Here is a 243,793-nt window from a genome sequence, read left to right as displayed (position 1 = left end):
ATTTTCGATTGTAAGAGTTTGAATATTTAATCCTCTTGTGCAGCATCTAAATCCAGCCTGTGCTAAGGAATAGTCGCTGGCAAACATGACATGTTTTCATTCGTTGGTACGCTAAGATCTGGCTCTCTAGCGCTGCTGAAGCACTCTCTTTGTACTCGCCTGGTTTATACGAGGTTTGACAATAGCACCACTATGGCACTACGGATATATGTTCTCTTCAGTTACTGTCTCGCTTTTTTCGTTGATAAGATTCTATACGCACACATTAAGCCAAGCCGTTACCTCCACGGTCTAGAATGACTGCAGTCTTCTTTAATGCCGCCCTAAGCATACAACTGAATTTAGTCATTCTTCCTAAATTACACATAGCTTATGGTGTTTCCCCATGAACCATGTACGCTGCTTTAACACTGGATACAATATCTCTACATGCCTCTAAAATATTTGCGACGATTATCTCCTATTTTACTGGAAATTTGCTCTCGTTCAACGTCTTAGGTCTGATGTTTTGGCTTGTTAACACCATCAGCAGCAGATGCACCGACACCTACAGATGGCCACCGACCAAGTATGTGTCTAACAGGTATTCAGGTATTACACTCCAGAGAAGAGAGATTATTCATACACCACTTATTACTTTACCCAACCTATATAATTGTGTGTGAAGTTTTGACGAAGAATGTGAGATTCTCTCAGTACTACGTTATGCATACGTTTCTCTAGCCACTTGTTTGCTAGTTGTTGTGACAGATCGGGGTGAACAAGTATTCTGTTCTTGTTTGCAGCATTAATACGGTACCTGCAGCATTATTTTAAGTTCAGACCTCAAACGCCGCTGTACTACCGCCTTTTCTGTCAAGAACCTCGGTTTCATCATATCGACCAGAGAGGTGCGTATTGATAACAACCAACTTTGCGAGTTCTCTACGTAAAGCTATACAGTGACACTGCAGTTACAGAGGAAAAACAAACTTCATAATTTTTTAGTAAAATTCGTATGTGTGCACCATACTGTGTGTACGCATTTCGTAGTCTGTTGTACCTAGAGTCTTTCCCACAGGCTTTCGTTTCAGTTATCTCCTACCTGATTTTCACACCACTTCATGCTTGACATCTTCCAACTGGCTAACTATCCGTAGTTCATACTCAGAATCATGCAATAGTAATCTAACGAGCGGTCATGTTGATGTCTTGCCAACCAAACTCTTCTGATCTGAACCCTAGGGATGCTATTTGATGCCGGCTCTGCGCCTGCAATTTACGGAAATCATGTGAACACTTGATGCCACATACATCCAGAAAACTACAAAGAGCTTGTGCAGACCACGCCCCGAGGTTTCTTGGCTAGGCCATCGTGTTTTGCTTGGAGCTTCCACGATTCGCTCAGATTCGGTGATATTTCTTGGACGGACACCTGTAGCCCAATTTTTGCCTGCTATGGAGTCTTCTGCATTGGAATTATGGGCAATCCGTTTCGTACTGCAATTTCGAACGTACGTTTTCTTACATCTGACATAATTATACCGAACATCATCTCTTCAGATGTAAGAACATGTTCCAATTCGTTTTCAACTTAGTTGGAAAACACTATACTACCGCCAAAAAATTTTCGATCCCCGTTTACATTTTTCTTTCTGTTTTCAGAATGCCTCTGAATCATTGGCTTAGGCACATTTTATATGTGTGCATGTTCATTTAACCCCTGGTCCCCATTTAAAGATATTGAAGTCAGCTGTAACGTTTCCATCTGTCCCCCACTTCCTGTAACGCCCTCCTGTTGCGATAGTGCAATAAAAAATAATTAATTACTTAGGATGAAGAACGCATTAAAAATTCAGCACACTATTATAAACATAATGTTGTACTAACAATACTAAATTCAGTTTTTAAATCTCATTGTAGGTCAAATGGTTCAAATGGCTCTGAGCACTATCGGACTTAACTTCTGAGGTCATCAGTCCCCTAGACTTAGAACTACTTAAACCTGAAATGAAATGAAATGTCGTGTGACGAGGGCCTCCCGTCGGAAATAACTATTATTTTTTACTATTTGTAGCCGTTTAAAATAGTTTATATTTTTCAGACTATGTGACATTGTTAATCTGACCCCACCAAACTCTAGCGATGTAGACCGGTCGCCTGGTGCAAGTCTTTCGATTTGACGCCACTTCGGCGACTTGCGCGTCGATGGGGATGAAATGATGATGATGATTAGGACAACACAACACCCAGTCCCTGAGTGGAGAAAATCTCCGACCCAGCCGGGAATCGAACCCGGGCCCTTTGGATTGACAGTCTGTCGCGCTGACCACTCAGCTACCGGGGGCAGTACTTAAACCTAACTAACCTAAGGACATCACACACATCCATGCCCGAGGCAGGATTCGAATCTGCGACCGTAGCGGTCGCGCGGTTTCAGACTGTAGCGCCTAGAACTGCTCGTCCACTACGGCCGGCTCATTATAGGACAAGTTTCTTGGTTCGATACAAAATCGGAAGTTAATAGCGATACATTATAGGCAACGTCGTCATTTCCTCTTTGTTAGTTTCCTACAAACGAACCATAACGAATACAAACTCATTATTGTCTGAAAACTAAAGTTATTCCATGTATACTCACCCATAAATAAATCATTATGTTAAAATTTATCTTATAATAGTAACTGTCTTCCATTGGTGCACAAAAAGTTAGATCGAAATTACAACAAAATCAATGGTGTCTTCAGATGATCTCATCCTCAAGACACAGAACTCATTGCTGACAACATGGCTTCTAGAAGCACATGGTTTATGTTGACGACACTGAATGTCAGACAGTACAAGAGGTGCGAATCTTACTTTGGTGGTACAAAATACGAGATGTTACAATATAGGCAACTTCCCCCTACTCTGATCTTGACTGCTGGTAAATGCATGTAATTCAGCTTCACCTTCAGATACCTCAATTACTTTCAAAGTCATGTGACTATGATACAAAGAAAGGTTCGTCCGTCAGTGACCTGCTGATTTTGAATGTCAGTAGCTCGCTAGTTCATACACATCCCATTCAAAAGTACCACAGATTTTCTGTCCACTAACTTATGTTCATCAACTTAAGGTAGCTCTGTCTATGTCGAGAGAATAATCACCTAGATGCTCAAGCTTACCTGAGCAAGAAAGCCAAGAATCTCATTTTTTCAAGCTGTGCTCTTGATATCAAACTTTACAAAATGCCTCATCCTTATACAATAACATAACGCAATGCAATCTAAAGTCTGCAATTCTGGACGGGGACAGGAACTGATCTCAGGACACCGTGTACAGAAGACTTGCATGTCAGTCACCTTTTAACCGGTGGTGACAGCTTGATGTTAACATGTATTAATGGCAGCAGGGGGTAATAATTTAGTCATTAAGCTTGGCTAACTTAAGCTCTCCATGGACTGTCCGTAATTAAAAGGTATAAATCAGTACCAGTAGTCACCTTGTTGAAGGAACCACACAGACATTCGCCAGAAATAATTTAGAAATCCCATGAGAAAGTCTTGTGTTCACATGACACATACAGCTACATCTTCGGCAGACGTGTAGTCCTGTCAGACTAAGTTGGCATTAAAATATGGGCCTAAGGAGTGTAGAATGGCGTTAAATAATACCACATCCCTGTTATGAGCTCTGACTGAAGTTCAGTGCTATTGCCAAACAACTTTTTGGTTCCCACATTCTTGCACTCGGAATCAATGTTCACTGATGTCATTACAACTCCACTGGTGACAGCAGTCCTGAGTGCTTGACAGGTCATCCTGGCCCCTCCACATCTAACCACTACACGCTTAACATGTTAACTCAATGGAACTGTAACTGATATTACTTTCCCCTGCCAGAATTACAACTGCTAATTTCCTACTGTTCTATGATCTGTGTTGCCTCCAAAAAACAAATTTCCCTGAATACCATTCTCTAAGTCTTAGAGGTTACCCTGCATTCTGTTGGAACAAGTATCTACACTATATTTTGCTTGCACCACAGTCCACCTGCAGCAGAAACCATAGTTAGTTAAAGAATATGAATGGTACCATTAAGTCATGGTGGGTCTTTGCCATCTCATTACCTTACTTGCTACGTGCTTACCTCGTCACCATCCGTTCATACATTTCAATTTTAACCACAATTAATCCATATTTGCCAGACATGAACAAAATGTTCTCAGTTTGTCTTTGAAATACGTTGGTGATGTCTTACACAATTACTTTCCAAGCTACCTTGGTGACTTGTTCCTACACACTGTTGTTAATCCTTCTCCATTGATGACACTTTCAAAATGATTGGTTCTGTTATTAAGATGTCTAGAATATTTATTTTGTGTGTAGGTTGTCATATTAGTAGTTTGAGGCAGTTGTCAGGCAAAGTATAGCGCACACCTGACCTATCAATGGAGGATTTACAAGTTTCCACTGTGTAACTCAGTCAAGAAATTTACTATCTCATAACAGAACCAGTGAAGCCCCTGGTTTAGACTCTCCAGAGGGCCTAATCAGTCCTCGGAAAGAGGACACAAATCAATCACTGTGTATGGATCTCACAAGTGAGGCTAGCTGCCTTTATCACGACCATCAGTCTCTACTATACTAAGTTATTCTGTGGTATCATTACCATATCAACCAGTTTGCACAAGATCTGATGCTGCAAAAATTACATTATTTCCATTAGTCTCCACATTTACTCTGAAAAGGTTACTATTGCAGTAGTGGACAAGCACTCTGACCAATGTCTCTACAGACCTAGCTCTACCCAATGATGGAGGATGATTGAAATGAGGTCACCAGACTGTCCACAGTGTATGAACACACATTTCACAGGCACAAGTGAATTTTGCCTTTAACACTTAAAATATATAGAGGGAAACATTCCACATGGGAAAAATATATCTAAAAACAAAGTGTGTGCGCGAGTGTATACCCGTCCTTTTTTCCCCCCAAAGGTAAGTCTTTCCGCTCCCGGGATTGGAATGACTCCTTACCCTCTCCCTTAAAACCCATATCCTTTCGTCTTTCCCTCTCCTTCCCTCTTTCCTGATGAGGCAACAGTTTGTTGTGAAAGCTTGAATTTTGTGTGTATGTTTGTGTTTGTTACACACACACACACACACACACACACACATACACACACACACACACACACACACACACAATGAAGACTCCAACATTTATAGAAGAGGACATGGTATTTGGTTAATTAACTGAAAAACTTTCAATTAATTGGGTATAGCATGTGACTGCAAGTAACGCAGACTTAGAAAGCTAACAGCAAATTTTGCTGAGAGATGTCAGTTAAGACAAGGAGGCAATAACCAACATATTAATTTGTGATATGATGCTGAAAGTTAGTAAGGTATGCAACGAAATACTATTATTGAACATCTGAACTCATGCAAAACAATACTGTGAGCCACCTACTTTGTGTTACTCTCAGTGGATGGACATTCAGTACATGGCATGTTAATAAAGCACTGCGTCGTCAGGCCAGGAGTGGCCTACCGGGACCATCCGACTGGTGTCATCCTCAGAGGAGGATGCGGATAGGAGAGGCGTGGGGTCAGCACACCGCTCTCCTGGTCGTTATGATGGTTTTCTTGACCGAAGCCGCTTCTATTCAGTCAAGTAGCTCCTCAATTGGCATCACAAGGCTGAGTGCACCCCGAAAAATGGCAACAGCACATGGCGGCTGGACGGTCACCCATCCAAGTGCCAGCCATGCCCAACAGTGCTTAACTTCGGTGATCTCGCGGGAACCGATGTATCCACTGCGGCAAGGCCGTATGGAATGTTCATCAACATGATGTAAATGTAATACGATGAAAGTGAATAATGAACATAACAAACTTTCTATAAACAATGTGAAAGCACTGCTCAGAGTTACATATCTAACCCTGGTGAATAAATGTGCATGTGAAAGTACAGAGCATGCCACCAGAATTCTAAATGATTTTAATTTTAAAAATTGGGATAAATGTTGCAGGTGATGTCAACCAAGTTATCAAAAGAAAACAGGAGTGAGAGGACTAAGCATGTATGTGAAAAATTTTGAAGAAAAATAGAAATCAGTTTCAACATTATACATCTTTTTGTTACAGATGTGTATTAAGCACATTCTTTTACCTTTTTGTGGTGATCTTTGGGAGGTCTTAGCTCCTTATCTGAAACAAATTTGTAACTTTTTGGAACACAGATTTTGCAATAAAGAAGTTATTATGTTCCAAAAACAATAAATTTTACTGCACATATATTTCATATCAAGGGTGCGGTTTCTGGGTTTATGGCAGTAAAAGGGAAAAGTTCTTTTAAATATTGGTTCAAAACAAATTTTATTACATAAAAATGCTAATAGGTACAAAATTTTAAATTTCTGTAACATCTTTATAGCATAGTTTTTGAGTATTACATACATGGTGTCATCTATTAACCTGTTCTTTTCCCAAAACATATTCTCTCTTTTGATGACATGTTAACCAAAATTTTCTGCATCAGCTACAATAGCAGATGCAATTGCAAGCTTCAAACAGCTTATCTACAGAAATGTACCATACGTTTTTCAGTTTTCACCCATACTATCTCTGTGGCATTCAGTTCACACAAGTATGGAGCTAATATGAGAACTGAAACTTCCTGACAGATTGAAACTGTGTGCCGGACCGAGACTCGAGCTCGGGACTTCATTCTGGAAACATCCCCCAGGCTGTGGCTAAGCCATGTCTCCGCAATATCCTTTCTTTCAGGAGTGCTAGTTCTGGAAGGTACGCAGGAGAGCTTCTGTAAGGTTTGGAAGGTAGGAGGCGAGGAACTGCGAAGTAAAGCTGTGAGGACAGGGCACGAGTCGTGCTTGGGTAGCTCAGTTGGTAGAGCACTCGCCCGCGAAAGGCAAAGGTCCCGAGTTTGAGTCTCGGTCCAGCACACAGTTTTAATCTGCCAGGAAGTTTCATATCAGTGCACACTCCGCTGCAGAGTGAAAATCTCATTCTGAAAATATGAGAACTGTGCACCCAAGGCATTTCACTAATTTGTCAAAACAGTACCTCTTTACAGGACTTTCAAACTTCTGAATCAGTTCAAACCTAATTTTTCCTCCACATGGTACATCATTATTTTGTTGTTAATCAATGATAGTGATTTCAACAGCGTATTTTGTGGGTGGTTTGTTTCTTGCACACTATAAGGAATATGACCAAAAATTATAATACTACCAATGTGTAGATGGGGGAGGAATTGTTCTTATACCCACTTATCAAAATTATATCATTCATTTACCTGTGATAAACATCATTAGGGTTTCAGGCTCTATAAAAATCAGTTCTGCTCCACTGATAAATTTGCTCCTGGTATTTGTAGTGATACCCATTATATTTTTGCTCTGCCTGCATTTACTACATGTAATACCATTGTTCACCCAAGACTCATCTAAAACAATGTTCTTGTTTTATGAATGGAAAGTTCTGATGCTACTGAAGTATTTTGCTTGCTAAGTAACAATCAGGTACTCCATCAAAATTTTCCTGTTGCTAGCATGTCTTTTCCATTTTAACCCAATTGCATGCAACAGTTTTCATAATGTGACGGCGGACTGAAAATTTGATTCTTTTCAAACTTGTTGTGAGGAGCTTTGGCTCAGTTGCTACTTTATTCTCCACTATCTATTAGTGTCTTGTGTTAAATCCCTATCAAAATTACCATAGTAGACTGTATTCTTTACATCTTGAATGCTTTTGACAGGGTATAGTCAAGAGTCCTGCTCAGATAGCCTATTGATTATGAGACCACTCGTGATAAGCAGGAAATCCGGGTTCAAGTCACAGTACAGCACAAATTTTCATTGTCATCATTCCATTCTCCAGCTTATGCTTGCCCTTATATGCAGTCGCGAATACATTTAATGTATTTCGTAATGGCTGCAGTCACCGCAGTGCCTGTTCCTTTGGACATGTATGCATGTCCGAAGGAATTTTGCACTGTAACCAGAATAACACAGGCACTGCAATACTGTATTTCTCTGCCAATAGCAGGCAAGAGTGACTTTCGAGTACAGCGTCTGACCTGTACAGGAATATACAAAATGGATGTACAGCTACAGGTCATAGATGCATGGTTGACGACATACGGAAGTTTGGGTCTGGCCGTGGGACATGCACAGACAGAAAAATGGTAAGGTGACAGCTCATGATAAGAGGGAAATCCAGGTTCGAGTCCCAGTCTGGTACAAATTGTCACTGTTGTCATTCCATTCTAAGCTGATGATTGCCCTTATTCGCAATTGCAAATACATTTAATGTGTTAATAATTGTGAGAGATAAAAGGGGAGCCAATGACTTCTTTGTTTTTTGTTGGTTTGTTTTACACATTATTAGAACTGCACACTGTTCAGTATTATTCCACTTATTCTTTTATATTCTTACAAAATATAAACTGCATTTTATAAGTAATAAAAACTAGCTGAACGTGTTAGTTCAGCATTTTTTGTAACCCAAGCAATGACGACTCAAATGCAGTTTGCATGCACAAAAATAAAAATTATCTACATAATTATTGTTGTTATTTTGTATTCAACAGGTCATTCTTCCTCATGATCATAGGCACGACTTTCCTGTTAACACTGACAATTCCGGAGTCATTTGTTAAAAACAGAAACATGTTGTATATAAGCTCAACAAAGTATTGAAGCAATGTTTGATATGACTTTTGTTAAGGAAATTGCACCTTGTAGCAGTATTTTTTTTTTTTTTTTTCTTCTGTTACATCCCTCCGTTTCACATTAAAAATCAACAATTTTCAAATAAAACCAGAATTAAACATTGACAATTTCAATTTTGCAATACATACTGTGTATTTTTAAGTAAAAGACAAAAGGATAATTATGTAGAACAAAAATGTTTCATAGGTTATGCAGTGACTATATCTTCAGTCAGTTTCTAGGTAGTCCACCACTTCTGGTTACTGTGGGAATCTAATAAGAGACTGACAGTATATGCAAACAAAGCAAACGAAATGAAGTGACACATGATAGGTAAGCAACACACCTAATATACAGGTAACGAAAATGGTTACAATCTAAGCTGATGAAAGCTACTAGGAGAAATACCTACTCTGTGCTTACTTATGGTAATGTACAGAAGCCTATGGTAGTTTTACAACTCTGCACACCACGCATATTACCGACATTCACACTGCTGTGCAGTACGGATGCAAAGATAAATGGGGTAATACATCAAACAAAATGTAATTACTTTTTAATGAGCTAATGGAGACCATGGGTCCTTTATACCAAAACACTCAAAGTATCCCTGAAAAACTTTCTAGATTTGTCCATGTAGTTGGAGTTCCTTTCCACTTTTATTTCCTAAGGAAATTGCATTTACTAGCACTATATGATAATTTTTTTTTTTTTACTTTTATTGCTCTCTGAAAACAATATCTTTCTTTATGAGTCATCAAATTTTCAACATATTGTTCTATGTTGCCCATCATTTTATTCATTTCACCATTTGATTTTGCATTAAAATAGCTGTACACACTTTTTATGATGTTTGGCATTTCTTATGTAGTGGGGGGCAGAAAGTGCAATGATAATTCCAGTGCCAAATTTGTTATTGTCTACACCACTGTGACAGTTTGAGCTCTGAACTACCTGCAAAATGTCTTCATCCATCATAATTGACACTGAACACACATCATCCTCAACTGCAACATATTCAGCCAGCATTATTATAGGACTGTCCAATAACATAGACACTTTGCAAAGCATTTCATTAAATGTCAAGTTTAGTTTGAATATTCACCAACTCTTGGGCTGCCATGTTGAAGAACCTCTCATAATGAAAGTAATTTTCAATCATCTTCAGCATCAAAATGCATTCACCAAATTCTGACATTGATTGAAATGTTGCGACACTGGCACTACCTAAGAGACATGCAGAAACATAACAACCATTGTTTACTTTGACTTGTCTAGTGAAAAAATTATATACCATAAATCTCAACGACGTGGCAACTGCAGAAGAAGGTCTATTTGTTGTTCGGGAAACTGCATGTTTTCATTCATGTTAAATGATTGTTGTTTTGTGTTACAAGAAAAAACTGTGAAATGATGAGGAGTGTTCAATAAGTAATGCAACAGAATGAGATTTTCACTCTGCAGCGGAGTGTGCGCTGATATGAAACTTACTGGCAGATTAAAACTGTGTGCCGGACCGAGACTCGAACTTGGGACCTTTGCCTTTCAAGGGCAAGTGCTCTACCAAATGAGCTACCAAAGCACGACTCACGCCCCGTCCTCACAGCTTTACTTCTGGCAGTACCTTGTCTCCTACCTTTCTAACTTTACAGAAGCTCTCCTGCGAAGGCAAAGGTCCCGTGTTTGAGTCCCGGTCCGGTACACAGTTTTAATCTGCCAAGAAGTTTCAGTACTGCAATACCTTTTTTCTGCAAGCAGGTTGGTTTTATTTAGGATTCCAAAATACCATATTATTCCCCACTCTTTTTTCTACAAAAATATACTGCCTATCAAGGAGTGCATCCTTCACTGGGCCACTGCAGGCTGGATAAGGAAGAGCAGACCAATGAGGTTTTGTGAGCTGCTCTTAGGTGCACAGACTTGTGCAAAGCCTTGCATGCTATCCAAGCATGACTCACGGCCCACTCCCACAGTTTCCCTCCTGGCAGTACTACTACTTGTACCTTCCAAACTTCACAGAATTTCTCCTGCATACCTTGTGGAACTAGCATTCCTGGAGGAAAAGATATAGTGGAGAAATTGGTTAGCTAGAGCCTTGGGAATTGCTTCCAGGATGATATTTCAGTCTGCAATGGAGTGTGTGCCAATTTGAAACTTCCTGGCAGATTAAAACTGGATTCTACAACAGGACTTGAACAGTGGACTTTTGTATTTCACAAGTAAGTGCTCTAAGGACTCTCACAGGCAATAATTAATTTGAAGAACTTGAGAGGCTATGAAAAATATCTAGGGATTCCACCTTTCGTGTCTGCCTGGTGCCTGGCAGGCAGAACTCTCTCTTCCACTTCTGCTACCAAATCTTAAAACTTCTGCTTTGACATGTTTTTAACTTTTACAATTTTTTTTTTTTTCCCTAGCCCTCTTCCTGCAGCTTTGCCCGCATATACATTTGAGACATATATTTAACACATCCCCTCCTACCCCTCTCTGTCTCTTCTTCTTCCCTCTGCCTGTCTGTCTGTCCACCTCATTGTCCCACATTTATCCAGCTGTATATGTCTCCCCCCCCCCCCCCTCTCTCTCTCTCTCTCTCCCCCCTTGTCCCCTCTCTCTAACCATGTTCCTCTCCTTCCCTCTGGCCATATCCTTCTCCCCCTTCCTCTTTCCATCTGTGCCTCCTCCTGTTCCACCTGCCCACCACCTCTCTATATCTCCCACCTGCTTCATTCAATTATTTGCCCCTGATGAATAGGGTGCCACGCAAAGCAGGTCAATAAAGCTGATCAATACTACAATACAACACACCTGTCATGCAGATTAGCTTACATGGCAAGGCTCACAAAACAGTTTCTTGCCCCTGACATGTACACTTACCTGCAAACCAGGTCGATTTGGCAGTCTGGTTCTGTTTCCACACAACAAATCTGTCTTGCAGTGCAACCTATACATCATAGACTGGAAAAAAATACGTTTGAGTCCGTATCTCCACTCCTATTTGAGGTAGGAGGTTATAAGCCCCACACATAGGTTAAACACACAACAGCAGCATGACCCAAGCTCAGGCATTTGAAAAATTTAAATATTTAATTATCAGGTCCGCCATATACGTAATTATCAGGTTGAGATATTAAATAAGCATAAGGATGAACATCATGCTGTCTAGTTAATAATAAATCTTTTTTTACCATTTAAAGAAGCATCTACAGTGTTTTTCAATGGAATTGGGCATTTACTACGGAGGGAGGTGAGGGGTCAAACAAATTCACAATACTAATGCTTATTCCAACATCCCGGTCTTCAAGAGAGAGAACTATTGCAACAAATAGAAGATGCTCAAATATTCTCAAACTTTACAGTAAGAGAGGACTTGTTACACAAAGCAACTTCCAGCACAGGAACCTAGCAATCTCTGTATGAGCTTATGAGCTTCTTATTCAATACAGTCAACAATCATGTGTAATTCAGCATTATTCTACCTCTATACAATTCAATTTAGATGTATCTACCATTGCCTACACTTCATTCAAAATAACTTACAAGTTAATCTGTTGTTGCTCAATATTGCCAAAAGATTAACAGTTAGCTTGGTATATACAGAGAGTTTCACTAAATGTGCTTGCCTCCTTAAGTTACGAAGCAATAGGCAACAGAAATATTTATTGTGGTAGGTCACCATAAGAAACGTTACACTGTCTGCGGAACTATGAACATCGTTTATTGTGTTGTTATCCAAAGAATTACAGCAAAAAGATACAATTCTTTAAATGGAATAATCGTTGTTTCTATCACGCAATGGAATCAGTAAAACCAGCAGTGTATACATCAATTTAAATTGCATTCCTATCACTTTTAGTTTGGGAGCTACAACCCTTCAAAGTTTCAGGGGCAGATACCACACGTTGTACATAATACATGGCTGTGTTGTGGGTGATGGATGTTCTGGAGGTGGGAAGTTAATTCAATGTTCAAATGTGTGTCCATGTTCCTGAATGCCAATGCAATGTGCCTTCTAAAGGATCTACAGACGAGATGTAACATCACCAGTGTCACAGAGCAACATGCATCCTGTGCCATTTCAGATCATCTGGGGATGTGGGCTCAGTGACATAAACACGATCCTTTACATATCTCCACAAAAGGAAATCTAATGGTGTTAAATCGGGTGATCTTGCAGGCCATGAATGAGGACCATGGCATCCCAACCACCTTCCCACAAACCTGCTGTTTAGTTCTTCCACAACAGCGTGCGCAGAATGGGCTCGGTGACCATCGTGCTGCATCCACATACGGACTCTCATGTGTAGACACACACGTTCAAGGAGACCACCCAAACTGTCAATTATAAACGCGCAATATAATTCACCTGTCAGTGTACCTGGGAAGTAGTCTCGACCGATGATTTCATCCCCACGATTCCACAACATACGTTAATAGACCACCTACATTGCCGGTCGACAGGTCGTACCCACCGAGGATTGCCTGTGGCCCAGTAGTGCATGTTATGGCGATTCACTGAACCATAATTTGTGAACGTGGACTCATCTGAGAACTAACACCTTGCAAAGACTCCAGCATAAAATTACGCATAGTTCATTCACAGAATGTAACTCTTGCATGGAAATCATTCCCATGCAGCTACTGGGTCAGTGACAGGCAGTACGGGTGAAACCTGTGGGCATGTACTATACACCACACAGATGTGAGACTGACACCAGCGACTGCAGCAACGGCATGTGGATCGTGGTGTACTGCAGCCAAAACCAACTCCATAAGAACGTAATGGCTGCCAGATCTCTTCACCTAGGATATCTCACAGCGTATGCCATGGCTGCTTCAGTGGCATCGTGTCAGCACTCGCCGAGCATCAGCAACATGTAAACGTACTCATTGTTCGTACATGCCATATTCATCCAATGCCAGTAACTGTGGTATATTGATCCCCATTTGTTTGTGTGGCTCGAACTGTCAGGTATAGGGCCGTGTGCGGTGACACTCGGCAGTCTAACAGCACATCGAGGAAGCTTCTCGCTCCGTGACACCAGCGACATTACAACTCAGCCACACCACATCTAGAAGGTGCATTGCGTTATGCGCAGTGTGTGTGGTATCTGTGCCTGAAACTTTGAAGGGTTGAAGCTACCAAATTAAAAGTGATAGGAATCTAACTTAAATTGATGTATATACAGCTGGTGTTACTGATTCCAATGCATGATAGAAACAACTATCGTTCCAATTAAAAAGTTGTATATTTTTGCTGTAACTCTTTGGATAATAACACAATAAACTATGTTCACAGCTCTGCAGACAGTGTAACATTCCTTATGGTGACCTACTGCAATAAATATTTCCACTGCCTATTACTTCGTAACTTACAGAGGCAAACACATTTAGTGAAACACCTTGTATATATTTACAGCTGTATAGCATGTCAGTTGGTTGAGAGCAAATCATCTGTATTGGACACATCACACTGACTTTAACTTGAACATTCCATTCACATTCTAACTGCAAAGTGTAATTACTGTAGCACAAAGATTTTACTAATGTTTCAATCACTGTCACTTTCTGAATCACACTGGATCATTATTAAATTACTTATAGATCTCTGACATCCTCATATTCACAGCAGTGTTTCTTTGTGTTTAGTTACTGCATCCATAGTGAAACTGCTTTTACAGGTTATCTAATGCTTTGAGTTGCACTTCCTGTCAACTGTGGTGGATGTTACATAGATGATCATGTTTACTTGTCACCAGGTACCTGTAAGCAACAGAAACACAGACAGCTATAGTAACAATTTTATTAAGATGTTTCCAATATAGCAGTGCAGCAAGAGTCAACTCAAGTGTTAGATACCACTTGTTTGCTTTGACCCATGACATATCTGTATTGTGTGATATCCTGCTGGTGTGGCATATTTGAAATCTGTTGGGTCTGCAGAGGGTGTGTTGGAGTATGCGGTGACGCACACTAGTGTGGGATGTTCATGATTCTGAAACATTTGTGGGTGGTGTTAGTGCCACTGGAGTCTCTGACTGCTGTTAGTGATACTAATATTTGAAGAGTTTATGGTTGTCTGTTATTGACATATTTTGATATTGGCAGTTAAGGGCAACATATTCTTTTTCAGGTTCTTATTTATTAGTGTAGGTATATTGTTTATGGGTACATGGGTAGAGATTTAATTTTATGTTTTTTTTCCCCTCGTTATGGATGTGACAACTAAGATCACAAGCAGGTTCCTCCGTGTCGATATGGGGGACAATTTGTTAAGCATGATTAAATTTCTGTTTTGCTTCTGAATAATGGTACCACCCCAAACTGCAACTACAAACAGCATTTGCAACTTTGAATTACAATGCAACAGCTCAGCAAACATTTCAAAATTATGTAGAATGCAAAATAAGTTACTGCAGACATGTCTTTCTACACCTACATCAATACAAATATTCCACAAACCACTGTATGGTGCTTGGTGGAGGGTACCGTGTACCACTGCTAGTCATTTCCTTTGCTGTTCCACCTACAAATAGTGTGTGGGGAAAATGACTGCCTATATGCCTCCATATGAGCCCTCATTTTTTTGTACACCTTATCCTCATGGTCTTTACAATCAATGTATGTTGGTGGCAGTAGAATAGTTTGGCAGTCAGTGCCAGTTTTCTGTATATTCTCAATAGTGTTTCTCGAAAAGAACATCTTCCCTCCAGGGATTTCTGTTTGAGTTTCTGAAGTCTCTCTATAACACTAGTGTTGTTTGAACCTACTGCTAACAAATCTAGCAGCCTGCCTCTGAATTGCTTTGATGTCTTCCTTCAATCCAACCTAGAATGGATCCCAAACACTCTAGCACTACTCAAGAATCTGTCTCACCAGCATCCTATAAGCAGTCTCCTTTACAGGTAAACCACTCTTACCTAAAGATCTCCCAATAAACTGAAGTTGACCATTTGCCTTCCCTACAACAATTCTTACACGCTTGTTCCATTTCATATTGCTCTGCTACGTTATGCCCAGATATTTAAAGAACTTGACCGTGTAAAGCTGGTCACAAGTAATAATGTACCTGACCATTACAGGTTTGTTCTTTCTCCTCATCTGCATTAACTTATATGTTTACACATTCAGAGCTAGCTGCCATTCATCACATCAACTGGGAATTTTGTCTAAATAATCTTGTATCTTCTTACAATAACTCAACTTCGACACCTTACTGTACAACACACAATCATAGCAAACAGCAGCAGATTGCAGCCCACTCTGTTTGTCAAAGCATTTATGGATATCGAGAACAATAGTGGTCCTATCACACTTACCTGTGGCATTCCTGACAGTATCCCTGTCTCTGATGAACACTTGCCATTGAGGACAACTACTGGGTTCTACTACTTAAGAAGTCTTCAAGCCACACACATATCTGTAAACGTACTTCATGTGCTCCTACCTTTGTTAGCAGCCTTCAATGTAGCAGTAAAGACGAAATTATTCATGAGACAAGAAACCTAGTTCATTAAACGAGAAGTGTATATGTATGATCAAGGTTCATAATTAAGCAGTAACACAAAATCGAGATCAGTGAGTGAATATGGTAACCTTGGAGCAGTCTTCACAGATGTGAATAATTTTCTAAATTTACGGTGCCTATAAGAAGATGGTGTGCATTTAACTAGGTTGGTGTCTCTAATATTCAAGGTGTTTACTCATATCTGCAAAACAGTCAGAAACTAATATGGTCTGATGGGAGTGAAAAATCAGATGTGCTAGCTGAAACGGACAAATATACGCCTTATGACCCCATAGTGAAAAACTTTGGTATATAAAAGTATCACACAACACTAATTTCATAAAAATGGTGGTAGGCTTATGTACAGAAGAAGATGACATGAAAAAGATTGTGAATCAAAAGAAAAACACTGGTAAATGCTCAACCACGCAATACTGAGAAATGATACATTACTATGTTTATCCATCAAAACGTTCATTCTCCATGCAATAAATTAATTTGAAATTATACTTATAATGAATTAATAAACGATTATGCCAAGTGTCTAATTGAGTAATAGTTGAGGGAGGATACATCAGTGACAGTAAATTAGAGACCTATGAATTGTTGTTGCTGTTGTTGTGGTCTTCAGTCCTGAGACTGGTTTGACGCAGCTCTCCATGCTACCCTATCCTGACCAAGCTGCTTCATCTCCCAGTACTTACTGCATCCTACATCCTTCTGAATCTGCTTAGTGTATTCATCTCTTGGTCTCCCACTATGATTTTTACCCTCCATGCTGCCCTCCAATGCTAAATTTGTGATCTCTTGATGCCTCAGAACATGTCCCACCAACTGGTCCCTTCTACTTATCAATTTGTGCCACAAACTCCTCTTCTCTCCAATTCTATTCAATACCTCCTCATTAGTTATGTGATCTACCCATCTAATCTTCAGCTTTCTTCTGTAGCACCACATTTCAAAAGCTTCTATTCTCTTCTTGTCCAAACTATTTATCATCCATGTTTCACTTCCATACATGGCTACACTCCATACAAATACTTTCAGAAACGACTTCCTGACACTTAAATCTATAGTCGATGTTACCAAATTTCTCTTCTTCACAAATGCTTTCCTTGCCATTGCCAGTCTACATTTTATATCTTCTCTACTTCGACCATTATCAGTTATTTTGCTCCCCAAATAGCAAAACTCCTTTACTACTTTAAGTGTCTCATTCCCTAATCTAATTCCCTCAGCACCACCTGACTTAATTCGACTACATTCCATTATCCTCGTTTTGCTTTTGTTGATGTTCATCCTCCTTTCAAGACACTGTCCATTCCGTTCAGCTGCTGTTCAAGGTCCTTCGCTGTCTCTGACAGAATTACAATGTCATCGGCGAACCTCAAAGGTTTTATTTCTTCCCCATGGATTTTAATTCCTACTCTGAATTTTTCTTTTGTTTCCTTTACCTATGAATTAGCAGTTTACAATTCTAGAGGGGTGGAAACTGCATCTTCACTGAAAAAAGGAGTACTGTAGAACTACTTTGTGTCTGTAACTCTTCTTGTGACTGACAGATTGCAGTGGTATGCAGGAGAGGGGGGGGGGGGGGGGCATATAGGTGGTGTGCTGCCAGCTATATTTGACAGAACTGGCAACACAGCAAACAAGTGGCACTTGATAAAGAGCTACAATTGGCTAGTAGTTGGCTGCTACAATTTTACAAAGAAGCAACTTATTAGTATGACATTGCACCCGCCTATGACCTAATTGTGTGCTCCAATTCAGTTGGAAAGGGGGTCGAAATCGTTTTAGCCTTTCTGAAGGCAAGCTGGCCCATAATTTTTGGAAATGGTATATGCAATTGCAGCTGCTACTGCGAGACAGAGTTGACATCCAAGCTGGTCGCACACATGCTCTATTGGGGGACAGATTTGGATATCTTCCTGGGCAGGGGTGTACCTCACCATTACAGAAGCTTCCTAGGCACATGTGCCATGTGTGGATGAGCACTGTGTGTTGAAAAATGGCACTACCATACTGTTGTACCGGAGGTAACACATGAGGACGCAGGATGTTCACGATATGCTGTTGCACCATTAGCATTCCTAAATCACTACCAGCTGTGACCTCAGTCATACCCGATGGCTCCCCACACTATGATGCCTGTAATAATACAGCTGTGCCTCTTCAAAACATTTGAAAAATAGGACCTCTCCAAAGATCGATACTAGCCAACAATAATCATTTGGGGTAATGCAGAACCACTATTCATTGCTGAATACAATGCAATGCATCTGTAGTTCATGCTCCCCAGTCATAGCACCACTCCAAATGCAATTGTTTGTGTTGTGATGTTAACAGCAACCTACGCATTGTGCAGCTATTTCCTAGTCCGGCTGTTGCACCAATGGTGCAGCATGGAACAGAACGTTGCATGGAGTCCAGAGTGATCACTCAACTTCTGACGCTGTTCATGCTCCTTATATACCCTACCAGACCTGGTAAAAAGACTGAACACAAACAACATTAATGCAGTTCTATCTGTCATGGAGAATTTACATACCTGACAATCGTGTGCAAGTGTAGGAAAAGTTCTGTTGACATCCAACTACTACTTCTGGGTGCACCACATTCTTTGTGTCAGGATATGTACATTAAAAAAGAAAAAGACGACAAAACCTTATTCATTTGTAGGTACTTTAATATAAACTGTAAAAAAAAAAACGCAGAGTGCAAGAACTGAGATAATGAATCTGTTCATCTCTTATAACCTAGAAATCAAGTTGCATTACCAAACATGAGAAACTTCTTGCACAGAAGTCCAGTTTCAATTAAATAATACTTAATGTCCTTCAGCATCAATACAAATCAGAAACACATATACTTAAGGTAGAGGTAGAATACTACTACAGCCAAACCACAAGGTTCCACTTGTAAAGTAATTAATCACAGAACAGCAAACCAGCCACGCCCAGAACTAGATCAACTGGATTTTACAGCAAAAAGGGAGTCGAAGCATTTATACACGATTCACAATGCGTATGTCGTACAAGCTCAACACTTCCTGAAGGACATGGCGGTGAAACTCATCTTTCATCTTATCATCAGAGCAGAACCACCATTCACACAAATGTTCCTTCAACTTTTGGAATAGGTGGTAGTCACTGAGTGCCATGTCTGGACTGTATGGCGGGTGGATGACAAAGTTTTTGCATGAGACTGACGGTTTGACAGGCGAACTGTAGGTGGGCGTTCTCATGGAGAATGCTTATGGCCTTGGTCAACATTCGTCTTCTCCAGTTCTGAATTGCCCTTTCCAGTTTCTTCAGTGTTTCACAGTACCTATCACCATTCACTGTTGTCCCAGCAGACAGAATGTCGGCCAACAGTACCCACTTCTGATCCCTAAACACAGTTGCCATGACTTTACTGGGAGGCACTGTTTGTTTGAATTTTCATGGCTTGAGTGTAGAGGGATGCCACAAACCACACAGTCGCAGAGGGTGGGCTTACTGGTAGTTGGGAGCTCCAACGTCAGGCGCGTAATGGGGCCCCTTAGGGAAATGGCAGCAAGAGAGGGGAAGAAAACCAATGTGCACTCCGTGTGCATACCGGGGGGAGTCATTCCAGATGTGGAAAGGGTCCTTCCGGATGCCATGAAGGGTACAGGGTGCACCCATCTGCAGGTGGTCACTCATGTCGGCACCAATGATGTGTGTCGCTATGGATCGGAGGAAATCCTCTCTGGCTTCCGGCGGCTATCTGATTTGGTGAAGACTGCCAGTCTCGCTAGCGGGATGAAAGCAGAGCTCACCATCTGCAGCATCGTCGACAGGACTGACTGCGGACCTTTGGTACAGAGCCGAGTGGAGGGTCTGAATCAGAGGCTGAGACGGTTCTGCGACCGTGTGGGCTGCAGATTCCTCGACTTGCGCCATAGGGTGGTGGGGTTTCGGGTTCCGCTGGATAGGTCAGGAGTCCACTACACGCAACAAGCGGCTACACGGGTAGCAGGGGTTGTGTGGCGTGGTCTGGGCGGTTTTTTAGGTTAGATGGCCTTGGGCAAGTACAGAAAGGGCAACAGCCTCAACGGGTGCGGGGCAATGTCAGGACATGCGGGGACCAAGCAGCAATCGGTATCGTAATTGTCAACTGTCGAAGCTGCGTTGGCAAAGTACCGGAACTTCAAGCGCTGATAGAAAGCACCGAAGCTGAAATCGTTATAGGTACAGAAAGCTGGCTTAAGCCAGAGATAAATTCTGCCGAAATTTTTACAAAGGTACAGACGGTGTTTAGAAAGGATAGATTGCATGCAACCGGTGGTGGAGTGTTCGTCGCTGTTAGTAGTAGTTTATCCTGTAGTGAAGTAGAAGTGGATAGTTCCTGTGAATTATTATGGGTGGAGGTTACACTAAACAACCGAACTAGGTTAATAATTGGCTCCTTTTACCGACCTCCCGACTCAGCAGCATTAGTGGCAGAACAACTGAGAGAAAATTTGGAATACATTTCACATAAATTTTCTCAGCATGTTATAGTCTTAGGTGGAGATTTCAATTTACCAGATATAGACTGGGACACTCAGATGTTTAGGACGGGTGGTAGGGACAGAGCATCGAGTGACATTATACTGAGTGCACTATCCGAAAATTACCTCGAGCAATTAAACAGAGAACCGACTCGTGGAGATAACATATTGGACCTACTGATAACAAACAGACCCGAACTTTTCGAATCTGTATGTACAGAACAGGGAATCAGTGATCATAAGGCCGTTGCAGCATCCCTGAATATGGAAGTTAATAGGAATATAAAAAAAGGGAGGAAGGTTTATCTGTTTAGCAAGAGTAATAGAAGGCAGATTTCAGACTACCTAACAGATCAAAACGAAAATTTCTGTTCCGACACTGACAATGTTGAGTGTTTATGGAAAAAGTTCAAGGCAATCGTAAAATGCGTTTTAGACAGGTACGTGCCGAGTAAAACTGTGAGGGACGGGAAAAACCCACCGTGGTACAACAACAAAGTTAGGAAACTACTGCGAAAGCAAAGAGAGCTCCACTCCAAGTTTAAACGCAGCCAAAACCTCTCAGACAAACAGAAGCTAAACGATGTCAAAGTTAGCGTAAGGAGGGCTATGCGTGAAGCGTTCATTGAATTCGAAAGTAAAATTCTATGTACCGACTTGACAGAAAATCCTAGGAAGTTCTGGTCTTACGTTAAATCAGTAAGTGGCTCGAAACAGCATATCCAGACACTACGGGATGATGATGGCATTGAAACAGAGGATGACACGCGTAAAGCTGAAATACTAAACACCTTTTTCCAAAGCTGTTTCACAGAGGAAGACCGCACTGCAGTTCCTTCTCTAAATCCTCGCACAAACGAAAAAATGGCTGACATCGAAATAAGTGTCCAAGGAATAGAAAAGCAACTGGAATCACTCAATAGAGGAAAGTCCACTGGACCTGACGGGATACCAATTCGATTCTACACAGAGTACGCGAAAGAACTTGCCCCCCTTCTAACAGCCGTGTACCGCAAGTCTCTAGAGGAACGGAGGGTTCCAAATGATTGGAAAAGAGCACAGATAGTCCCAGTCTTCAAGAAGGGTCGTCGAGCAGATGCGCAAAACTATAGACCTATATCTCTTACGTCGATCTCTTGTAGAATTTTAGAACATGTTTTTTGCTCGCGTATCATGTCATTTCTGGAAACCCAGAATCTACTATGTAGGAATCAACATGGATTCCGGAAACAGCGATCGTGTGAGACCCAACTCGCCTTATTTGTTCATGAGACCCAGAAAATATTAGATACAGGCTCCCAGGTAGATGCTATTTTTCTTGACTTCCGGAAGGCGTTCGATACAGTTCCGCACTGTCGCCTGATAAGCAAAGTAAGAGCCTACGGAATATCAGACCAGCTGTGTGGCTGGATTGAGGAGTTTTTGGCAAACAGAACACAGCATGTTGTTATCAATGGAGAGACGTCTACAGACGTTAAAGTAACCTCTGGCGTGCCACAGGGGAGTGTTATGGGACCATTGCTTTTCACAATATATATAAATGACTTAGTAGATAGTGTCAGAAGTTCCATGCGGCTTTTCGCGGATGATGCTGTAGTATACAGAGAAGTTGCTGCATTAGAAAATTGTAGCAAAATACAGGAAGATCTGCAGCGGATAGGCACTTGGTGCAGGGAGTGGCAACTGACCCTTAACATAGACAAATGTAATGTATTGCGAATACATAGAAAGAAGGATCCTTTATTGTATGATTATATGATAACGGAACAAACACTGGTAGCAGTTACTTCTGTAAAATATCTGGGAGTATGCGTACGGAACGATTTGAAGTGGAATGATCATATAAAACTAATTGTTGGTAAGGCGGGTACCAGGTTGAGATTCATTGGGAGAGTGCTTAGAAAATGTAGTCCATCAACAAAGGAGGTGGCTTACAAAACACTCGTTCGACCTATACTTGAGTATTGCTCATCAGTGTGGGATCCGTACCAGGTCGGGTTGACGGAGGAGATAGAGAAGATCCAAAGAAGAGCGGCGCGTTTCGTCACTGGGTTATTTGGTAACCGTGATAGCGTTACGGAGATGTTTAATAAATTCAAGTGGCAGACTCTGCAAGAGAGGCGCTCTGCATCGCGGTGTAGCTTGCTCGCCAGGTTTCGAGAGGATGCGTTTCTGGATGAGGTATCGAATATATTGCTTCCCCCTACTTATACTTCCCGAGGAGATCACGAATGTAAAATTAGAGAGATTAGAGCGCGCACGGAGGCTTTCAGACAGTCGTTCTTCCCGCGAACCATACGCGACTGGAACAGGAAAGGGAGGTAATGACAGTGGCACGTAAGGTGCCCTCCGCCATACACCGTTGGGTGGCTTGCGGAGTATCAATGTAGATGTAGATGTAGATGTAGACTATTGTTTCAGCTCAGGCATGAAGTGGAATGACCGCTTTTATCACATGTGACAATCGAGTCCAAGGAGCTGACCTTTTTGACTGCACTGCGGTGAAGAAATGCGCAGGAAGAATCAACTCACTGCCATTGTGGTTTTCTGTCAGGGTATGCAGTATCCACCTTGCACACATCTTCAGATATTGCAATTTATCTGTTAAAAGCCTTTAGACGATGCTTCAGGAAATCCCAGGAACCAAAATTCAGTGAGCATCCAGAGTGATCCTCTGAACTTTGTGCATGGTTTCTACAACCTTCACGACTGCCTCTTTGGAAACTGACCCCTACCGCTCCTGCAGTAGCTTGTTTTGCATATTGCATGTTTTTAAAATGTTTGTTGAGCTGGTGCACTGTAATTCAAAGCTGCAAATGGATTTTGCAGTGACAGGTGATAAATTTCAACCAGTTTAATGCTTTTTGCATTCAAAAATTGAATAACTGTTGACATCTCATTTGATAGTAGCATTCAATGAGAGCCCCCTTTTGAATGGCTGTCAAACCAAGACTGAGCTTCCAAGTAACATTCAAGTGATGTGCGCGTCTGTTTAGGAGTGAAAGAAACAGGACTCAAGAATGTCACCAACAACCGTATTAACAATTTCACTATGTCCCCTAAAAATAGGAGACCTCACTTCTGGGGTTGTTCTTGTAGCTTTCCCACTTAAAAATAGAAATTTAAAAATAACCTGCATAAACAACTGAAACACTCTTAGTGTAAAAAGAGGTCATGTGCTTAGAAATGAGAGTCTACAGCATTTCTACAATGAGCAATAAAGCCTGTCAACTGATCGATTTTTAGAAAGTATAATGCATGACTGTGGAGCATAACAAAAAGTGCCACAATGTTGGAAACTGACAGATTCATAAGAAATTCACACAATAAAATCAAATAGATTTAAAACATTATAAAATAAGAAAAAGAAAATAACAAAGAATATTAATAACACTTAGTCGAATGAAAATTCTTGAATTACCAGCAATACAATGGATCTTTTTAGCAATTTTTTAATGTAGTTGAGAAGTTTGCTGAGAAAAACATAACTCATGAAAGTTATATGCATACAACACCAAATACAGAGTAGGTACATCAAACAACATTTCTAATGGTGATGGACATACAGGAAGTACAGCAAGAAATTTGGCTAATGTGCATAAAAGATACCACAAGAGATGGGTCACTGGCTACGCCATCATCGGTATACCATTCTTGGTCCCTCGAGGTTCAATCAGCATGATAGCAGAGAATCTACCTAAGATAACTGTCAGAACCAGTTTACGGCATAATGGGGGAATGTATTTGGTATTAGGGAATTCTGACAAGAGTATGTTAGGGAGTGTAATGGAGTTGAATTAAGAGGCATAGGTTGTAGCTGGTAGATAGGTCTGTGGCACTGTAGTGCTCATGAAGCACAGTACCCTGGACGAGTCTCTTAAGGACGAGACGTAGAGTTTAGGATCTAAGTGATAGTTCTCGTGATATTAAGATCAGAAATATGACTGTACTGGTTTTATCATGGACTTCTTTTTGTAAATAATTAATGTTAATCTCTTCTTACACAACTTGTGTGTGTTTCACAATGTAGTGATAATACACTATTATGTAACATTGTTTTTAGTTGATTTTTTGTTTTTTTAGTGGAAGAAAATGTGTAATACTTAAGGACCAGTACAGCACCTAATGTACAGAAGTACCACCTGGACCATGAAACAAACAAACCAGCAAACAAATTCCGCAGGTAGCACTACCAAGAAAAAAAATTACAAATGCCATAGCTATCACTTCAATTCAGATGGAATATGGCACAATCTCATAGAATTTTTTTTCAATTCCCACAACGAATGCAAATAAAATCACAACTTACGCAAATTTACATGCTCACACAGCCTGACAATGAAGTATCAATATCATCTTCTGAGGCTTAGTGGCTTCCACTAGGTCTTTGCCCATCCTGGTTAACTTTTCACTGTCACTTTACATTGCATCTGAAATTTGTACAGAGTAGCATTTTCTTTGTATATCACCAAGATATATTTTTATTTGGTTACTATGTGGTACTTCTCGGAGGCCGAAAGCTAACAAGGGGCAGATGGTAGCAACCTTGAAAATCCCTGTTTGAACAAAGGAGAAAAAGGAAGGGCTATCATGGGTACCAACCTTTTAGAAACTATTTCTTTTTTACTTACCAATGAACATTAATTTTCAGATAGGAGAAATCCAACACTGGAAAAATGAATGATGGGGTCAAAACATTCACGAGTAAATGCACAAACCTGGAAAGGGGCACTTGGAAAATTAAGCTCAACATGGAAAATGCTGGTACAGCCTCGTGTACTAGGTAGTGGAACAACTGACCATTTATTGCATACCATTACATAAAGACAGCAAAAATACAAGACAATGGCTGGCAAGTACATACCTTCAGAAAGTGAAATTTTAAATACTTTAATTTCTGCATTTTAAAGTAGAAAATTTGTCTCCAATTGCCCTCACAACAGGTGGGTTTCCCGCAACCTGAGGTCTAAGTGAGCGGTACATGAGGAAGGAATTAACATGTTTGAGAGCTGGAACATTTTTTCTGCTTTAAAATATTTTTAAATGTGTTTCTCAGCAGCAATTGAAATGCCACCCCCTGAATGTAAGTACTGACACGCCATCCTGCTTTGAATTTGACAGTTGACTCACGTGAACTTTCCTTTTGATACTAAAAAATAATTATATAAAGACTGACTAACATATACATTGCTACCTCACAACAACTACAACTCACTCATAGTGTGTTGGCTATACCACATCCTGTGCACTAGTAAATATTTATGCTGGAAGAACTAGAGCAGTGATATTCAACCTGCATACGCATACCCCCAGGGGTACATGATGACTTCATAGGGGGTATGCAAAATTTAAAATATACATACTACGAGTATACTGTAATATGTTTCCTGAATTATCGCAAACAATGAAAACTATTACAGCCAGAGGGATCTGAATTGTCTTCTGTCTAAGAATCCATTTTACTTATTCTACTGGTATACCTAACAATAATGTTTTACAGCTGCACTAGCTAATGATTTATACTGTTTGTTTCAAAACACTGCCGACAATAAGAGTGTCTCCAAATGTACATTACTGACTGATTTACAATCTTTCCATACCCAGTGTATTTTCATGACTTATGTGCAGGTTTGTTTTCTTTACTCACAGGCCTCACTTCTCATTATTTATATTTGTGAACTAACTTTCAGATTATCACTGCTGAATTTATTTTCATTATTGTGGTATATGTTTTAACTTTCTTTGTAAGATGGATAAATTTGTTACATGAGGAAAATATAAAATCAATTATACAAGTAATAGTGGTGTTCAACCACCACCAGTAAAAAAACAATGTGTGTTCCATCAAAGGGCATCACTGAAAACAGTGTTAAAGTTGAACCACCTATGAGCAAGTCAAAAAACCCGAGAAATGTGACAAACAGATATTACAGTGAATCTTACATTAAATATGGATTTGTATCAAATATGTGTGTTGCACTACTTCCCCTCTGAATTATTTACAACCAAACTCTGTCGAATAATTCTATGAACCCATCCCTATGTCACCAACATTTGGTAACCAGTCCCGCCTATCAAAAAATACAAGTCGATAAAATTTTTCAGGTGCATAGTAGAAAATTTCAATAAAATTTAAAATGTATTAAAAATGACAAAGCTGGTACTGGAGAAATCTATGAGTAGGTGTTGCTAGTTGCAAAAAATAAATCAGCTCTTCTTATTCCTGGTTCTTTGATTATAGCAGAAAAAGTTACACAAAAATTCCACTAAAGTAATGAAATATAACTCCAAATTCTGACAACTGTAGGGCATAGAATTCATGATATGGCAAAGATATTGTTGATCAAATAGTAGAAAATAATAAAATGAACAAAAGATTTGCCATTCAAATCAATGAACAGGTGGCCGTGTCTGATGAAGCTGAACTACTTATACATGTTCGAAATTCTGAGATGCTGATGAAATTCTAGGATATATACAAATATCAAAATACAACTCTGGAGAGGAAATTTTTTAATCTCTCTACAATTTTATAAGATTAAAATTAAGTTTGTCATGAGACTGGTGTGTAAGTTTGTCATGGGACTGGTGTGTAAGTTTGTCATGGGACTGGTGCGTAAGTTTGTCATGGGACTGGTGCGTAAGTTTGTCATGGGACTGGTGCGTAAGTTTGTCATGGGACTGGTGCGTAAGTTTGTCATGGGACTGGTGCGTAAGTTTGTCATGGAACTGGTGTGTAAGTTTGTCCACAGATGCTGTTGCTTCATTGACAGGTAAAAAGTGATCTTATTGCTCATATTCGTGATATTCATCACAATATAATTTGGGAAAATTACATTATACACAAAGAAAATATGGCTGTGAAAAAAAAAAAAAATAAATAAATAACGCCTGCTTTACACAAAGTATTGAACACTGCTATAAAAGTAGTTGATTTAATAATGTCATGTGGACTGAATTACTGTCTTTTCAAAAGTGTGTGGAGTTAGGAGCTAAACACAATTGTTTCTGCATGCCAAGGTACACTGTTTATCGTGAGGGCACATACTGACTTGTCTTTCTGGACTTAAAAATGAGGTAAAATGATTCCTAACAAAACTGGAATCTGATATGGTTAAGCATTTTGAAGATGGAAAGCGGATTTCCCAGCGAGCTTATTTGCAGATATACAGGGTGCGTCAAAAAAATGTATACACACTTTGAACTGTCATAGACAATTTATTTCCCATTCTACAAGGTTAAATATCTGTGAGAAAGGAATGTTATGTTTCTTCAACAGGTGGCAGCAGTGGCAAGGAAGTAACTGCAACATGGCGGACGTGCGTTTGAGCTTTGAAGCATGGAAGCAGATAATTAAGTGATACTGGAAGTTTGAGAATGTAGCTGCGGTTCGAAGACAGTGGAGAAATGAGTATGGTACAGAACCACCTTCAAGGTTAACAATTACATGTCCATGAGACAAATTCGAAATTCATGGAACAGTGTGTGATGTGCATAAAGGTCGATCAGGGAGACCTCGTACAGCTACAAGTGATGATTCCACAACTGCGGTCTTGGAACTGTTTCAGCGTTCGCCTCAAAAATCTCCACGGCAAGCGGCGCGTAAGAGTAATGTAAGTGCTAGTAGTGTGCTACGCATTCTGAAGAAAGGCAAGTTTCGTGTGTACATTCCAAGGCTGGTGCAACAGCTAAGTGACGACGATCCAGATCGAAGGTTAGAATTTTGTGAATGGGTTCAGGAGATGGTGAGACGTGAACCGGGATTTATGGGTAGCATAATTTGGCTGAATGAAGCCCAATTCAAACTCAATGGAACTGTCAATAGGCACAATTGTGTGTACTGGGCTCATGATAATCCTCACATAACAGTTTAAAAGGCTGTGAATTTGCCTGGTGTAAATGTGTGGTGTGGTTTGTCTGCAAGGGGACTCATTGGGCCTTTCCACTTTGAAGGTAGTGTTACTGGAGAAACGTACCTAACAATGCTTAGTGGTGACTTGTACTCAGAAATTTATTGATGCTGAAGGCCACCAGTTTGAACATTAATCACATTTGCAAAGTACATTTATTTTTCTAATTGGACTTTAAGTTTTCCATTTAGAAATTTAACATTGTAGAACAGGAAATAAATTTTCTATGAAGCTTCAAAGTGTGTATACATTTTTTGACGCACCCTGTATTCAACAAATTTAAAAAGCTCAACCTTCAACTCCGAGGTTTTGATGATATTTTTGAGGCTTATGAGAAAGTAAAGGGATTTTTATTTTGGATTGATTGTGTTAATAAAGAGGATATTGCAGTTGCTCCAACTGTGTTAGAAAACAATGGGAAAATGACGTTAGGCTTGCTGATGGACTTTTGGAAACAGTGAAATGCCACCTAAAAAATCTCATGTGTCAGTTTTTAAAATACTTTCCAGAAATTGAGAAATGCAATAAACCACAAAAATGAATTACAGATTCATTTTGCATCACCACCAATTCCCCCTATCTCCTTACAAAATTAAAAGAAAGTTTTTTGGAAATGTCCATTGACAGTTCACTGAAAATAAAAATAGAAAAACATGTCACTATGTGATTTCTTCTCTAATGCACACAAAAAGTAAACTGAACTCCACAACACTGCAATTACACACTCACTTTTTATTAATTTTATAATCTATTTTAGATATGGTTATGTATAATTTGAAGTAAGATTCACTCTTTGGACTCTGCCTAGGAGCACAGACTAAAATTGAAAATTTTTCGGAAGAAATAACAATGGGCTAGAGGATCCATCAAAAGCATAAGCACAGACATAGATGGCATCAGATCCGGGAAAAGTAGTAAAAATGGAAAGACTAATTATGTGTCCAGGTACACTAACTGCAGGATAGAATTTAATAACAGACAGGTTCTTGTTAATATGGGCAATTACCTCACCTGTTTATTCATGACACGGGAGGGGGTGGAGTAGAATCTAAGCAACTTGGTGTAGTGCTATAGAATACAAAATGAAAGTCACTACTGGTACTGGTTCTACCAGCTTCAATGATACATGATGAGTTAGTTAAGAATGGAATTTTTATTACAAAATTTTATGTGAAGTATTCAAAATTGTGTCGACACAACTTGTTATTTCTTTGTTCCATGAGAGAAACAGCAGCAGCTTAGTGAAGAGCATCTTCAGAGCTGTAAGAATTCAAAACAAAAACCAACAGCACAGTTCCATCTCACAGTCGGAGGCTACCCGTTTGAGAATTGGAGCACCGAGTTCCTTCTGTGGTTTTTTATTTTAACAACAACAACAAGAATAATAATAAACTTTTGATATGTTAGCATTTATACGTGAAATGTGTATTGTGCACATGAACATGGTGTATGTGTTATGCCAATAGAACTGTGATGAGAAAGTGTTTTCGTGAAATCTGGCAGTATCAATAATGTAACAACAAAAATAATCAATTATTGATAATATAAATGGACATATAAAAAAATCTACTCACCAAGAGGCAGCAGGGGAAAACAAACAAACAAACAAACACACACACACACACACACACACACACACACACACACAAGGGCAACACTTCTTCTGGTGGAAGAGTTGAAAGGGAAGAGGGATGAAGGAAAAGGACTGGAGAGGTTTAGGGAAAGGGCTACAGTTTAGAAAAGAAGCACAGGTCAGGGGAGACTTACAGGACAGGATGAGAAGGAAAGACAGACTGTTGGAGGTTTTCAAATCTCGTCTGGTGCAGTTCCAACAATCAGTCTTTCCTTCTCATCCCATCCAGCAAATCTCTCCTGACCCAGAGTTCTGGGTAACTTCTAAACTGTACCCCTTTCCCTCAGCCTCTCCAGACCTTTTCTTTCAGCCCTCTTCCTTCCCCTTCAACTCTTCTGCCAGAAGGAGCCACTGGCTCCGAAAGCTTGTAAAACTTAAATCCTTTTGTGTGTGTGATTCCCTGCCACCGCTTGGTGAGTAGACTTTATCAGAATCAATATTATAATTTATAAAGTATTTTGAAAAGATCATATTAGAGGAATTTCTCACCAAATTGAACTATAGTTCAAGTTTAAATCTTGGTGATTGAAAATGTGTAAGATTTTTGGCAAGAGAATAATCTGCAATCTAGTGACCAAATATTAAAGGGTTATTTTGGGAAGAAGCAACTAAGTTCGTGGAAGGCAATTTTAAAGTTAAAAAGGGAACGATGAAGGGCAATAAATGTAACTAGATTCTTGGGAAGTGGATTCAGTTATAAATTTGACTTCTCATTCAATTAACATTTTGGTTACAGAGGTCAGAGGTGATAGGATTTAATGGCTATGAAATGGTGATTATCTCTGATCAATTGGATTTATGACAGTTCTTTTGAGAAGAAGTAATTGCTATAAAGTGACAGTGAGGCGTAGCGCAGTATACTGATCCTGCCTTGGAGGCGGTTAAGTGGTGACGCGAGACTGGATGTGCACGTAGTTTATGTATCAGCCGATAGAGGACAATATTGGATAGGGGGACTGTTATTTTAGTTTTGACTGTGCCCACTAGAGTATTTTTCATAAACTGTTCTAGTATTTTCATAAAGTGTTATTATATCTTTTTGTGTATGTAAAATGTTATAAATGTGTTTTAGCAGTATGAATGATGCACGAGTGCGGTTTAAGGTTAATATGAAGATAATCCATGGACTAAGGGTAGCGTCTGATTCATAATCAAAACGTCTTCGGTCCCGGGTTCGATCCCCGCCACTGCCTAAATTTTGATAAATAATCAGCATTGGCGGCCGAAGACTTCCAGCATAAGAAGTCAGCCTCATTCTGCCAACGGCCTTGTCAAAGAGGGCGGAGGAGCGGATAGAGGTTCAGGGCACTCTCTTGTCTAGGGGTGGGAAATTGCCCCTAAAGGCGGAAGAATCAGCAATGATCAACGACATGAGGATGCAGAAGGCAATGGAAACCACTGCATTAAAGACACATAACGTGTATCCACAGGACATGTGGCCTGTAATTCAAGAAGTGTCATGATGATCTCTCCATTGGCAAAAGATTCCGGAATAGTCCCCCATTCGGATCTCCGGGAGGGGACTGCCAAGGGGGAGGTTACCATGAGAAAAAGATTGAATAATCTACAAAAGGATAACGTTCTACGAGTCGGGGCATGGAATGTCAGAAGCTTGAACGTGGTAGGGAAACTAGAAAATCTGAAAAGGGAAATGCAAAAGCTCAATCTAGATATAGTAGGGGTCAGTGAAGTGAAGTGGAAGGAAGACAAGGATTTCTGGTCAGATGAGTATCGGGTAATATCAACAGCAGCAGAAAATGGTATAACAGGTGTAGGATTTGTTATGAATAGGAAAGTAGGGCAGAGGGTGTGTTACTGTGAACAGTTCAGTGACCGGGTTGTTCTAATCAGAATCGACAGCAGACCAACATCGACAACGATAGTTCAGGTACACATGCCGACGTCGCAAGCTGAAGATGAACAGATAGAGAAAGTGTATGAGGATATTGAAAGGGTAATGCAGTATGTAAAGGGGGACGAAAATCTAATAGTCATGGGCGAGTGGAATGCAGTTGTAGGGGAAGGAGTAGAAGAAAAGGTTACAGGAGAATATGGGCTTGGGACAAGGAATGAAAAAGGAGAAAGACTAATTGAGTTCTGTAACAAGTTTCAGCTAGTAATAGTGAATACCCTGTTCAAGAATCACAAGAGGAGGAGGTATACTTGAAAAAGGTCGGGAGATACGGGAAGATTTCAATTAGATTACATCAGGGTCAGACAGAGATTCCGAAATCAGATACTGGATTGTAAGGCGTACCCAGGAGCAGATATAGACTCAGATCACAATATAGTAGTGATGAAGAGTAGGCTGAAGTTCAAGACATTAGCCAGGAAGAATCAATACGCAAAGAAGTGGGATACGGAAGTACTAAGGAATGACGAGATACGTTTGAAGTTCTCTAACGCTATAGATACAGCAATAAGGAATAGCGCAGTAGGCAGTACAGTTGAAGAGGAATGGACATCTCTAAAAAGGGCCATCACAGAATTTGGGAAGGAAAACATAGGTACAAAGAAGGTAGCTGCGAAGAAACCATGGGTAACAGAAGAAATACTTCAGTTGATTGATGAAAGGAGGAAGTACAAATATGTTTCGGGAAAATCAGGAATACAGAAATACAAGTCGCTGAGGAATGAAATAAATAGGAAGTGCAGGGAAGCTAAGACGAAATGGCTGCAGGAAAAATGTGAAGACATCGAAAAAGATATGATTGTCGGAAGGACAGACACAGCACACAGGAAAGTCAAAACAACCTTCGGTGACATTACAACCAACGGTGGTAACATTAAGAGTGCAACGGGAATTCCACTGTTAAATGCAGAGGAGAGAGCAGATAGGTGGAAAGAATACATTGAAAGCCTCTATGAAGGTGAAGATTTGTGATAGAAGAAGAAACACGAGTCGATTTAGAAGAGATAGGGGATCCAGTATTAGAATCGGAATTTAAAAGAGCTTTGCAGGACTTACGGTCAAATAAGGCAGAAGGGATGGATAACATTCCATCAGAATTTCTAAAATCATTGGGGGAAGTGGCAACAAAACGACTATTCACATTGGTGTGTAGAATATATGAGTCTGGCGATATACCATCTGACTTTCGGAAAAGCATCATCCACACAATTCCGAAGACGGCAAGAGCTGACAAGTGCGAGAATTATTGCACAATCAGCTTAACAGCTCATGCATCGAAGCTGCTTACAAGAATAATATACAGAAGAATGGAAAAGAAAATTGAGAATGCGCTAGGTGACGATCAGTTTGGCTTCAGGAAAAGTAAAGGGACGAGAGAGGCAATTCTGACGTTACGGCTAATAATGGAAGCAAGGCTAAAGAAAAATCAAGACACTTTCATATGATTTGTCGACCTGGAAAAAGCGTTCGACAATATAAAATGGTGTAAGCTGTTCGAGATTCTGAAAAAGTAGGGATAAGCTATAGGGAGAGACGGGTCATATACAATATGTACAACAACCAAGAGGGAATAATAAGAGTGGACGATCAAGAACGAAGCGCTCGTATTAAGAAGGGTGTAAGACAAGGCTGTAGCCTTTCACCCCCACTCTTCAATCTGTACATCGAGGAAGCAATGATGGAAATAAAAGAAAGGTTCAGGAGTGGAATTAAAATACAAGGTGAAAGGATATCAATGATACGATTCGCTGATGACATTGCTATCCTGAGTGAAAGTGAAGAAGAATTAAATGATCTGCTGAACGGAATGAACAGTCTAATGAGTACACAGTATGGTTTGAGAGTAAATCGGAGAAAGACGAAGGTAATGAGAAGTAGTAGAAATGAGAACAGCGAGAAACTTAACATCAGGATTGATGGTCACGAAGTCAATGAAGTTTAGGAATTCTGCTACCTAGGCAGTAAAATAACCAATGATGGATGGAGCAAGGAGGACATCAAAAGCAGACTCGCTATGGCAAAAAAGGCATTTCTGGCCAAGAGACGTCTACTAATATCAAATACCAGCCATAATTTGAGGAAGAAATTTCTGAGGATGTAGGTCTGGAGTACAGCATTGTATGGTAGTGAAACATGGACTGTGGGAAAACCGGAACAGAAGAGAATCGAAGCATTTGAGATGTGATGCTATAGACGAATGTTGAAAATTAGGTGGACTGATAAAGTAAGGAATGAGGAGGTTCTACGCAGAATCAGAGAGCAAAGGAATATGTGGAAAACACTGATAAGGAGAAGGGACAGGATGATAGGACATCTCCTAAGACATGAGGGAATGACTTCCATGGTACTAGAGGGAGCTGTCGAGGGCAAAAACTGTAGAGGAAGACAGTGATTGGAATACGTGAAGCAAATAATTGAGGACGTAGGTTGCAAGTGCTACTCTGAGATGAAGAGGTCAGCACAGGAAAGGAATTCGTGGTGGGCCACATCAAACCAGTCAGTAGACTGATGGGAAGAGAGAGATAATTGTTTAATGAGTTATGTAGTGGGATTTAGTGTGGGGACATTTCGAAGAAGTATGGATATGGACAAAGGGGGTTTTTGTAGAATAGATTTGTATCAGTACTATCATTTATACAGAAATAGAGACAGTCAAATCTGTTTAAAGATGTTGTATGCTGATAAAGTCAATGTGTAACAGAAAAGCACAATTAAATGATTTTCTAAAGTCTAACGAAGGGATAACACTGCATCTGAGAGATTGCAATTGTTAACGATGAGGCAAGCTATAACATATCTGTTGAAGTGAAATTAAACCTGTGAGGAAGCCACTTAGTTTTCATGCGTGGTTAATGGACATGTCTCACTCAGTTTTGGTAAAGCAATGAACAAAATAGACTATTTAAAAGGATTTACAATATCAATTAACATCAAGCAGTAAAACATCTGAAGTTAGTGGAGATGAGAGCACTGCCGGTTGATATACTAATGGAAATCAACGGAGAATAAAGAATTATGAATGCAACAGATTTGAACATACAAGAGTTGCCTGGTAGTGTAATTGAATTTGTTTCCCAAGTTCAGATCTGTGCAGACAGACATGAAGTTGCTAATATACATAGTAACTTCAGATACAGAAGGTGTATGACCTCATAAATGTATCTTGCAAGCAACAAGAAAAATAAGACAGATCAGCAACAAATTATTAACTAACTAACACAGTTACACCAACTGGTCAATTAATGTACCCCTGTGTACTTGGTGACTGTCAAGAAGGACAGGCAGTGTGGGAAGAAATGAAGTACTGGAATATAGTCATCTCTACAGAAAACTCCATCCAGAAGATTGAAGATATTTTGATGAGACAAGGAGCAAGAAATCTACGAAGTCTGAAGAGAAGAAGGTGAAGATTGTGGAATAGGGGATTTTGTTTGTGCAGGTGGCGATCGAGACAGCCGATCAAGTGTGTTGAACCCCCTACCAGCTGCCTACAACGTACATTGGAGCTAGCGCAGTTTCCCCATGCAGCAGTTATGAGCTGTTGCACTCCCTCAAGTTCATGGTAGTTGCATCTAAATGCTGTCTCTCCACCACCATGGGTTCGAGACAGGGAACTCTGGAAGCTGCCTTTACCCACTGCGAGTTGCTGTACCACTTCACTAGTGCAGTCCTGCTATGTTCGGCTTTGGCTAAAGTCGGCGAACTATCTTCAGAGTGTTCACTATGGGAGAGTTCGGTTGTTGCTGACAACTGGTGTTTTGGTCTTTGGGGACAACGAAAGTTTTAAGGGAAACTGTAATTGCTATGTAACTGAGACTATAGGAAACTGAATAGAATTGTAAGAGTGATATATCACCAGGGTTTGGTTCATAACAATGCAAATAAAATACTTCACATTTAATATATGAAAGAACAAACTAAAAACACAACTGAAGGTACCCTATTGTTACAGGTGATGACCAAAAAATCCGATGTTTGCTTGATAATTAATGGTATATTGTTTTGGAAAATGTGTGTTTCTTGGCAGATAACATGGAAAATGGCGGAAAATGTGTGTTTCTTGGCAGATAACAATAGATCAGCTAATCTCTCATATTCACCATGGTTACGGCCACACTTTGGCATAAAAAATGTGTGAGTCATATGAGTAAATATTACCACTGCAAAAACTTAGGAAGGTTAGTGAGGCAGAATTTTACACTGTTTATCATACGAGGGTGGTTTGAAAAGTTCTCAGAATGGAATAGAAAAAAAGTATTTACATCGCAAACTTTTTTTATTTTTGAATGTACTCGCCTTGTAGATTAATGCACTTGGTCCAATGATGTTACAGTGCCTTTATCCCATCTCAAAAATGAGTTTCCTCCAGGACTGCTAAATAATTGTGAACTCCAGCTATCAACTCTTCATATGAAGTGAATCTTTGTCCAGCAAGAAAAATTTTCAGTTTTGGGAAGAGGTGGAAGTCTGACAGAGCCATATCAGGTGAATAGGGTGGGTGTGGCAAAAATTCGTATCTTAGCTCATGTAATGTTGCCATGGTGATGGCACGTGTGCGGGCATGCATTGTCTTGATGGAAGAGGACTTTCTTCCTTGCTAAACCTGGCCTTTTTTTTGCGTATCTTTTGTTGCAATTTGTCCAGGAGGTTAGCATAGTATTCTCCAGTAACTGTTTGCCCAGCGGGGAGATAATCTACAAAAAGAATCCCCTTCAAATCCCAGAACACTGATGCCATGACCTTTCCTGCTGAAGGAATTGTCTTTGCTTTCTCTGGTGGCAGAGAATCAGCATGTTTCCACTATTTTGACTGTTGTTTTATCTCTGGTGTATAGCGATGTGATCACAAACTGGCACAAGAAATTTGTTCGTTTCTCCTAAAATGGGCCAAACATTTTTCTGATACGTCCATTCTCATGTGTTTTTGATCCAGTGCCAAGAGTTGTGGCACCCATCTTGCAGATAATTTTTTCATTTCTAATTCTTCAGTTAAAATGTGATATACCCTTTCAGATGACATCTGGCAAGCATGAGCAATTTCACACACTTTCAATCAGCAATTTTCCATGACCATTTTGGGCACTTTTGCAGTGATTTCTGGAGTAGTGACACATCTTGGCCGACTGCATGGATCATCATGTAAGCTCTCCTCACTAAATTTAAATTCATTTGTCCACTTGGCAACAGTTGAATATGAAGGAGCCTAGTCCCCCAGTGTATTCTTTTAAATTCATTTGTCCACTTGGCAACAGTTGAATATGAAGGAGCCTAGTCCCCCAGTGTATTCTTTAAATCTGCATGAATGTCTTTTGCTTCCATACGAAGTACTTAATCACTGCTCGAATCTTTTTTTTTTTCCCATCTTCACATATCACTATGCAGGAAGAACAACAGAGCCACATCGCCGCCACAGCTCTCTTCCCAGAGCACTGAGATGGTATGTGTTTACAGGCAACAGTCCAATGAATATCATGTGAACAACTCGTTGTGCTAGTGCTGACCTCTCATGGTGATTCTGAAAAATTTTGAAACCACCCTCATATGGGATATGTGATATGGGATTTATGTACACTTGATTTTTTTCAGACCTTTGCCAAGAGGAAAAGGTGGGGTTGAGTACATGTTTGTGGTCAGTTAGCGCTGATCAAAGTAGGTTCATGACTCTAAGATGGCTACTTAGAGCAGATGACAGCAAACACAAATGTCATGTGAATATAAATATTAAGTAATGTTACACAAAAGCAGAACCAAGTTTATAACATAATTAAAACAGAGAGTACTATTAGCTACCACTAAAGAAATTGTACTGTGATGGATTGTGTTTGCAAATACTGAGAAACCACAAAGGATATTTTGTGTTAGCAGGAGCCAAATTTTTTTTGTTTGGGTGAGAATGCACAGTTATTATAAAGAGAAATGGTAGTAAGATTATGTTTGCAAAGTGAGTGTGGAGTGTGTGTGTGGGGGGGGGGGGGGGGGGGGGCGAGAGGGGGGAAGGGGGGGGAGTAAGGTGTATGCAGTGTGGCGTACTCCGATTCATTCACAGGAATTTTAGATGAATTAAATGCTGTGTCACTAATAATATTGCTTTGCAATTAAGAAATAATACTACTAGGCATACACCAAAAAGCTGTAAGTAGCAATCAGATCAATCATAGTGGAACATGCAGCTAAATCTTTCAAAATCAGCTAGCTCTAGTTGGCTAGTGGAGATGGTATCCAGACTGTGCCATGCACGTGGTGTCTTCATCCATCCCCCCTGTCCCCCCATCACTAAGACATTATAGATAATGTAGTTAGACATACTAACAACAGAGTTCAGTAATCCATTCAAGAAGAGGCATGCTGTATTGTTGAAATTGAAACTGCCAAAGTAGTAGTGTTAATTTGATTTTAAGTAAAGGTCTATAACACTCATCGAAGTTAATTACAGATGTAGTAACCTCTACTAACAGCCTCTAGTACTCAATGAGTATTTAAGGTCACTTCTAAAAAAAAAAGGAATGTAATATCACGCATATTCTCGGATTGGGACTATGGACAACAGAGAATACTCTAAAAAGCAAAAACATAAAAAATCTCAGCTAAGATATAGTTTACTGGCAGAATAGGTTTTATTTTATTTTATTTGATGCAAACTAATTGAAATTCAGTGTCCATAAAATTAATAACAGAGGAAGGATCTGACTGTATTGTAGCCACAATGTCTGACAGTATTTCTGTTAATAAACTGGTAAAATCATAATTTCTAAGGACACAATACCCTTAAAGTATGCTATATAAATGACTGAAGACATTCTTAAATAGTGGAGAAAGAGGAAAGACAATATTTGTACATTTAATAGTTAGCATTAATGTGAATTTACAAGACTGATAGGATATTACGGCTAGCATTAGTAATATGAAACAAAAATGAGATGTATGCATGTGGGCTGTAACAAGTGGACATTTGAACATTATTTATAATGGTACTTGATGGAAATGAATATATTACAAAACTAGATTTATGAGAAGGATGAGAGATCAACTCCATTGAGAAGAGGCTCATGAACTAATAAGAATATAGTATCTGATAGAAAACAAAAACACTACGCTGGACAACCATAAGTGTTTCACATAGACTGGCTATTACGTATGGTGATAGGTAGTTAGAACTATTACATGTATCTTTACCAAGTGTGTATAAATGTTTATTGATCCCCCCCAATCCACATGAAGCCAAATAACAGACACTATAGCAAAATTAGTGATTATTCTCCATAAAGTAATCGCGTAAAGCCACCAAAAAGTAATTTAACTGTGGGTGAGAGGAATGTCATAAAACGCCAGAATGAGGATGACTGTATTATCATTGTCCCCACTGCAAGGGAAGTGCAGCAGCTGTTTTGAATGTGACTATCATAGTAAAATTAAGGACTTATTAGATCCTCATACGTACAGGAAATCGAGTAAAGACCTCACTGACACATTTCTTAGAGCGGTTACACAGTTGATAAAAAAAAAAGTCCTCTATGGAACACAGCATTCAGAAGAGTCTGTTGAATTCAGTTGTGCTACCACTTCGACTATCTGGGTTGCTGAGGGTGCACAATGATGATGTTCCTCTAAGACCTCCAGTGAGTGCTTTTCGTTCACCTACCTATTCAATTGACAAGTTCTTGACAATATTATTATGACTGTATGTAGACTGTTTGGATTCATATATGAAGACTTCAGCACATTTTATCAGTAAATTAAATGGCATAGGGATTCAGCCAGATATTAGTTTTGATGTGGTATCACTATATACTATGGTTCCACTCAATAAGGTGTTGCTACAGCTGTATTGGATTTTTCCTCCCGATATTGCTGAACTGTTTAAATTTTGCCTCACAACCACATATTTCAAATGGAGCAAAGAGTTCTACAAACAGACGGATGGTGTGGCTAAGGCGAGCCCCTCAGGCCCAGTTACAGTGAATTTTTTTATGGAAAATTCAAGGAGCAGGCACTGAAAACTGCCAACAAGAAACCGAATATTTGGCTCACTGAATATTTGGTTCCAGTATGTGAACGATACGTTTCGTTTTGTGGAGGCACGGCAGAAAGGAACTAGATTGCTTTCACAAACATCAACAGGATCAATCCAAAGATTCAGTTTACCTCGAAGTAAGAGGCAGGCAGAAGATTAAAGTTTCTTAATGTGCTAGTTTTCAAGGAAGAGGATGGCAGCTTATGACTACATGGTTTACCATAAACCAATGCACACAGACCGTTATCTACACTGGGATTCAAACCAACACCACACCAGAAATGAGGCATCATAAAAATATTGACAAATAGAGGAAAGAACAGCTGCAAACCACAGCTTCTTGACACAGAATTAAAAATACCATCAATGCATTGCTGAGGAACGGTTATTCATCCACTTAGGTAAAAAGATCATTGAGACCACTGCACAAGTACATGTGAAATTGAAAATTTTCCTGTCTTTCATTAAGAACATTATTGACTGCATTGGAAAAATCTTTGAAAACCGGAACATCGTGGTAATCTACAAACCCACCTGGAACAAAAAGAATGGTCATAAAAAACTGGAAAAGCCCAAGGGCAATTACAGAAGGGAGACTCATCAATCAGCTGTTGCGGAATGTGCTTTGCAGCCAGAAGACCATCACATTCATTTTAAGGACTCGTGTACTGGCAGCCACAAGCGGACAGCATGACATGCTATACAGAGTGGCCATAGAGATTATAAACCACACCATGAATTTCAACAAGGAGGAGAGTGTGAAACTGAATGACACCTTCATTCTGGTGCTGAAGATGACGTGTACCAGTCTTCCGCCACTGGGTTATAACAACAGCGGATGATGGCAATCAACAAAGACCAACTGCGCTTGGACATTCAAAACACGTGATGTCGTGCCACTGAGTGGAGGCATGCCAAAATGGAATTTTGCTGCAGTCAGTAGCGAGCCAGAGTGTGAATAGGACACTAAAAGAAGCTTGATCCCCCATGAAAATTTCATCTGCAGATGGGGACAAAATGTTGGATTTAATTGTGAAATACATTCAACCATGGAATAATAGCCCAGAGCATTTTATTAAATATGACATATCCACATATCCAACTATCAAAGTTTACATTTTACTATTGTTTGCACGAAAATCGAGATGATCAAACACATTTCAAGATACTGTGTAAGTTAAGGCCAGTGTATAACAGAAAAGGCAATTTAATGATTTTACAAACTTTACTGAAGGAATAACATTGTGTCTCAGGGACAGTAACAGTCAATGAAGAGGCACACTGTAACATATCCTGTGAAGTGAAATTACACCTGCGGGTACGCCAGTCTTCAAGTGAGTTTAATGGACAGATATCAGTTAGTTACAGTAAATCAATGGACAAAATAGACTATTTAAAAAGACTTACTGTACCAATTAAATACCAGTAGCATATTGAAAGTTAGTTGACAAGAGATTGCTGCTCATTGACATAGCAATGAGAATCAACGGAGAAAGAAGAATACTGAATTGTGACAGATTTTAACATAAAAAGAGTTATCTGGTACTGAAATTGAATTCATTTCCCACATTCAGATTTGGGCAGATTGAAGCTGCTAATAAAACACAATTACTTCAGATTCTACAGGAATATGACCTCACGTAAATATAGCTTACAAACAACTCGAAAAATACAAAAGAAAGATCAGCTATAAATTATCACCTGGCTAACACCCTCTCATCATGTGGGTCTTCAGTTTCCTTTAAACTCCCTTAAATGATCTGCTCTGGACTGTAGTAGGGCTACATACAGAGGACATGGATGACGTCTCTGCACTTTTGTCTTCTTGATGTAGGGTCACAATCCTCAGCTTCCTACGCTACACCAACCAAGTGATGAAGGATGTGATATGGCCGAAAACAGCACTTTAGTAACTATTTCAGTAGTCCCACTTTCTGTACAGGTGTAAAAGTTAATACCAAGTCACCCGGGCGGTATCTCATGGGCTGGTGCTTGGCATTACAGTGCTCTCGGTCTTTCTCGGGGTGTCCAGGGTCTATATGTGAGCCCACTGCCTTGCTTCCTCGTCCTTGTAATGAGGTATTTCATGCAGACCCCCTGAGTATCATCTGGCTGGAAGGGGAACAGTGTATTCATTGGTGTTTTGGCCTTGCAACTGCTGAGCAGAAAGAACAGTGTGAAGTCTGTATTGTTTTGCATCACCGTGTTACATGTGAATGTCATGACGGGTAGTATCAAACCCCAACCTCTCTCTTTGACATCAGTATACATCGAGAACATTTCTGCCTAACATCTTATTAAACAGATCATTGAGGCAATTATCTGAGGATGGTTGGCAGTTTTCATCCTGTGGGTGACGTTGAAAAGTGAAGTTACAATTGATACTTTCCTAACTGAAAAATCTTTCCACAAGCAGAGATCGTAACATGGAGTGCTCCATATCTTAAAAATGATGCCTTCTATCATGAACTTTGTAATTTATGGAGCTTCAGCAGTCAACACAGCTTTGGCAACAGAACAGTGGCTGAGGTAGTCAGTGCAGACTATATTATCCATCAATTCTTGTTTTTTGACTTTTTGAACCTCCCAAGAGGTTGATTCCAATTCAATGGAAAGGCACTGCTGCAGGAGGGATTGGTACCAGATGTCCTGGAGGTAACTGTGACACTTGCTAGTGAACTGGTAGAGACCTGACCTTGTGATAACCTCATCTGATTCTGTCCAGAGTCTTTTGAATCCCAGGTGACCATGTTGGAGCCTCTTGGAAATACTTTAGGACAGCTGGCCACAGATTTGATGGGATGGCAAGCAAACATTTCTGCACCACTGGATCATAAATCCTCTTATACAATGTTTTATTTAATAATTGGAATTCTCCTTCAGTTGGTTCATCCTCCTCCAATGCTTCTACGGCTTTCAGCAGTGCTGGATCTTCCCCTGTTCAACAGCAATATCATTTAATGCACTCATGACAAATTTCATCCACACTGCTGTGTTGTGTTGAAGGATTCCTTGAAATGCAAATGCCATCCTTGTATTTGCATCCACTTTTGTGTAGTGTGATGTCTTTCTGAAACCTCAGTGCTTATCTTGCTACTCAATGTGACGAATCCTTTAGGCTAGTCAGCCAACATAGAGAATAGTGGTCCATCACAAAAGTGAATGATTTGCTAAACAAATATGGCCAGAACTTGTTCATGGCCCAAATAACTGCAAGGCCCTTTTCCTCAATAGTAGAGAAGTTCATCTCAGACTTTGAGAGTATTTTGGATGCATGAGAACCCTCCTGAATTTGCACTAGAATTGTGCTTATTCAAACTCGCTGGAGTCTGTGTGAAGTTCCATCTTGGTATTCTTGTCATACAATGCTAGGACTGGAGATGATGATAGCATCTCTTTAAGGACAAGGAAAGATCCTTCTTGCACCTACCATTTCCTTGCAGTTCTTCTTGCAGAAGACATGTCTTGCTACCCAAGGCCTTTATGAATTGCTAGTGGTATGAGCCCATTCTGACAAAACTTCTCTTATCACAAGTGCGTTGATGAGTTGAAAAATCTGACACTACTCTTAATTTCTCTTTATCAGGATATACTCCATCGTCATTTGCTAGATGCCCTAAGATATTCCATTTGTTGAGCACCAAAGGGGCATTTTTTTGGATTCGTGCAGAGGCATGCAATTTGAACACACTTCAACACAATTGCCAGGTGCATTACCTATTCTCCACATGCCTTCAAAGAAATGACAAAAGTCATCCAGACAGCGAAGACATGTTGCTCATTTAAGGTGTTGAAGCAGGTTGTCCATCATACGTTCAAATACGGCTGGAGCATTACACAGTCCTAAGAGCATAGCTTTAAACTCAGAGGCCATCACAAGTTAGGAACGCAGTATTTCCCCAGTCAGCCTTGTCAACCTTGATTTTCCATAGTCTCTCTGCATGTCCATAGTTGGGAAATAACTTGGTCTTTTCAGGCAATTTAGGGTGTCAATCAAAGTGCGGCAATGGACACCTTCCTTTCTTCATGATTTTGTTCAGCCATCGACAGTTGACACAAATGTCATGTGCTGTCCTCCTCCTTCACAAGAACCACAGGAGAGAACCAAAGAGACACTGAACATTCAATGATGTCATCTAGCAGCACCTTCTCCAATTGCTCCCCAATTATCCATCATTCAGCCAGTGTGGATATAGTGTTTTACCACAGGCTACTTGGTCTGTCTTTTCTCCACTCTAGATTTGAAAACACCCAAAAATTGACACTGATAGCTACTACTCATCAGTGTTGTTTCTGGTTCACGCAAGATCCTGTTGGCAGTTCGATAGCAGCTTCCTCCCCTGCATTGGCTGTATCAACAGTGGAGCACAATTCTTTGTCAGTGACACAAAACTGTCCTTCCTGAAGAGGTCAGCTGTCCCTACGCACCTTCAGCGATGAGTTGTGGCTGTACCAGATAATTACTGAGCCAAAGTTACTTCACCACCTACAAGGCTTATTACCTTCACTGACGTACATTTCTTTTGTGCTCCTGAGTAGCTTTTTGCAATCAAGGAAAGCTTCACAGGTCAACTGGGCATCTCGACTGATGACTAAGCCCATCTCAATAATGGCAGGGAAACAATTGCAAATGATCACATAGAGCAATCTTTGATATGTGTGATTGTTGGAATAGCTTCATCAATCTGGAACTCTGATCTTCCACAGTCTATAACAGCTTCTGATGCCTGCAAGAACTCCCACCTGATAATATCACCATGACTATATTCCGTTAAAATGACAAATTCAAATGACTGTTTTGTTTTTCATAGCTATTCTTGAAATACATGTGCCTGTTAGCTGGAGGTATTTCCCACTTGTGACTTTCAGCACAACTGCTTTCATATCGCAGAAAAGCATTTGACATAATGGAAAAGAAAGTACGAGGTGACTAACACTCAGACAGGTTGGCCATCAATGACAACACCAATGAGATTTGATGTCTTGGTGATTGTAGTCCATGGAGGAGGATGAGATCAATGTTTAACGTCCTGTCGGCAACAAGGTCGTTAGGGAAGGGGCACAAGCTCATAGTACGGAAGTATGGTAAAGGACAGTGGCCGTACCCTTTCAAAGTAACCATCCCAGCATTTGCCTACCGCGATTTAGGGAAACAACAAAAAATCTAAATCAAGAAGGCCTGATGCAGGTTTGAACCATCGTTTGCCAGAATGCAAGTCCAATGTGCTACTCTACTTGGTCTGTAGTCCATGGAGGATTTGCATCTATGGTAGCCTCACCTACATAGATGGTTACCTCACTTACTTTACCTGAAGCCATCAGCTAGGAGAGTGGCTGGTATTACTGCAGGTCAATTGAGAACAGCTAAAGCATGTTGGGGAGCGACCTCACCCAGGACATAATAATAGGCTTATCATGATGAGCAGTTGACTGGCATGAACAGAACAGTTTTGACTGTTGATATGTAGCAGCATAGTAGTCATCAGAAACTATTTTGCTTTCTCTGCAGTAGTGTACAATGTGTCTAGGACTTTTATAGTGGAAACATACTGGCATGTTGTCCTTTGTCCTACAAATGTCCATTTTTTTAGGGAGCATAATACTTGACACCTGTGTGTGTTGGGTGCTAGGTGATTGGTTGATAGCTGTGGCTTAACTTTGAGTAGGTCAAGTCCATTCTTCCTGGTGCACTTGGCTAGCAGCAGAGATTGGTGCTAAGGATTGATGTACCTTTCCTTCAACATTCTCTATTGCCTACTGACGTATCGGCTCACAGTTCTGGTTGCCAGTAAAGTACTATACCTCTTTTCTCACTATTTGGTGTGCATGAGAGGATGTCATGGTCTTTCACAACTGCCATAGGAACCAATTTTGGGAGTTAGTTACACTTCTTTCATCTGACTTTTTCTGTTGAATTACCTCAATGTGCTTACCTCACTTGACAAATTCCTCAGTCGTGATATCCTTTATCAGAAGAGATTGGTAACTGCCTTCGGTAACTCCCTTCTCAAATGCAAGATTTTGTCAGCTTCTGTGACATTTGGATTCACAATGTGGCATAGAGCCAAAACGTTCTTCACGTAGGACTGTGCTTTATCAGCATGGTGTTGGGCCCGATTCTTCAGTTGTTCTACTGCTATGTGGAGTGGCTGATGATTCTCAACAAATGTTTTCTTCAGTTCAGTCTGGAATTTGTCCTAGCTATTGAGCTTCCCTTTGTTGTTCTCTAACAACTGCTGGGCTCAGAGTACACATAAGCCCAACATGTTGTCATTCCACCTATTGTATTTGACAACTCATTCAAATCCTTTCTGCCATTTCCTTGGGTCCTGGCCAGCACACCTGGAGGACACCGATGGATGCCTGAAGTGTAGATGAATGATTGCTAGTTTGGAATCCATTGGTCTCCTGAACATACAGAACTTGGGAATGGTGAACTGTTTGTAATTCAGTACCTGTCCATATAGGTGACAGCTTTTATGTTGCCAAATCAGAGCCACAATGATGCAAATGTTTTGAAGTACCCTATCACACAGTATCACAATACAACCACACTGGAGCCCAAATCTGAAAGCAGGATCATCAATGAAATACAGCACTTAACAACATTAATGGTCCATTTATTATGGACACCAATATACAGTCAGAATGTAACTAACCACATGGACAAGAAGTGCAACTATTTGTACAAAAACCAAATATTCCATAACACTTGTATTTATACATGTCAGGTCAGAACTGTAGAACACTAGGACAAAAAAGGAGTTAAGAGCGACTACACGTTAAGCCCAGTCAATGGAAGGAAAGACAGCTAGAAACAGGGACTTGGGGAGAGGTCTATAAAATACACTAAAGAGACAAGGGAGGTCCTGAAGTAAAGATTAAAAGTCCTTTGCCATATTGCTGCAACAGATAAAAGTAAAAATGCAGTCAACAGCCCACCCATTGTTCACTAAAATGACCAATAACCCAGACAGCAAACATAATGAGAATGTAAGTGGTTAAAAAAAAAGGGCTTTCCATCAGGAAATGGTGAACTGTCAAAGGCTGAGGACAATGAGCACAAAGTGGTGGGAGGATCAACACTTAACAAACAGCACTAGCTAAAAAGACAGTGCCCAATATGCTACCTAACTATAATGATCTCCTCGTGGCAAAAGGGCTGAGAGGAGGTCGGCCAAGCCACTGGGATGCAGCCTTGGCAGCGGCATTAGCAGCCTCTTTTTCCCATCAGACCGACATGGCCAGGGGCCCACATAAACATCACAGTGTCTCCATCAACAGTACACAAGTGAAAGCTTTCTTGGACCCGTTGCACTAAGGGATGGATGGTGCACAGCACACACAGGCTCTGAAGGACACGAAGTCAGAGCGGATGACAACTGAAAAGCCTGTGTTACCAGAAGTACTGCGTGGCCTGATACAGGGTGAAGAGCTCCACCGTAAATACTGACCAGGGTCCCGGAAGCCGATACAAAAAATTATTGGTGCCAATGACGAAGGCACACTTGGGACCACAGTCAGTCCAAGAGTCATCAGTGTATACAAAAGTACTATCGCGAACTTCTGTGCGAGGGTTGAAAAACTAATGGCAATACAGTGTGTCTGGAGTAGCGTTCTTAGGAAGTGAATGAATTCCAAGATGAACAGGAGCTGCCACATGGAGGCAAAGTGGTGAAGGGTTCACATCCATTGGGAAAGTGGCAGGTAGTGTGAAGTTAAGCTGCCAGAGCGATAACCAAAAGTGAACTACAGGAGATAACAGAAAAGAGGTATGCAGCCCTTATTGTCAATCAAAGAAGTCATCAAAGAAGGAGGCATAGGACAGGTGGCCACACATAGCAGACAAATGCCAGGTGTACATGCTGAAGAGAAAATCACGGTGGTATGACAGCAGTAGTTTGGTAGCTTCTGCATACAGACTCTCAGCTAGGCTAGTGTAAAAGGCGCCAGTGGCCAAACGAATGCCACAGTAGTGGAATGTACTGCGATGGCGCAAGCTACACGGATGTGAAGATGCATAAACGAAACATCCATAGTCTAGTTTCAAATGGACAAGGGACCGGTACAAACAGAGGAGGATACTCCGAGCCGCTCCCCTGGAAGTACCATTGAGGACGCATACAACAATAAGGGACTGTGTATAGTGGAAGGCCACGTAAGACACACGGGAGGACCGAGAAAGTTTCCTATTGAGCATCAGCCCCAGGAATTTTGAGGTTTTGATGAACAGAAGAGCAACAGATCCAATACGTAAAGATGGTGGAAAAAACCAATTGCGCACCAGAAATTCATACAAACAGTCCTGTCAATGGAAAAGTGAAAGCCATTGCTGATGCTCCACAAGTAAAGACAACAATGAAGACGCCACTCAAGGAGCCAAGTCCATGGAGAACTGTAATAGAAGGCAAATTCATTAACGAAAAGGGAGCTGGAGATGCAATGCAGTAGACAGGCCACAATAGGGTTATTGGCGATAGCAAAGAGGACGCCGCTCAGTACGGAACTGATGCACACTGTTTTCATGGATAAAGGTGTCCGACAAGGCAAAACTCACAAGCACATTGAAAACTCAGTCTTTTAAAAATTCCTGAAGGTAATGGGGTATGTGCCCTCGGAAGACCCACATGTAGAGAGTATGGCGGATACCAGTCCTCCAGCAGGTGTCGCAGGTTTTCTCCAAATCAAAAGACACAGCCACAGTCTGGTATTTCTACAGAAAACCATTCATTACATGGGTTGACAAAGTGACAAGACCATCAACTGCAGAACGGCACACTCAAAATCCAAATTGTGCAGTGGTTAGTAAATTGCGAGACTCTACCCACCATATGAGCCAGGCATGCATCAATGAGCCAGGCATGCATCATATGTTCCATCACCTTGCAAACACAGCTTGTTTTGTTTTAGGGCACAAAAACAACTGTGGTCGTATGCGACCAAGTCAAAATTATAAAACATGAAGACAGAGAGGAGTTGAAAATCAACAACACATCAGTCCCAATTGATATAAGAGAAGACAACTAAAAACAGGGACGTGGAGAAAGGCCTACAAAAGACGCCATACAGAAATGGAGATCCAAAACTAAAAATTAAGTGGCCTTCGCCATATTGCTTTGACAGATAAAAAGTAAAACGCCATCTACAACCCGCGCATCATTTGCTAAAATGGCCGATAACTCAGACTGCAAACCCAAGTGGGAAAGTAAACGATTAAAAAATGGGAATTCCATCAGGAAGTGGCAGACAGTTAAAATTTGGGCACAAAGTGTACAAATTGGTGGAGGAGTGCCACTTATCAAATGACAATGACTAAGTAGGCAGTGCCCAATACGTAACCTAGTTAAAATGACCTCCTCCCGGCGGGAGGGGAGGTCGTCCAAGCAGCTGAGAGAGGCTTAGTAATCTGCAGCTTACTCCCATGAAGCAATGACCAATGGCAATGCCAAAGGGATACCACCTCCTGACAGACGGCAACACAGAGGTCATTGGAGGGAATAGAGCAACTAGTGGGCTGAGGTATGAGGACTGGAGCCTTGGCAGCTGTGTCAGCGACCTAGTTTCCTGGCAGACTGACATGACTACGAACCCACATCACCATCACAAGTGGCTCCACCAAGAGTGAGCAAGTGACAGTTTTTCTGCACGTGTTGCATAAGGGACAGGCAGTGTACAGCACACACAGACTTTGAAAGGCACTGAGAGAGTCTGAGAAGAGGACACAACTGAAAACTCTGTGTCGCTGGATGTGCTCCATGGCCTGATATAGGGTGCAGAGCTTGGCTGCAAATACTGAGTAGTGTGCCAGTAGCCAATATCCAATATTGAAAGACGTGGGCACCAATAACAAACGCACACCTGACATCACTGTCACATGAAGGTACTATTGCAAAGTTCCATGCAAAGGTGGTGAAACTGAAGGCAATAGTGTGAGGCTGGAGTAGTGTCCTTACGAAGCAAATGAAGACCAAGGTTAACATGGGACACTTCACGATGCCAAGGTGGTGAATGGTTCACACCCACTGGGAAAGTTGCAGGTAGTGTGAAGATAACAGGAGGTAACAGAGAACAGGAATGTGCCCCATACTGGTGATCAAAGGAATCATCGAAGGAGGCGGAATAGGATAGGTGGCCACGCATGGCAGACAAACGATACGCATACCCGCTGAGGAGAAAGTCACGGCAGTAGGACAGTGGTAATTCAGCAGATTCTGCATACAGACTCTCAACTGCGCCAGTGTAAAAGGCACTAGTGGCCAAACGGATGCCACAATGGTGGATAAGTGTTGAGAGGGCCTAAGAGGGATGGACATGCAGATGCATAAACAAAGCACCCATAGTAGAGTTTCAAACAGCCAAGGGACCGGTAAAAACAGAGGAGGGCGGTTCGATCTGCACGCCAGCAAGTACCATTGAGGACACACAGGGACCACATACAGCAGGCTGCCAGGTAAGACACAAGGGAGGACCAAGAGAGTTTCCTATCGAGCATGAGCCTCAGCAATTTTGTAGTTTCAGTGAATGAAAGAGCAACAGGCCCAAGATGTAAAGATGATGGGAGAAGCCCATTGTGGTGCCAGGAATTCCTATAGATGGTTTTGTCAGTGGAAACACTAAAGCCATTGTTGATGCTCCAGGAGTAAAGATGATCAAGACATCGCTGAAGACACCACTCAGCGAGACAGGTCCAAGGAGAACTGCAATAGATGGCAAAATCATCAACAAAAAAGGCAGCTCGGAATTCCTGGTGGTAGACAGGTCATTATAGGGTTAATGACCATAGCAAAGAGGACGACACTTGAGGCACACCGTTTTCCTGCATAGAGGTGTCTGACAAGGCAGAACCCACACACACCTTGTAAACTCGGTCTTTTAAAAATTCCTGAAGGAAACGGGGCAGGCTGCTACAGAAATCCCATGCGTAAAGAGAATGGAGGATACCAGTTTTCAAACAGGTGTCATAGGCCTTCCCCAAATTGAAAAACACAGCCACATTCTGGGGTTTCCACAGAAAACCATTCATGACATGAGTGGACAAAGTATCGAGATGGTCAACTGCAGAATGGTACGCTCGAAATCCACACTTTGCAGTTGTTAGTAAATTGCGAGACTCGAACCACCATACCAGCCGTGCATGAATCATAAGTTCCATCACCTTGCAAACACAGCTGGTGAGAGAGATGGGGTGGTAGCTAGAAGGAAGGTTTTTATCCTTACTGGGCTTAGGTATGGGTATGATGGTGACTTCATGCCAACACCCAGAAAATGTGACCTCCGCCCAGATGCGGTTATACGTATTAAGCAGAAAGTGCTTGCCCGCAAGAGAAAGATGCTGCAACATATGAATGTGGTCAGCGTCCGGGCCCTGTGGCAAAGGATCAGGATGTGCCGAGCATAATCTAGCTCTCTCTCATAGTAGAGGCGGCATTGTAGCAGTCCCGAGTCTGAGAAGAGAAGGGTATCACCCGAGCTTCCTTCGTTTGTTTCCAATGGAGGAAGGCAGGGCGATAGTGGGAAGAGCTCACAAAATTTCTGCAAAATGGCGGCGTGGTGGTGGCGGTGGTTAGTGTTTAACGTCCCGTCGATGACGACGTCATTAGAGATGGAGCGCAGGCTCGGGTTAGGGAAGGATTGGAAAGGAAATCGGCCGTGCCCTTTCAAAGGAACCATCCCGGCATTTGCCTGAAACGATTTAGGGAAATCACTGAAAACCTAAATCAGGATGGCTGGAGATGGGATTGAACCATCGTCCTCCCGAATGCGAGTCCAGTGTGCTAACCACTGCGCCACCTCACTCGGTCAAAATGGCGGCCCAAGGTGTTGGAGATAGCAATAGGGTGCATGATGACATCGTCTACTACTGTCAGGACGGAAACTGGAGACTGGATCTTGTTCACAAAGAGCCATAAGGGGTCGGCCCACACGACAGAGGAAGAGGTGGAACTGTTAAAAGAACTGGTGAATGAAATCCATCTAGCTTTTTTCCTATCCCATAGAATGTGATGACACTTTGCATGCATGTGTTTATAATAAATGCAGTTTGCCATTGTAGGATGGCAGTTGAAAATCCAGAGAGCACGTATCCGCATGCAAATTACGTCGCAGCAAGCCTCAGTGTACCAGAGGACAGGGACATGGCGTGGTGAAGCGGAAGTGCGAGGAATGGAATGTTCTGCAGAAGTAAAGGTAGTGTTTGTGAGATATTCCACCTGATCATTACAACTGGGGAAATCTTGTTCTTCGAAGGCTGCCAGGGAGGGGTAAAACCATCAGTCAGCGTTAGTAAGCTGCCATTTTGGTGTGCACGGAGGTGGAGTAGGAGTCAGCAAATGGATAGCACTTGGGAAACGATCGCTCGAGTAGGTGTCAGAAAGAACGGACCCCTCAAGATGGTGGGCAAGCTGGGCAGGGCAGAAGGATAGGTCCAAATGGGAATAGGTGTGTGAGGAGTTGGAAAGGAATGTGGGTGCTCCAGTGTTAAGACAGAAAAGGTTACGATGATTAAGGTCAGCCAACACGACACCTCTCTGGCAGGTTCTGGGAGGGCCCCAAAGGGGATGATGCACATTAATGTCACCGAGTAGCAGAAATGGGGGAGGTAGTTACCCTATAAGCTGAAGGGAGTCTGCCCTGGTGATACTGAATGACAGAGGGACATAAATGATACAGAGAGAGAAACTCAGGTGAGGTAGGAAAAGGCGAACTGCAACAGCTTGAAGATGGGTAGTGAGGGAGATGAACTGTCGATGAACATCATCTCGTATGAGCAGCATGATGCCCCCATGAGATGGAATGCCAACCTCAGGGGTGTGAGGTAATGGGCGAGTCGTCATGCAAAAATAATATTCCAAGTTCGGAGGAAGCAGGGGCCGCACGGGCCACTTGGCGGGCACGGGCCACTTGGCAGGCCGACCACATGGTGCCAGACGCTGGCCGAAGCAAGAGGGGTCCAGCTGCATGGCTGGGAATTCCATGATGACACTATGTTGATGAAGGAGACATGCTGGGAGTCCCAAAGATGGCGGACTTTGTGAAACCTTAATGGCAGACATTTCACAGTTTGTATAGAAATTAATAGTAGCCAGATGAATAGTGATACCTCAAAAAGAAACATGTACATTACTATTATTTGCACAACAATTCTGGTGGTGTAATCAGATTTTCAATATCTTTATTACTTTAAAGTTAAGTACCTGACAGTAAATTATACAAGTAACACCCAGCAATGAATTTCCAAAATATAAACGCTTCATCCAATTTTGTCGATTGACATGTCTTTAGAAACCTATTAGAGTGGACCTAAATTGGTATGAAATACAGGCATGTAACTTAAATAGTACACGAGTTATTGGAGGTCAAAGTGGCCAATTACTATCGATCGCATCAGGCCACAAGTACTTCACAGTTACACAAAAAAACGGTAGCAGCATGCTTATTAAATATACTTATTCATCTAGGTCTTTGTTTATATCTGATATATACTATTCATGAAGAAAATGGCTAAATATTTACTGTGTTTTAGAAAGCACAGAGACATTAGGCTACTGGCCTGCCTTTTGTTCTATTCCTTTGATATATGTTTGTTTAATTTGTTTATGTATATAATGATGTGTGTTAGAGCATGTTTATGGTCCAGCCATAGGAATATTTATTTAATTTCAAGTTACTTAAATGTAACTCCAGTATTTTGTATGTTTCACTATGTTTGTTAGTGGGTGTTGGCTTGAAGACAGGGTGGGAGCACTCTAGCCAATCACAGTGATCGTCTCCGGGGAGGAAATGAGATAGTTATGCGCAGTGCAGCAGTTCGATGGAGGACAGCACACAACACGGGAAGTACTGGGACGGTAGGGGCGACAGATGCACAGTTGCGAGAGAGACTTGGCGTGTGGAGCGGTTTGCGCATGGTCGCGAGAGATAGAAATACTTCGGGGTGCAGACTTGTGAACTTGTGAGATTTCCGAGGTTTCTACAGTGAAGACGTAGTGTGCATTTGGAAGTGAATATTTCGCGAGCTATGTTGTTGTTGTTCATAACTAATTATGTGCAGTAGGAATCTATTGTTTGCCCATTATTCAACTTTTATTTAATTGCTAGACCATCGACACCAGTAAGTCTTTTGCAGAGATATACCACATTCTTGAAAGTACTTCTACTATCGTGCTCATCATTTAAAGTCGTTAAGATAGTACTTGCAAATTTTATTTAATTGAAATCTTTCATTTATAAATTTATGTGTTACTTTCATAATTCACAATTGCCGAGTGATAGAAACCTTTGACCATTTGATTCATCTGTGTATTCTTATTGTATACTGTAGACTCAGCAGTATTTGGCCTGTAATGTGGCAACTACGTATCCCAGCCCCTAGACAATGAAACCAGCCAAAACTTTTAATATCGCAACTCTGAGTCGGAAGGTGTGTAGTTATTTTGGAAAGCCCACAGGGGGAAGGTCAAAATGAATTGGGAAGAAATGTTCAAGCTCAAAGTGGTCATGAGGATGCCATTTTGTTTCCTGAAGGCAGAGTATAATGTGACTCTGCAATGCTAAAAGTAGCCGTAAATCCTCTTTGTGGGACCAAAGGCCGTGAATGTTCCATTGGAAGAGTGTCATGATGATGATGAAATGAATGGGGTGTCACCTTGGCAGCTGCCACATGGCAGCCTGCAAAGACTCGCTGCTACAAGGCACAGAAGCAGGAGGATCCTGCTCCATGAGGTCCACAGAAGCATTGGCTTGCTTGTGCTCTCAGTCTGTGGAGTCAAACGCAGAAAAACAGTAGGTGGTGCACACCAGTGACATGGAGGCCGGCCAGGCTAACGTATCATGTGGCAACACCATCAAGCAGTATCTGCAAGTCAGTGAAGAAGACTGTTTGCCTTTGTTGGACTTCTTCGAGCCTTTCCAGTTAGTAGAGGAAGACTCAGGAGTTGTTTGGCTGGAGGGCTGTAGGAAGTCTTCACAGGAGTACTCCTTCCATCCTATCCAGCCTACCGGTTGTGTAGCTGGTGGCTTCGCCCCTTGAGGCAAGAGTTTGATGGCTTGTTGCACAATTGGCTTCAGGGATGGCAATGTTACCTTGACAGTGGGCGATTTCACAACCTCAGAGCTGAATTTGAGGTCGTATGTCTGCATGGCCACCTCCTTTATGAAGCAAAAGGTAACAAGAACAGACCTATAAGTGCCAGATGGGAGATTGCAGGGTTTGCGACTAGCCAATAATTAGAGAGCAACTGGGTAAAGCAGTTTTTCCTTGACCCGGATCTCCTGGACAGCCCGCTCATCAAGATACATGGGAAAATCCTGAGAGGTGGTGCCATTGCAGTTGATACAGCAGGGAGGAGGAGGCGGACAAATGCCCTCATGCACATCCCTACCACAGGTTACGCATTTGGATGGGTGTCATCAAGACACACTAGCATGGTTGAAACAACGACAATCGTAGCAGCGCAGTGCATCGGGTTCGGAATGTATAGGCGGACTGTGATTTTCATAGCCTGCTTTGATCTTGGACAGAAGCAAGAATCTACCTTTCTCATTGCCCAATGGACGGCAATGACACCCTGATCAGGGAGGTAAGATTGGATTTCAGCCTTGGTTAAGCTGTCAAGCAGCCTAGTGTAAATAACACCACAGGAAGAATTCAATGGGCCTTGACACAAACATGATAGCTGTGGAGAAGTGAGGCGGCAAGCAGTTGTTGTGCTTGAGAATCAGAAGTAGTCTCCAAAAGCGAAGTGTCATTCCGTAAACAAGAACAGGATTTTACACGGCCAGCAATGGCATCAAGATCTTTCTGAATAATAAATGTATTTACCATTGCAAAGGACTGTCTGTCTTCAGTAAATGAAACCACAAGGAACCATGGTGCAGCTGGAATGGTTTTTGAATCATTAGCCTCATTGTGTTTACGTGTTGTAGATGTTGATTGTGAAGATTATAGGCTCACTGTGAGAAAATCCCCCTTGATTGCCAGTGTCTCCAATGGTGCACTCCTTGCAATTGGAGGCCCCTTTCACAAGGGGGCGCAACCACCTTACGTGATTGTTCAAACCTCAGGTCACACCTGCCTAACACCTGACAGAGGGACCAATCAGCAATTTGGGAAGGCAGCAGCTCAGGCAATCATCCCCCCTTGGGCCTGGCGTGTACCAGGAGTATGTGCAAACCCTACCTGTCAACACAGCGCTGCGAATTATGTGTTACCCAGTCACCTGTTATATGATAGGCGCGTGGACCGGCTGTCAGGAGCGCACAGAGAGGAAGAAGAAAAGAGGAACCTCAAATGCCACAGCAGAGGAACAAGAGGAGAAGGGAAACAAACACAGGAAAAGGAAACAATGGTGAGACTGTTCTTATGGGAGTGACAGACAATGCAGAACATTCCCAACAACACCCCAGACATGTTCCCCAAGGGAGGGGAAAAAGAACAACAAGAGGATAGACATGCAGCACGGAAGAGAAAAAGATGCTGCAAAGGCTGAGGCTCCATGGTAGCTAAGCATGAACCCGCCAAAGGGTGGCGAGCGCCTGGGGGGCAAACACAGCTTGTGAGAGAAATGGGGCTGCAGCTAGAAGGAAGGTGTTTGTCCTTACCAAGCTTAGGTATGGGTATGACAGTGGTTCCATGCCAGCATCTGGGAAATGTGCACACTGCCCAGATGTGATTGCACGTATGAAGGAAAAAGTGCTTGCTGCAACAGAAAGGTTCTGCAACATCTGAATGTGAACATCATCCAGCCCTGGGGCAGAAGATCAGGATGAAGTGAGAGCATGATCTAGCTCCCTCATTGTAAAGGCAGCATTGTAGCACTCACGATTCTGAGAAGTGAGGGGTATCGCCCAAGCCTCCTCCACTCGTTTCTGATGGAGGGACATAAACGGTATAAAGGGAAAAGGTGAAGTGAGGAACGAGAACACGGACTGCAACAGCTTGAAGTCAGGATAGTCAGGGAGAAGGATTGACTATGAAAGTCAAACTGGATGAGCAGCATGACTCCCTCACAAGATGGAATGCCGTTCTCGGGGGAAGGTCAAAGCGGACCAGAAAGAAATGCGAGAGGTGAGGACGCAATTTCGTTTCCTGGACACAGAGATCATGTGGACGCTGTGATTCTAAGTGCAGCCTAAGTCCTCTTTGTTGAATCCAAGTCTGTGAACATTCCATTGGAGGAGAGTCATGATGAGAAAAAATGAAGGGGTGTCACCTCGGCAGCTGCCGAGTGCCAGCCTTCGAAGACACTTGGCTACAGGGTGCAAAAGCTGGAGGTTCCTGCTCCATGAGATCTACAGAAGTGTCTGTATTCTCCCTCAGTCAGTCTGCAGAGTACAGGGCAGAAAAACAGTTGGTGGTGCGCACTGGTGGCACAGTGTTCGGTCGGGTGAGGGTATCATGTGGTAACACCATTGAGGAGGATCGAGTCGGTGAAGGAGAAGATTGTTTGCCTTCTTTTGATTTCTTGGAGCCTTTACAGGTGGCAGATGACGGTTCAGATGTCTGCTGGCTGGGAGGACATAAAAAGTCTTTGTGGGACTAGTCCTCTTGTCTTTTCCGGCCTGGCGGTTGTGTAGCAGATGACCTCAACCTGTGAGGCAAAAGTTTGGTGGCTTTATGCACAGCTGGAGGAGGAGGAGGAGGAGGAGGAGGAGATGCTACCATGAGACTGGATGATTTTACAACCACAGTGCATGTCTGTGTGACCATGCCCTTCATGGAGCAAGTTGCAGCAAGAACTGTAAGTGCTGGATAATAAAAATCAAGGTTTCCGGGTAGCCAACAACTTCTGAGCAACACGGCAAAGCACTTTTTCCTTCACCTGGATCTCCTGGACGGCCCACTCATTAAGATACATGGGACAATCTTGGGAGGAGGCTGCATGGTCACCATTGCAATTTATACAGCGGGGAGAAGGAGGTAGACAATCCCCCCCCTCGTGAGCACCACTATCGCATGTTACAAGTTTGGCTGGATGTCAACAGGACATTCAAGTGCGGTTGTATCAGTGACACTGGTGGCAGCGCATCAGGTTCAGAATGTACGATTGGACTGTGATAAATTCATAACCTACTTTTTTGGAAGCACTACTTCATCATACATGGAAAAAAAGAGTGTGTGTGTGCAGTAAAGATGGATCTGCCTTTTTCATCACCCGATGGATTGCAATGATGCCCTGATAAGAGAGGTACATCTGGATTTCTGCCTCGGGACAGACCATCAAGGAGCCCAGTGTAAATAACACCTCGTGAAGAATTCAGTGTTCGATGGCCTCGACACAAACAGGGTAGCCGGGGAGGAGCAAAGCTACAAGCAGTTGTTGTGCTTGAGAACCAGAAGTAGTCTCCAATGCAAAGTGCCTTTGCACGAGCAAGAGCAGGATTTCACAGGGCCAGCACTGCACCAATAAATGGATTTACTGTAGCAAAGGACTGACCGTCTTCAGTACATGAAACCACAAGGAACAATGGTGTAGCTAGGATGGTCTTTGAATTGTTAGCCTTATTCCGTTTATGTTTAGTAGATGTAGACTGAGAAGATGATAACTGGTTCATTGCGAGAAAATCCTCCTTGACTGACAGCCTCTCTGATAGTGTTCTCCTTCCAACTGGGGGACCCCCTCAGAGGGGGCACACTTCCCTTAGGTGATTGTTCACACCTCAGGGGTCACACCTTCCGAAGACAGGCAATCACCCCTCATTGGGCCTGGCCTGACCTATACATGAGGTAGCCAAGCATGAACCTGCGAAAGAGCAGTGAGCCCCCAGGGAGGGGGGGCAGGTTTGAACTGGTGACCAGCAACATGCCACCCAGAGATGACTGTGGTGTTGCCTGAGGAGTGAGGTGCTGAAGTAAGGTTGGCGCCTCATTATGCAACCACAAAAAAAAGATAAATGGCTGCAAGCCGCATCAACAAATGATCAACATCGGCATAGCTCTACCCAGAAATTTTTCTTAACACTGCTGCAATGGATCTTCCACTTATGACTGAACACAGTACCACTCCATCCTATCATCATCATCATCATCATCATCATCTAGTAGGCCAGCAGTGTCATCAATACCTTAGAAAGAACTAAAAGTGAAATAAATGTACTCTGAGAGAGCGATTTGAATTTTGTCTGTATCAACTGATATGTTAAGGTTTAGATGCAGTTGTAAATATTCATGGCATTCCTGTGGAAATGGATTGTACAAAGTTAACGAATTCTTCTTATCTGTATTGTAAGAAAGTGAACTAATAATATCTTATGTGTTACTGTATCCATTCGGTCTCCTCCAAGAGCAAACAAAACAACCCATTGTTGTACAAGTGTATTTTTGTCCCACACAACACCAGCCAATATGTTACACTGTGTGCTGCACAGCACATGGAAATAATGACAATTTATTCCACGCAAATAAGGAGGAAATTGTCTCACCATAGCAAAAAAGCTGCTTCAGTCAGTCATAATTTACAGTTCATCATCTCTATTTACTTAGTATTTCAAAAATTCATGACTGTTCTTAATAGCCCATGGGACAGCACATTGTTGCACAGCATGTGCAATATAAGCTTCCTTGCCAGCTTAACAGACATTTTGGTGTTTTGTACCTCCATATGAACTAGAATCAGATTCATACTCCTATGCAGATAAAGGAAGCCATCTTGAATTTTATTATGAATCCATTTTTCTTTCTCTGCGGAGAAAGCACTGCAGCAGTAACAACGGACCATTCCTTGAACATGCCTCATACGTTCTGGACATTAGTTTGTAAACAACTTAATTTCAGAAACTAAATGTGCCTACATATATTAATCTTGAAGACGCGATCAGGGAGAACCACAATGCAGGCAAGTTGTTCTTGCTTAAAACTAGCATTGTAGCCTATAATACAATGACAATCTTCAATTAATATATTCTGGAACAAGCATGATGGATCATAGGTAGAGCTTCGGTCTATGGAGTCAATGACTGACAATGCAGCCACTAATTGTTTCAGCCACTAATTGTCATATGATTTAACAGTTCCTCTTAAATTCACAAACAATTTTAGGTAATGTATAAATTATTTCTGACAGCATTGAAAATCTCACTGTTTTGTAAGTACAATATAGGTGCACACTGCATGGCATCCACTGTAGTGTAGCACTTAATGACTGGTTGGGCATGCGAAGGTCACCACTTTTCATCTCTGCTGCCTATAATTATTTGTCATTTGTAATTTCTGGAAGGCTCTGAGAATTTATTTGTGGAATAATGGACTTCACAAGAAAACTCTGTGTATGTAATAATAGGACCACACACTTTTGAGGCACGTATTACAGATCTGTCTGTACTTTTGTGTGGTCAATAAATCTGTGTTCATTTTGAAATGTTACTTCTTGTTAATGACTCTGCAGTTATAAACAGTACACATTTCCAAATTCCATGTGAAATGCTTTTGTGTTGATGATGGGTATCTTGGACAGCGACATCCCCATGGCTCCACTATGACTACATAGAAGCTGCCACCTTCATGAGCAGGAACCTGAGTTCCAACAGTAAATTCTTTACATTCCTCCTTCAGTCAAAACTGTCAAGATACCAATGCAAACAATAGTGTAGATGTGTCAATGCATATCACACATTCAGCAGTATTTATGGGACACATCTGTCACTAAACACAACATTTTAGATGACATAATGTGTCTTACCAACATGTACTTTTACTTGGATAGTATAGCACAGCAGTAGTTTGAGAACAAGAAAGGAATGCTTAAGACCAGGAAAAAAAAAATTCAGGCTGAAATTCAGTAAACAGCTAATAGCATGTCCATATAACAGCTAACAGCATGGCCATATGGCCAAAGGACAACTAAAGAATAAAGCCCAATGCCATGAGGAGACGATACAGTCGTACATACAGTACAACCTGAAGGCTAAATATGGCAAAAGCCAACAGTGTTTCAATGTAACGAAAGGTGTGGCAATTGAGCATTTCTTTCAATCAATGTTATCACAAGACAGCTTCAGGTAGTGCCAGTACACTGATGCTATACACCAGAAAATAATACACCAAAAGATATTCGAAAAACTTCCAAATGTTATACTGATGACAACAGTGGAAAACTATCATCACAACCTCACACTGGGGTAGGGGGGTTGAAGAGGGGTGGTGGAGGGGGAAGCTACACTGCTCAATAAATAAGCACAAGCTGGAAAATAATTTTAATCAATGTTAGGCTTCCCTAATAGCACTATTGGAAGATTTTGATGTATGTTAATGATGAGCTGAGTCTGACAGACACAGCAATTGTGACTTTTGAATTTGGCCAGTATTTGTTAATAATTCGACAAGAGGTTCATCAATCATTGGCATAAATGTCTGCAAGATACACCAACACTAAAGAATAGATGTTGAGTCCCTGGACATGTGCCACATACTTCAGGCAGCATCCAAGGTTCTTAATGACACAGGTACAGTTGGCTCCCCTGACAATTCATCTGCCACACAGGAAACAGAAAGATGACATGCTGACATTTTCACCGTGGACCCTCTGTGCACATCTTACTCTACTCTAAGAAATAAAGAAGTATGTTCAGCAACTATCACACAGCAAGATTCCTACCAACAGTGCAGTTCTGTGCATACCACACAGCTGTAGATGACTACATCCAACCTACAGTTCAACGCACGTAGCAGAAATGTGAATGTTGCTCTTCAAAATGCCACTGTCATTCCCCATTGCCATACAGAGGTTCCAGCCACTTCCTCAGTAACCAAATCAGGAATACTAAGTGAGGTGACTACCTATGGAAGTCAGGCTCCCATAGACAGATGTCCTCCATGGACAGCAGTTGCCAACACGTCAGGAAACCACATCAATGTCACTGTCAACGACTAACGTGTTCAGGCACTAGCTGATTCTGCATCATAATTTTCTATCATATCATATAAATATTGTCTTCGCAAAAGGAAGATTATGATTGTAGATTCAAAGGCCACGGTGCTGAAGGTTGCCAATGAAAAATGCACCCAGCCGACAGGAACTTGTATTGGATAAAAGCTGAGTTTTCAGGCACCATCAATGCCAATGAAATTCCTGAGCTTTCAATGACTAGCTCTGCTATTGTCATCAGGAGTAAAACTACTGACTGCCAGGACTGGCACTATTTCCCGCTTATATACCTAGTTTTAGTCCTGCAACGATGGTGAAGCTAACCATCGAAAGCTTGAGAATTTCATTGGAACTGACGTGGCTTGGAAAACAAAAAGATATTATCCAGTCATGCCACCACGAAAGACTGAGGACATATATACTTGTATTGTAAGAATAACTATCAATAACAAAATATAGTTCTTCAAATTTGCCAATTTAATAGAATGCATGGATAATTATGTCACCTGATGGGTCTTCTTTCAGGCATTGCATGCAGTCATAGACTGAGGGAGACTTGAGATCCAAAATGACGGAACTACTCCAAACTAGTTTAGTTAACAATTGCCCTGGGCCTTTGACTACCACTGAACACACTTACCCTACTGCCATTCATAACACAAGTTTAAATCAACAGTCTGGATGTTTAATTAAACAGTGAAGCTTTAGTCGAGTTCAAAATGATACTCAGCCTCACATAAGAAATCTGTGAGCCAGTGATGATCATAAATATCACGAGCTGAAAAGGAGAGATCTGGATCACCAACCACCATTAACAGTTGAAAGTCTCCCCTTAGAGTATGTGCTTAGGGACGATCAAACCAGTCCAGAAAGATCAGCTAAATGCCCCAGATGGACAATATGCCATGTCACAATTACTAACTACCGATTAGCTGTTCTATAGCAATTTTAGGTTGCAGGTAAGTCAGGAGAGCAGACAAGGCAGGGGGGTTGGACAACAAGATGGAAACACCACCAGAAATGCATGCCTGCAAATAAACATCAATGCTACCCGAGATTTCAGGTTGAACTGTTACATCTGACAATGAATGGCACCTGTGCAATGTCCTTAATATGATGCCAGTGTCACTCATGGTCAGAATAGCATTTTTCATGGTTGCAAGTGCATTATATCGGAGATAAGTGACAAATTGTTGGTGCTCACATGATGGGTGCTCCCATAACCAAGGTAGCCAGTGTTTCGTGCTTCAAGAGGCAGAGTATCAAAGGTCTATACAGCATAGAGGGGAAGTGGAAAAACATTCTCCTAAGTCACAATGCGGATGAAAGAGTGTGTTGAGTGATAGTGATAGTGGTCATTGAAGAAGATTCTGACCAAAAACAATAGGACAACAGCTGCAGAAGTCACAGCAGAACTGAATATCACACTCCCAAACACTATCAGGACCAAAACAATATAAAGCGAGCTCCAACACAGCATCTCCTTTGTTCCCCAAAGGACATGTTGCGTTCCAAGATGACAGCCCCTGTTCACACAACTTGCATTGTCCAGTACTGTTTCTGTCATCACATGGAGGTCTCTGGCTACCACAGGCACCAGATTCTAATACTATTGGGCCTTTGTGGTCTACTTTGGAGAGAGAAGCGAGTAATCACTTTCCAACTCCCTCATTATTACTTGAACTTGCAATTTTTTCATAAGAAGAATAGTATAAGATTCCTTTGAAAACCTTACTGGATCTGTATTTATTCATTCAGAGATGACTGGGAGTTGTTCTGAATGCCAACAGTTTTCCTACACCACATTAGGTGTGGTAATGTGTACTGGTGTGATTCTGGTGTTTCCCTATTTTTGTCCACCCTCTGTATATTGTGTCTCCATATGAAAAATGAATAATTAAAAATGTAGTGAAGAAGATGCAACAAAACAACAACATTCAGCTGTCAAAAGTTGTTGGTCCTCTCTCTGGGGTCCTTCTTAACAATACAGATGGTACATTGATGCACTGATTAGTGGCATCTGAACAATGTCACTAAAAAAGATATATAGCCACGACCACTAACTGATGGCACCCTGGTTTACCTAGAGGCAGTGAAGTGAGTCTCCACTCTGAATATGCAGACTAGCTACTGGTGAACCATGTTTGACAAGGCAGATCAAGGAAAGACTGCTTTCATAGTACGTGATAGCCTCAAAGTCAAAAATTATGATGTGCTGCTGTGTGTCCATGACACAGGTCTTCACGTAAATCCAATAATGTGCCTCTTTCTTGCCCAGAAAATTGAAATCTTGGGGCACTTAGTCAAAGGAAATGGAGCCCGCCATGATCCATAAAAAATTCGAATCATAACAGATTTTTTTAACTTCTCAATACATCTGTGATGGGTGAGGCTTCGTGAGAACTTGGGTACTACTATAAACATTTCTAAAATGATTCCAGTACAACGCACAACAACTTTTAGGGCTAATGCAGGGAGCTGCCAAATTTTCTTGGGACAAGGAGCAAGAAAGATCTTTCTGTATTCTTAAGGAGACACTGACACTATTGGCCTTGTACTTTAATACTTGAATGCCCAGGCAGAACTACCATGCACACTGATGCTGGAGATAATGGAACGCACAGTTTTAGTGCAAATCAAGACTTCATTGAATGAGTGATTGCTTACCATTCTAGAGTACTCTCCCCAAGTCTGAAACGAATTACTCTAGGACTGAAAAGGAGTATCTTGCACTTGTATGTGCCATCTGTAAGTTCCAAATATTTATATGACATATCATTCACCACTGTGACTGATCATCACTCTCTATGCTGGCTGTCAAGCCTGAAGGCTCCATAAGGATGATTGACCACATGGGTACTGAAGCTTCACGGTAGTACACAAAAATTGACAGAAACAAGATTTCCAACTGTCTTTTGTAGACTCCATTAGAATATTATGATGATGATGGTGATATCCCAGTCACCACTACACTAATGATCATTGTAGGTGAACAGAGAGGGATATAGCATTACCGAAGACCAAACGAGCCTTAGGTAAGCAAGAAGCAGTCGAAAAGAGAACTGAGACAAATAGATGGAACATTGTTTTAACTGTGTAAAAGAAACTGAGTCCCAAGGGGACAGAAATGCTTGCCTGTCATCCTAGTTCATTTACAGTCTGCCATGAAGTATTTTCATGACACTCCAACTTCATCTGTCAGAATCAAAACTGGTATCATTGGTGAGGTCTCTAACATTCTGACAGACATTATGTAAGCTACAGTAGATAACATCAATGATGAAAGCATGAGCTTCAATTACCCTGAGGGCAGCTCAAACCAATTTCTCCTCCAGCTGCTTTACACCACTGGATTGGAAAGGACCTCTTGGGGAGGTTTCCAAAGCTGACAAATGGGAATAAATGGATTGTAAAATGCACCAACTATCTCACAGCTACACTGTTCCCCATGTTCTGTCAACTGCTGAAACTTTTGAAATCACCAAGTTTCATGTAGAAGACAAAATTTTGAAGCATGGATCATTTCGAGTAATGACCCCTGATCAATGAAAAGTAATTCTGTCCAGACAGGTGTCAGAAGTAACTTCACCCTCAAGCAATGTTTTAATAAGACATTGGCAGACATTCTATTGAGGTACATTGACATCAGTTAAAGATAATGGGATACAATACTGGGTTTTGAGACATTTGCACTCAGGACAGCAAAGCAACACACAGAGGTTTCACATCATTTTTTCCTGAGCCACAGTTGAGAGCCAGGAACAACAATGGTAACTTTGCTTCCAGTTCTGTCTCATGCTGCTGCTGTATAGGATTACACCAAATACCTCATGAAAAACTGAAGAGACAACACAACTGACACAAATACAGACCATCGACAGCTGGGTAAGGACCACAAACATCAGGGAGTTGGTTAGTTGCATATTCCATGGACCATAGTTCCAACCTCCTGCGTCATTCTTTGTCCAATATGTTGATTAAAATGGGGGGGGGGGGGGGGGCTGTTCAGTACCTGATACTAATTCAAATTCCCTGTCTAGCCCAAGTATCGATAGGAAGAATAAGTCAGAGATACTCAGGCTCAAGACTACAACTTAATTATGTGGCTGCGAGAGGTGCAGCAAGCACCTCAGGTGGTGCCACCCTCTGGTGAGCATTTACCACTAAATACCATGGCCTGTCTCTGGCTAGTCAGTCTCATGCTAGTCTTTGAAGCCTTTAGTTAAAGTGTCATAGAATGGTGGAGTTTCAACCTTGCCTGATTTGTGATTGCTCCTTGGACTGTTTTATATCATTAAGGCAAATTTGCTACACTCTGGACTTGTTTTGGTTATCTGTTCACTTCATGAACTCCAGTGTCACTGACCTCAGGAAGCGTCTATTTTCTTCTGCTGGTCTTTATGTTACTACCAGTGCCAGTAAACAAGAACTATATTCAAACTAGCAAAGTATGATAGAAAACTTTTGTCACATAAGTCTCTTTCTTTTTGCTACATGATCTGCTATTGGTCACCTTACTTTCCTGTACCATCTTTTCCTCCTTGAAACACACTGATAATCTCATCTCAAGTTGGTTTCTTCTAAAGTTAACATATGAGTGTTCAGGGGTACACAAGTTTTCAGATTCATGGGCTGCTTGGCAAAAATTTTCAGAATTACATTATTATGAAGACATCACTAATATATCTTCTGTGTGATGTATACTATATGAAAGAATGTTGTATGTGCATATGTTCTCATGTTATCTGTTTGACTTTTCCCATATTATGTTGTACACTTCTGTACATAGAATGATTGCATAGAACAATAAAGATACAATAAATGCAGATAGAATAAAATAAAGCACAATGCAATAGAAACAGCTCGTTCCCTACACACTAGCATGATGTAACAAAATATTGGCGTTAAAATACCTTGAAGTAATTGACAATGATGTCAGTTCATGAGTTTTAATCTTTAATTGCACTGAAGATTTAGAAATGTACAATAGAAAAAGTATTAAATAAGTAAGCCAAAGAGTAAAAAAGACCTGAATTGCATAAGGTAAACTGAACATAGTTTTCAGAATGAGGATTCTGATGTGTCTGAAACTGTAATTTAACAATTAACGTGTATTACCAGTTTTGGATTATGGCAGGAAGATGTGAACTTCCTATCACAAAACTACTCAAAAACAGTGTCACTCATCAAGCCTTGGAGAGGTGTTTGGTGAAAATTACTATGATAAACACAAAAAACAAATGGACTGGAGATAAGCTGAAGTGTAAATGTAATTATATCTTTAATGAGAATGACATGAATATAAGCAAGAAATGTAGAAAATTGAATGGACAGTAAATGGAACAAGCGAGAGTTTCTTGTTGGGTTCCAAGATGAACAAAGACCTAATAGAAAATGAGTAGATGACCTTAAAAAATATATAGAAGCAGCATGGATGTGTATCACTGAAAACCATAATCTACAGGATGCAGCAGAACCAACTAAGCAGTTACATGGGATAATTGCTTGGGCAATGGCAAGGGGAGGCAGTCTCACTTAGTCTCCCTTTGATCCATTGGTGATCCCACTTCAGTAGCCAATAGGATGTGCACCAGTGCACATCAGGGCTTCACCGTGCCTGTATATTTTGAAAACAATGAATCTGTGATTGTGAGCAAAGAGCTTTCTGGTGACAGTTCAATATTCCGCATAGCAGTGCCATTCCAAATGCAAACACAAATCAGCCCTAGGTTTGGCAGCTGGGGAAACTGGTAGCACACTAACGAGAGACAAATATGGCCTATGCAGATCCATCAGAACAGCAGAAAATGTGCAGCTGGTGAGAGCACCAGTTGAGCAATTGCCAAAACATTCTACTCAAAGGCATGACTTTGCTGTGTGGATTTCAGACCACAGTTTGCAGAGGATTCAGTATTTCAATTTGAATTTCCATTCCTTCAAAATAACACTGTTCAAGACTTGAGCTCAGCAGGCTACACCAAATGCCAAAATCTGTATGAGCAAATGCTTGCACAGATACCCCCAGATGCACCTTTCTTCAGTAGCAATGAGGCACATTTTCATATTGGAGGAATAGTGAACACACAAAATTTTTGCTACTGGGCTGAAAATAATCCCAAAATTATTCACAAGAGAGTGTTATATTCCTCCAAACTAACAGTGTGGTGTGGTGTACAATATCACAATTTGGTGTGACACACCCATACTTCTTCCAGGAGGAAGGTGTGGCCATTAATTCTGGACATTATGTTTAAATGTTGCCAAATTACCTGCAACCCAGCATGGAACAGGCTGTTGAACAGGGATTAGGTGACTTGTGGTTCCAACAGAATGGGATTACAGTGCACAGAGTCCAAAATAAATTTAATTGTTTGAGAGAGATGTTTCTAGGACGTCTCATCTCCTTGAGGGTGGCCTGCGTGGTCACAAAATTTGAGCATTTTTGACTTCTTTCTTTAGGGATATCTGAAGGAAAAGATGTTTTAACATTGCCCTCACACGCTAACAGAGCTATGGTTATGGATTATTGAAGATGCAAATGCCATACCCTCCAAAAAAAGTAAATGAGCAGTTCAAAATATCAGAGATCATCTCCAAAAATGTATTGCTGCTAACAGCTGCCATCTTGAGGACATTATTTTCAACACTGAGTGAATAGAAAATGGTATGAACTATTAACTTCCAACATACAAATTTTTTTTCTATATATACCCCAATTTCGTTTTTTGTAACTCCTAAAAAATTGCTTAACTGGTCCTGCTGTACCCTGCATGCAAAAGGCTAATGCAGACTTTTATCCAGCAGAGGATGTTGAATAGCTGAGGATCTATACAATGCATTCATTATGTAGAAAATGACAGCTTTTCCAACAATTTATTTTCTCATTACAATATGAAACTTGTTCTAGTTATTGATGTTTGGTCAAAGGGACTGTAGCCATTACTTCACTTGCTGAGCTGGTGTTAGTAGATCTAGCGAACCCAGTCAAACTTCCTGGGATGTTTTTGTATTTAGCAACAATTCTGAAGAGATTTGGAAAGAGAAAGAAGATAAGGAGCTGCAGACAGGGGAAGAGGTAAACGGAAGGAGGTGACGCAGATTTCTGAACTTGTTTTCTCAGTGCCTTATTACTATGAGATTGAAGATTCTTTAAGACTTCAATTGACCTCTCAGAAAAATGAGGGAAAATGAAGAATCCAGACAAGAAACCAGTTGGCTTCCATTGTGGTCAAGCAAGACACACAGTACATTACCTTACACAGAGAGTGTAATCTCCGGCAACCGTCATTCCAGCAGACCTCATACAACAGACAACAGAATTTGACAACTGGAATAAAGTGGATTTTTTTTATTTATTTAGAGACAGGTCTCTATTATGCTCACCATACACAGATGAAAGAGGGTTGCTCACTGATGCACAAATCCAGATCCCCAATCAGTATTACACTTAGTTGAGGTCACCTACAAAGCTTGATTGTGACACCAATAAACAAGTAACCCCATCTTTTGTGACTGTTGTAGAGGTGTAATATGGTTACACGTAAATTAATATGGATTGATAATCAGTAAGAGCTTTAGCTAACATTCAAGTTTTATTCAACCAAAAGCTGTTGCATAAAGGTACTGTTGGCTGATATTGAAAATCAAGTTCACCTGCAAAACAATCACCTCAAAATGCCTAGAAGAAAACACAGGATGAAGAACAAAATGCCATGCTATACTTGGCCATCGTCATGCAATTTGTTATCCCGATTCAAGACAAAAGTTTACCAAGCAAAATCAGATCGGGTGCATTTTGAAACACAGGTATGAAAATGAGGAGCTGGCAACACAATCACATCGTGCATAGTATCGGAACGTACAAAGGTACCTGTATCAACTCACACTACTGTACCAGCAGTCACAGCTCACTATGTACGCTGTTGGGGCATCAAATCCACATCCATCATGGAACTATGGTTCAAATTGTCATTGGGTTAATTTTTTAATTTTTTAGACGTCTTCCTTAGTTCTTATCATTTATAAGCAGGACATTGTTTTGTCACATGACAACAGCCTATCACACGACAGTGGGATCCATTAAATTGCATGCAAGTATCTACTAACAGTGCAGTGCGCAACCATAACTGGTCCTGTCAATTTTATGTAGGGCAGTTTCCTGACGGAGTACACAAATGGCGAATACGTCGATATGCTTTTGGTGCTGAGTACATCAATAACCAAGCAGCAGCAGCTGCTGCTGCTACAACTTGGGCATACGCTGCACAGTACCCTCAAAGGCATCATCCCAATGAGAATGTTTTTCATTGCATGGAACAACTTCTTCGGGAAACCAGTAATCTTCATCCACAAGTAATTGACAAAGGTCATCAAAGGACTAGATTTACTCTATAAAGAGGGTGTACTTCTTAAAATCATTCACTAATCACCTCAGTGAAGTACCCATCATATTGCAAGGCACCTTCCACATATCTCACACTCACTGTTGAAGTGTTGCATGATGAAGAACTGCATCCATATCATTACTCATTAACTCAACACCGGCGACAAGAAGACTGCATTCAATGAATACAGTTTGTGAATGGCTCTTGCACCAAGTGGAAGGCAATGAACATTTTCTAAAAAATGTGATACAGACTGACAAATCTGTCTTCACTTGTGAAGACATTTTCAACCTCCATAACAGCCATTGTTGGCTGGAACACAACCTACATCTTACCTGTGAATGTGGTTCTCAGGCATGCTTTGGCACACTGCATCCCTTTATCTTACGTTTCTTTGCAATATTTTGCATGACAAATTAGAAACCCTTCCATTTCGTGTTTGGTGACAGCTATGGTTTCAGCACGACGGTGGACCACCACACTTTAGAATGAAGGTGCCTAGCTATATAAATGAAGCATTTATAGGGAAATGAATTGCTTGTGGAGGTCCAATGATCTGCCTTCCATATTCCACAGATCTTAATCCACTAGATTTATATTTGTGCAGACACTTAAAGGAACAAGTTTATAGTACTCCAGCCACAGACGTATACAATATAATAGCTCACATGCATGTTGCTTCGACAATGGTGGATGCAAATGTATAACATAGGATCCAGCAAAGTAAGATCCAGTGAGTGGCTCAGCGTGATTTTTTTTTTTCCCCTCTGCATTCTACGTATACCTCCTCTTTTGTATTTTTCAGTTGGTCTAGGAAACTTGCATTTATTATTTTTCCCTTTGCAAATTACTCAATAACAAGAATCCATTCTGCATCCCAGAAAATTTTCACTGTAATTTTTCCGGCAGATGAGAAATACTTAGCCTTCAGTGGTGCAGCGTTATTGGTTTCCATCCTCTGCTTCATTTGCTGTTTCACGTTCAGTGTGAAGAGGCAGAGCCAAATCTGATTCAGAGTAACAAATGGACACACAAAATCAGTTGAACTCTATTTACAATGGTTCACACAACAGAGATATTTGTTTTAATGTCATTTTCTGATCAGCATTCAACTGATAAAGCACTCAAAGTTTCACAAAACCTTTCCAATGTTACTTTTTCATGTAAAATGTAGTGTACTCTTTCTTCTGTCACAAATACTGTGTCAGCTATTTTGTATGTCTTCAATCATCCAACATCCAATCTGAAAAAGATTGTGTGTACAGATCTGCACATTCACATCACAAATCCCTTATCCATAAATCTTTTAGCTATATCTGTGGATATTATGATTTTGTAAAACAATTCACTATGCACACCAAACCTCTGTCAATAGGCTTGTGCCTGGCCTAAAGTTTTGTCTGCTAAAATCAGGTCTCGTAATTTACACTCCACAGACTAACAATGCAGACCCCAATCATGACCACATATAAATAGACTACCGCCTGTTATATTTCTGATAAATCCTGTATGTTACAACTTTTTGTGGTAATTACTGAAACAAATTTTACATAATTTCCTTTGGAACATTTCTGCAACATTTGGCAGTCAAATGAAATTGTTACGAGATACTGTCACATCCTGCACACAGTAAGATGTTAATAACAGTGTTTGTCTATCATGTACATTAATCAGTCTTGTTAACATGCTGTACATCTCAATGCATTAAGGATTTGTTAGATTTATTGAGTTTATACACGACTTTGTTCTGTATGTTACACACAAAAATGAGTAAAACCATGAAGGAAATATTTCAGTGGCTGAAGCGTCCTATAATAACCTTCATATCGTTTTTGATAACAGCATAAGTTATCTATATCTAAATCTACATCAATACTCTGCAAGCCACCATATAGTGCATGACAGAGGGTACCCTGTACCACTACTATTCATTTCCTTTCCTCTTCCACTTGAAAATACAGCAAGGAAAAAACCACTGCTGATATGCCTCCGTATGAGCCCTAATTTCTTGTATGTTGTCTTCGTGACTCTTATGCAAAATGTACATTGGTGGCAGTGGAGTCACTCTGCAGGCAGCTTCAAATGCTGGTTCCCTAAATTTTCTCAATAATGTTCCTCGAAAAGAATGTTGCCTTCCCTCCAGGGATTCCCATCTGAGTTGCCAAAGCATGTCCATAACAGTTGTGTTTTGTTTGGACATACCATAACAAATCTAGCAGCCAGTGTGTGAATTTCTTTGATGTCTTCCTTTAATCCGACATGATATGGATCCCAAACACTCTAGCAGTGCTCAAAAATAGCTTGCACTAGCGTCCTACACGCAGTCTTCTTTACAGATGAACAACACTTTCCCAAAATTCTCCCGATAAATTAAAGTTTCTCATGCGCCTTCCCTACCAGCCCTCACATGCTCATTCCATTTCATACTGCTTTGCGGTATTGCACCCAGATATTTAAATGACATGACTGTGTGAAGCAGGACACAACTAATGCTGTACCCAAACATTACAAGTTCGTTTTTCCTACTCATCCACATTAACTTACATTCTTCTGCATTTCAGGTTAGCTACAATTCATCACACCAACTACAAATTGTATCTTCCTACAGTAACTCAACTTCGACACCACCCCGTACAACACAGCGAACAACTGCAGATTTCTGTCGACCTTGTCAACTATCTCTGTTACCATGAATTAAATCAAAATGATGAGACATAGGGCAGCTGGCACATTGTCATTTTTAGCCCTAGCAGATGGCAATAATACGTTTATGCTCTCTAGGAAACAAGGCATTCAAGCCAATATAATGGAACTCCATTCTGAATTGCTAATAACAGTGGCTTAAGATAATAATTATTATTAGTGAGTGCATGTAATGCAAATAGACAACAACAATAATATTTACACAGTGGTAACTTTTGGCCACCATGTAATTATTGCTGCCAATACATGCATCAGCACAGGCTTTTATCTACAAAACAACCATTACTGCAGAAATCTGTATCCATGCATAGTGTGAGTTATGTATATATCACCTTGAGATACCGGGACTAAATGTAACCTCTGTAAAGCTTAAGACAATCCTACACTGCTTCTTTAGTTTTCTACATATAGTTGCAGTTTTGTGACAGCCTCTAACAGAAGATTTTTTTGGGCTAAATCTAAAGCAAAATGGAGGTAGTGTATTCGTTGTAGCAGTTAAGAAACTCAGATTCTCCAAGACAGAAGTTGAAGCTACATGCAAGATTGTTTTGACAAGACTCGTATACGGAATAGTATCAGTCACATGCTTCAGTATTACTTCAGAGCCCAAGTCACCACTGCCCTGAAGATTGCCCCACTCAACTGACAAAGCACTATTGCCATTAACATTAAATACATGTGACAGACTACTTACTACAAGCAGGCCATAGTAATCACTGTAGTTCTATAGACATTGTGTCAAATTATTCGTGTGGTAACTTGCTGTATGACTCCTGCCAGCTGAACATGAACATACAGTTTATCTGTAATTGCCAAACTCGTCACACAATTTTTAGGTACACGACACAGAAGTATTCTTCTTCATCACATTACTTCACTCTATACAGGGTGGAGAAAAATTGTCATGAAATTTTAACCCTGGATAGCTGATGCCAGAGGGCACCAAAATAATTAATGTTGTGTAGGTCAACAACATACCATTTTTAAACTATGGAAACTTGGTGCCAAATGCTCTGATTGGCCATGGGATTGCCTGTTGCTGTTCGTTGGTTGACAGGCAGCGCTATGGTTGTCAGTTCACACATACACATGTCCCTCGCCCCGCCACGGCCCCAACATGATATGCACATGTGTCGAATAGGTCTAGCTGTTTGTCTCCATCTCACATCAGAGGCATTCACATGTAAGCTTTGCTTCGGAGCATACACACGTCACCTGCGATCCAGTTATACAGTAAGCATGGCGGCATAGCCTTCGTTTGAAGAACGAGACACAGTTTTTGTTTCTGGACTAGACAACGGCAATGCACATGAAGCTCGATGGTTGTATGAGGAATGGTACCCAGCAAGATGCCACCCACACCCCCAAACATTTACAGCCATTCACTGGTGACTTGGTGAAACAGGCTTGTTAGCGGGATATCATCGTGATGCTGGGAGACCTCGAACATGATGGGATGCTGCATTTGAAGAGACTGTTCTCGAGTGCTTCGAGGAAGCAACTGCAACAAGTACTTGAGCAGTTGGACATGACATGGGAGTCACTCATCAGTTAGTCTTGGAGGTTTTGAGGGATGATGGCCAGCATCCATTTAGTTTCCACCCTGTCAAAGACCTAAATCCTGTGGCATACTACAAACATAGGCTAGCATTTTGTTGGTGGTTTCTGCATTGTGTTGCACGAGATCCCGACTTCCGCACCATTGTGTTGTTTTTCAACGAGTGCACCTTCGATCGGGACAGCCATTACAACACTTGAAACGTTCATTACCGAGCAAGGGGAAATCCTCACGGCACGTACGTCCATGGATACCAGGAACATTTGGGCAGGCATTGGGGGTGATCATTTGATTGGGCCAGTCCGCCTACCTCCTCGACTTGCTGGAACAAATTACCTTCACTTTTTGCAAGAAAAGGCTTGCTGGAAGACATTCCCCTGGACATACAGCTATGCATGTGGTTGCAGCATGATGGGGTACCTGCACATAATGGTCATGCTATGTACAGATATTTAAATGAACTCTTCGATGGCTAGGTAATTGGCAGAGGTGCTCGTAGAACATGGCCCCCATGATCACCAGACCTCACGCCACTGAACTTTTTCCTGTGGGAATTCTTCAAGGTTCTAGTTCACCCACCTGGATACAAACCACCTAGAAACAAAGAGGAATTAATGGATCGCATTCAACATGCCGCCAATCACATCATGGCAATGGCAGGAGTATTTGAAAGAGTTCAGCAAAACACCGTTTGATGTTACCAAGCTTGTGTCACGTCAAGAGGGTCACCAGTTCAAGCACCTGCTTTAAGTAAACAGTGTCCTAGCTACAAAAAAGGCCCTTTTCAGGGCCGAGACAATTTATAAAAGACTTTCTGTATGCGAACTAATAGCTGTTGATTGGTTTGTCCCTGGTACATCTCATGATGAAACTAAAATGATGGATGTGTCGGGACCCTGGCAGGTTCGTCCCCAGCCCCAAGAATGAAAGGCTGGGATACTGCCTCCGAGCATGCGGGCCACCTTGGATACATCGCAATCTCTGGCAGGCAAAGTATTCGCAGTCATGCATTGTCCAGAGCATCCGGCAACAGGGCATCCCACAGCCAATCTGAGCATGTGGTGCCAAGTTTCCATAGTTTAAAAATTGTGCATTGTTGGCTTACACAATATCAGTAATATTGGTTCCTACCCTCGCATCAGCTATCCAAGGTTAAAATTTTCTGACAATTTTTTTTCGCCCTGTATAAAATTCTAAAAATACAATTCTGCTTTACAGCAACATACCACTAACACCATCATTTCTGTTTACAGTGCTCCACATGAGCCATCAGAGTCTGGGGAGCAGTGTGCACACAGATCTGTTCATGTTTGACACTAACTATGACTGCATGACTCTTTATCCTTTCATGGCTCACATGTTGTTGATGTGGCAACTAGCATCAACTTATGAGAGGAAGGTCAGGAAACTATGCAACACGGCTACTGTTAAAACCACTTTTTGGCTAGTGCCAAACATCAAAAGTGCACCCACAGATCTTTAGGTAAAGGGCAAAAATACGAAAGGAAATAACATTATGATTTAATGGCCTGTCAATGAACAGGTCATTAAGAATAGGACACAAGCTCAGAGGATAGAGTAGGAAATCGACAGTTGCCTGTTCAAAGGATGGTTCCAGGATTCTCTTTGAAATATTTAGGGAAGCACAGGAACACTAAACTAGGATGACTGTAATGACCAAATCATGAAAGGTTGCCAGAAAAAAAAGTCACTGGACTATGAATATTAGCTGTAAGGCTTAACTTAGGTAGAGGCATACAGGGCAAGTACCGTTTGTCAGTCCATTAAGAGATCATACGCACTGAGAAACTGCTGATTTCATGCTTTCATGTTCAGTAATGGTCAGTTGGAGATAAAAAGGGATGCAGTCACGTCCCATCTGTAAGCAAACAGTCCCAAATGCCATGTACACATGCCCTCAATGCCAATCAAGGCAGAGTTTGAGGTCAAGAGTTCCAGTGACTACAGCTTCAAATAAACAACTCTGCACCAGATACTGTGCAAGTGAGTATTAAACTCTATAAATTTTATATACGAAGACAGTAACTTGTTCTCGAAAGAAAAGTTACTGTTGATGACTGTGCAGCTTTTCCCTGGAATAAATGATGACTACCTGAAAACCACAGCTGCCGATAGGTGTTGTTGATATACCTCGATGTGGACAGCTGAAAATGTGTGCCCCGACCGGGACTCGAACCCGGGATCTCCTGCTTACATGGCAGACGCTCTATCCATCTGAGCCACCGAGGACACAAGTGAATAGCGTGACTGCAGGGACTTATCCCTTGCACGCTCCCCGTGAGACTCACATTCCCAACTGTTTACAATTCTACATATGTATTGTTGCCCAAACTCTTACAGGAATCACAAAAGCGTGCACGAGTAATGAGTGGTTGGGCAAATGTCTATAAGGTACAATACATATATAGAATTGCGGACAATTGGGAATGTGAGTCTCATGGGGAGCGTGCAAGGGATAAGTCCCTGCAGTCGCGCTATTCATCTGTGTCCTCGGTGGCTCAGATGGATAGAGCGTCTGCCATGTAAGCAGGAGATCCCGGGTTCAAGTCCCAGTCGGGGCACACATTTTCAGCTGTCCACATTAAGGTATATCAACAACACCTATCGGCAGCTGTGGTTTTCAGTTAGTCATCATCTATAAATTTTGTACACCGAGGACAAATAGATCTTACCTGTAAGTACCTCTGGATTTGGGTAATTAGTTTCCTCATGTAGCTATGTCTATATGTCACTTGTATTGCAATGATTACTTGAAGCTAAGGGCTCGATTAGAGCAACAGAATCTGGCACTTCCATGGTTCCTGGTCTGTAGTACATGACATTATCGTGTATAGCTGGATCTGAGTAAAGTTATAGGCTGGAGAGGCCTTTTATTCTAGAAATTTATTGGAGAATCTAGTAAGCCTCATCTATGATTTTATAGAGTAGTGCCTGTGCTTTTTCGCTTGTTAACACGTGAAGAAGCAATAAAAAAGCACACCAGTAAACCAACTCACAGTCTCCTTTCCCTGCCATCACCATACCCACCTCTTTAGCCTAACATCTATCTGTACTTTCTTCAACTGTTGTTGTTGTTGTCGTCTTCAGTCCAAAGACTGGTTTGACGCAGCTCTCCATGCTACTCTATACTGTACATGCCTCTTCACCTCTGAATAACTACATCCTTCTGAATCTTCTTTGTGTATTCATCTCTTTGTCTCCCTCTATGATTTTTACCCTCCATGCTGCCCTCCAATACTAAATTGGTGATCCCTCGGTGCCACAGAACGTATCCTAGCAACAGATCCCTTCTTCTAGTCACACTGTGCCACAAATTTCTCTTCCCCCCCCCCCCCCCCAATTCTATTCAGTAGCTGCTCATTAGTTACACCATCTACCCATATAATCTTCAGCAGACTTCAGTAGCACCACATTTTAAATGCTTCTATTCTCTTCTTGTCTAAACTGTTTCTTGTCCATGTTTCAGTTCCATACATGGCTACACTCCATACAAATACTTTCAGAAAAACTTCTTGATACTTAAATCTATACTTGACATTAAAAATTCTCTTCTTCAGAAACCCTTTCCTTGATATTTCCATAGTCTAAATTTTATATCCTCTCTGCTTTGACCATCATCAATTATTTTGCTTTCTAAACAGCAAAACTTATCTACCACTTTTAAGTGTCTCATTTCCTAATCCAATTCCTTCAGCATGGCCTGATTTAATACGACTACATTCCATTATCCTAGTTTTGCTTTTGTTGATGTTCATCTTATATCCTCCTTTCAAGTCACTGTCCATTCTGTTCAACTGTTCTTCCAAGTCCTTTGCTGTCTCTGACAGAATTACAATGTCAGCAGCAAACCTCGAAGTTTTTATTCCTTCTCCATGGATTTTAATTCCTACTCCAAATTTTACTTTTCTTTCCTTTACTGTTCACTCAATATACCGATTGAATAACATTGGTGATATGCTACAACCCTGTCTCACTCCCTTCTCTACCACTGCTGCCCTTTCATGCCCCTCGACTCTTATACCTCCCATCTGGTTTCTGTACAAATTGTAAATAGCCTTTCGCTCCCTGTATTTTACCCCTGCCACCTTCAGAATTTGAAAGAGTATTCCAGTCAATTTTGTCGAAAGCTTGCTCTAGGTCTACAAATGCTATAAACGTAGGTCAGTCTTTCCTTGACCTATCTTGTAATTTAAGTTGTAGGGTCAAGTACTGCCTTGCATGTTCCTACATTTCTACAGAACAAAAACTAATCTTCCCCGAGGTCAGCTTCTACCAGTTTTTCCTTTTATTTCTAAAGAATTTGTGTTAGTATTTTGCAACTGTGACTTATTATACTGATAGTTCAGTAATTTTCGCACCTTTCCGCATCTGCTTTCTTTGGGATTGGAATTATTATATTATTCTTGAAGTATGAGGGTATTTCGCCTGTCTCAAACATATGGCTCACCACATGGATGAGTTTTGCCATGGCTGGCTCTCCCAAGGCTCCCAGTAGTTCCAACGGAATGTTGTTTACTCCCGGGTCCTTGTTTCAAACTTATGTCTTTCAGTGCGCCTTCTACAGACCCTCAATATACTTCTTCCACCTTCCTCCTTTCCCTTCTTTGCTAAGGACTGGTTTTCCATGTGAGCTCTTTATATTCACACAGGTGATCCTCTTTCTCCAAAGATTTCTTTAATTATCCTGTACCCTTTACCCCTGAATGAAATTTTCACTCTGCAGTAGATTGTGCGCCTCTATGAAACTTCCTGGAAGATTAAAGGGCAGTGCACTTTCTCGCAAAAGGCAAAGGTCCCGAGTTTGAGACTTGGTCCAGCACACAGTTATCTTACCCTAGCGCTATACACTTCTAAATCTTTACATTTGTCCTCTAGCCATTCTCATTTAGCCATTTTGCACTTCCTCTCGATCTCATTTTTGAGACGTTTGTATTCCTTTTCACCTGCTTCATCTACTGTAGTTTTATATTTTGTCCTATCATCGATTAAATTCAACATCTCTTGTGTTACCCAAGGATTTCTACTAACAGCCACCCTTTAACCTAACTGATCGCCTGCTGCCTTCACTGTTTCATCTCTCAGAGCTACCCATTTTTCTTATACTGTATTCTTTCCCCTGCTTGTGTCAATCGCTCCATAATTCTCACTCTGGAACTCTCTAGGACCTCTGGTTCTTTCAGTTTATCTAGGTCCCACCTCCTTAAATTCCTACCTTTTTGCAGTTTCTTCAGTTTTAATCTATAGGTCGTAACCAATAAATTGTGGTCAGAGTCCACATCTACCCCTGCGAATGTCTTACAATTTAAAACCTGGTTCATAAATCTCTGTTTTATGATTATATAATCGATCTGAAACCTTCCGTTGTCTCCTGCTCTCTTCCATGTATACCGCTTAAACCAAGTTTTAGCTATGATTAAGTTATGCTCTGTGCAAAATTCTACCAGGCAGCTTCCCCTTTCATTCCTTACCCCTAGTTCACATTCATCTACTACTTTTCCTACTTTTTGTTTTCCTACTTTTGAATTCCATTGCCCACGACTTAAATTTTTGTCTCCCTTAACCATCTGAATAATTTCTTTTATTTTATCATATATTTCTTCTATCTCTTCAGCATCTGTAGAGCTAGTTGGCATGTACAGGGCTATTACAAATGAGTGAAGCGATTTCATAAATTCACTGTAGCTCCATTCATTGACATATGGTCACGACACACTACAGATACGTAGAAAAACTCATAAAGTTTTGTTCGGCTGAAGCCGCACTTCAGGTTTCTGCCGCCAGAGCGTTCGAGAGCGCAGTGAGACAAAATGGCGACAGGAGCCGAGAAAGCGTATGTCGTGCTTGAAATGCAGTCACATCAGTCAGTCATAACAGTGCAACGACACTTCAAGACGAAGTTCAACAAAGATCCACCAACTGCTAACTCCACTTGGCGATGGTATGCGCAGTTTAAAGCTTCTGGATGCCTCTGTAAGGGTCGGCCTGCAGTGAGCGAAGAAACGGTTGAACGCATGCGGGCAAGTTTCACGCGTAGCCCGTGGAAGTCGACGAATAAAGCAAGCAGGGAGCTAAGCGTACCACAGCCGACGGTTTGGAAAATCTTACGGAAAAGGCTAAAGCAGAAGCCTTACCGTTTACAATTGCTACAAGCCCTGACACCCGATGACAAAGTCAAACGCTTTGATTTTTCGGCACGGTTGCAACAGCTCATGGAAGAGGATGCGTTCAGTGCGAAACTTGTTTTCAGTGATGAAGCAACATTTTTTCTTAATGGTGAAGTGAACAGACACAATGTGCCAATCTGGGCGGTAGAGAATCCTCACGCATTTGTGCAGCAAATTCGCAATTCACCAAAGGTTAACATGTTTTGTGCAATCTCACGGTTTAAGGTTTACGGCCCCTTTTCTTCCGTGAAAAAAACGTTACAGGACACGTGTATCTGGACATCCTGGAAAATTGGCTCATGCCACAACTGGAGACCGACAGCGCCGACTTCATCTTTCAACAGGATGGTGCTCCACCGCACTTCCATCATGATGTTCGGCATTTCTTAAACAGGAGATTGGAAAACCGATGGATCGGTCGTGGTGGAGATCGTGATCAGCAATTCATGTCGTGGCCTCCACGCTCTCCCGACTTAACCCCATGCGATTTCTTTCTGTGGGGTTATGTGAAAGATTCAGTGTTTAAATCTCCTCTACCAAGAAACGTGCCAGAACTGCGAGCTCGCATCAACGATGCTTTCGAACTCATTGATGGGGACATGCTGCACTGAGTGTGGGAGGAACTTGATTATCGGCTTGATGTCTGCCGAATCACTAAAGGGGCACATATCGAACATTTGTGAATGGCTAAAAAACTTTTTGAGTTTTTGTATGTGTGTGCAAAGCATTGTGAAAATATCTCAAATAATAAAGTTATTGTAGAGCTGTGAAATCGCTTCAATCATTTGTAATAACCCTGTACACTTTTACTGCAGTGGTAGGCGTGGGCTTTGTGTCTATCTTTGCTACAGTAACGCGTTCCATGTGCTGTTCGTAGTAACTTATCCATGCTCTTATTCTTTTTATTCATTATTAAACCTACTCCTGCATTAATCCTATTTGATTTTGTATTTTAACCCTGCATTCACCTGAACAGAAGTCTTGTTCCTCCTGCCACTGAATTTCACTAATTCCTGCTATATCTAATTTTAACCTATCCATTTCTCTTTTTAAATTTTCTAACCTACCTGCCTGATTAAGGGATCGGGCATACCATGCTCTGATCTGTAGAATGCCAGTTTTGTTTCTCCTGATAATGACTTCCTCCTGAGTAGGTTCTGGCCAGAGATCTGCTTGGGGATTTTTTTTTACCTTCGGAATATTTTACTGAAGAGAATGCCATCATCACTTAACCATACAGTAAAGCTGCATGCCTTGGGGAAAAACTGTGGCTGTAGTTTCCCCTTGCTTTCAGCCATTCACAATACCAGTGCAGCAATGCGGATATGGTCGATGTTACAAGGCCAGCTCTTTCAATCATCCGGACTGTTGCTCCTGCAACTATTGAAAAGGGTGCTGCTACTTTTCAGGAACCACACATTTGTATGGCCTCTCAACAGATATCCCTCCATTGTGGTTGAACCTATGGTATGGTTATCTGTATTGTATCACTGAGAAATGCAAGTCTCCCCACCTACATCAAGATCCATGGTCCATGGTGTTTTTTTTTTTGTTTTTTTTGAGGGGGGGGGGGGGGGGGGGGCTTCAACTATACACACACAAAAAAGATGCAGCCACACATTTACCACAAAATCGATGACCAAAAATCCCATTTCACCTCTGATCTGAGTGTGAGTTTATAAGCAAGTATGCCATGGCCCGTGTCAGGTTACGACATGTAGAACTGGAGTCAGATGTGGGGTCCAGGACTCGATGCTATATTTACTACGTAGTAAGGTGCCTTAGGGTATGGAAAATTGGAATTTCTTTTAGGAGAACTAGCAAGTCCTGTCTTACAATGAACTGGCTTGAGCTTTCAAGGTAGAGCAGGTACAGTGCACAGGATGTGCAACCCATTTTAGTGTGCAGCAGGAGAAAAGCAGGAAAGAAAAAGAAGAAGTCACCATCTTGTATCAAAGAATTACGAGACTGCAGTGAGCAGCAAGCAGCAGTAAAAAACACACGGTGTCTTCGCAGTAGTTACAAAACTGAGGTCGGGTCCACCGACTTCTAAATCCATGGCCAGGTGTTCTGATCACACCAAATTCCAATCTTACACCTGCATGCGACACCAAAACAGCTCCTTTAGCTGACTGAAAAATGCAGTAAGTAGATGACAACAGAGTATGTATACAAGGTCAACAACAGCAAGAAATGAGGGACAAAAAAAGCTAATATGAATCTGGAAGGTAGTGAGATGCTGGCTCAGTATATAGTCTCATCTGATGAATTTAAGTCGATCCTGAGAGTTTTTCATGGAAATAAAAATGAACTTCTGGAATTCGTGGGCAACTGTAACCCAGCATTCAAACTAATGCCAAGCCATAGTCATAGTCATAGTGCGTTGTTAAAATTTGTTAAAACTAGAATTATGGGTGCAACTCTAAGTAAACTACTCTTACACAATTTGACAGCAACTTGCAGAGATTTGAAAGGAATTTTACTGGGGAACTAAGAGTCAAAATAGACTTTGTACCATGCATGTTTATCATTCTTTACTAGGCAGAACGAGGTTGAAAGTATGGCTGAATTGGAGAGCCATGTTGACACAGTGCAGCACCAATTTTGAGAAGCCATCCTGAGAGTGACCAGGAACAGACAACCTGGGTAATCATGCTCTAACTGAGAAGGTGGCAAGAGCAGTATTCAAATACAGAATTGGAGATGAAATGATTAAAACAGCTGTGAGAGCACAAGAAGAGAATTTAACATCAGCATAGGCAGAGGATCTAGCATTAACAGCAGAAGCTACCATTGCCTTTCATAAAGAGAAGTTTGGTGGATCCTGCTGCCAGGGAAATTATTGTTTTTTATGTAAGAGAGGAGGCCATCAAGCAAGATTGTCATTATGAAGAAACACAACAGGAAAATAGACACCATGCAGCCAAGTCATACAGGAGCAGAGAAGCAGCCATCCCATCCTCTGTTACCACTGAGACGGATAGAGGAAACTATATGCAGAGGTCATCACAGGAAATTGGAAGTATGTGACTGAGAATGTGTCATCAATGGAATCTTCAAGTGCATCCAGAGCCATGATCTGTGCTATGTTAAGTTAGTAAGGACCAGGGACCCTTAGTTTGACAGTGTGATATCGATGCCCAGCTAGCAAATAAGAAGATTTAGAAACTGGCAAATGAAAGAACAGAATAAGTATTCAGCAGACATGTGCCACACAGTTGTACTGAATGTGATTTCATAAATATAAAATGCACATAGGAAAGCATGGGAATTGCATATTTCATTGCAGATCAGGTGAGGGTGATAAAGGAATCAGCATTGAAGAGTACGATGGGCAGTAACACTGACAAAAGGATAGAAGTTAAAGGGATCACTAAGGAAGTAATACAGGCACATGGACCCATGACGTTAACACTGAGGATGACAAACAAGGTAATAGAGACACGCAGAGCTATCATGTAAATGCTGACGACAGATGATGATGTCATCAGTGTCATACAGGGGAGGGTGAGTTAGACATCCTGTACGAAGGAATCTTCATCAGAGACTTCTGCAAGAGTTTAGGAGTAATCACAGATTACACAATCAAGATACAAGGTCACAGATTAGTACTGTAAAGGAAATGGTTCACATGAATCACTTAAACAAAGAAGACAGAACTTTGATTATTGAATACTGCATTGTGTAACATGGTGTATTTTACATGCCTGGAGATATATCAACATACAATGAGATAGTGAAGCACAAAATTAAGTTGTAACCAGAGATGCAAGGAAAAAATGATAAATATCTGGTTGTATAAACTATGAGAGGTCCAAAAGGAAGCCCTCTGAAATGAAATGGATGTGATGATAGAGAGGATGATGATATGCTGAGCACAAGTGGGTGGAATTTTCTGTTACTGATGATCCCAAAGACATACAGACATTTCAGGTAAACAAAAGTTGAGAAATGTTGCAGACTAGCAGATACTAAATGACATCTGTATTAACACTGTATTTCCACTAACCCTTATTGATGAGATTTAGATAGCTTAGGAAAAGCCAAGTACTTCATCCCTTAAGAATGCGTAAGGGTATACCACCCGCTACAGCTGAATGGGGAAGCAGCATTCTCCACTACAGAAGGACATTGTGAAATACAAAAGATTACCAATTGAAATAACCGACAGTGCAGTCACTTTTCTGAGACTGGTGAACACAGTACTACCAGACTTCATGTACACAAGATCGTTGTATATTTTGACTGATGTGGTCATGTCTGGAGCTACTTTAGAAGAGCATAAATAATACCAGATTTGGAGAAGTGTTTGAGAGGTTCTTACTGCACAATTTAAAATTACAGGTTGGCAAGTATTAGTTCCTATGGAAAAAAGTAACTTGCTTACCTCAAGTAATTATGATAAGATTAAAACCAATCCTAAGCCACAGAAGATGAGAGCAATAAAAGAGTATCCAAGACCCAGTAACAAGAAGTAATTGAAGAGCTTTCTAAAGAATGTGTCATTTTATTATCATTGTTTCATCAAGGACTTCAGTCAGATAGTGAAGCTGTAAAATGAATTACTGAAGAAAGAAGTAAACTATGAGTGGTCAACTCAGCTAGAATGAGCTTTCCAGGAACTAAAGGGCAAAATAGTTAGCCTTCTGATCTTACTGTAGCGCAATTTTATGAGGCAGTTTGTAATTATAACAGACACTAGCAAGGCATCGAACTGTGCCTTACTGAGTCAAAGAGACTTAGGAAAGGATTTACCTTTGTGTCCAGAATGTTCAAATGTGCCGGAGAGAGGATGTATTACAATCAAGCGAGAGCTCCTAGCCACAGTGTGGACAGTAAAACAGTACCAATATTATGTGTATGGAAGAAAACTTGCTGTATGTACTGATCAAAAACCCTTGAAATGACTGGTGCATAAACTGATCTGTCATCAAGATTAATGAAATTCAGGATTAAACTGGGAGAATATGACTGTGATAACATACAAAAGGGGATCGCACAACACAGTAGCAGATGGATTGTCAGGCTTACAAGGAGAGCCAGCTGCAGTCATTAGGAATGTGGAAGAGATTGAGAGAGGAAGAATAAAGCCCAATTCACACTGGCCCTCATGGCATGATCATGTACAGGTGGATTCACACTGTCTGACACGTCACATGAATTCAAAACATGTGATCTTAACTCTCATGGCTGTCATCTACTGTTTTCGGTGGAAATTGCAGTCTTTACAAGATGATTCTTTTGGAATATGATTCTTAACTGATTTTATGTGCGAAATGAACATACAAAACATGTTAACTTATGTACATTGATAATTGAGTCCACATTTGTACGTAAATGAAATTTAGTGGACTCAAATAGTTTGCAGCTTGTAGAGATGGCTTCTATATTAGAGAAAAAAGACGGAAGTGCAACATGATGTGAAAAAGTTTGGGTGCAATAAAAGTTTGGGTCCAAACAATGTCATTACATGGTAAACACTATGAGCTCAAGGAAGACTCTGCATTTTATAAATATTTTTGAAATTTGGGCACCAATTTTATCAGTTGTATGTGTCAAACTGCAACTAGAATTACTAAAAGGAACACATTGATATGAGCTGCCATTACACCCTATGAGAAATTGGTTTGTTTAGGGCTAAGTTCAGTTGCCACTCCAGTGCACATTTTTGTGTGGCAGTCATATCTCCCTCTATACTTTTTCCTTCAAGATTTGTGTATATCCTTTACATCTTGTATTTGGCTTTTAGTACTTCAAGTAATAGGTTGATTAATGAAACTGCATCAATGATGACCACTGATGCTTGCAAAACTGTTTCACACACAATCCTGAGAGCTACTTAACAATGAATAAACCTTCCACAGACGAATATTTAAGAAAACAACCCTAATGTATCATTTGATGCATACTTCACAAATAACCATGTTGCCATTGTTGCAATGTGTACAGGGTTCAGTCCATTTCTTTATCAAACTTTACAAAAGAATGACAACATACAAATAAATTCCACTTACTAATAAATCTGATTCTACCCAAAGTGCCTTTTGAACTTCAAGTTGCAGCCATACTGCAATCCATTTCATTACAAAACATTAAATATTGTACTGGTATATACAAAAATCCAACCCAGGAAACAGCAAGTAATTTGGTACGACCATGTCATACATTTCACATTGCTACCTCACTGCTTCAATTAATCTTCTGTCATTCAGTATGAACTTATAAATTTTAACAAAAGAAATAACAAAATTAAACAATTTATAACACATAACAAAATTAATGACTTCAAATAACCACTGATATCAACCATGAAAAACATGACGAAACGAAGTACAGAGATGAGTGCATGGCTGTGTGCTGGGAGGAAACGAGCTTTGAGGTCACGTGATCAACAATGGTTGATGACGTCGGCACCCAAACTTTCTTCCTCAGAAACCTTGACAGTGCTGTGATGACCATAGTGGATGCTGCGATTTGAAATGTACCTCAGAATGTTTTGACAGGACGTGACATTACAGCCTATGTGAACTGGCCTTAAAGTGACCAGTACGGAGTGATTACTGAAGAGGAAAAATGAGCCATCCTTAAGAAATTTCATGATTTGCAAATTGATGGATACCAAGGAATCAGCCAGGCACACAACTGTCTTAAAGGGTACAGAACATGAAGAAGTTTGAAGAAAGGTATAGTGGAGTGCATTTGAAGTTGTGAGAGAAGTGTGAAAAACTAGATTATGCACAATAAGGTAAAGAGCACTTATTGCTGACAGAAATACCGAACCAGGTGTCTGCTCATTGTGATATAGACATAGTTGGATTCCTTCAGATAACAAAGAAAGGGAACAGATACATCTTAACATTTCTGGATGCCCTCACAAAATTTGTGGTAGCAAAGCTTATGGTACAACATGATGGTGACAATAGTGCACATCTTAGTACACAGAATAATTTGCAATTAGGTATAACATCACTACTATTGAGTGACCCAGGATCAATAATGTCCTAAGTAACATCTTAAAGAGAAGTTTGTCATTTACAAGGAGTGGAAGTCGAAAAGTTTCTAGCCTAACAAATGAAAAATGACAGAAATTTCATAACACCAATTTATTTTTCAATATAATGCCTACGTACGCTAATACATTTGTGGGCACGCTCAGATAACTTCTGAAAACCATTCAAATAAAAGGTCTTCCTTCGATTTCGAGTCCTACGAAGCATTCACACCATCAATCACGGGATCATCATTGTCAAATCATCATGCTTTGATATCTTTTTTTAGGTTTGGGAAAAGAAAAAAGTCTGATAGAGCCAAATCTGGAGCTTATGGTGGATGACATGACAACAACTCAAACCCACAGTTGTGCAGAATTTCCAGGGTTGCGAGGGCTTTGTGTGCTGGTGCATTGTCCTGATGCAGAAGAACTCCGCATGCCACTTTTCCACATCTTTCTTTCTGTACTACTTCTCTCAAGTGGTGCAGGAGGGGGGGGGGGGATTGCAATAGTATGATGCATTGATAGTTAGCCCTCTTGCAAGTAATCCACCAAAACTATCCCTTCTGCATCCCAGAAGACCGATGTCACCACTTTACTGGCTGATTTTTGTATCCAGAATTTTTTTGGGGTAGGGGATGAAGGCTTTTTCCATTGTTGTGACCTGTTTCGCCTGTGACCTGTTTCGCCTCAGGACCAAAGTTGTGAACCCATATTTCATCCATTGTCACATACCTTGCAAGAAAGCTGTCTTCATCCGCTTCAAATTGGTCGACGATTTCTTCACAACACTGCTCACGCTCCTGTCTCTAGTCTGTATTCAAGTCTTTCTGCCCCACCAAGATGAAACTTTCCGCATTCCCAAAATATGCACAACAATGTCATGAGCACACTGACTGGAGATTCCAAATGTGGTTTCAATGTGCTGCAATGTTGTTCAATGATCCTGCCAAATCATATCGTGAATTGCAGTCACTGTTTCATCAGTGGCAATGGTGGCAGGCCTTCTGCTCCTTGGTGCATCTTCCACATTTATTCTTCCAAAGTCAGACACTCAATTTTTTACTGATGCATAAAATGAAGCAGTGTCCTTAAGTGTATTCCACATGTCCTCTGCAATTTCCTTAGGCATGATTCCCTTCAACTGAAGATATTCAATCACAGCACAGTTCTTGATTCTCCTGATATTCACCATTTTGCTTACACTACAGTATACAACACATCTTAGCAGCAAAAGTAACAAAGCTGGAGCTGAGAAATCTGACTTGCATACCCACAAAGGGTCACCATAAAAGCAGATGATGGTGTTTGTACGAGACATCACAGTGCGTATATCAGGATAGAAACTTTTCAACCACCCCCATATTAAAGATTAAATCATCTCAATCACATGCATACCGTCTGCAAACAAATGGAGCACTCGAAAGATTGCATTGAACACTAACAGAATATCTACACTATTATGTTGGAACAAAACAGGAAAACTGGGATGAATGGTTGCATTTTCTCACTTTTGTATATAGCACCACACCACATTCATCAACTGGGTTCACTCTATTTGAATTATTTTTTTTTGGAGAATATGCAATGTACCTGGGATCCTACAGTGTGTGGTCGCAAGTTAATGCGCGATAACAATTATTGCAGTAAGCTACATTGCAGTACTGCTTGCAGTATTGGAGCCATTGGCTGTGAAGGAGACAGCAAGTTGTGTCTTAGCAATGAGTCATTCGCACCTGTCACTAATGCTAGCCATGAGATACAGTATTTGCATCACTGCAAGTGACTGTATTTTCATGCCACCTATGAACCTAAATAAACTATATTAAATATTATTCAATCATTTGCAAAATCGGTACACTACCTTTTGTTATCCAAGAGAAGATTGTATAAACATTTCAACCCTTTAACTATCATAGTTATGGAGATACAAAACATTACTTAAAAAGACAAAAACCAACACGTAGGGAATCAAATTCAGTTAGGTATTATAACAGTTTACCTTTTGTTATCATTCGAAAACATAACCAGAACCCTCAATGGGCAGAATTATTTAATTTAGATTTTAATTTAAAAACCTTAACTACTTTTCATTTGCATAATATAAAAATCAGATAAAATTATTATTTGTGTCTTATGTTATTGTGGGAATAAATGAAAGTAAATGTGTGTATGAGAAACATACGTTAAATTTCAAGATTAATTTTATGTAATGCATTATGCAATCATAGCATGGGAAAGTTGTTTGACACACATTGCTGATGACATATGTCTAAGTGTACTTGCTTTTGTAAGGAGTGTGGGCTTTCAAAAAATATAAAATGAAATGATAGCGGCCCTCAACCACGTACCCACTGGCTCAGAGCTGAAATATTAAAAGTTTTGGCTGGTTTTGTTGTCTAGGAGCTGGGATACATAGTTGCCATATTAAAGGACTAATACTGCTGAGTCTACAGTATACGATAAGAATACAAACATGAATCGAATGGTCGAAGGTTTCTATCACTCGATAATTGTGAATTATGAATGCAACATATAAATTTATAAATGAAAGATTGCAATTAAATAAAATCTGCAGGTACTACTTCAACGACTTTAAATGATGAGTGTGATAGAAGAAATACCTTTAAGACTGCCCTTTTTTACTGTAAAACACTTATTGGTGTCAATGTTCCAGCAACTAAATAAAATATACGTTGAATAACAGGGAAACAATAGATTCCTACTTCACGTAATTAGTTATGAACAACAACACAGCTCGCGAGATATTCACATCTAAACGCACACTACGTCTTCACTGTAGAAGCCACGCAAATCTCACAAGTGCACAAGTCGGCACTGTAAAGTATTTCTATCTGGCACGACCACGCGCAAACCACTCCACACTCTCCAAGACTCTGCCGCGACCCAGCATCCATCGCACCGTCACATCTAGCACTTTCCGTGTCCTGTCCCGTCCTCTCCTGAACTACTGCACTGCTCATAACTACCTTGTGTCCTTCCCGGAGATGATTTCTGTGATTGGCTAGAGTGCTCCCGCACTGTCTTCAAGCCAACGACCACTCACAAACATAATGAAACATACAAAATACTGGAGTTACATTTATAACTTGAAATTAAATAAATATTCCTATGGCTGGACCATAAACATGCTCTAACACACATTATTAGATACATAAACAAATTAAATAAACATATATCAAATAAATAGAACAAAATGTAGGCCAGTAGCCTAATGTCTCTGTGCTTTCTAAAACACAAACATAGACATAGATGAGTAAGTATATTTATAAGCACGCTGCTACCGTTTTTTCATGTAGCTGTGGAGAACTTATGGCCCGACGCGATTGTTAGTAATCGGCCACTTTGACCTCCTATAACTCATGTACTATTTAAGTTACATGGCTGTAATTTATACCAATTTAGGTTTACACTAATAGCTTTCTAAAGACATGTCAATCGACGAAATTGGATGAAGTGTTTACATTTTGGAAATTCATTGCTGGGTGTTCCTTGTCTAATTTACAGTCATATACTTAACTTTAAACTAATAAATATATTGAAAATCTGAGTACACCATCAGAATCATCATGCAAATAATGGTATTGTACATGTTTCTTTTTGAGGTGTCATGATTCCTCTGGCTACTATTAATTTCTATATAAACTGTGAAATGTCTGCCATTAACGTTTCACAAAGTCCGCCATCTTTGGCACTCCCAGCATAGAATCTCCTCCATCGACACAAAGCACCATCCTCGTCACAGTGTCAACATGGAATTGCCAGCCACGTGACCGCTGGACTCCTCTTGCTTCGGCCAACGCCTGGCACCAAATGTTCGACCTGCCGAGCAGCCCGCGCCTGCCAAGAGTCCTGTGCGGCAAGCCCAACTCCAAACACATAATATTTCCAGGGCGCCACAACTCGCCTGTTACCTCACAGGAAGCAGCCAGAATATTGGTATAAAGTAAAATCAATTTCTAAATTTATTTCAAGATTACTTTTCTTTTTGTTGGTTTTATTAAATCTTATATTAGTGTTTGCATGTTGGAATGATGTACATGCATCTGTGAACAGTGATTGGCGCAGGCCAGTTTTGGTGCCAAAACGATCAGCCAATCAGAGTTAAGCAGTACCCGCACACTGCTAGATAGATATGCTGTGGAAGAAACAGCATCTGGTGAGTTGCTAATTAGCTACTGGACATGCAGGTCATGTTGAACATTTCAGTCTGTATTATGTGTAAAATGAAGAAGTAATTGGTTTCCCGCATCCCGATTGTGTTGCCACGAAAGTAGTTGCATTTGCGGACAGATTGGTGAAAGCTGGAAGTTTCGGAATTGTTTTGTTGGAAAAATAACCACGTGTGAACTTTCGGCCTGTGTGTAAATTTCACGTGGCGTATTTTGTATTCATATATATAATATTTGGCGAGCAGTTTCTGTTAAAGAAATCCACTGAAAAGGATTGAGAGGGAAACTCACTATTAGTAGCAGAACTGTAACTGTGAAATCGTGTAATTATTCAGGTCAGACTTATGTATATTTCTTACTGCTTTGCGTGTGATCTGGGTTGCATGAACAGTTAACTGAGAACAGTGATCTTGTTAGTTAAGTACATTTGGACTTGACGGCAGATTTTCTTCATTTGAGCTAAAGGAAATAAAAAGACTTGTATCAGAATTTTTGACATTTTACTAAAAGAATGAAGCAACCATCTTCCGCCCATATTTATTATAAGATATTTCCAGGTTGGTTGGCTACTAGAGTTACGCAGACTTTGCTACGTAAGTATCGGCGACATTTTCATCAACGCGGCTTTTATGCCGTCTCAACAGTACATATATATGCAGAGAACAGAGATGGGGAGCTGTCGCCATACTGAGGAAGATGGAACATTTGCAGTGAACAGTACGACGAATGAGCAAACAACTTTATTACAACCCGCCTTGCCGCAATTGATGTATTGGCCGGGAAAAACAAGAGTACAGTTCGGATGGGTAGGAACTTTATAAAGTCAGCAGTGTCAAGTGAGCTCGGGAAGTATTCACACATGTGGGTAAAGGAACTATAGTAAGACAATAGGCACGAGTGAAATGAACTTTCGTCAGGAAACAGCAATAAGTGGAATGAGGTGGCAGGCTATGTCTGCGACTGCTGAACTTCGAGGGGCGGCATTCTACAGTAGCAGCCAGGTGGACGGAGCAGTTGGCTGCTATGTAAACTGGGTCGATGGAAGCAGGGCCTGGTGTACGGACGCGCTGTTTCATCTCACCATACAGTCAGCTGGACAAGGCAAAAGATAAGTAGTGTTCTACTAAGAGTTTTGGGTGTGTATGCGCGCCAAGAAACTTTGCAAAATGGCTGAAAATGATTAAGAGACAATAGATGAGAAACTGAAGTTAGATTTAGGTAATTTAAATTACAAAAATGACTCCATGATCGGTAATTTCAGTTTTGATGTATCACAAACAGAGGACAGTGGTTTACCTGAGTCTAGGTCATGTAACTATGGTGTAGATAATGAACTGAGCACAGTGGAAGCCGATGCTAAATACATACCTGTAACTGTAAAAGAAATAGAGCAGGAACCAGTATCAGTGGCTTGTGAACCAAGAGAGAGTGTTTCAGATATGTTAGTAAATATTCTAAAGAATATGAATCAGATGAATATTAATTTGAAGGAAATGGGTAGTGAAATTAAAACATCATTAAGTTCCAATGTTGACAGTAAAATTGATACAGTGGATACTGATATAGAAGCCAAAATGAATAAATTAGGTACTGATATGGGTACCAAAATGAATAAAATGGGTTCAGGTATAAAAACTTTCTTAAGTTCTGAAATAAATGAGTTACATACTGAAGTTGATCAGGGGTTTACTAACTTGACAATAGAAATGGAAGCTATGATGGAAGATAAAATTTCAAATTTCAGGGATACTTTGGAAAAATGATATGACTTAGTTCAGTAAAAATGTGAAATTAATCAGATAAAACAAGAATGTAACCAGGCTGTTGTAACAGCAAAAGATGAATTGACTGTTCAGGTTAAACAAGTTGGAAGAGTAACAATTGGAAGAGTAAGTAAATTCATAACTAAATGAAGTTCATGTACAAGTTCAGAATATAGAAAAACACTGTAAGGATAGCCATGTTGCATTAGAAAGTCAAGTTAAAGATGGTAAAGATGTGTGTGCTAAGTTTGGTATGCAAGTGGCTAGTAACATTACTAACACAGAAACTAATACCAGCACTTCAGTACCAGTGTGAATGAGCAATTGGGTGAGCATGACGGTAGACTAATGCCAGTAGAGCAAAATGTTAACAACCATAGTGGCTGTGTAGTAACTAATGGTGTAGTAGAATCATCTGAAATTGCTTATGTAACACATTGCCAATTTTTGAGATTTGAACCTAGTAAAAATGTTCATCTAAAGGAATTTTGGAGTGATTTTGAGGATTCTTTGCCTAAATCTTGGAATGGTAAGCAAAAGGTAGGACTCATTATTCCAAATTTTATGGAAGAGGCAAAAATTTGGGGAAGCTTGGCCTCAGATAAATATGACCGATTAGTGGAGTTCAAACAGGCTTTTCTCGATGAGTATTGGGGAAAAAGAAAACAAATGGAGGTTTTGAATAAATTCTGGTCACGGGAGAAGTATGATCCTAATAAGGAAAGTGATAAAATATTTGTATAAAAGTGGGTTATGACTTTGTCATACTTGAATTCTAAAGTGGAAATGAAGCAAATAATTATGGGAATCGAAAACAAGATGCCACTGTATTGGAGGAACAAAATAATTTCTGCACCTAGGGATGACGTTGACCAGTTTGTTCACTATTTGGAAAGAGTTGAGAACCTTTCGAAAGAGGAAGAGAGTGATAGGAGAGATTATAGGCCTCCCACTAGACCCAGAGCTGAAGTTAATGTAAACAGGATCGGCGTGCAGCAAGCGAACAATTATCGAGGGAGAGGAGGTGCTGTTATGAGCCTGTTCAACAACCGAGCTCGGTACTTTGACTGCCGTCAGCTGCAGTCTGGTGACATAACAGATAGGCGCAGCCCACTTGCTGACAGGAATGTCAGATGCAATGACAGGGTACAGGAGGGAAACAAATAGCAGTCTGTAATAACGCTAGCATTTGCAGACTGAAACAGTACAAATTAAACCCACTAGTGACACCCTTTGTAAAGAAGGTACCTAATAAACAGCATGGGGGTAGCATGATATAAAACAGTAGGGCACAGGAGAGTGACACTGTAATGAAGTTTGTTTATTGAGGAAATGAAGTAGCATCTGGTGAAATAAACAATGAAAATAGAGATCACAGGAACCATGGTAGTGAGGATCCTGGTATAGAATGTGAAGACTTAGATCAGGAGGTGGGGGTGAATCAGCACTGCAAAACAGATGAGAGGCCTACCAGAGATGGTGGAAGTAGCATTATTATCGGGGATACAGTTGCGGAAGTACCCAAGGAAGAGTATAATAGAGCATAGGAGGTTGTGAATAGGCTGAATCAAGTAATTTCAGAGAGTGAGGAAGAGGGGTCAGAAGAACAGGAAGAAGTAAATGATTTTGAAAATTCTGACAACACCTTGGAGAGGGTTGTGGAACTAGAGGCTATTAAAGAGGGTGAGAAGCTAGAGAAATATTTTGATTTACCAATAGTGGACAGGACAGTTAAAGCTGCCACTACTAATAAAGTGAAAGAGGACCCAGTTAAGGTATGTGTACATTCCACAGAAGGGGTAGGTTGTGACAGGTGTGAACTGGTGCAGGATTTACTAGATGAACCTGAGTCTGTAGTCAGAAAAGAATATATTGGACAACCTATAATTGAAGTGATAGTGTTTAAATAAAAGGTTCCTTGTTTTATAGATAGTGGTTTTGAGGTGTGTGCAGTGTCACAAAATTTGTAAATGCTCTACCTGAAAGTAAAGTAGTAGTAATCATGCCAGTGACTGGATTAAAAGTTATTGTGGCTACGGCAAAAAGTAAAAAGGTAGTTGTACACGAGATTAAGTTACCGATCACCTTAGGTGGGGAGCAAATAGAACAAAACTTTTTGATCATTAATGGAATGAGTGTGGAAATGTTAGTAGGGGCTGATTTCTTGACTAAATACAAAGGCTGGATTAATTTTGGAACTAATGATGCGATGATTAGGATAAATGGAAAACTGGTAACTATTCCTTTCGTGGGCAAAAGACATTGTGAAGACAATGAACAAAGCAATACTTCGATACGATACTGTAAGACCACAGAGTTGATCGAGGGTTATAATGGATGTGGTAAAAGTAAGGAAGTAGGTCCTTCTGAGAAAAGGGGAAGGCGCAATGTCAATGATTTGAGGATGAAAAACATACAGAAGGACGATGGGGAAAATAGCAACTAGGAGGCCTCAGAGGATGTTGCAACCTATGCAATGCTATTTCATTTTCCTTTCATGTTGTCAGTCTTCCTCTTCTGACATTCTGAGCTGAATCTATCACCTTTAATTTTCTTTGCCATCAGTGTAAATAGTGTACCTAATATAGTACAAGAGTAGAGAGGCAGGAGAAAGCTAGTGTTTTGGTAGAGAATTAAAACACTAATTAGAATGAATGAGGAGTGGAAATGGGAGAAAAAGAATCCAGTAAAATGACTATGCAACAGATGATTAGTTTTTCAGAAATCTGTGACCTGTAAAGATGTTGTAAGAAATGCGTTCAAGGCAAGAGAGAATTGCCTACTAAATAAGTAAATTAAGTTGTACAAAAGTGTGTTGTAGAGCCATAGAGGAGGGCTTAAGTGGATTCTAGTAATTTTAATAATGTGTATTCTCTTTGAATTTTGGTATGTGAGATATAATGAAGAGCCACAGTAGTTGGCTAGTGTAGAAGGTGTATTTACAGAGCCACAGAAGTTGGCAGGAGTCATGTTCAAATGTTTCTATAGAGTATGTATCCTTTGTGTATAATAGTATGTAGGATGTGCTTCAGAGCTACTGAAGATGGCTAGAATAATTTTCAGTAATTTTACAAAATTGTTTTCTCTTTTTGTAAGGTGTCTATGAAGGTGTTGCAGAGATGCAGAGGGAGGTCAGAATGAATTTCAGGGTGTTTAATGATTTTGTATTCTCTTATATGATGTGTAATGATGTTTAGCAGAGCAACTGGAGATGGCAGAAATTTATTTTCAATGTATTTAATGATGTTGTATTTCTTTATGTATAGAATAGCTTATTTTATGTAACGTTATGGGGCTTAATCAGTAACTGTAGAAGAATTTTTTGCCAAGAGAATAAGTTCAGAGAAATAATATTTGTGGATTTTTTTATCAGCAATATTTGTAACAGTAGCTTGCTTATGATAAAAAGGAATTTGGAAAAATAATTTATTGGTAGTACTAATTTTGGGTACTGTTTTTTTTTTCTTTTTTGGGGAAACACCTAATTCACATTTTACTGAGAGGATTAATATGAAAATGTAACTACAAGAAAGTTTGGAGCAATTTTGAAAAAAAAAAAAAAAAAAAAAATTCTTTGGAAGAGTTCTACTTTTGAATTTGAGAAAAGATTTAAAAAACTGTTTACTATGATAAATGTATGTGTTAGGTTAGGAAGTAAATACTAAGAATGGACATTTAGACGTGCTGTATTTTGCAAGTACACAAAAAAAAACGAACCCAATACGAAACTGTGAGTAACTTTATGTGAAACAGAGCTGAACTTGTATCCCAGTGACGAGCCATGATGTGAGCCATACGTAAGTGTTGAATAGAAGTGATCCGAACCCATTTTATTCAATGGAGACAGTTGTCAGAACCCCAACATATTGTCAGAGAAATGTTAGGTAAAAAAGATGACCCCCCATATCAAAGTGAAAATGTTGTTAGAATTTAGAGACAACCCCCATATCGAGACGAATATTTTGTTAGAGTTCATGAACGCCATGTGGAGCGAATTGGGGGGGAAAAAAAAGGTAATACTGTAGGAAATATTGAGATAGGAAACGACACCCTCCACAGTGCCGAAATTATATTTGTAGTGAATTTTTTGGACACTGATAAAGTGGAGTGTTAATGAATTGTTTTTGCTTAAAGTCAATGAGAAAGATAGAGAGCTTTTTGTTCTGAGAAAATTGTAATTTCAAGAAGAGTTCAATGTAAACATTTTACTAATTCAGTTTTGAGAAAAAAATTCAAGAATATAATTTTGTGAGAAAAATGTGATTTTGGAAAAAGATGGAAATTTTTTGTAAATTAATTTGAATGAATGCCATCAAGTCCTAGCCCTTGACATTTAATGTAATTATGTATAATGTTGTAACATAATTTTAGATGTTTTGTTTATTTGACAAAGACTTCAGTTAAAAATAGATTTTAGTAGGAACAGTTTAGAATTGACAGTGTTGGTTTAGTTAACGAAATCATTACTAAAAAACTTGTCCGCAATAAGAACCATAAAACATGCTCGGGAGAAATTTTAGGTTCTTATGGGGTGTGTGATGTCACAAGTTAATGCTCAATAACAATTATTGCAGTAATCTACAGTGGAGTACCTCTTGCAGTATTGGAGTCATTGGCTGTGAAGGAGATGGCAAGTTGTATCTTAGCGATGAGTCATTTGCCCCTGTCACTAATGCCAGCCGTGAGATACAGTACCCGTGTTGCTGCGACTGAATATTCATGCCACCTATGAACCTAAATAAACTATATTAAATATTATTCAATCATTTTCAAAATCAGTACATTACCTTCTGTTATTCAGGAGAAGACTGTAAAACTCTTTAACTATCACAGTTTCAGAGATAGAAAAAAATTGCTTAAAAAGTAAAATACTGACACTTATGGAATTAAATTTAGTTATGAACTAGAACAGTTTACCTTTTGTTATCATCTGAAAACATAACCGGAACTCTCAATTGGCAGAATTATTTAATTTAGATTTTAGTTTAAAAACTAACTACTTTTCATTTTTGTAATATAAAAATCAGATAAAATCATTATTTGTGTCTTATGTTATTGTGGGAATAAATGAGAGTAAATGTGAGACTGTATGAGAAATGTAAGTTAAATTTCAAGATTAATTTTATGTAATGCATTATGCAATTATAGCATGAGAAAGATGTTTGTACCCACAATATTAATGACGTACGACTAAGTGTATTTGCTTTTGTAAGGAGGCAGCGAGAATATCGGTATAAAGTAGAAATGATTTCTAAACTTATTTCAAGATTAATTTTCTTTTCGTTGGTTTTATTAAATGTTATACTAGTGTTTGCATGTTGGAATGACATAAATGCATCTGTGAATAGTGACTGGCACAGGCCAGTTTTGGTGCGAGAATGATCTCAAACAATTCTTCTGATTGGCCAGCCAAAATGATGAGCTAATCAGAGGTAAGCAGTTCCTGCACACTGCTAGATAGATATGATGTGGAAGAAGCAGCATCTGGAGAGCTGCTAATAAGCTCGTTTCAGTCCGCATTATGAGTAAAATGAAGAAGTAATTGGTTTCTCATGTCCAGATTGTGTTGCCATGAAAGCAGTTGCATTTGCGGACAGATTGGTGAAAGTTGGAAGTTTTGGAATTGTTTTGTTGGAAAAATAACCACGTGTGAACTTTCGGCCTGAGCGTAAATTCTGCATGGCATGTTTTGTATTCATATAGGGAATATTTGGCGAGCAGTTTCTGTTAAAGAAATCCACTGAAAAGGATTGAGAGGGAAACTCACTATTAGTAGCAGAACTGTAACTGTGAAATCGTGTATTTATTCAGGTCGGACTTATGTATATTTCTGGCTGCTTTGCATGTGATCTGGATTGGTTGTTAACTGCGAACAGTGGTCTTGTTAGTTAAGTACATTTGGACATGATGGCAGGTTTTTTCATTTGAGCTAAAGGAAATAAAAATGCTTGTATTAGAATTCTGACATTTTACTAAAGGAATGAAGCAACCATCTTCCACCTGAAATTTAAGATATTTACAGGATAGCTGGGTACTAGAATTATGCGGACTTTGCTACGTTTGACATTTTCATCAATGCTGCTTTTACACCGTCTGAACAGTACATAAGTATGCAGAGAACAGGGATAGGGAGCTGTCACCGTACTGAGATAGGTGGAACACTTGCAGTGAACAGTACGATGAACGAGCAAACAATATCTTATAACCCGCCCCGCCACAAGTGCGATCTGGCAAAAATACAATACAGCTACAAGATTAGATAAAGGAACTAAAGGAATGGATTAGTCAGTGGCCTTAAGCTGCAAGTAGTTTTAGTAAACAATGTAAAGAGAAGGATGAGGAATACTACGATCACACAACCCCAATGAATTCAAGGTGGGAGACAAGGTAAGAACTCGTGGACCAAAGGTAGTACTACAATTAATGAAATAGTAGTTCGCAACAGTACATGTGAACAGTTTAAAGGATTTCCGCCAACTTTAGACATCTGTTCTGAAATATTCAGGAGAACGTATATGCTAAATTCTATTTGAACACTGACTAAAGAGGGATTAACATATATTAATTGTAAAAGTATAGGTGAGCAAGACACTGATCAGTCCTTAGGTACAGGCCAGCACCCAGTCACTTTGACTCTATTAGCCTCACCCTGGTAGCAGTAGCAAGCAGAAGGTATAGGACAGCATGTGCATGAATCCGAAAATAATTTAGGGTTTCATAAACCAATATCAGTAACTTAGAGATACGATTGGAAAAACACATATTTCCATCTATGTGTTAGCAACCACCATCACCACCAATTGCAACTGTAGGAGCTACGATTAGACATCTCAGCTGCAGAATCCAGTGCTGAAAGTGTATAAAGGAGAAATATTAGGAGTGTGTGTGTTTGTTATCCAGCTCATGAGAAAATCTTACACGAAGTGCATCCCTAACACGAAATTATTCCTCACCCCAGTGTTTAGTCATCAGACATACAGGATCACAGATAAATGATGGAGAAGGTGTGATTACTTATTGTACATATTTGTGTTACACAGATGTATTAAGTGTGTCAATTGAAAATCTATGTGGTGTATATTCATATGCAAAAATAAAAGAGAAACTCATGTATCCGTGTATGTATGTGTACATATCAATGTAACTTGTGTATGTGTAAAAATAAGAGTCTAAGATTTGAGGACCAATCTTCCGCCGACAAGGGAGGTGTAATGACTAAATCATGAAAAGTTGCTACAGAAAACCATTTAAGATTATTAGCTATAAGCCTTGTAACTTAGGTAGAGGCATACAGTGCGAGCCAGTTTTGTCAGTCCATTGTGAGGTCATATGCAATGAGTAACTGCTGATTTTACACTCACTGATTGTGAACTGCAGATAAAAAGAAATGCAGTTATGCCCCATCTACAAGCAAACAGCCCCAAATGCTGTATACAGAAGCCCACAAATGACAAGCAAGGCAGAGTTCAAGAATTCCACTGACAGCAGCCTCAGATGAAGGAGCCTGCAGCAGATACTATGTAAGTAAGCATTAAATTCTATTACTCTTGTACACTAAGGAATTTCAAAGTATCTCTGGACTAGGGTTATTGGCTTCCATCATACAGCTATGCCTGAATGTCACTTGCATTATGATGAATAACTGAACCTAAGAGTTTGATTAGAGTAATAGAATCTGGCACTTCCATTTTCTGTGGTCTGTAATATCCAACGTTACTTTGTATAGCTGAATCTTAGGAAAGTTACAGGCCAGAATGACCTACTGTTCTGGTACTTTATTGAAGAATCTTGTAAGATCCATCTATGTTTTTACAAATTAGTGTGTGTGCTATTCCACATATTCAACGTTAACATGTCAAAAGCAATAAAAAGCACATCAGTACACCAACCCAGAGTATCATTTGACTACCAACAGCATGTCTACTTCCTCAGCCTAACATCCAAGTCTTCCTGTACTGTCTCCAACCACAGAGACCTGTAAAAACTCAGTTTGACTGCAATGTCATTTCACTCCTGCATGCAGCTGCTCATGTACCAAAGAATGGATTACCAAAACTCCTTCTTTATCTCTGATCTACACTTGAGCTTTTAAGTATGTACGAGGGCGGTTCAGAAAGTAACCTCCGATTGGTCACAGTGCGGGTTGTGGGGGGAGTAGCGATGCCATCTGTGCGTTCACGCACTCAACAGGTCAGTCAGCATCAAGCCGTGGTCGAGTGAACGTCGTACCTGCGCTAGTTTAGTTTTTGTGGCAGTTTGAAATGTGTGCTGCAATAGAAAACCCTGCCAAATGTGAAGTGTGTGCTGTCATAAGGTTTTTTACAGCCAAAGGATATTCTGCAGCAGCTATTCATCGTGAGCTTTGTGCCATGTACGGACCAAGAGTTATGAGTGAAGGAGTTGTCCGTGAATGGGTACGTTTATTGAAAAGTGGACGAGAAAACGTTCATGATGAAGAGAGGAGTGGTAGACCATCATTGGTGACTGACGAACTCGTTCAGACAGTTGATGCAAAAGTTCGTGAAAATCGACGTTTCTCAATGTCGGAGTTGTCTACTGGTTTTCCACAGATTTCTAAGACTCTCTTGTACGAGATAGTGACAGCAAGATTGGGTTACCGTAAGTTCTGTGCACGATGGGTGCCCAAAATTCTTACCGACCACCACAAAACTCAAAGAATGGCCTCTGCATTAGACTTTCTGTCACGTTATGAGGACGAAGGAGAGCCATTGTTAAACAGAATCGTGACCGGTGATGAAACCTGGATTAAGTACGTGAACCCTGAGACAAAAGAACAATCAAAGATGTGGGCACATTCAAATTTGCCTACCAAACCAAGAAAAGCCTTGCAAGATTTTTCTGCCAGAAAACTGATGGCAACGGTGTTTTGGGATGCCAAAGGGGTGTTGTTGGTTGAATTCATGGAACGTGGTACGACCATTAATCAAGACGTGTACTGTGAAACAATAAAAAAGTTACGACGGGCTATACAGAACAAACGTCGTGGTATGCTGACTTCCGGTATCGTTTTTTTGCACGATAACGCCTGTCCTCACTCTGCTCGCAGAACAACGGCCCTTCTTGAGCAGGCACAAGCGGGTGATTTTTATGCAGAAGGAATTTCAAAGCTTGTGAAGAGATATGATAAGTGCCTCAATCGCTATGGAGACTATGTAGAAAAATAGTGCAAAGATGTAGTTTTAAGATGTATATATTAAAATATTTTTATTTCACTTGGTGTATTTTTTAAAATCAACCGGAGGTTACCATCTGAACGGCCCTCGTATGTTGCAACCCATGTTGGGTTACAAGATAAACATAGTATTTACCAACAAAAATCACCTAACAGCCGTATCTTTTGAGGATTTATTTTATTTAGACAACCAGTTTTGGCATCTGATTAATGCCATCTTCAAGTCCCTATGCACTCCTTGTACAGGCATCAAATATATCAATACTTGCACAACTGGAGCCAACAATATCTGGATTCTATGAATTTGTTTTTGGAGAATTTACTTCAAAAACTTGTGGTAAAGTCTTCGAAGTAAATGCTCCAAAAATGAATTCACAGAAATCAGATACTGATGGCTCCAGTTATAGTGTATACATGGAATGCATAGGGGCTGACGATGGTATTAATGAGATGCTGAATCTGGCTATCTAAATAAAATAACTTCTCAAAACACACGGCTGTTTGGCAACTTTCCTTGGTAAATATCTGACTAGCCACTGTCCCGTATCCACAATGGATCAACAGAAACTGATTAAATGGAGGTTAGAGTCTAGGGCTTAGCTCCTGTACCATCTCACTTGGTGGAAAATATCTGAGTAGCTGCAAATTTTACCACAAAAATTGGAGTAAAAAAACTAATACAAAGAGTTTACTTTACTGCAAGTGTTTAATATTCCATTATAAAGATTACTGGAGATGGAGCTGTTGGTCAGGTGGTTGAAAGGGATAATTCAGACCTGCTATGCTCTCAATGAGTCCTTCATTTGTATGGAGTGACTTTTTTTCTTAAAAAAAAAAAAGTACACCTGAAATATAAACAATATCTTAAAAATGAGTTAAAAGACTGAGAAGAATCAAAGAGTATACTTGTTAGGATAAAGATTTTCTGTGGGAATGCCTGAATGACTGTCACAACTTAAGCTAAGGAAGCCCAGACATTAAGATCACAGTAGGAATTTTACATAGAATGTGTAACAAACTCCAGTATCTCAAAGTCAAGAGTACATACATTGCACTCCTTTCACTATGATGTACAATAAATGGAAGGAAAGGAAAGAAGATTGGGATTAAAAATCCTGTTGACAATGATGTCATCAGAAAAAGAGCACAAAGATGTGGGACAAGACCCACCATGATCTTTTCAAAGGAAACACTCAGGGATTTGCCTTAACTTTTGGAAACCATAAAAAACCTAACTCTGGATGTTCAGATGGGGGTTTGAAATATTGTCCTCCCAAATGTGAATGTAATACCTGTTGGAAAATCACTGTACATACGTATGTCACCTTTTACTCCGAACAAACATTAATAATTAGTGCTCTGAAAGAGATGAATGGAAACACTAGCAGCATCTAAAAAGAGTGTAAATTATTTAATAAAATCAGTAACAAATTTCTGAGTCTCACACGGAATTATCTGCCATACAATGATTTCCCCAGATCCTCAAATGTGAGGAAATAGCAATTGGTAATGGCCACATACTGCTAAATTGTGTCCAGCATACAGTACACACTCCTGGTTATTTTGTTTAGCAACTTTTCTTCTTTCTTCACATCCAGATACCACAGCAATATTTCACATCAATGTCATTGCAAAGATAAGCTGGTATATACTACCTCTAGCACTTTTGTTATGAGTAATATCCACTGCAAAAACAGGAGAGCACCCGTGGGAAAGTCATGCTAGTATCGTGCTCTATACACCCCAGTGAACTTAAATTTAGGCAGAGCTTAATTCTGAACTGAATCAACTCTAAAACTTCTGGGTCTTATGGACATTTGCCTGTAAGTTTTTCAGATGTGCAAGATAATATATATTTTACAAATTTTTACTCATAAAAATTATCAAATTCTGAAAACTTAGAACACTATCCCTCATCTGGAGTACATGTTAGTCACAAACTAAATGTGAACCAAGCAGTTTTTTGTTTTTTTGTCATAAACTTATTTTTACTACTGTGCCAATGCCACAGTCTTCCTAAAGCAGTTACCATCAATGAAGTACAGTGAAGGAAGAATCCATATATGTGAACAGTAGTTTCCTTACTGGAAGTTCAGCTATTTAAAGATAAATGTCCACACAAAGAGTGCTATGCAGACCTGTAACTGATATATCTCCAATAGCACAGATTTCACATTAAAAATATATTTCCAAAGGATGTGAGGCTGTGAGTTCCCATACATTAATCAGTACATCACAACCAACAGTGACTAGTAATTACAAAGATAAGATACTTGTTTACAACATTAGAAACACTATCCATCCTATTTATTGAAAGCTAACATTTCTAATTTTTACATTCTGAAGGTGAGACTACAGGACAAATGTTGTCAGTATATAAGCAGTTAAATTATGTAGCTGCATTAACTGTACCATCAACTATGGTTACAAAAGTTTTCGTAACAGAAGTTACAAATATGATAAAATCGTAAGGTCCACTTGGAAATGAGCACAGAATTTTAATCTATCTGAATAACAAGTTCCTCCTTTGGCAGATAAAAGATTATGGGAATATTGGTGCGCAAATTATTCTGTCTACATGAAATTTGAAGAAATCAAAGAAAACCTAAAATCTGCATGGTTGGATGGCACTCTGAGCTCTATTCCTCTGAAATACAAGTCCAAAGCTTTCAGTATTGTGTTACCTTGCTTGGCTGACAGTGAAAACATGAAGTGGTTTATGGAGATGTCCAGGACATAAGGTTAAGAGGTATTTGAATAGTTCTTTTACACTTTGGATCTGAAAGAATGCATTCTTGAATTTAGATGCCTGATACATTTAGTGTTCAGATTCCAGTACATCTGCAAAGTATACTAGCAAACTTATATGTACATGTTTGGATAAAGATTTTTCTCTGGGCATGTCTGAGGGACTTTATGTTGCAACTTAAGCTAAAGGTTTTCTTCCATTCTTCAGTTTTTATGGTTTTGTATTCAATTAGCTGTTTTCAATTAAATGACAGTAGCTATGTTGAGATAACTACCTATAAATCAGTATGTTAAATATAAGAACAGTCAGAGTTGCTGGAATACAGTAAAGTTATTAAAGGCAATGATGGAAAGTTGTGAGTTCTCAGCATCAGTTAATACATCACAACCATCCAAAACAGAAAGATTGTTGGGTAGAACAGACCAATGGCAATTGTCATACTCTTCCCAGTTCTACAACTGTTCAATGAAATAAACTTATAATTTTGAATCTGCAGCCACCGACAAACATTCCATAATCATCAACATTACAGCAGAAACTGGGACACTGCTGTACCAATGAGAGATCAAACTGAAATATGTTTGTGTTAGCACACATTCAACTTTTGCCTGCACTCCATTAATGAAAAATTTTAACACATTGTAGTACATGCAAAAGCATAGTTTAGCAAAAACTAAATTACAATCAGAACATAAATAACAGCAATTAAAATATTTTTATTATAATAATAATCCTGTATAGTGGAGTACCACACATTTTCCTCATACTCCACCTGTATGGACTAAAAATGGACTCTCTTCCTTATCTATACAACCAACATATGAACACATGATACAATGAATTACGACTGCACAGTGCTTATCTGAACTAATAATAACTCATTTTTAAAGGAACATATGCATGCATTTTGCTTTCACTCAATATAGTTCCACTGTTTCTTTCTATGAGCTATCTTTTCTACATGTTGTACTGCTTACAGATTGTATTCAAGCAATGCAACAAACTAGAAATGCTGTATTCATTTAAATGTTACGGACTTCATGAAGCCACACTGTAAGTTAAAAACTGATTTTTCCTTTCTACTGGGTGTCCTGGTAATACATAAAATGACTATCACTTTAATGAAAACTATACGTGTCTAGCCATAAACTGGATTATCTATAAATTTTTAAAGCTGTAAAACTTGCTAATGAATTTAATAATTTTTCACATGCATACCAGTACTCAATTATAAAGACCTGTGTGGGCCTCATATGCATGATTATTACTTACACCTTATAGATCAAAGTCCTCTCCAGCTGACAGAGCTGAAATCTAAAATTATATAATTTCAGCCATACTGTCATTCATCACCCTGTAAAATCTTATTACACTGGTTGATGTATGGTTATCTAGAAATGACAGTAAATGGGCTAAATTATTCCACTGCACTTATTCTCTCACTTCGACCTGTGAGAATGTTTTACACACTAACTAAAATAATGCATACAATTTATTTTCATTCTTTGCTGCTCACTCCTGCTCCTACAAACTTAAAAATCCAGTTTTTCATTAAGTGTCTAACAGTTTTTAGAAATTACTGCAAACCATTCTTCTTTTGTGATGGTAGAATTTTTATTTTCTCATTACTGTTTTCAAGTCGCCTAGAGACACATCATCAGATGGTGCAGTCCTAAGTGATTATTGTTGTGAACAATCATTAATAACTGTACTATCTGATGATGACGCACTAGAAAACTTGAAATCAGCAATGGGAAAATAAAAATTCTACCACTTCTGAAAATCTTTATTCATCAAAGTTGCAGGGTTTCACCTCTCCAGAATAGATATGTTTTATTTATGTCTATTCTTTTTACAGAAACAGCTTCTTCTTCTTCTTCTTCTTCTTCTTCTTCTTCTTCTTCAAAGGATTGTTATATCTTAGTGTTTCCCAGCAGTGTTATTCATCATCCATTTGGCCATTTTCTACTTTCCCCAATGGACTTCATGATATTCACTGAACTATTCTATAACTTATAGCTTTGTTACACAAGTTTTCATTCCCTGTCTGAAGCATTCTCCTGATCCCTTATTCCATCAATAGATGTTTTACTTTAATTCCCTGCAAATTTTTAAACACCTGTAAGTTAATATCGGTTTGTGTTTGAACAATAAACATGGACTGAAGCTCCAACTTAATTTTTGTAAATGGATTCCTACACTACAAAAATCTAAAACTTTACCACAACTGAAAATTCAGATAAATATATTTCTCCCAACAAGAAACCAGTTAGTTGAGACAGTCACTGCAGAATGTTTGACTTTGTTGATGGAGCCACAACCTCACCTCCACTTGCACCAAGTCAGGATGACATAGTAGTAAGCATCCCTAACAGAGAACCAACTAAAAAATTTTAAAGCAAATAAATCACCAGGTTCAGATGGGGCCCCAATCCAGTTTTACAGAGAGTACTCTACAACACAGGCCCCTTCCCTGGCTTGCACTTATTGTGAATCTCTTTCCCAACATGTAGTACCGTGTGACTGGGAAAAAACCACATGTGAGTCCAGTATGTAAGAAGTGTAAAAGAATGGACCTGCAAAGTTACAGACAAATATCCTTAACTTTAGTTTGCTGCAGAATCCTTTAATATATTCTCTGTTCGAAAATAATAAACTTTCTTGAGACTGAGAAGGTTACGTCCACGAATCAGCTTGGTTTTAGAAATTATTCCTCATGCAAAACTCAGCTTACCCTTCCCATGGAACCATGGATGAGGGGCAATGGGCAGATTCCATATTTATAGATTTCCAGAAAGCATTTGACACTGTGCCCCATTGCAGACTGTTAATTAAGGTATGAGGATATGCAGTAAGTTCACAGATATATGAGTGGCTCGAAGACTTCTGAAGTAGCAGAAACAGTATGTTGTCCTCCACGGCGAATGTTCATCAGAGACAAGAGTATTGTCAGGAGCGCTCCAGGGTAGTGTGATAAGAATGCTGTTGTACTCTATGTACATAAATGATTTGGCAGACAAGGTGGGCAGCAATCTGGGATTGTTTGCTGATGATGCTGGGGTGTACGGTAAGTTGTCGAAGTTGAGTGACTATAGGGAGATACAAGATAACTTACATAAAATTTCTAGTTGGTGTGATGAATTGCAGTTACCTCTAAATGTGAAAAATTTAATTTCATGCAGATGAGTAGGAACAATGAACATGTAATGTTCAGTTACAGTATTCGTAGTGTCCTGCTTGACATAATCAAGTCGGTTAAATATCTGGACGTAACATAGCAAAGTGATATGAAATGGAACTAGCATGTGACAACTATGGTAGGGAAGGCATATTGTTGATTTCCATTAATTGGGAGAATTTTAGGAAAGAGTAGTTCACCTGTAAAGGAGACCGCATATAGGACACTGGAGCAACCTATTCTTGAGCACTGCTGACGTATTTAGGATCCGTACCTGGTTGGATTAAAGGAAGACATCAAAATAATTCGGAGACAGACTGCTTGATTTGTCACCAGTAGGTTCAAACAATACATGCTTACAGAGATGCTTTGGGAGCTCAAACAGGAATCCCTGGAGTGAAGGAGACGTCCTTTTCGAGAAACACTATCGGGAAAATTTACAAAACCAGCCAGCATTTGAAGCTGACTGCTGAATGATTCTACTGCCACCAACTTACATTGCGCGTTAAGGATCACAAACATAAGATTTGAGAAACTGGGCCTCATATGGAGGCATATAGACAATCTTTTTCCCCTCATTCTATTTGCAAGTATAATAGGAAAGGAAATGTCTAGTAGTGGTACTGGCAAGTCAATTCTGAGACAAAACAGTTCTTCTGATCCTACTACATGCAATTAATTCATAATGTTATTGCTCATTTTAGAGCATGCTGATACATTAGTCCACACTTAGCAATAAAATACAACTGATAGCTCGTCAATATATCTGTACCAAAGACTGGAAAGTTACACTGGTCACACAAATACCTAAAAAAGGAAATAGGAGTAATCCAATGAATTACAGACCCATATCATGAACGTCAATTTCCAGTAGGATTTTGGAACATATATTATGTTCAAACATTATGAATTACCTTGAACAATATGATTTATTGACAAATAGCCAATGTAGATTCTGAAAACATTGTTCTTGTTAAACAATTGCCTCATTATTCAAACCGACTCCATATTTTTAAATTTCCAGAAAGCATTTGACATCTTACCTCACAAGCAACTTCTAATCATATTGTGTGCCTATGGGCTATCATCTCAGTTGTGAAACTGGATTTGTGATTTTCTATCAAAAAGGTTACAGTTCATATTCTGTCAAAAACAGGGTGTATACGACCCGGGACAACCGGGAGATCCAGGAAAAACCCGGGAATTTTTTCATCTGGGAGAAAACCCTGGGAATTTTTTAGAATTTCGGGATTTTTTTTGTTTTAGTTTTCAGCTAAATTTGTCATTTTGACTGGTAAGAAATAATATTCAAACAAAGAATATTACTGTATCCCGCTACTGCAGAATAATACTGCAGTAATAAAACATGAACGAGAGAAAAAAAACTAAAATAAAACTTAAGTTGCAAAGGAAATGTGCCATGTACAACAACAAAACACAGTGCTGATACAAGCATCTGCCAGCAGCAAAAGGTGTCAGAGGCTTTGGGAAGACTATGCAATGCTTCATAACAACAAATTGCCTCCGATGAGCGTGACGTTGCAACTGTTTACATTAGATTCATGTAAGCAGTTGCGGGCGGGCCCATGCACATGCCTTGTTGCGTCGTGTGTGTGTAGTACCTTCTCCCGCTTCTGGCTACTAGAGTGTGTCTGTTAGCTATATAAGCAGTAGCAGCAAGATGCTATTCGGAAAAATTTTACTATCGCGCGCAAGCTGCCATATTCACTAGGAGCGAATCGGGGTATCTGCCCCGGGCAGCAGTTTCAGTCAAGCATTAATCGCCTTGCAGAACAATGAAGTTAGTTTTGCCTGTTTGCTAAAGAAAAGTGGTTTTTATTAATCTTTTCTGCTGAGGCAGTCAATTTATTTGTAACAAAATGCTTAATTCCACATTATTGGCTAGTTTCAACTGTTCTCTGCATTTCAAAAGAGGATGTTTTCGTCTTCTTGCAAGTATGGCATTATGCCATAATAAAGAACCAAAAATGAAATAATACAGTACTGGTATTCCAAGAAAATTTACAACCGAATCTGGACGTACGCATGTGCACTTCAAACCGAATTATGCACGTTATTATGGTTCACGAAATTCCGATGCTCTTGGAATATCCTCTGATATCTTGTTTCTTTTGTGGCGTAACATAAGATCTTTTAATGTTTTACATGTACGAACATACAGGCTTCTTACGTCATCGTAGCTGCGCAAGCGGTGTGAGGCCTATAATTGGCGCTTTCTGGCAACTGCTGAAACGAACCTCTTTCTAACAGGTCGCGGGAAAATATTGCGAATGATTGACTGAAAAGCGTTACTTTCAAAGTAAACTTCCTTTTACTCAAGATTAACTATGTGAGATAAATTTCTTAATCACAGAGCGTCTGACTCTCATTTAAAAATCAACTCTCTGAGGATGACCATTTAGAAAAATTTCGAGGCCAGAAGATCATACATTTGTGTCGTTATTAAAAATTTTACTGGCACATTTGTGTGATGTGTCTCAATGTGTAACACGCGCAAAGAAGATCAATGTTATACGTGAAAGTTAAGCTTCTCTTGCAGCATATTAATCGTTGATACCAATATTGTATGTGAAAGCTTTGGTTTTCTTGTAGCAACACTATGTATATTAATTTAAACACTGAACTTTTCCTGTTTGTGTGTACACGCTAATTAACAGTGATAATGCTACTGGCTGATGACATGACGTGTCCTTTGCTTTGAATATCCGCTGTATCGGCTGGCGAGATCACGTGACATGAACTATGACTGGCTTACAAAAGCGCGTTGCAATCTCTATAAATCAATAAGTTTAACAGTTCCGAGGAAAAGTATACTGTCACTTAACACGGAAAAAGTGTATTTTCACCTGGGAGAAAGTGTATTTTTTACCGGGAAATCCAGGAGAAATCTGGGAATTTTTTCTCCTTGTCCACGTATACACCCTGAAAAAGGTTACAGTTCATAGTAACAGAGGGAAAGTCATAAGAACTAATATCTGGTGTTCTCCAAAGGCCCTCTGCTGTTCCTGATCTACAGAAATGATTCAGAACAAGCCTGTTCACTAATCTGCTCATACGAGCTGGCTTGCGCTCAATCCTCGGCAGTGACCAACTGTCCGGCTCACAGGGGAAGAATACGGGAGAGCAGAAGGAATTGGAACAAGGCAGCTTGGCACAAGGAACTGTTGTCAACAAGTCTATTCTACGTTGCTAGTAGTTCTACAGAGATTTAATACTTAACGGTGCCTTGTTAATGTCTACCATGGCAAATTTATTTCCTAAGACTGTTGCACTGATGAAAAATGACAATGAAATAAAACTTAAATTTCTTTCAATTGCTGAGGCAAAGAACATGCAGCAGCTACATATGAAACATGATATTTGTTGTGAATGATGTAGCCTTACGATGAATATCATTTTAGGAAAAAGTTCAAAACATCAACTTATAGTTCATAACTGTTTTATTCACATGTTAAAACAAAGAAACACTTCATCTCAATGAATACTACTTATTTCACTTTTCACTAAAGCATCAATGTTTGGTACCACTTTCTGAGCACTGATAATTCAATCAATGTTTAGTGCCACATACTGAGTACTGCTAATTCGAAGATAAGCTTTTAAACTGAGGCCAGTCAGTGAGCTTCTGTGGGTAGATTCCATGCTTTTTATTGGGGGAAAACTGTTCGCACAAATATGCAGGTTCAAACATCAACGTTATTGTAGTTGCAAACCTCTGAAGTTGTGAAAATTTATGCCACAGAAAATTTTTTATGCAAGTCCACAACACTTATTTTATTACAAAACTTATCACTCAACTGGCCTGTCACACTACAGGCCTACAAGTTCTAACTGCAACTAGCCATCCTGCATTGATGTACTGTAAATTGATACTGGTGTGTCTAACCTTTGTTTTGAGGTTTCTAACCTGGCCACAATTCTGCTTTTCATCAAGCTGCTCTGCGATTATGTACATTCACTTGCATTTAAAACTATGGCAAACTTAACATATTACCATTCTTCTGATGACAGTACACTGAAATTCCCCTGCACTACATAGTGACATCTGACAGCCACATTTTACCATGAGTGCTCACTACTCAGGTGGTGAGACAGCTGTCTAGCTGCCCCTGAATGGGCCTGATTAAGGAGACAATCCAAGCAGCTCTCTTTGATTCTTGGCATATGACACTGTCATTTACCATTTTGTCACCTTATCTGATAATCAAAACCAATTGAAAATTGATTCAGACAAGATATCTGAATTGTGAAAAAAATCGTCAGTTAACCACAAATAATGAAAAGTGTGAAGTCTTCCACATGCATACTAAAAATAAACCAGTAACTTTTGGTTAGAACATAATCACAAAAATATAAAGGCTGTCAATTCATGAAATACCTACAGATAACAATTAGGAACAACTTAAATTGGAATGATCTCACAGATAATGTCATGGAGAAGGTGAATGGAAGACTGCAGTTTATTGGCAGAAAACGTGGAAGATGCAACCAATCCACTGATGATACTGCCTATACTACGATTGTCTGTCCTCTGTTAGAGCATTGCTGTGTGGTACCTTACCTAATGGATAGGACTGACAGAGGACATCAAAAAGTTCAATGATGGGCAGATCATTTTGTACTATTATGAAATAGGGGGCAGAAAGCAATAAATACAATACACAAACTGGGGTGGCAATCATTAAAAAAAATGCATTTTTCACTGCGGCAGTGTCTTCTCAAGAAATTTCAGCTACCAACTTTCTCCTCAGAGTGCAAAAATATTTGTTGGCACCCACCTATATAGGGAGAAATGAGCATTATAATAAAATAAATCGCAGCTTGCATAGTAAGATTTAAGTGTCCGTGTCTCCCATGCGCTGTTTGAGAGTGGAACACTACAGAAATAGCTTGAAACTGACTCAATGAACCCTCTGCATGCACTTAATTGTGAATTGCACAGTCATCATGTAGATGTACGTGTAGGTGCAAGTGAAGACTGAAACACAGTAACGCATTTTAAATGCTAATATGATTAACTGGACTATTAAATAATAAACAATATTCACAGTGTGGCCTCACAACTACACTTCACTTGTCAAACTGCACATGTAATCCTACAAGACCAAATCACCAATAAGAGCAAAATAAATGTAATGTTTTAAGTAGCTAACAGTGTAATGAAAGGTTAAAAAAATTAATATTCACCTTCATAACAACCAAGAGGATAACACCCAATTACAGTCACATCAGATGAAGTCGAGTCGTTTCCGTGTCATTTCACGTAAGTATTACAGCTGTGGTAAAAAAAGAAAAGAAATACACTTGCTTGACTTCTTCTGAATAAAGTTTTACTACTGGGTGATAAGTTGCATGTCTCCATGTGCCATTATTTCTATTAGCAACAACGTTTGTAATTTCTAATGTTAAAATTTGTTCACCTATAAATATAGTATAACGTAGTTTCATTACATGGTATATAACTACATAATAACCAGCAGTTATGAGCAGCAGCCAACTTCTGTGTCAGTATTATGTTTGCTGAGAAATTCTTTCTAGACAATGATCACAAACTTTCTATGACAACTGAGTTATTTTACATCAGCATGGAAAGAACATCTACACTCATACCCTATACACAACAGTGAACAATTTGGACTTGTCAGTTTGACCACAGGGAACATTAAACTCCTTTATTCAAGTTGGGTTACCACCTGATATTCATAATGAATATACGAGGTTTGTCCGGAAAATACGTATAAAAGTTGAATAATGTCTTCTATGTTACAGGTTGCAGTCACCGCCAGGTGGGACTACTGCTGTAATCAATCCCATCAACGCTCAGTTCGAGTCTGAGCACTCTGTGTGAAGGTGGGAGTGTGCGGCAGCTTGTTGCCAGTTACCATTTTGCACCTGCCGTCGGCATGGAGCTCTCTCTGATTGAGGAACAGCACGTCAACATCAAGTTTCTTGCAAAGGTAGGCAAGAATGGCCATGAGATTTTTGAGTGTTTGAAACAGGTTTACGGAGACAATTCTCTGAAGGAGCCAATCGTGAACAAGTGGTTAAAAAGGTTCCAGGATGGCCGAGAAGAAGTGAACGATGACCCTCACCCAGGACGCCCATCTAAATAGAGTTCTGATGCAAATGTTGAATGAATTCGGGCTTGTGTTCTTAAAGACCGTAGATTGACAATCAGAATGATTGCTGACGAGCTGTCAATCCCCAAAACAATCGTTCATGAAGTCCTGACACAAAAACTTGAAATGAAGAAATTGTGTGCGATATCGTACTGAAGCTCTTGACACCAGAACAGAAAGCAAAGGGGGTTGAGTGCTGTGAGGATTGGTTGGAAGCAGAGGAACGAGGGAACTTTCTCAACCGAGTCATCACTGGAGATGAGTCCTGGTTTTACGACTTCGATGTGGAGCTCAAATCTCAAAGCAAGGAATGGAAACTAGCAGGAGAACCAAGAACAAAAAAGTCGCGAAAATCAAGGTCCAATGTGAAGACAATGTTGATTGTTTTCTTCAATTCTAGGGGCATTGTTCACAAGGAATTTGTCCCTCCCGGCCAGAGAGTGAATGGAAATTTTTACGTTGAAGTTCTGACACGTCTCAGAGTTCGTGTGGCCCGAGTTTGACTGGAGTTGGCACAAGGGGGCAGGTGGATCCCTTATCACGAATAATGCGCCCGCTCACATGTCACTCGCTGTGCGCGAGTTTTTAGCCCGAAGCTCAATCACCGTGACAGACTACCCGCCTTATTCACCCGATTTAGCCCCGTGTGACACCCAAAAAAAAGAGAGTGCTGCAGTTACATTAGCCATGGTGTGCCCACAACAGAAGACAGTGGAAAAGAGGAAATGCGTCTGAGAATGGTTGGGAAAAAAAAGGAGCGGTTTGTCTCATGTTACACTACTGACAAATCAAAAACACGGACTGGGAACCCGAAAGATTTCATAAAAAATATTTTCCTACGAGTCCTGTAGCGTACAAGTAATTAATGTTGTTACTGGATAAAATAGACACACAAAATATGTTAATGAGAGAGGGAATCACAGTTGACAAGAGATTAGGAATAACTTTGACACTTCTGGTGACAGGAAGAATTCTCGAAGTTTAGTTCTGTATATCAGCAATCACAATTAGTAAAATTTTACGTAAACCTGCGAAGCAGATATATCTGCCTGGCAAGAATATGTTTTGGAAATTAATGTAAAACTTTCTTTTACATTTTATAATAATTTGCTGAAACTGACAAGTATTTTGGAGCCCTCCTACTAGCCGCTGCAGGTATATGTTGTACCTACTTTTCGCAGCAGAATTGTTTTCCCAAATTCATGTAATTCACCAATCCAAACTAGATTTTCAAATTAATAAGGTAAGCACTGCCACAGAGAATCTTCTGTTGACCATCCTGAAATGTTACATACAACGATTACCCTCACATTGGTCTATTAAAATTGTTTTGTGTTACAGGACTACTTGAAAAATTGAATCTGAGGTACGATATGCAAAAAAGCGAAATGAAAACAAACAGAGTACACTAATGGCATATGGCTGATCCATGAAGCTCTGGCAATATGTGAAAGGAGAATATTGTCAAACTGTCAATACTTGATGTTACACATCAATGTACTGACAATAGTGAATATTTTCAGTGCTGTCAAATTGTTCATTAATATTTCTAGTATTGACAAAATGTAAATACATGCTCTCAGACTGATAGTTTGACAATATTATTGTACACGTGAGGGCCCCTTAAATATGCCACAAACAGTCCCTGCTTATAAAAGTGAAGAGCTATTGTAAGATTGTTAGTGGAGTGAAAGTCCTAATTGTCCCCATCGGTAAGTCATTTTTAGGATAATTATGATGAAATATTTTGCCATTTACTGTACAGTGCCTTTCAAAACTGTCTGCAAGAATTTCCATTCAGTATAGCTGACACATGATACCATCTTACCTTTCCATGGCTTTTTCCTCCAAAATGCCTCCACATTACATATATGGAACACATACAGGAACTCCTCTCATGATGTCTCCCATTCCTCTTTAACAATACAGTGGAATTTTTCTCCTGTGATCTTAAATGCCATGAGATTTTCCACTACAGATGTGGGCTTTGAGCTTCACAGTATTTCTTGTCCACCATGATTACAGAGTGACTGCCCTTATTCCAGTGCAGGATGAACCACTTTTTAAACAAGACCAAAGGCTTTGGGAGCATAAATTTCAATGGTTTGATAGATTATGTCTGTTAAATGATCAATTCTGTACCATTAGCTGTCTAAATGATCAAACAGTATCAACTTTCAAAGATCATTTAGTGTATTAAGTGCAGCTGAATTGAGAAGCAGGCACTAGAGGATACAAATTCTGGACCATATTTCCTCTGTGTTCTGTTTTCTAGAATAGTTGTACTGAAATAAGTTCAGAAGGCAGTAGCTGGTTCTCCATCTTTTAGCTTAGATAATATGGTTGGTTGCATAATGTTCTGGCCTGTAGGGTTTGATAATGATTTGCACAGGGTGGCTTGTTTCCTGTAACTGCACAAGCAAACATGACTGAACACAGCATTATTTCGTGGCTACATCCATGTCAACATATCAGTTTTCTCCAATTCCTTAATAGTAAAAGCAAATAGTGTTGTGAAGGGGAAGAGACTTAGTTCATGGTTGTCATGTGCTTGGACCTACAGTTTTTTCATTCACTACATTGAGTTCTTACATATATTTATGTTTTTCTTGAGGACACACGCTGATGCATTTGGATTGAAGCCAAAGCCACTAACTCATTGCTGTTCAAAAGCTCAACATTTTTTTGCGTGTTGCTATTAACATCAATGCCATATAGCTGACCAAGTGGAAGTAGTAACAGTGCACTCAGACTTACACATAGGAGGGTATCTTACAGCAAATGAATGGAAAATACCATCTGGATACGTGTGGATTTTTTAATGATCACAGATTTCAATCTCACTAGCAGATTACCTTCAGGTCTGGTGCTGCAAGTTGCAATTTATTAGTAGTGGTGTCATTTTTACTGCTAATGACAAACTGCAACTTGCAACACTGAATCTGAAGATGATCTGCTGGCTACATCAAAACTTATCATTAATGACAACAAACAGTGACAGAGACAGTGTTTTTCATCCGTTATACAAATGTAGATCACAGTTTTGTGCAACATACCAAAACTTATGTAAATGTCTTCTCTCAGTGCCATCTCATTACAATCTACAAAATGACAGTTTTTCCACCACCTCGGCAATCACTCTTTATGCAGTATTTTTAACCCTGGTGATGTCATAGAAATCCGTTTCTAGCTTCCTGAAGCCCTATTTTGTTATATCTTTGCTATTCACAACACCTGTACAAAAGCAGATCAGCCTATTTACAGGTGGGTAGAAACCACAGAGGTTAAGTGTCTGAAATCTTGCTACCAACTGGATGTTGTTAGTTTCATTTTCCATGGGTCATTTGCACAATAAAATGTAATGACGTAACCCATGACTCTCTCAAAGGAAAGTCAAATTTCTGAAATGCTTTACTTATTAAGTTTCCAGTAATCTAATAAGTATCTTTCCAAACAGAGGGAGGCAAAATTTACTGGAAATTCCCATTTAACATATAACTACAAACATACTCTAACAAGCTGCTGGGCCTAAAAAATGTTCAGTGCATGAATTGTAAATTTTTTAAAGTTTAACTCCAGCTGCAGCCTCTCAGCAGGGCCCAGTTCGGGTGATGCCCTATTCAACTACGCCACTGGACAGATGGGTTTGCTATAATGGGCGCAGGTGAGGTGCGTAGAACAGTGAACACCATAGCGCAGTGTGACCAAGAGTGACGTAATATTTTGTAACTCGGAGTCATTGCATGCTACTGAGAAACACACACACTGCAAATTTAACTGGGCCTAGCAAACCATACTCAGGGCAGAGTGAGCTAGAAAAAGCTGACAGGACAAGTAATATGAGGGGCATTCAATAATTAATGCAACACATTTTATTTTCACCCAATTTCAGTTGAAAAAATGTCATATTTGTTGTGCAACATCATGAAATATTCCCACTTCAGCCACCTACAGTTTCATGAGCTTCTGGTAAGTGGAAGCAATATACACATCCTTCAAAATAGCATCTGTAATGGAGGTGCATTCCAAGCAGAGAACTGTCACTGAGTTTCTTTTAGGGGAAAACAATAGCATCACAGATATTCTTAGGCACTTGCAGATTGTCTACAGAGACCTACCAGTGAGCAAATGCATGGTGAGTCATTGGTTGAGGCATCAGTCACCATTGCAACTAGGTTGCGCAAACTTGTCTATCTCCTGCATGCTGGCTACCTGCCCACAGCTGTGACTTCTGAAATGTTGGAATGTGTGAACACACTCACCTGAGGTGATCAAATGATCACAATCAAACACCTCATTGCACAATTGGACGTATTTGGTGGTAGTGCTGACACACTTGTCCACCAACTGGGATACCCAAACTTGTGTGCCTGCTGGCTTCCTCACCACCTAACAGAAGACCATACAGAGCAACAAAGGACAATCTGTGCAGAATTGCTTGTGTGCTACAAGAATTATTGTGACAATTTTTTGTCAAACAATATGGTTGGTTGGGTGGATTGGAGAAGGGACAAAACTACATGGTCATCAGTCCTTCTGACCTTGGAATAACTAAAACTGATAAAACCTCACACTATAAGAGGGAACTACAATGGACATAAAATTACAAACTATCGACAGAGAAGGAAGGAAGAAGGCAGAAGAAGAGAGGAGGGAAAGAAAGTGATTAATGACAGGGACATGAAGGAAGAAGCACAGGTAGACAAGATAGACACTCAGGATAAAACAGACCCCATAAGGAAAGGAATGGGAAGGCAGAGGGCAGGGGTGAACCACCAAGCCCAGTCGAAGCCAGTCCAATCAGGGTGAAGGGGACAGCAAGACGGCCTGCCATCCCCTCCACCCACCGATAAGGTTGAATCTCCCACCCTTAAATAAAGCGATAAAAACCTCCATCACAAAGAAACCGTAAAACAAGATCAGCCCCTGAGGCATTGTCAGCTAACGCCAGGGGCAGCGAGTCAAGAAAGCTAAGAGTCCGTCACAGGGCGGTTAAGCTGGGACAGTCCAGAAAGAGGTGAACCACAGTCAACACTGATCCACAATAACAGAGCGTGGGGTCCTCACAATGGAGGAGATAACTGTGAGTCACCAAGTATGGCCAATCCAGAGCTGGCAAAGGATGACAGAGGCCTTATGAGAGACCCGTAAGGAGAACCGCCACATAGTTGTAGAATCCTTTATTCCCCTGAGCTTGTTTGGCGAAGAAAGAGTGTGTCATTCTGCATTCCAAAATCCCAAAACCTGATGATGTACTGCCGAATAAAGGTCTATTTCTGGAATGCCAATAGCAAGAGATGGCCTGTTAGTAGCTACTTTAGCCAGTCGATCGGCAAGTTCATTGCCAGGGATCCCAATGTGGCCTGGGGTCCAAATGTAAACCACCGAGCATCAACGTTGATCAAGGAGAGAAAGGGAGTCTTGGATAGCTATGACCAACAGGTGGCGAAGGAAGCTTGCAAACTGCTCAACAAGTCACTAGAGATAGTGAACGACAGTCCTGAGCAGAAACGGACATGGTCCAGTGTGTGCAAGATGGCTACCAATTCTGCAGTAAAAACACTACAACCATCTGGCAAGGAACAAAGTTCCGTGTGTCTTGCATAGGTGTAAGCAAACCAGTGTGACCAGCAACCATGGAGCCATCAATATAAATCACTTCTGAACCCTGGAATGAACAGAGGAGACAGTAGAATTGGAGGTGAAGGGCCTCCGGAAGGACAGAATCCTTTGAACTGATGGAGAGATCAAGACAGAGCTGTGGCTGAGAGACACCCCACGGAGGGGTATGTGCACAAGTGGAGAAAAGAGGCGGTAAAGGGAAGTGCTGGAACTCAGGAAAGAGCGACTGAATGCGGGCAGCCATGACAATCCCACATCGTGGCCGCCGCCATGGGCGGTTGATCTCCGTGTCTGGATAAAGGAGTCCATAATTAGGGTGCTTTGGGGTGCAGCGAATGCGGAGCGTGTAAGACATCAGCTGTTGTTGGTGCAAAACTCGCAGCGGTGGAATCCCCGCCTCTGCGAGAAGGCTAATTACGAGGCTAGTCTGGAAGGCACCAGTCGCAAGTCATACCCCACAATGGTGGATGGGGTCTAGAATCTGCAATGTCGAAGATGACGCAGAACCATAGACAGGACTCTCGTATTCTAAACAAGACTGGACCAGCACTTTGTACAATCGCAGTAGAATAGAGCAGTCTGCTCCCCAGGTGGTATTGCACAGACTCCTAAGAACACTGAGATGTAACCAGCACGTCGTCTTCACCTGATGAAGAGGAGGGAGCCATGTCAACCGGGCATCAAAGACCAGACCCAAGAAGATATGGGTGTCCACCACCTCGAGGGATTGGCCATCGATGAACAGGTCTGGACGGGGATGGACTGTACAGCAATAGCAGAAATGCAGAACACACAACTTGACCACCGAAAACTGAAAACCATGGGAGAGAGCCCAAGATCGTGCCCCCGGTAGATTGCCCCCTGTAGACGGCAGTCTGCAGTGCCCATGATGGAGGAAGTGACATAGATACAAAAATCATCAGTATACAAAGAGGGGGACACTGTCGGCCCAGCAGCTGCCACCAGTCCATTAATGGCTAAGAGAAAGAGAGTGACACTCAGCACGGAAACCCTGTGGAACTCCATTTTCTTGCCGATGGGAAGTGCTGTAGGAGGAACCAACTTAGACCCGGAAAGAGCAACAAGAAAGAAAGTTACGGATAAAAACAGGCAGAACACCACAAAGCCCCATTCGCAAAGGGTGGTGAGTATGTGGTGGCGCCAGGTGGTGTCATAGGCTTTATGCAGGTCAAAGGAGACTGCAATGAGGTGTTGCCGATGGGCAAAAGCCGACCGGGTTATCCACCATACAGTGACCACAGCAAAAACCACCTTAAGTTGATGACAAAAGGTCGTGGGATTCAAGGATCCAGAACAGCCGCCGATTCACCCCGTGTTCAAGGAGCTTGAGGAGGATGTGGGTAAGGCTAATTGGACGGCAGCTATCCAACTGAAGAGGCAGTTTCCCAGGCTTCAACACCGGAATAACAATGCTTTCCTGCCACTGGATAGAAAATAACCCCTCACTCCACAGACTGTTGAAAAGGGTCAGTATACGACAGTGGCCAGCCACCGATAAGTGTTGGAGAATTTCGTTATGTATCCGATCCAGTCCGGTCCAGGAGCCATGTCGGGACAAAGGACGCTGGTGAATTCCCACTCACTAAACGGGCATTATAAGGCTCCAAGTAGCAGGGAACAAGAGACAAAGGCAGTCGTTCCGAGCACCCTTTCAGGAGGAGGAATGTGGGCAGATACTGAGTCGATGCAGAGGCTTGGGCAAAGCGTTGAGTGAAATGCTCTGCAACAAAGTCCGGATGGGTAAGGACAACACCATGCACAGAAATTCCAGCAATGACGGTGGGAGGACGATGGCCAAAAATTCGCCTGAGTTTCGCCCAGACTTGGGAAGAGGGGGTGTGCGGTCCTATGGCAGCCACATATTGTTACAAGCAAATCCGTTTCTGAAATTTGATGAGATAACAGGCCCAGGCACAGAATCGTTTAAAGACCAGAAGGAGAGCAGTAGAAGGGTGCCGCTTGAAGTGTTGAAGGGCACGGCGGCAGTCTTTTATGGCCGCAGTAATTTCTGGAGTCCACCAAGGGACCATCTTCTGACGGGGGGAACCCAAGGAAGAAGGGATGGCTGAAACAGCTGCAGAAAGAATGGCAGCAGTCAAAGTCTGTACAGACTCATTAATACTGCTGTGTGGTAGTACAGGGGGGATGGTAGCAGAGGAGAAGGCACCCCAATCAGCTTTAGAGAAGGTCCACCTGGGAGGGTGACGGAGCGAGATACACTGAAGGAAGGTCAAAACAATTGGGTAATGATCACTCTCACATAAGTCATCGTGGACATCCCACTGAATGGAGGGAAGAAGGCCGGGAGTGCAGATGGAGAGGTCAATGGCAGAGAAAGTGCCGTGTGCAACACTAAAGTGTGTGGGAGCACCAGTGTTTAGTAAATAGAGGTCAAGTCCTGCCACAACAGCTTCAACTGTCGTCCCCAGGGCAGCAGTTGTGTGACTACCCCAAAGAGGATTGTGGGCATTAAAACCCCTAGAAGCAGGAAAGGAGAAGGAAGTTGTTGAAGAAGGGTGGTTAGGGCAAGGGATGTGGGCAGCCTGTCAGGCAGGAGGTAGGGACTACAGATTATGGTTGGAGTGAGCAGATGGACCCTGAAAGCAATTGCTTCCAGAGTGCTATGGAGGGGAATCCATTTACTACCAATGTCCTTACGGACCAAGGTGCAAACACCACCAGAAGCCCGCAAGGGGCCAATTCGGTTCTGACAGAAAGAAAGGAACCCACACACAATGGGTGAGTAAGAATTGACAAAATGGGTCTCCTGGAGAGCAATGCAAGCAGCAGAGTGGGAGGAAAGAAGGGGCTGCAACTCCAGGAGGTGACAAAAATATCCATTACAGTTCCAATGGAGGATTATCAAGCTGGAGTCCAAATGGGAAGTGAATGGACAGGAGCCAATCACGCCGCCGAATTGGCATCCATCACCGATAAGGATGGGGTAATGTCCATACAGGTGGGGTCAGACTGTTGGTTCATTGGCTGGAGGAGGGGAAGGCAGCACCTCAGGGGTACCAGAGGAGCCTTGCCCTTGTTCTTGTTCTTGTGTTTCTGCTTCTTCTCTTGTGAAGGAAGAGAAGTGAGGTCGGGCACGGAATTACACCTGACAATGTTGGTGCCCACCAGCAGTGGATCACGCAGCAGATGTGGAGTTGCAGATTGCCTTTCAGGGGGGGGGGGGGGGGGGGGGGGGCCGGAAGAGGAGTCCTGGGAGGGAGCTCCAGCACCAGCGGCTGCCAAAGAAGGGGAGCACTTCTCCGGCGGGGGAGGGGGAGCAGCACCTGAAGGGGAGTGGGAAGGTGTGGGGCGAATGGGGCGGGGCTGGGAAGAGGAGGGGGTAGCAGGGGGAATGGACGTAACTGATGCAAAAGTAGAAGTTATAGGCACGGGATGGAGCTGGTCATACTTTTGACAACCCTCAGTGTAGGTAAGTCGATCTAAGGTCTTGTACTCTTGAATCCATCCTTCTTTCACATACACTGGGCATGCTGGTGAGCGTGGAGGATGCAGTGCACTACAATTTACGCACACTGGTTGGTGAGCACAGGCACTCCCCTCATGGAGGGGGCACCCACATTCATCACAGAGGGGATCACGGGTGCAGCAGGACGACATGTGTCCAAACCGTAAGCATTTAAAGCAATTCATCGGTGGTGGAATGTAAGGTTTCACATCACACCGATACACCATCACCTTGAATTTCTCTGGGAGGGTATCCCCCTCAAAGACCAGGGTAAAGGCACCTGTATTGGTGTAATTGTTTTTAGGGCCTCGTACTTGGCAGATAAATCAAACTCCTCGCTGCTCGAGGTTTGCGCAGAGCTCCTCGTCAGTTTGGAGAAGAAGATACCAGTGGAAAATGATGCCCTGCATCAAGTTCAAAGATTGGTGGGGTGCGACAGAGACTGGGATGTCACCAAGATGGTCACAAGAATGCAGGGCTTCAGATTGGGCAGCAGAATATGTCTTACGAGCAAAGAACCGGACCACATTTTACTCAAGGATAACATTTTGCCATACTTATCTTCAATCGTCTCCACAAAAAACAAAGGCTTGGTCGTGGCAAAACTTTCGCCATCTATCCTGGTACAAACCAGGTACCGAGGGAAAGGTTTCAACCCAAGCTGATGAGCTTGACCCTCTTCTCAGGGGATGGCCACGGAGGGTAAGGTCGAAGGATCAGAAAGAGTGTCATGTCGTCTATCACTCTTAGAGATGGCCACAAAATGGCCAAGATGATGCTTTTGTCGCTTCATGTGCAAGGCGTCCACCCTAGTACCACCCACTCTGACCAGGGGCTCACCCCGTGGGCGCCACCCAACCACAGCAAAGGGCCGTCTGGCACAGCGACCATTGCCGGGAGTTCTGATGCCCCAAAGTGATGAGCATCGACTCCTTGGCATACACGAGGCATTAACAGCTCAGGTACTAGCAGTGTGATCCCTGTGTTGTCAGGGGGCTCAGCCAAGTGGGCACTTAACAGCCCCACCACACAGTCTGGCTGGTGACCTAGCAGGAAAGGGGCCAGGGTGCAAGGCAAAAAGGGAGGGGAGGGGGAGAGGAACCTGCACCATGGAAACTAGTTTGGAAGTTCATCCCCAAATGGCTCACACTGAACGGAAAACATTGGAAATGAAGGTCAAACCCCAAGGGGACCAAAAATGTCGAAAAGGAGATGGAAACAGCAAACTAAACAATAGAACATACCAAAAGCAAGTAGAGTGGCACCACACCACCTCTCCTCATAAGAAAAAGTTCAAAGTCGCATCCTCAACCGGTAAAGTCATGGCGACATCTTCTGGGACTCAGAAGGCGTTATTCTGTTTGATATCTTTCCTCAAATCTCAAAAGTGGTTATCATCAGTTAGAAGCAGCACTTGAGGATAGGTCACGGACAGCATTTACCATGCCATGCAGACGTTTCAGGATAAGAAGACACCATCTGGTTTTAAAAAATGCACCTGCTGCTTTTCAGCACTTATTACATGGGCTTTTAAGAGGGTTAAAGCCTAAGACTCATATAGTCTATTTAGATTAGTCTTGTCTCACAGACGCAATTCAAAATATTCCAGTACCACGGATGCCCAAACGGATATAGTCTGTCAGTTTGTGCAGCTACTATATAAATTCATTAAGGATTTCACAAAAATAGCCAAACCTTTGAACAGATTATTCCGAAAGGGCATAAAGTTTCAGTGGACAAAGGACTGTCAGCTAACAGTTGAGGAATTGAAGGAGGCATTTATTTCGAATCTTGTACTGCTTTTTCCAAATTTTAAAGAGAGTTCATCCTCACTTCCAATGCTTCTAATGACGCAATTGGCTGTATTTTGGGTCAGATATTTATGGGTGGGAGCACCCAGTAGTGTATGCTTTAAGGCAAAGTAAGGTGGACCATAATTATTCAACAACTGAAAAGGAAATGTTAGCAGTCATATACGGTATTAAATACATCTGATGTTACTTGTATAGCAAGAGACTAAGTTGTGGCTGATCACATGTAACTGAAATGGTTGCTTGGTCTAAATGACCCATCTAGTCTTAACATGTTGGGCTCTCTAGCTCAGCGAGTTTGATGATGAGGTTGTCCATAAACCAGGCAGAAAACACACAAATGTGGGCACAGTAAGTCATACAGTAGCCATGTTGAGGATATTAGGCAAGAGTGTGTTAGAATGACAACAAGCACAAGCAGAGGATAAAGTTTGTTAGGCTTTTAAGTCACAGCTGCATTTTTATCATACATGAGGATTTGTTGGGCAAGGTCATGAAATGTGGACCACATGTGATCCCAGCAGTTTCTCAAAAGGAAGTGTTACAAAAAGCTCATGACCATGTGCTGTCAGGTCATGGTGGCCAACGAGCAATATATAGGTGTGTTGCAGAACAGTTTTGGTGGAGCAATAGGCAGCGCGACATGAAGCAGTATGTGAGACTGTGTACTGTGCACACAGAAAATCCCTCTGCAGAGGTTACCAGAGGCATCAAAGGCAATTCAGATGCTTAACTCGACATCTGTGGATCATATAACTGAACACCTGGAGGGAATAACTACATGCTTGTGGTCATAGACCATTTGCCATGCTTTCTGGTAATGATAGTAGTTCCACACCAAGATGCCAGTACTGTGGCCCAAGCATTAGTTAAATGTTGGTTACCAGCGTTTGGAGTGTGCGATACCTTAGTCATGGATGAAGGTACAAACAGTTTCAGAACTTATGAAAAAGCTATGCCAAGTGTTGCATATTCAGAAGTTACAAACTAGCTTGTTCAACCTTCAAACCAATGGCAGGATGGATTATGTCCATAACACTACTTTTAAAATGCTAACCTTTTACGTGAACATTAGACATAACGAATGGGTACCGATCTCCCACATGTCGTTCGCGTGTACGAATCAGAAATTCATATGGGAACAGGCATGTCACCACTTGAGGTAGTGGATGGGGCAATGAAGCTGTCCCCTTTTGACATTTTAAGTCCTAAATTAGGACCAAATTATGAATCAGTGAAGCAGTTTGTGAGAACAATATGAGAGGTGTGGAGAAATGTACAAAAGGCAAACACAAAGGCTCAGAAATGTCAGAAACAGCCGAATAGGTGCCTGGCAGACTACAACAGCATCGTGTAGGGCATTGGGTATCTGTCACTAATCCAAATAGACCAAAGGGAAAGGTGAAGAATTTCTGATCAAATATCATGGACCTTATCAGGTCACGGAGATCCTCTCACCACATAACATAAAGGTACAGATTCCTAACAAAATTTCTGTTGTGTGTGTCAATCAGGTGAAACCATTTAAGGGTATGGTGGATGTGGTACCACAATTATCTGCAACTGGCCTGGTATGAAGACGTTCAGTAGGGAGAATGAAGGAACATCTAATGGTTAGACAGTTCAAGACTCAAGACATGCCTTACGCTTTGAAGTAAAAAAAGGTTTAAATGGCTCTGAGCACTATGGGACTTAACATCTTTGGTCATCAGTTCCCTAGAACTTAGAACTACTTAAACCTAAATAACCTAAGGACACCACACACATTGTTTTTGTTGTTTTTAATAAATGAAAAGCACCAGTTTTGTTGTTTTTGATTCTAGTTTATATCTGTCATTAGCTAATCATTTTGGAAGGAGGGAGGAGGTGACGGACAGCTTCTTTCCTCAGGTGGTGACTTGCAGCAGGAGGTACTTTTGATTTCGGATATTAGGGAAGCTCATGTTGTTATGCCAGAAGTGCATTTGGAGAACTGCACTCAAGGGAATATTGTTGTCAGTCTAGATAGACCAACAAAGAGTGATATGTAGACATTTGAAGTGAATATGTTTTTATGGAAAATGAATGATACAAGCTATGAAAAGGAAATCTTGCCCATACGGGCTTACTTTTAGAAGGTTGGGAGGCACTGGCTGTACTTTTTCTTCTCGCTGGAAACTGTGCTGGAAAATTGCCATGAAAAAGGGAAACCTGATGGGTTGTGAGAGTTAGAGTTACAAAGTAGTAGCATTATCATTAACGGTACAGCTAGTCAGATAGGCAGGAAGAATTTCTGCCTTCCAACTACACTCCCTGGTACAACTGTCATGACACTGATGTGGAATACATTGCATTGGACAGAAGAGTCACTAATGCTTAAGGCTATTATCCACCCAGAATTTAACTTACCTTAATCCCACCTTCAACCCTGAATGTATGCAGTAATTAGATAAATTTTCCGAATCACAGTAGGGGAAAATTTCAATTCAGCGGACGTTACAACACATTCAGAATTTTCAGAAAAATTGTTAGTAGAAGAGTATATCAATAAGCATTTCACCTACCAGTTGTGGTTTGTTTCTACTAGATAATTGCATATTTTGTTTCTGTAATAAACACAGACATACACAGACTGCAGCTCCACTAACACGACACTTACCAGTTGAGTGGTTAGCTGGCATAAGCACTGGAAACAGTTGATGGAAGTAAAACCACCTTATTAAATAGTACAAGCATTAGGTTAAGGATTGCATTGTAGTAAGGTCTTTGAGACTGCACTTTACGAGTAGACTCACATTAGTAGTGGCTAAGGGAGAAATCGATGTGGGACAGCTCACGGTTGGAACTGTTTATTTTTTTTTCTGGTCAAGAGTAACTGTAATTAAAGACTTGTCTTGGAAGATTCAAGATGAATCTTTTGAAAGTGGGGAGGCACGCTGCACCCTGAAAAAGTTCAGCACACAAACTGTAAATGTTATTTAAGCTTAATTCCAGCCCCACAGCATGGCAGTAGAAGCCAGCTCGGGCGATGTACTAATCAAGTAAGGCACTTGGCAGTATTGTTCAGCAAATGCCGCAACACAGTGTGACCAAGAGTGAAGCAATATTTCGTCACTCTGAGCACTTGCATGCTGCCGAGAAACTTAGAGTCACAAATTTACCTGGGCCTAGCAACCTGTGCTCGAAGCAGAATGAGCTAGGTAAAGCTAACAGGACAAAGTAATATGTAGCAAACTTACTCATCTCCCTCCTGTAGGACTACACCAGCAGTGAAACTAGAAGGGTATAAATAATTGAGCTTAATGGTTCAAAGCATTCAGTCATGCCACCATTCTGTTTGCATCTTGAACTGGAGAGAATGACGTGCTTTTGAGTTTTAGATAAACCATATCAATCCTTGGTGATGGAAATTGGTTGGCAACCTGTCCATTGATTAACTCGTTGAGTTATGGCATGGCTGTGGGACTTGGGGAAAGTTTCACTGATGCAGAAAGCTGGGGTCCAGGCCAGCTTCCTTCCTCTAGGTGACTTCAGCTGAAGGACTGCAAGGTGATTACAATGCGACTTGGGGACATGAGCCCTTCCAGCCTCCTAGACACCTATACATCATCGGCCACTGTCCTGGTCTAATCCGGGGTGGGGTGACTGGGAAGGGAGTTGCTGCTCAGCACCAAGACATCTAGCTATCACATCCAAGAACAAGACACGGGGATAACAAATACGCATGGGGGGGGGGGGGGGGTTACTTAGCCGATGCAACACTGGAAGGCATTGGTGACTGTGCTCATATTTGCCTGTTGGCTTACAATGGGCACCGTGGCAGCTGCCACCATAACCTGGGACAACGGACATTGTCAGTGTGATTGGGAAATCAGCACATTCCTTAATCAGCTGTATTTGCAAGCACACAGCGTGCCCTTGAAGTAGGATGGAGTGATGTATAATGCTGATTTAATAAACATCTGTCAATGCTATCACTGTTTCGCTGTATGTCTTGGCATCTTCCTCAGTATTTCTCTCTCCCATCCTGATTCATAGCAACCTGAAATACGCTAGGTCATTACAAAGCACTATATGTCCCTACACTACTATTATTGCACTTTTTATGAACTGCCTCTTCTCCTGGATCACCACAATACCAGTATGTCATGAGGTATACTCACACATCTGTTTTATGTTTATAATTATTAGCAGAATTCTTGTCAAATCATATAAAATAACTATAACTGAAGTGCAAATCGAAATTTCAAATGTAACATAGGTGCTCACATCAGTACCCACACCTGAATTAAGCAGGTTCTATCATCCTTCACAATGTGAAAACACTTTCTTGATGTGGAATGGGTCTCTTAAATGGTGGGAAGAATGAAATGGGTGTCAGAAGACACTTTCATGACAGAGTGTTTCATTTTCTATCATTTTAGTCATTTATACGGTGTTAAACCAGATAGACACATGTAAACTGTGGATAACAGCTGAAAGCAAGGGTAAACTAGTTATTACACTTACCAAGAAGATGCAGCCCTGGTGTATGGTTTTAACCATAGCAGCATTCTCTTAGGCAAAATATTCTGTAGGTAAAATAGTCCTTTACTCAGAACTCCAAGCAGGGACAACTCAAAAGGATAGTGACATCAGGAAGAAGAAAACTGGTGTTAGGCCATTAAATATCATCAGATTCCTTAATCAAGTAGGCAATGAAAACTGCCTGCTTGCTCCCCCCCCCCCCCTCCCCCCACCAACAAATCCATGCAACACACACCACTGAACACCACCCATTCATGTTCCATAAGAAAACGGTCCCTGTACTGAAGTAATTAGGTGGTGATAGCTCAAATTACAATGGAGCGAAATCTAAATGTCCCCTCAAAAGAGGGTGTTTTCTCTGTTCCAGTATGTCTCCTGGCTACTTACCAGAGCACTAAGTGAGCTTTAACATCTATGGTTGTCTTCTAAGGTGATGAAAGACTGACAAAGTCAGCTCAGAAAATGGAAAGTTAATATCTGTAAAAATATATATGCTTTCAGTAAAATTTTTCTTTGGGTTGGCAGTACATAATCTCCATGAGACAGCTCTACCCGCTAGTAAACTGCTCCATTCAGAAGACACTCTGCAGCACATAAGGTATTAATGGAACTTAAATTGCTACCATTCACCACGATCAATACTGTAACAGTTTGAGAGACATCACACTTACATAGATGCTTGGCCACATTACAGGTCATTCTGTCACCTGAACCTACATTTCATATTTACATTCACTGGCTTTGGCAACTCACAGTAAACCTGCTGCCTTCCAACCTAACCTAGACCACAGGCTAAGCTACAGGTAAGTCTCAACACAACCAGCATTTCACTTTCACATTCATTGGCTTTGCCAACTCACAACCAAACTGTTGTCTTCCAACCTAACCTAAGCTCAGGCTATGCTACAGGTCTATCAAAATTGAGTAATTTATGGAAATTACTTTAGATCAGACTGTCAGAAAACTAAAATTTACATAATTTACACAGATCCCATAACAACAGCTGCAACATAAAATACACCAAACTACTATATACATCAATAATATAAATGCCAAGATGCAGCAAAACTCAAAAATTAATAAAGAGCCATCCATTAAACGTGAAAAATTCATACCAGTCTGATACCAACACAACATTACACATTTCAGAATAAATCATTAGCAATATTTCACCACACAAATTTTTACACATATCAATAACAGAAACACCAATATGCTGCAGTAGCAAAAACGGAAGAAATGGCATAAAATGCAAATCATTCATGTGCATCCAACACCACAAGTAAAATTATGCATTTTCTACTAATTAAATCTAGACATCAGAGGTAAATGAAGATTTTTAAGGTTTTTATTGCATGTGGCTTGTTTAAGACTTAAGTTCATAGTATAAACTATTGTATGTGCATGTTTCACAGAAAAGAAACTCAGCAATATGATACTATCGTTTGCGAGCAGAACACAGCACTAAACAATGGTATGTGATCATATGACAGTTGACCAGAATGTAGTTCTCGCATGCTCCTTATCATACTAACTGTTACAATATTTTACCTCTCAGTGATATATTACTTTCTTATTGTCATGTGTGTTGTTAATAAATTGAAAATAGATTTGCTGTAGGTTTTGATGTTTGGAGCAACATTTTATGACAGACTCTAAGAACAAAATGGATTCTATTAGTGGGAGAAGTAAAAGGATCATGGAATTGGCACTAAATTTAGTACTGGTAAGCATATGTACAAATATTTCAAGTATGACAAATTGCCTTTTGGCTTCTGTCTCGGGTTCTTCGGCCAATGTTTGTTTCATATTTTTTCTGACATTTTGTTAGCAAGAGTTGCTAACATTGTCAGACCTTCACCCTTCATTGCTGGCGGTGGAAGGTGAAGCTTTGACAATGCTAGCCACTCACAATGGTGAAACATAAGAAAAATCATCAAAAATTGCTTAAAGAACCCTGGACGGAAGCTAACAGACAATTTTTCAACAAGTTAGCTAGGGTTAACAATTTTGTACTTCAAGTAATTGAAGAACTAATGTCCTATCCTACAATCTCAATCCATCTTCAACCAAGAACTTTCAGTCGGTATGTGATAGCTATTACAGATTGTAAAGATATTACTCGTTAGAATGGAAAGTAACAAAGCTCTTAATGCACATTCCATAATTTAGGAAACAATGACTTGGACGCTTTACTGCCAGTTGACAGTGCTAAAATGACAAGCTCTCTTTGAGCCTAAAACAACTACACAAGCAGCTCATTCTTCTGACAAAAATCAGTGGCTGTAATATATAGAACTCACACAATTGGAATGTTTCTCATGCGATAAAGGTGCACCTCTATTACTCAGTGTGTCATTTGCACCCAGAAAAATTCATCATGTTTTGCATAATAATGTGTTTTTGCTTATCTACTTAGGAAAATGACACAGCGAATGGGCTAGATGTTGTCACATTACCTTACGGTAATGTTACGGATGGAATCAATATGTTGCTAACGAATGGAGAATTCCAGGTATGCTATTTCCAATTATTGTTTATTTTTGGTTGGCCCTGCAATACACACTAACTTAGGTTTCAAGAAACCTGCCAATGATACCTGTGATGACTGATGAGTTGAAGGTGAAACTAAAGAATGATATAGCAGATGAAGAAGCAATCCAAATTAAATCAGATTATGATGCCCACTTGTCAGAAGCAAATATAAGATAGAAAAACGAATCTTCAATAAAAATCTGTCAAAAGAACCTGGATTGAAAACAAAGATCGCCGTGTTCAATCTTCAAAAATTTTTGCCGAGACCATGCTTCACTAATTCCACTGTGCTCTATCTAAGAAAGCTCTATACACACAATCTGATAATCACCGAGGCCTCTGAGCAAAAACTTATAGTATGGAATTAAACAGTTGCAGGTTGTGGACTGAAAGAAGTGTCATCCTGTTTGCTGAAGTGGTCCTCACCTAACCTGCCTGAATCTCAAACTGAAGTACTTACAATATGGACTGGGAAATACCGAAGCGTCCGATCCCACCCGTCTGCTTTGACCCATGACGTCACAAATATGGCGGAAACAAAAACAAACACACACACTTTCCACAAGAAGCCTAATGACACTAACGGGACAAGCGCGGGAAATGGGGTGTTTTGGGTGGGGGGCAAACTAAATATAAACAAATTTAGACACCTTGCGTAGCTACAACGTGTAAGTGAAGACAGCCATGCATGAATACCCACCCACCTCCCCAGGGGTCGTAAACCCTGCAACCCATAGAAGATAAAAATGCTTCAGAGGCTGATTAGTGTTTTTTGTCTTTAAAAAAAAAAAAAATCTCACGGGATAGAATGAACAGATCAGAAAGATAAATATAATAAACTAAAACAGAAATTCGAGGAAACATAATTAAAATAAGTAATAAGTGTTTTTAAATTTAAAAAAAATCTCACGAGATAGAACGAACAGATCAGAAAAGTAAATAAAATAAGATAAAACAGAACTGGAGACAGCTACAATCAAACCAAACTCCGCGCCGTCATGACGTCACACACGACAACACCCTTACGTCACGGGTCAAAGCCGACGCGTGGAATCGCACGCTTCTGTCGACCCTATGGACTGAACTGTGGAGGTCAGAATTGTAACTTCCCCTTGACTGTGCACAATTTTTGGATTTTAGGGTGTGTTCAACTCAAATTGATTAACCATAAAGTCTTATTGCAGGGATACACTCATATGGAGGTAGATGGTGTAAATTGCTGTTACTGAATGGCCCATAAGCAAAGCGATCTCAAATACCAAAATTCTGACACTTTGAGATTGGCAACATGTTATTCACCAATGTCGCTTCAAGAAACTGACCAATGTGTACAACATACAAATCGCATATTTCAAAGACTTTTCAAGTCTTGGACCATCACCACCTTAAGTTAAACGGACGACCAAAAACTTACCATCAAATATAGTTTTGGTTACCCAATTTGTGCACTACGAGTGCAAGCAGAGAGGTCACACTCTGTGTTCTACAAAACAGGAGAGCTTCTGTAATGTTTGGAAGGTAGGAGACAAGATACTGGCAGAAGTAAAGCTGTGAGGACGGGGTGTGAGTCGTGCTTGGGTTGCTCAGATGGTGAGCACTTGCCCGCGAAAGGCGAAGGTCCCGAATTCGAGTCTCGGTCCGGCACACAGTTTTAATCTGCCAGGAAGTTTCATGTCAGCGCACACTCCGCTGCAGAGTGAAAATCTCATTCTGGAAACATCTGATCGCAAATTTCAAGAGACTGACATGAAATGGTGAACAAGAGGGGCAGTATAGCCAGAAGAACTTCCTACTACACAGAATACTGTCAGACCCACTGCTGCACTGTGTGCCAAGAACGATGAACTGGATTTCAGTTTAGTAATGTGTGCCCAATAATTATCATAATAGTTACGTACTGGAATCCCACCCCAGTGAAATCTCTGTTTTGGGGACAGACTGACCCGTAGCACAGCCCAGGGTCAAGGTTTAGTTCGATGGTGACAGTTTGGTTCCGAGTCGGCAAAGCCAACCAATTTGAAAGCAGAAACTCTGTTTGCGGTAACAAACTGAGCGGTAGTGAAACCTAATGTTTATGCCATGCAAGGTGGGTTCAACATGTAAATTTTACCAAATACTCAATCTTTTGCATTATCTGATAGAGGTTTTCTGAATTTACCTTGATGTTTTAGTTTTTATGACAAAAAGTAAGTAAAATATGGAGCTGACATTACACAATGCCACTAATCGGTGTCTCAACAACAAAGATTTCAGGGTAGACCGAGGGTGGGGGGTGGGTGCATATCACACTCCAGCTTACTACAGCTAAAATACACATAATATCTTTAAGTTTCAAATATGGTAACTGCTCTGAAACGATCAGATGCAACTTTAAAATTTATTTGTAATTTGAGTCCTGGGAGAAAACATTGTATGTAACTGAGGAACCGTCCTTCGAGCAAATTCGGAAGAAATGTCTTGCACCTACAACAAATATTCGAAATTATTAATACTTTCATAAAATTGGGTACGTATGATAACTTGGAAAGAAATATCATTTTGCGATTTCTTGACATAATGGCAGAGTCATTACAAACTTTTATCTCAAATGCGAGTTCGCTTTTAAGCATACAATAATAAATTTACACTGCTAACTACAGGCAGGAAGCACAAATGGTTATTTCTGCAGTTACTTTTCATTTTGTATACAACAAGCAATGTTACCGACATATTCAATTTTGCGTTAGGACACTACCCGCAGTCTCACAGAAAGGTTTATGGAGTTGCATTAACAAGTCAATAATACTAATTGTTATATATAACACTGCTGTTGATCTCTTATTCTTCGTGCTAATGTGTTTATTTCGCATTGATATGGTTCTATAAGTCAACATTAGAATCACAAGAGTTACGTTCTCTTACCGTGTTACAATAGTTTTAATTACTCCAGAAACGACAGCATTGCGCATTTATTTCATATGATGATTTCAACTTTCTGATACATTCTACGAAGCGCAATTGCAGAAATGCATATACACTTCAACAACCTTTCGTATATGCTTGTACGTCTGTAAGTAAACATTGCAGAGATTATAGCTCTACGGCCGAAGTCTACCTTACCGAAAGCGCCAACGTAGTTGTATCTGTGGATACCGAAAAGTTTTGGTTGTCACATCCGTTATCGTCAAGAAGAAATGGTGGGCCATTTATCCTTTTATTATAAAAATTAATTAGTGAAATAATGTAAAAACTCACTTGAGCACCTATACAAACAATCAAAGTTACTGATATATTTAGGTCGATTCACATCAGACATTCACGTCACTTCACAGCAAATCCAAGATGCTCTCACACTGGATGTCGTGTCGCGTCAGTTCGCTTAGGCTTCGGCCAGCATGGCGCCGGCAACGGTCGTCAGAGGCCGTCGCCAAAGTGCACATATTAGTCAACTTTTGATGGGTCGAAGAGATTAGATTAGAATCTATTTTGTGTATGAAGTAGGTTCTATTTTAAGTCTAAGGACGGGATACAACGAAGCCTCTGTGTTGATGACGAGTACTCAGTGCGGCTTTTAGTATTGTAAGATGCACGTAAATGAACCGTGTCTATCTCGAAACGAACGTGGCGACTACTGTACACCACAGGCTAACATTACGTTAGACTGTGCTGTACAATGTATCTTCAATTATTGGAAGTACCAGTCAAGTTTTACGAATATGCGACATGTAAGGAAAAACACCATGCAACAAAAGTTAAAAACGCTTTTGCACTGTGATGCCACTTTCCTTCTCTCACCAGCGACTAGCGTCAGAAGGGATCACCACCTTAGAAATTAACAGGCCGTAATTGATGTTCTTCCTATTTATACTCGTGTATTACGAAAATATGTAGTATCAGGGATCACTGCACTAATGATCTCTCCAAAACACCTTGTTCAGACTGTGGTTTATTACGCTATAGTGGCAGGATGTGCGACTTCGGTCTGTAAAGTTTTTGCCAATGAGGTCATGAGCGCATACTAATGGTTAATTTACGTGGTGAAAATTGATGTCTCTATTAGCTCTCTAAACACTTACCCAGTGGATCTGAAAAAGGAAGTAACAGTATTTCTGGCAGCAGTATTATTACAGATTGAGTGTTGCTTTTAATAAAGAAATCAACATTTACTGTCTTTTAGTACACTTGCACAGCTTCAAAATTCAGTTTATAAAAAATTAAAAATTCCGTAGAACAGGTGCAAGAGTGAAAACATTAGATTTTAAGTTAGTGTTTAGAGCATTGTAAATAACATCTAACATATCACACAAAAACTTTGGAACTGTATTTTTTAGAACGTGGTACAGGCCTAATTATTAGAAATATGTAATCTACATATGTCAAATATCAAATTCTCAGTTCTGGTTTTACTTGATCCAGAACTTCATCTTTAACGTGAGAACTGGAGTTTTTAATAGACCTCGAATCATGAGCCTACTTGAAATTAGTTTTGATGAATTTATTTGATGATGTGCTGGCATATGCCAAATAACCTTGAATGACTGTAATTCAGTATACAGCACGTGTGAAAGACAAACATAACATTTAGTGTAAGATGCTCTGAACACCCAAGGCACTAAAAAGTATAAACACATACGTACACCACATTTGCAAAGCACTTCATGTAACAGAATCACCACCCTACTGCCATAAAAAAACGCCAGTGAGCAGTAATAATAGTTTGTAGACAGCTGATGTCCACCTACCATAACCCAGAAAGATCCACTACAGTAACTTTAAATAAAAGATAAGTCACACTTGTCACTTAAATTATTTTTTCAGGTTATAATCCCACACCTAGGAAGGCTTTCTTATTTCACAAAGAACATGGTGAGTACTATACACTCTGTCCTCAGTTATTGGAATAACCGGACAAGTTATATGTATATATTAGATGACTGGAGAAACGTTCTATTACCTACTCGAGATAATTCGTGGTGACCTTGCAGTGCAAGTTATAAATACCCTGTTTCGCTGTATGTATTTAAAGTTGTGCTGGCGTACATCAATGAACCTTAAGTGACTGTCATTTAGCACATGAGTGAAAGACAAGCATGAAATGTAGCATAAGGTACTTAAAAGTGGAAATACATATCGTACACCACATTTGCAAACCACTTGATATTAACAGTTTCACTGCCCTAATGGCATAAAACGCCAGTAAGAAGTAATAATAACTTGTAAACAACTAATGATAACCCAGCACCAAAAAGATCCAGTACATTAGCTATAAGCATATAAGATATGCTACCCTCTTCATTTGAACAAATTAATTTTTGAGGCTATAATCTGTGCCTAAAATTTCCAATAAAGATTTAGCCTATTTGAGGTTTCGAATAAATCTATGATCTCAGTCCATAGATTTCGAACTATGTCCCAATTAGGATATTTTCATCCTTAGAATGCCACAAACTCAATGTTTCTTGGACTGAACTTTTCTGTTTCTCACGCTCTATATTTCGTGTGCGAGAACATCGGTCAATTTGACACAAGAAAACAAAACGATTTGAATTTCACCGATTGTAGTCGGAAGGCTGTACGTTCGGGCGATAGGATCGGCTAATGTGTGACCACGCGCATAGTGATTTGAAAAGTTCGACCGTCTCCAGACGATGTCGGTCATCGGCGGAATCCACCGATATTGGAGCCACTGTGACCGCAGCCTTAGCCCAGAGATATGGATGTGTCGTTGACGGCAGAAATATTCCAGCTGGAAATGCCATTCATTGTAACATGTGAAGTATCTTCATTATCTTTGCATACACAGGAATACAGTTCACAGGACTATTGCCTACTACCGTCGGGATGGGCTAAACCATAAACCATATGTGGTCTATGGACTAAACTGTGATTTTCCGATATCAGTGATTTCTGTGACTGCTACTTTTCGATAACCACGATTCAGCGATTTGACGAAGTTCAGAGTCGCAGTTAACGAATTCACAACATGTATCCCTCTGCACTCCACTAATGCTGTTTCTGCGATTTTTGCTACTTCTGCAATTTACGCTATTTCAGTGACTTCTGCGCTTTCTGTGACTTCTGCAATCTCTGCAGTTTACGCGATATCTGCGAATTATCACTACAGATGTTACTCTGTCATTAGTCGTAAGTAATAAGTGAACTGTGTCAATACAATCAACAAATATGTTCTCTCCTGCATAAGCGATTACTTGTCAGGACCTAAGGTTAATGTTTCAGTAACCCAACTGACAAAAAGTTACGTGAAATGGTATTATTAATATTTCCAACGATTCTTCCTCAGTTGTCACATGATATACAAAAGGTACGCTTGCCCACAGACAAAATTTCATATGAACAAACAGTCAGTAATATGTTTTACTTATGCCCTTCCTGTGGCCTTAATTTTGAATTAATAGAACAAATGTGAAAATACTGATAGTGTCAAATTGAGAATCATAACACAAATTAACACAGAGCAGCATAAGAGTACATGCTTAGAAAACAGATCGTAACCACATTGTTATGTTTGCAGGTATCTGAACCACATTTTCAGTCACTCGATATATCAATAGTTCAAAATATCATTGACGGCAGAAGTAAGGTCAGGTTCTAAGTTTGTGAATAAACATTATGACATATTTTATACAAAGTGGGAAATCAGCCCTACTCAACAGCTTTCATCACTGGAAATATTAGCAGTTGTATAATGTGAATTTTCAGTCAGATTGGCATTCAAGTATGAGGAGACTGATATTTCCATAGGTGTAACGGATGAGAGAAGCATGTTTCAATGTAAGATGTTTCAACTATGGTCGTGCAAGACATATACAAAGGAAATCCACCAGCCACAGAGGGGTAGAAATAGAGATTGTGTGGACTCCAGACAGTTTAATAGAAATAATACTGAGGGTGGTATGGGCCCAAGGCAGAGATATAGGGGTAATGGGAGAGGTGGTCTGAGTAGTACGAAACACCCATTAAACTCAAGAAGGAACCCCAGAGCTGCTGGAAGGAGTTCACAGTAAAGAAGAATGCAGTGAAAATGAATGCAGAGACGGCATGTGGCATAATGTGTGTGATAAGATGGTAGGGAATGTAAAGTTTTGTTGGACACAAGGGCACATGTACCAGTGGCCTCAAGGAAGTTAGTAGTTAGGAGGCTTTGAAACTCACCATGTTACAGTTTGTATGGGTTAGGGGTCATGATACACGGCCATTGGGATCAACAGTGATGAATTTTTCGTTGGAGGCTGCAATCTCCCCCCTCGTTCCTAATTACAGTCATTGTCCACAATAAGCAAAGTCTCTTTCTTTTAGGAGCAAAGATTACAAAAACCTTATAGTTTATTTAGCTTTTCGTATAGAGTTGGCACCAGTTCTTCTTATCTAGGGGTCTGATTCTTGAAGCCGAAATTCTCACATTTTAGGTCCTCATGGTTGAATTGATCTAAATAAATTTGAAGATTGTTGTTGCGGAATTTTTGTTGTTACGTTAATATATTTTGTCACATTGTAGTATATCATACAGTCTTTTGAATTTTCACATTTACAAAGCCGAATTACGTTGTTCGCCCTTAATACAAAAATACGTCCAATCACATTAGAGGCATGCTTCCTACTACTTCACTGTGCGATAATAACCATGTACCAAAGGCTTTATAATTTCTCTTGACAGATTAATTTCTATTAATTTTGATTATTATTTCATATGTGAATCCATAAATAGACATAGTAAACAGTACTATATTGCGTAATTAATAATAGAAATCTTAAGTGTGCCAAAAAATTTGTAATTTCAAATATTTCTAAAAAAATAATTTTAAATGTACATTTAGAGCTAGTAGTTATCGATTGTAACATCGAGAATAAAGTAATTTCAGCTAGAAATATAACATATTGTGTATAAAATTATGTGACAGTTTTCAGAAAAGCAGTTGAGATAATACTGACCTGTCTTAAATTCGAAAAATAATACCGGTATCGACAACTACTGTTGAGGAAAAGTAATGTTGGAGGATGATGTCCCGTCACATGGCAACCAAGTTAAGGCAGTGTGTGCAATCACTTTTGGAGGACTTTATAAAACAACAATTGGCTGATGGGATAATAGATGAGAGCAGTAGCCTGTGGGGTGTGGAAATTGTGATAGTGCTCAAGAAGTCTATGGATGGCTCAAAGAAGTATCGCATTTGTTGCTATTACTGCCACTTGAGTAGTAAGATTACAAAAGGTGCTTACCCAATTCCAGACACCACAGTGACGATAGATAAGCTAGGATAAAGCCAGTACTTTTTGACTATGAACTTAAGGAATGAATACCATCAGTTAGAAGTGGCTACTGGGGATAGACCGAAAACGGCCTTTTCTGTACCACGGGGACTCTACAAATACAAAAGGATATCTTTTGGGCTGAAGAATGCACCTGCAACATTCCAGTGGTTGCTGGATGGACTTCCGAATGGATTGGAACCGTGTGAATGACAAATGTATCTAGATGATAGAATCGTCTTTTCAGGGGACATGCACAATCATAGACAAAGTCTGCAGGAGGTGTTCAAGTGACTGCAGGAAGCCCATTCGACAGTCAGCATGGAAAAATGTCACTTTGCACTAGACGAAGTTAACTGCATCCTTAAAAAAATATATATGCGGACAAAGGAATTATCCAAATGTGACAGAAATTGGTAGATGTGATGCACATGTACAAAGAAACACATGGTTACAATTTCAGAAAAATCGGGCGATTTATGTAAGAGAAATAGCTTGACAAATTGAGCAAGTCATCAACACGTTTTTCCAAAAATGGCCCCTATGCAAGCATTTATTCTGCTTGGTACTGATTGACAAAGTTGCTGGATGTCTTCCTGAGGGATATCGTGCCAAACTCTGTCCAATGAGTGCTTTGAATCATCAAAATTCCGAGCTGGTAGGAGGGCCCTGCCCATAATGCCCCAAACGTTCTCATTTGTTGAAAGATCTGGTGAGCTTGCTGGCCAAGGTATGGCTTGGTGAACACAATGAAAATCAGCAGAAGCTCTCACAATGTGCGGGCAGGCATTATCTTTCTGAAATGTAAGCCCAGGATGACATCCCACGCCATCACTTCCAGCTGCTGGGCTGTAGCGCAGGCGACAGTCAGTTTGGTATCCCACAGCTGTCTGGGGCTTCCCCAGACACGTCTTCAGCCAGGAATCCCATTGACTGGGGTAGAACTGTCTTCAGCGATGAGTCCTGCTTCAAACTGAGCCCCATTACCAGCAAAGACGTGTCTGGAGACACCAAGGACAGAGGTGGGAGACCATCCATAACAGTCATATGGTCCGACAATCAGGGTAGACGACCTAGGGTGCCATTTCCTTTCATAAGAAGATCCCTTTGGTTGTAATCTGTTGCACTGTTACAGCACAGTGGTACATTGATGATATTCTACGCTCCGTTTTTTGGCCTTCATGGTAAGCCACCAAGAACTTACATTTTCGCGAGATATCTCCCGCCCGCACATGTCGAGAGTTTCTACTGGTTGTCTTCGTGCTTGTCAAACCATAACTTGTCCGACAAAGTCACCAGATCTCCCCAAAATGAGAATGTTTGGAGCACTATGGGCAGGGCTCTCCAACCAGCTCAGGATTTTGACGATCTAACGCGCCATTTGGACAGAATTTGGCACAGTATCGCTCAGAAGGACGTCCAACAACTCTACCAATCAATGCCAAGCCGAATAGCTGCTTGCATGAGGGCCAGAGGCGGAACAACATGTTATTGGCTTGCTCAATTTGTGAAACTCTTTCTCTCGAATAAGTCATCCAATTTTTCTGACACTATAATCATTTTTTGTGAGATTTCGGGATTGCAGCCGGATCATGTTGACTCATTGCCACAATATTTTGGCCGGCAACCGTTCAGCCATCCTCAGGCGAGTGTCGGCCATTGGAGTCTGCTAGTTTTATTTTTCTTTTTCCTTTTCCTTTATTGATTTTAGATTCTACCCTCCTCCCCCCCCCCCCCCCCTCTGACAGCAGCTTAATACGCTACTCTACAGCCGAGAGAAGAGTTAAACAAATAGTGGTAAGATAAATAATATAAAAAAGGCGATAAAACGATGACTTCGTCAATAACACTAAAATGGCGGAAATTTGCGGAATTTAAAACGTAAAAACATGGCTTGACGATGTGGATGAAGACACACAGTAAGTAGATAGGCACAATTAAAAAACATGGCGATAGTATGGTGTCTGTTCGCAGGAGATAAAAAACACAACAAGCAATAGTATGGTAGCTGTTCGCAACAGTGACAGGGCATGCACAACATTGAACATTCACTGGAAACAGCACTATAGGTGACACGGCTGCAGATGGGGGCATGGGGAGGATCCGGACAGATGAGGGGAAAAAAGGGGGGGAGGAGTGGAAAAGAACAAAGGAGACGGAGGACATAGAGAAAGGGGTGGGGGGGGGGGGGGCAGAGCGGACGCGAGGAGTGGTGGTGAAGGCAGAGTCTGCTAGTTCACTGTGTAGGTGTCAAAGCGAAAATTGGCGCTGTTACGCATGCACATCGGCGGCCGTCACAAGAGCGTCCTCTATCAAAACCCGCGTCCTCTGCAAATATTATTCCACCCACAGCATGTAGGTGCATGCGTAAAGGTGAAAGTACATGTCCGCCCTCTGTCGGAATGCGCGCTCATGGCACTAAAAACAAACTTCAGATGTCGCCAGACGTGTCATTATGATTAACATGTTTTCTCTCAGAGGGTGTTAGAGAGTTCACCGAGTCCCCAGCCTTGTCTCGTAGAAAGCCGCCGTCCCGATTAGTAAGATTTTGTGCTAGACAATTTCCACAGATTCTTTAATTACTGAATCCCAAAAGGATTTAGCCGGGGCCAAGATATTTGTGGCAGAATAATTCATAGAGTGTCCTGTGGTAATACAATTCTTAGCTCGCCCCCTTACCTTTCACTGTCCCACCGACATCACCCATGCCTTTTCCTTTCTCCAGAAGACCATCACTGACTTTGTGGAGGCCCACATTCCTACCAAACTGATTCACCCTCACCGCTCTACACTACCTCCACAGGCCGTTCTCCTTCTTTGTGAATCTCACAGGCTCTACTATTCATTGCTCCGCACCCATGACTGGGATACACTCCTCCGCCACCGACAATTACAGTGATACATTCGGAAGCCCCTTACAACAAAGAAACACCGAGACTGGCGCCAGACATGTACACGCCTCAACTCCATCCTTCCTGTCAACTCCTCCAAGTACTGGTCAGGCTTCCACAGCCTTACTAGTACCCATGCCGCCCTGCACTACCGTCTTCTCCATGAAAACTGCCCCTTCCCTGACAACCTTAGTAGAGCTAACCACCTATCTGAGGTCTTATCCATTCCTGACGATCCCCATTCTGATTACTCCCTCTTCCCCACCGTCTTTGAATGCAGATTCCTCTGTCCCACCTCTCGCACCTTTTTTCCAGTCCTTGGATTAATAACCCCCCTCGGACATAATCACTCCCATTACCACTCGCGACATCACACTCGTCCTCTGCTCCAAACACAACACTGCCCCTGGACACAACTGTGTCACCAATGGCCACCTTAATGAATCCCCCCCCCCCCAACACCCAGCATTCCTGGCTGCCCTTGCTACCCTGTACAACATCCTCCTCTCCACTGGCTTTTACCCTGACCTGTGGAAGACTTCCCGTGTCCTGCTGTTCCCTAAACCCAACAAACCCCCTCTGACACCTCTTCTTGTGGTCCCATCTGCCTCAACTCCATGTTCAGTAAGGTCTCTGAGTCCATCCTCTCCCATTGTATTCATCACCACCTTAACCTGCACCACCTCCATCCCCTTACTCAGTGTGACTTCCTGCCCTCCTTCTCAGCCAATGACCAGCTCCTTAACCTTACCAATCTTCTTTCCCTCCAATTTAACTAACATTGCTCCACTATCTTTGTTTCCCTCGGCGTCCAGAACGCCTACAACCATGTCTAGCATCCCGGGCTCCTCTTCAAGCTCCAGATCTACGCTCTCCCCATCAGTCTCTCCATCTCGTTGCTTCCGTCCTCTCCCACCGTCCCTCCTATGTCAGTATCCACAATTCCATCTCCTGTACTTTCTATCCCACTGTCAGCATGCCCCAAGGCTCTGTCCTTTCCCCTCTACTCTATCTCCTGTATACTGCTGATATTCCCAAACCTCTCCCACCTGTTCACCTCCATCAATTTTATGATGACAAAGCCTTCCTAGCCCTTTATCCTAACCTTCAATGGTCCCATTATACCCTCCAAACCCACCTCAACCGGTTCACCACCTGGTGCCACCAATGGCTCTTTCACATCAACCCTTCCAAGACCCAGGCAATCATCATAGGTCATACAACCAACTCCTTCCAGCTCCATGACTGTTACCTCACCATTTATGGTCGTCCTATCCACCTCACTCCTACCCTGAAATACCTTGGCCTCCACAGTGGCTAGCACACTCGACTCGCATTCGGGAGGACGATTGTTCAATCGCGCGTGCGGCCATCCTGATTTAGGTTTTCCGTGATTTCTCTAAATCGCTGCAGGCAAATGCCAGGATGATCCCCTGACTTCCTTCCCCATCTTTCCCTAATCCGATTAGACTGATGACCTCGCTGTCTGGTCTCCTTCCCCAACCAACCCAACCCAACCTTGGCCTCCCCCTCAACTGTCACCTCACCTAGAATCCTCATCTCCTTCAGATCCAATTTACAGCCCACAATAGACTCCGTCTCCTGAAATTCTTGTCCAGCCAGACATAGGAACTGCATCTTTCCACCATCTTTCACACCTATGAATCCTTGATCCGATCCATTCTCTGTTATGCCAGTGTTTCTTGGATTTCTGCCCCTCCCAGATTCTATAAAGGCCTCCAAATCCTGGAACGCCATGCACTCCACCACGAATTCTGTATCTGCCTTCCGTCCCCCACGTGAATCCTCTACGACAGGGGCGGGCAGGAATCCTGCACGTGTGTGGTGCACTTGCACACGTGCAGTTAACAGGTGTTCTGCGTGCACACAGGGGCAAGCTGGCCACCCACTTATCTCCCCTCCCCACCATACCTTCTGTCTGCTCCTTCCTCTGCAATGCGTTTTGTTTCCTAGCTTGCTTTATTGAATGAAGGAATAAGATTAGTAGGAGTGCTTGAAAGATATCGTGGTTTGAAAGAGTACCTATTTCCTACGATACGTTTTATTTAATTATCACAGGTGGAGGGGAACAAAATAAGGTTAGTAGGAGTGCTTGAAAGATGTCGTGTTTTGAAAGAGTACCTATTACCTACGATACGTTTTATTTAATTATCACAGGTGGAGTGGAAGAAAATTTCTACATACAGACAAACGCAAACAGTTAGTTAAATTTTCATCACTGATGTTTGCTCTTAACCGCTACTTACTAATTCAGCAAACGGTTTTCCAGCTGTCGCTATATTAAGCGCAATCTCATAACTCGCACGTACTGCTGGGCTATTATTGTTGTCGTCCTGAAAACTTGAAAACAATGCTCCATAAAATTTTAAATCAGTTAGATGAGAGACATGACGAAAGGAAGTCGCAATCTCTCACAACCAAAGCAACTACGACAGATTCATCTAGTATCGTCAGATCGTTCTTCTTAACTCAGTCAATTTCCCCATCCGCTCAGAATCCGACGATAAATTGTACTCGTCCTTGTGAAATTTGTTATAATGGCCTTCAATACTAAACTTCCGCTGACCAGCGAGAATACTGCCACATATTAAACATTTCGAATTTTCACGTTTTTTCACAGAGAAAAAATGATTCTCCCATTACTTTTTAAAAGATAGGAAATCTCCACTTCTCCATTTCCTTGTTTCACTCTGCATTTTCCGGTTCTTGCAATACAACGTTCACTAAGTAGTGGTCGCTACGCATCAACGTCCAAAGCTTAGCCTGGTACTACACTGCCGCAACCTGCTAGCTGTCGCCACTGCCCCAGTCGACGATTGCACGCGAGCAGCACACGCGCAGCGCTGCGCGCTCATGAGCCGCGTGCAACGTTTGCCCGCCCCTGCTCTACGACATCCCCTTCCCCAATCTCCTTCTTTTCCTCAAACACATCCACACCCTGTACATCGTCCTCAGACTCAATCCCCCACACCACTTGGTGTCTTCCCTCCTCTTCACCCCCAGCCCATTGCCGTACCTTTACTGTTGTATCCACCCTCTGTTTATCTCCACACTCTTCATTTCCTTTCCCAGTACCTAGCCCTCCTGGATGATGAGCACTGCCCTGACATCTACCCCTCCTACCAACTCTAACCCCACCTTCCCCCCTACTCCTCAGGGCTCCCTCTCTCCTCCCCTTCCCTTCCCCTGAGTAGCTTTCCTCCCTCCTACACCCCCTCCCTTTCTGTGCCCCCTTCTCCCTTCTGCGTTTCTGCTCTCTGTCCTGCCTTGTCTTCCACCTTCATCTCCCAACCTGCCCTTGTCCTGCCTGTTGGTGCACCCCCTGACCCCCTTTTTCCTCTTCCTCCCACCATGTACCTTCCTCCCCTCTTTGTTCCTCCTCTCTGGTTTCCCATCCCCCGGCAGGTCCCTATTAACGATTTTTATTCTTTGTATGTACTCTATCGTTTACAGTAGTTTTTTAAGTGTCTCTCACTCTGTGTGTTTTTATACTGTGACTGACTTTTAACTTGTGTATGACTCCAGCGTATATTAAGTGCCCCACAAATTGCCTGCTGTGTTCTTTTAACTTCATGTCGACTTTCTTAACTGTCTCCCAGTGAGTGTGTTAGTGTATATTTCAACTTCCATTATCCCCATTTACTGTGTTTTATATCCCCTTTTTTCGTCCTTTTTATGTATGAGTCCCCTTTTTATATTTTTTGTAAGGCCACTCAGCTGATGAGTGGCGGACTGTGCCGCTGCCAGCCCTCCCCTGCCCATATGGGGCAGGGGTATAAAATTACAATAAAGGAAAAAAAAATGCTTAGCTTCGGCTGACTTACTGGGGCTGCGAAAGGCGAGTGTGGTGCTCACATTAACACATCTTTAATGTACTGTACATATCATCTGACATACATAGGCTTTGCCACACTGGCAAGGAGTTTAGTAAATTTCAGCCTTCTGCAGACCCAGATCGTCCCTTACCAAACCGATAAGTGCACTAATCTTCGCCAGTGGCCGAAATATTGCTTTAACTTGATGTTTCCCTAGGATCCTGCCAACATATGAAAGGAACGCCCTGGACTTGATCAGTTCCGTACCTTCTTCATGTTGTGGGTGGTCACATTTCTTCCTCCTTAGCGCTGTACTAATGCAATGTGGAGAGTCACCATTACCTTCGAACACTGACTATAGATGTCTAGCCACTTTGTAAGGCTGCCGTCATCAGAAACAATATGAGCCCAGTGTGTCAATATTCTAACGCACTGGTAGTTTGTGAAGGGTGATGGCAGCTCGGCACTTGCAGGTAAAGGCTTATGATAGACAGAATACCCAAATGGCTCATCCTCTCTCCTACTAAACAAGACATCCAAAAACGGTAAGCAACCAACCTTCGCCACTTCCAATGTCAACTGTATGTTCTTGTGGATTGCTTTCAGATGTTGCAAGAAACCTGACAATTGTTCTTCACCATGGGGCCACACTACAAAAGTGTTATCTACATATCGCCAGAAAATCCTCAGTTTAAGGAGAGAGGCCTGTGGAGGAAGCGTAGGGCGGTGAGGGTGAATCAGTTTGATAGGAACGTGGGCCCAACAGCGTCAGTGTTGGTCTTCTGGAGAAAGGAAAAGGCATGGGTGATGTCAGTGGGACGGTGAAAGGTAAGGGGGGGAGCTAAGAATTGTATTACCACAGGACACTCTATGAATTACTCTGCCACAAAAATCTTGGCCCCGGCTAAATCCTTTTGGGATTCAGTAATTAAAGAATCTGCGGAAATTGTTTAGCACAAAATCTTACTAATCGAGATGGCTGCTTTCTACTGGACAAGGCGTGGGACTCGGTGAACTCTTTAATACCCTCTGAGAGAAAACATTTTAATCATAATGACACGTCTGACGACATCTGGAGTTTGTTTTTAGCGCCATGAGTGCGCATTCCGACAGAGGGCGGACATGTACTTTCACCTTTACGCATGCACCTGTGCACTGTGGATGGAATAGTATTGCAGAGGGCGCGGATTTCGATAGAGGGCGCTCCCGTGACGGCTGCTAATGCACATGCCTTTCTGTGCCAATTTTTGCTTTGAAGCTGACACCGTGAATTAGCAGACTCCAGTGGCGGACACTCACCTGAAGATGGCTGAACGGTTGCCATCCGAAATATTGTGGCAAGAAGTCAACAAGATCCGGCTACAATCCCGAAACCTCATAGAATATTCAGTTGGCCGTGAAAACTTCAAGAATCACTGTAAGCACTTGTTTATCTTTACATGTACATCTGAAGTTCCGATTGCCATCCCATTCGGATAATTCCTACATGGTCCTTTGTTTTTTGTCATATAGTGTATTAAGGTCATATCATTAACAAGGATGGTGTAAGAACTGTTCCTAAGTTAGTGAAAGCAGTGCAAGATATTCCAGCACCAGGAGCAATAAAGGCGTTGCATTCTTTCTGTGCCTGTCTAGGACGTTCCTGAGAGGGTTTGAGGATATTGCAAAACTACTTACGCAATTGTTGAAGAAGGTTGTTATGTTTGAATGGTCGGAGAAACGTCAGGGAGCATTTGTTAAATTGTAAAATGTGTTAATATCGAGTTGCTCTTTCCAGACTTTCATGATCTTGAGCGAGTTTTAAGTCATAAAGTGAGGCGTCAGAAACATCTTGTGCATTTGCATTAAGATAGTTGAACGCAGCTGGAGTGAATTTCTCCACAATGGAGAAAGAGAGATGCTTAGCTTGGTGTATGATGCAACATACTTCTTACATTATCTGGATAGTAGGAAATTCAAGGTAGTGGCAGATCATGCTGTTTTGTTACAAGGTTTGAAGATCCACAGTAGACTGGCGATGCGGGCATTGAAACTCAGTGTATTTGTTTACAAAGTAATCCACAAACCTGGAAATAAACATGGAAACGCAAACGGGCTGAGCAGGAAGATCACGGTAGTACAAGAACTCTGTCAGGACATTAGAGAATGGCAAGCAGCACAGAGCGCCGCCGAAGAGTAGAGACAGTATGGCAAGCAACAGTGGTTTAGCATGCATTATGGATTATGTAGAGAAACGAATTTATTGCCATGAGTGATGGTGGCAGCCTAAATGAAGCTGTAAGTTTTACTTGAGACGCAGATTACCTCTTATCAGGCGATGGGGCATGCACGGCGTCGAATCGTAGAGTAGCACAAATGTGCTGGGGGAAGGGAAGTAGGAATAATGGTGATTACTGTGTCAGAAATGGTATGGATTTTGCCCAGTGGACGGATTTAAACCATGAGCTACTGTTACAGAAATTTCCAGAAGCAACAGAATCGTTCACTTTCATTCGTGTGGACGTGTTGGGCCAATTGAAAAGAACACCAGCGGATATTTCTTTTGTGCTGACCATGATAGACCATTTTTCTCGGTACCTGGAGCTGGTGCCAATGCCAAACCAATAGGCAATCACAGTTGTGCAGGCATTGGTTAATAGGCGGATATTATGGGCAGTAGTGGGACAAGGGGGTGTCAAGACACGTTGCATTGTTACCAAATTTAATCAAGATGGCGGTGGTGACGTCATCCAAGATGGCGGCATGTAGACTTGGCAACAGCGCATGACATCATCCAAGATGGCCAATTGTGCTACGTCCACTTACCTAACCTCCAGAAAAAATGGCGGCAATTTTGAATTTTGGCGGGAAAATAGGCCAATTGGTATAGGTCCACTAAAGTAAGCCTCCAGAAGAAAAAATTACGGGAAGTTTGAATTCCAACAGGATACTGCATGCAAAACCGTACTTGCCTTTTATTATTCTTGATTACCATTTATTAACATTCATTATCATTTATTATTATTTATTATCAATTATCATTATTTACTATCATTTATTATAATTTATTATTATTGACCTGCCTCCACTAGAAAATTCCCTCCAAATTCAAATTCCAACCTTACTTTTGTTTATTATTATTCATTATCATTTCTTAACATTTATTATCATTCATTGTAATTTATTATCATTCATTATCATTTAATATCACTCATTATCATTTATTATTATCATTATTATTTATTATTATAGGCCTATGTCCACTAGAAAATTTCGCCAAATTCAAATTCCAACACTATAATGTCTCGAAAACTGTACTTCTATTTATTATTACCATTTATTATTTATTCAAGATGTCCAATTTTCTCGGCGAGAAAGCCATTTTCCTTACATCCATAACAAAAATCTATCACAAGTACATATCCGAACACCATAATTGATCACACCTACGAACTTTCTCCATCACTTATCTCTTTTCACTGGTAGCCTATTATAATCGCATCAAATAATAAACTGCACTTATAGTAACGTAAGTCACGTCCTTTGATTTTGCAGGGGGCAAGGTGTTGTGGATTGGCGAGACAGCCAACCCACTAGGAGGGAGCCGAAAGGCACGCGTTTAAACTCACGCAGGCTGGCATGAGGTCTGGAACAGGACAAGGCATGTATAGTAGCAAAGAACGTACGTATCTTCTGGAATACTTAACTTTAATCCATAATTGGTGAACATCGCTTGTGACAGTACATGTTTTACAGCATCAATAGTAACTGGTAATGGCGCCTTGCTAGGTCGTAGCAAATGACGTAGCTGAAGGCTATGGTAACTATCGTCTCGGCAAATGAGAGCATAATTTGTCAGTGAACCATCGCTATCAAAGTCGGCTGTTCAACTGGGGCGAGTGCTAGGAAGTCTCTCTAGACCTGCCGTGTGCCAGCGCTCAGTCTGCAATCACTGATAGTGGCGACACGCGGGTCCGACGTATACTAACGGACCGCGGCCGATTTAAAGGTTACCACCTAGCAAGTGTGGTGTCTGGCGGGGACACCACAGAAGGGACTGAAGACTTTATTTCAAGCAGTACGGTCATCACTTGTCCTCCAACACAGTCAGCACACACATCTTTGATATCGCAGTGCAGTCGCCACGACGTCCGCTCTCGAACTGAATTAGTTCAAATCCTCGCCACCCCATTGCCAGCGCGCGGAGACACTGCCGACGCCTGTCACGTGAGGCGGCCGCTCGCGCTGGACTGCCGGTACGCTGGGGGGCGAGCCCAGCGATCGCTCCCACGTCTTAACATGTTTTCGCTGGACACGCTGGAACTTGCCGAGTTTGACGTCACAGCCGTCCCTTGTCTGCTCACCACGTGTATTCGTCGCCTCCGCACGTTTCCCGCCAAAATTGTTTGCCTCAGAGCTGAATCACACAACGGTCGGCCGTTCCCTCCCACACTTTTGGCGCCAAAGTTGTTTTCCTGGGCACGTTCAAACCTGTCGATGCCGACCGCTCACCATCCACCACGTGTCCTTGTGCGAGCGAGAATGCAGTGCTACACTTTTGGCGGCAAAGTTTGCTAGACAGTGGAATCCGCCATGACTATATAACAGCACGCTTGATCAGCACTAGAACGCTCGCTAATTGACTCTCTCTCGCACGCGCATAATAACTGTACAATCGCAGCGCCGCCGCCTCGCTTACGTCACACACCCTCCATACACACGATGGACATAGTCTTCAGTAAATACCTAAGTACTTAATTACATTTCGATTTTAATCATATTAAATAACTCAATATACAATTTCATATACGTATGCAAAGGTGTTCAACTACCAAATTTCAACTACTTTTCGAGGACCAGACAGCCACCTCTTCCTAGGAACCAGTGCCGAGTTTGAATTTTGTCAGTCAAGATAGGTCACTTCTGCTTTCTCTATCAACCTAACAAAATTGTTGGAAAGAAAGGGCACTTGTACCAACCTCAGCCGCCCGACCGCCACTTCCTCCTAGGATACAGCGCCAAGTTTGAAATCTGCCAGTAAACAAAGCTCACTTGCGCTCCCGCCTCCAACCTAAGAAAATTGTTGCAAACGAAGCCCATCACGACTAAACTAAGCCACCAGCACTCAACCTCTTCCTAAAAGTTTTGGCTAAAAGGACTCACCCAGCACTAGGCCCATGGATGGAGGAACAATTTACTTTATTTAGGAAAGGAGCGTATGTATCACACCGACATGTTCCACACCATACAGACCTGCAAAACACGCCTACATAACTCATTTATAATGCTCTAGACACACGCTTGGTAATAGCAAACAGTTAAAAATAACTCATACCACAGCCTACAGACATGCGAACCGCTTGTAAATAATGAAAAACATTTACGTCCAAATAAAGAAACAACTGCTGATTTTCCTCAATAATTTCAGTGCATAGGCTGATGGAAGGAGGAACGAGTGTACTTCATTTATTTGCGACATATATTTTTGAAACTTTTGCTTCTCATTGTTTTCGATATGTAAGGCTGACGTAAACAGCTCCTAATTTCACCACTGAGTGAGGTGGCGCAGTGGTTAGCACACTGGACTCGCATTGGGGAGGACGACGGTTCAATCCCGTCTCCGGCCATCCTGAATTAGGTTTTCCGTGATTTCCCTAAATTGTTTCAGGCAAATGCCGGGATGGTTCCTTTGAAAGGGCACGGCCGATTTCCTTCCCAATCCTTCCCTAACCCGAGCTTGCGCTCCGTCTCTAATGACCTCGTTGTCGACGGGACGTTAAACGCTAATTACCACCACCACCACCACCTAATTTCACCACACAATAGCAAACAGCTTTTAAATAATGCAGTACACAGTATCAGCAGACGAGCTCTGTACTCTTAAACTCTCCAAATAAAGCACAGCACAGTGCACAAACATGCTCGCAAAATAGTGCAACAGACGCACCCAAACACCCCCAGCTGCCAAACCGATCAAAGTCTCTGCTCGGCCTCCCCCAAACATGACCTCAACACAGTCAGTCACATTCCCACCAAACACTGGAGAAAATGATATCGCCCATGCGCCTTAGATTACGCTCCAAGATAGGCCCAGGCCGCGCGTGCGCATGCGGTTGGCTGGGGGAGGGCGTTCCAGAGCCCTCACTCAAGTTCAGCTTCCGAGCACTAGTGACAGCTGACCAGAAAGGGTACTCTCCTCCGACACATGTGAAAGCTGCATTGTTCTTCTCGTGCCTACCGCCGGCGTCTGAGGTCTGGACCTGCCTTCACGACCGAGCGAGGTGGCGCAGTGGTTAGACACTGGACTCGCATTCGGGAGGACGACGGTTCAATCCCGCGTCCGGCCATCCTGATTTAGGTTTTCCGTGATTTCCCTAAATCGCTACAGGCAAATGCCGGGATGGTTCCTTTCAAAGGGCACGGCCGACTTCCTTCCCCGTCCTTCCCTAATCCGATGAGACCGATGACATCGCTGTCTGGTCTCCTTCCCCGAAACGACCGACCTGCCTTCACGTCTATTGTCAGAATAGCTCATAGCTCGTTGACACACACGATTAATGCGGCCGGGAAAACATTTACTACTCGCATGCAACCGAGATGGTGACGGAAAACCAATCACTCTGACCTGAACTGCAGGCGCGTGTAATCATTGAGAACACTCTATTTTTTTTCGAACAACTTATTTAACCATACAGTATATCTATCACGCTATCACAAAACACCAACCCAGATGTGCCCTGGGTCATGTTGCACAGCCCACAGACACGCACCCAATCAAAATTTCAGTACACACTATAGCAAGCTGCTACTAAATAATTCCTCACACAGATGTGTAGATGCGCTCAGTACTAGTAAACTATCCTAATAACTCAAAGCAGAGCCTGCAGATCCGCTCGCAAAATAACTCAGCAGACGTGCGCGGGTACCCCCCACTCCGCACACTGCCCACAGGATCGTGAAGTCACCCATCCGTCTGATTTCAGACCTCGCACAGGCCCTGCTTGGCTTCCGCAAGCGTGAGTTGGCGCGGTCAACACGCTCGTCAGCGGTCAAAGCACACATATACGTCCGTCCAGGACCGCGACCCGTCACAATCCCGAGCTGTGGCCACCGAACGCGGGTGAAAGTCAACTTTATTTCAACGTAGCATAATTCGAAATCGCAGCCTCTATACGCTAGACACATCATAGCAGCACATGTCTTTACCTCCTATGACCCTGTAGCAGACTGCGCGTTGCTCCTGACATTACATTACACAGTCCTTTAACTAAACATACAGGGATATTATAAATGATTGAAGCGATTTCATAAATGCACTGTAGCTCCATTCATTGACATATGGTCACGACACACTACAGATATGTAGAAAAACTCATAAAGTTTTGTTCGGCTGAAGCCGCACTTCAGGTTTCTGCCGCCAGAGCGCTCGAGAGCGCAGTGAGATAAAATAGCGACTGGAGCCGAGAAAGCGTATGTCGTGCTTCAAATGCACTCACATCAGTCAGTCATAACAGTGCAACGACACTTCAGGACGATGTTCAACAAAGATCCACCAACTGCTAGCTCCATTCGGCGATGGTATGCGCAGTTTAAAGCTTCTGGATGCCTCTGTAAGGGGAAATCAACGGGTCGGCCTGCAGTGAGCGAAGAAACGGTTGAACGCGTGCGGGTAAGTTTCACGCGTAGCCCGCGGAAAATTGGCTCATGCCACAACTGGAGAACGATAGCGCCGACTTCATCTTTCAACAGGATGGTGCTCCACCGCACTTCCATCATGATGTTCGGCATTTCTTAAACAGGAGAGTGGAAAACCGATGGATCGGTCGTGGTGGAGATCATGATCAGCAATTCATGTCATGGCCTCCACGCTCTCCCGACTTAACCCCATGCGATTTCTTTCTGTGGGGTTGAAAGATTCAGTGTGTAAACCTCCTCTACCAAGAAACGTGCCAGAACTGCGAGCTCGCATCAACGATGCTTTCGAACTCATTGATGGGGACATGCTGCGCCAAGTGTGGGAGGAACTTGATTATCGGCTTGATGTCTGCCGAATCACTAAAGGGGCACATATCGAACATTTGTGAATGGCTAAAAAAACTTTTTGAGTTTTTGTATGTGTGTGCAAAGCATTGTGAAAATATCTCAAATAATAAAGCTATTGTAGAGCTGTGAAATCGCTTCAATCATTTGTAATAACCCTGTAATTACACATCCCTGCTCTTGCCTCGTCGCGTGACCAGCCATCTAAAACCTTCTCAATATTATTCTAACTTTACAACGTTTTTTAAAAAAGAAAATAGGATCTGATTTACACCTCCCATCTCACCTAACCTCACACCTGTCCCACCATTAACATACGCAAACGTCCTCAACCCTGTCTTGACACTCATATATCACCCCACAAATCATGTCCATCAATCAATTTACCATTCTCATCCCATCTTTTCGAATTACAAACGTAGCCTCTATCTAAACACCAATCAATTCATCTTTCTCACACTTTCAACAGTAAAATTACTTTTACACACAGCCAGAAATACCAAACGCAATTAAAGAGTCAAACTTTTACACAGAGCATCAAGCACATACGACACTCACACCAATATTCAAAGCCTGGTCCATATTTACCACCTCCACCTTGAATTAAATATTATTACCATTGCCGCAACATTCTGACAGCACTCGACTTGTACGTGTTTTTCCGCTCTTAACTGTTGTCACTAGCGGTCGAATATCACTATGTATAGATTGCATAAATTTCCACATAAAATAAATCTCGCCTCGCCGTTTAGAGACTCCTATATCCGAACACATAGCATCATTCAACTATCCCTTGCTCTTATCTAATAACTCACTCATCAGGTCTGGGGGCAAGGTCACCCCTTTCTTTCTTTCTTTCAGCAGCAGACAGCTATTTTTTACAATGGTAGCTAAATTGCGCCATCAGCTTAACATCACCATTCGCAAAACATATCTTCAAATACGTAAACTCTCTTACTCAATTACACAGCGGTCCCACTGAGGACATGACCTTCAATATTACAGTTATTAATCCAATAACCACCGAAACAAGTACTAAATGCTCAAACTAATCCTATAGCACCTTACAAAGCGAGTGTCCAAGCGCCGCCGGCGGCGTGTCAAAGCCACATACCTGTCCATCTAAACAGCCGTCCATTCACCCCTAGGACCAGAATGCTGAAGTGGGCTCTCCCTATACCTGCTCTCCAGCTATTGTCTAACGACATACAGTGCACAAATGGATTCCTGGATAGCGCAGATCTCTATCTCCCCCTTGCATCTCCAACAGGACATGTAAACAGTGTCTCCACCAGCCAGCGAACCCGACATTCTTCACCCTTCACTGACAATTTCCACTCACAAATCTTAAACACTCGCATATATAAAACCATATTCACTCTTGCCAAAACTCACTTAATAATAAAAAAGCATTCTCCCTTTCTAAGCATAAATGAGTATGCATTTATATTCACCCATCTGATCTCTGCAATTTAAGTCGGAGAAAGACATATCTATTACGCTCTGCAACCTGTCTATAAACAGAACGATCTCAATTACTACAACAGGACCTTGTTTTGACCATTCACCGGAAATGCGTGCAATGTTGTACGCCTCAAACTAGGTACAAGTACAACAGATCCTCAACACCCTACCATCAAACAGTGAAAAAGTCATGAAGGTACCAATGCAATCCACCTCCAGCGCGGACAAACGGAATTCACAATACTCTCCCCGAATAACTCAGAGCGCGACCATTTAAGAATTCCTAACAGCTCACCAAGTCCAACACCTCAAACTACAGATGCCTATGTGAACAAGATCATATTAAATATACACACGCTGCAGAGACCACTTTAAAGTTTGATCACCCATACTCTAAGCGAATGAGAAGCTGCCTCTGCCCCCTGATCAAACAGTGTTTCCTAACACGCTTTTGCACACTGCCGAGCATTTCGTCTTTCTGCCGCGACTTCGAAGTCAGTGTCTGATTCTAAACAGACATTAACACGGACCGATGCACGGTCTCTCCAGGAAACTATACCTTGCACCTTGTAAATCACATTCTTACAGTCGATAGCATAACATTGAATGATTTTAAATAAAGGACAGCCACAACACAAGGAAACTAGAAGAGCCTGGTGACATTGTAGCGACTTCCCTTGAAAGTGATTGCCCACCTCTACATTTAAACTCATATGTCGCAGTGACTGTATAGTTTATAACTCTGCGTTCCATTTCTAGTGATTGGTCGTTTTTGCACACAAGTACGGGATCACTGTTTTCGGTGCTAGCAACCCCGGAAGTTGCGGTCCATCAACCAAAATTTGTCCCCCAACTCAAGCAAGCATTGTCAGTCAATCATTATGTCATATCCAATGCACAGATGCGATGGATAAGACACCACCAATCTACTGTAATATTATCCATCACAGCTGATATCGAGAAAAATTTTACAGTAAATCAAACTCTGGCCAATCATGTGACAGCTTGTTTTCTTAATTTCAGTATCATAGCTAAACCATACATCCTCTACTTTGCAAGTATCATTGCGAACATTCATAGATGACTGCTCAGCACGTCCATTCACACTTAATTCTCTAACACATAAAGACGATCAAATGATACCAGACAACGCTATACATATTTCTAAGACCTCGCGCATAGTACTCGATCAATCTCTATGCGTATGGCGGTCACAGGGCTATCTAGTCTTCTTACATTAAAAGACCATCCTCACCGCGGCATTGACCAACTTACCTCGCAACATCGCTACCCAATTATTCCTCAACCGAGCAGACGAATACAGCTACACTCCACCTCTCTTGACTGAATAGAGCTTCCCTGGTCCTAACCCCTCCATGTGCACCACATTTCTCGAAATGTAACCAAATCTGGGAGCTTAGCACACCATATCTATCTATAGTAACAGATCTCAATGTGCCTTAATTTAATAGCATACAGTTAAGAAGAACAAGAACGGAGCGATATTTATACACAACGTAGTTGGATACATTTTTAAGTAAATCATCCGATCTATCATGTGTAAAGTATTGTTCTAGAGTTCATGATCGGTGCATCGAATGTTCTGGTAGGAGAGAGAGAGAGAGAGAGAGAGAGAGAGAGAGAAAGAGAGAGAACATAAATACACACACACTCCTAAGACTACAACGTTCAGCACTTAAAAACGGGCGATAACCTTAGATCGCTTACTTTTCCGTCCTGTCACACATACATCCTTCTCCCCGGTCCTCCTACGCTGAGCTATCTCTACCCCAATCGTTAAACGTTTCCTTTCTATGATACGAGCCCAATATAGCCCTGCGGACACGTCTAGTGCCCAATGATCACACCAGATCACGAGTCAGAAATAATACTATTACTCCATCAGGTCTATATAAAAATGATAGTTATTAGCAGTCGGTACATCCTACAAGCAAACAGATACACATAACAGCAGTATCCAACATGTGAAAATTATAAGTCATCCCGTCACCAACTCTGTAAACACCCGTCTGTCGGGTAAGTGTGTACACAATGATTACAGCCCCTCACAAATACCCACAGCTAACTTAGTCATGACGCTGAAGTATCGATTTTACACCAAGCATGCGACAGGGTGGGGATCGCGAAAATCAAAGTGCGTTTAGAAGAATGTGTCAACTTTCATCACACATGAGATGGAAGTCTTCTGATGACCGACGGGTTCACCGTTAACGATCGCAAGTAGACAGTGCTTAAAACCACATACCGAACACGTAGCCGCATACGACTGGAACACTGGCCATACCATGTGACTAAAGCATCCAAATAGAATACTTGGAAAAAAATCTACCTTCAGCAACTTGTCCTTCTCTAGAATAAATGAGTCAACGTTTGAATCGTACCTAGTTGCAGCTCGGTCTCAATCGATCATCCCGTACACCCTCTGTTATCATTTAACACAGATGTGAGTAAGTTTAGACGTGAATGATTCTCTGTCCTCCTGAAAAGCATCAAATACAGTATTCAACTCGCATGTATCACTGCTACCTCAGTAGACATACACTATAATACGAACTCAACGAGAAAAAATTGACTGCCTTCCTTATTCTGCTCGCTTCGATGTCATCGTTTTCCTGCATTCCTCTTGTTGCCACATACTTGACTCCATGTACAAATTCCCCCCTGCGAACCAGAAGATAAGCAAGTACGTTCTCATTTTCACCGCATTTCGGTGTATATTAGGTTAGTTTATATCTATGCGCTAATCAGTCTTCGCATTTCTTCCGATTTTATGTGAGATCCATCCATGCGACCGCGACGTAAGTCATCGTTCTGTGTTCTAAAATTGCCTCTAAATTCAACCAAGGCGTATCCAGTCACTTCCACATTCGGAGAGCACTTGCTCTGTTTTCTGTATCTCTATGTACATTCACACCTCGCAGAAGGCTCCCAGGACCGGCGGTAGAGTAGGGTTAACGTTCGAATGTGGATCCGCCGCGAGTTATATAGAGAGCGGTGTTCAGATGCGGATCCACAATATGCCGCGCACGGTGCAGTGTTTGAAGGTGGATCCGCCTCGCACAAGGTAGGAATCTGTATTCGAATGCAGATCCACAGTACACAATACCCAAGTTAGCATTCGAGTGTGGATCTGCTGCGTACTATATATCCGGAGCTGTGTCCGAGAGGCGGATCCACCATGCGCCGCATCCGTGATAGGGTTCGCGGGTGGACCAAGCACGCGTTACGTCCGGAGATATATTCTATGCTCGAAGTTTGGTCCACCAGCCGATGGGACCAGGTCCTGTGACGGATCGCGGTCCTGGACGGACGTATGTGTGTGCTTTGACCGCTGACGAGCGTGTTGACCGCGCCAACTCACGGTTGCGGAAGCCGAGCAGGGGCTGTGCGAGGTCTGAAATCAGGCGGATGGGTGACTTCACGATCCTGTGGGCAGTGTGCGGAGTGGGGGGTACCCGCGCACGTCTGCTGAGTTATTTTGCGAGCGGATCTGCAGGCTCTGCTTTGAGTTATTAGGATAGTTTACTAGTACTGAGCGCATCTACACATCTGTGTGAGGAATTATTTAGTAGCAGCTTGCTATAGTGTGTACTGAAATTTTGATTGGGTGCGTGTCTGTGGGCTGTGCAACATGGCCCAGGGTACATCTGGGTTGGTGTTTTGTGATAGCGTGATAGATATACTGTATGGTTAAATAAGTTGTTCGAAAAAAAATAGAGTGTTATCAATGATTACACGCGCCTGTAGTGCAGGTCAGAGTGATTGGTTTTCCGTCACCATCTCAGCTGCATGCGAGTAGTAAATGTTTTCCCGGCCGCGTTAATCGTGTGTGTCAACGAGCTATGCGGTATTCTGACAATAGACGTGAAGGCAGGTCCAGTCCTGAGACGCCGGCGGTAGACATGAGAAGAACAATGCAGCTTTCACATGTGTCAGAGAAGAGTACCCTTTCTGGTCAGCTGTCACTAGCGCTCGGAAGCTGAACTTGAGTGAAGGCTCTGGAACGCCCTCCCTCAGCTAACCGCATGCGCACGCGCGGCCTGGGCCTGTCTTGGAGCGTAATCTAAGGCGCATAGGCGGTATCAATTTCTCCGGTGTTTGGTGGGAATGCGACTGTGTTGAGATCATGTTTGGGGGAAGCCGAGCAGAGACTTTTGATCGGTTTGGCAGCTGGGGGTGTTTGGGCGGTTCTGTTGCACTATTTTGCGAGCATGTCTGTGCACTGTGCTGTGCTTTATTTGGAGAGTTTAAGAGTACAGAGCTCGTCTGCTGATACTGTGTACTGCATTATTTAAAAGCTGTTTGCTATTGGGTGGTGAAATTAGGAGCTGTTTACGTGTTTGTGGGCTGTGTCAGATGACCACAGTCGGATCAGTGCGGATGTTTTGTGACAAATATACTCCACTACTAAATAAAAGGGCTTGAAATAAATAGAGTGCAGTCCTTCCTTCCTTCCCCGAGCAGCACAGTGTAGTTGGTTGGTTGGTTTGGGGAAGGAGACCAGACAGCGTGGTCATCGGTCGCATCGGATTAGGGAAGGATTGGGAAGGAAGTCGGCCGTGCCCTTTCAGAGGAACCATCCCGGCATTTGCCTGGAGTGATTTAGGGAAATCACGGAAAACCTAAATCAGGATGGCCGGACGCGGGATTGAACCGTCGTCCTCCCGAATGCGAGTCCAGTGTCTAACCACTGCGCCACCCCGCTCGGTGCACAGTGTAGTCTGACCGTTTTTGCGCAATAACGGCAATCTGGTCAGACTGTGAGTGAGTCGAGAAATAACTGGACAAATTTATCTGTAGAGGAGTTACAAGTCTGGATTGGAATGAATATCTTGATGTGTGTGGTTGTGTTGCCAAGTGTAGTGCACTACGGGAGTTCAGAACATGCCTTAGGTCAGCCTTACATATCGAAACCAATGAGAAGCAAAAGTTTCAAAAAAATATGTCGCAAATAAATAAAGTACACTCGTTCCTCCTTCCATCAGCCTATGCACTGAAATTATTGAGGAAAATTAGGAGTTGTTTGGCTATTTGGATGTAAGTGTTTTGCGTTATTTGCGAGCAGTTCGCATGTCTGTAGGCTGTGGTATGAGCTATTTTTAACTAGCAAGCGTGTGTCTAGAGCATTATAAATGAGTTATGTAGGCATGTTTTGCAGGCCTGTATGGTGTAGAACATGTCGGTGTGGTACATACACTCCAATCCTAAATAAAGTAAATTGGTTCCTCCATCCATGGGCCTAGTGCAGGGTGAGTCCTTTTAGCCAAAACGTGTAGGAAGAGCTTGAGTGCTGGTGGCTTAGTATAGTCGTGATGAGCTTCGTTTGCAACAATTTTCTTAGGTTGGTGGCGGGAGCACAAGTGAGCTTTGTTTACTGGCAGATTTCAAACTTGGCGCTGGTTCCTAGGAGGAAGTGGCGGTCGGGCGGCTGAGGTTGGTACAAGTGCCCTCTCTTTCCAACAATTTTGTTAGGTTGGTAGAGAAAGCAGAAGTGACCTATCTTGACTGACAAAATTCAAACTCGGCACTGGTTCCTAGGAAGAGGTGGCTGTCTGGTCCTCGAAAAGTAGTTGAAATTTGGTAGTTGAACACCTTTGCATATGTATATGAAATTGTAAATTCAATTATGTATTATGATTAAAATCGAAATGTAATTAAGTACTTAGGTATTTGCTGAAGACTATGTCCGTCGCGTGTATGGAGGGTGTGTGACGTAAACGGGGCGGCGGCGATGCGATTGTACAGTTATTATGTGCGTGCGAGAGAGAGTCAATTAGCGAGCGTTCTAGTGCTGATCAAGCGTGCTGTTATATAGTCATGGCGGATTCCACTGTCTAGCAAACTTTGCCGCCAAAAGTGTAGCACTGCATTCTCGCTCGCACAAGGACACGTGGTGGATTGTGAGCGGTCGGCATCGACAGGTTTGAACGTGCCCAGGAAAACAATTTTGGCGCCAAAAGTGTGGGAGGGAACGGCCGACCGTTGTGTGATTCAGCTCTGAGGCAAACAATTTTGGCGGGAAACGTGCGGAGGCGACGAATACACGTGGTGAGCAGACAAGGCACAGCTGTGACGTCAAACTCGGCAAGTTCCAGCGTGTCCAGCGAAAACATGTTAAGACGTGGGAGCGATCGCTGGGCTCGCCCCCCAGCGTACCGGCAGTCCAGCGCGAGCGGCCGCCTCACGTGACAGGCGTCGGCAGTGTCTCCGTGCGCTGGCAAGGGGGTGGCGAGGATTTGAACTAATTCAGTTCGAGAGCGGACGTCGTGGCGACTGCACTGCGATATCAAAGATGTGTGTGCTGACTGTGTTGGAGGACAAGTGATGACGGTACTGCTTGAAATAAAGTCTTCAGTCCCTTCCCCCCTGCAAAATCAAAGGACATGACTTACGTTACTATAAGTGCAGTTTATTATTTGATGTGATTATAATAGGCTACCAGTGAAAAGAGATAAGTGATGGAGAAAGTTCGTACGTGTGATCAATTATGGTGTTCGGATATGAACTTGTGATAGATTTTTGTTATGGATGTAAGGAAAATGGCTTTCTCGCCGAGAAAATTGGACATCTTGAATAAATAATAAATGGTAATAATAAATAGAAGTACAGTTTTCGAGACATTATAGTGTTGGAATTTGAATTTGGCGAAATTTTCTAGTGGACATAGGCCTATAATAATAAATAACAATAATAATAATAATAAATGATAATGAGTGATAATAAATGATAATGAATGATAATAAATGACAATGAATGATAATAAATGTTAAGAAATGATAATGAATAATAATGAATAATAATAAACAAAAGTAAGGTTTTGCAGCCATTATCGTGTTGGAATTTGAATTTGGAGGGAATTTTCTAGTGGAGGCAGGTCAATAATAATAAATTATAATAAATGATAATAAATAATGATAATTGATAATAAATAATAATAAATGATAATGAATGTTTATAAATGATAATCAATAATAATAAAAGACAAGGGCGGTTTTGCATGCATTATCCTGTTGGAATTCAAACTTCCCGTAATTTTTTCTTCTGGAGGCTTACGTTAGTGGACCTATACCAACTGGGCTATTTTCCCGCCAAAATTCAAAATTGCCGCCATTTTTTTCTGGAGGTTAGGTTAGTGGACGTAGAACAATTGGCCTATTTTCCCGCCTAAATCCGTCTTCTTGCATGACGTCCTGCGCTGTTGCCAAGTCTACATTCCGCCATCTTTGATGACGTCATCACCGCCATCTTGAATAAATTTGTCATCAATGCAGCGTGTCTTGACACCCCCCTTGTCACCCTAGTATGGGCCAGAGATAATAATTACAGACAAGGGACGAACTATATGTCGGAGCTGATGAAAGAGTTATGTCGATAACCAAAAAAAAAAAAGTGAACTAGTCCATTTCATCCAAAAGCTAATGGAAGGATAGAATGAGTTCCTTGGACAGTTGGAAAGATATATAGTTATTACGTGAATGCAAACCATTCAGATTGGGACACATATCTTTTCTTCATAGTGAGTGCATACAACCTCGAAGTACACACTAGCACAGGGTTGTCTCCATTCGGCATAGTTTATGGAAAAAAGGTGTCATCGCCATTGGACACGATTAGCCAGAGACGTGGCAGAAAAAGAGAGATGGTCTCTGAGTTTTCAAGAACTTTGCGCTAAATGGGGAGAAAGGTCCAGCGAGAAAATACTAAGGCACTGGAGAAGCAGGAGGAAGCGGTGACGCGAGTGGGAACATTACCTCAGTATATCGAGAAAGTTCAAGAAGAGCAGCACGTTTTGTATTATGGAGAAGTAGGGGAGAGAGTCTCACGGACATGATACAGGATTTGGGGTGGTCATCATTAAAACAAAGGCGTTTCTCGCTGCGGCAGGATCTTCTCACGTAATTTCAGTCATCAACATTCTCCTCCTAACGCGAAAATATTTGTTGACCTACATAGAGAGAAATGATCATCATAAAAAGAATTAGGGAAATAAGAGATCGCAAGAAATGATGTAGGTGTTCCTTTTTTCCACGCACTGTTAGAGAGTGGAATAATAGAGAATTATTGTGAAACTGGTTCGATGAACCATCTGACAGGCACTTAAGCATGATTTGCAGAGTATCCATGTAGATATACATTTAGATGTAGATGTAAAGTAGGTCAGTGGGTGACGTTGTCAAGCCCATATACTCCAGAGAGAACGCTGAAGACGGGCCCGTACCAAGTAACTGAAACTTCATCACACATAAATGTGAAGTTGTAGCTGCCGACAAGGACAACGATCATGATCCACTAGAGGTATTAGTGAAGGCGAGGAAAGAGGCAAAGTGGAGGAAGTGGAAGGATGAGCTACAGGAGAGGGAGACCAGATACCTCATACTCGGAATCAATTGAGGCCAAGGAAGTAACTCATGTGTATTGTAATTGTGTAATTTCGGAATATTTTTCTTTTCTTTATGTTTTAGATAAGGGAATAAGTCTTGTTTAGGTTAGATTTTATCATTGGTGTGTTAAGACGTGCTGTTCAGAGACAGCAGGCTTCTGAGGTGAGGGATGTTATATTATATCTGTCCGCAGGTTGCCGTGCAGAAGAAGGGCCGGCGAAGAAGAACGTTAGTTTTGGTTGTGCTGTAAGTCTTTGCCGGGGGTGAAGTGAGGGCGCTGCTAGATCGTCACTTGGACGGAGGAGTTTTGTTTTCCAGGCAACCAGACGTAATGTTATGCAGTCACAGATGATCATTAGGTTTAGTTTTTAATGCTTAGGAGTTGTAGACCGAAACTGGGAGGCTGAAGAAGGAGTTATCAGGGATGCGAGGGTTAGCAGTTGGCAGCTCGAGACTGAGAGATGTTTCAAAGGAGCACAGGAAATTGTTCTGGGCATATGCATGACTATAGGAGCAGATGTAGAAGGTGATGAAAGTGGTGTCGCAGGAATCCAGAAGAGTGAAGACGGTGTGATTAGACTTTGGGGGTAGAATACTGAAAATCATATTTGCGACAGCAGATGCAAGGAACGAAGCCAATTGAACGAGACAGCAGATGCCGCAAGGAATTTAGCGGACTCAGATAAAGTAACTATAGAGCGGCATTCCACACAGCACGGATTGTGAACTCGGAGAGTAGTGTGTTAAACAACACATGCATGGTTCGACAGGTGACTAAGGAAGTCATGGCTTATTCCACGGCTTCGACTAGTACTCTGAACTGGAATTTGGACACGGTACAAACACAGATGGAAGTACCAAATGCAAGACTAACGCTGATGAGGCTATTGCAATCACTAAGATATAGTATCTGAGACGAACGAGTGGAGCCGGCCTGGGTGACCGAGCGGTTCTAGGCGCTGCAGACTGGAACCGTGCTACCACTACGCTCGCAGGTTCGAATCCTGCCTCGGGCGTGGATGTGTGTGATGTTCTTAGGTTAGTTAGGTTTAAGTAGTTCTAAGTTCTAGGGGACTGATGAGCTCAGCATTTAAGTCCCATAGTGCTCAGAGCCATTTGAACAATTTTTTTTTTTGAATGAGTAGAATTAACGAATTTGCAGGAAGCCGCTCTTCAAGTGCTACATGGGCAGTTAGGTCCCGTCTGTTGTCGCCTGAGTAGTATCTGAAATGGCTGAGAAAGGTGCAAGGAGAATTACCACCGGAACTGCAGCTAGTAGTGGCGACGAGCAGCCAGAATTTTCCACTTCAGTACCATGGTGCTATGGTGGGTGTAACGACTTAGAGTGCATGGTTAGATGTATCAGTGTTTAGGTGTTACAGTGTACACCCACCCAGTGAAGTTGGCAACAGTTGGGAAATTTCTGGAAGTGAGAGAGGAAGGGGTGCTACTTACTAGCAGAAGAGTGGGCTCGAGCTGAGGTTACGACTGTTGGTGAGCTCTAGCAACGTGAGAGTGAGGTAGTCACCATATGTCCGAATCGTGAGATTTGACAAATGGGGATACCTACATCGTGCATCTCTTCAGGGGTGAAATAGAGGGACCATCTTGTCAGAACGAGCTGACTGACCCGTAACCATACTTTCAGCGAGCAGATTTACATAGGATATACTCAGTGTACAATGACGTGGTGTTGGTTGCTAGTTGCTATGAGGAAGGGAAACTCAACGGAGTAAGGCGTCTAGAATTGCAAGGTTGTGGACTGTTGGACTCTTAATCAACGGGACTACGTGTGGAATTGCAGGACCCACTTTTCGTTTACCGGCTGCTATGATGGGAGTTACTGTGCTGAATGTAACACAGCCACAGCTGTATCGGCCAGACGAAAAATGGTTCAAATGGCTCTGAGCACTATGAGACTTAACATCAGAGGTCATCAGTCCCCTAGAACTTAGAACTACTTAAACCTAACTAACCTAAGGACATCACACACATCCATGCCCGAGGCAGGATTCGAACCTGCGACCGGTAGCGCGGTTTCAGACTGAAGCGCCTAGAACCGCTCGGCCACAGAGGCCGGCTGGCCGGACGAAGCTCTAGAGATGTTGTCCAGTCAAAACTTTATCTTCCTTAATGACGCCTGGGAACTGAGCCTGGCCTGTTCTTTAAGTCGGATGGTAGCAGCACATGAGGAGCAGATCCACACAGCAATTTCTGCAGCATACGGAACAGTATTGAGATGGAAGACGTCAGGTAACTGTGACTTTAGGTATCGCTATTCCTAGCGCTGTGGTGACTCTGATTTTGCTCTGCCTAGTTCTTATGCATTTGAGACGGCGAGCCATGCATCTACCTCATTCAGCGGCAATTCAAATTACACAGACTGGATCCTCTGAGCGATGGATGGAAGACAGGCTGATGGGATCAGAGGTTAATATAGTAATTTTCGTAGTGATTAAGAGGAAACAATTTAATGTTGTGTACTTGTATTACAAATTAAGAGGCAGAACTAATTGCAATAGATAATCTGACCCCAGGGTGTGTGTTTCCTCCATGGAGGCGGCAGTGTAGTGTCACTGCCTAGTCTTTGCATTAAAGTGATAACTCCTTAGCAAAAGCAAAGAGAAGTAGTGTGAAAGCTAGCATGAAGCACTGAGATAACGAGCGCAGGCTGGTACCCTCCAGTGTGACGACATGTGGGTCACAATAATAAATACGCAAGTGGCTTGCGGAACCAGGATAGCCGAGCACAGCAGTATATTGGATTGCACGGCGAATCCATGTACTCATCAGGGCGACATGACTCTGTGTTGGGTTTTAGTAAAATAAATGCGCCAGAGGCATATAAATAACTCTAGGTTTTGATGCGAGGATCACTTATTGTCGCCGGAAACCAGCAACACCACCACGATGCCAGAGCTACACCGGACAGCCGGACGACTGGACTCTGCCAGGAGCAGCCATGGGCTCGAGACCAGGTTGCGCCTGCCACCAGCTCTAAGTCTTTCACGTGACTTGCTGTGTCAACCCCATCGACCTGCCGTCCGAGCCTGCTGCTGCCTCCAACGCTCAGTTCCTAGAGGGACTTGGCGCCACAGTACCAGCCACCATCCGACTCTTGCCAGATGGCAGCGAGTCTCAATGTGATCACAGCCGTCTTCGCACTCTGTCAGCGTGATGCGAGTGGAGTGAGAGGCCGTGTGGACTTCTCGACACCGAGAGAAGTAGCACGCCGCTGACGTAAACACCCGTGGCCTCTAAAAATTGTCGGACTTCCACTGGCCTGCAGTGAGCATCACAGGGGATGAGTTGGCCGACAGGGTGGAAGCTGCTGCCCATACATCAGCGAAGACCAGGGGCAAGAGGAAGAGGGGTGGTCGCCTCACTACGTCATGTACTGACGTCAGTAAAAATCATTCTTAACTATGAACAGTGTTTCCACACGGGACTTTCGCACTACGGCTCACCCCGTACCCTTCAACATTATCCACTAAGGTAAACCATGGTCATGACAATTTCGCCTCAAGTCTCAGTTATGGTGGTACACTACTAGTCATTAAAATTGCTACTCCACGAAGATGACGAACTACAGACGCGGAATTTAACAGACAGGAAGTAGATGCTGTGATATGCAAATGATTAGCTTTTCAGAGCATTCACACAAGGTTGGCGCCCGTGGCGACACCTACAACGTGCTGACATGAGGTAGCCGGCCGAAGTGGCCGTGCGGTTAAAGGCGCTGCAGCCTGGAGCCGCAAGACCGCTACGGTCGCAGGTTCGAATCCTGCCTCGGGCATGGATGTTTGTGATGTCCTTAGGTTAGTTCGGTTTAATTAGTTCTAAGTTCTAGGGGACTAATGACCTCAGCAGTTGAGTCCCATAGTGCTCAGAGCCATTTTTTTTTGACATGAGGTAAATTTCCAACCGATTTCTCATACACAAACAGGAGTTGACCGGCGTTGCCAGGTGAAACGTTGTTGTGATGCCTCGTGTAAGGAGGAGAAACGCGTACCATCACGTTTCCGACTTTGATAAAGGTCGGATTGTTGCCTCCCGCGATTGCGGTTTATCGTATCGCGAGATTGCTGCTCGCGTTGGTCGAGATCCAATGACTGTTAGCAGAATATGGAATCGGTGGGTTCAGGAGGATAACACGGAACGCCGTGCTGGATCCCAACGGCCTCGAATCACTAGCAGTCAAGATGACAGGCATTTTATCCGCATGGCTGGAACGGGTCGTGCAGCCACGTCTCGATCTCTGAGTCAACAGATGGGGACGTTTGCAAGACAACAACCATCTGCACGAACAGTTAGACGTTTGCAGCAGCATGGACTATCAGCTCGGAGACCATGGCTGCAGTTACCCTTGACGCTGCATCACAGACTGGAGCGCCTGCGATGGTGTACTCAACGACGAGCCTGGGCGCACGACATCATTATGGTCGCATCCGTGTTTGGCGACATCGCGGTGAACGCACATTGGAAGCGTGTATTCGTCATCGCCATACTGGCGTATCACCCGGCGTGATGGTGTGGGGTGCCATTGGTTACACGTCTCGGTCACCTCTTGTTCGCATTGACGGCACTTCAAACAGTGGACGTTACATTTCAGATATGTTACGGCCCGTGGCTCTACCCTTCATTCGATCCCTGCGAAACCTTACATTTCAGCAGGATAATGCACGACCGCATGTTGCAGGTCCTGTATGGGCCTTTCTGGATACAGAAAATGTTCGACTGCTGCCCTGGCCAGCACATTCTCCATATCTCTCACCAATTGAAAACGTCTGGTCAATGGTGGCCGAGCAACTGGCTCGTCACAATACGCCAGGCTCTACTCTTGATGAACTGTGGTATCGTGTTGAATCTGCATGGGCAGCTGTACCTGTAGACGCCATCCAAGCTCTGTCTGACTCAATGCCCAGGCGTATCAAGGCCGTTATTACTGCCAGAGGTGGTTGTTCTGGGTGCTGATTTCTCAGGATCTATGCACCCAAATTGCGTGAAAATGTAATCACATGTCACTTCCAATATAATATACTTGTCCAATGAATACCTGTTTATCATCTGCATTTCTTCTTGGTGTAGCAATTTTAATGGCCAGTAGTGTATACCTTGAAGGCTTGTGCTGTTGAGACGTTATTAACTGACATTTAATGATAAGAGTGACGTATTTGAGATAAATTTTAAACGTACCATTGCCTTGAAGTGACGTACTGCAAAACAGGTAAATATGCCAAAATTCATATGGCGCCAGCTGCACCGAGTCAAAGATAATACCAGTATGGTGCAATAGTCTATGATCCAAAACAGAAGAGATATAATTCTAGCGTTAACATATATCAGGAACTGAGATTAAAGTCACCATTTGTGATACAAAAAGTTGGAATATAATATCGGAAGTGAGGAACTAATAAGAGTGAAGTTGATTAATGACCAAAGAAAATTCCATTACGTATATTCTTGATCAATTCTGTGTGGTAAAGTGCTGAGAATTGAAATAACATTTAAAAACCTCGATATTTATTTGCTAGCGAGAATTTATACGTACAAACACATCAAACAATATTTATAGGGGGATAAATAGAGCCTGTTTGCATTATTCATTATGTTTTTATTATGTAAGTAATAACGTCATAAGCAATTGTATTTTTCTCCTTAATTAGAGCTGACTGACTGACAAATCATAATTGTTTCATTAATTTATGCCCTTGTTTATATAGTGTTTTGACATCAACTATATTCTCTTAGTGCAAAACCTAAGTAGTTTTTCACTTTCAGGTATCTGACTTCACTCCTGGAAGAATACTCAATGGAAAAAAATATCCAAGTCGTCATGTAACATTTGCAGTTAGCCATGAAAACCAAGGGCAATAATAAAATATACGAGGTGTTCGGAAATTCAGATAAAAACTTCTGGAACTTGTGGAGGGGAGTGAGTACATAATATTTTAAATAGGAGCCCATGTCTGGAAAAGTATCGTTTCCGTTTTACGACGGTTTCAATTCAGATGTTTAACGCATCCACTTCTGTTTGAGGAATTGAATTAGGCGTGATGCAGTACAATTGTTAGGTAAAAATTCGTAAGGAAACATAATGAAACATCCAATTATCATTTCGGTACATTTGTTTGTATTAACACTTTAAGAAAAGGAAAACAATCAACGTACTGTACGTACAGAACTGTACTGATGCATTAAAACAGCGGCTCGAAGCGACGGCCGCCAACGTTGTTAGATAAATCGTACCTACGAAGCTTGTTCTGGTACACACCCTCCATACCACTTGGTGTCTCTTCAGTATCTAGTGCAGCGGCCAGAAGTCATGCCAACAGAACTTCCTCTGTCTCTACAGGAGTCTCGTAAATTGAACTTTACATAAGACCCCACATCAGATGACCGTCTGAAGTAGTACTACTGTGGCATATCCCGGTATTATAAGCATTTTAAATGTGTAGATATAAAGTTAAGGCCGTTACTGAGAGTGCATAAAGATTAATTGTTTTTAATCAGAATTTGGCTTCAAACTTTTCTCCATATTTTCTCAGTCTTGGTTTCCTTCCATGGCCTTCAATTGATACAGCTGCTGCTTAGCGATTTCCTTTTCTGACAGAAGGCGATGTTGATGACACTTGTCGCAAATATTCAACAACACTGAACTTGAGTACCACCACTGACTGTTGGAACAAATCTGCCTTGTATTGGGTGGTTATAATTAATGTGTAGTTACTTACAGAGGTCCAATGTCTGCTGTAAGTATCGTATGGCAGCGTATCTTGGCAGATATTCTAAAGCATTAATGTGGAACCAATTTATGTTGGAAAAATTAATTCCAATTTAGGCCACCAGATGCAAATCTGGCGCTGTGAATGCAAGAAAAACGTATAGAAATGTTTCCATATACAGTATAATGGATTAGGAACGGGAAAGATTACGAACGGGAAGCGAGCAGAAAAGGTCAAACAAGTGAGAAAGACGTAATATTGATTTTTTTATTAACTGATGCACACACAGTTTGTTCAACGTGAGCATCGGAGACGTCGAGGAAACTCTGCATCTGTAAAACGAAGCTCAACCGATCCTCACATCAGATCTGGTGGAATCTGCGATACATGTACTTATATTAGTCGGAGGCGACTTCAACCTACCTAGTATAGACGGGGATGCCTATGGATTCATTACAGGTGCTAGAGACAAGCCGTCGTGTGGATTACTTTTGAACACATTATCCGAAAACTGTCTTCAGCACCTGAATCGACAGCCAACGCGTAATGGAAATATTTTAGATCTGGTAGCCACGAACAGACCAGACCTCATCGACGGTGTCAGTGTTGAGACAGGGATTAGTGATCATGATGTTTTGCTATTACGACTATGTTTACGAAAGTTAAAAAGTCGGTCAAGAAGGCTAGGAGAGTATTCTTACTAGAAAGAGCAGATATGCAGTTGTTAGCGGTACGATGGACGTGGAAGAATTATGGGCAAATTTTAAACACATTGTAAATCACGCATTGGACAAGTACGTGCCGAAAAAGTGGGTTACGGGCGGAAAAGACCCACCGTGGTTTAACAGCGCAATTCGGAGAATGCTCAGGAAGCAAAGGCAGTTGCACTCGCGGTACAAGAAAGATCGGGAGAATGAGGACAGGCAAAAGTTAGTACAGGTTCGTACTGCTGTAAAAAGAGCGATGCGCGATGGCTTCCATCCAGTCACTCACTGATCAGTCTGGCCTGGCAACGGAAGACAACAAAACGAAAGCTGAAATTTTAAATTTAGCATTTGAGAAATCTTTCGCGCAGGAGGATCGTACAAACATACCGCCGTTTGAGTCTCGTACAGATTCCCGTATGGAGGACATAGTGATAAACATCCCTGGGGTTGTGAAGCAGCTGAATGGGTTGAAAATAAATAAATCGCCAGGTCCTGATGGGATTCCAATTCGGTTTTACAGAGAATACTCTGCTGCATTGGCTCCTTACTTAGCTTGCATTTATCGCGAATCTCTTGCCCAACGTAAAGTCCCGAGCGACTAGAAAAAAGCGCAGGTGACACCTATATATAAGAAGAGCAGAAGGACGAATCCTCAAAATTACGGACCAATATCATTAGCATCTGTTTGTTACAGGATTCTCGAACATATTCTCAGTTCGAATATAATGAATTTCCTTGAGACAGAGAAGTTGCTGTCCATGCATCAGCACGGCTTTAGAAAGCATCGCTCCTGCGAAACGCAACTCGCCCTTTTTTCACATGATATCTTGCGAACCATGGATGAAGGGTATCAGACGGATACCATATTCCTTGACTTCCGGAAAGCGTTTGACTCGGTGCCCCACTGCAGACTCCTAACTAAGGTACGAGCATATGGGATTGGTTCCCAAATATGTGAGTGTCTCGAAGACTTCTTAAGTAATAGAACCCAGTACGTTGTCCTTGATGGTGAGTGTTCATCGGATGTGAGGGTATCATCTGGAGTGCCCCAGTGTGGTAGGTCCGCTGTTGTTTTCTATCGACAAGGTAGGAGTAGACAAAATGCAGCAGGGAATAACAATATTAATGTGCTAATAGTAAACTGCAGGAGCGTCTTTAAAAAGGTCCCAGAACTGCTTTCATTAATAAACGGTCACAACGCCCATATAGTACTAGGGACAGAAAGTTGGCTGAAACCAGACGTAAACAGTAATGAAATCCTGAACTCAGATTGGAATGTATACCGCAGAGACAGGCTGGACAGTGAAGGGGGAGGCGTGTTTATAGCGATAAGAAGTGCAATAGTATCGAAGGAAATTGACGGAGATCCGAAATGTGAGATAATTTGGGTGAAGGTCACGGTTAAAGCAGGCTCAGACATGGTAATTGGATGTCTCTATAGGCCCCCTCGCTCAGCAGCTGTTGTGGCTGAGCACCTGAAGGATAATTTGGAAAATATTTCGAGTAGATTTCCCCACTATGTTACAGTTCTGGGTGGAGATTTTAATTTGCCGGATACAGACTGGGAGACTCAAACGTTCATAACGGGTGGCAGGGACAAAGAATCCAGTGAAATTTTTTTAAGTGCTTTATTTGAAAACTACCTTGAGCAGTTAAACAGAGAACCGACTCGTAGCGATAACATATTAGACATTCTGGTGACAAACAGACCCGAACTATTTGAAACAGTTAACGCAGAACAGGGAATCAGCGATCATGAAGCGGTTAATGCATCGATGATTTCAGCCGTAAATAGAAATATTTAAAAAGGTAGGAAGATTTTTCTGTTTAGCAAAAGTGACAAAAAGCAGATTACAGTGTACCTGACGGCTCAACACAAAAGTTTTGTCTCAAGTACAGTTAGTGTTGAGGATCAGTGGACAAAGTTCAAAACCATCGTACAATATGTGTTAGCTGACTATGTGCCAAGCAAGATCGTAAGAGATGGAAAAGAGCCACCGTGGTACAACAACCGAGTTAGGAAACTGCTGCGGAAGCAAAGGGAACTTCACAGCAAAAACATAAATATAGCCAAAGCCTTGCAGACAAACAAAAATTACGCGAAGAGAAATGTAGTGTGAGGAGGGCTATGCGAGAGGCGTTCAATGAATTCGAAAGTAAAGTTCTATGTACGGACTTGGCAGAAAATCCTAAGAAATTTTGGTCTTATGTCAAAGCGGTAGGTGGATCAAAACAAAATGTCCAGACACTCTGTGACCAAAATGGTACTGAAACAGAGGATGACAGACCAAAGGCCGAAATACTAAATGTCTTTTTCCAAAGCTGTTTCACAGAGGAAGACTGCACTGTAGTTCCTTCTCTAGATTGTCGCACAGATGACAAAATGGTAGATATTGAAATAGACGACAGAGGGATAGACAAACAAAATCGCTCAAAAGAGGAAAGGCCGCTGGACCTGATGGGTACACAGAGTACGCGAAGGAACTTGCCCACCTTCTTGCAGCGGTGTACCGTAGGTCTCTAGAAGAGCGTAGCGTTCCAAAGGATTGGAAAAGTGCACAGGTCATCCCCGTTTTCAAGAAGGGACGTCGAACAGATGTGCAGAACTATAGACCTATATCTCTAACGTCGATCAGTTGTAGAATTTTGGAACACGTATTATGTTCGAGTACAATGACTTTTCTGGAGACTAGAAATCTACTCTGTAGGAATCAGCATGGGTTTCGAAAAAGACGGTCGTGTGAAACCCAGCTCGCGCTCTTCGTCGACGAGACTCAGAGGGCCATAGACACGGGTTCACAGGTAGACGCCGTGTTTCTTGACTTCCGCAAGGCGTTCGATACAGTTCCCCACAGTCGTTTAATGAACAAAGTAAGAGCATATGGACTATCAGACCAATTGTGTGATTGGATTGAAGAGTTCCTAGATAACAGAAAGCAGCATGTCATTCTCAATGGAGAGAAGTCTTCCGAAGTAAGAGTGTGCCGCAGGGGAGTGTCATAGGACCGTTGCTATTCACAATATACGTACATAAATGACCTTGTGGATGACATCGGAAGTTCACTGAGGCTTTTTGCAGATGATGCTGTGGTGTATCGAGAGGTTGTAACAATGGAAAATTGTACTGAAATGCAGAAGGATCTGCAGCGAATTGACGCTTGGTGCAGGGAATTGCAATTGAATCTCAATGTAGACAAGTTTAATGTGCTGCGAATACATAGAAAGATAGTTCCCTTATCATTTAGCTACAAAATAGCAGGTCAGCAACTGGAAGCAGTTAATTCCATAAATTATCTGGGAGTACGCATTAGGAGTGATTTAAAATGGAATGATCATATAAAGTTGATCGTCGGTAAAGCAGATGCCAGACTGAGATTCATTGGAAGAATCCTAAGGAAATGCAATCCGAAAACAAAGGAAGTAGGTTACAGTACGCTTGTTCGCCCACTGCTTGAATACTGCTCAGCAGTGTGGGATCCGTACCAGATAGGATTGATAGAAGAGATAGAGAAGATCCAACGGAGAGCAGCGCGCTTCGTTACAGGATCATTTAGTAATCGCGAAAGCGTTACGGAGATGAAAGATAAACTCCAGTGGAAGACTCTGCAGGAGAGACGCTCAGTAGCTCGGTATGGGCTTTTGTTAAAGTTTCGAGAACATACCTTCACCGAAGAGTCAAGCAGTATATTGCTTCCTCCTACGTATATCTCGCGAAGAGACCATGAGGATAAAATCAGCGAGATTAGAGCCCACACAGAAGCATACCGACAATCCTTCTTTCCACGAACAATACGAGACTGGAACAGAAGGGAGAACCGATAGAGGTACCCCGGGGACCCTCCGCCACACACCGTCGGGTGGCTTGTGGAGTATGGATGTAGATGTAGATGTAGATGATCTTTTGGATAGGGTGGATAGTAATGTGCGGCTGTTTGTTGATGATGCTGTGGTGTACGGGAAGGTGCGTCGTTGAGTGACTGTAGGAGGATACAAGATGACTTGGACATGATTTGTGACTGGTGTAAAGAACGGCAGCCAACTCTAAATATAGATAAATGTAAATTAATGCAGATGAATAGGAAAAAGAATTCCGAATGTTTGAATACTCCATTAGTAGTGTAGCGCTTGACGCAGTCATGTCGATTAAATGTTTGGGCGTAACATTGCAGAGCGATATGAAGTGGGGCAAGCATGTAATGGCAGTTGTGGGGAAGGTGGATAGTGGTCTTCGTTTCATTGGTAGAATTTTGGGAAGATGTGGTTCATCTGTAAAGGAGACCGCTTATAAAACACTAATACGACCTATTCTTGAGTACTGTTCGAGCGTTTGGGATCCCTATCAGGTCAGATTGAGGGAGAACATAGAAGCAATTCAGAGGCGGGCTGCTAGATTTGTTTCTGGTAGTTTTGATCATCACGCGAGTGTTACGGAAATGCTTCAGGAACTCGGGTGGGAGTCTCTAGAGGAAAGGAGTCGTTCTTTTCGTGAATCGCTACTGAGGAAATTTAGAGAACCAGCATTTGAGGCTGACTGCAGTACAATTTTACAGCCGCCAACTTACATTTCGCTGAAAGACCACAAAGATAAGATAAGAGAGATTAGGGCTCGTACAGAGGCACATAGGCAGTCATTTTTTCCTCGTTCTGTTTGGGAGTGGAACAGGGATAGAAGGTGGTAGTTGTGGTACGAGGTACCCTCCTCCACGCACCGTATGGTGGATTGAGGAGTACGTATGTAGATGTAGATATATACTGGCCTTCAGAGCAGGTAGAGACCGAATGTGTCCCTAGTAAAAGAGTTATTTTAGATATCCCCTCTCACATGACTTCAGGTCAGGTGATCCTGCATGCTACGCATCTGGAAAACATCTGGAGATAAAACGTTCGTGGATGGTTGTTCAAACAGATATTTCACTGAGCAAGCTACATGATTTGTTGCCCCGTCTTGCACGAAAACAGCGGTTTCAACACAGCTACGCTCTTCCAAAGCAGGAATAACATGCCGTACAAGCAGGTCTCGATAACGTGCAGACATCACGGTGCACTTGACATGCCTTCTGGGTGCATTCTGTTTAAAGGAGAACGGACCGAGAATAAAGGTGCTCGTGAATGCGCACCACACAGTCACATACGGCGAGCGCAATGGCTAATCGTAGACAACACCCAGTTTAACAGTATTCCAAATTCGGCAGTTCCGTGTATTCACTGCATCCGGTAGTGTAATACGTACCTCGTCATTCCATGGAACATTGCCAGAGTCAGCGCCTGCATTGTCGCCTGTGGAGGCTACACCGCGTACTAATATGGGTGTTTAAGCATTGTTCGATACTTGGTACCTCAGAACAGTTTCTGCTACTGATCTGTAAACGTAATCATTTCATGTATCCATATGCTGTGTTGCAACATTAAGTCTTGAGTGTATTGGATGCTTGTAAAAGGGTGTACTAATTTTTGTCCAGCAGTGCATAAGTCATGTGGGAGGGGTTTACTGATGTTACTAAAACCATGCTTATATTATAGGATCTTTGGACACTATGAAACTATTGGCTTCATCGATTTAAGACATTTGGTGCCATATGTGGCTTAAGCATACTTTCCATTTTAACTGGCAAGACAACTATACGTTACATGATATTTCCATTGGAGTGCTGATACTCTACTTTTGGTCGAAAACTTGCAGATGCGCACACATTCCAGCGCAGCTGAATATACTATCAAGTGGTGCCCCACTTACAATGCTAAATACAATTACTTCAAGTTTTTTAAGCAAATGTGTCTGTGCTGTCTCTACCTGCACTTGCTGTCAACATGTCCTCATTCTTCCACCTAAATGCAATGTCTGTCACTTCTTAGTCTGATATTTAAATGTGGTTCAAATGAAGGAGAGCTTCTGTAAAGTTTGGAAGGTAGGAGACGAGGTACTCGCAGAAGTAAAGCTGTGAGAACGGGGCGTGAGTCGTGCTTGGGTAGCTCAGTTGGTAGAGCACTTGCCCGCGAAAGGCAAAGGTCCCGAGTTGGAGTCTCGGTCCGGCACACAGTTTTAATCTGCCAGGAAGTTTCATATCAGCGCACACTCCGCTGCAGAGTGAAAATCTCATTCTGGAAACATCACCGAGGCTCTGGCTAAGCCATGTCTCCGCAATATCCTTTCTTTCAGGAGTGCTAGTTCTGCAAGTATCACAGAGAGCTTCTGTAAAGTTTGGAAGGTGGGAGACGAGGTACTGGCAGAAGTAAAACTGTGAGAACGGGGCGTGAGTCGTGCTTGGGTAGCTCAGTTGGTAGAGAACTTGCCTTCGAAAGGCAAAGGTCCCGAGTTCGAGTCTCGGTCCGGCGCACAGTTTTAATCTGCCAGGAATGTTTCATATCAGCGCACACTCCGCTGCAGCGTGAAAATCTCATTCTGTGGTTCAAATGGCTCTGAGCACTATGGGACTTAACATCTGAGGTCATCAGTCCCCTAGAACTTAGAACTACTTAAACCTAACTAACCTAAGGACATCAAACACATCCATGCCCGTGGCAGGAGTCGAACCCGCGACCGTAGCGGTGTCACTGTTCCAGACTGAAGCGCCTAGAACCGCTCGGCCACACCGGTCGGCTTCCCGCATTCCGCGCTGTGCGCGATTTTGTCATCACTGCACTGCTCGCCTGTGCAGACACATGGTATTTCGACTGCTTTGACAAACTTTATCATTCGATTTCACAAAAACTAATTGGCCCAAAAATTTGATCTTTACACATCTTATTGACTGATAGCTTCCCCCCTAAATGACTCAATTTTGTTTCGATGTTCAACGCAGTTATTGTGCAGCATTAGATGTAGTAAACCACTGCACGAAATTTTGAAGAGTTTGCAGAGGTGAAAGTCCATAGCGTATACTTTCCGTATGGTCGATTTTAGTTGCCACTAGAAATTTCAAAAAATTACGTTCAAACGAATTAAATTCATGAAGTAAGACACTTCGATATTGTTTTTAAATAAAGAAAATATTAAGCATCAAACAAGGTTTGAACTCAGAACCCATCACTTCACAGTCATACGCTTTATTCATTACGCTAACGCAGCTCCTCATTCAATTGACTTTCCGGAGGACTTTATAATGTCACGCAAAATACCGACAAACACTGTTGGTATGACTATGAATTACTCACGTTTCGTCGAAGTGCAATAGGAAATAAACAATTACCGCTGTTCTTTATTGCGAAAAAGCGGTTAGCGAGAATGATACAAACACCTTTCCTTGTTATGGCCTGAATTAGGAGGCTTATTGCTTGTTTGGCTTAATTAATTAATAGAATATGAAGCAATTGGTATAAAGAATGTTTTTTCCAAACTTTCTACAAAAGAAAGTCTGCTATCAAGACATTGCTTCTGTTCAATTACTTTATTTATGACTGAACGTTTCTAAAACTGAAGACACTCGTTCGTGCTCTGCACTGCAGTCAAGCTCTGGCAACGTCGTTCTCTGTTCATTGGCTGACTGTGTTTTGTGACGTCGGATGCGCAGAACGAACCTAAACTCGGCCGCCGTCGTAAATGACGCGCACTTTAGCACAGCATAACATGCAAGGAGATGAAGTGCTGCTACCAGCATATTATCAACAGACGAGAAGTAGAAAAACTGTCCAAACATTGTCAGATTGTTTGGATAATATGAGAGACTATATTGCTGTTGATTCATTTATCTCTAAGTTTTATCTGTTGTGTTCAATAAACTAATGAAAAAACTTTATTTACCATGCACTGTACTAATACAAATGAATTACAAGGAATCGAGATAACGTTACAAAGAAAGTATTTTTCAAAAAATATCACGAATTAGCTTTTGTCTTCGAAACGGTCTCTGTCTACGTTCAGTCCACACAGATACTGAAGTAGCGTTGCAGGAAAGACTACCATGAAAATATATACATGTAGCAATTAGACCTAGATACATAACGAAATCCATTTAAAAATCTTCAGTGCTACAATTAAGTCAATGCAGTTACCAGAAGCAGAAATATCAGGCATTAACAAGTTAACTATTCTGAACAATTTTCACCCTTAGTTACATAGGGATCAGAATCAAGATACCGACAAAACTTACGGGGGAGAAGTGGTCTTAGGATTTCTATATTGATTTGCGATCTGCTTGCTAGTGGCTCTTTTACAGAAGAGGTAAAAATATTGTCTCCATCGAGATTAGAACCGAAAAATAACGCTCTCTGTCGTTTAGATAGTGGACACTTTATCGGTAAGGTAGCACAAAGTTGCGCCAAGAAGTGCTAAATTAGTGTCTTAATGATGTCCAAGGCAGAGAATTCGCGACGTAAATGTCGAAATAAGCTGAAGTTTACACTGAAATGAGCGGACTCAGTACCACAAATTTTCTACTCCTAAATCGACCATTAAGTGAGAATAATTCAGCATATTTAATCTAAATTACAAGAAATTATCGAGTGAATTTACCAGAAGAGTTTTGAACGAAGCGCACAAGTAAATCAACGGTTACACAGTTGGCAAAAGTATTCTACGTTGTTGCAAATTCCTCATTAGACTAGCGACAAGCAGAATACGGCTGCTCAGCCGATGTAAATCTCGTACTGTCTCGCACTGGTAAAGCTCGCCCTACGAAGGCGCAGTGTCGCCGGCTGCCACTACATTGAGAGGGAACTTACTGTTAAGACATTTAATTTTTACTCTTCTCTGTACCTTTGGCTCTAAATGATAGTTGGAAACAGTATCCAGATGCACCGACTGGAACTCCAACGTCATAAATAAAGAGCAAGGAAAATTATTTCGGCAGCTCTACTCCTCTGCAGCTGTCGAAGGTATTTTAGTTTATCTGCCTCAAGGAAAATGTCACGCAAAAAATTTTTTTCATCATCAGACGCTATTAACATTATGAGTAAACAACATTCATTTTAATATTATAAACTTCAGCAAAACAGTCATTCATTCTGCATGATGTTTCAGAATTCATGTTACAGACTTCAAGAGCTTGTAGCGGGGACTTAGTAGATCAAGTTTTACACTGGAACCCATGTCCAGAAACGTCATCCAACGACGCTCCAGAACATCAAAGTTATAGGCGTCGGAGCCTGTAAATGTATGCATATACAGTGTGATACCCAGCGATGTAACAGACTTTCGAGGATGACGGAGACGGATAAATGTAACAATTTGAGGTAAATACCCTTGGTTCAGAAACGAGTGAGTCGAAAGTTACAAGCGAAAATCATTCTGATACCTCTTACGGTGGCATGAATCAAATGGTACTGTTGTTGATAAAAATAAAAGATATGCAACTTTCAGAGCTGGTAGCACGGATCAAAACAAGAAAAAATGTCCAGCAAACATGGGCTGTAAAATACATACCTGAGTAGCTGTGAGCAATTGTTCATCTTCGCTAGTGTGAAACACACTTCTCTAGTGAACAAGTGCTCATAGCTCTTAAGGTATGCACAATTGTTCGTCAGCTCCGGCTTAAATAAAAAGTTGAGAGTCACATTAGTAGAGTAAACCTAGAAGGAACAATAGGCATGGCCGGCCGGAGTGGCCGTGCGGTTCTAGGCGCTACAGTCCGGAACCGAGCGACCGCTACGGTAGCAGGTTCGAATCCTGCCTCGGGCATGGATGTGTGTGATGTCCTTAGGTAGTTAGGTTTAATTAGCTCTAAGTTCTAGGCGACTGATGACCTCAGAAGTTAAGTCGCATAGTGCTCAGAGCCATTTGAACCATTTGAACAATAGGCATGAAGACCAGGCGTATCAATCTTTACATCACCATGGAATAGCTCGAAGAAATTAAGCATTGCTAAGGCAACAAATTTAAATGAAATGAGGTTGATGAAATAAATTAAACATTTCCAGATGAAACATTAATCACTTCTTCTATAAGTATTTCCGTTTTTAAATCGCCTCTAAACAGCTTACAAACGCCAAATATGTTTAGCTGAAGATCTCTTCGAGTCGTTTTAAACACTTGGGTAACTCGAGGTTGCCGTGAGGAGTTGTCCACCACATGATAGTATCGTCATCTCATTCCCAGTGCGATGCAGTCCCCACCTACCATCCAATAATTTTATCGAAAAACCAAGAAATAATATTATTTCAGGAAGAGAGACAAAAAGAGAGAAAAAAGTCCACGAATTGCGGGAACTGTCACATGTCAGTTTCCATGGAACCAGTACGGTTTAATCTTAATTTAACAAACCTAATTACATACCACTAGTCCAGAGGGATGGTGGTTAATTTCGATAGTATGTTAGTTTTAGAAGACTGAAATTTAGGGCCCGTAGGTATCGGCTGACCTATATTTCTTTTGAGAAATACTGCAAGAACTCCACGTTTCAAGCAGCTTCCTGAAACTGTATCTTAAAAGGAGGAGTCGCAATATGTTGCTCACTAACACAGTCGGAACTTCGCTTGGTGAAAGAAGGGCGAAAATAAATGGATACGTGTTTAGTTTTAGGTGCCAACAGTCAACAATTTCCGAGAAAGTGACAGTCAAAGTTTTGACACTACAGCAAGGCGTTATAGTAAGTGTAGGGCTAACATAACAGGTCTGAATTTTTGTGCTCAATGTTTACACCCAATCTTATGTCATTATTTTTTTTCTTATGTTGTCACGGAAGTGTGTGAGATGATATCAACATTTCTGCGAGATCGAGAAATACAGTGGAATTATTTACAAAGTAAATAAGCATTTCAGATACTGATGTTATTAAGGCTAAATTTTATCATCACAATTTTTTTTTGTAAATACATATATTTGAGTGGTATCTGGCCGTCCGGATGGCAGAAGCGTTTGAGGCAACCATTCATGAGAAGCGGAAAATCCGGGTTCGAGTCTTGGTCTAGCACGAATTTTCAGTTTTCACCATTGCATTACCATTGTCGCGTGCGGTCGGAAGTCACGAATTCCCTTCCATCCCTTTCTTTCCCCATTCTCTATTTCTTACAAGTATTTGCACCAGCCGCATCATGTCCGACAGAATAGACACCACGCAAATATAATCATTTCTGTAACATCGTTACGGCTCGTTGACGATTGTTTCAATGCTTATGCTCTAATATAGTCCAAACAACTTCAGGAATCAATAATTTGCGAGTAGGAGGTTAATGGGCCTGCATGGCAGCGTGCGGCAAGTTGGTAATTTGAGTAGATCAGGAACCGTATCCGGCTGGTCGAAGTAGTACGCCGGCTGCGGACGAAGTGTTTCTACGCCCTTTTCCTGCGTAACGTCGCTTATAGCGTCGTAGAACTCAAGTTCCCACTGATTTGGTTCAAATGACTCTGAGCACTATGGGACTTAACATCTTAGGTCATCAGCCCCCTAGAACTTAGAACTACTTAAACCTAACTAACCTAAGGACATCACACACATCCATGCCCGAGGCAGGATTCGAACCTGCGACCGTAACAGTCCTGCGGTTCCGGACTGCAGCGCCTAGAACCGCACGGCCACACCGGCCGGCACTGATTTGGTGGACAGTGATTTGGCGGCGCGTTCGTTACAGTGTCTTTCCGACGCATATCAGGTCCACTTGGTATCATGTGACCCGTGGGAAGCATTCAACTAATCTGCGGCTCCATGCCATAGGACTGGAGGACTCTCCCCCCCACGCCGTCTATCGTAGTGTCGATGATGATCACAACCGCTTCTCCAGCTGTGTTGTCGTTGCAGATGTCTGGTTGTTGGGACGATAATTGATCGCGTGTTTTCTGCAAGTGCCGCAGCATGTTATTGACCCAGAGTCCTTTCTGTACCCAGCGGTGGAATATTTTCCTGACACAGTCTCGGGCGCTTCTCTGGATAAAGGGCCTGACGTCGGCATTTCTACAGAGTAACAATTATTGGACTATATGAAATAACATCGTCATAACTTCTGAACGTTCAAACTGCATGATAGGCCGCGGGGCATTATGGGAATTAGTACGCGCATGCGCACGTGCGTTGGTGTTGTCGGCCATTTGCACGTGGAAACGTCATGGTATAGCGTGCCTGAGCGTATAGCGCTTGTGAAGGCCTACTATGCGGGCAATAACAATCCAACTGCGGCTCAAGGGAAGTTTGCGACCAAGTTCAAGCTGGAGACAATTGGTCAATTGTGCTAACAATCAAGAATTTGATTCGCAGTTGGAGAGAACGAGCAGCGTGCGCGATGACGGTGTTGGCAACGTCGGTCGTCCAAAAAGGGTGAAAACGCCTGAAAACATCGAGAAGACACGCGCTGTGTTTCAAACCAGTCGCCGGCCGTCGTGGCCATGCGGTTCTAGGCGCTGTAGTCCGGAACCGCGCGACTGCTACGTTCGCAGGTTCGAGTCCTGCCAAGGGCATGGATTTGTGTGATGTCCTTAGGTTAGTTAGGTTTAAGTAGTTCTTAGTGCTAGGGGACTGATGACCTCAGATGTTAAGTCCCATAGTGCTCAGAGCCATTTGAACCATTTTTTTTTTGTTTCAAACCAGTCCCAGGAAATCGATCAGACGAGTTGCACAACAGGAGGGAATCAACTGGGAGACACTGCGACAAATTGTTGTTGAAAACCTGCACCTCTTTCTATACGAAATTCAAACCCATCAACCATTAAGCCCCAGGGCCATAGAAGAGCGGTTGTGTTACGCCAACACTATTGTCAACAGAACTGACGAACAGGACTTTGATGTGAAAATGATTTGATTTAGCCCACTTTTATTTCGATGGGTTCGTCAGTAAGCAAAATTGGCGCACTTGGAGGGATGAGAATCCGCATTTTGCGATCGAGCAGTCTCTTCATCCTCAACGGGTGACTGTGTGGAGAGCAATGTCCAGTCACGGAATAATCGGTGCGATATTCGTTAATGGTGCGGTGACTACCGAAAAGTACGTGAAGCTTTTGGAAGATGATTTCATCCCCATTATCCAAAAGGACCCTGATTTCGACAGGATGTGGTTCATGAAAGACGGAGTTCGACCCCATCGAAGCAGAAGAGTGTTTGATATCGTGGAGGAGCACTTCGGGGACCTCATTCTGGCTCTGGGGTACCCAGAGGCCACTGGCATGGGCCTCGATTGGCCGCCATGTTCTCCAGATCTGAACACCTTTTGTGGGGCTATAGAAAGACAGGGTGTACAGCAATAACCCCAAAACCATTGCTGAACTGAAAACAGTAATTAAGGAGGTCATCGACAGCATGTATGTTCCGACACTTCAGCGGATCAAGCAGAATTTCGCTATTCATCTGCGCCACATCATCGCCAATGATGACCGGCATATGGAATATGTCATAACCCAAAACCGAATATCTGTAGTGACGTTTACATGTTGAATAAAGTGTGTAACCGCCATAGTTTGTAACTAATTTACGTTTTTTCGTATAGTTCAATAACTGTCACCCTGTATATGGAGATGCTCATCACTCGCGCCTCGATATTTGGCGGTACTTGCAGAACGCACATGCGGACGTTACGTTCTGTTCCAGTTATCACTCGTATTTTGCCAATTATCTTAACAGCATTTCTACCCACTAAGTTGGCATGTTCATGGCGTGCCAGACGAACGACCGATTCGGAACAAAACATGATACGCCTACCCTTTGGACTCGGTCCGCTTGCCATCGTTTATCGGTTTGTGGGGTTTTCAAGGTTCCAAATGGGTACACTAGTTTTAATTTGTTTTTCCAATGTATATATCTGAAAAACTGGAAAACGAACCGTGTGAAAGTGCAGCTCAGTGATGGGAGGGGAGAGGCATCGTGGTCAGGCCTCGGGATTAGACCCCTGCCCGCCTTGTCCCCTCTAGCTTGTACCTCACTGTGACACTATAAAAATTTTTAAAAAATTATTTACTTACAAAGATAGTTGCTTTATTTGTTTCACAGTATTGAGAAATTGTAATTAGTTTGTCACTTTAAGAAACCTCTCACATAATTAAAAAAAAGGTAAGAACAAGTAGATAAGGCAACCGTTTATGAAACGCTGTAACTTCGTGTTCGAATTCTGGTCCGGGAAAAATTTTCAATTTTCGCCATTGCATTACTACAATGCCCTGCTCGGCTGTAAGTTACGAATTTCCAGCCATCCCTTCCCTTTCTTTCCCTATTCTCTATTTCATATAAATGTTATATAACCTTATGTAACTAAAAGTAATTGAAAATGAAAATATATAAATTCTAGTACATCAGTTTTTGCTTTTTTTTTTTTTACTTTTATACTAAAAGAGAACCAGTGTATTCCCCAATGGTGGCATTTCTCACAAATCCATTCAAGGCATAAAAAATCCTAGCACCATCAGCAACGTGAAAAGTCATATATGCCTAAATTGCTCTATTTAATATGAATACGAAGTACCTCGCAATCTGGCGATAACATTGCGGCAAAAGGAACATATCAAGCATTTTCTCGCAAGCTGCAGCCTGCAATTTTTTGCGAATCCAGAGGTATATTTTAATAAGTTCATAGCTTATACTTGTGATTTCTGTTTGCTGTGCGATGAGAATAAGGCACTTGTGTAATGGATGAATGAAATTCTTCACTTGTCAGAACGGCATACACTTTGGCGGAATTATTTTAATGAACCCCTCGATGTTCTGATTTCATCGACGACTAGGCTCATCGTATAAAGAAGGATAAGCTTTACCCATCCCACTAGTCAATAATACACAGAAACGGCTCTATTTACATGTAACGTCACAAAATTTGGTTCAGAAACTGATGATTTATTGTCAGTTTTCCAGATTTTGTAGCTGTAGAGCACACGATACGATGCCGGTCCATCTGCTGGTTAAGTCCTTTTGGAATCTAAAACCAAATTTTCCACAGACTTATAGTCTCGTAGTAACAGTTCTTCGGAAAGTGTTAATTCTTTCTGGGCTGTGTATGAGTGCGCAAGCTGCCAAGTACAAAATAACTATTGCGCTATCGAACCCAAGTGACAAGCGACGGATCGACTCGAGTTAAATGAATCGGTCTTCTTTAAAAGGGCACACGTCACAAAAAACACCTTAGCGGCAAATAAAAAAAGGAAACTATTTTAGAAGAAAAATACCATGAAATAAGGAAGTGTGTTCACTAGTAGTATGGATGCCCCTTCATTGAATACATTAACTGTTAGATGAATACAAATACATACAACGCTATGGACATTTAAAATGTAAAACATAGGAAGAAGAAACAGAACAAAATGTTGTCATTTGTCTACATTAGTGAATTAAATGTTGCAAAAACGACTCTAATCCACAGAAAATGAACATATTACTTTTAAACTTGCAAAAGAAACACGCATAAATGTTGGAAAATGTATCAAGTACTCCGTCTTCAGGCCACAAGTGGCCCATTGGGACCATCCGACCGCCGCGTCATCCTCAGCTAAGGATGCAGATTGGAGGGGCGTGTGGTCAGCACACCAGTTTCCCGGTCGTTACGATGGTTTTCTTTAACCGGAGCCGCTGCTATTCGGTCGAGTAGCTCCTCAATTGGCATCACGAGGCTGAGTGCACCCCGAAAAATGGCAACACTGCATGGCGGCCCCGATGGTCACCCATCCAAATGCCGACCACGCCCGATAACGCCTTCACTTCGGCGATCTGACGGGAACCGGTGTATCCACCGCAGTACGGCCGTTGCCATTGAAAAGGTATATATAACTCAAATCTTTTCACGTGTGATGAACTGTTAGTCATTGTCATGTGCTGTACTACCGTCAGTAGTCGACCTCAAAATTTCCTCACAGAATTGCTTATGCTCACTTAGAATGTACCGCTGCATCCTCTCTCAGTCTTGAATTTTTTGCACTTTAATTGGCACTCGTCCTGTTGGGGAGGAGGGGTTTGTTGGTGGATGAACAGGTTCTCGCTGATGTGACATGAAGAATGTGTGACTCACTAAACTGTTGATGGACGTCAAACCTTTTGATGAACCCAGCTCTGGCACTTGATACAAGAAGTGAAACAAACTGCTTATTGCAAAGTTATATCTGTAAAGTCTTGGCGTTTTCCTTATTTCTTCAGAAGCTGTCGTCTTCTTGCAATATTTGGTCACCAGGTTTGAATGTCCATAATTTCAGATGTGTCAACTTCTGTAACTATAAATTTTTCAGGTTTTGTACTACTTTGTAGAACGTGCTGTGTTATTTACTGAACAGTGAATATCCTTTCATTTTGTCGAAGCTTCTTTGAAATGATACCATAGTCTCGATCGCACGTTAAAAAACTGTGTCCTCACATTGGGAAATACTGTTGAATAAGTTTGGAACTTCTAGAATCTGTCAGTGATGGTAGGAATCTACAGAGCGTTTTGGTTTTTGTTCTGTCACATGCAGTTCTCACAGAACACTCGAAGCTCTGAGATACTTTCAGGAACAGACTTACGATAATCATATATAATGGAACAGACTTCATTGGCACCCTTTTCACCGGTTTCTTCATGATAAACATACAAAGTGTTTGACTCCTTTCTTCTGTCTTGAGTGCAGAAAACATTGAATGAGATCTTTCCGAGGTAAAATAGATCCCTTACTAGTATTTTTGGCAGGCTAATATTTTGCATATTGCGAAGTATAATACATGTGTATCTCCTTTGGCTTCATCTGATTTTCCGTAGGTGAGAGCAAAGTAAAATTTTCTACTTCGGTGCTGGTGTATCTTAAGTTCTACAGCACCTGCGTGTTTTGCTATATATCATTGAGATGTGGAGAGCTAAGCTGCAGTTTCAACTCTTTGCATGTACAGCATGTGTCTTCATGAGGCCGCCCAAATCGATAGTTCAAATTCTTCTAGAAATAATTCTAGTAGAAATAATAACTCATTTTGGTTTTAGAATGCTTCTCTAAGAACAACGTCCACATCGTTTTGACATCTAAGTCTGCACTGAGTTTAAACGCCTTTGTAGAACAGTAGTGTGATTCCTGCAATGGAAAAGACTGAATATGCTCCCGAACTTGGTCGCGGACAGAGGAGGATGACTACCACTAACTCATCTACCCCTCTTGTCTTCTGGGCTTTTCCCAGCAAGTTTCCGTTGCCTCATTCTTCGAAGTCACTTTTGACTGATGTCAAACAATGTAAGGAAGGCTTTCATTCGAAGCGTAAGTGTACCAAAGGATGTGCAGTCCCAAAGAGAGCGCAGCTTGTGTTCCTGACAGTTGAGAAAACTGATCAGCTCGCCACTGACGTAGTTGTTTTCAGTATGGTATCAGCAACGCCTCGTAGAAATTGTGTGAAAAAGTCCTGTGTTTCCGAAGCGAAACTGGTAATAATCACTTTTCAGCTTTCTTAATATAGTTCTAGTACTCTGTTGCATAAGTTATACACAGAATACACGACCAATAGCCTTTAATTCTTGATTGCATTTTGAAAGGCCGGCTTGCAATCTACTATATTGCATCGAGATGTTTTTCAAAAAAAATGGTTCAAATGGCTCTGAGCACTATGGGACTTAACTTCTAAGGTCATCAGTTCCCTAGAACTTAGAACTACTTAAACCTAACTAACCTAAGGACATCACACACATCCATGCCCGAGGCAGGATTCGAACCTGCGACCGCAGCGGTCGCGCGGTTCCAGACTGTAGCGCCTAGAACCGCTCGGCCACCCTGGCCGGCGATATTTTGCAAATGTGACGAGTCCTGTCATGTGTTGACTTCGGTTGGAATCATTGTTTCTGTACGAAAGAGTCCGCATATAACGTCCTCAAAGTGTGCATGCGTTCTCTTTTGGGTTGGGTGGTTGTTTTGTGGAGGGGACCAAAGAACGAGGTAAATGGAAATGAGCATTTGGCGCCATTGGCGCGAGGCCACTTACGGGGCAGGTCCGGTCGCCTTGAAGGTCTTGTTACATTCGACGCCACACTGGGCGACCTGCACGCCGGATGGGGATGAAATGATGATGAAGACAACACAACACCAAGTTCCTGAGCGGAGAAAATCCCCGACACAGCCGGGAATCGAACCCGGGCCCCTGAGGACGGCAGTCCGTCACGCTCACTATTCAGCTATCGGGGCGGACAAACAACGAGGTCATTGGTCCCATCGGATAAGGGAACGATGGGAAGGAAGTTGGCCGTGCCCTTTCAAAGGAAACACTCCGGCGCTCGCCTGAAGTGATTATGGCGAAATCACGGAAAACCTAAATCAGGATGGCAGGACGCGGGTGTGAACCGTCATTCTACCGAAAGCGAGTCCAGTGTGCTAACCACTGCGCTACCTCGCTCGGTCTCTCTTTCGGGCACAACTGCAAATTTGTACCTCTTGAGAGCGCTGTGGAGTCCGAAGGCTAGGTTTTGTTTCTGAATGACTTAAAATTAAGTACGAAGATCGTCTAAACTGCAGAACTGTTCTGTGAGATCAGAAAACGAATTGAAAATCAAGAAGCCAACAAAGGTTGCCGGTGTTCTTGGTACGACGGAGTCTGTGTTAAGAAAAAGACTGAAAGCTGTAAGTAGAGAACATAGATTTTGGCTTTACAGAGGACTGGATCCAGTGCGTTAAGTGTGGGAGATGGTGGCAAGAACAGTGATCTTCATTTGAGAGTGACATTGCGTTCATTTGTGACATTTGCTAAATGCGTAATATTTGGGCATGTTTTGCGTACTATTAAGCGCAGGTGGATGAAAGAGTGTGCATTTCCCGTTTTTGGCATTTTTGAAAAGTTCGATAAAAGTATTACCTCTCTCCTGCTGTAGTTTTCTTTACATGTATATTTTGTGTTAATAAGTATAAACCTAAATGATTTTGTTTTCCTGTTGACAAGAAACCAAATATTTACGGTTATTGCTTAACTGCGCACTCTTCGGTATGGTTCCGCTGCCTCTTGTCGAGATGTGCCGACTAAAACATGGGAATTGAAGCTTGAATTACGTACCACCTTAGGTTGTTCATTTTTTCTTGGACGCCTCTGCTTGATTGGTGTACAATATATTAGCCCTTGAAGGAACTGGTATAGCTGGTTCTTAGTTGAAATATTATAAAACGTTGTAAAGATGTCTCAGCAGTTGTCTTCTCCAAGCCGTTCTAAACATTTTTTCTTGCTCATGGGAAACACGAAGGAATGCAATTACGTTTAGGAGAATTTGCAAGCAAGGGTGTAAAACACGACAGTGTTCACCGACGGTAATATACTACGTAGGTTAATTTGATATGATAACAAGTACCAGTTGAAACATACGTATATGTAGACGATGCATAAGCATATTAACATCTTACCTGGAAGATAATCATGATCGTTTAAACTGAATTGGATTACTGCTATGATTTACGTAGGCTTCGCCTGTCAACTGAGATTCTTTCATTTTCGTGCTCTTCTAACAAATCGTATTTCTTCCTATACACCTTATAGTATCACTACAAACACATTCATTATCACACATTTCGCTCCTAGTAAACACACCACTAACTCGGAAGACACGAGGCACGCGACAGCCAGTTCTTCAATTGTTTGTACTCACCGAACGATTGCCAATTGTTCGGTTTTAAAAGCGGGTATGTCAGTGACCTACGCCCATTTAAAGCAAAATGCGATTTTAGATTCCATGTTACAAGGCAACAAGACGTGTTACAGACGTCCTTCCTAACACAGATGATAGATCTACCTTTATGACATATGAACCACTATAAAACGCGACATAGCCAATGTAATGACTTACGCCTTTTTATAAAAGAACGATTCAAATACAAAATGATCGATTCGCATGCGTTCGATCGTTTTACAGAGGCGATAAACAACTGACATGTGGTTACTACACGAGGATTGTGGCAGTGGGCGATAACAGCAGCAGCCTTACTGCAGTCGGAAAGTTTTGAATTCAAAGCCTCGAAACATCTCGTGTGATTCACGCATACGGAAGTACAGACTTTGGCAGTGTCGACTCGCCAAATACATCAGCATCAGTGACAAGTTTACGTTTGGTGAATTATTGGAAACGGTAACGTTCTTTGAACTTTAAATCTCCACTGTAATTAATGAATTAAACCCAGATCTACTGTAGCTATAAGCATGTATCAGACAGAATGTATCACATCTGTAATAAGAGAATGTTAATGTTTTGAGGAGAGAATGTTACAGAAATAGCTGTCAGCCAACTGAAACGAAGAAACCAATCGTCAGCTTTTGGACAAAGTTTCGCGAACTTACGTAAAAAACCAGACAATTTCGGTGAGTTACCGCGCTCTGAGTGTACCGTACAAACTTAATTATGCATATAAATAATAATATAAATTTCGTGTGGCCCAGTGGTCTGGTGCAAATCTTTCTATTAGACGGCACGTAGACGACTTGCGTTATTCTAAGCTACCCCAGTTATCCAATCGGGGAAAGGGAACCTACATTTTGACGCGGAATCCGAGCCACGTGTTGTTTCTGGGGACTCCTCAGATCACTGAGAGGGAAAAGCTCAGTTAAAAGAAGACTTAAAAATCTGTGATTTCCCCAAGATTCGGTCTTTCTATTTATTGGTCCACTGGCATGGGCTTTACCACTTTTTTATTTTTGATTGATCTGGCACTTTCATGAAAATTCATACAATCATAGTCAGAATCATCTTGCATTATGAGCTGCAAATTGAGAAACAAATAATTATTATTAACAAAACAAAATAAAAAAATTTTGAACAAGGAGGAAACTAAATTACAATCCATTATCTTTCTCTCTCTCTCTAGCATGTAATTAGGCTTGTTCAATTAAGATTAAACCGTACTGATTCCGTGGAAACTGATATGTTTCATTTCCTGCAATTTGTGGACTTTTTTGTTCTCTGTTTTTGACTCTCTACCTGAAACTATATCATTTCCGGTCTTTTCGCTGAAACTTCAAAGTGCTAGTTGGGAATTGCATGGCACTGGGAGTGGGATGACAACAGTATCAGGTGATGGACACTCCCACTGCGACATTGAGTTATCAAAGTGTTTAAAACGACTTGAAGTGATCTTCATAAATGGTTCGAATGGTTCTGAGCACTATGGGACTTAACAGCTGAGGACATCAGTCCCCTAGAACTTAGAACTACTTAAACCTAACTAACCTAAGGGCATCACACACATCCATGCCCGAGGCATGAAGCGCCTAGTGCCTAGAAACTCTCGGCCACTTCGGCCGGCAAGTGATCTTCAATGACACATATTTGGCGTTTATTAGCTGTGTAGGAGCGATTTCAAAACGGAAATATTTATGGAAGAAATGATTTAGGATTCAGTTCGAAATGTTTAATTTATTTCATCAACCTCATTTCATCTAAATTCGCTGTCATCCCAATGCTTTATTTTTTCAAGTCATTCCACGGGTATGTAAAGAGTGAGATGTCTCCATGGCTAAATCTCTCTCTGGTTTTACGCCCTGTGTATAAGGGAAGAAAAGAGAACAAAAGATAGCTTCACGTGACTGGGCACTGGAAACAGGGAGGAAGCAAGACCACAGTGGGACTTAACCAACACCCTGTCGACTAAAGACAAGAGAGTGCATATTTGCAAAAAGTACTCCGCAACATGGCAACCGCAGCCATTTGGAGTGTGCGGTCACCATATATTGGTGAAAGACACGGGGATCAGGGTCGTTCTCTCCCCCATCAATATAGTGAACGTAGTGACCCAGAAGCCAGACGATCGTATTCATTTGCATCTGAGGAAAAAGATATGCCCGGATGAAGAAGAAATTCTTCTGGAAAGAAGGATTCAGGCCCCCGGGAAAGAAAAGCCAACTGTCGACGAATCCAGAACCAATGAACCCATCCACAAGATACCAGCCTGTGAAGTAAGGTATCAGTGTGATAACATTTGTCACATTGATCAGTCGAGCAAAGGCCTATGTGAAAAAGTCGGTCGCCAGTCAGCATCAAACAATGAATGACCCTATATCACGACGAAGCCACCTCCATCGGTAATATAGGACGACTAAGATGAAACCAGACATTTTCCCAGGATGTTGACGGGGAAGCTATTTCAACAGGGGAGAAGCAATACGGTTCACCCCAATGGGACAATGAGACTCCGTTAGTGAGGTGCGTCTATGAAAGATATCCGCACCTAAGAAACTGACAATAATAAAATATTGGCGGATATATCGCAATTCGGGGTTAATCGACTGGAGGAGTCAGGCTGACCGGCTGGAGGCAGGAAAACAAACGGGTAACTGAATACGGCGCCTGCGTACATGTTAAGACAGCGTCGTACAAACAAGATAGATGTCTTCACTTTAATATCGGGAAGACCTTATCTTCCGAACTTGAAGGGCTTTGCCACCACTGCATTCCGGACTTGAAGGATGTGTCGTCAGCACAGGAATCGACCGGATAGCTGTTTGAATCTGCGGAGCATCATCGAGAGAAGCGAGAATATCTGTGCAGTGTAGTGCAATTTACTGAAGATACAGGTGAAGGAGGCTAAGCGAACGGGTTTCGTGTTCAAGAATCGCTCCCTGAACTTGAATTGTAACCTCTCTCCAGTTAGGTGCCGCCATTATGGTCGGGTTGCGATCCATTATGATAGGGGAGTACATAATTTTTTTCCCTGGGGATGGAGACTCAGTTCTGTTCAAGTGCTGAAACGTCCCCTTAGAAAAATTATACATGACTGTGCTTAAACTGACACACAATATTTTTTTTTAGCGCAACGCAATCTGACTTTCAAGAATCCCTACAAAAGAATGGCCCTGACTAACATTAACCTATACCTTTCGCAAATCACTTACCTCACCAAAAATCTTCGTTACTCGAACTATTGCAATACAGCGAGCGCCACTACTGCCAGCTAAATAAAAGATTCAAACTACTGAAGGCACTAACTACTGACAGGCATAGTTAGCAAATGAAAGATTTTGATAGAGAACAAACAATGTATTTACCTTAATAGTGTTCAAAAGTCATAATATATATAGCAGTTCATGACATCCAGTATTACAAATTTCAAAACTCCGCCATTTCTCTCCTCACATCCACCACTGCTGGCGGGTCGCCTCCAACTGCGCAACGCTACGCGCTGTTCACATCCAGCTGCCCAACACTACAATGGCGAGTATTAAAACAATGCCAACCAGCCACTGACTACACACAGCACAGCCAGTGATTTTCATCAGAGCGCTACGTGGCGTTACCAATATAAAAAACCTAAACAGCCTACTTACATAGCCCCCATGCTCCCCACAAAAAATTTTACAAACTGTTTTGGGCAGTGGCCAATACAGATTTGAAAAAAATTTTCATAATTACAATAATAAAGATATCAAATGCACACACTTATTAATACAATGCTGGCCAAAAGCTAAAATTTTCTCACAGTCCATAAAGACAGTCCTGATCATTCATCACAGTAAAACTGCCGCTTCTTTTCTCAAAGTCTGAGCAGTAAAAGAGAATGCACACAGAAGTAGTGGATTTCCATGCAGTCTTGAAGAAGTAGTGTTGTCCTTCCAACGGAAAGACAGTGCTGACTTTTGACATGCAGACAGGTAATGGGCCACAACAGAGCAAACCCACAGCAGAGTCAGTCGAAGTTTTGAAGAATATTGATAGGTAGGTCATCACAGAGTAGACCCACTGTAGTCCTGGTAGAGATTACGGTATTGGTGGGCCACCAGAGGTGCAGACCCACTGCAGTCCTCGTAGAAATAATGGTATTGATGGATCATCAAAGGTGTAGTAGACCCACTGTAGTCCATAACCACCACTTGTGCACTCACAAAATTTTGTGCTGTAATCCAGACCCTTGTAGAATTATTAACACACGTGCAAACACTAACAGTCTCTACTTCTCACATATTGTCCATATACTATGACCAACAGAAACGTGTGCAGTGAAATGGAACTTACAAGTTAATAATATGACGAACTGGTGTCTATATTATTATAAATTTACAACATAATAATACAATTACAAAGGTATAAAAACATCATTAAAGAACATAATAGTACAGATGACATTTGTAGTAATACAGACTTTACAAAAGAAATGAAATAGACATATACATCAGTGTTACAGGAATTATGACATAAGTAAATAAATAAAATAATGAGAATAGTTCTTGAAACATTAATTTCACACATGATCATTAAAACAAAACAGAATAAATAATGTCTAAGCATATTTACAAGGTAAATAACAAATTATCAGAAAAATTCTACAACATAAATCTTATTAGCTAGACACATACAGACAGGAAAAACACAAATACTCAAGGGAACACAAACACATAGAGGGATAACACAAAAAGAAAGGACAGGGTTTGTTTTACTGCAGTATTTTGCATGGAGATCTCCCTTCGTTCATCATTATTCCCAAAAGGTCATATCTGAGCCGGCTTTCTGTATTCTGTTCACATCCTCTTTCAAAAATAGTTTTTCTCCACTGTACACTACTTTTTTTGGCCAAACCATTTTCTTATAGCTTCTCAATGCATTTCTTTCCATTCATCACAACTCGTTCTCTTATATAGCCTAACCCATCTTAAGCTAACTTAAATCTACTGAGCTCAGATGCTAAACTAAGGGACGAGGCAATGCAGCAGCACAAAACAATTAACACAAACAGCAATGACAAAAAAAATGGAAATTTGCTAAGCAAGCTACAGTAAATGTAAATTACCAAGCAATGCAACATTACAACTAATATGAGCCAATGTGCAGCAACAAGAAAAATAAATCAGTAGTAAAACTAGCTTAACAGAGTAATACAAAGTGAAATTTAGTAGCACTATGCATGGCAAACAGCAGCAGCAAATGCAATAACTTATATCTAAACATGACAAAGCTCAAGCAGAAAAAATATTACACTAAAGATGGCCATGTCTAATACCTATGTCACACCTTAACACTAGAGTGATGCATCACAGTTTATTCTACAAAAGAAATTACCAAGTACTTGAAAAGAAAATTCTGTATGCAATTCCTGTGAAGGGAAATGTCTTTTTGTGCTCCTTTGCTTTTTTTGATGTACATCATAAAGTTATTCTTTACTGGGTCTGTAGGCATAAAATATTTATATTAGTAAATCTATAAAATTTTATTTTAATCAATGCTGCAGGGTAGCTAGAAACTAGATATTAAAGAAATTGAGCAATCTCTCAACTAGAAAGACAATAGATGTAAAAATGTTTCTCATCATTTCATTAGGCATTTTAGTAAATATCATAAATTAAGAGCTCCACAGTGTTATCATATGTTTTCAAGTTTGAGCGTGTCATATTTGCGATGCTTTCTACAAAGGAATGTCAATAGCGAGGATAATGGCCCTTTTTTTTTCACCTGTGGCTCTGAAAGGCACACACTAATGGCTTTTTTCCAGGCGACTGTCTTGCAGCTGGGTGCCCACGACGCATTACGTGAAAGTGGTAACTTAACTTCCTCACCGAAATATTTACGACACCAGTTTGCACTACAGTGACAGTCTCATATAAAAAATTTCACAGGTCGAGAATTTTCGTTGCAAATGTGTAGAAACAAAATCCTATGAATATAACAGTGTGTTAAAAATTTTCGCCTGCATTGTGATACATTCACGCATTTACACACATTTCATAACTCTTAAAGTACGATTCTTGGTTTCCAACATCCTTTTTCACAAGTCAGAGTCCCTAACCACTACTCATTATTCCTTACCTTATTACAAATATACATATTCGTCTACACTTCTTCAATATTTCATCTTAATAAATATGTAGCATAATCAAATTCCTCATATAACATCAGCTTATTGATCATAAACATACCTCAACAGCATAATACACATCGTCGTCGTAAAAATAACATCATAACACCTTAGTCAAATCTCAAAAACGTCGTAGCTTTCTGCAATAATGTCAAACCTAAAAAAAAATTCTCTGCTCATTTCAAGAGTGTCCTCTACCTCACTTTAAAATCATGCTTCCTTACCAAATACATCATTCAAAGCTCTCATAGTATCACGATGGTTCCGAAAAAATATGAACAGTTCACAAACTACAGACAAAATACAATTTCATAAGTGTGAAGTTACCCAACTGTGTAATTGTGTAAACATGTGTCACTGATATAGTAAAAGAAATGTTTATCTCTCAGTTAAATGATCAGATAGGTGTGTAATTTGTGTGTTAGAGAAATATGGTACCGATGTGTAAAGTTGTATAAGCAAATACCATATTAGCTAGGGCTCCTTGTACTTGCCAAACACATGGTACACAAAGTAAGCGTGTACCCCCTGAGGATTAATGTAATTATACCCTCAGGTGTTACAGATTACAGCAATGGAATGAAATGTATTATGGAAAACTTTCTTTGTAATTCAAAAATCTTGAAAAATAAATGGCTTAAGTACAAAATTAATCTCTCAAATGCGTGTCCTGTAGCGCTAAATGTGCATCTTGCTGTAAGATAACCTCTGTGGAAGTGTCGTCGTATTGTCCTCCGAAAGCTAAGTTCTGCAGAAGCCAATGTACTTATCCCATTATAAACAAAAGTGAAATGCTTTGCGTATAGATATCTTAGTTATTACGCCTATTGCCGTGATGAAGAAAGTACTGTGCTGTAACCTATTGTTGTGCTACGGAAAAGGCAGTCTCTTTGTAGCTATACCACAAAAGTTACTACTAAAACATGTTTTACTTTCCAGAATAATACAGAAAAACTGTGCAGATATAAAACAGATACACTGCATAACCAACAATGTAAATTGTGTCACACATTGGTAGGGTCGTGATATAATCATGTAGCTGTCAAAGAAACCAAATGCTAAGTCATCTTTAATGTCACAGAAAGTACTTTAAATCCAGAATGTATTCTCAAGTAAACCAAAATGTTGCATTAAAATCTTGTCAGCAGTACTGGTATATGCTCTAAGTATGTGAGCCTTATAGTCGTTACGTGATCGTGCAACTAAAGCAAGAATTTACAAATAACAACAATGTGTCGTCTGTTCACTATAACAAAGCATTCGTAATTACTGTCTAAATATGTTCCCCAAGTTCTAGACTGGATATTTAATTTTAAAACATAGTTGCCTGTGAACAGTTTCTTAGTCTGACGAAGCGTACTAATAACCTGAAGTGAAAAGTTTTATGGCAAAGACTAAGTTAAAACCTCTCAAAAAACAGTTTTATATGTGAAATGTGGTGCAATATTTAACCCTTTCCAGTGCACAGAGTTTCAACTTCAAAGCAATTATCATGTTGTTTACGTTGGTAAGGAATGCTAAAATTTTTCTCAAGGTTAGTGTCTATGTTATTTTTCTCTGAGCCAGCCGGCGCACGTGGCTGCCTGTGGTGCGAGTCATTGTCTGTTTCTTTGTTGGCGCGCGTCGTTATTGGGATTTGGATGTCTAACTTCTACAAATTCACCTTGTCGAGAGGGCCCTACTCTGTTTAAATCCCGCCAGTTCTGATGCAATTCAGGTCTGTCGTTACGATCATATCATCTGTCGTCACGTCGGTAGATTCCATAGTTCCTTTCTTGTTGGTCACGTGGTGGAGAATTTCTCCCTGAATCGTAACTGCGCGCTGGACTGTTGCGTCTAAAGTTATTCTGTCTCCCTTGATAATAATTATTTTGGTTCCCATATTGTCTGTTTCTCTGATTGTCTCTGTGATAGTCACTACCGCGGAGAGGTGATCTTTCCCTGTAATTATTACTACTCTGCCAACGGTTGTCATACGGGTGGTGTCTGTTTTGGTCACGATTTGTGTTGTGAGAATAGCCTTGTCATGTCCAGTTATTATTTCTTTCATCGCGGAATTGCGACGGATGTGATCTGTAATTGTTGTGTTCCTGTTTTCGCGTTCCGCGATTGTCAGTGTCAATTTCTAATTCTTGTAAGAGTCCCTGAAAAGCTTCAATGTCGTCTTTGCAACGTCCTGCCAAAATAATATGTCGTAAATGTTCAGGTAATTTGATTAAGCAAATGCGGATGAGTTCTGAGGGGCTGTATGGGTTTGACAGGTACTGATTCTTGTGCAACATTTCTTCAAAATATTTCACAAGACTGGAAAATTCAGATTGTTCGAAATGTTTCATCATTATGATGCTATGTTTTACTCGGTCTTGTGTAGCTTGAGACCAATATTCTGAGAGGAAGGCATGATAAAATTCTCCTTCACTATAACAATCGTGAATGACCGATCGCATTCTTTCAGCTGGTTCATTCTGTAAGTAGGCACACATAAATTTTAATCTGTGCTCTAATGACCAGTTGGGAGGAAAACAATGAGAGAATTGATGGAGCCACGCTTGTGGATGAATGTCGTTGCCAGAATTCTTAAATGTTTTGAATTTACGTGTAGTAATGAACAGCTTATAGTCAAAATCATCGTATTGTCGAGTCGCACAAGGCTCACTGTTACGTCGTTTCGGCGGTTCCATCTCAAAATTCAGTGCGCCTTGCCAATTTCTTTCATAATTTCCGAAGTGTCCTGTGTTATTATTTTGTGGTTGTTCCGTATTTCTATGTCCCTCTTCCCGTACTGGAGCGCGAGTGTCCTCTGAAATATGTAATTCTTGTATTACTTGTGCCAACTGATCTTGTACTTCCCGGATTTCTCTTTTGTACAGTGTATTGATTTGATTTTGATTTTGTTTGAATTTTCTAATTTGTCCATACTCTTCAGTGTCAGTAAAGGCTACAGGTCTTGTGTCATTCAGATCATCATCTACCTTTGTAGATAAGTTAGTGAACTGATCCGAAAGTTCGGCTACTTGCTCCGATAGTGTACTTATTTCCTCAATGTGTTTATCTGAACCAAATTTCAGAGTGTCCATTTGTGTTGAAATCGTATCTACTGTGTCCTTTAAGTTTTCCTGAGTTTTTGCAAGTTGCGTAACCGAATCGGTACATGCAACTTAGTCCATTTTAGCTTGCAAGGTCTCATGATTTTCATGAACAATAGTTTGCAGTTGTTTTATGGCTGCTTCGTGATTCTGTAGTGCATTTTCATGCCGCGATAAAATAGGTTGAAAATGCTCACAAATTTGTGTTTTTACGTCATTACAAACTTTTTGACATTTCGATTCAATGTTATGCAACTCAGTAGTTAAATCTTCACGTGTTTGTTGAAGTGTGGTGTCTAACTTTTGAAGCTTTTGCTGTCTTTGTCTCTGATTTTGTTCCATTGTGTCTAACTGTTGCTGTGTTTGTCTCTGGTGTTGTTCTATTGTGTCTAACTTTTGAAGATTTTGTTCCATTGTGTCTAACTTTTGAAGCTTTTGCTGTGTTTGTCTCTGATTTTGTTCCATTTGTTGCACTAATTGCAATAATAATGTATTAGTGTCTGGAATCTGTTTCTCTATGCTTTTTGGCAATGCATTTTCACCGGCAACATTCACATATTGACAAGCAAAAAATGTGTCTTGACTCATTTGAGAAAACGGTGAGGACCCAAAACCTGAATCTGCAGTATTTGCAAGATTGTGTCCTGTCATTCCCGATTCCTGAGGCAAGCTGTTGCCGACCGAACATTCGATAATGCTTCCCTGTTCACTAATTGTTTCACTGCCTACACCATTATTTGCAGCCCGCTCCATTTCCCTATGCACAATTACCAAATTACTACTTTGAACATTGGTTAATTCATTACACGGTGGCACTAACACACTGCTTTCGTCTTCACTGTCATTTCTCAGTTTACTTTGGAGTCTAGTATTACGTTTTTCACACGCCATTATTGCCACAATATTTCACACGACAGCACAGAAAAGCACAATTTGAAGAGCAAAATAAGAAAACACATTAACATAGCATTGAAAATAATATCTCGTTAATTGCAAGAGCAGCTGCGAAATACTTGGTGCAAATATACATGCATGCCACATCTGTTTTACTGTACAAGAATGAAAAACTACAACTGCAAAGGAAATTCTCTCTACAATTAAGCGCTAGCAATAAACAAAGGATGCACTAATTACACAAACTACAAGAAAAAATCTGAAGATTCCAGTGAGGTATCCTCGGCTAAGGGTCGACATATGAAACGTCCCCTTACAAAAATTATACATGACTGTGCTTAAATTGACACACAATATTTTTTTTAGTGCAACGCAATCTGACTTTCAAGAATCCCTACAAAAGAATGGCCCTGACTAACATTAACCTATACCTTTCGCAAATCACTTACCTCACCAAAAATCTTCGTTACTCGAACTATTGCAATACAGCGAGCACCACTACTGCCAGCTAAATAAAAGATTCAAACTACTGAAGGCACTAACTACTGAAAGGCATAGTTAGCAAATGAAAGATTTTGATAGAGAACAAACAATGTATTTACCTTAATAGTGTTCAAAAGTCATAATATATATAGCAGTTCATGACATCCAGTCTTACAAATTTCAAAACTCCGCCATTTCTCTCCTCACATCCACCACTGCTGGCGGCTCGCCTCCAACTGTGCAACGCTACGCGCTGTTCACATCCAGCTGCCCAACTCTACAATGGCGAGTATTACAACAATGCCAACCAGCCACTGACTGCACACAGCACAGCCAGTGATTTTCACCAGAGCGCTACGTGGCGTTACCAATATAAAAAACCTAAACAGCCTACTTACAGTGCAATATGCTGATTGAGATCAGTGTCGCAAAATATCAACAGCTGAACTGCCTTAAATTGTTCTACCGTTGGAACACAAGATGAATGTACTGAAAATTCTGGTATCGCAGTGGTAGTTGAGAGTGGCGCAGCAACATTCAGGAAACATTTTTATTAATCACATAAAATCTTAACTGACAAATAAAAATCAAGAGACTCCCCTCCTTCCCCCTCCCAGTTAACCATACAATACAATAAATTGCTTGTAGAGATCTGGAAACACATCCATTACAAGAGAATATACAGTGATCAGCCAAAACATTATGACCACTGCCCACCGCGACGTTGGATGCCGCCCCGGCCGGCCGAAGTGGCCGTGCGGTTAAAGGCGCTGCAGTCTGGAACCGCAAGACCGCTACGGTCGCAGGTTCGAATCCTGCCTCGGGCATGGATGTTTGTGATGTCCTTAGGTTAGTTAGGTTTAACTAGTTCTAAGTTCTAGGGGACTAATGACCTCAGCAGTTGAGTCTCATAGTGCTCAGAGCCATTTGATGCCGCCTGGTGGCGTTGCCGGCACGTGACGCGGATAACAAAAGCATTTAAGCGTAGCAGTCATGGACGGGGGATCACCCTAGCGAAGATATGCGCTGCAAATGGGGAAATCCATTGAGAGAAGCTACTTTGACAAAGGGCTCATTATTATTGCGCAGAATCTGTGAACTAGTTTCTCGAAAACAGCGAAGCTGATCGAATGTTCATGTGCTACTTTCGTAGGCATCTATGGAGAAAGGTAGAAGGACAGTGAAACTACCACTAGGCGCTTGCACGAGACCTGTGGTAGTAATCGAAGACACGCTGACACCTGCATCCCCGCATGCTTCATGTCTTCCCCGACGGCGATGTCATCTTTCAGCATTATAATTGTCCGTGTCTCACAGCCAGAACCGAGCTACATTGGTCTGAGGAGCATTATAGTGAACTCACGTTGATGTCTCAGCGACGAAGTCCACCTGATGTAAATCCTATGGAACCCATATTGGTCGCTATCGGGTGCCATCACTGCGTACGCAAATCAGTGGCTCATTGTTTACGAGAATTACATGACCTGTGAATAGACATGTAATGCCACATACCTCTACAAACCTACCAACAAACTGTCAAATCGCTAATACGCAGAGTCTGTGATGTACTTCGTTCCAAAGATGGACAAACAAGCTATTAGCAGGTAGCCATAATGTCTCAGATCATGAGTGTAGAAGAGAATTACTTATACAGAAATCTATCAACTGAATTCTCTCACTAGCCAGTTGTCAATGCTACATATAAATACCCGAAAAATCAACGTCTATGGTGCCATTTTTGATTAAATAATGTACAATACTATTTCAAAACCAGTTAGATGCTTTTAAAATATTAAAAAAAAACACAGTTATCACCAGTTGTAGAATTTTGGAACACGTATTCTGTTCGAGTATAATGACTTTCCTGCAGACTAGAAATCTACTCTGTAGGAATCAGCATGGGTTTCGAAAAAGACGGTCGTGTGAAACCCAGCTCGCGCTATTAGTCCACGAGACTCAGAGGGCCATAGACACGGGTTCACAGGTAGATGCCGTGTTTCTTGACTTTCGCAAGGCGTTCGATACAGTTCCCCACAGTCGTTTAATGAACAAAGTAAGAGCATATGGACTATCAGACCAATTGTGTGATTGGATTGAAGAGTTCCTAGATAACAGAACGCAGCATGTCATTCTCAATGGCGAGATGTCTTCCGAAGTAAGAGCGATTTCAGGTGTGCCGCAGCGGAGTGTCATAGGACCGTTGCTATTCACAATATACATAAATGACCTTGTGGATGACATCAGAAGTTCACTGAGGCTTTTTGCGGATGATGCTGTGGTATATCGAGAGGTAGTAACAATGGAAAATTGTACTGAAATGCAGGAGGATCTGCAAGGAATTGACGCATGGTGCAGGGAATGGCAATTGAATCTCAATGTAGACAAGTGTAATGTGCTGCGAAAACACAGAAAGATAGATCCCTTATCATTTAGCTACAATATAGCAGGTCAGCAACTGGAAGCAGTTAATTCCATAAATTATCTGGGAGTACGCATTAGGAGTGATTTAAAATGGAATGATCATATAAAGTTGATCGTCGGTAAAGCAGATGCCAGACTGAGATTAATTGGAAGAATCCTAAGGAAATGCAATCCGAAAACAAAGGAAGTAGGTTACAGTACGCTTGTTCGCCCACTGCTTGAATACTGCTCAGCAGTGTGGGATCCGTACCAGATAGGGTTGATAGAAGAGATAGAGAAGATCCAACGGAGAGCAGCGCGCTTCGTTACAGGATCATTTAGTAATCGCGAAAGCGTTACGGAGATGATAGATAAACTCCAGTGGAAGACTCTGCAGGAGAGACGCTCAGTAGCTCGGTACGGGCTTTTGTTGAAGTTCCGAGATCATACCTTCACCGAGGAGTCAAGCAGTATATTGCTCCCTCCTACGTATATCTCGCGAAGGGACCATGAGGATAAAATCAGAGAGATTAGAGCCCACACAGAAGCATACCGACAATCCTTCTTTCCACGAACAATACGAGACTGGAATAGAAGGGAGAACCGATAGAGGTACTCAAGGTACCCTCCGCCACCCACCGTCGGGTGGCTTGCGGAGCATGGATGTAGATGTAGATGTAGCGGTTTTAAGAAACACAGTAGACTCAAAATATGGCCACTCAAAATACTCAGTACTCAAAACATTAAGAATAAAGATGGTTGCCAACTATCACTGATGGGCCTAGGAAAAAACAACTTCTGCCATTCAAATGGCAACATAAATTAATAACACCGGCACTACTATTTCGTATTTATTCCTCAATACCAGATCCTTGGCTCTCAATAAATATGTCCTTCCTGGGCGGTAATATACGTAACGTACGAGTGCAGGTTGTGACACATGGAAACGGTTAAAAACGGTTAACGTGACCGTTAGCGTAAAGCGGGAAATCCGGGTTCGAGCCCAGTCTGGCACAAATCTTCATTGTCGCCTTTTCAATATACAGCCGATGGTGATTCATTTTCGCCATTACGAATTCATTTCTTGTAAACCAAGCCCTAATCTCTCCATCTACCCGCCTGCTGCCATTAGCGAATTACAAAGCCATTGTGCGTCTTCAGTGCGAAAGAGCACTTCGTTTCAGTAACCGTAAAGAACAGACAGATTGTTTTTGACTTGTAGATAAAGTTAGATGTATCCCCGCTGTCGATGAGTCAGCAGAATCCAGAACGTTACCAAAAGAGGCAAGTGCACAAATTATCAGACGTAGAAAGAAATTACTGCCAGAGAATTTAGAGAGTTTTGTCACCATTACGGAGCTGGTACCCTATGTGCACCGCACCCACTGTATCCACCCCAGTTAGTTACCCCTCGGCATATAACCGTATTTTGGCAATACACAGTAAAGTCAGTGATTAATCTGTCAGCAATAACGTGGGGCGTTGAAGACAGATAAAAACCAAGTTATTTTTGCTGATTTTAGGTTATTGCTTGATGTTAGGGTGCTTTTGAGTTTTTCTCTCTCGTTAAATTTGAATAAGAAGTGCTCTATTTACCAGCAGAGTTTTGGCTGCCCCATTGTTTGATTACTTTGTTCTGGGAATCGTTTTCCAATTTTAACAAGTAATTAAGTGCTTCGATTAAAAAAAAACACGGTGTTCACACTTAGTGTCCGCAAAAAATTAGTGGCGCTATGCCTCGTGGTGTACATTCTCAGGTACGAATGTTTGCACCGAAGACAAAAATATGATTATAACAGCGAACACGGCCGTATTTGCCTCTAGACAGCGATGCTTCCTATGACGTATGCGCGATCGATGGTTGCCATGGCAACTCTTTCTGCCATCCACCCACAACCCGGTCCATTAGAATGTGCAGGCACTCGATGAGATTATATCGAGCTGCTCGTTAACGGAGGCCCATGGCAGCTTTGAGAGAAATTACAAGATCGTTACCGAACTATCCTCGAAAATCACTATTTTCCTTACTCTGAGAGACTGAGTGTTCGATAGACTCATCCGAATTCTATTTAGCTAAAAAAACTCTGGTAGTTGCAGTGGTGTCTCCAAGCAACTTTCTACTGAACGCACTATCGTCTAAAACCGAAGCAAAATCAGGTCACAAACAGGTGAGTAATTAGCATAAATGAGCATCAAGATTTTCCAACCAGGCGCAGTCGTGCTGCCTTTGTAGAGAAAGAGTAAATAAGATTGTGCTACGAAGATAACGTAAATGAGCGCGTGTCTCACTTTTGCTTACAGTTTTTTGATGGGCAGTGTGTAGTCTCTTGGCAAAGTTAATGACGCAATGGCACGAAAACGATGTCATTCGTATCCAGTTTTGCTTGAAGCGCCTATCGAAGTCGCAGCAACACTGAACGTAAAACGAAGTGTCATTTAATGGCTGTGTCCAAGGTTAGACGACACTAGAAATGTTTGTCGCAGACCAGAACACGGACAGCCAAGAATAATGGCTCCCCAAATGAATCGATATTGACATTAACTCCAGGAATAGACTAAAGATATCGTAGACTGAAAGGCTTACAGATGCTGTAGGAGCTGTAGTTTGCCAAAAAATATGTGTATCTGATGCTCGGAGCAACTAATCTGTGTTAGTAGTGAGAACAATCGAATGAAATCAACCGATTCAGTCGGTTGTTGGAAAATAATCGAATAATTGGGTTGTAGCTCTACGTATTTGTGGAATTAACCATTCGTTTCTTTCGCGTCAAAGCAACCTAATGAAAACAGTCGACACAATCAGTTGGTGTTTTGCGTACAGACTGAGTTATTCATTCTTTCTTCACAAGCGAAACGAATCTTTAGTGTTTCTGTCGCCTGAAGCATGTACTTATTCTTTCACAAAATGTTCAAATGTGTGTGAAATCTTATGGGACTTAACTGCTAAGGTCATCAGTCCCTAAGCTTGCACACTACTTAACCTAAATTATCCTATGGACAAACACACGCACCCATGCCCGAGGGAGGACTCGAACCTCCGCCGGAAGTACTCATTCTTTCATTCCACTGAAACCACTGTTTGTTTGTTTAACTGACGAAGTTATTCAGTAATTATTCTACTGCAGTGGTCACAGTGACACCGATATCGGTGGATCCGCCGACGACTGACATCTTCCGAAGACGGCCGACCATTTTAAATCAGTACGCCACTACGTGCGCGGTTACAATGTAACCGATCCCGTCGTCCGAATGTACAGATTTCGGGCGATAATAGGTGAAATTCACATCAGTTTGCTTTTTTGGTCGTAATGGCTGACAAGACACGAAACATGGGCTGCGAGAGACTGATAAGTTTTGTCAGATGAGTAGGTCGTGGCATCCTGAAAATGAAAAATAACGTACTCGGGATACATTTTGGAATCTATGGACTGGAATCGCAAGTTTGTTGAGAACCACACGTAGGTAAAATTTTTATCGGAAATTTTAGGTGTAGATTATAATCTCGAAAAATAATTTGTTCAAGGACAGTGCATCTTACGATTAAAGTTACTGTTGGGGATCTTTTTGGGAAGTGGTAAGTGGACATTAACTGTCTACAAATTACTATTACTGTTTACTGGGATTTTTATGACAATAGGCTGGTGATTAGCTTACATGAAGTGGTTTGCAAATGTGGTGTACATATGTGTCTCCACTTTACAGTGCTTTAGGTATTCAGAATATCTTATTCCAAACTTTGAGTTTGTCTTTATCACCTGTGCTGAATGACAATCGTTGAAGGTTAATTGGCGTATGTCTGCACAATTTCAAATAAATTTAGCAAAACAGATTTCGAGTATTGTTATGTTGCGATTTGAACTCTGTTAAGAAATTCCGATACTCACATTAAAGGTGCAGTATTGGCACAAATCAAACTAGAAGTGACAGTGATATTTGGCATCCGCCGATTAAATCTTTCCAATGATCAGGCCTATACAGCGTTCTGGAAAATACAGTCTCGAAGTTTTTGTGTAGTATGTTGGATGCTGTTTACGATGCCCTAAATACTAATTTAAAAGCTAATATTTTAACTTTTGCTCCCAAAATACTACGAAATCTTTAATTTATTCTGTACCGAATTTCGAAGCTATACTTAGTGCAAGTGCGCTAAAAGACACTGTATCAAAGCTGATCTTCTTTATTAAAAGCTACACTCAATCTGAAAAAATACAGCTACCACAGATCTTGTTACGTCGTTTCTCAAATCCAATGGGCAAGTGTTTAAAGAGCAGTGAAGTTTCTAGTACTATAATCTGATTATCAGAATTTACTTTCTGCCAGTACTGCATAAATAGCAACGTTTTTAAAATACAGTGACATGCTGTGACACCACAAAACTTGCTTTCATTAATTAAATAATACTTGCTTACTCATACAAAATTTTATCCATTTATTATATAATAGAAGTATGTACTTTTACCACGTAAATTAACCATTATGTGCTATTAACTTCACTGGCAAAATCTTTATACACCGACGTCGCCACTGTGACATAATAAACCATGCTCTGAACTTGTTTTGGAGAGATCCTTGTGCGGTGTATCATGAAGCTACATATTTTCGTAATACACGAGTATTTCGTAAAATTTGTCTGGTAATTCCAGTAACTCAAGACAAAGTGTACAGTACTCGACATGTTCTTTTAGAGAGAGATATAGCTCATTCGGTATCTTTTTAATAGCAAACGCCGCATAGCAGCACTCGTCTCAAGGCACAGAGGCGTCGTGGTATCAATCTCACTCTTGGAGATCTAACCTACTTCATACTGTTGTCGGTGGCACTGTGAATGCAGCCTTAGTGAAACCAGTCTGCAGTAAGCAGTGGTATACAGTACCAACCGGAGTACACACACCCACAGAGTGCAGCCGCACCCCCAGATATAAGCGAAGAAATGTCACTGGGTACGCTGAAGTTAAAATAACCGATATACGTATTCATTTAATCATGTACTGAAAGACTAATTCTCCTTTTCACCATTTAAACCTGATAAATTGATTGCTTTATATTGAGTTGTTACAGATGCAATAAAGCTTCTAACTTTGTTGGGTGTTCAAAGTTGAGCAAGCATAAAATTTCTCTTAGGGGCCAAATTGTAGTGGCTATTTGCGTTCTATTTTACCGAAAAGATGTATATCAACTAGGCCCTGCATGCTCCACGTCAGCATCCTCTGCCGCCAGGACCAGAGTAACAGCAGCAGGAGGAAGCTACGGCGGCGGCACGACGCGCCCGCCCCATCGACCTTCGTTTGCCCCCACGGAGAGGGAAGAGTAAATATCGAAGTGAAATCATTCAAACCCAGAGACTGAGTGTAAACATTCTGGCAACTGACGTAACCCACAGATACTTGTGTTAGTCAGTTGTACCACATTAAGTAAAACCACTCAAACCTAGAGAGTGACGTGGTTGCACACAAATTTCATTTGGTTGTTTCATCCAACTGAAAAAAAAGACTGAACGAAAAAAAACAGTCTACTGCCAATCGATTGTTGAAAGCAGTCGGTTGTTCAGTACGTGTGGCAGACATCGCGCACAGCAGTTCAGAGATGGGCCTCAAAATGTTGGTGCCATAAACTTCGAAACTGTTGAAAGCAATCGGTTGTTCAGTATGTGTGGCAGACATTGCACACAGCAGTTCAGAAATGGGCCTCAAAATTTTGGCGCCGTCAACATCGAAACTGGACTAAACGGAAGAAAGTACTCTTCGCAGGAGAATCCCACTTCGAAATTATTGTTGTCATAAATTTTCTTGTAAGCTAACTTGAAACAGCACAATGATAAGAGCATCGTGGAAGGAAGCCAGTATGGTGGTGATGGGGTTCAGGCGTGCGGAGGCTACATGATGGATGTGTGTACCGAGCTTCACGTCTGTTTCAAAGGTTGAAGGAATACTGTTGACACACATCAGTAGAGTGATGCGATACTGCAACAACATACGCCACTTTTCAAAGATGCAGATAGTGAAGACTTACACTTCGTGTATGATAACAGCCGCTGGCATATAGTTTCTCTCGTGGATTAATTTCTCGACAGTGAAGGAATCCCTCACATGACCTGCCAATAGGGATTTCCAGACACACTGTTCATGAAATATGGTATCATTTCTTAGCTGTCCTTAACTTCTCGGCACTGGAGTATGTCGGGTCTGTAGTTGCTGGCCAGTTTCTGTATCATCGCGCTGTAAGAGGTCTGCCAGGTGGACAATTCAGCCGCTTCACTGGTCTTAAGTCCTGATATAGTTCGTTCTGGATCTTTCTAATGCCCCTTGCTCAGACAAAGCGAGTTACACTATGTGATCAAAAGTATCCGGACACCCCCAAAGCCGGCCGCGGTGGTCTAGTGGTTCTAGGCGCGCAGTCCGGAACCGCGGGGCTGCTACGGTCGCAGGTTCGAATCCTGCCTCGGGCATGGATGTGTGTGATGTCCTTAGATTAGTTAGGTTTAATTAGTTCTAAGTTCTAGGGGACTTATGACCACAGCAGTTGAGTCCCATAGTGCTCAGAGCCATTTGAACCATTTGAACACCCCCAAAAACATACGTTTTTCATATTAGGTACATTGTGCTGCCACCTACTGCCAGGTACTCCATATCAGCGACCTCAGTAGTCATTAGACATCTTGAGAGAGCAGAATGGGGGGCTCCGTTGAACTCACGGACTTCGAACGTGGTCAGGTGATAGGGTGTCACTTGTGTCATACATCTGTACGAGAGATGTCCGCAGCTCGTGGTCGTGCGGTAGCGTTCTCGCTTCCCACGCCCGGGTTCCCGGGTTCGATTCCCGGCGGGGTCAGGGATTTTCTCTGCCTCGTGATGACTGGGTGTTGTGTGCTGTCCTTAGGTTAGTTAGGTTTAAGTAGTTCTAAGTTCGAGGGGACTGATGACCATAGATGTTAAGTCCCAAAGTGCTCAGAGCCATCTGAACCATCTGTACGAGAGATTTCCACACTCCTAAACATCCCTAGGTCCACTCTTCCCGATGTGATAGTAAAGTGAAAGTGTTAAGGGACACGTACAACACAAAAGCGTACAGGTCGACCTTGTCTGTTGACTGACAGACCGCCGACAGTTGAAGAGTATCGTAATGTGTAATAGGCAGACGTCTACCCAGACCATTACACAGGAATTCCAAACTGCATAAGGATTCACTGCAAGTACTATGACAGTTAGGCGGGAGGTGATAAAAGTTGGATTTCATGGTCGAGTGGCTGCTCATAAGCCACACATCACGCCGGTAAATGCGAAACGATGCCTCGCTTGGTGTAAGGAGCGTAGACATTGGACGATTGAACAGTGGAAAAACGTTGTGTGGAGTAATGAATCACGGTACACAATGTGGCGATCCGATGGCAGGGTGTGGGTATGGCGAATGCCTGGTGAACGTCATCTGCCAGCGTGTGTAGCGACAACAGTAAAATTCGGAGACGATGGTGTTATGGTGTGGTCATGTTCTTCGTGGAGGGGGCCTGCACCCCTTGTTGTTTTGCGTGGCACTATCACAGGACAAGCCTACACTGATGTTTTAAGCATCTTATCGCTTCCCACCTTTGAAGAGCAATTCGGGAGTGGCGATTGTATCTTCCAACACCATTGAGCACCTGTTCATAAAGCGGCCTGTGGCAGAATGGTTACACGAAAATAACATCCATGTGATGGACTGGCCTGCACAGAGTCCTGACGTGAATCCTACAGAACACTTCTGGCATGTTTTAGAACGCCGACTTCGTGCAAGCCCTCACCGACCGACACCGATACCTCTCCTCAGTGCAGCACTCCGTTAAGAATGGGCTGCCATTCCCCAAGAAACCTTCCAGCACCTGATTGAACGTATGCCTGTGAGAATGGAAGCTGCCATCAAGGCTAAGGGTGGGCCAACACCATAATGAATTCCAGCATTACCGATGGAGGGCGGCACGAACTTTTAAGTCATTTTCAGCCAGGTGTCTAGATACTTTTGATCACATAGTGTATGTGTTCGAGTTACAGAGGTAAAGCGGCGGCGGATTTCCCTGATTCCACAGTTATTATTATGCCATGCCTTACTTCCTCGTAAGACGCAGAATGAATGAATGAATCAATGAATGAATAAATGAATGAACGAATGAATGAAAGTCACAGGAGAAAGGAATACGCACGGATTCCCAAACTAACAGGAGCGTTTTCAAGCTAAGTGTGTGGCGGTCATGCACGAATTTTACCAGTAATTTGTTAAAATTCTGATTTCATAGATTGGTGGCAACAGCTTATTGACTTGACAGTGAGAGGAAATATTGCACCGGCAACGGAATATGTGGATGTACTGATGTGGTTGATGTGGTGCATATGAAGTGTATCCACTGTTTCACGAGAGTGCCTATTTTCCTAACAAGTTAGCGAGAAGGCTTGAAATGGAGGTCACCACTTCTCAAGCCAAGTGTGTACTTTGTCCTTCATGTTCTCAATGTTAGACTCTAACATTCACCTTTAATCTTGCTCCTCTCTTTCCCTTACTCTCTCATACCTCTTCCTCCCTCCCTCTCTCTACGGAATAGTTACGTAGCCGGAATGTTTGAGGTTTGTAGCTGGCCGGTGTGGCCGAGCGGTTCTAAGCGCTTCAGTCTGGAACCGAGCGACCGCTACGGTCGCAGGTTCGAATCCTGCCTCGGGCGTGGATGTGTGTGATGTCCTTAGGCTAGTTAGGTTTAATTAGTTCTAAATTCTAGGCGACTGATGACCTCAGAAATTAAGTCGCATAGTGCTCAGAGCCATTTGAACCATTTTTTGAAGATGATGTTCTCTAAACTATCGTTGATACCAATGCACACTCACCAAATTACTTTGCATTAGGAAAGTGGAATGCACTCAAAGAATGTATGCAGTCAATGTACACTGTCCTGCGCTGATTTTCTTCTTCGAAGTGACAATGTGATATTTGTGCTACTCCTGTTGATCGTAGTGTTTCTGTTCTTCTCTCTCTCTTCGTGTGTGTGTGTGTGTGTGTGTGTGTGTGTGTGTGTGTGTGTGTGTGCGTGGGTGTGAGTGTGTGTGCGTTATATCACCTTAGGCGTCTTCACACTCCCAAGATGCGGCATATTACGCGGGAAATACACTGACGGAAAAAAATCGCAACACCAAAAAGGAATTGTGCGACATACATGAAAGTTAGTCGGTGTGTTCCAATATCTGAAAGATGATGTCTACTCAGATATTGCGCCAGTCGCATAAGATTGGCGCCAGTAGCGTCACTGTGAGGATGCAAATCAGGTTTGCTTTAGATACACGCTGTGAGCGTTAGCTACCTTTGAGATTGGACATGGCTTGTTGCAGTTAGTCAAGAATGCCTTTAAGGCAACAAAGACGCCATTATCATCACCTCAATGACTTTGATCGAGATCATATAATGGGGCTGCGTGACGCTGGATGTCCCTTTTCCGACATTGTATAAAGACTTGGTAGGAATGTAGCCACTGTAGACGATTGCTAACTGCGGTGGCCACGAGAATGTACAGTCGAGATGACCGGGCTCTGGAACTCCACGCGGCATTGTCGAGAGGGGAGACAATCGTGTTCGGCGTATGGCTCTTTGGCATCGTACTGCATCTGCAGTAATGATTTGGGCAGTAATTGGCACCACAGTGACACAAACAACTGTTAGAAATCTGTTACTTCAAGGACAGCTCGGGTCCAGACATCCTTTAGCATGCATTCCAGTGGTCCCAAGCCTCCACAGTTTGTGTGGTGTCACCGACAGACACCACACTTGCTAGGTGGTAGCCTTTAAATCGGCCGCGGTCCGTTAGTATACGTCGGAACCGCGTGTCGCCACTATCAGTGATTGCAGACCGAGCGCCGCCACACGGCAGGTCTAGAGAGGCTCCACTAGCACTCGCCCCAGTTGTACAGCCGACTTTGCTAGCGATGGTTCACTGTCTGCATACGCTCTCATTTGCAGAGACGACAGTTTAGCATAGCCTTCAGCTACGTCATTTGCTACAACCTAGCAAGGCGCCATATTCAGTTACTATTGATATTGATATTGTGAATCATGTACCTTCAAGAGCGACGTTCATCATTAATGGATTAAAGTTAAGTATCAAACTAATTTCGTCCGCTTTCTGAATTCTCGTTCCTTGTCATGTTCCTGACCTCACGTCAGTATAGTTCTTCCCTCCTCACGCCAGCCTGCGTGAGCTAAAACGCGTGCATTTCGGCCTCCATTCGTAACACGGTGTTGGCTCTTCTGCCAACACAACAGTTTGCGACTTCATTGCTGTCAAGAGTGAGCTCATAGGAGGGCAGGGTCGACGTCTGTTGCATTTTCTGATGAGATCTGATTCTCCCTTGGTGGAGTGATGGGCGTCTAGTGGTTGGAAGGCGGCCAGTTGAGGGCCTGGAACTAGCCTGCCTGCGTGGTAGACACAATGGACCTACACCTGGAGCTATGGTATGGGGTGCGATTTCGTATGACAGCAGGAGCACTATCGTGTTTACTCCATTCACTCTGACTGCAAAATTTTAAGTAATCTGGTGATCCGGCCTGTTTTCCTGCCATTCATGAGCAGCATTCCAGGTGTTTTCCAACAGGATAACACTCACCCACATACCCCTGTTGTAACCTAACATGCTCAACAGATTGTCGGTATGATACCTTGGCCTGCTCGATCACCTGATCTATCTCCAGTCGAGCAGATATGGGACAACACCTGGCAATAACTCCAGAGTCATCCAAATACAGCATTAATCGTTCCTGCATTGACCGACCGAGTGCAACAGGCGTTGAATTCCATCCTGCAAACTGATATTCGGCACCTGTACAACACAATGTATACACGTTTGCATGTTTGCATTGAACATTCTGGTGGCTACACCGGTTATTAATGTACCAGGATTTCACATTTTCAATGGCTTATCTCGCGTGTACGTTAACCTATGATCTTGCAGTATTAATCACTTAAATATGTTACCTGGACATACGTATTCCCTAAATTTCACCGAGCGAGGTGGCGCAGTGGTTAGCACACTGGTCTCGCATTCGGTAGGACGACGGTTCAATCCCGCGTCCGTCCATCCTGATTTAGGTTTTCCGTTATTTCCCTATATCACTCCAGGCAAATGCCGGAATGGTTCCTTTGAAAGGGCACGGCTGACTTCCTTTCCCGTCCTTCCTAATCCGATGAGACCGATGACCTCGCTGTTTGGTCTCTTCCCTCACACAATCCAATCCAATCCTAAATTTCATCACTCTACATTAATTATTTTGTGCTGCTGTGATTCTTTACCCGTCGGTGTATTTCAGATTCAGGTACACCAAATCTCTTAGTGAAAGAAGTAAAAGTGAATAAATTCCAAATACTTATCGATGTGGTCTTTAGTCACAATGTACCCTAATAGCCGTTTTAGGACCAAGTTTTCAACAAGATTCCATGATATCATTAAAGAAGTAAAATTTATATTTCTCCTTCGCTAGTTTCGTGAAGACGCGATAAAAAATACCAGAAGAAGAAAGTACGATGAGGTCATTATAAAAAGAGTATAAGATTAGCTTGGGAAAGGATGGGGATAGAAATCTTTAATATCGTGCTGCTTTGATGATAAGTCATTGACGTCAGTAATGTCAGACTCGACGTCTTTCGACCACGTTCATGCGAAAACCGCTAGGAGATGCAGAAGACCACGCCCTCTGGCAAATAGTCGATAAATTCGCAAGTGCAACTCACCGACATTTGCATCAGAATACTGAATAAAGCCTTTAGTGACGCGAAATCCTAGTACCTGTGCAACGAACCGGTGCTCACTTCCTGATTACGTTCATGAATTTGTAAACTGGTATTACAGATATGACTTTGGTTTCATTTTGCTTTTCGATTCTATTCACCAATCTCCAGATGAGAGAACCTAATATCCGTGTCGGTCGAGGGTTATACGGCAGCCACGCTACTATGAACATCAACTTTCGCAATTTCGCTGTTACTAACTGTGACCACTAGTTAGCCACCCTCTCTGCTCCTACCAGTCCCAGTTATAATATCGTACCCTATGGTATAAAATGTACTGCGTCCCTTTCAAAGGAACCATCTCAGAATTTGCCTTAAACAGTTTAGGAAAAACTAAGAAATTCTAAATTTGGTGGCTAGAATGGGATATGAGCTGCCGTCCTCCTCCATGCGAATCCAGAGCCTTACCAATGTGCTACTCCGCTAGCTACGATATATGGTAATAAGTATCCGAAGCCCCGACGTAATGCGGAGTACACCAATTGATGTCTCGAACCGGTATAAAAGGAAGCAGGGAGTATTGTTGTATTGTTTTGTCATTAGAGAAGCAGTAACATCAGGAAGTCTCGGTCAGGGGACCTCACTAGAGTATTCGTTGGGCGTTTCCTGAGTAACAAATCCATTTTGAACATTTCAGCCCTTCCAAAGCTGCCCAAGTCGGCAGTTGGTGATGTGATTGCGAAGTGGAAACGCGAAGGAACGACCACAGCTAAACCAAGACCACGTATGCCTTATGTATTGACAGACAGGGACGGCCGAGTACTACGAAGAGTGGTTGTAAAAAATCTCATGTTATCAGCGGAAGGGATCACTCGTGAGTTCCAAAGTGCTATCAACAGTCCAGCTCGCACAATGACTGTGCGTAGGGAGTTAAAAAGAATGGAGTACAATCTTCGATCAGCTCGTAAGCAACACACCTTTGTAGTCAATGGTAAGCGACACTTGAGACGCGTAAAGAGCTACGCCACTGGAGAGTGGATGACTGGACGTGTGTGATTTGTAGGGATGAATCACGCTTTACCCTGTGGTTTTAGCGAATGTCTGGATAAGGTTACCTGCCGTCACGTGTAGTGCCAACAGTGAGGAATGGAGCGGGTTGTCTTACGATATCGGAATGTTTCTTGTGGTTGGGGTGAGGTCTTCATATTGCACTTTAGAAAACGCCATATACGGAAGGAGACAAAGCCATTTTGTGACATTGTGTACTGCGTACTGTAGAGGAACAGTTTGGAGACTACAATAGTATCAGCAGTACAATGCACCTTATCATAACGCAGCATCCGTGAGGCAATGGTTTGTGGACAGTAACCTACATATATGGCCTGGCCTGCTCAGAGTCCCAACCTTTGGCATGACTTAGGGCGTAGACTTCGCTCCAAACCCCAGTGCAGAACATCACTAACTTCCCTGGTTTCGGCTCTTGGGGAAGAATTGGCTGCCATTCCTATTCACTAAACAGCTTGATGCAGCATTAAATTTCTGAACTTCTAAAAATAATGAACTCATACTAAGTGAAGATTTTAATTTAAATTTTCTGGAGGATAGTTACTCAAGATACATACTAGAGTCTCTTACCACTTCTTATAATCTCATGCCATTAGTACAGTTCCCAACCAGGGTTATGGGTACCAGCAGCACTGCTATTGACAGCATTTTCATAGATACTATCACACTAGCAAATCATAGTATAAACACATTATTTAATGGCTTTTCAGATCATAATGCCCAGTTGCATACTTTTAATATAGTGGGGTCTGATTCAACTAATAACAGGAAGTGGGAAACAATATGAATAATAAATGAACCAGGAATTGGAGGTATAAAAAACTGTTTGAGTATTACAGACTGGAAAGATGTATACAATTCACCCGGGTTAAATGAAAAATATAACTGTTTCACTAATATGGTCATAGGTCACATTGAAAATTGCTGCCCTAAGAAAGTAATCAAAGCAAATAGATCAAATGTTTCAAAACCTTGGATTACAAATGGAAAAAAGTATCTTGCAAAACAAAAAGAAGACTGTACTTAATGTCAAGGGAAAACGATGACTACAGAGCTAAATAACATTACAAATTATATTGTAAAATTCTAAACAAAGTAATTAGAACCTCAAAATGTATTTATTTTCAAGAAAAAATAAATGCCTCTAATAACAAGATAAAAACTATATGGAACATAGTAAAAAGTGAAACACGAAAAACTAATCAGGCAAATGAAGAAATTATGTTAAATGTAAATAATGAGTTGATTAGAGACACCTCCAAAATTGCAGACACTTTCAACAACTTTTTTCTTTCAGTAGCAGACAACTTGGGCTTGCATAGTTCCTCAGAAGACAGCTAAAAATGTTCAAAAAATGCATTTCCGCAGAAGTCTGACAAAATTCATCTGTATCCTATCTCACCGAAAGAGATTTCTAATATTATTATCTCTCTTAAAAACAAATGTTCCAGTGGTTGTGATGAAATCAGCACTACCATAATTAAATGTTACTTTTTAGAACTTTGTGACATACTGAGTTACTTATGTAATGAATCCCTCCACAGTTGTACTTTTCCAGATAGGCTTAAACATGCTATTGTCAAATCATTACACAAAAAAAGAGACAAATCATTAGTGGAAAACTACCGACCCATTTCATTATTGGCAATACTTGCCAAAGTGTTTGAAAAGGTTATGTACAATAGACTTTATTAACACTTAGTACAGTAAAATATTCTTTTTTGCAATCAGTTTGGGTTTCGGAAAGGATTGTCAACTGATCAAGCTATATTCACTTTTACAGATGATGTATTAGAATCAATAAATCAAAAGTTATTACCACTTGGAATATTCTGTGATCTGGCTAAAGCTTTGATTTTGTTAAGTATGATATCCTTATAGAAAAATTAAAATATTATGGGATAACAGGAGCAGCAGGCTCATGGTTTTCATCCTATCTTTTTAATAGAAAACAGTGTGTGTCTGTATCAGGCTCACCACATAACAATAGTCATTCAGAATATGAAACCATCACACAAGGGGTGCCCCACGGCTCTATTTTAGGTCCCCTGTTGTTCCTAGTATATATTAATGACCTTCCACATGCAGTGTCACAAAATGCAAATTTTTTCTTATTTGCAGGTGATACAAGTATTGGTATAAAAACAGTACCCGTGATCTCACTGAGCAATCAGCTAATGAAATATTTGTGAGTATCAGTGGGTGGTTCACAGCAAATGGATTGTCACTGAATTTTGACAAGACCCAGTACATTCAGTTTGGTACCTCATAAACAATGCCTGACCCTCTAAGTATATGTATTCAAACAATGAAATTAAAGGAGAGACAGCATTGGTCGTATATTTTTGTTTATTATCGCAAAATCGATTTTCGGTCACTTAGTGACCATCTTCAGTGCTAGAAGTAAATTTTTTTTTTTTTAACTTCTAGCACTGAAGATGGTCACTAAGTGACCGAAAATCGATTTTGCGATAATAAACAAAAATATACGACCAATGCTGTCTCTCCTTCCAAGTATACCCATTGTCTGGTCGTAGTGCACAGGACACTATGGAGTCGCCAATCAATGAAATTAAAACTGTAGACAGTGTCAAATTTTTAGGGCTACAAATTGACCACAACCTAAATTGGAAAACTCACACTATAGACTTAATGAAACGCCTTAGTTCAGCTACGTTTGCAGTACGCATGATAGCAGAAATAGGTGATTTAAAAAGAAGAAGTTAGTTTATTCGGCCTACTTCCTTTCACTAATGAGTTATGGAATCATCTTTTGGGGAAACTCCTCTCACAAAGAGAAAGTTTTCAAAATTCAGAAACGAATCATTAGAATTATATCTGGTGTCAGTCCTAGGTCATCATACAGAGCTCTCTTTAAGAAACTTGGTATTGTAACTACTACTTCTCAGTACATATACTCATTGATGTCCTTTCTCATTTCCAATATGTCTCTTTTTACACAAAATAGTGCAAAACATGATTATAATACCAGAACCAAAAACAATCTGTATAAGGACTACAAAAGCTTAACATTAGTACAAAAAGGAGTCAAATGTAAGGGTACTCATATATTCAGTAACTTACCAGAGCACATCAAAGGTCTGGTAAGTGATAAAGATCGGTTTCAGAGTGAATTAAAGATTTTCCTGAAACTTCCTGGCAGATTAAAACAGTGTGCCGGACCGAGACTCGAACTCGGGACCTATGCCTTTCGCGGGCAAGTGCTCTACCAACTGAGCTACCCAAGCACGACTCACGCCCCGTCCTCACAGCTTTACGTCTGCCAGTACCTCGTCTCCTACCTTCCAAACTTTACAGAAGCTCTCCTGCGAACCCTGCAGAACTAGCACTCCTGAAAGAAAGGATATTTCGGAGACATGGCTTAGTCACAGCCTGGGGGATGTTTCCAGAATGAGATTTTCACTCTGCAGCGGCGTTTGCGCTGATATGAAACTTCCTGGCAGATTAAAACTGTGTGCCAGACCGAGACTCGAACTCGGGACCTTTGCCTTTCGCGGGCAAGTGCTCTACCAACTGAGCTACCCAAGCACGACTCACGCCCCGTCCTCACAGCTTTACAGTTAGTTCTGCAGGGTTTGCAGGAGAGCTTCTGTTAAGTTTGGAAGTTAGGAGACGAGGTACTGGCAGAAGTAAAGCTGTGAGGACGGGGCGTGACTCATGCTTGGGTAGCTCAGTTGGTAGAGCACTTGCCCGTGAAAGGCAAAGGTCCCGAGTTCGAGTCTCGGTCCGGCACACAGTTTTAATCTGCCAGGAAGTTTCATATGAGCGCACACTCCGCTGCAGAGTGAAAATCTCACTCTGGAAACATCCCCCAGGCTGTGGCTAAGCCTTGTCTCCGCAATATCCTTTCTTTCAGGAGTGCTAGTTCTGCAGTGTTCGCAGGAGAGCTTCTGTAAAGTTTGGAAGGTAGGAGACGAGGTACTGGCAGAAGTAAAGCTGTGAGGACGGGGCGTGAGTCGTGCTTGGGTAGCTCAGTTGGTAGAGCACTTGCCCGCGAAAGGCAACGGTCCCGAGTTCGAGTCTCGGTCCGGCACACAGTTTTAATCTGCCAGGAAGTTTCATATCAGCGCACACTCCGCTGCAGAGTGAAAATCTCATTCTGAAAGATTTTCCTGTTGGCCATCTCCTTCTACTCCGTCGATGAATGTCTGCACAAGGATTAAAGCTGATAACTCTGCCTTAGAATTGTACAATGTCCATGTATCTGAGTAAAAAATAAAACCCATTTGACTCTTTCCACATCTCAGAGACTTCTCTCCTAGGGATCCATGTAAAACGATAAATGTAATGCAATGTAATGCAGACATTGAGACACCTCATTAAAAAGTGTCACCAGTGGAGTTCAAGCGGTCATAAAGACCAAGGTGAACACGCGCCACATTAATGTCCACTAACAGTTATCCAGATAATTTTGATCAATTAGTATATGTATTGTGTATGGCGTTATTAGTTTGGAGATACAGAAGCGTAGGTTTCCCTTTGTGTTTATTGGTACCTTGCTTGTATAATGTACGAGTTTTTAGTCTTAACTTCCTTGTGTTAATGATTTTGTTGAGTGTGTGTAGAACGTAAGACTATGTTTGAGTTGAGGGCTATGATAGAGAGCAAATGGGTGAAAAGAAATGCTGACACATATCCTATTCTTCTGAAGGGAGCTCCGTACTTGTTTTGAACTTGTTCTCTACTATGTGTATCGTAAGAAAGTTCAAAAGAAAGTGGAATCTGTGAAGCTAGCAATTGTGCTAAAGAATATCTCAAAAATTAGTGTTCCATGCATTTCGAACGAAAATAAATCACAGCGCAAACTATTTAAATGGAACTCTGAACAATCACGACAGTTCTCCGAGCAGTCATAAACCGCCTCCAAAAAGTTTTTGAACTTAATTGAGCAGTTTGTCAAGGTGACGGTGGTCCCCTCTCTCTACGTAACAAATGCGGCGATCTTTCTCTCTGGGACTAACACCTGTCTAATTATCGTAGCTCCAAGAGCCTTGAGCTGGAATAACACGTAATTTGACTTGGCGTCCCAGCGAAGGCAGGCAGGGGAGTGGACGACCTTGTGACCACATCAGCTGACGTATGTGGCCTTACTGTTGCTTCTGCGGGTCTGCGCCCCACAGAGGGCTCCCGTAGCCCCCAGTTCACTTTCCATTCTCTGTGGCAATTTCACGCCATCTTCTAGAAAGACACATTCTCAAGCGTCTGTTCACCGATCTGAGAACGCCAAGAAACGTTCTGATTGTCAGTCTTCCACACTTTCCTTTTACTAAAGTAAGTTAACTTCTTGAGTGGTTTAGGCTATGACGAAAAAGTGTCCAAGTTACTTCTACACAAAAACAAAGCATTGCAGTTTTACCTGTTGACAATCGTCAATAATTTAAAGGTTTAAGACAAGAAACAAAGTCCTTTAGTTTTAATTTACCTCCTAGGACTCGTTGAATTCTGCACAAACATTTGGTTTAACAATCATGAAAGATAGTTGTATACGTGGAAGGCACCTGGAGACACCTTGCAAATTCAGATTGATTGTATACTTTGAAGTCACAGAGTTCAAACCGAAAAACATTTCCAGAAGCCAATGTTGACTCTGACCATCATTTTTGGTTATGAACTGCAGATTAAAAATGAAGAAATTCAGGGAAAGTAGGAAATTAAGAAGATAGTACATAGATTAACTGAAAGGACGAGAAGGTGTTCAATGTTTCAATGTAACCATTAGATAACAGTTGATGTAAACAGGCGAATGAAATACAATTGAAAACGAATGTGTAGCTTTGAGAGACGAAATAGTGAAGGTAACAGAGGATCAAATAGACAAAGCGAAGAAATTCAGTCGAAATCCTTGCCTAACACGGGAAATACTGAATTTCAATCGCGAAAGGACAACATACAAAAATGCGGCAAGCGAAGCAGGTAAAAGGGAATACGCAAGTTAATTAATAAGAGCGACATAAAGTGCAAAATGGCTAAGCAGGTATGGGTAAAGATCATACGCAAATCTGTAGAAGCATGCATGACTAAGGAAAAGACAGAAGCGAATGCTCATTGCAATAGTAAAATAATTCAATTCGCACTGAGGTACATAACATTTTATCCCCTCAGTGTCCATTGGTGTATGGCACGGGAATAATACTTACAAATTTAGGTGTAGACCCCAAATTTCTGTTCAGCAGGAGTTACTGTTTATTTGGAGGAATATACGGCATGTTGGCATTATTTTGTGTGCAGAAAAGTGTCATTAGATGTTCCATTTCTGGTAGACTATGGAGAAGATAAAGTGATAATATTACACCCTTCAAAAATGGTTCAAATGGCTCTGAGCACTATGGGACTTAACATCTGTGGTCATCAGTCCCCTAGAACTTAGAACTAATTAAATCTAACTAACCTAAGGACATCACACACATCCATGCCCGAGGCAGGATTCGAACCTGCGACCGTAGCAGTCGCGCGGTTCCGGACTGAGCGCCTAGAACCGCTAGACCACCGCGGCCGGCTATTACACCCTAAGTGTTCCCTTACTAAAGTTGTCTTAGCATCGATTTCTGTTAAACTTGTCTGTTTGCAATAATTGGAAGAGTGTTCTTATGTTTTATGGTAACATTCGAAAACATCAACAAACTGTATCACTTCTTTCATGTTACTGGACAACAATACCACGACCATTGAGTTTTACAGGGGAGAACTACTGATCGTTGTGAGAGAAAAGTCTGCGTTATGGCTCCTGGTTGGTTTTTAATCGACTCTTTCAATGTCCAGAGGTCAAGTTACTAGTGAAGCGGGTATTTGATGAGTTGTTACCTACCACCACCACGGAGCCGTATGTCACCCACATATCTATCGCCAGCACACTCTAAACTACTTGATTGCATGCATGTGTGTGTGTGTGTGTGTGTGTGTGTGTGTGTGTGTGTGTGTGTGTGTGTGTGTGTGTATGCGCGTGCGAAAATGGGATTTTTTTTTTTGGGGGGAGGGGGTTGGAGGTGAGGAGGAGCGCGTAGGGATTACACTTAACTGTAGAGATACTGTTGTTTCCGGAAACCACAGAACATGAAGCAGTTTTAATTGCATTGACGATCAGAATAAATTACAAGGTGGGGTAAATAAAAGTGGCCCGGAGAACATGATTCCAGGGTACAAAGAAACACAGCAGAGGAAATGAAATACATTTCTAACATGACTGTAACAGATGTTGAAAGTGATCACTATTCATCTCTTGGGACTTTGGGCCCCGGTCAGCAAGTTGCTGAAGGCAGATCGAAGCTGATCTGCTGGAATTGCTGCGATCTCATCAGAAATGTTCTGTTGCAGTTCTTGAAGACTATTAGAGTTGCTGCATTACACCTTAGACGAGTGTTCAGCTAGGGCCGTGACCATACTGACCTCGGCTAACAACTTCGTCAGGCGTGAAGATTGTATAAATGTGCTCCAAGGTCCGACCTGTTGTACGGGCAATTGCTCCATCCTGTTGGAAGTAACTGTAGGTCTTTCGGTCCTTCTTATGCTGCCACCTATATGCATATCTTCACGTCCAATCCTATCCACTCGTCCGGGCCACCTTTATTTGCCCCACCCTGCAAATGTAAGATCTGTGCGGATTGGAAGCAACTTAGAGAAAGGTTTTTCAAGTGCATGCTTGTTTGAAGGAACTTCGCAGCCTATTTCCGAACTACACAGGTATTGCAATATTGTATTTATTTGCCAATACCGTTCAAGGGACCTTCAATTAAATTGTCTCCCCCGTATAGTGTGGTGGTGGTAAGTGGTAAGTTCCTATAGGATCAAATTGCTGAAGTCATCAGTCCCTAGGCTTACACACTACTTAATCTAACTTAAACTAACTTACGCTGAGGACAACACGCACACCCATGCCCGGGGGAGGACTCGAACAACTGGCGCCTCAGACCGCGCGGCTAACCTGCGCGACTGCACGGGGATATACATGATGGATGTACGAGTGCAGGCTGTAGACATGCGGTGGACAACACACGGAAGTTTGAGTATGGCCATGAGTCGAACTCAGACTGCCTAATGGCAATGCGATCTGGTGCGATAAGCGGGAAATCCGGGTTCGATTCTCAGTCCGCCACAAATTTTCGTTGTCGTTGTTCCATTATATAGTTGATGGTAGACCATATTCGTTAATGCGAATAAAGGATTTTGCCATTTATATCATTAACCTTATACCCCCCAAGCATGGTGGTGGCTATTAAGATCTCCAACACAGATGCCTCAGTCAGTGAAAAGTCTGAGCAGAGGTGCTGATCGGTTCACTACTGGAGGTTCGTAGATGCTGATGATAGTAAATCGACATGCCATCACTGAACAGACAAAAAAATAGTTTGTAAAGTCCTTGACAACCACTCTGTAATCAGCCACGTCCATGACGGATGAGACAAAACATTGTGACCACTTGTTTAATAGGATCACAGTACAAAAGAGATTCTGCTTGGCACTGATTCTACAAGTCCTTGACAGGATTCCAGAAATATGTGGCCCCAGATGTCTTAGCACAGGTCAAGCAATTCCCGCAAAGTACGGGATGGTGATTTACGCGCACAGAGCTGGCGTCCGATATGTTCCAGTGGTTACAGATGAAGCACATTTTCTGGCCAAGACATCAATGTGAGTTCACTATAATGCCCCTCAAACCACTGTAACACGATTCTGACCTTGCAACACGGACAGTTATCCTGCTGGAAGATGTCATCGACGTAGACTTCAAGCATGAAGCGATGCAGGTGGTCCGCAATAATATTCACGTAATTCAATGCTGTCATAAGGCCTTCGATTACCCTCACAGAGCCCATTGAAGCTCGACTCGGTGTACCCCACAGCATAATTCTGCACTCACTGACCTGCGTCTGTGGCGCGGTGCATGTTTCGTGCAGCTAGTCGCCTGGATGACTGCGTGTAAGAACCCAGCCATCGACCTGGCGTAAGAAGAAATACTCATTCGGAAGGCGACAAGTTTTGTATCGATCCACGGTGAAAACTCATTGATGCTGTGCCGACTGCAATCATAAGTGACGACGTATTTGGGCCAATAGAGGAACGTAGAGGTCGTGTAAAGTGGAGCTCCATGTTCAACAATGGCCTTTGAACGTTGTACTCCGAAACACTTGTGCCTAATCCAGCATTGCACTCTATCGTCAAATCTGTCACAGATAGCTGCCTAACCTGCATTACAGAGTTTTTTGATGAGATGTGGGCGTCCAGTACCATACGACCTATGCGTTATTCCACCATCCTTCAACCACTTTCCATAGGTGCTCAAGGCAGTAGCACGTCCACAGGCGACCTTCATCGCCCTTTCAGAGATTCTCGTTTAGAGCCGCTGCGCCACAGCAGTGTATCCTGTGTCAAAACCGCTTATATCAGTGGATTTCCGCATTTACGGGCCCGTTCTTTCGCTATAATGACTGACCATTCGTCTCTCTTTCTCTTAATTCTTTCCGTACTGCGTCACGTGCCCACAACACCATCAGAAGGCATTCAGTCTCGTGGTGGGCAGTGGTCATAATGTTTTGGTTCATCAGTGTACGTTGGTATTCTGTAAACGTGATGTTAATCGTGAAGATCATCTGCCTATTTATACCCTGTGATTTTCCCTCTGCTTTGTAGATCTCTCACACATTTTTGTGTATTTGTAGCAGAGTAATTACGTCCATATTGTTCTGACAACACACAAGTGAAAGATATTTGCATTTACTTTTACAGAATCTTTTAATATTTAGGTCACAGATCTTAAAGTTGTAACTGTAGTCAAAGTTTTGGGATCATGAGAAATACCATTTTAATTTAATGTTGTGATGACCACATTTGGTGTGTTGCAGCACCAATTAGAAGGATTAGCTAGTGATTCTCTGTTGCCCAGGAAACGCCCGAAATTGAATATTTTGTTTATAGCACTCTTTGAGGAGACAACTTTCTTGTCGCGCGTTTCCAGAATAAATATTTTATTCTACAGCGAAGTGGATGCTCGTCATTTATCACTGTCAAACGGTGCAGAAAATGTTCATTTTTCCTCTCAGTTATACTTACTTCTTCTTTTGTTTCCAATCAACTCCGTTATTTTCGCACCTCTTTACTTATTACTTGTGTTCTGTCCTTGCCTCTCTCTTTTATCACACCCATTGCTCCCCTGGCCCACAGTTTGAATTTACCTGCTGTAATTTACGTTTACTGTTATACTTTACACAATCAATTTTAAATAGTGGTTTCTCTGTTATAACTATTTCTGTTTTCACTATTTATGTCGTTACTGTTTCTGATTGTTGCGTTGCATGCCCGATGCTCAGGTGTCCCATGGTGAATGTACTGTAAAATAGGAAGATTGGATGCTAGCCAGGATAAATAAGCAAATAAAATTGATGTCATGTGGAGTCATTGCTTTTGCACTAGCGCACATCCACACGCAGATGGTTAAAATGGCTCTGAGCACTATGGGACTTAACAGCTGTGCTCATCAGTCCCCGAGAACTTAGAACTACTTAAACCTAACTAACCTAAGGTTATCACACAACACCCAGTCATCACGAGGCAGAGAAAATCCCTGACCCCGCCGGGAATCGAACCCGGGAGCCCGGGCGCGGGAAGCGAGAACGTTACCGCACGACCACGAGCTGCGGACCCACACGCAGAACCTGTACGTCTGGCATTGCAGCCACAAGGCTGTATAATGCCATATGGAGGTGGAAGTCGTCTGTAACTAAATTCTATCCTGTCCATTATGACATAAGAGAACGGAAGTAGCGTTCTTTGCGGTGCTAGAACCAAAACGCAACTTGGCGTGCTCGACATACCCCATGTGTGGTAGCTTGAAGAATACTTTGAAAGTGTTAGAAATGTTGACTACTTCCGTCTGTTCCCGAGAAGAGAGTGTTACATGAGGCACCTAGCTACACAAAAGGATACACTTTGTTTCTGATCACAACAGTATTTGCATTCCAAGAGCTTCAGTGTTGGAAAAGAACAATGTGCAAATTTCAGCACTGTCTTAGGGGCCCAACTGCTGTACGGTCTTCAATGACGGTAAATCAACAGGGAATAGAGTGAAAACTATCTCCACATGCCGATGTGTGGTCAGCCAGACATTTTATGACTTTCCTTGAACTGAACGTCAGTGACACTACTACGTGGAAGTTTAACCGGACTACACATCGAGAGTTATTATTATTATTATTGTTATTAACTTCATCACCTTAATTGGTGCAATGTATGATTTCAGTTGTTCCATTTGCGGGTCAGTTCAGATTGCAGGAGTACTTTCAGTGATTTAGATGGTTTTCATAGGCCTATCCAGGAAGTAAATTTCCGCATAGGTATCGACAGAAAACAAATAATTTATTTGATAATATTACTTGAAAACAGTAGCAATCACTGAGCTATTTCTCAAAATTTCGGCACAGAATTAAAATATACGAAACGAAGTGTGATCAATTTTTGTATTTGTGTGTCACAGAAGTCTGCTTATTAACTTGGAGTAATTCTAGTTTGTGGTTCCTATACCAGTAAAGCGACAATTATCTTTAATACACTGCAGCCACAGTGCTCCTCATAATGGACATTTTGACGATCTTATGAGAATTGCGCGAACCACGAATGCAGTATTTGCTTCCCCATGCAGTCTGCCCATTCCGTACAAGTTATCACAGTGATGCTACAAGGTAGAACTGAGAACCACCATCTTTAATCACTAGAAAGGTGATACTGCTACCAATCGCTACGCCCCAACTGTGATATATGAAAGCGACATCCTGCATGCCTCACACATAAGCACTCGCTTTTTACAATACATAGCATGTCGTTTTTTAGCAATGTGAGAAACTTACTTTCCGGTTAACCCTTGCACAGTACTTTTCACAGAACGTCTATAGTTTCAAACGGTAGTAGTATTAAAAAACGTGAATAAGATGGCTTGTTAAGCACCGAGACTCCATTCTTTCACACGCAGGAGAGACACATATGGTTTCGCTTAACGGCATATGGCTAGCTGACACTGGGGTGGCGGTATAGCTGGGCACATGAGAACGAACGTTGACAACGCTAAGGCGACAAAGGACTAATGGTGTAGGCGTAAAAATGACGAGACGTACCATTACTTCTTTAACTGCCGTAACACTGTTATAAGCTTGTGTATGTCACACCTAACACTCAAATCCTACTGTTGTTAATGTGTGTAAATTTGGGGGCCGTATGTTCATTAAACCAAAGACCAAAATAAAGAAATATATTATTAACAAAAGCCAATAATTGTTAAACATATGGGTCTCAGGGCAGCCGTATTTGCTTATTTGCCACGCCTATACAAAATGTGAACGTTAATACTACCATGATAAAGAAAAACACCGACATTATTATCAGTATACCGCCATCACCCACGGTAAACTAAGATGTAAGAACTGTTATCCAGTATCTGAGGTATCTATAAGAGTAGGAGAACAGAGCAGTCGCTTTTTAGTCATGATCCTGACAATCCATCCGTACCTGGTCTTGTTTTGTTTGCGAATGTTATTCAGTGCAGGACTAACACGAAGTGTATGAATCACTAACAAATATTAATCAACGCTGTTCACATAATTATGTGTTTCAGGCTGAATGTTACTACCCTTGTTGGAAATTTTTTCTGACGCTTGCATAGAATGCCAAGCTGAATAAGTACAAGTTTCCCTTACGGGTTTACGTCATTCGTACGACAGTTAAGCGCATCCATAGCAGAAGCCATCTGTTTGTTTCTTTCTCATGAACAGCCAAGGAGTATTACGTGAAAGATTTCGTGTCACGGGCTGCTATTATTACAAAACTAGTAGCAAAAGAAATCAAAGATTTCATTAAACTGACTCCAAATTACTCTTGTTTGGTTAAGTCCATTAATCTTTTAGAGAATGCAATTTTTATTAGATCTACAGCCAATGGACCTCTTAAAGACAAATTACAAGGAAACTAATTACTTCTTAAGATATTCATGTACATTGAGGTGACAAAAGTCATGAGAAAGCGATATGCACATATACAGATGGCGATAGTATCACGTACATAACGTATAAGACGACGGTGCATTGGCGGAGCTATCGTTTGTACTCAGATCATTCATGTGAAAAAGTTTCCGACGTGATTATAGCCATACAACAGGAATTAACGGACTTCGTAAGCGACATGGTACCTGAAGCATGACGTATGGGACATTCCATTTCGGAAACCATTAGGTAATTCAGTATTCAGAGATCCAGAGTGTCAAGAGTGTGCCGAGAACACCGATATTTCAGGCGTTACCTCTCACAAGTGGCTGACGGCCTTCAATTAACGATCGAGAGTAGCGGCGTTTGCGTTGAGTTGCCAGTGCTAACAGACAAGCAACACTTCAGGAAATAACTGCAGAAATCAATGTGGGAGGAACGACGAACGTTCCGTTTCAAGGTACAAGATGGTGCACGACTGACGAAGTATCGCCTAACCGTCCACACGTTATCTAATTAGTTTTAAAAATATATATAGTCACCATAAAACTCTGTAGCTGAAGAATTAACAGTATAATCAAGTTAGCTTTAATACATTATACAGCACTTAAATATGTAGAATTCTTAATATTTACAAACGCTGCACAAAACACAATCTCAAGTCTCGGAACAGCAAAAACATTAGAAAATGCCGGAAACTGCTTATGGTGCACTCTAGTGTGATTCTAAAATCGGTTGCTAGATTAAAGCACCGACCAGGAAAAATCGTGTATTCCTAGGTACACTATCGTCCAGGTACGATAATCTCCCCTACGTATATCAGTATGAGCCTTTATAAAGTAAACCTGTCGCGTTTTATGCCTTATACATCAGTAGCGAATGTAATTTCTTACGTAACGCATGTCTGGAAACAGATTTCTTCACCTAACAGACTTAAACAGAGCTGAGATCTTTGCATAGTAAGTGGGAAGCAGATATTTAACAAATATAGGCCAGTGTCGTTGTTAGTACTGTTCTTAATCAATTTTTGGAAAGACTGTACAGTAGTAATTACAACTCTGTTAATAGAATCGCTTTTTGTATTAAGACATTTTTTATTAATTTATGGGGTAATTAGATAAACCAGTAGTAGGTTGTACTAACAAGCGGCAGCCATTAGTCAGCAAGTACGATTTAAGAAAAGATTTTGATTCTGTAAGTCATGCTAGTTTCTAAACAAACTACAGCTGGGGAGGTGCTAGAGATTTTCTCATTCAGCAAAAGCCAAGTAGTTGTTTTACACCACGCATTAAGAGAAAACGAGCTATCATATGGCTGGAATTTCATGATTTTGGGCGTTCCTTCGGACTTCTCTTGCTTGCATAAATCAACGATACATTGAATTTTTCTCTTGTCACATAATATGACATCTTCAGTTTCATTGTTGTCGGGATATCTGGGATTTGTACAGTAGAAAGGAGAAGTTCGCTTGTAGTACTCCTGGAACTGTATACTATTTGTAAAGGATTATTTTGTATGCGTTTACCTGTCAAATGCTGAAAAAATGCTTCCTTAAGGACGTGGTTTTCGAGACCTTCTACTAAAACACACTGTACCTCGTCAATTTACTCAATGTCGCAGTCCAGACGATGGTTAGGGCTACAAATTCATCTGTAATTCTATTATTGTGCGAGCACAATGTCTTTAAACTTTCGAAACATGTTATCAGAAATTCTTTGTTTTTCAACAGGATTTTTGATCACTTCAACACTTAGGTGATTTTAGAACTTTCCATACCTGTGAAAAAAACGTCACAATTTACAGTCTAAGTTATTATCGCTGTATAGATAGTTGAAATTAAGACTGTAATAAAGTGTGAAAGTAATTTAATGTTATCTATGTTTATGGAGAATTTATAAGCTGTCGGATTTTTCTAATAAGTTTTCTTAAGAGCAGGATTGTCTTTCTCTTTATGCAATCCTTTGAAAAATAATGAACTGGATGTTTTTCCTCCAGAGGACAATAATGTGCAATTAAATACCCCGTTTATTTCTGACGAAAACTGTGTACTACGTAATAATTTGTTAAATATGTAGCAATAGTCCCTCGTATGTATCAACATTTCATTGAGATAATTTGAAATAGCGGGAAATTGAAGAAGGAGCACAGGAGATTTCACTGTCCTTCCATTTTTATATGTAAGAAAAAAAGAGGGAAATTGTGACGGATGATGCAAAACCAAATATCGAGTATGTCAAGGATTAATTGTTGACACCGGACGTTGTGGCCGTGCGGTTCTATGCGCTACAGCCTGGAGCCGAGCGACCGCTACGGTCGCAGGTTCGAATCCTGCCTCGGGCATGGATGTGTGTGATGTCCTTAGGTTAGTTAGGTTTAATTAGTTCTAAGTTCTAGGCGACTGATGACCTCAGAAGTTAAGTCGCATAGTGCTAAGAGCCATTTGAATCATTTGAATTGTTGACATGTTTATTTCTAATCAGTTTAAATTCTTAGAAGCTGGTGTTTCCTCTTTTCTGATACCTCCCATACTTAGTTTGTGATAGTACCACAGACATGATTCGTAAATGTCATTGGCAACACCTCAACATCTTTTTGACTCATCATCATTCATCTCTAGTTAACGACATGTGATTCTAAGAATTTGGGTATTCTGTTTTATGTCGGCTACAGAAAATTTTCATTCAATTTTTTCCAATAATCGTCTAACTCTACGTTACGCATGCGTTGTAGGTTCATATTTGTATATTCGTTGTTTGTCGTCTGTCACAAACACCGAAACGATCTGTAGAATTCAGTAAATCACTAATAATTTCTTTAATCATTTGGATGAAATGGGAAGACGCCACGCACCGCATGATTTATTTTCACCAACTGAGACCTCGCTGTGCTTCAGTTTGGTCAATAGAAGAGGAATGTCGCTGATTTTCTCATTACCATATGTCTACCAGTATCTCGTCCACGGAATCCTCACACTAAGCAATACACTCACAGACAAATTTACGTGTCCATTCTAATATAACTAAGGACAAATTGGCCATATCGACCGACAAGTTGTCTGCAGGTCTCGACACTGGTTTCATAAGGATGACTGACCACTGACTTTCTTTGTGTACGACAGTGGTTCTCACTTGAAATGTACAAAGCAGAATAATCAAGATCGAGGTTTCTCTAAGTTTTGTCGATTGTACAGAGTCAGAATATCATCATCTATTCCGTTTAATAAAATTGTTTCAGTCGCCTTTATGTTCCCTACTACACACCTTTCTGCCTTAACAGAAAAGTACTATATTACGAGTATTTTAAGAGTTCGTGATCTCAATGATCTCAACGCAAGAGACGTTCGTTGGGTATAGTAGTACCCAGTTGCATTATTTATCTTCAATAGCCTATTGGTGTAAATGGAACTCACAATTAACTGAAGTCCGACCCGCAATTAAATCACTCCTACCGGCGCCAACTGTACTGCAAATATATTTAACGGATTTGAGACTTATAATACCGACTACAAGGATATCAGGAGTAATCTTGGGGATTAATGGTCCCATGGAAAGAGACAGACGACCAGCAGGTTTGGGGACAACTTTCTGAGGCGACAGCCACCACCACGTATTGCCCTAACAGCTATAAATGCAAGTCTAGCACCTTAGGAAGTGAACAGCGTAAAGACAAAGAACTTTCTTTCAGCTAATTAATAATATTTCAACTCAGGAAACAAACAGATTTCAGGAACGTTTATTTTGACAGAAAAGGTTCAAATGGCTCTGAGCACTATGGGACTTAACATCTGAGGTCATCAGTCCCCTAGAACTTAGAATTACTTAAACCTAACTAACCTAAGGACATCACATACATCCATGCCCGAGGCAGGATTCGAACCTGCGACCGTAGCAGTCGCGCGGTTCCAGACTGAAGCGCCTAGAACTACTCGGCCACACCGGCCGGTGACAGAAAAGGTCTTAAGCTTTTATCTAATACACGTTCACTAATTGCTACATGACAACTTTTAGCAGCAAAGTGTGGTTGGGCAATGCTCTTTTAGAGCAGACACCATCCACGAAGAAGGCGCAACTGTTTTAGTGTAATTATACGAAATAAATGAGTAGCGAAATATGTAAAGACCAACTGAATAGAAAGATTGATTATTTCCCCATTATTTTCACGTTTAAAATAGCCTCATATACAGGCACAAGATGTTCTGTGACGACGAGTGCACACCAAAAAGAAAGATAGCAATCAGAACTTGTTCTCGTAGCTTCCGATTTTCGACCCGTCAACTACTGCTGTCGGGGCCACATTCAACCTACATGTGGATCTACCCTGTATCGCAACCGCCATGAAATTGGCCAATATGAACTTATTATTTTACCCTGTTTTGAAACAGCATTATTAAAGTTTTCTTATTTGTTCGTGGACTCACTATAACCGCGTCCGGAAGAACTGATTGGTTGTGTGAGACTTTGATTCCAAACAGTATTCACTAGATCTGCAAAATACATATATCAGAAGATACCCGATTGCGTCTAATGGTTGTGAGAGACGGATGTATGGCAACTTAGTTATTAAAAAATGTCAGATGAAGTCTATCATTTACTAGAGCTCATGTGCATGTTTCATTCAAGCCTTCAAAACAGAAAGTCATCAAGATCATTGGATTTATATTGTCTCTGAGTGAACCAGTTACATAAAAGACAAAAATTTAGATAAAAATACAATTCATCTAATGTGAAACGCCACATTGTTACTCTCAGATACATAAACACAAATTATTGCGGGTGATTTACGGATAAATGCTTCCGTCTAGAAATCTAAGTAAGAGAAATTTATGATATCTGCACCTCTATTTGCAAAAAAATCTGAAAGATTCATGACGAGCGGTTCAAATTTTGCAAAGTGTTCGCGTACCGCTGTGCGCGATGTTCTAGAAAGTCAGTGAGCAGAGGGTTGATGGACGAACGCATACTTTTGGACGGAAATGCCGGCCCATATGATGCCAAGCTTGTTTCGACCACGCTGCAGAAGTTTAGCTCGGTATCCCTTACACAGCCTCCATACTGTCGCAATCTCTTACCACGCGATTTCCACATTTTTGGAGCCCTGATGAAAGACGCTTGTGGCAGTCGATTTGCTTTGCACGAAGAGGTGCATGCCTGGATGGATTGTCCTCATCATCATTTCATCCTCGTCACCGGCACGCGAGTCGCCCAATATGGCGTCGACTGCAATAAGGCTCGCAATCGGCGGCCGAACTCCCCCGGTTGGGGGCCTCCCGGCCAGCAATGCCATAGTATCATTTTATTTTTTGTCGTGGTTCTGTAGGCGACCACAAATATATTTCCATGAATGTAATGACTGTCTTGTTTCGCAGTGGGATAAACAGATTAACTGGTATGGTGATTACTTTTGAAATAACAAACAGCTCTCTTAGTTTCCAGTATGAGATTTTCACTCTGCAGCGGAGTGTGCGCTGATATGAAACTTCCTGGCAGATTAAAACTGTGTGCCCGACCAAGACGCGAACTCGGGACCTTTGCCTTTCGCGGGCAAGTGCTCTACCATTGCCCGCGAAAGGCAAAGGTCCCGAGTTCGAGTCTAGGTCGTGCACACAAATTTAATCTGCCAGGAAGTTTCGTATCAGCGCACACTCCGCTGCAGAGTGAAAATCTCATTCTGGAAACATCGCCCAGGCTGTGGCTAAGCCATGTCTCCGCAGTGTCCTTTCTTTCAGGAGTGCTAGTTCTGCAAGGTTCTCAGGAGAGCTTCTGTAAAGTTTGGAAGATAGGAGACGAGATATCGTGACCCTGTCTATCCTTTTCAAAAACCACTGGTATGTTTCCTAATTCATCCCAAGTAATTTTCGCTTTTCTGGTTCTTTAAGTGGTATATTATTCTTTTAAAATCACAAATGGCTCTGAGCACTATGGGACTTAACATCTGTGGTCATCAGTCCCCTAGAACGTAAAACTACTTAAACCTAACTAACCTAAGGACATCACGCACATCCATGCCCGAGGCAGGATTCGAACCTGCGACCGTAGCAGTCCCGCGGTTCCGGACTGAGCGCCTAGAACCGCTAGACCACCGCGGCCGGCTTTTAAATCACATTTAGTTACAATGATAGTATTTATCTTGGTTGTTGGTACCGTCTTCAACCTGGAGACTAGTCTGATATAGCTCTGCACTCTTGTCTATCCTATGAAAGGTTTTCATGTGTCCATAACCAGTGCAATATAGATCGATAACTAGTACAATATAGATCGATTTGAAACTGATTACTGCACCCAGGCTATCGTCTGCCTGTACAATTCTGACACCGCAGATCCCTCCATAACCAAGTTGACGAATCCTTGGTGCCTCAGGATGTGCCCTATCAACAGATCCCTTATTTTAGTCAAATTGTGCCATAAATTTCTGTTCTGCACAATTACATACAGTACAGTTTCATTAGCTTCACTGCCTACCCACCGAATCTTCAGAGTTATGCTGCAGCGCTACGTTTCGAAAGCTACTCTCCAGACAAATAACTTCAGAAAACACTTCATAAAATGTAGATTTATATTCGATGTTTACAAATCTATCATTTTCAGAAACTCTTTTCTTGCTCATACACTTCTGAAATCGTCAGCGTGGGGGCGATCTGTGGTATTATAAGCACTGAATAAATTTTCAGCAGCCAAGATCGCTAAAATCATTTATTTACATAGATTACCGATTTCGACAATTTTCTATTGCTATCTTCTGATCTACAAAGCATGGGACCAAAAATGCTAGGATATAGCAACTAACAAAACAGCACACACAATTATAACCTAGATTTGCAATTAATCAAATAACAATATACCTACGGTTACATCATTATACAATCTTCTCCTTCAGTATAGTAAGTGGTCTTATACAATGTATGTCCATGTTGATATCGTGAGCTGTACTAGAAATCGGTATGTCAATTTTAAAATAACTGCTATGTACACACATGTTATTGCGCCGATTACTAGTGCTCACATTCATCATCACTTTACAACTGACAGATCCCAGTGTATGAAATGTTAGAGACAGGTAAGTACATTAGATGGCTCACTGGTATTCTACACTTTGAAAAGAAAACTGTCTACTCTTTGACGTAAACTTAACTATTTTTGCTAATTTGGAAGAGTTTTTAATATTAATCCTATCGTATTTCGGAATGCTCCCGTTCTTTTAACACTCTTAGTCGAAGGTGACATGTAGCCGTAACTTACTCATCTTGTTCCTGTCTTTTAAGGAATGACAATTCCCAACCACCCGGCGAAGCAAATCCTTAAAAACTGCAGAATACCGACTTGGCTCATATGTTACGACAATAATTTAGGTATATGTAATTATATGGAATAGTAGATCCATGCCTTAATCTAACACCACTTGCTAATACTGAATCGTACTACCACTGCGCCATCTGATGTACTTAAGTATCACTCAGATTGTTTATCCTAGGATCTGTTAGTTGTAAAGTGGTGACGTATGTGAGCACTTGTAATCGGCACAATAACATGTATGTACTCTCTTAGACATAAAACTCGACCGGCGGCCGGCCGCTGCAGAGGTTAAGTCCGCGCCGATCGCGACATGGGACAAATAAACTGACCAACTCGCTAATTCTCCAAGTCCGGCTACCTGCACAATCTGGCAACACTGTAGACTGCGGCACTTCTTCGAGAAAGTCTTATCCCATATTAGAGAAACTACGGACTGTTTCGGCCCGTGGTATAGCGGTACCGTGCGTCATTTCTATCTAAAATATTTGTGGATCTACACCACCTGGGGCAAAAAAATTTTATAGCCTCTTCTGTCTGAATGCTGAAGACGTGACTGTAATGGTAATACAGACTCAATATATTTCACTTTCTGACACACCGATAACAAACTTTTATCTAGTAACCATTTTGCGGCAGATTTCTTGCAGACTGTCCTCCTCTGGACGCCGTATGCAATAAAGCTCCGGGAACCATTTGCTGGCTACCGGCGGCGGCCGTGGCGAGAGCAGTGGCGCTGCACTCTCCCGTTCTTTATCGAAAGCGCCTGCTACCGCTCATCCCTTTAGATAATTTAAAACGCTTCATTATTCTTAAATGTTACTCCACAGAAGATTTCTACAATTTCCATTCACGCTCGAAAGCAACGGAGACGGACGCCCTGATTAGTAGATGGGTACTGTATTACATTAATCGGCAGGAGCTGAGTATGGCCCGAAATTAATTTTATAGACTGGGACGAAATTAAACCATCTCACTACATTCGATGAATTTATAAATGCTTCGTACCTCGTTTGTTTCCTTTCAAAGTCAATTATTTGAGCAACTTTTGGCCAATATTCGGATGTTTTCGTCAAGCAGGAGTGAGCGTCTGTGGTGTAAAGTGTATTATAGTTTTTGTTTCATTCCTTATGGTAAGTCTATGCGATAAACTGTGTGAATGCCTTTCAATGCATGCTCTGCAGCAGTGCAGGAACACTGCACATTTGGAGTTCCATGTATGGATTCATGAAGTACTTAACGTTGATCGGAAGTGATAGTTAAGGTCATCAGATTTAAACCAGAAAACGTTATCGTTTTTGAAGTTGCAGAGAACGGAAAGGAATTGCTAACGCCGGTGTCAGAAAAGTCTACAATTAAATGCTATTGCAAAAATTTAAAAGCGGGGAACTATATTGATCAACATGTTCACTTCACAAACAACCTCCTGACATGTTAGAACTATATGACGAACAATGCTGAAACTCGAATCATTGACAGTCGGTTTGAATCTTTTCAGAAACTATTTTACAGTGAAGCACCTTGGCATTTGCAAAGCAGACATCCATGATACGAACATAATTTACTAAGTCGAAATTGCACGAATATTAATGTGTAAAGTCATTCTTCATTTTTAGCAGTTTGCAACTCCATTAGTTAAAATGGAAAATGAAAGGTTATGTTCAGCGGCCTTCACCGAGATCCGAACTGCCATTTCATATAGCACTAGCATTGCAACGCACAAGGAAATCACTGAGCTAACGACACACTGGCGGCAACAGGCCGAAAATAGGCATTAAAATAGTGCCTAAGCCTCAAAACGCAACATTAAACACACAAACAGGTGTTACTTATGTGAAGAACGCCGTTCTTGGAGTCCAGAAACTAAATATACTTTCTAAGTGTCTCATCTTACAGTGGATTATATCGTATGAGTCTTCGATGTGAAAAACGAATTCCAGGTGATTTTAGCGACGTAATGCCGGGCTACACCCAGAAGTAAATGCACTATTACAGTGTTGACATATACTTGCTACGACGCTTCCAATTCTCAGCTCTCTTACAAGGCTGTTCTTTAGCGAAATGCTTGTCGCGATTGTCCAATACGGTTCTTCAGAGGGAAGACGCGCGCGCACGTTTGGTTTTTATGCCTCGTTCTCCCCTTCCGGCGTGGAAGAAGGCTGTTGACGCTGACATTATGTCATTACAACGTAGAGAAAGCAAAACGGATGATTCAGTGTTTCTCATTCAGCATATAGCATGTAAGATAATTTTCCGTAACGTTCATTATCAACTCCAAATACAAAAGAAGTAAAAATACATCGAAAGCTTATTTTAATTGAATATAATGTAAGATATCAAACGCTTTGCACCTCGATGTCGAATGTGTCCAGGTGCAATCATTTGCAGCATACATATAGAATGTCATGATTACCACGAGATTGAAGAAATATGTTAGTAGGGATGGAAACAAGAATGCTGCCCGAGATGGCCGTGCGGTTCTAGACGCTTCAGTCTGGAACCGCGTGACTGCTACGGTCGCAGGTTCGAATTCTGCCTCGGGCATGGATGTGTGTGATGTCCTTAGGATAGTGAGGTTTAAGTAGTTTTAAGTTCTAGGGGACTGATGACCACAGATGTTAAGTCCCATAGTGCTCAGAGCCATTTGAACCATTTGGAAACAAGACGAGACGCAGTCAACAAATATTCGATTCCACATGCCATTCATTTCATTTGAGATTTAAGAAGAAGTAAAGCGGGGTATTACTTTCGTTAACACGAAAGATATACCGCACATATGCATAACGAGGAAGTCTGCGGCTACATGCGTTTCCCACTTGAAATGTGTATGCTATATTATATACTAGGTAGCCTGATCATTGTTTCCGTAATTTAACCTCTTGTTTGGCCCCTAAACGATGAACAGATTCCAAACGCATGTCTCAGTATGAAAGTAGTTGTTCAAACCCTTCCTGCGTTGTTTTTTGTGTATTTGCTTGGAATTCATGAAGCAGACCGCTGTGCTTCCCCCCCCCCCCCCCCACTGCGCCCCCCACCTCCCCCCCCCCCCCGAGGGTTAGGTCTCTAAACTAAACCGTTTTTTATCCTCCGGTATAATTTATTCAGAGAACTTCAGGACAAGACTATCATACAAAGCCTTCGTTTAAGATCTTGCCTAATGATTGTAGTTTCTTTCTTAATAGTGATTCTTGACAAATACATTTTAACGAAGTTTATATTTTTTTGTGTCAGATAACTGAAAAAAGATATTATTTTATTTTGTCAGTCTTCGTTTCTCCACTGAGTTGTAAATGGTTCTCTTTATAAAACGCGTTGTAACGTCACAAGGGCGACTGTCGCAATGCAGTCGCAGTGGAAACGAGAGAGCAGGGTGGTTGCGGTTGCGCTGATTGAGTGTGGCAGCTACTCGGCATCAGAAGCCGGAGAACTGTGTGGAGTACCGGCAAGAACGTCTAGACGCTGGTGGAAAGGATACCAGGAAAGGGCCTATATAGGGCGGAAAAGAGGAAGTGGACGGCTCTGTGTGTCTACCACAGCAGATGATCAACATGTTTTGGAGAATATTCGTGCTAATCCATTCCTCAGTAGCCGTACCCTGCTGAAAGAGCTATCTCAGTTTCCCGGCAGCTGAAAGACTTTTACGAAGAGACTGAAAGACGCCGGATTATATTGTCGGAGAGCTGCTATAAAGCAGCAATTAACCGACTATCAGAGGATTGACCGTATGGCTTTTTCAGCAGAATATATCGACTTTAACTGGAGTAGAGTAATCTTTTCGGATGATAAAATATTTTCTTCCTGTAGCTACGCTCCTGTTCAGGTGAGACACGAAATTTTCTCCATAAAGTTATTAGTTTATGCTGTTAGTGACTTTACATTTGTAGTAGGCTCAAAATAATAAATATAAACAGTTCCGTGTATCATGATTTTAGTAGTTCATTCCTCATCTGATAAATAAATTTGACCCTTGAATTTGTGAATATTTGCATTAACACTCAAATGCTTTTAGCGTTTAGTATACCGCCTGTTATATCCTAGCCAGTAATGCCACCCGAGCCCGCTGCCAAAAGGTTGGCAGCATCAAAGTCCGGACGCCGTCCGCATAAGCAGCGCCAGCGAGACAGGAAATCGCCGCAAGTCTGCGCGCGCCACCGCTGGCTTCTGGTTTCTTAAGCGCTGGAGTCGCGAGCGCTAGGACAGTTCTGTATTCGCCGCTCAGTTGTATACTCGCCACCGAATTGTGTACTTGCTAGTCAGTTGTGTGTTCATCGCAGCAGAGTTGTTGTTTGTCGTCAGCCGACGTTGACCTAGCCACTCCGACTCGAACTAGACAGATTTCTGTGGACACGGAGTTCGCTACTGTGTTTCTGTATCTTCGTTAATAAAGATAAGTACCGACTTTTATTTAATCAGAGTGTTTGGGTTTTCATCTTTCTGTTCACTGTTCCAGCGGACCGGTCGGCCCGCTATTAAAAGTGTGGCGGTGACTTCGTAGGCCGTTTCTACAGCGAATTGTTTGTCGCTACGAACGCCGCCATAAAACTGGCGACGAGGACTTCCGAACTCGTGTGCAGGGCTGGTTCAACTTGTTTCTGGTTATACTAATTATAGCGATAAACTTTTGGGGGCTGGTTTAATTTGTGTTCACTATGTCTGCCGACTTACAACAGTTGATCTTGTTACAGAGTCAGCAAATACAAAGTCTGGTGGAAGCAATCGCCAAACAAGCGGCTAATCCTCCAACACAAAAGGAACAAGCACAGGCAGCACCACCTTTCCGTGCGTTTGATGCATCAAGAGACGAATGGCAAGAATATTTCGCGCAGTTGCAGGCGCACATGACAGTCTACAAAATCACGGGTACTGAGCGGCAGCTTTATTTAATTTCCACTGCAGGCGTGGAAGTCTATCGACTACTTTGTAAGTTGTTCCCGGAATCCAAGCCAGAA

General features: G+C 41.5%; 1 long non-coding RNA gene and 2 other non-coding genes across 3 annotated transcripts; 1 reads left to right on the top strand and 2 right to left on the bottom strand.

Moving 5' to 3' along the window:
- Positions 1–11,765: 11,765 nt before the first annotated feature.
- On the bottom strand, positions 11,766–136,113 carry LOC126470395 (uncharacterized). Its single transcript, XR_007586174.1, has 3 exons — positions 135,945–136,113; positions 114,151–114,239; positions 11,766–14,460 (listed from the first exon to the last, which is right to left on the bottom strand). It is a non-coding gene; the product is annotated as an uncharacterized LOC126470395 (long non-coding RNA).
- On the bottom strand, positions 76,867–76,940 carry Trnat-ugu (transfer RNA threonine (anticodon UGU)). The gene has a single exon. It is a non-coding gene; the product is annotated as a tRNA-Thr (tRNA).
- Positions 136,114–222,257: 86,144 nt separating the features above from the next.
- On the top strand, positions 222,258–222,332 carry Trnas-uga (transfer RNA serine (anticodon UGA)). The gene has a single exon. It is a non-coding gene; the product is annotated as a tRNA-Ser (tRNA).
- Positions 222,333–243,793: the final 21,461 nt, after the last annotated feature.

Source organism: Schistocerca serialis, chromosome 3 (assembly GCF_023864345.2).
Source record: "Schistocerca serialis cubense isolate TAMUIC-IGC-003099 chromosome 3, iqSchSeri2.2, whole genome shotgun sequence".
NCBI lineage: Eukaryota > Metazoa > Arthropoda > Insecta > Orthoptera > Acrididae > Schistocerca > Schistocerca serialis.
This window is presented reverse-complemented; position numbering and strand designations above follow the sequence as displayed.